The sequence below is a fragment of the Arvicola amphibius genome, chromosome 3 (genome assembly GCF_903992535.2).
Source record: "Arvicola amphibius chromosome 3, mArvAmp1.2, whole genome shotgun sequence".
Classification (NCBI taxonomy): domain Eukaryota; kingdom Metazoa; phylum Chordata; class Mammalia; order Rodentia; family Cricetidae; genus Arvicola; species Arvicola amphibius.
Genome location: NC_052049.1, coordinates 175,582,415 through 175,816,250, shown reverse-complemented (window position 1 = coordinate 175,816,250; position 233,836 = coordinate 175,582,415). Strand labels below are relative to the sequence as shown.

At 43.1% G+C, this 233,836-nt stretch overlaps 2 protein-coding genes, 1 non-coding gene and 2 pseudogenes across 8 annotated transcripts; 4 read left to right on the top strand and 1 right to left on the bottom strand.

Moving 5' to 3' along the window:
• Positions 1 to 7,161: 7,161 nt before the first annotated feature.
• Positions 7,162 to 7,292, top strand: LOC119810929. The gene has a single exon (XR_005284865.1). It is a non-coding gene; the product is annotated as a small nucleolar RNA SNORA43 (small nucleolar RNA).
• Positions 7,293 to 23,177: 15,885 nt separating this feature from the next.
• On the top strand, positions 23,178 to 51,554 carry Dhx30 (DExH-box helicase 30). 4 transcript variants are annotated; one of them, XM_038323424.1, is made up of 23 exons: positions 23,178 to 23,303; positions 25,019 to 25,113; positions 28,269 to 28,323; positions 30,255 to 30,350; positions 33,604 to 33,671; positions 39,559 to 39,689; positions 40,855 to 40,965; positions 43,313 to 43,614; positions 44,101 to 44,221; positions 44,885 to 45,034; positions 47,137 to 47,289; positions 47,582 to 48,418; positions 48,675 to 48,750; positions 48,833 to 48,937; positions 49,180 to 49,355; positions 49,550 to 49,756; positions 49,848 to 49,929; positions 50,000 to 50,193; positions 50,299 to 50,458; positions 50,566 to 50,723; positions 50,805 to 50,908; positions 50,993 to 51,132; positions 51,228 to 51,554. In XM_038323424.1, the coding sequence occupies exons 4-23, from the start codon at positions 30,280 to 30,282 to the stop codon at positions 51,479 to 51,481; spliced, it is 3,600 nt and encodes a 1,199-aa protein (XP_038179352.1). In that variant the 5' UTR covers positions 23,178 to 23,303; positions 25,019 to 25,113; positions 28,269 to 28,323; positions 30,255 to 30,279; the 3' UTR covers positions 51,482 to 51,554. The 4 variants fall into 4 exon arrangements, with proteins under 4 accessions (XP_038179352.1, XP_038179353.1, XP_038179354.1 ...); XM_038323425.1 differs by lacking the exon at positions 33,604 to 33,671 and having other exon boundaries at positions 23,179 to 23,303; XM_038323426.1 differs by lacking the exon at positions 33,604 to 33,671 and having other exon boundaries at positions 23,179 to 23,303; positions 28,204 to 28,323.
• Positions 51,555 to 51,918: 364 nt separating this feature from the next.
• Positions 51,919 to 186,825, bottom strand: Map4 (microtubule associated protein 4). Of its 3 annotated transcripts, none has more exons than XM_038324459.1 (19): positions 186,695 to 186,825; positions 144,340 to 144,571; positions 130,786 to 130,854; positions 105,732 to 105,854; positions 103,929 to 104,042; positions 101,919 to 102,053; positions 99,784 to 100,932; positions 98,420 to 98,533; positions 72,449 to 72,555; positions 70,984 to 71,205; positions 66,916 to 67,087; positions 66,327 to 66,386; positions 65,963 to 66,243; positions 64,123 to 64,236; positions 62,123 to 62,215; positions 57,987 to 58,068; positions 56,090 to 56,202; positions 54,256 to 54,445; positions 51,919 to 54,131 (listed from the first exon to the last, which is right to left on the bottom strand). In XM_038324459.1, the coding sequence occupies exons 2-19, from the start codon at positions 144,560 to 144,562 to the stop codon at positions 54,124 to 54,126; spliced, it is 3,369 nt and encodes a 1,122-aa protein (XP_038180387.1). In that variant the 5' UTR covers positions 144,563 to 144,571; positions 186,695 to 186,825; the 3' UTR covers positions 51,919 to 54,123. The 3 variants fall into 3 exon arrangements, with proteins under 3 accessions (XP_038180387.1, XP_038180388.1, XP_038180389.1); XM_038324460.1 differs by having other exon boundaries at positions 51,919 to 54,027; XM_038324461.1 differs by lacking the exon at positions 101,919 to 102,053.
• Positions 186,826 to 190,896: 4,071 nt separating this feature from the next.
• LOC119810875 lies at positions 190,897 to 191,009 on the top strand (annotated as a pseudogene).
• A 22,998-nt stretch (positions 191,010 to 214,007) lies between these two features.
• On the top strand, positions 214,008 to 214,548 carry LOC119810807 (annotated as a pseudogene).
• The last annotated feature ends 19,288 nt before the right edge of the window (positions 214,549 to 233,836 follow it).

Here is a 233,836-nt window from a genome sequence, read left to right as displayed (position 1 = left end):
GAGGTTAAGAGCACTGGCTGCTCTTCCAGAGGTCCTGAGTACAATTCCCAGAAAACCACATGGTGGCTCACAACATCTGTACTGAGATCTGGCGCCCTCCTCTGCATGTGGGCACACATGGAGGCAGAATGGTATATACATAATAAATAAATAAACCTTTTTTTTTTTTTAAAAAAAAAAAAAAAAAGGTAGTCTGGCGGTGGTGTCGCCTGCCTTTAATCACAGAAGCAGAGGCAGGCAGATCTCTTGAGTTTGAGGCCAGCCTGGTGTACAGAACAAGTTCCAGGACAGCCAGGGCTACACAGAGAAACCCTGAAAGAGAGGTGAGGTGGGTGGGGAGTGAATAGAATGTAGTCAGAAAAGATGGGGAACTCGAGACACATACCTGAAACAGAGGCACTGACCATGAGAAAGAACACTCAGTGAAAGACCCTTGGGGGCTGGAGAGATAATGGCTCACCTAAGATATGTTAAGAGTACCGACTGCACTTCCAGAGGACTGGGTTCAATTTCTAGCACCCACATGGCAGCTAACAACTGTAACTCCAAGATATGACACCCCTCACACAAAGATACATGCAGGCAAATACCAATGTACATAAAATAAATTATTTTAGTCAGGCAGAGTGGGGTGCATGCTTTTAATCCTAGCACTCGGGAGACAGAGGCAGGCAGATCTCTGTGAGTTCGAGGCCAGCCTGGTCTACAAGAGCTAGTTCCAGGACAGGCTCCAAAGCAACACAGAGACCCCTTGTCTCAAAAAAAAAGAAAAAAAGGACTCTTGAAGATGTGCAATAGAACTGTTGAGGGCTGACTTTGCCGCCTTTTTTTTCCCCCAAGATTTATTATGTATTACAGTATCCTGCCTGCATGTATGCCTTCAGGCCAGAAGAGGGTACCCAATCTCATTACAGATGGTTGTGAGGCACCATATAGTAGCGGGGAATTGAACTCAGGACCTTCTGGAACAGCAGCCCGTGCACTTAACCCTCTGAACTATATCTCCAGCACCGACTTTGCCTCTTGAGCACCGGGAAAGCAAGCTTCACCTGAGGAAGGAACATGATGAGGTTGTATACATGAGGAAGGTTGCAGTCCATGAGTATGAAGGGTCATTTGGGGAAATGTGGACTCTGAGCTGATTGTGGTGGCACATGCCAATAATCACAGCACTAGTGATGCTAGGTTCGTGAACTGGGAGGATTGCTACAAGTTTGTGGGCGGTTGGGAAACGGGAAGAACCCTGTCTTGAGCTATGGGTTTGCCTCGGTTGTGGCAAGCTTGACACCTTAAACTGGAACCCCAGAACCCACATAAAGGTGGAAGGAGAAAATCTCCACAGATTTATCCCCTGACCTGGGCACAGTGCTATGCAATACATACATGACACATACCTAATCCTTTTTAAAATGGAATAGGGCAAAGGCAGGTTGTGATGGCACACACCTTTAATCCCAGCACTCAGGAGGCAGAGACAAGCTATCTCTGAGTTCGATGCCAGCCTGGTTTACAGAGCAAGTTCCTGTACAGCCAAGGCTCACAGAGAAACCTGTCTTGGGAGAAAAAAAAAAAGCTCTAAGGAAAAGAAAGGTGCTAATTGACAATAATTCATACCTTGGTGATCTGAGTTATCTGTTGAGCCAGGACATATCAAACTCCTACAATCAGGACCGGAAGTAACTAGTCATCTAAATGACCCTTACGTGCAGGGACTCCCCAAGTTCCACAACCAGGACCTGAGATCCCAATAGTCTAAAGGACCCTTACATTATATGTATAGCCAGAAGCTCTCCCAATCTCCCACAAGCAGGGACAGCAGTGGCTAACAATCCAAATGACCTCTATGATACCTGTATAACTGAGATCAGACCAGATGCTTCCCTAGAACCTTATGCTAGCTAGTACAGGTAACCTATCTCTAGAACCCAACATCATAGAACAGATGACATGTACCCTGATGGAATTATGCTTCCTTATGTAATGGAGCATTACACTGAGAAACTTTTATCCCAATGAAACTGTGCAAATTTGTTGGGAATAAACCGCCAGGCATCAGACTCTCCAAAGTCTTGGTCCAGGACAACGAAGTCAATCTGAAATTTTCATTCTCACCTCTTTGTAGTTCGCTTCTCTGCCTGCTGTGACCACCTACAGGGTAGCATTCAGTGTTACACCTCTCTAATCCAAGTACTAGGGAGGCTGAGGCAAGAAGTTTGTGAGTTCAAGGCCAGCCTGGTCTCTAGAGCTAGTTCCAAGACTGGCTCCAAAGCTACAGAGAAATACAATCTCAGAAAAATAAAAAAAAATAAAAATTTAAAAAATGAAAAAATAATAATAATAAAAGCATGTGGTACCATTCCCAGCCAAATAAATGTAATTTTTAAAAATTTATTTAGGCTGGAGATGTAGAGTACATGCTGCAAAGCACGAGGCCCTAGATTCAGTTCCCAACAATGAAAAAAATACTCTAAATACATTCATATGTACCTATATATGATAGGTAGCATTAATTGTCAACTTGACACAATCATCATCTGGAATTGTCTATCCTAGGCAGGGACATCTTTAACTGTGCAACAGTAGAAACACCCAGCTGAGCACAAAACAGCAAGCTCATATGTATTTCTCCTCTCTTTGCCCTTGACCAGCTGTCTCAAGCACCTGGCACGGTGATTTCCCTTTAACAACAGGCAGTAATCCGGAGTTGTTAGCTAAAGTAAACATTTTCTCCCTAAATTGTTTTTTTAAACATTTATTAATTATGTATACAGGGTTCTTCCTGCATATATGCCTTCAGGCCAGAAGAGGGCACCAGATCTCATTACTGATGGTTGGGAGCAACAATGTGGTTGCTGGGAATTGAACTCAGGACCTCTGAAAGAGCAGTCAGTGCTCTTAACCTGTGAGCCATCTCTCCAGCCCCTAAATTTTTTTTTGTTTTTTCGAGACAGGGTTTCTCTGCAGGTTTTAGAGCCTGTCCTGGAGCTAGCTCTTGTAGACCAGGCTGGTCTCGAACTCACAGAGATCCGCCTGCCTCTGCCTCCCTAGAGCTGGGATTAAAGGCGTGTGCCACCACCGCCTGGCCTTCTAAATTGTTTTTGTGAGGAGGCTATTTTATCACAGCAACAGAAGTGAAACTAAGTATATGTGTGTGCTTTCTAGAATTTAGCTACACATATCGGCGTGCAATTGTAATCACGGGGAGATTGTGAGTCCAACCTGAGCTTCACAATGAGATCCTTGTCTCAGAAAAGGGTCAGGAATTTAATACTGACATAAGACTACCTGTGAGTTAATTCAGTAAGATTGCTATTGACCTGAGATTCCTAGAACCCACATGCTAGAAAAAAGAGATGCTGTTTTTAACTAAGTTGTCTATTTACAAAAAAAATAAATAAAAATTCAGGAGTCACATACTGGGGTAAAAACCTACTAGATCAGAGAAACCAGAAAGCAACCAGATGACTTTCTTTTTTGGCCAGAGACCCATTAAGAGGGGTTCCAAGAGAGGTGCCAAGCCAAAAAAGCCAGAGAAACTCTAAGTCCTTCCCTACCCCTGTGCATCTCTGTTCCTATCTATATCCTGGCTCCTCCATACTCTCTATGGCTAATTCCTGTAAACTAGTTGTATATATACACAAATAACACAAAATTAAAAACTAAAATTATTGAGAATGACCCTTAGATAGAATTGTTACTTATTTTTTTTTTCTTTTTTCTTTTTTTGGTTTTTCGAGATAGGGTTTCTCTGCAGCTTTTTTTAGAGCCTGTCCTGGAACTAGCTCTTGTAGACCAGGCTGGCCTCGAACTCACAGAGATCCGCCTGCCTCTGCCTCCCGAGTGCTGGGATTAAAGGCCTGCGCCACCACCGCCCGGCTATGTTACTTATTTAAATGAGCTTGTCAGGGTTGGAGAAATGGCACAGAGGCTAAGAGTACTTGCTGCTCTTTCAGAAGACAGAGGTTCAGGGGCCAGCACTGGGTGGCTTACAACTGTCTTTACCCCAGTACAGGAAATTATATTGAAAGACCCAGATAAATCCAGACTCCTCTAGCAGGAAAAATAGAGCCAAAAATCTAGCAGAAAAAAATGAAGCCAAAAATCTAGGTTAGCCAGTTCAGTGACTCTGTTTCAAGAACTAGCTGAAGATAAAGTTGAGAATAATCTTGAGAAACAGGGAGTTTCCCCCTTGTGATTATCACTGGTATTTTCGGAATTTCAAAATGATCACTGGTATTTTCGGAATTTTCCAATGAAGCCCTCCCTACCCCCTTTGGATTACTGGGTTATAGTTTTCCTCCCCTTAAATACCCCTTCTCCCAGTTACTCGGGTCGAACTTTCTACCCTACAAAGAGAAATGAGTTCAGCCCCAGTGCACTAGTTCCTGTCCTGTCAATACCTGTCAATAAATCTCGGTGTGATTGTGTCAAGGACGGTCTCTCGTGAGTTCCTGGGGGGTTGTGTTATCCCGAGACTTGATTGAGAGTCTCTCCGTTCCAGAGGTCTTTCAATATGCCCTCAGCAGGGTGGTGGTGGCACATGCCTTTAATCCAGCAACTCAGGAGGCAGAGGCAGGCAGATCTCTATAAATTCGAGACCAGCCTGGTCTACAAGAGCTAATTCAGGACAAGGCTCCAAAGCTACAGAGAGAAACCCTGTCTCCAAAAAAAAAAAAAAAAGCAGAAATCATATGCTTCTGGACCTCTTATGCCCAAAGGACAACATACATTCACTCAGTTCAATACATATATAAAATTATAAAACTTAAAGATAAGAAAAAATATTAAAAATTGTATTTTAGGGCTGGAGAGATGGTTCAGTAGTTAAGAGCACTGGCTGCTCTTCCAGAGGTCCTGAGTTTAATTCCCAGGAACCACATGGTGGCTCACAACCATCTGTGGATGAGATCTGATGCTCTCTTCTGCCTGCAAGCAGACATACAGACAGAAGACTGCATAACATAATAAATAAATAAATAAATACATACATACATAAATGTTTTTTAAATTGTAATTTAAAATAAGAAGAAGCTAGGAATGGGTGGCACACATTAATTGTCCTCCCCATTACTGGGGAGGCAGAGAAGCCCTGTCTCAGAAAAAAAAAAAAAGAGACAGAGAGCCGGGCGGTGGTGGCGCACGCCTTTAATCCCAGCACTCGGGAGGCAGAGGCAGGCGGATCTCTGTGAGTTCGAGGCCAGCCTGGTCTACAAGAGCTAGGTCCAGGACAGGTTCTAAAAAAAAAAGCTGCAGAGAAACCCCCTGTCTCGAAAAACCAAAAAAAAAAAAAAAAAAAAAAAAGAGACAGAGAGACTTGTGATTAGATCTGACCAAAGCATAAGCCCTTCAGGACTTATAGGAATACAATAATGAACACAGCTTCCCTCCAGAAGGGGGTAGAGCTGCATCTCTCATTCACAAATGGAACTATTAATTGCTTCTCCAGCTTTCAGCTAAGATCAAGTGCATAGCCAAATATTATCTAGATAAGATGGTCACTGAGTGCCCTGAATGAATGACATAAACATTAAATTTTAAACCTCTTTATTTAGAATAAATTTTTTTTCTCTTTTCTTTTTGGTTTGTTGAGAAAGGGTTTCTCTGTATAGTCTCGGCTGTCCTAGAACTTGTTCTGTAGCTCAGACTGGCCACAAACTCAGAGATCTGCCTGCCTTTGCCTCCTGATTGTTGGAATTAAAGGTGTGCACCACCACCACCACCACAGATATTATTGCTCTTAAGAATAGTATCATTATGTTACCCTGGACTGGCTCAAATTCCTGGACCCAAGTGATCCTCTCACCTTGGCCTTTGAGTAGCTGATATACAGCTATAGGCAAATTACTACTGTGTCTTGCTCACAAATACCTGTTTTTTTGTTGTTTATTTGTTGGCTGTGTTTTAGTTAGGGTTTCTATTACTGTAAAGAGACACCATGACTATGGTAACTTTTTGTTTTGTTTTGTTTTTCTTTTTGTTGTTGTTTTTACACTTGTAAGAATGACCAAGATCAAAAACACTGATGACAACTTATGCTGGAGAGGTTGTGGGGAAAAGGGAACACTTCTGCATTGCTGGTGGGAATGCAAGCTGGTACAACCCCTTTGGATGTCAGTGTGGCAATTTCTCAGAAAATTAGGAAACAACCTTCCTCAAGACGCAGCAATACCACTTTTGGGTATATATCCAAAGGATGCTCCATCACGCCACAAGGACATGTGCTCAACTATGTTCATAGCAGCATTGTTTGTCACAGCCAGAACCTGGAAACAACCTAAATGTCCCTCAATTGAAGAATGGATAAGGAAAATAATGTACATTTACACAATGGAGTACTACACAGCAGAAAAAATAACAACAGCTTGAATTTTGCAGGAAGATGGATGGAGCTAGAAAACATTATTTTGAGTGAGGTAACCCAGACACAGAAAGACAATTATTACATGTACTCACTCATAGGTGGTTTTTAAACATAAAGCAAAGAAAGCCAGCCTACAAACCACAATCCCAGAGAACTTAGACAACAATGCGGACACTAGGAGAGACTTATATAGATCTAATCCACATTAGATCTCTGCCTCCCGAGTGATGAGATTTAAGGTGTGTGTCACTAGGCCTGGCAAAGCAATTGCTCTTAATTACTGAGCCATCTCTCCAGTCCACTAAATGTATTTAAAATGAAAACTGGGGTTGCTGATATTTGTCAGTAGCACAGTGTTTGCTGAGCATGTGTGAAGCCTTACGTTTGATCCACAGTGACATAAGTAAATGGATAAATAAATAAATCCCCCTAGGCTGGGGAGATGTTTTAGTGGGCTTCCAAAGTGGGGTTCCAAAGTCCAAAGTGTGAGGACTTCAGTTCAGATCTACAGAACTCACGTAAACTAAACCGCAGGAGCACACAGCATCTGTGAACCCAGAGGTCCTTAGGTGAGGAGCACGGATGAGACCCAGGGAGATGGCTCAATGGGTCAAGGTACTTCACACACAAGCCTGATGACCTGAGTTCAGTCACTGGAACATACATGAAAATGGAAGAACCAACTCCACAATTCGTTTTCTAACCTCCACAGTGTGCTGTGGCAGGTGCAGCCCCCAATCAAACATCACATATGCATACCACCGTAGTGTTTGAAAACACAAAGAGGTCGCCTTCCAGAAGCTGTCCTGATCTGTCAACACCACAGGCACAGCTGCTGGGCTGTGTCTATGACACTGGGGCAAAGAGCAAGTGTCTATTTCTATACTCAGTGTTCAGAAGCCAGTCAGCACTAACAATGGGCCTGACATTTCAGATGGGGGGACACACATGGTGTCGCATGTCTTTAATTCCAGCCCCAGGGAGATAGAAGATGTATCACATCCTACTCAGTTTGGGTTCTGGAACGCTGACTAGGGGCAGGGAAGGAATGAAGAGAGAGAGAGAGACATACAGATTTAGGTACAGTTCTGTTTTTCAGTGTTTTGAGACAGGGTCTCACTGGGGAGCCTGGCTGTTTACAGGGATCTGCCTGCCTTTGTCCCGAAGTGCTGAGTCATCTCTCCAGTACTGTCTTCCTGATTTGTTCCTTGAGACAGCATCTCTCACTGTAGCCCAGGCTGGCTTCAAACTTGTAGCAACTGAGGGCTGAAACATTACCACACTCTGAATATTTCATCTATTTTCTCTAAAAGCCCACACATTTATTCAACCAGATGGCCACAGTGAACTATTGCAGTCTTAGTATTTACTTGACAGCGGGTTCCAACATTCTTGTCATTTAGCCGTAGGCACACCTTTTCTTGAGTCTTGGGAGCACTTCGCACCTCCTTTCTTGCATTGTTCCTTTGGCCTCACACTTTCTCAGCTTTTCTACCAGACACTAAGCCTCCTGAGGCCAGGGTTCTCATAGTCTGGATACCTGCCTGTAAATAACAGCCTCTCAAAAACAAAGCAAAACAAAACCCGGATTTGTTTGTTTGTGAGAAACGTGCTCTCATGTAGCACAAAGTGGTCTAACTAAGCAGTTGAGGCTGGCCTCAACTTTGTAACTTTGTAAGTGTTGCAATTACAGGTGTGTACTTAAGGGTGGGTCTGTGTGTTGGGGGAACTTGTTTGTACCCTTTACTCTGGGATCACCAGAAGAGTCCAACCTCACTTTGGAGGTGGAGTTCGCTTTCTGCAGGCCGGTGTGGATCATAGAGTGTTTTTGTAGTAGTTGTTGTTTTTTGAGACTGGGTTTCTCTGTAACTTTGGAGCCTGCCCTGGCACTAGCTCTTGTAGACTAGGCTGGCCTCGAACTCACAGAGAGCCGCCTGTCTCTGCTTTCCGAGTGTCGTGCGCCACCACTGCCCGGCAATCATGGACCTTCCTGATGGACTCAGATGGAAAAAGTAGGGCAAGAAAGAGAAAAGGAGGAGAGGAAAGTATGCTTGGGTGATGGTGTAAATCACAAACAATCCCACACCAGTTTGGAATTATGATTAATAGAATGGTTATTTATTTAAAGGGGAAAAAACTTACAGATCACCGTCCCAGACAACAGCCCTCTGCGCAATCATGAAGGGAGCCTAGTAGTCAGAAGCGGAGCCGGAAGCCAGAGAGCGAGCGGAGGGAAGTGGCCGCATTTTTAAAAAGAGAGACCACGCCCCAATGGGCTGGTATCTCAGCGGCTATTGGCTGAAGGAACAGAAGGAGCTCCCGCAACACCTCCCCCTTTTGTTTAAGTAAGAGAGTTCTAAACCTACTATGAAATTATATACAATAAGCACAAATATCCTATTCCAACTAGCTTAAATCTTGTATAATAAATAACTTGGCCAAGTCATGAGAGGAAAGTAACTACATTTATATAGTCTTCAACCCCATCAAAGATCTGAGAAGGAAAATAATGTTACCTGAGTAATTAGGAAGTGCATTCAAACAACTTCTAAAACATGCAACAAATCACAGAGACAACTAGCTACCTGGACAATCACCCAAAGTCACGTTTGCAGCGTTGAAGCAACCAACTTTGGCTAAGGCCTAACATAACTGACATACTATTTTCAAAGGCAAGAAACTTTTCAGAACTATCTTACCCTGTCTTGGCAGGATATGACAGTCCTGTTTTATCCATTTATGGATGCTCTGTATCTGTCAGTGGTTGAGGTATGGGCATTTCTTTGCCCAAAGGCCAGTTCTGCCAAGAAGAAAGGCTCCACGTGGAGTGTCTTTGGTGCTCAACATTCTCTAGGGAATAGATTGGTGTTGCCAGGAGCAATTGTGTCTCACTACCAAATTATTTGTCTACCATGGAACTCTGAGTTAAATTAAAGGCCATTTTCTACAGCTCTTTGAAGAGGTTGAAGATTATCTATCTATTCTGAGTATAATCTCTATTTATCTAACAAACCTGATTAGTCTAATTATAAATGACAAACATAGATGACTACTGATCTATATAATTCTCAATACCTATCTAACGTAAAGACTAAGACAATAAACAACTGTGCAATAAATGAGGAAAATATGACCTCCAAATATAAACAATGTACAAATATACAATGCAATATGGTAAATACATACAATATATATATCAATACAATATATATCAATACATAAATGTTTTAAACAGAGGTAGAAACATGCATGCATACAATAGTCAATATAATTTAACTTTGTATCAATATACAAGAATTGATACCAAATTATTTGTCTAAAAACAGTAACTCACAATTACAAATCTATTATCCCATCATCCAATTATCCCTCTTTTTTTTTTCAAAAAGATCCCTGAGCTTATAAAATTCCTTTACCAACCCCCAAACCCTCAACCATATACTAATTATTATCAACCCTTAAATAATGTCCCTAAACCCAAGGACAAACTTTACGGGGAGAGGGGACGTCGTCCTCTAGAATTACTTCCAGCTGTCATGGGGGCGACGTCTTTCTGGGGGATCCTGTGAAGATGGGCATCGAAGAGGCTACTTATGGAGTTTGTTAGCCATTTGGACAAGAAACTGCTCTTGCCTGGACTGTTGCATAAACTGGACACAAGGAACCCACAGAAAGAGGACTGCTGAACTTGCCTAAAGGTGAGATGGCCTTTTGGGGTTCCTGATTCATTAAAGAGTCTGCGAGACGTTCTGCAGGACACAGCAGAAAGTGACTGAACTGTCTTTGGAATTTCCTGCTTCATGGAAATGTCTGCTGGATACTTATGGGCCTGTAGGCTGAAGATGGATGCCCCAACGGTACAGAGGAACTTTGGGTGACTGTCCAGGCAGCGAGTTGTCTCTGTCATTTCTAGAGTTTGAAAGTTGCATATGACTTGTTTACTTAGGTAATATTATATCCTTCTGGAGTCTTTGATGGAGTTGAAGAATAAATAGATAGTTAAAGCTTTCCTTAGTTATGATAAAAGATAAAATAGATTTAAATATTGTAACTGTAATACTTGCTTGATAACTGTTTTGTTATATGTAATTTTGCTATGTTAAAGTTGAAGCCTTTCTTTTTGTTTAAACAGAAAAAGGGGAAATGATGGAGGAGAGTTATCTGTCTATGTTACTTTCATTGGTTAATTAATAAAGAAAAAATGCCTTGGCCCTTTAAGAGACAGAAAATTAGGTAGGTGGAGAAGACAGAACAGAATTCTGGGAAAGAGAGGGGAGACGCTTCAGGCAGTCTCCATGCTTCTCCTCTCCGAGATGGACGCAGGTTAAGATCTCTCCTGGTAAGCCACACCTCGTGGTGCTGCACAGATTACTAAATATGGGTTAAAGGAAGATGTGAGAATTAGCCAATAAGAGGCTGAAACTATGGGCCAGGCAGTGTTTAAAAGAATACAGTTTCCGTGTAATTATTTCGGGTGTAAAGCTAGCCGGCGGCCGGGTGGCGGGACGCAGCGCAGCCTGCAGCTTCCTTCTACACTTGGGCTCTTCGACCTGGGTAATGGGGAGAGGCAGTGTTCCTGTCTCCATCGCTCCGCGGATCTCTCAGTTTTATTCTCTAATATTTACTTCCGAGTTTTATTATTTAATAAAATGAAAAAAGAAATCATGATATCTGTCATCCAATGTATGGCGACATCATGCAGTGGCTTTTAAAGCGATCTGCACAGCCACCCACTGACTCTGAAGCCTGCTGAGTCAGTCACTCATTTCTGGCTCCATCATTCGAGTAGCCCTGTGCCCTCCCCTGCCATATCCTAGCCAAACGGGCTATTCCTGCGTGGTTTTCCCTTGGGCCCAATTCTCAGGCCTCTCCCTGCACCTCCCTGCCTAGCTCGTATAAGTACCTAAGTGGAGCAGAACAAGTCCAGACCAGCCCTGCGTGGACAGGACTAACGCCAGAACTGACCAGAAACAGTCTGGCTGTCTTCACCACCCCCCACCCCTCCCATCCCGCCACACACACGGCTGCTGCTACCGCAGCTGCCACCGCAACCCACACCTGCTGCGGGCCCCCCACTCGAGGCAAGGATTTTACTGCTGCTGCCATGGCTGAAGGTGCCGAGGGGCCCATGCTTGTACCATTGATGTCCGCTGATGTCTTCTATCCAGCTGTATTGAGCAGCAACAGCTAGCCAGTAGCAACAGGTGGGATGGTTCTGTCCACACCGCTGCTTCCCAGCTGCATGCATTTCTCCTACTGGTTTCCTTACATTAGCTCTTCAGTCAGTTCACACGCAGGCACACCCTACTTGCAGAGTGCAAAAGCAGCCACAGTGGTCCTTGCTGTGTGCCTGCTGCTAGGACACAGTTGAACATGATCATGACAGCTAATGACCCTGAACATCTCCGCCTATGCTGTCAGCATCATCAGAGCTGGCAAGACACTTGGAAATTTTAAAACAGGGAATAAGTTTTGTTTTTTAAAAACGGAGAAAAATCTTTTCACATTAAGAATCAGAAATATCGGGGCTGGAGACAGAGAGAGAGCTCAGAAGTTAAGACCACTGGCTGTTCTTCCAGAGGTCTTGAGTTCAATTCCCAGCAAGCACATGGTGGCTCACAACAGTCTATAATGAGATCTAGTGCTCTATTCTGGTATGCAGGCAGAACACTGTAAACATAATAAAGAAAAAAATTTTTAAATAATTTTTAAAAATTGGAAATATCACAATGCAGGAAGTTAGGACGATGTTTGATGCTACTATAGATGGCTTACAAATGGAAAGAAACAATGATGGGATAAACAACTTAGCTGGGGTTGACATAATGTTGATCATACTTATTATTAGTTTGCTAATTCATGTTTTATCTTTAAAAAATGCTTTGATAGCCAAGCGGTGGTGGCACACACTTTTAATTCTAGTACTCAAGAGGCAGAGGCTGGGGGCTGGAGAGATGGCTCAGAGGTTAAGAGCATTGCCTGCTCTTCCAAAGGTCCTGAGTTCAATTTCCAGCAACCACATGGTGGCTCACAACCATCTGTAATGAGGTCTGGTGCCCTCTTCTGGCCTGCAGGCATACAAGCAGACAGAATATTGTATACATAATAAATAAATAAATATTAAAAAAAAAAAAGAGGCAGAGGCTGGTAGATCACTGTGATTGCAAGGTCAGCCTGGTCTACAAGAGCTAGTTCCAGGACAGGCTCCAAAGCTACAGAGAAATTCTGTCTCAAAAAAGAAGAAGCGTCTTTAATCCCAGCACTCGGGAGGCAGAGGCAGGCGGATCTCTGTGAGTTCGATACCAGCCTGGTCTACAAGAGCTAGCTCCACGACAGGCTCTAAAGCTGCAGAGAAACCCTGTCTCGAAAAACCAAAAAAAAAATTTAAAAAGAAGAAGAAAAAAAAAAGAAGAAGAAGGAGAAGGAGAAGAAGAAGAAGAAGAAGAAGAAGAAGAAGAAGAAGAAGAAGAAGAGGAAGCTAATTCAGAATGCATGAGGTGATCAGGCCTTTAGAGACAAGATCAGCATCCATAGATGAATAGATATAAAATACAGTTAATATTGGATCTCATACTCATGATCATACTTGGATAGAAGTACTTGGTGATTTCCAAAAAATTTAATAAAACTCAAAAGGTCAGATATTTTAATTGTGGTAAACAAGGTCATCTAAAAAGAAATTGTAGACAAGGCTTTCCTAGAAACAATGTTTTTTCTAGCGATAATCCAAACAGAAGGCCCCAGCAGAATTCTGGAGAATGTGGAAAACATAGTCAAGGCTGACATTGTACTAATGAATGCAGATCAACAAAGGACGGGCAAGGTAACCCTTTGCCATCAGGAAATGCCTTAGGAAGTCTATCACTGTCCCCATTGTCAAATATAGTTCAATCATTACCTGTCAGTATGGGGAAAACTCCTCCACAGAGCAATTAAAGGACCTAATGCCAGCCAGGCAGTGGTAGTGCAAGCCTTTAATCCCAGCACTCAGGAGGATGAGGTAGGCGATCTCTGTGAATTAGAGGACACCCTGGTCTATAGAGCAAGTTCCAGGACAGCTAGGACTGTTCTACAGAAAACCCTATCTCAGAAACAAAACAAACAAACAAACAAATCAAATAAACAAAAACACTAATGCCTGTTACTTAAAACCATACTGCTCTGGATGACAGAACAGATAAAACACAATTTTCAGGAAAGATCATAAAATAAGTATTTTGGCAAACTGCTATTAAATGTTCAAAGACCATACCTTAAAAATAGGAATAAATGGCATTGTAATTGAAGGTTAGGTTAACACAGCCATGGATGTCACAATATTTTCACCAAAATATTGGCATCTAAATTGGCCCTTTCTGGAGACAAAAGTAAATGTTCTGGGACTAGAATTTTATTTCAGGTAAAAGAAAGTGCAATATGGGTCAAGTGGATAGGAAAACTAAATCATATTCATCCGACATAGAAAGAGTTTATGGGGATGTGATTTGTTGCAGCAATGGAAAACACAGATTAACACTCTACTAGTCTCAGAAACAAACCATAAAATAAAGAAAGCTTCAGAGAAAAGTAGTAAAAGGTATTATCAATAACAGTCTCAGATCATCAGGTTGTACTTAAGCAGGGCACAACAACTGGTGATCTTGCAGGGTCACCAAAAACCCAACTATTAAAATGGTCAACTGACAAAACTGTCTGGGAGAAAAACTGACCTTAACATCAGAAAAATTACAGGCACTAGAACAGCTGCTACAGGAGCATTTAAGTGCCAACATATTGAAGAATCAACCAGTCCTTGGAATTTTCCTATATTTGTCATAAAAAGAAAGCTGGAGCTGGGCAGTGGTGGCGCACGCCTTTAATCCCAGCACTCGGGAGGCAGAAACAGGCGGATCTCTGTGAGTTCGAGGCCAGCCTGGGCTACAAGAGCTAGTTCCAGGACAGGCTCTAGAAACTACAGGGAAACCCTGTCTCGAAAAACCAAAAAAAAAAAAAAAAAAAAAAAAGAAAGCTGGAAAATGGAGGCTCTTAACAGATTCAGGAGCCATAAAAAAGATGATTAGGAAATGGCTCTTTATAGACTGTAATTCCCTTGCCTCCTTTATTTTTTAAAAATATTTATTTATTATGTATACAATATTCTGTCTGTGTGTATGCCTGCAGGCCAGAAGAGGGCACCAGACCTCATTACAGATGGTTCTGAGCTACCATGTGGTTGCTGGGAATTGAACTCAGGACCTTTGTAAGAGCAAACAATGCTCTTAACCTCTAAGCCATCTCTCCAGCCCCCCCCCCCCGCCTCCTTTATTACCTAAAGGATGGTCTACTATAATGATTGGTTTAAATGACTGCTTTTTTACTATGCCTTTACAAGAAGAGAATAAGGAAAAATTTGTCCTTATGATTCCCAGCCTGTTAAAAGGTACCAGTATAAAATTTTTCCACAAGGGATGTTAAACAGCCCCTCTTGTGTCAATATTTTGTACTACAGCCATTGGACATAATTCATAGTTTCCTCAATCTATAATTTACCATTATATGAATGATATCTTACTAGCTAGTTCAATCTTAGATACCTTAGAAAAAAATGTTTGAAGAGGCAAAGAAATTTTTGCCTGGTAGGGGATTTACAAATTGTTCCTGAAAAAAATATAGGGATTTATATTAATTATCGTGGATAATAAAATAGATTTCCAAAGATTTTAAACCACAGAAAGTACAAATCAGGAGAGATCAACTATGACCTTGCAATGATTTTCAAAAATTGCTAGGAAAGCTGGGCAGTGGTGGCTCATGCCTTTAATCCCAGCATTCTGGAGGCAGAGGCAAGTGGATTTCAATGAGCTCAAGGTAAGCCTGGTCTACAAAATGAGTTCCAGGATAGTCAAATCTGTTACACAGAGAGACCCTGTCTCAAAAAACAAAAACAAAAACAAATTGCTAGGAGATATCAACTGGCTGTAGCCCACAAATGGATTGACAACTCGAGAACTAAGTAATTTATTTCAAACCTTACAAAGGGATAAGGATTTAAAGAGTCCAAGAAAATTACCAGCTGAGGCTGAGAGCGAATTGGCTTTGGCAGAAAATAAATTACAGGATGCAAATGTGGATCATCTGTTTGTATTCTGGTTATTTTATGTACTACAGAAGATAATATTTTAGAATAGATATTTTGGCCACACAGAGTAAAAAATTAAAGACACATGATGTGGGAGGGTCTTCTGTTTTAATAAAGAAACTGCCTTGGCCAGCCCTTAGGTGGGTGGAGTAGACAGAACAGGAAGAAGGAAGTGAGGTAGATGGCTCAGTCAGATGCCACGCCTCTCCTAAGTGAGATAAATCGCCATGCCTCGCCTCTCTGGGGCAGACTGCCCTGCCTCTCCTCAAGGAGACGGACGTGATGGGGCCAGCCACCAGGTCAGACATGCTAATCTTTCCCGGTAAGACACCACTCGAGGTGTTACACAGATTGTTAGATATGGGATAGTCAAGATGTGAGTAAGAGGCTGAGACTAATGGGTCAGGCAGTGTTTAAAAGAATGCAGTTTGTGTGTTGTTATTTGGGGCATAAGCTAGCCGGTGGCCAGGAGCCGAGCAGGATGAAAAGCAGGCCTGCCCGCAGCGCCTCACTACAGACACATGTAGAAAAGATTTCTGAATTGATTCTGAAAGGAAAATTGAGACTTCATCAGTTATCAGGAATAGACCCAGCAGAAATTTTAGTACCTTTTACTAATGTTGAGATTTCCCCATTATAAGGCAAAAATGAACATTGGCAAAGACCTTGCAGTAATTTCTTGGGAGAGATTAGCAACAAATATTCCAAAAGCAAGAGAACATCAGTTTATAAAAAGAACTAGTTGGATTCTCTCTCATATGTGTTAGCAATACCAATTTCTGGAGCCCCTACATTCTATACTGATGGAAATAATACAGGAAAAGCAGATTATAAATCAGGGAAATGAGTAAAGTGGCTCAAAGCCCAAGGATCCTTTCTAATGTCAGAAATTACATGCTATTCTCATGGTATTATTAGATTTTCAGAACCTCTTATACAGTTACTGGCTCCCACTATGTAGAAAGAGTTGCTTTGCATATTGAAACACCTGAAATTTATTCCAAGTAATTCAGAATTAATTTTACTATCTACTCAATTACAAAAAATGTTCAGTAATAGAAATCATCCATTGCATATAAATATCAGATCCCTCACAATGTAATGAGGAAATTGATCAGTTTTAGTGGGGTGAAATGTGCTAGAAGCCTCAAGAGTTTCATAGAAACACCATGTTGTTGCAGGTCAGTAGTGGCGCACGCCTTTAATCCCAGCACTCAGGAGCAGAGGCAGGCAGATCTCTGTGAGTTCAAGGCTAGCCTAGTTTATAAGAGCTAGTTTCAGGACAGGCTCCCATAACTTCAGAGAAACCCTGTATTGAAAAAACACAAAAGAAAGAAGAAAGAAAGAAAGAAAGAAAGAAAGAAAGGAAGGAAGGAAGGAAGGAAGGAAGGAAGGAATGGAAGAAGGAAAGGAAGGAAGGAAGAACAGACCTAAAAACCATGTTAACAGCAAAAGTTTGAAGAAATATTTTTTTCTTTCATTTGGAAACAAGACACGAGAACTATAAAGGAAATGTCCTACTTGTTCTTGTGTAACCAAACTCCACTCGCTGCAGAAGTACCTCAAAGGGTACTCAAAAAAAGAAATTGGCAAATGGATGTGTTTTATTTTGGTGAATTTGTAAAATTAAAATATGTGCACCATACCATAGATACTTATTCAGGATTTCAATGGGCAACTGCTTTGGGTTCTTAAATGGCTAATTCTATAATTGCACATTTATTAGACATTATGGCCATCATAGGGATACTTGTATAAATTAAGACAGAAAATGCTCCAGTATATGTCTCTAGAAAATAAAAGTTTTTAATATTACAAAATAAAGCATATTACAATATACCACACAATCCTACAGGATAAGGTTATAGAATGATTTAATTGTACTTTACAAAGTACGCTTTATAAACAAAAAGGGGTAATAAAGTCACCCAGAGATAGATTTGCACAATGCTCTATAGACTTTAAAAATTTTTAAATAATAATAAGAATGAAATGATAATTGGTGGAGAGACATTGGTTAGTGGAAAAAAACCTGCTCAACTGGATCCACCCTGTATACTTCAAGTTGTGTTGACTTCATAATGGAAACTGGAGTATTATTACGTTGGGGAGAGTGTGACTTTTATTTCCATAGGAGAAAAAGCTATGTAATAACATCTAAACTGATAAAAGATTAGATTTGAATGAGAGGAGACCTTTTGATTAGGAGAGGTGACAGGTCCATCAAACAGTGTGACCATTTGACCTCCAAAGGGGAGAACTCCCCAAAATTAATGTTGGGGCAAGGTTTTTGTTTTTGTCTTTGTCCTCTCAGAATAAAAAGCATCCAACTAAGGAATCTGAAGACCACCGGACAAATGAGACCACTTGAAGGACAAAACCATCCAGAGAATTGCCTCAAGGAAAAGGAGCAAATTGGCCTAACTGTAAAGCACATTTCCAATAAGATAATATCTCATAAACCTTCCCAAATGTTTGTCTCTAATGTTCTCTATAGACATATATGGCAATGATCATTTTGTAGTCCCAATTCAATTAAAAATTAAAGATGGTTTCAGAATTGGGAGTGGCTCTTTTTCTAAAGCTAAGAATGCTTGTTAAAGGAAAATTCAAAATCTCTGTCTCATGTCAGAAGAGCCTCCTAGTATGGAACAGAAGAAAAACCAAAGTTAAGGGACTATTCTATTGCCACTAATCTCATAATCAATCCTCTGGTTTATTTTTGACTCTTTAAAAACTTTTATTAAGGTATAAGTATTATCTCAAAATCTATAAGATTTATGTACATATGTATTTTAAACCATATATTGTGATATTAATGGTCCTATATAGGGTACTGATTCCAGAATAGCTTCATCTAGCTTCCTGTATGTGATTTAAGGCTTGAGTCTGAGCAGGTAGCTAGAAACTAAGTTCGCGTACTCCAGTGTATGGATGGTGCCTCGGTATCTGCTACATATGACATTTAAAATGTTTTGTTTCCTTCAATGAATCATGATCATTCCTAACGGTGACCTTTGAAGTCTCCAAAAGAATATTGGGGTCCCACGATTGATGAATCCACCTGGACTGTGTTAACACCACTATGCTGACAAACCACACTCAAGATCAGTTTTAAAACTACAGTTTTAAAGGACAACTTCAAAGCAGTTGGCTAACATGGTCCAGCCTCATAGGCTACTCCAGTCAAGACTTAAGTTTAAGCCTTGCACTCTCAAATCACACCAAGAGTCGACAAGAGCTAGTTCTTCCAGAATTTGATCTTATCTCAGTTTTTCAGGGTCCCCCAAAGATGCTGTTGCCTCCACCCCCAGACTGCAGGAAATATTTTTTTCTTCGAGACAGGGTTTCTCTGTAGTTTTGGAGCCTGTCCTAGAACTAGCTCTTGTAGACCAGGCTAGTCTCAACTTGTAGAGATCCTCCTGCCTCTGCCTTCCAAGTGCTGGCATTAAAGGCACATACCACCTGGCTGTGCAGGAATTATTATTATTATTATTTTTTTTTGGTTTTTCAAGACAGGGTTTCTCTGCAGCTTAGAGCCTGTCCTGGAGCTAGCTCTTGTAGACCAGGCTGGTCTCGTGCAGGAATTATTTTTAAGAACACTCTGTCCCACATTACCACGAGGTGAGATGGATGGGTTTGGTCATTCAACGAATGTTTGTCCATTGTTTGAGGGGTTGGACACAAGTTGTTATTGGTCATGGTCAGGAAAGAAACTAAGCAAGGGAGGTTTAGATTCAATGATTTCTTCTGAAAAGAAAAAAGTGGGATATAGGAATGATAGGATAAAAGGGTAGTTTATTGAATTGACTTAGAAAGCAACAATTAGTCTCAAACATTTTAATTTGGTATGGAATTTGTATACTGATACAATTCAATGTTATCTTTGTTAGAACATACTCTTTATGTTTCTACTCTTGTTTATGATATTCTTGTAGCTGGTGGTAGTGGCATACATCTTTAATCTAGCACTCAGGAGGGAGAGGCAGGAGGTCTCGGTGAGTTTGAGGCCAGCCTCCTCAAGAGCTAGTTTCCAGGACAGATAGGGCTGGTTACATAGAGAAACCTTTGTCTCAGAAAACAGGAAATAGGGGCTGGGGAGATGGCCAGTGGTTAAGAGCACTGCCTGCGCTTCCAAAAAGTCCTGAGTTCAATTCCCAGCAACTACATGGTGGCTCACAACCCTCTGTATAAGATCTGGTGCCCTCTTCTGGCCTGCAAGCTATATATGCAGGCAGAATACTGTATACATAAATAAATAAATAAATAAGCAAATCTTTTAAAAAAAGAAAAACAGAAAACAAAATATTCTTATATATTAATACAAATATAAGGCTATTTTGTTATAATGTATTATATTTCTATTTCTTATTTAAGACATTATACCTATGTAGTTCATTATTAAAAATGCCAATGTAAAGTTATAATCCTAGAAAACTATTAGGATAATAAAAAATACAGGTTAGCCGGGCATGGTGGCACACACCTTTTTAATCCCAGCATACAGGAGGCTGAGGGAAGTGGATCTTTGAGTTTAAGCCTGCCTGGTCTACAGAGTGAAGTTCCAGACAGGACAGCCAATTATACACATAGAAAGCCCTGTATTAAAAAAACCAAAACCAAAAAACAGGTTAGTAGTTAGTCATCTATATCAATCAAATTTATAGTCACTTTAGGCATATTTTCAAAGTTCAATCAGAGACATTTTTTTAAATAGATGGTCTCCAAACACCTACAGAATATGGCATTTTAATATTTTATAACAAGTTTTTTATGTAGTGAGACACACCTGCTCCTGGCAGCATCAATTTACTCCAAAATCAGATGATGAATATCGAAAAACCTTCAGTGGAGTTTGCTTTCATTTGTGGACAAAGAAACTGCCCATGCCTTGACTGTTGCGAGTATGTCGTTCAAACTGGACAAGTAGGACATAAAAAGCAACCTGCTCGACTTTGCCAAGACAAGGGAGGACAGTCCTTTAAAATTCCTGCTTCAACAGAAAAATCTGACAGATATTCTAGGCCTGCAGGGTGAAGATGGACTCCCTATACATTGTAGAGGAACATTGGGTGACTCTCCAGGCAGTTAGGCTACCTCTCTTATTTCTATAGTTTTGGAAGTTGTTTTGCTCTGCATTTCCTATTTACTCAGGTAATATATCCTTCTCGGTCTCTGATTGAAGACTAGATAATTATAGTTACAGTTTCCCTTAGTCATGATAGAAAACAATTAGGCCTAAAACTTTGGACTCATCAAGAGAAGAGAGGTAGTAGAGTATTTTCTCTGATTTGCCAAATACAATTGACTGGACATTGTAAATTTTTTTTTCAAGACAGGGTTTCTCTGTAGCTTTGGAGCCTGTCTTAGAACTTGCTCTGTAGATTCAGGCTGGCCTTGAACTCACAGAGATCTGCCTGCCTGTCTCCTGAGAGTGATAAAGGCGTGTGCCACCACCACCCAGAGTGAATGCAATTCTTATTGCATAGTTTCATTGTGTTAAAGTTAATATCTTTTCGTTTCTATTTAGACAATACCTGATAATTGTTCTTATTGTACATAGTTTTTCTATGTAAGAGAGTTGAAAACCCTTTTTTTTATTTAGACAAAAAGGGGAAATGTAGGGGGGGCTTTTTGTGTGTGTGTGTATGTGTATTGCTCTGAGATCACCAAGAGTCAACTTCGTTCAAGAGGGGCAGAGTCCATGTTCAGCTAGCCAGATTGGACCATAGTGGACTCAGGGGAAGACAGAAGAAGACACGCAGAGGAGAAAAAGGAGGAGCTGAGAGAATGCTTAAACTCTTTGAGGGAAGTGGGGAGAGGGAGGAGTTCCTCCGTGGCTCTCTCAGTTTATATTCCCTTAATATTTACTCCCAAGTTTTATTATTTAATAAAACGAAAAAAGAAATTGCAGTATCTGTGTAGGGATTTTTGTGTCTTTTGCTCCCAAGAAGTCATTATTTGAATGAGAAAAAAATCATGATTCACTCCAACTCCTAGCCTCCTGTGTAATGTAGAGAAAATAACAATCATATGCTTTCCTTCCTTGCTGTCTTCTTTGAGATAGGGTCTAACTATGCACCTTTGACTGCCTGGAACTATTCAGATCAGATATCCAAGTCCCTTGGCCTCCAGAGTGCTGGGATTAAAAGCATGTATCACCACTGGTCTACACAGTGAGTTCTAGGATAGCCAAGGGTACACGGAGAAACCCTGCATCGAAAACCAAAGCAAAGCAAAACAAAAAAGCATGCACCACCACGCCATCCTTGCTTTGCAATCCAGGTTAGATTCAAACTCCCAATCCTTTTGCCCCAGCTTCTGAAATAGCTGAAGTCATCTGTTCCGTGGCACCCAGCTAATATCATATTTAAATGGCTGCACAAGAAATAGTATAGGTTATTTGGCTGGAAATATGGCTCAGAAGTTGTGAACACTGTCTTGATTTTTTTCTTTTCTTTTTTTTTGGTTTTTCGAGACAGGGTTTCTCTGTAGCTTTGGAGCCTGTCCTGGAACTAGCTCTTGTAGACCAGGCTGGTCTCGAACTCACAGAGATCGGCCTGCCTCTGCCTCCCGAGTGCTGGGATTAAAGGCGTGCGCCACCACCGCCCGGCTTGATTATTTTTATTTTGTCAATTCGACACAAAGGAGAGTCACCTGAGTAGAGAGAACCACAATTGAGAAACTGCCCCGACCAGACTGGCTTGTGGGCATTTTCTTGAGTGATTGATGTGGGCGAGGTGGAGGTTGGGGGAGCTCCCCTGGAGAAGTCATGAGAAGTAAGCTAGTAAGCAATGATTTCTCCATGGTTTTTGCTCCAGTTCCTGACTTGACTTCAATCAGTGACAGATTGTGACCCACTAAGATGAAATCATCCCGAAGTTGGTTTTGGCCACAGTATTTTATCACAGAATGCTATGTAGACTAGAAAACCCAAGATAAGGGCGAACCCACAACAGTCTGTAGCTCCAGCTTCAAGGAATCTGACGCCATGTTACCTTGAACATACCAACACGCAGGAGAGAATAGTTTTTGTTTGTTTTAATTACAAGTTATAGTACTAGTTCTCCAAATATCACAAAAGGTCACACCATGAAATACTGTCTCCCGGCTGTGAACTACTGACCAACGCAACAGTTTCCAGTAAACACATGCTTCGTCCTGCTCAGAGAAGAAACGGGGAGATCTCCTTTCCTCACTCCTCACAGGCGATGTGGTCTGGGCTCCCTCCCAGTCGTCCCTCACCCCCACCGCCATAAGCTAGCAGTAAGCGCTACCTTGTCCTTTGCCTGTAATAGTTTACGGCTCTGTGAGGCAAAATCGCTCACCTCCCTAAAAGTGCAGAGGCCAAGGGGGCAGACCCAGGAGAGAAAAGGCACAACTGAGAGCCACCGCTGGGGATGGCGACACGAACCAGACACGGACATCAGTCCCCAGTTCCCGCCGGCTCCCGCGGAAAATGCCGCGCGCGTCCCCGGACACTCTGCCGGAAGTCCCGCCTGCACCCGGGACTACAGCCGCGCGCCCTCCGGCCAGTGCTCGCATACAGTGTTAGACTGGCCATCTCGCACCGTGAGCTCAGGAACACTACAGAAAGCCCAGGCAGCCGAAAGCCTCGCGAGCTCCTAGGAAGCGGCATCCCTCCCAGAAGGGCAGGCCAAAGGCACAGGCCGAGCATCGTCGGTGCCGCAGGCGGAACTTCCGCCTTGGGACCCGGAAGGGACCGCGCCGTCACTGGTGGGAGTTGTAGTCCGCCCTTGGTTGGGGGGGGGCCCGCGGCTCATGCGCCGTGCACCGAGGCTTGTTTCACATCTGTAACAACAGGTGAATTGGGCTTTTTATTCTACCCTTTCGTGCCCCTTGAAGCAGCCTGCCACGGTCAGGGGTGGTCGGCGCGAGGAGGGGTCCCGGGTCCGGCCGGCGGCCAGGAGGAAAGTGGGAAGGAGGAGCTGGCCAGCCTGAGGAGCAGGCCGGGCATCCTAGGCCTGCCCGGGAAGCCGGCCCGGCCGAGCCGTGGACAGTCAGGCCTCGGCCTGCGGTTGCCATGGAGCCGGGGCGGGGCGGGGGCCAGACCGGTCTGCTGGGGCGGGCCTCGCTGCCAGGGGCTTTGCGGAGGCCGATGGAGAGGCAGCTTTATTGGCGCGACTACGCCTTCACCTCAGGGGATGCTCCGTTTTCCCTAGGCTGGGCCTGGAGGAAGTCTCCGCAGTGCCCCTAGACCTTTGTCTGCCCCTCCTCCCACTGTGCGATCTGGACCGTTTCTCCAAAGGGAGGCCTGGTGCATTTTTTTTACTCCTTTGGTTTGCCCCGTTTTGCACCGACCTTGTCACTGGGGGAGGCTAAGGGGTGAGGTGTTCTTTGTTTGCTGGTGGTGACTTGTCCCATTTTGCAGGGGAAGACCTAATGCATGTTGGGTCCTTTGTTTGCAGTGAGGTGAAGTCTCAGGGGTCCTCAGAACCCTCAAGCCAAGGGTATGGCGTCAACAGGCTTTCTAGATATTCCTTGTGTAAGCAACTTTGGTCATTTAATTGCGGCTTTCCAATGCAGAGACTGTTCACCTTACAACCCCAGTTCATGGGTGTTTGCCATGCACTGTAGCAGGTAGACTGCAGCAGTCCAGTTGCAAGGTCTCAAGTTGTTTTGGATGCAGCCTACTGGTCAGTGCGAAATTATACATTATCTGATAATTTCACTTGCAGTTTCTTGGACGGCAGTGATTCCACTGCCATGTGCCATGCTCAGAGTCTTGACATTTCCAGGAGGGAAGACTTTTTCCTGATTTTATATATACATATAAACATTTGTATATATAAAATTTAGATTTATGATAATGCTTTTAACTTGTGCATTTGTGTATTCTTTGCCAAAGTTTATATCTATGTAGGCCTACCCTGCCTGACCCCCAAGGGTAGTAACTTCCCATGTATTTGAATTTATGAAGCTATAGTCCAGAGTTTTATCAGCTTTTGGACTCCACTTGTCCTCTCAAAAATGAACCCGATACATCCAGAATACGGGCTGATATGTTAGAAGAGTAGTGTAATATGAACATGTAAAACCAAGGGGTCAGAATATTTAAATACAGATTTTTCATTCTGTCCTGATGCTATGGGATCCGGGGTAAGTTTTATAATTGTGTTTCAGTTTCCTTCCCCAGGAAAGAACATTCTTCACAGGATAGTTGCAAAGGATATATGAAGTAATGTTTATGGACTTCATTTGTAAACTGAAATTAAGATTTCAGCGCTTGAGAGTACCATGATTGTAGTTTTCCCAGTCTGGAAGTGCCATTTTAGATAGATTACTATTATAGCCATCATGGAAAAGTGAAGGGGGTTTGCTTTGGTCTTGGAGAAAATGTTCTTAGCATTTTCTTATAGATGCTCTGTGGGGCAATTCACATTTTGTGGTCCAGGGCCTCTTGACTGAGGCCGTTGTGTCAAAAACGTGTTAAAGTTAGTAAATTGATTTCTATGATTGGTACAGTTTGGCCTCCCAGTGGGGACTGCCCTGCAGTGACCTTACATTGTATTTTCCAGGAGGAGGCCCAGCCTCGTGATGAGGAATAGCAAGGAAAGAACTCAGCTCCAGTTCGAAAGCCTAGAAAATCTGAGCCCCTCGCTGCTTCTATAAGGTAAGGTGACGTAGCCCTGCTTACCGCGTGGTTGTGGGTATTTTGCTTAGCCCCACTGTAATGCGCATGGTTAACTCCATTTACGGTCCTCTTAGGACCACTGTTCATAGTTTGTCATTATGCGATCTGTGTGCTGGCTTGGGGCCATCATAATCTCCTGGAGGTTGTATTTCCTCACATAAGAAATTTCGACAGACTAGAAATTTTTGTATCTCTATAAATTACATTAGACTGAATCAACTATTTTAAAAAATATCAGCACATTACAAGGGAAGTACATCTATTTTGGCTCTCTGTGAGATGTCCTGGAACATAATGAAGTGAGGTTTTTGTGTTTTTGGTTTTGGTTTTTCAAGACAGGATTTCCCTGTGTAGCCCTGGCTATTCTGGAACTCCCTCTGTAGACCAGGCTGGCCTCGAACCCACTGAAATCCGCCTGCCTCTGCCTCCCAGGTGCTGAAATTAAAGGCGTGTGCCACCACCACCTGGCATGAGATGTTTTAATATTTCAGTCTCATAGTTTTTAAGGTGAAAACAGGAAAGACTGTAGTATATGGAACTTGGGTGGCAAAGAGAGAATCCAAAAACTTTTTAAAAGCAGTACTCAGCTGGGCATGGTAAGTCATGCCCATAATTCCAGCACCGTGGAGGATTCCTTTGACTGCAAGTTACAGTCTGGGCTACAGAGTGAGACTATGTCCCAAAAATCTCTGGTAACTAAAATTAAAACAAAACCCAAGTCTGCTTACATGCAGAGTAACTTAAAAATTCTTAGAAAGAAAGTATTGTTTCTGGGCTGCAGTTAAACTTAGTGGTATATCTATTGCTCAGCATGCACATGACCTTGTGTACAATTCCCAATACAATTCCCTCCCCAAAAAAGAAAAGGTAATTAAAGCATTCGGGCTCCTTTTAAATTATACTCTTTTCATTTGCATGGAAGGTGTTTGTGTGATGTAGCTTCTTTAAGGAAATGGCGTTGTTGTTGACACTGTTGGTGTTTTCTCTCTTGAGTGCACCATGTCTTAGTGGCTGAAATTCTCCGCATCCTTGGAGAAGAGGTCATGATATGAATTTGAAAGATCAGGTCTTTTACTTCGCACATCCCCACAAAGTCGAGAATGAAAGGGAATAGCAGTTAGGGACATCCTCATTGCCTAGAAATGTTGGACGTTAAACTAATGTACAAAACATTATGTAGAACTTTTAAAACTAAATCTAGTAACTGTTACTGGAACTAATTCTAATCCAGGACTACTATTACTAAAAAGATCTCTGCTGGAAGCCAGGTGGAAGGTAGCGCACACCTTTAATCCCAACACTTAGGAGACTTTCTGTGAGTTCGAGGCCAGCCTGGTCTAAAATGTGAGTTCTAGGACAGCCAGGGCTGTTACACAGAGAAACCCTGTCTCGAAAGAAAATAAATAAATTAATTAAAAGATCTCTATGTATGAGTTTGGATATTTTACAAAAAATATTACTAATTTATAGGTGTTACTTTTTCTAGTAATCTCTAGATAGATAGAGCCCTCAGTTAAATGTATAAATACAAGCCAGGCATGGTGGCAGACACTTGTAATTCCTTCACTTGGGAGGTGGATGCAGGAGGATCAGAGTTCAGAAAATGAAGTAAATAAATAAAAATTAAAGAAAAAATATACTAATTGGTAGACTATACTAAAACCCCAAATATGAGTTGCATACTCTCAGTGCTCAGGGGGCTGAAATAGGAGGTTAGTCTCAGGCCAGCCTGGACTCTATAGTAAAAAACCCTCTCTTGGGGAATGGAAAAGCATCAATCAAGATTTCTGGCTAGTAGCTGTGGTCTGTTGTATTTATAATTTATTATTAGTGTTGCCATTAATAACTATTATTTAGGAAATTTACCATTCATTTCATAGGGACTCCACCATAAAAAACTTTTTTTTTTTTTTTTGTGACAGGGTTTCTCTGTGTAGCACTGGCTGTCCTGGAACCTACTTTGTAGACCAGGCTGGCCTCAAACTCACAGAGATCCACCAGCCACTGCCTTCTGAGTGCTGGGATTAAAGACATATGCCACCACTGCCTGGCAAAACATTTTAATTCTGAAACTTTCTTTGGTCACTCTTTGATACTGTCAGCCAACTCTCATTCCAAAGGATGCTATCAGGGTTTCTGACAGCCCAGTTTGTTCTCAGCCAGTTTGCAGTCCTGTTTTCTGATGTCACTTACTACAGAAAGTCCATAAGGAATTCAGTTTCTTCTTGGAAAGCCAAAGAAAATCTGGCAGTGTTGTAACTGGTTGGAAGTGTGTCTGTCTTGACAGCCTTCATCACTTTATGTTTAACAGGCTTAGAGAGTATGGCAGAAAGAAGGGAGCTGTCAGTTAGAAAGCAGCAAGGACAGACTGTGGAGCTGAGCGGGCCTTTGAATTTTTTTCTTTTTTTTTTTAAATTTATTTATTTACTTATTTTTTTCTTTTTGATTTTTTGAGACAGGGTTTCCTCTGTATAGCTCTAACTGTCCTGGCACTCACTCTGTAGACCAGGCTGGCTTTTCTAAAAAATATTTATTTATTTATTTATTTATTTATTTATTTTGCAATATTCTGTCTGTGTGTATGCCTGAAGGCCAGAGAGGGCTCCAGATCTCATTACAGATGGTTGTGAGCCACCATGTGGTTGCTGGGAATTGAACTCAGGACCTTTGGAAGAGCAGGCAATGCTCTTAACCGCTGAGCCATCTCTCCAGCCCCCACCAGGCTGGCTTTCAACTCAGAGCTCCACCTGCCTCTGAGTGCTGGAATTAAAGGTGCCAGCCTCCACTATCTTGGCATTCTTTTTTTTTTTTTTTTTTTTTTTTTTTTGGGTTTTCGAGACAGGGTTTCTCTGTGGCTTTGGAGCCTGTCCTGGAACTAGCTCTTGTAGACCAGGCTGGTCTCGAACTCACAGAGATCCGCCTGCCTCTGCCTCCCAAGTGCTGGGATTAAAGGCGTGCGCCACCACCGCCCGGCTATCTTGGCATTCTTAAACCTGGGGACCAGCAGTGGGACTCACTAGTTGACAGCTTCATTTCCCTGACTTCTGGATAATGTCTCTGTTCTTGCAGTCTTTGCGGATTCTTGAACCAGGAATAGTAACCAACATTCATGGCCTTTTGACTCTCCTTCTCAGGATTCCAGCTTTCTCTCCTGGCCAGAAATGTTCAGCCTGGACTCATTCAGAAAAGGTAAGAATGGAACAGTTCATATGACTCCACGCCTCTCTTCCCTTTGATTGGCTGCTGTGACAGTTGTGAGCCCGCCCCTGTAGTGTGCAGTTCTCTGACCCTCTGGGGTTATTCCCCAAAACCTCTTCCTTTCCTACGTAGCTCAGAACTGCTGCTGCCTTTGTGCATGTTTATTTCCTTACTCCCAAAGTGTTCCTTCCTGTCAACCACTGCTTATCAAAATCCTGAAATCCTGCCTGCTTTTCTCCTTCCTTCCTTCCTTCCTTACTTCCTTCCTTCCTTCCTTCCTTTCTTTCTTGTTTTTTTTTTTTTTTTTTAATTGTATAGCCCTGGCTGTCCTGGAACTTGCTCAGTCGCTCAGTAGACCAGGCTGTCATGGAACTCACAGAGATCCTCCTGCCTCTTCCTCCTGAGTGCTGGGATTAAAGGTGTGTGCCACCACTGCCAGGTTTTGTCTATCTTTAAATGTTGTACCCTTGAATGTGGGAGGACTCTTTTCAGATAGCAATGGAGAAATTGAGCTAATCATTTCCAGCCTTATCCTCAAAGCAGAGCTGAAAGTAATTCAGAATTCAATCTTAATCTAGAGGAGCCTATAGGCATTTCAGGTTTATGTTTACTGTGAAACCCACACAGCTCTCATACCTTAAAACTTATGAGAGAAGCAGAGCATGATTGAAATATATTAAATAGGAACTGGAGAGATGGCTTAGAGGACCTGGGTTCGATTCCCGGTACCTACATGGCAGCTCACAACTGTCTCTGTAACTCCATTCTAGGTGATCCAGCTCCCTCACATGGACAAACCTGCAGGCAAAACACCAATGCACATAAAATAAATAAATATTTTAAAAAAAGAAATATATTTTATGTAGCCAGGCAGTGGTGGCACGCCTTTAATCCCAGCACTCAGGAGGTAGAGGCAGGCAGATCTCTATGAGTTCGAGTCCAGCCTGGTCTACAAAGCTAGTTCCAGGACAGGCTTCAAAGCTACAGAGAAATCTGTCTCAAAAAACAAAAACAAAACAAAACAAAAAATAAATATACTGTATGAAGTCCTCAAAGAATTGATACAAATATTGTATTAAAAAAGAAGCCATGGGCAAGTGCGAGTACAGTAGTATGACCAGAGGACGTCAGATCACTGGGGCATGGGAAGATGCTTCGGGCCACCAAGGCAGGCAGCTGGTATGATGCCAAGAACGTGCCAGGAACATTCTGATGAGAACAAAGTTGCTGAGGCAGTGCAGTGGGAAGTGGAGCTCCAAGCTGCTGGAGCTGCTTAATTTTACTTCATGTATCTCAAAAATTTAGAGCTTCTTATAAAGGTAATTTGTGGCCAGGTGTGGTGGTGCACACCTTTATTCCTAGTACTTGAGAGGCAGGCGCGGGTAGATCTCTGTGATTTTGAGGCCAGTATGGTCTACAGAGCAAGTTCCAGGACAGCCAAAACTCTATGCAAAGAAACCCAGTCTTAATGCCCCCCCCCCAAGACTGACATAGACGACTAAAGCCAAGCATGCAGGATGTATATTAAGATTCACAGAGAGGCCAGATGTGATGACATAGACCTGTGACTCCAGCCAGCACTTGGGCCCAAGAACCCAAAGTCATCTTTGGTTCAGTGAGTTCAAGGACAGTCTGGTCTGTTAGATATGCTGTCTCAGAAAAACTAAACAAAGCAATCATAAACTTTATAAGATTAGATGAAGAAATAGTTTGGGGCCTTCTGGAGAGTCAAAAAAGATCTCTACAAGGATATCTCTGGTGTCTGTAATGAGCCAGTTACTGTTCAATTGTGTGGCATTGTTGCCCTGCTCCTTACAACCTGTGGTTGGCGCTCCACTTGCATTCGTAGGGTGAATTATCTCAGTCTTATGCACTGTGAGGGATGAGAACATGTCACCCTGATGTGTTTTATTTTTCCCCAGATCGGACCCAGCACAGGCAGCGTCAATGCAAACTTCCCCCACCCCGCCTTCCACCCATGTGTGTCAACCCTGCTCCTGGAGGGACCATCTCTCGAGGTAAGGGAGGAGGAGTCTTGCCTCCAGCAACGGCTTGGTCCAAGAAAATCAGTGGGTAGATGGGTGGCAGTTGAAACTTTGTACCAGGGACATGTGCTTCTCAAAAGTGAGCCTGGAAGGTGGGCTTAGCAGAACTGATGGTCCCAAGTGAGGATGTACTTACAGTAGGTTTTTTATGATCCTTGGTTGTGTGACTTCAACCCTATATTCTCCTTGGGCCTCCACGTGTGGCCTAAAAGAAATGTTAGGATAAGTTGAGTTGTTAAAGCACCAACATGGAGAAGCTTCTAGGCTCTTCTGTTTCAGAGAGAGCAAATGCTTGAAGCAGGGTCAGAACAAAACACTGACTCAGCCTGGTACCCTCCATCTTAGATGCTTAGATACTATCTTTCCCAGTACCTAAAAGCACTTTGCTGACATTAACGTCTACCTGACAGTCATTTGGCGAGATGGCCTATCTTTTTTTTTTTTTTTTTTGTTTTTTTGTTTTTTGTTTTTTGTTTTTTGTTTTTTGAGACAGGGTTTCCCTGTAGTTTCTAGAGCCTTTCCTGGAACTAGCTCTTGTAGACCAGGCTGGCCTCGAACTCAGAGATCCGCCTGCCTCTGCCTCCCGAGTGCTGGGATTAAAGGCGTGCGCCACCACCGCCTGGCTGGCCTATCTTTTTGATGAGGAAGAATATCTAAATACCTTAGGTGTATGTATACCTAGGGATAGAGCCAGTAGTCAGTACACATGTATTTTTTTTTTTATTTACTCTTATGTGCATTGGTGTTTGGCCTATATGTATGTCTGTGTGAGGGTGTCAGATCTTGGGTGTCAGAGTTACGGCCAGTTATTAGCTGTCATGTGGGCGCTGGGAATTGAACCTTGGGCCTCTGGAAGAGCAGTTAATGCTCTTAACCATTGAGCTGTCTCTCCAGTCCTGAGCACACGAATCTTTACCTTCCCTCAGACGTCATTCTTTTTTCTCCATTTGCCAAGCCCAGCATTCCTGGGCCTTTGTCTCGTGACAGATGTGCTTCCCTGCCTTGGCTGCCTGTGCATCTGTCTAGTGGAGAGAACAGTATTGCGCCTCCAAAGTGGGTCTGCCTAGTCTAGTTTCTGTAAAGTAGTTTGAAGGTTAAGAACTTAGGACTGGTGTGGGGAGCAGTTTCTGTGGCCCTGATGCTCCCGTTTCCAGTGTTCTGCCCTCCACTCTGCCATGGCCCTGTCTTTCGACAGCAGCATAGCATAAATACATACTTCCAGCCCTGTGACCACCTGACTTAGGTTTTAAAGAAATGCCACCCCTACGCTAAAACAAGAGTTGATTGCCCTTTTTTTTTTCCTTTCTTAAAATGCCCTGTAACTCGAAAAGGCTGAACGTTAACATTTCCAACATGGCAGGTGAGTGGTTCTGAGAGTGTTAGGTGTGCTGTGGCTGAGATCCAAGATTCTTAGCTTGGGTTAACTAGGGGTCAGATAAGCAGTGCCTCCTTGAATGCCAAGGTGCACACTATGTTCTTGGGATGGATAACTGCCCTGTGGGTGACCCATAGGTACCGCATGCTCCTTTTCTAGCTGTGCCTCCAGAAGGCATCCATGGGGTGTCAGAAGACATCCTGATATGCATATACTCTTAGGCCTTCTTCCTTCCATGCTGCTTTTGTGTGTGTGGGAGGGGGTGGGGTGGGCATTGAACCCAGGGCCTCACAAATGTAATGCTAGGACTCTACCACTGACTTATATTCCCTCCTCCATCTCCTCCTCTTTTATTTTTGGGATGGAGACTTACTGTCTTGTACAGGTTGACTTTGAACTTCTAGGCTAAGCAGTCAGCTGTCTTACTTTAGCCTCCTAGTAGCTGGGCTTATAGCCACTCCAGTGGCTTCACTTGTACTTCTGTCCTTAAGAAGAAGCTACAAGAGCCAGGCGGAAGTGGTACACTCCTTTAATCCCAGCATTCGGGAGGGAGAGGCAGGCAGATCTCTGTGAGTCTGAGGCCAGCCTGGTCTACAGAGCGAGTTCCAAGACAAAGTTCTAGGGAAACCCTGCCTCAAAAAACAAAAACAAAAAAGAAAGAAATTAAGAATGAGAGAAAGAAAGAAAGAAAGAAAGAAAGAAAGAAAGAAAGAAAGAGGAAAAAACAAGCTGTGAAAGCCACATGTGGACATGAGCAGCTGTAATCCCAACAGTATGAAAGCAGGAGGATCAAGGGTTCACGAACAGTCTTGGTTCCAGTAGTACATGGGACTTTGTCTCCCCATGCCTCTAGAAAAAGAAGGTATGAGGTAAAAGCATTGTGCTGGATCGTGGATAGCAACACTATCCAGTAGTGATGCTTACCTTTAGTCCCAGACTCAGGAGGCAGAGACAGGCAGATCTCTGAGTTCAAGGCCAACCTGGTCTACAGAGTGAATTCCAGGGTATCCAGGGTTACATAGAGAACCCCTGTCTCATAAAAAATAAATAAGTAAGTAAATAAATAAATAAATAGCTAGCACCCAGGAGACAGTGGCCGTTTGTATTGAGCAGAGATCATCAGAGTCAGATTTAGAATTGAAAGGAAAAAAAAGATCATCTCCTTTCCAAACCTTTTTCTTTCCTACTGCCAGTCTCTTACCAAGGGAAGGGTGAATAAATCGACAAACTTACCTGTAAGGGTCCTCTGTGCATCTTTTTTTTTCCTGCCCAGAATGAGGCGTGGGACTCTAGAAATACTCCAGGATCCCCTGCCCAGACCCATGGCCACAGTTTGCTCTTTCCTGTGTGTTCCGTATGCAGTTGTGTTTTTCCTGATATGGCATCTTTACATTGAAGGATATGTGGCAGTCACATGTGTAAGGGTGCTTGTCTGGCACCTATAGCTCTTTATTGTCCCATCGCCAGTCAGCTTAACCATGTCTTCTTGTTGAGTAAGTTGTCACATGCTGGCTGAGACCCCAGTTGTTTCAGTGTTGCTAGCCCCTCCCCTATTTCTGTCAAAGGTACTGTGGTGTGTACTGGGCCTCGGTAGTCATGGCTTTCCTACTCGCGCCTTTGATGCTTAAAGTTTTAGTTCCTACACCAGGCATTTGGATGGTACCTGGATTCCTAGGACTTGGGAGGCTGAGTCAAAAAAGGATTGTTACAGGTTTGAGGCAGCCTGGGTTACATAATTAGTTCCAGTTCATTCTGGACTATAGAGTAAGGCCCTGTTTCAAAACATAAGTAGGCTAAGCTCCTAAACATTTACGTTCGGACTCAGATCCTCTGCACCTTGATTCCATTTAGTGGAGATGTCCTGCCTGATCCAGAAGTGGACAGAAATATCTCTCAGAGCTGGCGAGATGGCTCAGCAGGTAACAGTTTTTGCCATGCTATTTGAATGACCTGAGTTCAATCCCTGAAGCCCACGGTGGAAGGATACATACACAATAAAAGTTAATAAAATAAAATTTAAATAAAAAGAAATATCTCTGAGTTAATAAACCTTTTATATCTTTTTTTTTTTTTTTTTTTTTTTTTTTTTTAAAGACAGACAGGGTTTTACTTTGTAGCTTTGCTTGGCTTTGAAGTTTGTGTGTAGACCAGAATGTCCTGGAACTCACAGAGATTTGCCTGCTTCTGCCCCCTGAGTGCCGGAATTAAATTCAGGAGCCACTGTGCCCAGCTATCTTTCAGGTTTTGCTGTCATGTTTTTCTGTTGTAGTTAACTCTGTCGTGATAGTAGGAAAGCAGTTACTGCTATTACGTAAGCAAATGAGCGTAGCTCTGCCCCGCTAGCTTCCTTATAGGGTTGGAACGGCTCTTCTCTTAGTAAGAGCATTTGCCTAGCTTGAGATCAACCCCCAGCACTGGTTCTCCCTGTGCTCAATAGGATCAGTAGTTCAAGGTCATCTTTGGCTAATAGCAAGTTCAAGGTGAGGCTGGAGTAAATGAGATCGTGCTTCAAACACCAGCAACAAGAGCTTACAGTAACAGCATTGGACTGGATTTGTTCTGCACTCCATGGTTTGAACCCCTGGGAGAAGATGATAGATAGAGATGTCTCCTGAAAGCTGATTGAAAGAGGCTTCAATCACATTGATCTGCCTGCCTCTGCCTCCCCAGTGCTGGGATGAAAGGCATGCACCCCCACTTCCACCCAGCATGAGCTTTTGGTTTTAGATTTTATTTATTATTATAGTGTATAATGGGTGTATGTAACATGTGTCTGGGTAGACACATTCCAGGGTGTGTGTGTGGAGGTCAGAGGACAACTTTGTTGAGTCAGTTTTCTCCTTCCACCACTCGGTGGGTTGTGGAGAATTAAGCCTTTGGCCTCACGCAGGCTAGTCAGTCACTATGTCACTGATTCATAGCCCCAGCTCTTTTTAGTTTTAGAAACAGGGACCTATTCTGTATCCTTGGCTGGCCTTGAACTCCCATAATCATCCTGCTTTGGCCTATAAAGTGCTGGGATTATAGGCATAAGCCACAATGCTTACATTGATTGTTTTAATGATTTATTTTTATTTTGTGTGTATTGGTGTTTTGCCTGCAATGATGTATGTCTGTGTGAGGGTTCGGGTCCCTTAGACCTGGAGTTATAGACAGTTGTGAGCCACCATGTGCATGCTGGGAATTGAACCCAGGGATTCCGAAAGAGCAGCTAGTGCTCTTAACCACTGATCCATCTCTCCAGCTCCCTTGATTTTTTTTTAACATAAAATTTCAAGCATCTGTTCAAAATATGTTTTCTAAAACTGGAGAAAATGAGCAAGGTGTGGTGGCACATGCCTTTGGGAGGGAGAGAAGTGGGTCTCTGTTTGAAGCCAGTGAGTTCCAGGACATCCAGGGCTGTTACACAGAGAAAAGAGAACTCTGTCTTAGGAGACGCAGAGAGCAGAGAGCAGAGAGAGAGAGAGAGAGAGAGAGAGAGAGAGAGAGAGAGAGAGAGAGAGAGAGAGAGAGAGAGAGAGAGAGAGAGAGACTTGTTTCCTTCAACTGTGAGTCAGCCACTGTTGTGCCCACCCTGGCTTGCTAAACCTCTCTATTCTTTTGAAGACATTCGGGCTATTTACAGTCTTCGAGAACCATTTTTTAAGCTGGTTAGTAATGAGTCACACCGCAAAATGCAAAGCTCTGGGGAAATCATGTTCCGCCCTATATATAGATCTGGGTAGGGGTGCTTAATACATACAGGTGTCTCCTGTGACGACCGCCTCAGATTTTTATTTATCCTTACATGCATTTTGTGTGAATGGGTGTTTTGCTTACATGTGTCTCTGTATACCATGTGCATTCCTGGTATCAGCAAGAGCCAGAAAAGGATGTCAGATCCCCTGGAAATGGAGTTACACTGTTCTTTTTCTTTTTTTTTTTTTATATTTTATTTTATTGGTTTTTCTAGACAGGGTTTTTCTGTAGCCTTGGAGCCTGTCCTGGAACTCACTTTGTAGACCAGGTTGGCCTCGAGCTCTCATAGATTCTCCTGCCTCTGCTGGGATTAAAGGTGTGCCCACCACCACCCGTCACAGTTATAATTCTTGTCCTTTGGAAGGGCATCTAGGGCTCTTAACTGATGAGCCATTTCTTTAGCCCTTACGTCAGATTTTATTTTATTTTTTTGGCTCAATATTAAGTTCTGGCTTCATATTTTCTATTTTCTGTTGCCATTGATGACCTTGAACTTCCAGTCCTCCTGACTTCTTCCCAGTGATGGGATTTACAGGCATGTTCCACTATACATTCCTGATGGTCAAACCTGGTGACCATAATTATAGAGGTTGGGCAAGCAGTACCAACCGAACACCATCCCAGACCTGTTTTTGTAGGTTTTTGTTTTCACTTTTTTAGTTCCATTGTATAAACTAAGTTAGCCTGGAACCTCCTATGGAGACCAGGCTAACCCCAAACATGGTGTAGTCCTCTTTCTGCCTCCTGAGTGATGGGACTGTTGTCATGGGCCGCCACTCTTGGCCAGTAATATGTTTTTTAGTTTTTCTTTTTTCTTTTGTAAAGACAGAGTTTCTTCATAGCTTTGGCTGTCCTGTAACCACCTCTATAGACCAAGCAGTCTGAAATTCAGCCTTGAACTCACAGAAATCCACCTGCCTCTGCCTTCCGGGTGCTGGGATTAAAGGCATGCACCACCACCGCCCAGCTCAGAAGTAATGTTTTAATAAACTCTCCAGGGGATTATTCAAGTCATGGGTAGAATTAAAAAACAAATTTCTTCTTCCCAGTCTACCCAACCTAAATTGCCAACCCCTGACCGGAAACTTTTTTCCACGGTGCTCAGACTCTGAGGCCCTTGCTCATAGCCACTCACTTCATATTTGCTCCACACAGCCTTAAGAGACAGAAGAGGAGTCAAATCCAGACACAGTAGTTTGGAAGTGGGATTCCACTGTCTTCACGCAAGCGAGGAAGAACTTAACTCTTAACTGAGGAACTAGCTCAGTTCTTGGCATTATACCCCAAAGTAGGTGCTGTCTCCTTCAACTCCAGTTCAGGGGGTTAGGTCAGTTTATGTTCAAGAGGTCTTTCCTACTAGAGAGTCTCACCAGATTTACCCATAGGAAATGGGTACCACACTCTCACCTACATCCAAGTCCATTAGAAGGCAGCCTATAAGGAATTTGCCATGTGTAGGACCTGAAGGGCACTTGGGTAATTTCCTGGAATGGACCTTGAGCAAATGCACAGTGCTAAAATCATACAATCCCTTTTCCTGCTTGAGCTCCAGATGCCCAGTCTGTGGTTTGAATTTCCTGGTGAGGGCGCCTGGGCTGTTTTGCAGGCAGGCATCCTAGCTCTCTTGCTCCCAGCCTAGCACCGAGTCCCCCTGACCAGCAGAGGGCGCTCGGCACTCCTTTTGGCCGCTGAGCCCTGGGTTGTGCTGTCGCAGGCTGGGGCCGCGGGGATCGGCGGGATCGCTATGGCGTCTGCCAGGCGGCTCGTGGCGCTGGCTGCCAGCGTCTCTCCGCGCCTACGGCCGCCGGATCCCCGCACTGCCGGGCGACAAGGACTCTCACGTAGCTTCTCATCAAGCTTCGTCCGCCCCGATGGCACTCAGGAGGCTTCCGAGGTCGAATCAGAGGTGGCTCCTGGCGAGCCTGGGGAGGGCGACGGAAGCATGGTAAACGGTGAGGGTTGTGTAGCGGATACTGGGCTGCGACGTCCTTGACTAGGGAAGGCAAGTGAGGGGTGCGGGACTGAGGCCGGCCTGGCAGGAGGACTCTAGTCACGAAAGTGGTTTAAACCTCTTAATCAGTGGATCTCTACCTGCTGTTAGAAAGCCTTGTGTGGCTTAGGTTCACCTAGACCCCAGCACGTCTGCACGTGGGTGGGTGGGGGAAAATCACAAGAATATCCTACTTTCTGTCAGGTTGGGTCGTATTGAGGGTTAGCTCTGTCATCACAGTCGGACTTAGTCCCAAACACACCTGGGATTTTAGAATCTCAAATAGAGGTGGGGTGTCTTCTTTGGTTCCTGACTGGGGCAGAGAATGGAATTGGTGAGAACATCCATGGCCATTAAGATAGGTAAAATAAGCTGTTCGGCTTTCCCCATCTGAAGAACTGGGCAGTTGGCGTCTGTCATATCTGTGGGTCTAGTGGGTTACTTGAAGTAGGGATACAAGATGGGATCAACTCTCCTTGAGTCTAAACTGCTTGATTCTTACTGATTTATAACAGCACGTAGGCGAGTGTGTCAGGTAGGACACTCCTGTTGTGCTAGTTGACGCAGGTGTCTGCCCAGCTAAGTATCCCAAACTAGATAAAAGCTTCCGCCAGACACTTTGGAGGACTGCCTTCCAGATACAACACTGGTGAGATGGTTCAGCTGGTAAAAGTGCTTGCTGTACAAGTCTGGTGGACAGACCCAAGTTCCAGCCCCTGAGCCCAGCAGAGGGAGAGAACAGGCTTGGAAGGGTTGTTCTCTGACCTCCAAATAGGGGCCTCATATACACACAGTAATAATAAAATAATTTTTTTGAGACAGTCTCATGACATAGGATTCTCACCTGCCTCTGCCTCCCAACTGCTGGGGTGGCACACACCTTTAATCCCTGTATTCTGGAGGCAGGCCTCTGTGAGTTCAAGGACAGCTAGGGCTGTTACACAGAGAAACCCTGCCTTGAAAAACCAAAAATAAATAAATAAATAAATAAATAAATAAATAAATAAATAAAAAAAAAGTTTGCAACATCTGTCAGGCAATGAATGCATTTTTGAAAAGACAAAAGAAATACAGCTGCTGCCTGAACATTGCTGGCATTCTAGGTACCCACTGAGGAAAAATTTATCAACTGCTGTGTAAATACTTCCCAAATTATTACGATGAAGCCAGTGCACGATACTGAATGGAGCACCAGTAAGTTCTGTTATAGGGTGGTACAGGTGAATGCCAGACAGTGAAGGCCTTACATCTCCTGAAGATTGCTGCTGTATGTTGATGGGCCCTTTATTTTGTTTTGAGCTGCTCTAAATTGCCTCTATGTGGTTGACTAAGCCCTGTCTGGCAGGAGCTATTGCTGGAGGGGACATCTCAGCCATTTGTATTATTTCTGTTTTGAGGTTAATGCAGAGACTAAGTGAAGGGAAGGAGATAGCCCTTGTGTGTCTGATGCACCCTCTTCCCCCTGATGCAAGGGGATAGGAAAGGGTTTGCTCCTGCCTCTTCCTGGCTGTGAGACTGTGGGCTTTAGAGAGGCTTCTGCAGAGTGCTGCGGTACAGTTGAGAGTGGAGGCATGCTCTTTCAACTCTGGATCTCATCACTGACCTACATGAAAGGATCAGTATCAGCTCAGGACCCCCAAGACCAAGATCAGTACCAATACTTTGATAGCTGGAACCTTGGTGGTCAGCCTAAGGAGTGGCCAAATAAGTGTCTAGCTTTAGGAATATAAGCTAATGTTTTAGCAAGGCAGAGGAAATGGGAGAGAAGGGCAAAGCCTACCAGAATCATTTTGCCATGCTGAAGCTGTCCAGAGTCCCTTCAGGGCCTGTCCTTCTAATTGTGTGAACCGCTTTAGGGGTCTTGATCTCATGTACATGCATGGAAGATATGTGTTTTGTTTTGTTTTCAGACATCAAACTCATGGAGTTTATTGACCACTTTACCCTTTCTAAGGACTCCTAACTCTGTTGAATGCTTTGGGGTCCTGAGCCAACAACTTCAGCCTTGAGTGGCTTTGGTATACCCTACGGAGTTTCAAAAGAAAGATAATTGCAATTATTTTATTTTTATTTCCTAGCTTCTAGGGACCTATTGAAAGAGTTTCCACAGCCCAAAAACCTTCTTAACAGCGTCATTGGAAGGGCCCTTGGCATCTCCCATGCAAAGGACAAGCTGGTCTATGTGCACACAAACGGACCGAAGAAAAAGGTAACTCTGCTGGTGACTAAGGAACTCACTGAATTGATTCAAAGAAGACTGGCTGCTGTTTTCTCTCTCTTGACTGTTTTTGTCAAAGAGGCTAAGCTGGGTGTTCTGTTTTGTTTGCCTTTTGTTTTGTTTTATTTTCGAGACAGGGTTTCTTTGTGTTAGCCTTGGCTGTCCTGGAACTAGCTCCGTAGACCAGGCTGGCCTAGAGCTCATAGAGATCTGCTTGCCTCTGCCTCCTCAGTGCTGGGATTAAAGGCATTGCTTTTCATTGTTTCGTTTTGAGATAGGGTATTATGTAGCCTAGGTTGACTTGGATTGCTGGTCTTCCCGCTTCAGGTCCCAAATACTGAAGGTATTATACACACATTAAAAAAAAAAAAGTCTGGGATAGAGAGATGGCTCAGTGGTTAAGAGCATTGCCTGCTCTTCCAAAGGTCCTGAGTTCAATTCCTGGCAACCACATGGTGGCTCACAACCATCTCTAAAGAGGTCTGGTGCCCTCTTCTGGCCTTCAGACTTGCACACAGACAGAATATTGTTTACATAATAAATAAATAAATATTTTTTTAAAAAGTCTTATAGATGTATCCTACTGTGTCCAACCAGAATGGGCCTAAATGTTAACAGTCAATAGAGAATCTCATAGTACAATTATATTTGAAGAGTCACCAAAAGTCCATATGCTTTATTCAGGGAAAGCAAACACAGCAGGTGGGTAAGGAATGCTCATCTTGTCTAAGAGGTCACAGTAGTGCTCCCTGAGTTTGGTCCCTTGTCTAAAAAAGGAAGGCATGGTAGAGGGGATGATGAACATTCCTGCTCCAAGAGTGTTCTAAAGCCTGGATCCCACAGAAGGGCTCAGGCAAACCATTCTGAGGGAAAGTTTTGGTTGGTTGTTTTCTTTGAGACAGTGTTTCTCTGTGTAGCCCTGGCTGTCCAGGAACTCACTCTGTATGTAGACCAGGCTGGCCTTGAACTCAAAGAGGGGCACCAGGATCTGCCGCCTAGATGCTGGGATTAAAGGACTGTGCCACCACACCCAGCTTGTTTGCTTGCTTCCCTGAAACTGACTTTGTACCCTGATCCCCTTATCCCCATTTCTGCAGAGCGGTGGTTACAGGTGGGGCGACCACGCCTACTTCTTTATTTCCTTTCCCTTTCCTAGAAAGTCACCCTGCACATCAAGTGGCCCAAGAGCGTGGAGGTTGAAGGTTATGGCAGCAAGAAGATTGATGCTGAGCGACAGGCTGCAGCAGCAGCGTGCCAGCTATTCAAGGTGAGCGCCTCTACTGAAGGCCTGCTGGCCTGGGACTGCTAGTCCTTGCTCTCTCTCTGTCGTGGTTTTGTTTCCAAGGACATCTTGGTAGATGTTGATGCAGTGTTCAGTCATTCACCTTTCCTGAGCCCTTCCCACTTCCTAGTTTTATTTTTTTTGTGTGTATATGTGTATGTGTTTGTGAGTGTATGTGCCTGTGTGTAGCCCGGAGGTCCAGTTCGGGTGTCATTCCTCAGTCTTCTACTGCTTTTCTGTTTGTTCATATCATTGTTTGAGACAAGCAAGATCTTACTGCATAGCTTTGATGCCCTAGAACTACCTCTGTGGACCAAACTAACTTTGAACACAGAGTATGAGACTCAAAGTCTACGTTGTTGCTTGAGATTGTTTGGGATCTTTCTCTGTGCCCTGGGGCTCACTGATTAGGCTGGGCTGGTTGGCTGGCTAGCATGTCCCATGATCCAACTGTTTCTGCCTCCCCAGTCCTGGGATTAAAAGTGCACACCTTTACCACCTGGTGTTTGTACTTGACAGTTGAGGAATTCAGGTCTTCATTCTCCTGTGGCAAGCCCTTTTTTAATTGAGCTATCCAATTCCCCCAGCCCTTGACTCATAGAATTTAATTTTTTTTTCTGAGATGTGCCTTACTGTGGCCTGGAATTCATTATTGTAGACCAGATTGGCTGCCTGGCTGTTTCAGTGTCAGAATTAAAGGTGCGCACCACCACCATTTTTTGTTTGTTTGTTTTGTTTTGTCACAGGGTTTCTCTGTGTAGCTTTGGAGCCTGTCCTAGAACTGGTTTTGTAGACCAGGCTGGCCTTGAACTCACAGAGATTCGCCTGCCTCTGCCTCCCAAGCGCTGGGATTAGGTGTGTGGAGCTGCCATCACCTGACCTTTTTTTTCTTTCTTTCTTTTCTTTTTTTCTTTCTTGCTTTTTTTTTTTTTTTTAAGAGATTTAGTTTGCATGTGTTGCTTGCCTACATGTGTAACTGAAGGTGGAGGTCAGGACTTCATTCAGCTATGTTCGGCCAGCCGCTTCCAAATAACCACTCAGGCTTATTACTAAGTAGCTCTTACACCTTAAATTAACCCATTTCTGTTCATCTACATTCTGCCCTGCTCCTTTCCAATGTCCTTAGTTTCATTCTCGCTGAACCTTCTCAGCTTCTTTATTAAACCAGTCTCAGTGACATGTGTTCACTCAGTGCAAAGGAATAGTCCACATGCAATTCATGCGTGCCTGGTGCCCTTGAAGGTCAGAAAAGGGCTAAAGACACGTGACACCCTACTGTATTCTTTTGAGTCTTAGAGTTTTGTAGTTTGTGATCAGGCTGTGTGACTTCTCCAACTTCACATTTCTTAAGATTATTTTGGTGTTGGTGCTTTTATGGCTCCTTGTTATTTTAAAAATTTTATTGTTTTTGTGTTTGTTTTGACATTTACATTGAAGTTTTGATAGGGATTCTATTAGCTACATTTTCCTTCGATGCTTTACTATCTCCAGTGTATAAGGATTTCATCTCCTTAGGATAAACATCTGAACCAAGTACATTGTTCTTTTTGACACTCTTAAAAATGGCATTATATGCTAGGTGCGGTGGCACACACCTTTAATCCCAGCACTTAGGAGGCAGAGGCAGGTGGATCTCAATGAGTTTGAGGCCAGCCTGGTCTACAGAGCTAATTTCAGGAAGGCTCCAAAGCTACAGAGAAACCCAGTCTCGAAAAATCAAAAGGTTTGAGAGAGACAGATCAACAGTTAAGAGCACTGGCTACTCTTCTGGGGACTCGAGTTCAATTCCTAGTACCTACATGGAGAGTCACAAACATCTATAACTCCAGTTACAAGGGATATAATACTCTGTTCTGGTCTCAAGAGGCACTGCACAAACATGTTGCACAGACATACCCACGGGTAAAACACACACACACAAACACCAACAACCAAAAAAAAAAAAATTAATAAGGAAGAACTTAAAGAATTCAAGATGTAACCCAATGAAAGAGACCCTCACCCAACATGTGCATCACCACTGCCCAGCTCAGATCTCGGCGTTTTTAAGTCTTCTCTTCCTTTTCTCCTTCCCTTCTGTCAGTCTGTCTTTCCTTCTTTCTTTCTACTATTGTTTATTGAGATGGATTCACTGCAGAGGTAGGACTAGATCATGATGTCCTTCTCTTTGAGCTTCCATTCCTGAGATGACAAGAGTTCGCCCTCATGCCTAGATTGAAGTGTTGTTTGTATTCCCCTTGCTGGCCAGGGCTGAAGTGTGTAGCAACCAGAGCACAGGCTGACTAAGGTGTGTGGTGATGGTGTGCTCCTCACAGTTTTCTCTACCCAACAGGGCTGGGGTCTGCTGGGTCCACGGAATGAGCTGTTTGATGCAGCCAAATACCGAGTGCTAGCTGATCGTTTTGGGTCTCCAGCTGACAACTGGTGGCGTCCAGAACCCACCATGCCTCCAACTTCCTGGCGGCAGCTGAATCCTGAGAACATTCGGCCAGCAGGTCCTGGAGGACTATCCCGAGCCTTGGGCCGAGAGGAAGAGGAAGATGAGGAAGAAGAGCTTGAAGAGGGGACCATTGATGTGACGGAGTTTCTGTCCATGACCCAGCAAGACTCCCACAACCCACTCAGGGACTCAAGGTACCTCTGTGACAGAGGGATGCAGGGGACCCTGACCACGTCTTGGCATGAGATCAGTCTTCTCTGAGCCCCCACATATGGGAGGGCTCTGCCCGACACTTTGGTCTTCATGTCCTGTTGCTCATTGTGTCTCCCCTGTCTGGGAAAGGGGTAGGGTGGGATAGCACACTGGTAACTACTGTCTTGGGCTGTGGCTGGGCTCCTGCAGACAACACATGATCCTGCTTTCCAGCTCACACTCGGGTCCTGCCTTCTCAGCATTCACTCTGCTCACTTCTCCCTGAGGAAACCAGGGGACTGAGGGCTTCTGCAGTGTGACTGAAGAGGCAGTAGCTGCTGGCCCAGTCATTCATTCCATGCCTCCAGCCTATCTGTCACTGTGTCCAACCTTACCACACACCAGGACTTTGTCCTAACCTTACTGTCCCAGAGAAACTTAGCCAGGAAGACAGCAGACTTTTTCATCTAAACTATTTGTCCTCATAGAGGGGGTTCCTTCGAAATGACAGATGACGACAGTGCTGTTAGAGCTCTGACCCAGTTCCCACTTCCCAAGAACCTGCTGGCCAAAGTGATTCAGATTGCAACGTCCTCCTCCACAGCTAAGGTGACTTGGCTCTCCCAGAAGTGCACTTGCTTGTGCTGTCTTCCCTGGGCTCAGCAGAAAGGAAGCCTCTGGTATGGGGCAGGGCTCAGGGTGCCTTTCTCAGCGCCTACCTAGGCCAGCTAGAAGGACATGGGATCCCTGATGGGTGGAAAGCCAAAGCAGCAGAGACAGGAAAAGTGAGGATAGCCACACAGGGTGTAGGCTGGGGACTGCTGACGGGAAGACTGGATCCGTGAGCAAGTGATAGGTTAGGGTATGCAAGAAGAAGAGTGGGTGCCTGAATTGTGTCATAAATGCCATCAGTGATGCCGCAGCGAGGGCTCTTTTCACCCTGTCAGGACGTGCCAACAGTTCTAGCCCCAGTCTTTCTTGAAGGTGCTATTTAGATGTGGGTTAGGAAGACAGGTACCAGTATCGCATGAACCCCATCTTCTACTACAGAAATTGGGAAGCAAGCTCAGAACTAGGGCCACACAGGGCATAAAGCAGGGTGGACAAAGGGAAGTCAAAATATAGGACTCTGTCTGGTTGTGTCCAGTCTAGCATGACTGGTGCTGGAACGGTCATGATGAGCTCCATCTCTGGGTTCCTCAAGGTCATAGACCACCCAGCTATCCATTCATTCCCAGCCTTTGGTAACGTTCTCATTTACCTTCCATGTAGAACCTCATGCAGTTCCACACTGTGGGCACCAAGACCAAGCTGGCTACACTCACTCTGCTCTGGCCCTGTCCCATGACCTTTGTTGCCAAAGGGCGCCGCAAAGCCGAGGCTGAGAACAAGGCAGCAGCCTTGGCTTGCAAGAAACTGAAGGTAAGTCCCTTTGTCTAGGACAGATTAGCCTGCTTTTCTAGGAAGTGAAACACACACCAGGCCTTGGGCTGTTTGTACCCAGTAGGAAAGGCTCTGTTTTCATGACTACTTCCCCAGAGCCTCTGTGGGGGCTTTGCCTGTGAGCTCAGTCTTACTAGCACTGACCAGAACCTAGGTGAAGCCAGAGCACGCTACCCCAGGCAGAGCTGTGAACGTAGAACTTGGTGCCCAGAAAGATCCTGCAGACCTTGGTGGCCAAGTGAAAAATCTGATGTACATCTAGAATGAAAATTGAGGCAGTAAGTGGCATTAAAGTGATGGCAGAGTGGCCTCCGGCTGGCAGGTTGTGTGTCACCTCCACCCCGTTTTCTTTTAAATACATACCCACCGTGGTATACACATGGAGCCGGAGGAACACTTGCAGGAGTCATTTCTCTCCTTTTACTTGTGCATTCCAGGGATCACACTCAGCTCACCAGACTTGGTGGCAAGCACACCCTCCTCTTTGTTTTTTAAACTTGAGACAGAGGCTGACCTGATACTTGTTACACCACTGAGGATAACCGTGAGCTTCTAGACTTTCTGCATCCACTTCTTGGGTGCCTGTGCCACCATACAGTGCTGGAGACCAAACCCAGTTTCATGTATATTAGGCAACTGACCACCTACCCAGCTTAACTACATCCCCAGCCTGACCTCCAACCCCCGTCCTTTTGAGACAACCTCACTAAAGCTCAGTCTAGCCTAGTACTTTCTCTGTAGCTCAGGCTGACTTCCAACTCACAGTCTTGTCTCATCCCAAATGGTAGGATTATCAGTGGATGCCATTAAGCCTGGCAAGTTTTTTTTTCTTCTTTCTTCCCAGGATTGGGAATTGAATATAGGGTCCTCCTCATGTGTGCTGCAGCCTTAGAATTAGCATTCTGCCTGATTAACAGAGTATTGAGTTCATCTGAAGCATGGTGGAGGTTCCGTTTGCACAGTGTGAATGAGCCTGCTTTTCTGAGTGCTCTGCTATAGCTCTGTGGATTTGGTTTTGGGAGCCACATCTTAGATCCCTCTGATGGTGAGGGATCCACCTGTCTACTCGGAGAGTATGAAGAGTCTGTGAGTTGGTGATGCTGTATACAATATCCTAGTACTCAGGAGGCAAGGCAGAAAGAGTATCCTGAGATCAAGGCTACCCTGGGCTATGTAGCAAGGCTGTATTTAAACAAACAAACGAGCAAAGAAGCAAAAGAGAAAAAGTTGTGCATAGGTGGGGACTTTGAAGTGTGCATGTCCTCTGCTTCAGGCTCAGCAGGGCAGACCTGGGGTCGTCGCAGGATGTGGCGCAGTCTGCAGTTTCCTATGCACAAGTCCCACACTCTTGGCATGGGAGAGACTGTCTGGGAGGGGCTGCAGTGTTGAAGCTGACACGCAGACTGCCACGTGGTAGCATTGGTGCCTTTTATGAAGTGAGCACTGGTGCTGGAGGGGAAGATGTCCTGGAGAGAGCTAGTGACCTTTCCACATGGTAGACACACAGAGCTGAGAATGAGGGGCTCACAATGGCCTGAAGGTCATGCTTTATCTTGTGAGGTGATTGGAAGCACGTGGTGAAGCAAACAGTCTCCTTTCAGGGGACTAGCTTATCATTTTCGGGCATTTATAAGGATCTAGGTCGGACATTCCATGTAGTTCCCTGTATGTTGGGGTCACCAAAGGCACAGTTCGCAGCAGGACCTGCTAGCAGGATCTGGGTTGGGAAGCTATGGTAACGTAGCCCAGGGAAAGCTTGTGGAATAGGGTGTTGACAGTTGTGCCTTCCTGGTCTCAGGTGTGTTTTGGGAATTGGTAGCAATGGGATTGGTCTTCTAGGATATTGGAAGGCTCTGACTATACCAGAGGAGTCTGTTCTTGGGCCGCCATGCCTGGGCAAGGGGTAAGGTTCTACTCTGGTATCTCATTTAGTTTTTTTTTTTTTTTTTAAATGGTTTTTAAACTTACTATTGGAGTTATACTGTGTAGCCCAGATTAGCTTGGAATTTGGCCTCGTACCTCCACCTCCTGAGTGCTGGGATTATAAGAGCATAGACTGAGCCATATATATCCTCCTGCAGAGCCTGGGCCTGGTGGACAGGAATAATGAGCCGCTTACCCATGCCATGTACAACCTGGCCTCCTTGCGTGAGCTGGGTGAGACCCAGCGCCGGCCATGTACCATCCAGGTGCCCGAGCCCATCCTTCGCAAGATAGAGGCCTTCCTGAGTCATGTAAGAGTCCTGCCTTCCATCCCACTGTCTCCCTCTCCAGACTGAAGGCTGCTTCTGCCTACGACAGGCGTAGGAAATGTTTTTTCCCACTGAGCAGGGAGCCTTGGAGCCCCTGGCCCTAAGTCCCCTAGTCATGCCTCTGAGGGTGTCAGGGCAGTCACAGCCCAAGTTCTCCTCTGCTCTGTGGGTTGGGCCCTAACCATCTGACCCCGGTGAATCCTTTGGAGGGGCTGACTGCATGGAGGAGGAAGACAGGCATTTCTGTCATTTTGCTTGCTTCCTCGTCCTCTAGTACCCGGTGGACAGTTCATGGATTTCCCCAGAACTCCGGCTGCAGAGTGATGACATCTTGCCCTTAGGCAAGGACTCAGGGCCATTGAGTGACCCTATCACTGGCAAGCCATACGTACCCCTGTCAGAAGCGGAGGAGGTACGCTTGAGCCAGAGCCTGCTAGAGCTGTGGCGGAGGCGGGGGCCAATTTGGCAGGAGGCCCCCCAGCTACCTGTGGACCCTCATCGGGACACTATCCTCAGTGCCATCGAACAGCACCCAGTGGTGGTCATCTCTGGGGACACAGGCTGTGGAAAGACCACACGTATCCCTCAGCTGCTGTTGGAGCGCTATGTGACTGAGGGCCGAGGTGCCCGATGTAATGTGATCATCACACAACCTCGCCGTATCTCAGCTGTATCTGTGGCGCAGCGTGTCAGCCATGAACTGGGCCCCTCCTTGCGCCGGAACGTGGGCTTCCAGGTGCGCTTGGAAAGCAAGCCCCCAGCCCGAGGTGGAGCGCTGCTCTTCTGCACTGTGGGTATCCTGCTGCGGAAGCTGCAGAGCAACCCAAGCCTGGAGGGTGTGAGCCATGTCATTGTGGATGAGGTCCATGAGCGGGACGTGAACACAGACTTCCTGCTGATTCTGCTCAAGGGCCTGCAGCGGCTCAACCCAGCCCTGCGGCTGGTACTCATGAGTGCTACAGGAGATAATGAGCGCTTTTCCCGCTACTTTGGGGGCTGCCCTGTCATCAAGGTGCCTGGCTTCATGTATCCCGTCAAGGAACATTACCTGGAGGACATCCTGGCCAAGCTGGGCAAACACCAGTACCCACATCGGCATCGGCACCATGAGGTGAGGAGAACCCTAATACTCACCCCAGGGTCACTGGGCTTTCTTTTATGTTCCTTCCTCCCTCTCTTCATGATAGAGCATCTTACCTTCCCAAGCCTGTTTCCTTGATAAAAACTGGGGAGTAATCAGCCCTGTTTGTGTGGCAAATATGTGAGGACTGGAGCTTCATTCCAAGTAGCTCCCTTCCTCACTGTCCTTTGCTGTCTGTGTCTGGTCCCTATCGCACGGTTGTGACTGGCCTGTCTCCCCACCGCAGTCTGAAGATGAATGTGCCCTTGATCTGGACCTTGTGACTGACTTGGTTCTGCACATCGATGCCCGTGGAGAGCCAGGTGGGTGCTTCTCCCGCTTTTCAGCTATTTCCTTTCCCTACCAGCTGGATCAACCAGCTCATGGCTACAGGGCCTTTTACAGGTGGAATCCTGTGTTTTCTGCCCGGTTGGCAAGAAATCAAAGGAGTGCAGCAGCGACTGCAGGAGGCCCTGGGCATGCATGAGAGCAAGTACCTCATCTTACCAGGTGAGTCTAGGGAGGCCCAGTATGAGTCCTGCCTCTATGGTAGGGAGTGTACTCAGTCTGTACTCTAGTGGCCCGGGTTTCTGACTGTAACATTTTTCCCTGAGGGTGTAATTTATCAAATGGCTTCAGCTTTGTCAGGGCCAGGAATGGGTGGGGAATTAAATTTCTTGTCCTGCTCTCAGTCCGAGATTCTTTCTGCTAGAACAGTGCTTATAGACCTTTTGCATCTTGCTACCTACCAGTGCACTCCAATATCCCCATGATGGATCAGAAGGCCATATTCCAGCAGCCTCCACTTGGGGTGCGCAAGATCGTATTGGCTACCAACATTGCCGAAACCTCCATCACAGTTAACGACATTGTGCATGTCGTGGACAGCGGTCTGCACAAGGAGGAACGCTATGACCTGAAGACCAAGGTGGTGCCTCTCTCTTGGACCCAACCCACCCAGTGAGGGAGGACTTCTGAGGTTGCCCCTAATCCCGCTCTGCTGTAGACATTTTGTTGGAAGGCTCACTTAACGGGAAATGTCCCTGTTGAGGGGTGATGAGGGGACAGGTGAAGTGGGCGGACAAGGCCTGTAGCATGTGTAGGTTTCCTGCTTTCTCCCAGGTGTCCTGCCTGGAGACCGTGTGGGTGTCGAGAGCAAATGTGATTCAGCGCCGTGGCAGGGCTGGCCGCTGCCAGTCGGGTTTTGCCTACCACTTGTTCCCAAGGAGCCGGCTGGAGAAAATGGTTCCTTTCCAAGTGCCAGAGATCCTGCGCACACCTCTTGAGAACCTGGTGCTGCAAGCCAAAATCCACATGCCTGAGAAGACGGTGCGGCAGAGGCAGGGCTGGGGAAGGGATTGCTCCTGGACCAGGGCAAGTGGGACACAGGCTCATGGGGGTGTGGTTCTTGTTGCTATAGGCAGTGGAGTTCCTCTCCAAGGCTGTGGACAGTCCAAATATTAAGGCAGTGGATGAGGCTGTGATACTTCTCCAGGAGATTGGTAAATGGGGCTAGGAATGGTTGGGCTGTGGAGTGGTTCATGGGTAGAACTGACAACTGGGCTGTTGCAGGGGTTCTGGACCAGCGGGAGTACCTGACCACCTTGGGGCAGCGCCTGGCCCACATTTCTACCGACCCACGACTGGCCAAGGCTATAGTGTTGGCTGCCATCTTCCGTTGCCTGCACCCACTGCTGGTGGTTGTTTCCTGCCTTACCCGGGATCCCTTCAGCAGCAGTTTGCAGAACCGGGCAGAAGTGGACAAGGTTAGATCCAGTGCTTCCTATGGCAAAGCCCTCTTATCCGTACCCCACCCACTGTCCTGAACCAGGCTCTAGTTATTCTCCTGACCCCTGTACATTCTCTCCCAGGTGAAGGCACTGCTGAGCCACGACAGTGGCAGTGACCATTTGGCCTTCGTGCGTGCTGTGGCTGGCTGGGAGGAGGTGCTGCGCTGGCAGGACCGTACCTCCCGGGAAAACTACCTGGAAGAAAACCTTCTGTACGCCCCCAGCTTGCGCTTCATCCACGGTCAGCCCGGCCCCCAAGTGGGCCTTCCTGAGCACCTCCCACCCGCAGAGCTCCCGTCCCCAGCCTTGAGGCTGGGCCTCTGTTCACACTCTGCTTTGCCTCCCCAGGGCTCATCAAGCAGTTCTCAGAGAATATTTACGAGGCTTTCCTAGTGGGAAAGCCCTCTGACTGCACACTGCCCTCTGCTCAGTGCAATGAGTACAGCGAGGAAGAGGAGCTGGTGAAGGGTGTGCTGATGGCTGGCCTCTACCCCAACCTCATCCAGGTGCCTCCTCTAGGACAGGGAGCTGACCAGGCCCACCTCTCTCCACCCCAACCCCTTGCTCATATTTTCCTGTCCCTTCAGGTGAGGCAAGGTAAGGTGACTCGGCAGGGGAAGTTTAAGCCCAACAGTGTCACCTACAGGACCAAATCTGGGAACATCTTGCTGCACAAATCGACCATTAACAGGTGGGTGGCCCACAGGGTAGGAAGGGCCTCAGATGATGGCCAAAGGTGCAGCATCGCTTCATTCCGCAACACTTTGTTCCCTAGGGAGGCCACCCGGTTACGGAGCCGATGGCTGACGTATTTCATGGCTGTCAAGTCCAATGGTAGCGTCTTTGTTCGAGATTCCTCCCAGGTGCACCCACTAGCTGTGCTGCTCCTAACAGATGGGGATGTCCATATACGTGGTGGGTACCTCTCCCTTCCACCACTCAAAGGCTACCACTGGCTCATGGCCTCAGAGGCATGACCAACATAAGACTCTGTCTTTGCCCTTCTCCAGATGACGGGCGCCGGGCCACCATCTCACTGAGTGACAGTGACCTGCTGCGGCTAGAAGGTGATTCACGAACTGTGCGATTGCTAAGGGAGCTGAGGCGAGCCCTAGGCCGAATGGTGGAGCGGAGCCTCCGCAGTGAGCTAGCTGCACTTCCGCTTAGTGTGCAGCAGGAACACGGGCAGCTGCTTGCACTGTTGGCAGAGCTGCTGCGGGGACCTTGTGGCAGCTTTGATGTGCGCAAGACAGCTGATGACTGAGCCCCTCTTCAGCTGGGGCTATGTACAGAGTGCAAATGTTTATTTAAAATAAAGTTATATTTATCCCTTGTGAGTGCTGCTGTCCTCCCAAGGGCTGTTTTAAAGACACTGGGCTCTTGGCCCCAAATTAGGGGGGGAAGGCAGATACTGCTCGGATACAGAGCTGGCAGTGGCCCAAGTCCTAAGGGAGGAAGGGACTTGAAACTCCCACCTTTCAAGAGTGAGACACCACAGCTGTCAACACATTTCAACTGCTTGGCTGGTCTCAGCATTGACAAAGCTTCTCCTAATGATACCCACAGCACAGAGCACTTTTCTAGAAAGCTGTGATTTATGTGAGAGTCCTACAGGGAACCTTGGCCACACCCCATGTCTCACAGATGCGGGAAGGGCTGAAGGTACAAGGGGACTAACATGACAAGCAGCACAGACTGTGGTGGGATGTCAGGCAGCTTTATTATTTAAATCAGTACAACAGTTACAGACATGGAATGGCTAATAAGCCATGAGCAAACTAAGAGTACAGAAAGATCTCATCCCCAGTCGTTGTATACACGTCACATCCACAGTCCCACTGCCAGATCAGCCTTCTGAGGTTCTCTCTGACTAGTGGGACCAGTCCAGGGAGCTGGACCTCGTAATAGTCTACCTAGAGAGCTTGGGCCACCCTTCCTTTCTCTAATTTCAGCATCCTCAAAGCCCCAGGATCAAGAAGGGTAGCAAGTACCTTTATGCCCTCAGCTATCAGCACCCTGGCCCCCACTATTTCCTTCTTCCCAGTTCCATATTGCCCCTTGCTGGAAAAGAGGGGAAAAAAACAAAACAAAAAACACCAAAACCATACTGATCCTGAAGGCTCCATGCAGCTTTCTACAGAAAGCCATTCCCTGACTCAGGCCCCAGCAATTCATTGTGTGTGAGTATGGAGAGCCAGGGATTTGATGTCAAGATTTCTGAAAAGAAACTGCTGCCTCAAAAATGGAGAGGAACTTCAGGCCCAGGGATGACTTCCTTAGCAGAGACATAATACAGACTGTACCTGTTCAGGCTGTACCCAGAGCAGAGGTGGATGCCGTGTGGAGAGGAGGGCCAAGAGGGTCGGATCTGGGTCAGCCTCCTGAAAGGCAAATCTGCGCAGCAGAAAATGCCCCACGAGAGGAGTCCTTAAACACTCCCAGGCCATTTCACTACAAACTTAGGTTTGAATCCTTTATTAGAAACCATGCAAACTTTAATACAAAAAATACAAGTGCAATAAGAATCTTGTGTTGATAAAATTCCCAGGATTTTCTCAGCATTACAATCATCCCTCCCATGAACAGACCACGCGGGGACAGCTGCACCACCACGATAGGCCTGGCCTCTCCTGCTCCTCTCTCCAGTCACACCACAAGAGAAGTGGGATGGCCTCAGTCTCATGCATTTAAGTTTTAAAATCTCCACACCTGATTCCCCACTGTTCACATGCATTCTGGACATCTCAGGCTCCCCTGGATATGAGGGTTTGGGTGCCCTGGCCTGCAGGTGCAGATCAGGGATTTTGACCTTCATTTCTCCTTCTCCAGCCCTGGTTTTGTATCACACGTTGACCACTGGATCCCAGGGAATGCGACAGATGCCAAAACCAGCCTCTTGGTTAGAAGAAAAAAAGCAGCATACACACAATGCCAGCAAACCAGTCGCACTGTCCGCCCCAGCTGTCTGACTGCTCACTAGGCAGTAGCCCTGTTTCTCACTTTCTTCCTACAGGGCCCCACGCTGCCCAGATAGGCAGCCCCAATGCCCGACAGCCTCCTTAGTGGAGACTCTGAGCCTCTCCCCTGCTTCCCTCATCACCTACTGAGAACTCTCATTTAGACATGGCTTCAACCTGCAAACTACACCACCAGTTCATAGGTTATTGGGAGGGGAAAAATAATAAAGAAAAGTGAGCCAGCAGCTATTTAGGTATGATAAGCGGTAGAAACAAGGGGCAACCAACCCCTGACTAACTTGAGACGGGAATAAACAAGGGCCTGGTACCACCTACAGGGTGCTATTCCACCATGGGGTAAAAGAGAGGCAGTGGTTTAGGTTCCAGGGAACTGGATCAGTGCTGGTTACCTCCTGGAGCTCATCTATACTAGTCCCCCAGGTTGAGCCAGGGAAGAGAGGGAGGGTTTGTCAGATTCTTGGAATCCAGCACCCCACTCCTACATCCCACAGAGATTCCATTAGACTCCCATCCCCTCCCAATGTTCTCCACGGAGCAGTGGTGGGATATAGTAAAGTTGGAGCTGGGCCCAGAAGACGGCGAAAGCAGTGAAGGCAGGGGTGGGGGGCGGCTGCTGCTGCCTTGAGCAAGCTAGGCAGAGGGAAAGAGGCCTAAAGGGCTGCCCAGCACCCAAGAGCTTACAAGTCTAGTAGACAGCCCGGGAAAGGGAGCCCAGGGCCCGGGACCCCAAGCTTGGGCAGCCAGGGAAGTGGGGAGGCCGGGAGACAATGTCAGCCCCATGGTCGGTGCGGGCCCTGGCATTTGCCCGGAACGTCAGCCTGTAGGTCTCAATCTGCAGTGACACGTGAGGAGGGATGGGGGAGGGCAACAAGGGGAAGACAGGAAAGGGAACACAGGGGAGATGGAAGACGAGACCAGAATGTCATCATTAGATGCCTGGAAGATAAAAGGTCACTTTGTTAAACGTTAGGCCACACTCCAGTCATAAAATAAAGGAGTTTCAATTTTCAGCCAGTGACAGGGCCCCTGGCTGGCCCTTAGGCCAAGCCCAGCCACTTACTTGTCTCCTGGATCTGGCTGTCCAAGGTCTGGGGCTCCCTTTGGTCACCACCCCCTGACAGGGTGGTGTGGCCACTGAGGCCACTGGCTGAAGTAGGGGCGCCAGCATCAGGCGCAGCCTCAAGGACGTCGGGCTCCTCCCCAGCAGGGGGGCCCGGACACGGAGGAGCCTCACTGCCACCGCCCTCAGTCTACAATGAAACAGTGGGGGAGACAGTGAAGGGTCAGCTGGGGAGGGAATGGGATGGGTGACGATGGTGAGGTTTCATACACAGCCTTCCCAACCCAAACCCTTAGTAACGACTGGCTCTAACCAGGTGTCTTCCCAGACAGGAGCTGGTGGTGGGTTAATGTCACTCCTAGGAGTCTCGTTATGGAACTTTGTCAATCTCACCAAGGTTGATACCAAATAAAGCACAGCTAAGACAACACCACCAGTAACCCTGAAGAGCAGACAACAGTAGACTAAACCTGGCTGGGAAATAGGGGGGCCCCCCTGGCCAGACCAGAACCAGTGCTTAGAGCACCCTGGGCAACTAAACAGACTCCCTGCCTGCTCATCTGTGTGGTAAGGTCCCCTCATGGTGCAGCATCTTTTATGCTGGGCATCATTCTCGGCACATGGACACAGAGGAAGCAGGAAGAAGGTATCCAAAGAGGCATGAGCCAGGAACATTTATCTCAGGGCCTTATGGACCCAGGAGGAGAATATGCAGCATGGGTCAATCAGACCAGTGGGAGGTTAGTGTCCCAGAAAGACTGACAGTGGAGACAGACAAGGAACAGATGGGGGGGGGGGGGTTAAAGAGAAAAAATAAAGTAACATAAAACTCGGCACAAAAAAAGCCTGTGTGTGATCCTTCCCCACTCCCCCCCAAGACAGGGTTCTCTGTGTTGTCCTGGCTGTGCTGAACTCCCTCTGCAGACCAGACTGGCCTCGAACTCTGCTTCCCAAGTGCTGGGAATCAGGACGTGTGCCACTACCACCCGGCTGAGAAAAGCCTGTGTGTGAACCTTAGGGTACACTCACTTCCTGTTGTGACCATGAACCAGACCCCAAATCTGTAATGCCCCACTCAGACAAACTGAAGTCTGGTAGGTCAAATTCTAAAAGCAAAGTTTCCCAAAACGTTAGCTGAAGTGGATCCAGGGCTGGAACCAGTCGATGGGAGGAAAATGTAGCTGTAAAAAAGCCCAGCACCCATGTGCAGTAGAGGAAGCTGCACAGACCTTGGCTCCTGCCCCTGCTCAGTTTCCCTGAGTATCAGCAGCAGCTTCATGCTTGGGAGCCTAACGCTACTACCTGAGCAGGTCTCCCCACCAGCCCATGACACAGAATGAGGGATAGGTGGAATCTTGGCACACAAAAGGTCTCACAGTACTGTGGAAAGAGGTGGGAGGAAAGAGGAGAGGGAGGAAAGAGGAGAGGCCCAGCCAATGTCAGATATGAAGTTTGCCTTGGCTCTGATGCTCTTCCAGAGTCTGGGGTAGGGGAGGCCACAGCAGGACCCTTGTCTCTGGCAGCTACAATGACAGCCAGGGAACTATGTGCAGAGCACCAGCTTACCTTCTCAGCTGTTATCAGAAAATGGCTGGAATGTGACCGAAAAGAAAGGCCATAGCTCTCAGGAGCAGACACTGCCCCCAGCTGAGAGGTGGCTGGGGCTCTGCCTCCTCTGCCTCACTCTGGACTAATGATGGTGATGAAGACAGCAATGGTGTGACTAGACGTGACTTCTGAAGAAACTGAGGGGCGGTGACAGGCCTGCTAAGCCCCACTAGAACTGCTTGGTCCCCATACCACTCCAGCTATACACTGGTGACCCAGTCACTACCTTCACGGCACCTCCCGCAGGCAGGTGGCCCACGTTATCAAGGGATCCCACTTTGGCCTGGGCCTTCTCCTTGAAGTTCAACTTCTGACTTTCAATTTTGACATCTCCTCCACCTGAAATGACAAAGGAACTAGTCACTGAGGGTGGCAGAATACACCTGTAAGCAAAGCCAGGAACCTAGAAATCTGAGCCTGGTCATGGGCGGCTTTGTGTCGCTTCTAGAAACAAAGAAAATGACCAGACCAGCTCCAGGGTGATTCTGAGGACAAAAGAGACTGTGGCAATACCTTGCTTGGAGGAAGACTTCTCAAACCATTACTGCAGGCCCAGCCTGCTGCTGCCTTTTTGACTCTCCAGATCCCACAATCTCCTAAGTGCCCCATCAGTCTTGACTCTAGGGGATTGACAGTGGGGGAGGGGATATACTGACGGTTTGAGCCACTGAGTGAAAGAGGGAACAGTAAAATACAAATGGAAGGCTCGAAGTATGAGTTGAGAAAAGGCTAACAGGGTCCAGTGCTTTCCGGCTGGGAGCACACTGCCAGGCTAGGGCTTGGAAAGGGAGCACCAGGCAGAAATGACCCCTGATCCTGTTGTCCCTGTCCAGGTTCCCCATGTAGAGCTAGCCCTGGCAACACCAGGCCTTAACTCAAATGGTGCCATTAGGGCAAGAACTATCTCATAAATGAATTTTACAGATAAAAGGTGAGGGGGTAAACAATTAGTTAAAGACCACATTGTTTGGATTTCCACTAAAGAATGTTCTAAATTGGATCTCACAATTGCAATACTTGAAAGGATGAATAGGAGGACTGCTAAAAGTTCAAACTCACCACAACAAGAAAGCAAAATAAACTACACTGGAACCTGCTGAGGGAGGGATTTTCTGTGCCTTTGGATTAACTGGCCCGGGAGCTGACCACAGGAGACATCAGCTCTGGAGCCAGTGCATCAGAGCATGAGCCAAGGCAAAGGCTCAGGGCCATACAAGTCTCAGTGGCCACTGTCAGCAATGTTTCCAGAGGGAAATGCCACTGGTGCAGCTACCACATACTCAGGTTCAGATGGCATTTCAAAAGCTCCCTTTCTCCTGTCAAGGCTAGGCACCAAGGAGTCTCTGCTTGGGGCTCCATTTGTTACTGGATCTGTGATGAGTCTGAACCACCACTCCACTCCTTCAACACTAGCTCCCTGCATGCTAATCTGGGAGGCTGGCCCAGGCCAACAGCGCCAGGCACATAGCACATAAGATTGTCAGGGACAGGATGTAAATATCACCAAGGGAACAGCTGTGAAAATGGTCTTAACAAACTGTTTTCTCTTCCAACAGCCAGCTACTGTCTCTGGCAGGGTTGGAAAGCTGTGTTGTTTCTATCAGGTACCCTGGATGGAAGAAAGAAGTTTTTCTTCTTTGTCATGTGTATGTAGTGTGCATGCATGTATGTAAGTACAGGTGTGTGGGTTCACATGCTCATGGAAACCTGAGGTTAAATGTCAGGAGACTTCCCTGCAGGGTCTCTCAACTAAAGCCAAAATTCACGAATATGGCTTCTCTAGTTTGCAAGCTCACTCTGGGAAGACGGCCTGACCTTCCAAGCACTGGATGACAACTTAGTTGCTATGCCCAGCGGCTTTTCTGTGCATGGGGGGGGGGGGGAAGGGGTGTGTCACAAGCCAGGCCTTCCCGCAGCAAGCACCCCTCTCTCCAGAACTGGCTCAGAGATTTTTGTTTTCTTGTTGTTTCTTCAGGGGGTGGAAGTTGATTTTTGCCACCACTGCCAGGTTCTGGCTCAAAAGTTTTGATGTCATGAAATCTGTCACAGTCAGAAGACCACTAAGATGACCTCTGAAGGTTCACCTCCCCCGGGAGTCTCAGCACCACAGGCAGGACACTCACCAGGCTTGTGCTTGATGTTTGCTTTGGACCCACACTTGGAGGAGACCTTGGAGATGTCCACTTTCTTGTTTTGAATTTGAACCTAAGCAGAAGAACAGAAAGCAAATATCCTCAGAGAGAAGACACAGATCATGGATGCGTCCAGCCCATCTTCATGAACTCCCTTGGTTACCTCCATCAGGTCTGCTCAAGCCAAGGCCACCTCCTAAAGTCTACTGTGCCCTGCTCTTAGCCCTGACCGCACCCCCAGCGCCTAGTCTTCCTTTACAGCCTCCAGAGCTGCTCCTCTGGACAGGTCACAAACACCAACAAGGTGCTCCTAAAATGCCCTTGCCTGTCAACTCTTTGTCCATAGAAACTTAAGACTAACACTGAATTTCCTTCCTGCACTTTTCAATGCATGTTCCCCCAAACAACTGCAAAGCCATGCATGTATGTGGCTCTGGACTCCTATGGGCTCCATGATACAATCAGTCTCCCAGGAAAACAAAAATACACAGAAGGGCCACACAGTGATTTGTACTCTGCCGCATATACATCTAACACATAGCTACTGCTCAGCACTTAGGTTATTTTCTATCGCCGCAAAAGAATTATCTTTAAAATGTCGAATAAAGTTAGCATTAATGGCAAAACACTTATGACAAAAGATGTATTTTTATTCTTGTGTTCGATTATTTTGCCTGCATGTTATATCTGTGCACCACTTGCATATCTGAGGCCCACAAGGCCAGAAGGAGGAGTCAGTCAGATACACAGACACACAGATACACACACACCGTTGTGAACTGTCATGTGGGTACAGAGAATCTAATAACCACTGAACCGTCTCTCCAATCCCACCTGGAACATTTTACACAAACAATTAAGTAATGCTGTAAGACAGCAGCATCCTCAGCTAGTAACATATATTTTGTTTTGTTTTGAGACAAATTTACCTTTGCCTCAGCCTCCAGAGTAGTGGGATTACAGTACCATACATAGGGGCTGTGGTTACTTTTCAGATTGTAAATGTGGTTCCTAGCCATGGGAGGTACAACTGGATCAGGAATACTTGTGCTTTTTCCGGCAGTCAGGGTGCTGCAGGCACATTCCTGGGCTCCCCTAGAGTCTGTGCCCAGTAGGCTGCTTTGACCATACACAACTTGCTTTCTTGCTTCTTTCAGGCTTCCCATAGGCTTTCATTTACAAAATAATCAACATAATGAACTCCCTGACAAGACAAAGGAATACTAAATGAAACACAGGCTACAGACAGCAAAATTAACATTCCATAGAACAGAACTAGAGAGATAGCTCTGTGGGTAAAGGTACTTGCCATTCAATGTAAGAAATGGAATTCAAATCTTCAGCTATCACATAAAACTTAAGATTCATAGCATCAGCATCTGGAATCCCACAAGTCACACAGAGGGAAGAGAGAATCCCCAGAATTTCCCCAGTCTGTCTGGAGTAGGCTGTTGACAAAGGTTTCTATCCTACCGGGTCCTGCAGCTGTTCATTCCAAAGAAACACACAGAGGTCTATGTTAATTATAAACTGGATGGCCTATTAGCTCAGGCTTCTTATTAAAACTCTTACATCCTACATTAACCCATAATTCTTGTCTGTGTCAGCCACGTGGCTTGGTACCTTTTATCAGGGAAGCATTCTCATCTTACTTCCTCTGTGCCTGGGTGATGACTGAAGACTCAGCCTTTCCTCTTCCAAGAATTCTCCTGTTCTTGTTGCCCCATTTATACTTCCTGCCTGACTACTGGCCAATCAGCATTTATTAAAACAGTACAAGAGATAATCCATTGTCCCACAGCAGTAGGCAGCAGATAAACAAAAGACTTTCCCTCAAACATGGTGGAAGAGACTCATCAAGGCTGCCTCTCACCTCACCTATGCGCTGTGTTCTTCAATCCCATGCCCACCTGCCACACTCCCCAAAAGATGCTAGATCAAAACAGCAATTTATTCTCCAGCACAGAGAGACAGACAGACACACACATACACACACACACCAGAAAGTAGCTTAAAACAAGAGAATTACTTGTGGAGTGCAGAAGATTCTTAAAATGGAAGGAAAAGAAGTCAAACAGTGGTGACACGCGTCTTTAACTTTAATCCCAGCACTTGGGAGTTTTGGTTTATTGATTTTATTCATTTATTATGTGAGACACAGTCTTTCTATGTAGTGCTGGCTGTCATGGAACTCGATATGTAGACCAGGCCTTGAACTCAAGTGCTGGGATTAAAGGAGTGTGTCGCCTCATTAGACTCCTATCTATTCCTTAAAGAATATGTTGGTACAAAACCAATCAGAGACAGACACTCTACCCTGCTGTACTCTGAGTTTTAACAGGCCATGGCTGGTGTGACATCCCCCCACTCCAATACACACTGTTAAAATGAACTGCCCACAGGTCTGAGCACTTACTCTCCCCCTTAAAAGGGTGAAAGAGAACCCCAACTGCCATAAAAATCTTCAGTTAGGACTAGATACAGAAGCAGTTGAAACATAGGACAGATGAACGCACGACTTCCTTTCCTTTCCAATGTTCTCTGGATATGCAGTTTTGGAACATCTGGGGAGTACTATGCCTGCGATTCTAGTAGTAGGAGGTAGATACAGCAGAATGCTAAGTCTGTGACCCTGTCTCCAAAAGAAAAAAAAAAGTAGATGAAATCCTAACTATTCATTGTTCTGTGTCGTGTCTGCATCACAGTCTATACACTGCATAGTCTGCTGAGACCTTCCAGTGTCACCTAGTTTTGGTTGGGTAGGGTAAATGTACTTTTTAGGAGGCTATCATGCGGGGGATGGAACATATGACCCCATGACTGCGCGAACACTTTAACAGATAAATATCTTTCACAGTTTTATCTCACTGCAGCCGACCTCACCCCATACCGCTAGTAAACTGCCAACCATCAACTGGCCTGGTACACTCTAACCTACTGCAAAGCATGCTGAGCATGCCATAAAAAAAACCACTGAGCCAGGCGGTGGTGGCACACACCTTTAATCCCAGCACTCAAGAAGCAGAGGCAAATGGATCTCTGTGAGTTTGAGGTCAGCCTGGTCTATAGAGTGAGTTCAAAGACAGCCAGGGCTACAGAGTGAAACCCTGTCTTGAAAACAAAACAAAAGAACCACAGTGAGTTTTAATTAGGAGGAAGGATAAGCAGGTGGTTGACTAGGGGAACACTATTGGCTGCATTCCTCAAAATAAAACTTCTGGGGAGTCTTTGCAGAGCTGGGCAGAATGGCCTGAGTATCTGGGGGAAGCAGGTGTGCTAAGGAGAAAGGAAAGTAGAACACCCCAATTCAGGGTAGTGAAATGAAGACCAACCAACATGGGCCAGGATCCCCCGAATGGGAGATGAGGGCAGGGGCCATGTAGGTGGCCCAGTAACATGCCCCTGGTACAGCTCTGCATCTTCCACTTGCCTAGACACCATCACAGGAACAAGGAAGAAACACCCACTGAATGGCGATGACCCCTTGAGCTGTTTCTCTAGATCAGAACCTCCCTGTGAGCTGTAATCATCAGCACCCCCAACACATGCAGAGAGTTAACGTGAGCAGCGCTGTGATAACAAGGAGGATGTTTAGACGAAACAGACAAAAAGGAAGGGGACTCAAAGGAGAAGACGAGCAGAAAGAAAAGAGAACACCAAGGAGAATACAGACAGAAGCAAGAGTAGTAGGGTGAAATGCTAGCGAATACTGATTTTGCAATGTCAAAGGTTAAAACACAGGACTTGGCAGGATATGGGTAACTGTCTCAGGTCAGGGATTCCCCCAAGCGATGCCCGGGAACACAGCCAAGTTTGTACATCCCAAGTAACGAGAGCTTCAGCCCTCAGAGCAGGTCTCTAGCTTAGCTACAGAAAATCACAAAGCCTCCCACACATGCTGGTGAAACAAGACTACCCAAGTATCACTAGCCATGTTTTAGAGGATCATTAGGACACCCACAAAATATATATAGGCCTCTAGCTCCATCACTTGGCAGAACTGCTTCTTGGCAAGAGCCCAACCCAGACCACTTGTGATCGTGTCCCATGAGGGAAGTCAGCCCTCTTGCTGGGGTTTCCCACAGAGGCTATACCTCATATGCCAACTGATCAGAGCTTATACTTACATTGCCACCTCCAGGGACATGCTTAATATTGTCCTTGGAACCACACTTGGATTGAATATGGCTGTAGCTCACTTTTTTGGAGACTATCTGGACCTGGAGTGTTAGACAACAGAAAGAGGGAGAGAGAGAGAAAAAAGAAAAAAAAAAAAAACAAAAAACAAAAAACACAAAGGGAGAGGGCCAGTTAGAACTTACACAGAACAGGTCCACATGTGATCACAATGTCAAAGGGCACCCTTAAACCACTTACACACATTCGTTAGAAAAGGGGTTGAAAAACAAAGGAGAAGGAATGGTAAAGAAAGAGAGAGAAAGAAAGCGACGAGAGAAGCTACACAGGGATGTGCGGCTGTCCTCACTGCTCCGGGGCTGCGCTGTAGTTTCTAGGACACATACAGCAAGAGGTCCCAGATGTCCCACACAAATATTGCCCCAACTTCTTGTCCAGGCCCTTCTCTGAAGAGTGGATGCAAGGTCTCTTGCTCTTTTCAGCAAGGCTATCGATGCTCTGAACTAGTTCCCATTTGGGTCTTGGAACTTGCAGCCAGACTCAGCCCTGGAAACAAAAGCTGCTCTAAGAATTGTTGGGCAGCTGGCGAACGGCACAGATCTGATAACAACAGGAAGGAAGACACACTGTTCATAAAAAAAAAAAAAAAAGGCGAATGGTCACAGAATCCCGAGCCTGACACCAGGGGAGCACAGGCCACAGACTCAGTAGCTGGCACACTTCACCCATCTGTTTCAGGCTTTCAAGAACACTATGTGATGTATGAAGAGGGACTTCACATTCATGGTTTGTTCGTTTGTTTGAAATAGGTAACTTCTTCACTATGTAGAGAAGCAGGCCCCAAATTCCTGATTTTCCTGTCTCACCAATAACACTGCTGGCATTACAAGCAGCACATCTGCTTATACTCCTGTGAATACTCTAGCTAAAGAATCCCGTGCCCAGGATTTGCATGTACAAACAGAACAGAAGAAAACAGTGCTACAGTGATGTACAATTCAGGGGGCACAACTGTGCTGCACTGCAATCCTTGCCTGAAACTGGGTAACACACAGACTTCTTCTTTGGCTCTCAAGAATAAATGCTTCCAGGTCCTTTCTTCCATCCCCCTCTCCTCAGAACTAGAAGATCTTTTCAAATGAAATATGCTGTGTTGTCTACAGAACACAGAGACCACTGTGAGGAACTCTAATTCAGATACCTTATCATGTTCTTTTCATTTCCTAACTTCCATCAGCTCCAACAGTGGATCACTGTTAGTAAACTAGAGTGAGCTAGAAACCACGGGGCTGCAGTTATTTTAGTGATGAGCCACCAGAAGTTACAGTGCAGACATCATTATCGCATTACGCCCATCCCAGCAGTCCGTGGGGCTGACACTCCCTGTCTTCCCTAAGCCAGAGCTCATGTAACCCAGCTGCCTGCTACAACAGGCAGCACAAGACTATTTGTCAGTGTGGAAATCAGAACAAAGCTGGGGTTTTAGTTTCCCAATGCCCTTCAGCAGACACTGCAGTTTTCCACCATGGATGAGAATCCAAACATCCAGCTAAGAGATGAATGGAGGTGGGGGTATCATATGATATAATAGCTCAGAGAGATGCACAAAGCTTTGGGTTTAAAAGGCATCTCCAGGAAAGAAAAAAAAAATAAAAAGACCCAGGACACAGTAGCAGTTTTTTTTGTTTTGTTTTGTTTTTTTAGGTCAGAAGACAGGGGTGGCAGGGCTCTGGGCCACTGCTTTGTCTTGTGAGGAAGAACCTGGGAATGAGGGATGTTTGCATACTAAATGAGCTTCCAATGCCAAGGAAGTGACCAACAGTTTGCAAGTTCCCAAAAAGTTGCCTGATGGCTGAGTCACTAGAGGAAGGAACACAGGAAGAAGCAGGAGCTAGTTAAGAACAGGAGCAAAGCAGAATAGAAGGAAAAATGACTCAGGCTAGAAGAATGATGATTCTACCTCAAAGAGGTAAACCTAAATAAAACTCACTTTCCCAGCAGGCGGTCTCTGTGCACTCACAATGGAGCCAGCTGCTTTAGTGACTGCATTAGGTTCAGGCTTTCCAGCTGTGGCAGCTGCCTCTGTTTTTTTCTCTATTTTGGCCTGGATGGAGATAAAGGTGGGGGGGGGGGGGGCAAATTTCAAACAAAGATGAGAGCCCAAATGCCAAGGAAGGAAGAAGTTGGGAGGAAAAACAAAACATAAACCAATCAATCAAGCAAGCAAACAAAAAACCCCCCAAAAAACCAAAGGCCAGGATGCCAGGCAGAAAGAAGCAGGTCAACCTTGCCCCTAGAACAACACACTCCTATGCTAGCTAGATCCTCAGAGATCCCCGAGCAAGGTGCACAGGAAGAGAATCCATGGCTAGACTGAAACAAAGAGGAGATCATGCATTTATGAAGAGAAGGATCAAAGGCTAAGATCAAACTGGTGTTTTTTGTGAGCACGTGTGTGAGACGCCCTCTTGACTTGAACACTCTGCTCTCCAAGCACTGGTCACAGCTACCAGTGATGGTGAGCATGCCATTCATCAGGTGCCCTTCAACAGACAGCCCAACCAGTAGCCCGAGTTATGTAGAACCTCTTAAGCATTTACAGCAAGAAAACTCAGAAAACGAAGACAGGGAGAAGGGTCACCTGTGGCTCAGTCGAGACACTGAGCTGGGTGTCCAACCACTGTTTACCAAAAGTGACTCAGGCTGTCATCCCAGAATGATCCCAGTAATGTCAGCCAAACGAACCATGATTCTGCTCCCTTCTTGTTCCCATTCTTTTAATTCTATGCCTGATGCCCACAGAGACCATAAGAGGGCACGGGGATTGCTGGAACTGGTGTCACATAAAACAGGTTGCGAGTCACAGATGTGGGTTCTGGGAACTAAGCCTGGGTTCTTAACTACTAAGTCATCTCTCCAGGCTCCTTCCTATACTCAGACTAGTCCAGGGCTAGGAAAGGACGTAACTGAGACTAACTGCTGCCGGCTCAGGTGAATTTGGATACCAATCCTTCCACATTCTGGGTTCCCAAGAGCTGCTAACACTGAACGCGTCAATCTGTGATCATGCAACCAGAATACTTTTTTAAAAAAAGTTATTTATTGTACATGTGTGCATATAAACACTTGTAGCACATGGAAGCCAGAAGAAAACCTGCAGGAGTCACTTTTATCTCTCTGTCACAGAGTTTCTGTAGATCAAATTCGTGCTGTCAGGATCGGTGCCCAAACAGGGCAACATTTTTCTATGTAGTCTTGAAACTTGCTATGTAGACCAGATTGGCCTCAAACTCAAAAATCCTCTTGCCTCTGCCTCCTCCTGCTAGAATTAAAGTTCAGCTAAACACCCAACCTCAGAACTTTATTACTGTGAAGTATGTGGTTTAGAAGCCCAGTTCACCTCATAGCAGAGCTTCCTTTGGACACCAGAGGGCACCTCAGTTTCCTTTCAGACAGACTCAAATAAGTGTGTTCATGAACTGGGCTCATGCCCAGTGTCTCTTACCCTCATAGTTTCTGAAGCTTTCTCTCTCTCCCTAACCACTGTGGCAGTCGGCTCTCATTATAGTGTGCCCACATCCACAGAAGACTCTTTCTATCTCCCAATGGAAAATGTAAACCCAAACCCCAACACACTGAACAGAGCTCTTTGTACCAATTTGGAAAGAGAAGGAAAGAAAAGCAATCAGCCCGGGCTACCCTGACATTGCAGTGCCAAAAGCCCAACTGGAATACCCTGGTACCGAATGCAAGGTCCTAAAAGCCCCTTTAGGTGGCTGGATGTGGCAGAAGAGAAGCAGAAGCTAAGATCCCCCAGCTCCTGGACTCACCCGGCCTCCTCCAGGCTGGTGCTTGATATTTTCTGTAGAGCCAATCTTGGAGCGAACATTCTTCAGATCAGGGGCAGAGGCAGTGGTAGCCAGGCGGCTCAGCCTGGGTGCAGAGGAACTAGGCTTAGCTAAGGTAAGCTTCTTGTCCACAGAAGGCCGGGCAGGTGCAGATGTGGGCTTGACTCGAGCAGAAGTCATCCCTGCTGGGGGTGCTGCCCCAGTGGGAGTGGTGTTCCTCTTCACAGAATTGGTAGAGGTGGTCTTTGAACGACTCAAGTCGGCTGCAAAGAAATGAGAAGTAGCAGGAGTCCATGGGGAAAGGGTGGGGTAGGTTCGTGGCTTCCTAAGGTGAACTGGGTATTACCTGGCACAGACTTAGCAGTCATCCTTCTGACATCAGCAGGTTTTCCCTCAGTCTTAGTGGCTGCACAAACAAAGTAGCATATTTAACAAGATGACCCAATGAGATCATAATCCATCTGACAACTACAGATGCCCCCTCTGAGCCAGTGATTGTGCTCATTTCTGTGACACAGAAAATTAAATAGCCACATGAAGATTATGTGCTCACAGTATACAAAGGCCAGTACTGTATCCCACTTTCAACAGTTCCAATAATGAATCATGCAAAGAGTCTTACAAGTATCTTATCAGCCGGGTGGTGGTGGTGCACGCCTTTAATCCCAGCAATCAGGAGGCAGAGGCAGGTGTATCTCTATGAATGAGGCCAGCCTAGTCTACAGAGTGAGTTCCAGGACAGGCTCCAAAGCTACAGAGATAAACCCTGTCTTATAAAAAACCAAAAGAGTAGCTTATCAGATATGGCTATGATATTAAATTACCCCTCTCTCTCCCTCTACCCCCCCCCCTCGCATGATGAAGACTGAACACACTGGAAAGCCCTACTCACCTCCCACCCATTACCATGGGAAGGAATACTATGCAGAACTCACAGGTAGGCCTCTTCGGCAAAGGCGTAGCAGGACTTCTACTGCTTGGCCCAGTTGAGGGAGATGTGGCTTTAGGGACAGTTGGGGTGGTTTTAGGTCCAGGTCTGAGGGCTGGGGTGGATGCAGGTTTGGAGGGTGAGGTCCGCTTTTCAGGAGTCTTAGCCTCTGTAACTGGCTAAAAATGGGAAAGCGGAAGTAAGAGCTACAGGTCAGTGATGGCCCCACATGGTTTTATAAGTATGCCCAGAAAATAGGGGATGATATGGACTCTGCAGTGAGTGACATGAAAATACACGGTTCTCAGTCAGGCTCCAGATGACTTTGGAAAGGTGTTTGATGCTTGTGACATCAGCACAACTTGGCTTAGGTGAGAAGACCGCTATGAGTTTGAGGTTAGCACAGGCTCCACAATGAGTTCCAGAACAGACTTGTCCACAGAGCGAGATCACAAAATAAAAACAAAACAACAAGAAAGACCTCAAGACCAAGTGGCCAGATAGGGAGCACTGTGTTCTAAGGTTAGGAAATGGGAGTCAATCTATACCAAACCAGTGGGAGAGATAACCCCAAAGGGTACATCTTACCACAACCTACTTTTACTGGAAGCTTTAATAAACATACGAATCAGAAGCTAAAGGTTATGTTTAGTCATGCTTTTTGGTTAACATTTACCCAGAACAGTGGGACAGAGCAGCACTCTTGAAGGTGAGTAGCTACCAGTCAAATCTGAGCCAGAACCTGAGCTATAACCTGAGTCTAGTTCCTAAGAAAGAGTGTGCTCTTGGGAAGATCACTGGGTCCCTGTACGCTTTACTTCTTTATCTGAATAAGGATCAGAACACAGCATTGCTGCAGCCCATCTTTGATGATGTGGTATTAGTGAACTAGAAGACAGGAAGACAGCAGAGAGGTGACAAGAAGGGTCAGGCCTGACCCACATCAGGCACAGGATAATGTTCAAATGAGGGTCAGTGAGAAATTTAGAACTGAAGGGAGAGGGGGAGAAACAAACCAAAAACAAACAAACAAACAAACAAACAAAAAACAACAACCAAACCAGCTCTGTCTACAGAGTTAGTTCCAGAACAGCCCCGGCTATACAAAGAAACACTGTCTCAAAATAACAACAACAAAATTTCAGGTTGGTATCTTATCAAAACCGCTTATGGAGAACCATGCGAGAGACAAGGGCTTCACTTCTCTTAGAACTCATCAGATGGTCGTGAGCTACCATGTTGGTGCTGGGAATTGAAACCAGGTCCTTTCAAAAGTTACAAGTGCCCGGGGCCATCTCAGTGCTGAGGCTGGAAAGATGGCTCATAGGTTAAGAGCAATGGCTGCTCTTCTGTAGGTCCTGAGTTCAATTCCCAGGAACCAGATGGTGACTCACAATGTAATGAGATCTGGTGTCCTCTTCTGGTTTGCAAGCATACATGCAGGCAGAACATAATTAATTAATTTTTTTTTTTTAAAGAAAAAGCAAGCTGGGCGGTGGTGGCGCACGCCTTTAATCCCCAGCACTCGGGAGGCAGAGGCAGGCGGATCTCTGTGAGTTCGAGGCCAGCCTGGTCTACAAGAGCTAGTGCCAGGACAGGCTCTAAAGCTACAGAGAAACCCTGTCTCGAAAAAAAAAAAAAAAAAAAAAAAACCAACAAAACAACAAAAAAACAAACACACACACACACACACAAAGAAAGATTAAGTTACAAGTGCTCTTAACCACTAACCATCTCAGCAGCCTATGTGTGCATGTGCATGCATGCACGCACCTTGAGCATTTATGTGTAGGTGCCTGCAGAGACTCATGTGGGTGCTTTGAACCAAACCTGGGTCCTCTGAAAGAATAGCATGCATTCTTTAATCCCCGAGCCATCTCTCCAGACCCTGGTCAAAAAATGACAACCAGGCAGAGCACGGTGACACCATGTTTAATCCCAGCACTCGGAAGACAGAGCAGGCGGATCTGAGGCCAGTCTGCTCTATGTAACGTATTCCAGACTTGCCAGAGCTTACAGCGAGACTTGGTCACAAAATAAAACTAAACAAAACCATCTGAGGATCAAACCAAACATCATGACTATGATTAAGAAAAGTCTAGGAGAGTCCTATTATTTTGCTTGTAGGAAAAAATGATGAAAAAATAATAAAAAGTTACTTGTGGTACAAATCACTGAAGAATATGATATCTGTCTACCAGACCTCAGGAAGTTGCGGGGACAGACTGCCCTTTTAGCCACAGTTAAAATGTTGGTTCCCATTTTATTTTCTAAACAGGTTTTCCTAACTCCAGTTTGCTTCTATAAATCTATACTTTAAGGGCAAAGGTGGCCTAACTAGACTTTAGTGTATCATTCTCTTAAAATATTTTAATCTGTCTTTATCTGAAAGACAGACAACAGGAACACTTACAGTCCTGGTCACTCAAACTATGCAGTTCAAATCAGTCTTGACCAGCAACCCGCATGCTGGGCTTGGTTAAGTGTATGCCCCCATACTTTCCTACATGTCACATTTCTTAAGTCGATTGTTTATAAATTGTTGTTAAAACACCACATAGTAAAAAATCATTAAGAAAACAGTGTTGTAGGGGTCCAAACATCAGAAATGGGGTTAGACCTAGGTTCAAACCTGCCTCTGTCACTTACTGGCATGGACTTTATTTAGAAAGGCAACTTGATTGAGTTTAAGCTTCCAGAATTAAAAAATAAAGCTAACAATGTTTATATTATGGATGGTTGGAAATATTCAAAGAGTTGTATGTATCAAGAAACTTAAAAAAAAAAAAAGAAGAAAGAAGCTATAAGTATAGTTGGCAGTGGTGGTTCAAACCTTTAATCCCAGCACTTAAGGGATTAATGAGCTCAAAGTCAGCCTGATCTACAGAGTTCTCAAGACAGCCAAGGCTAAAGGGCAAAAAGAAAGAAAAGACTTGTATACAACAATTACACATCTCCTCATCCCTGTGGCCTCCTTTTCCTTGATAGGAGACTGTTTAAAAAGTCTTAGTGGGGATCTACAGTCCTTGTTGCCAGTCACCTTCCTTCTTCCCTCTTAATTAAATCATTTCCTAAAGATCCAGAATGGGAGCCAACTGGACAAATAAAGTTCATAAAGTTTTATGAGACAACATCATTTCTAGCCTAAGACAGGATTTCTCATCTTAGCAAAGGTTTCAAGTTCAGACTACAAACCCTAGAGCTGCTTTACAAGACTAAAGTAGAACACGTTAACATGGGAGTTTAAAGATACAACAGGCTAAACTCAAGGCCCTTCTCAGATAAAGAAAGAGCTTAGGGAAGACAGCAGCAGCCACAGCAGCCACCTTGCCCTCCTCCAGAAAATCAGAAAATCAGGAAAGCCAAGTGCAGGACACAATGTGACCTGGACAGATGAGCATCACAGTGATGAGTGGCCGAAAGCTGAAAGCAAACCAAGTTGTCACATGATCGATTCCGGATTGTGCTGAGCTCAGCTGGAAAGGTCAGCACGTTGCTAAGCAATGGAAAAACTATTCTGCAGGATGATTAAAGAGAAAGGCAAATAACTGAATTGGAAGTAGGAATTATGTTCCACCCCAAACAGTATCTGATTAGTCTGCGAAGTACAAGAAACTGATCAGAATATATTAGTTGGTGAAACATAAGGAACAGTTAAGAAAAAGGAAGAAGTTGGGTGGTGGGGGTGAACTCTTTTAATCCTAGCACTCAGGCTAAGATCTCTGAGTTCTGAGTTGAAGCCAGACTGGTTGACAGAGCAAGTTCTAGGACAGCTAGGGCTATACAAAGAAACACTGTCTTGGAAAAAAAAGAAAAGAAAAATTAAAAAGCAAGAAGAATGAAAGCAGATGAAATACTGGGTCTGATCAGGGCAGACAAGGGTAAAAAGAGTAAAAGGTTTTGAAGTGTTATGATCTCACCACTGGGCACCCAAATGACTTTCAAAGCACCTATTTGCCCTTCCCCTCTCCTTTCTCAATTCCACCAGTTCAGCATCTGTAGCAAGGGCCTATCTACTGATCTGAAACTCAGAGGGGGAATCTTTTCCTGGCACAGTAGATGGGTGGCTGCTTACCTTTGGTTTCACGTCTCTTGCAGGTAGGGTGGAAGGCCTGGCAGTAGCAGTGGCAGCAGCAGGGCGTTTGGATGGGGCAGCTGGCACTGAGCCTGAAGCGAGGCTCATGGGTTTTTTATTCAACCCACCAGAAGTGGTGGGAGCTGGTTGCTTAGGGAGAGAAGTGGACTGTGTTTTGACTTTCGATGTTGAAGTCTTGGCAGGCTGAGTGGTGGCCAAAGGCTTTAGGTTGATGGTTGTTTAATATTTAATTTTGAATTTTTAAAGAACATCAAACACACAGACAAGAATAAAAACAAATTAAAATAAAGTATAAACTGCAGAATTCAAAGTAAATTATAAGCAATGAGGATTGATGCAACTGAAAATAAGCATTCCTTTCTTCTGAGCTCAGTAAAAAGCAAAGTGATATCAAGATGAAAATAAAGAAACCATAAGTTTTTTCTTTATTCTTGGTTGAACCCAAGGTCTTAGGCATGCTACTACTGAGCTATACCCCCATGTCTGTAGAAATGCTTTCTTAAATCACAGCGCCACAAATTCCATCAGTTTGATTCCTAGAAAATTAATAGCTTTGTATTAATTAACTTTTAGTGGCTATAAGAATTCTATTAATAAGCCAGGTGGTAGTGGCGCATGCCTTTAATCCCAGTACTTGGGAGGCAGAGGCAGGTGGATTTCTGTGAGGTCGAGGCCAGTCTGATCTACAAGAAATTGTTCCAGGACAGGTCCCAAAGCTACAGAGAAACCCTGTCTCAAAAAACAAAAAACAAAACAAAACAAAAAAGAATTCTACATCTAAAGCCATTAGCAAGTGATTAAGTCATTGCTGGCTGGATCTTACTTCATTTAGGAAAAATAGGATCTCGCTATAGTACCCAGGAAGGCACACAGCTCAAGATCCTCTAGCCTCAGGTTCCCAGACTGCTGAGACGACAGATATAGGTACCACAACCTGCTTTTTGTACCTATGTCTTAACCAGACAGCTTAATTGAATCTAAAATGTGGCCCCTATGTTCTATCTGAAAACCTTCATTTCCTTTTCACGAGCAGATTTGAGAGTAAGTCTAAAATTGCTTTCTGTTGTTAGTAAGAGAAAAGGAAGTCATTTATATATCGACTATGGTGGATATATCAAAACCTGGTCTGAAAAAATCCATGAGTGCTGTGCTTGTACTTAGGAAGTACAAGGCCATAGGGTCAATCTCTAGCACAGACCACAAACAAATATCTAATGAATATTTTACATAGATATAGTATGAAAGTGCAAAGGCAGAAGATTTTAACCTTTGGATAGGCTGTATGAGAAAATGAGAATATCCTTTTTAAGAACATCTAAATTTGAAGGAAGACAGGATAGCTCAGAAAAAAAGATACTGCCTTCATGATTCAAGCAATAACAGCAGAAGGTCTTGCTTTTAAAAATTACATAAAAGGATAACCACCATTCATTCAAGCACCTACCTTTGCTTTCTTTTCTGGGCTTGGTGGGAGTTCCTTGTTTGGTGGGGAAGAGATGTCATTTCCTGTCACACCCACAGCAGGCTTTTCTTCTTCTTGCCTGGCTATTCCTACAGAGAGTCAATGGGAATTAGCCTAAACAAATGTGTTTTCACAACCATTTTAAACACAGAAGGCTCAGTTGAGAGCCCCTGAGGGCGATGCTGCTGAGGATGGACAACAGCCTGCGCTCCCGGATTGCAGCAATTCTAGGAGCACTTCTGTGCTAAAGCAAGCGAAGGAGGAGTCCCCGTGATGATTGGTGGGAGAAAACAGCCTTAAAAGTTTGGTCTCTTTTCCCTTGACACCAACAAAGAGCTTCTGTCACCTAAACACCTACTCCCTGAAAACAAAGGGGACAAAAAGCTCTTCTGCTATAGTCTATCTTTGGAATAAAGGTTGCTGAGATGGGGCAAACGCCAGCTCATTTGATGTCTGGCCTTACTTCCTTTCCCTGCAGAAAACCACTTACAGAGGGTGAGACTAGGCTGCTCTAGTTCCAACAGTGACCTAGATTTCCAACACGGCTGAGACCCACAGAAAATAGAAGTCATCAGCCTAAGCTAGCAAAACTCCTGTCCATAGAGGAGATACTTCAGATGCTAATGAGCACTAGGATACTATGAAATGTGGAGAAGATTTTCTGACTGGTGCAAAACTTGGAACCACAAAAAGTTTAAAGAAAAGCAAAGTCATAAAATCCAAAGGCAATTGCCAAACAAAAGAAGATAATTGAGCCTCACCTCAAATACAAAGAGATTATATAAATAACTCCTGCAAATTAGGAGCCTGTTTTGTTACAAGATCTCAAGTAGCCAGGGCTGGCCTAGAAATCACTACATATATGAAGATGATTCTGATTTTCCTGTCTTCACCTTCTGAGTGCTGGGATTACAAGTTGTACTGTTATCTTTATGTGATGCAAACCTAGGCTTTGGGGCTGTTGGGTGTGCATAGTACCACTTGAGCTACAGGCCCTGTATTTGCTTCTTCTTCTTCTTTTTTTTTTTTTTTTGAAGACAGGCTCTCATATAACATATGCTGGTCTTGAACTCCTGATTCTCCTACGTTAATCCACTGAAAGATATGATTACAGGCCTGAGCCATTATACCTAGGCCCAGTTATCACTAAGTCTTTTAAAGTCAACAATTCAAAAGAAAAGAGTCAAAAGAATACGAAAGTAGATCCTGGAAATATTAATGTTTTTTGAAAACATAAGGTGAGCCAGGCACAGTAGCACATGTCTATAATTCTAATAATGGAAAGATAGTAGCAGCTAGAGAGTTTGAGGCCAGTCTGGGCTATATGAGATCCAGGCTCAAAAACCAAAGAATAAGGACTAGAGAGATTGCAAAGGTTAAGAGCACCAATCTGTCTTGCAGAGGACTTAGGTTTGATTCATAGCACCCATGCTGTGGCATATAGATCAGGTTCTAGTGGATCCATGTGCACCACATACACATGATACATAGAGGCAAAAACACCCATGAAATAAAATTAAACAAATCTTAAAAGGCAAAAAAGGTGACATTTTCTATCTTAGATCCTCTTTTCTTGCTATTATATGGACTATTTATCTTTCAGAATTTTTAAAATAATGTTTTGAAATTCATTGCTTTGTACCCCTGCTTAGTAGTTGCTGTTAGTACTGAATAACAGTACTAACAGCAACAGGGACAGAACCATAGGATAAACTACTAATCTTTTACTCCACTTACAATCCTTGATGCACCCCATTTTGACTTTATGCAGAGGAACTTAAGACTTGCACATTCAAGGCCAACACACGACTGTTGAGCTACATTTTGAGCACCTAACTCCACTTTAAAATAAAATGTACTATGGATGTGAAAATAGCACAGTAGGTAAAGCAGGTATATGGAGACCTGTGCTTGGTCACTAGAACCCATGGGGAAATATGCCTACTTGCAATCCCAGTGCTGGGGAAGCAGTGACTAGCCAGGTAGGCTAATGGTGAGCTTCAGGGCAACGAGACCTTGTTTCAAAGGAGGTGGAGGATATTCCTGAGGATGGCACCTAAGGTTGTTCTCAGGCCTCCAGCCTCCACACAAATATGTCATATGGACCTGCACACACACTAACACAAAGGCATAAAAGGTGTCAGATTTGTTTCTTGTTCATATTTTAAGATTCATATCATAAAACATTAGAACTTTTGTTATGCTAATAAATATGGCTTAGGATAGTCTATAATATTTATGCCTTTTTATTGTAGAAATTCCAAAGTCTCCTCCTGTTACATCTTATCTTTTGGGAGATTTTCTGTTAGCTGTCTCTAAAGGTCTGTCCATCAGATAACAAATGTTTTTAATTTATCCTTGAAGTAAACTGAAGAATTTGTCTCTTCTATTCTGGATAGCTTTGCCATCACTGTTAACCCTTGTCACCTATTTTCTGTCAGCATTCAGAAAACATTTACTATTGTATTATATGTCCTCTGGCTTTTGTCAGAAATACACTGTCACTCATTCCCTGAAAGACAGTGGAGTGCCCAGTCCCCTTCTGCTTCAAGTTTTTTATCTTTCTTTCTGTAAATGTTCCTGCTAACTAGAAAAAAAAAAAGTTTAGCTATGAATTATTTATTTGGAAATCTCAGTTAAGTTCCTTAAATTTTTTTTTTGTTTTTTTTTTTTTTGTTTTGTTTTTGTTTTTGTTTTTCGAGACAGGGTTTCTCTGCAGCTTTTTTAGAGCCTGGCCTGGAACTAGCTCTTGTAGACCAGGCTGGCCTCGAACTCACAGAGATCTGCCTGCCTCTGCCTCCCAAGTGCTGGGATTAAAGGCGTGAGCCACCACCGCCCGGCCCTTAAATTTTTTTGTTTTTGCTTTTCTAGACAGGGTTTCTCTGTGTAATAGCCCTGGCTGCAGTGTAGCAGCCCAGGCTGGCCTCAGACTGAGCTGCCTCTGCCTCCTGAGTGCGGGATAAAAGGTGGGTGCAAGCACACATGGCTAAGTTTCTTGACTTTATGCCACTATCTTTTGCCAAATCCGGCACATCTGGTGATGATTTTGTGGAACAGTCATTGAGTTTCACACCCTCTTTCTGCTCTAGACTTTGAGGGTAGCAGCGATCAATGTCCAGGGTTTTTCATTGTTGAACCTTGTCCTTCCGAGAATCTGCTATATTTTCCCTGTCATTCTTCACTATTATTCAAATGATTGAACTGAGTAATTTCTACTCATTTGCCAAATTCACTGATAACCCTTAAGGATGGAACCCAGCACAAGTGTTCTTCTGCAGACTTCTACTACACCCCCACCTCTGATTTCCTGACTGTACCCCATTTTTATTGTTTTAAATTTTTAAAAATATTTATTTATCTATATTATGTATATGGGTGTTTTGTCTGCTTTTAAGTCTGCACACCAGAAGAGGGCATCTGGAGCCTATGGGACAACACTTTTAGACAGTTGTGAGCCACCATGTGAGTGCTGGGAATTTAACTCAGGACCCCTGGCAGAGCAGCCAGTGCTCTTAACCATTAAATCATCTCTCCAGCCCCTTGTTTTAATTTCTTCTTTCTTCCCCTTAGTGAGAAAAGGTTTCAATTCTGTAGGGCAGGTTGTCTTTGAACTCACTATTTCAGCAGGAAAACCTGGAATATGTGGCCTCCTGAGTCCTGGAATTACAAATGTGTACTGTCATGCTGACAAAATTTCACAAGATGTACAATTAACATTTGGTCATTTTTTAATAACTTGAGATTATTCTAATTTTCCTTTTTCTTTTTAAATTTTATTTAAAACCATTTTAGGAGCCTGGAGAGATGGCTCAGAGGTTAAGAGCACTGACTGCTCTTCAACCATCTGTAATGAGATCTGATTCTCTCTTTTAGTGTACAGGCGGAACACTGTATACATAATAAATAAATATTAAAAAAACTTTAGGTGGTGGTGGCACATGCCTTTAATCCCAGCACTAGGGAGGCAGAGGCAGGCAGATCTCTGTGAGTTCAAGGCCAGCCTGGTCCACAAGAGCTAGTTTCAGGGTAAGCACCAAAACTACAGGAAAAACTCTGTCTTGAAAAACAAAAGAAACAAACAAAAAACTTTAGGGGCCTGCAAAATGGCTTAATAGATAAAATCATATGCCCTGAAACCCAACAACCTGAGTACAATCCCCAGAAAGACCTGATGGAAGGAGAGAATGGAGTCCTTCAAGTTGTCCTGTGGTTACCACATGCATGGCTCACAACTGCCCAAATGCTCAAATCCCCAAGGAAATAAATGAAGTAAAGTGACTCTGAAAATAATTTACGACTTTTATTTTTGGTGCACACTGTGTGTGCAGGGGGGGGGGTATGAGAGTGCTAGCTCATGCATGCCACTGTGTGCCTGGAAGGAGGTCAGATGACAACCTATGGTTACTGGTTCTCTCCTTCCACCTTGTGTGTGCTAGGGACAGAACCCAGGTTGTCAGCAATGTCTTTATCTACTAAGTAAGACATCTCATTGGGCTTTGTTTTGTTTTTTAAGAAAACTTGCAACTGTGTTAAAGCAACATTTTGATGTCTCCTTTAAAATTCTAATACTGTATTGGAGCAGTCAATCACTCTCCTGTATTTAGCATGTAGGTTCTGGCTAAGTTCAAGTGGAATTTAGTATTTAGAACCCTAGCAATAAATTCTGACCTGCTGTGTCCTTTTGGCCCTACTGAGGCTCTCAATCCACATTGCTACTGCTTGAAGAATTGAAAGCAATTCCCTGGGGCACTCACTGAACATTCCTAGTATTAGGTAGGAGCTAAGTAACAATGCACTCCTCCTGGGAACAAGAAAGCAGCCCCTGGACTGTTCTCTGGCATGTGGGGTGGGCTGCTGTTCTATTTGGCCTTGTTCTGCTGCTGGGAAGGAGGAGGTAGGAAAAACCCTCAAAACTGCCTTCTGGGTAGAAAGGACTGTCAGACAAGTAGCTCATAGATATCCATAATGATGGGTGATGGGTGATGGGTGGGCCTCCCTGCAACTGCTACCACTGTGAATGGGTCAGGTCAACAGCTGCTTCTGCTGAGAATGCAACAATGTGTCAAAACCTCTATGATCATAGGCAGATTGCCCAATTCTGGGTATATGGAGGAAAACAGGGTTTCAACTAGGATTTTACTAGACTTCCTTTTTTCTTATCAAAAACAAATAAACACCCAATTTACTTAGTGTGTATATGACAGGGGGTACCAAGGTCAGGAGACCATTTCAGGTGTCCGCCTCACTGTCTCATCAGCCCTTTCTAGTCCTGTGAGACGACTGAACCTGTCTCTCTTTCATTCTCTTCTCCTTCTTACTACTACTGTCGCCTAGTTTGCTAGAATTCTAGGTGCAGGCCTCTCCAGGGATACAGAATAAATAAAGAAGTATCATTGGGAACCCACTGCACTATTCCACAGATCATGAGATTCACAATAGAACTGCTACACTACGAAGCTATGCCTGTAGCATAGGCATATTTAAGGATGGCCTTAAATTTGCCATCCCCCTGCCTCAGGCTCCTGAGCCACTAAACTTCCTGCATCAATCATCATGGTGGATATACAATTGTTTAACCTCTTCCAGTTCACCCCACCTACTATGAACAGGGCAGTATCCTGATGTAGACAACTTTGGGCTGGGCTATTTGCTGTCCACTGGCAGGGAACACAGTAGTTAGCAATCAAGAAATTTCTCAGTACAGCATTTCAAACTTAGAAGACTGGAAGATATCCTTTTCTAAGTATTTTCCCCTAGATTACAACAAAATAATTCTCAGACAGGCAGGAAAGGAGCTGATGTACTGGGAGCAACAGAGAATCCCCAGAAATACATATTAGCTACAGCCTGAATGTATGCATCCTTGAGTTGGTTTCCATGAAGATTCTTCTATGCCCTGAATATAAATAACTTTAAAATGAACAAGGATATCTTGATTTTGAAATACTTTCTCCTTCCCACTGCTTCTCTCTTTGCTAGGCAATCACTCTGAACTAATAGAAATCCTCCTGCCTCAGTCTTTCAAGTGCTGGGATTAGAGGTATGCACCTCCACACCCAGTACTGGCCTCAAGTCTTTGTTTACATGGGTTCCTTTATCTGGAACTTTTTACCTCTGAACTGTCAGCAATCCTATTTTTAAAAACCAGGATTAAATGCCTTCCCCTACAAAATGTTTCATGAGTCACAAACCCACCAACCCCTTAACTAAACTAGGTGGTTTACTTGCTTAAGGACAGTGACAATTTCTGGTGCCCACACAGTGACTGACAAAAGGTAGGCATATTAATCAATTACCCTTCATATCGTAGGACCAGGATTCAGACATTCATAGGTGAATGAGTTAGTGCATTTGTTAGTCATTTAGAATGGTTTTCCTGCCAACATGAACTTTATTAGTGGGAACTATAATGAACTTTTCTAAAACTATCAAAAAAATTTTTTTAAAATTTATTTATTATGTATACAACATCCCTTCCATGTATGTTTATATGCCAGAAGAGGGCACCAGATCTCATTATAGATGACTGTGAGCCACCATGTGGTTGCTGGGAATTAACTCAGGACCTCTAGAAGAGCAGCCAGTGCTCTTAACCTCTGAGCCATCTCTTCAGCCCAACTATCAAAATTCTTACAAGTCACTATCCTGCCAGGCTTGGAAGAGGATTACAGTTAGTGTCACATATTGAACTCAATAGTTTTGGTAATTTACGAAGCCATGTCTAGTATTATGTGCCTGAAACTTAATCTCTTCTACCAAAAGGTGGAGGGAAAAGGGTGGTGGTGGGGGCACAACTGAAAGGGAAAAGAACTGAGTTTTCACTCACTACCAACTAGAAGGTCCACAGTACTAACTCTCACATGGCCGCCATGGGTCCACAGTACTAACTCTCACATGGCCGCCATGGGTCCACAGTACTAACTCTCCACATGGCCACCATGGGTCCACAGTACTAACTCTCACATGGCCACCATGGGTTTGGGGCTCAAATGACAGATGCGAGGATGTATCCACCAGGACTTTCTAAGTCCTGCTATTGCTACAAGTTTACAAAAGCCCAGGACACCTGGGTTCTTATAATTCTGTATATAAGAGACCACAGAAGAAACACAAGCTTTTGTGCCTAGTCCATTTAAAATAAAGACAAAAAACTTGCTAGTGTCCTGAGATGGTTCCTCAGATAAAAGTGCTTGTCACAAAAGTCTGACAAACCTAGAATTCAATCCCATAAACTCAAGTAAAGATGGAAAGACTGGATTCTGCCCAAAAGTCATGGTACATGCCCACCCCAATTATTTTAAAGATCTCATGAAAATGTATTCAAGAGAATATGGAGAATGGGTCCTAGGAAAAGTGCTTACTTAAACAAAACCACGTCTTTTAAGTTCCCATTAACATCCTTGTGAACCAAGGTCCTTTGTGGTCAAACTAAGTCCAGGAAAAAACCAGCGTTTTTTTAGACCACCAACAATGCCAGCAGTGGGGGTGGAAGGAAAGAAAAGGCACTGAAGAGAGCACAGAAGGACATCACAAAGAGTCAGGCAACTCAGCCTCTTACTGGATCACAAGTCTCTCCTCTCCTCAATTTCCTTTCTTCTCCTTCTTCCCATAAATCCTCAAAATACATGCACAAAGAGAAAACTAGAAGCATGATATAGTCAAGCATAAAGGACACGGGAAGAATATTAAGCAGTCAGGTATAAAAGGCTCCTTTTTAACTTTAACAAAAAGTAAAACATCCTCCAAAGCAGAAGGGAAAACAGCTTCCACCCAAACAGTGCAACTTAAAATAGGTTAGTACTGATGAACCCACTGTGAATCTAAACAAAGTGATGATAGGTTCTTTTCAAGCAAATCAATCAATCAATGGCAGCGGGATGGTCTGAGCTAGGTTTTTTTCAAGCAAATCAATCAATCAAAGGCAGTGGGATGGTCTGAGCTCAAGAATCATTTGGTTCAAACCAATAGGATCAGAGGGGTGGGAAGATGGGGGATGGGATAGGGAGGGTGGTGTGAGGTTAAGCAGTTCTAGTTTTTAAATGTCCACCATTCCTGCCCCAACCCATTGCCAACCCAGCCAGTCCACATCCAGTCAGACATTCGGACTGACCCAGCCAGATTCACTTTGTTTTCCTTTGCCTCACTCCCAGCAAGCTTCCAACATAGGAATTAAGCTTTCCCCAGGCAATCCCACCAGGAGTAATGAGCTGCTGATGCTCCTGTCAGTAACCTATGCTTTGGCTCCTTCCTTACTGTCTGCTTGCTCCCAGTGGAGGCAGAATTTAGAAACATACCATCACGTGGGGTCTCTTCGCACAGCAACAATGGAGTGCTCTGGGTTGCAGTGACCTCAATTTCTTTCTTCCCTGACAGAGCTGCCTGTCCTAGCTGTTTCTCACTTCCCTGGCAGATGAAGGGAGGTGAATCAACTCTTGCCTCACTAGTATCTTCTTGTTCTCTTTCCTTGCTGCTTCCTTCGGGAATCTGTTCCAGCTTATTGGGGAGATAGACCCCAGTAGTGTCCGGTTCCTTCTTCCCAGAGCTGCTGTTGTCCTGGCTGAGGATCAGTTCTTCTTTCTCGTTGGCCACTGGTTCCTCGGAGGTTAAATGAGTCGGTACTTCTGAATCAGGCAAGCGGGGCAGTTCCCCAGTACTCAGCCTGCAACTCGCTGACTGCTCCTCGGCCACAGTCATGGAGCGCCTCATGGCAGGCACTCCCAGTTTCCTGGGTACAGGGCTTGGCATTGGGCTGCTGATGGGAGGAAGCAGACCAGAAGGAAGCTCCTCTCGGGAAGGTAGCTCAGGGTACTTGTCAGCAAGGTTCAAAGCCGGGGGCACTGAGAGGTGGTAACACTCAGACAGGGCTCTGCGCATTGCCTTTTTCTGCTGGGGGGCTTGGTCAAGCATAGGTCCCTCCTCTGTAGAACTCAATTTCTCCAACTCCTTATTCTGGCCTGGGCCGTAAAAGCTTGCATTCAAATTATCCTGAGTGAATTCCACCACAGTGAGTGGTGGACTGCTGGCAGGGGAACGCTCGATAGTGGGGGCGGGGTGGGTAATAGCTACCAGCAGCGAGGACTGATTGTTAGGCTGCTCGGAGGTATCGTTCATCACCCCAATTGCTGGGCAGCTGGAGATAAAGCCATTCTCCTCTTTTCCTGTAGTTGCAGCCCTTGAGACCTGAGGGCTCTGAGTCACTGAGTGAAAGTTGGGGTTCCAAGCACTGGTTTCCTGCTCCTTACTGTACTGAGCAAGGGTATCAGCAGCCCCAGGAAAATTCAGATCTGGCTGGCTTTTGGTGTCTAGTCCATTCTTCCCTGCCACCTTCCCCTGAACTATAGAGGCTTTGTCTTGCCCATCTGTGAGTCCCAGAGGGAACTCAGCTGTCTTCTGGTGTGCTAAGCCCTCCGAGGGATGGCAGATTTCTGAAATCACATACCTGCTCTCAAGGTGACCGGAGGTTGCTTGATATGCCTTGTTAGGCTCTTCGATGTTGAGTTCTTTGTCTAGCTTCCCCTCAAAATAGCAGAGCTTATTATTCTGCTCCAGGAAGCTGGTATTCTTCACAAGCACGTCTTTCAGCTGCCCATCCATGCTGACATTCAGCCCGATTTCATTCAGTTTACCCTCTGTCCTCTGCCATTCAAATCCAGTCTGACTGATTTCTTTTGGGGAGTCCATTCTGTACTCTAGAGGCTTGCCTTTGGAGAGCTGGTCTCACGCAGCAATGAGAGAGGCTGGCTGCTTGTCTGGGAGCAACATCGTCTATTCCACTGCTCCCCCACTCACTCAGAGCTCTCACACCACCCACGTTCACACGGAGCTTGCAGTGACATCACAGCAAGCTTCAAGGACTCATGGTAAGCTCTGTATTCCTCGCAACCCCCTTTTTCCTCAAGCAGTTGAGCACTAAATGTATTTACCAGGTGTGAAAAGGAAGAATGAACAAAAAGAAAAAGAATGCCACTGTTTGTTAATCTGTAAATATAATTTCCTGCTAGCTAGCACTCTGTTTAGCCCTATAATTTAAAATACGGTATGGTGCTAATCCAGGCACTGAGGATAGTAATTATTGCAGTTTTCACTGATATAGATACACGTGTACCCACACATTCACTTAGCTGATTCTATGCCTAGCAGTTAAATGCACCCACTCAAAAAACTGTTTTAAAAATAAGCAAGGCTCATTTGCTGATCCTCAGCTATACACCCTGAAAAGTGACTCCAGGGAATTGCTCAGATTCGCACCTTAATGTGAGGTTGAGACTGATCGGTGGGTGGGTTTGCTGTCACAGCAGCTGATCCAATTCTTTCCACAACTACTTGTGGCTGTGAGAAGATGCCTTTCCTCTCAGCTCACTGGCCGCTCCCATTTCCCTCCACTCTATTTAACTAATGTATGTGCACTCACCACAGAAGTCAAAGATTAACTTTCAGGAGTTGGTTCCCTTCAGCCATGTGGGTTCTAGGGATCAAATTCCAATTATAAGGCTTTTTCAAAACTAAACCATCTTGTCAGCCAAACTGTCTCTAATTTGGTTTCTTTATAAAATTCAAAAGCTGACTTGGGTAGGATTTCCAAAGACCCATGAGTGCTAGGGGTGCCTGTACTGGGAGTTGAGTGAAGGGCTTAAAGACATCAGTATGCCAGGCTTGGGGGTGCACAACTTTAACCCTAGTACTGAGGAGGCAGATCCAAGTAAATCAGTGAGAATCTGAGGCCAGACTGGGCTACAAAAATGAGACCCTCTCACAAAAACACCAGTGCACAAGGCTTTTGGACATGCATTCCAATAACAAAACACTAAGTCCAACTGTATACCACACTTGTGCTTTTATTTTGTTTTTTGGTTTTTTTTTTTTTTTTTTTTTTTTTTTGGTTTTTCGAGACAGGGTTTCCCTGTAGTTTCTAGAGCCTGTCCTGGAACTAGCTCTTGTAGACCAGGCTGGCCTCGAACTCAGAGATCTGCCTGCCTCTGCCTCCCGAGTGCAGGGATTAAAGGCGTGCGCCACCACCGCCCAGCCACACTTGTGCTTTTATTCTCGTTTCTACTTCTTGTTGGTTCCTTGCATAAGCTGGGTGCTCCCTCCTGTACCAGTCCTGCTCTTCCTAGGGACTGACTGTGCAAACACTCTAGACAAAAACTACTACTTCTTACTGCTTGTTCCCCACTGCTCCCATTTAGTGCAGGCACAGCTTCCTTTTGTAGCTTACAAACCATATATTTAGTGCTGAGTGATCACACAACAAAACTTCTAGACTAGGAGAGACCACTTTATACTATAAAACTGTTGTATAGTGCATTGCTTGGATTTTGTTGTCTGGCTTATAATTCACTTCCTGTCCTAACACATGATTCTGTGAAATAGTCCATCATAACCCTAAAGAAGGATTTCCTAAGAGTAGAAATGATAGTAGTGGTGGTGGTGGTTTGTGTATTATCCCCGTGGATCTAAGGATTCAGGCAGCTGAAGTTGGGAGGCCAGCCTAGAAAATACACTTAAAAGTCTGCTTCAATTCAAAAGAGAAACAAAAACCCATTCTATCTTTGATTTGAGAGCAAAGATGAATGATGTACAGCATTTCTCAAGTCCCTGTGCATCCCCTATATGCAAGCTTGATACTCTGAATTCTGTGGTTCCTGTTGTCTCTGGGCTACCAGTGCCACAGAACTCAGACCCTATGAGGATTTTACACTTGAGGTTCTAGGGACCAGCACACCCAACAGCCCTCTTGCCCCATGACAGCAAGGTAGCAGTATGTCTGAACAGTGGTCATGAGTTGGCTATTAGATGCCTACAGAAAAAAGTGGCATGGAAACTTGCTCCTGAGATCCCAATTATTTTTATTTTTATCCAGTTTACCTAGGCTTTCTGAACTACTACAAAAGGAGGGAGGAAGGCACATAATGGCTATCATGCATTTAAAACTTAATTTCAATGTTTTATTAATGGAAAGATGATAAAACAGCTAACTCTCAAAATCCAACTGCCTAAAAGAAAATATCCCATTTACCGAATCCAAAATATACAATAAAAACAGTTCTGTAAGGACACTGAAATGTGTATACAGGATGCTGAACAGCTCCTATAACCTGTTCCCCTCATTTTACAGAAAGAGTGTCCAAAAGCGGGTAGAAAGTATTCTGCCCACAACCAAAAGGTGAAAATATAATGGGAAACCTGAGGCCTCATTTCTGAGCACCATCTTCCTATACCACTAAATAAGAGTTCACGTTATTCACTGGATGACACACTTTTTGAAAAAGTCCTGTCAACTCGGTGTTGGTATCAAACAGAGGGTCCTGCATCTGCCAGGCAAATGTTCTTCCACTTAGACAAATCCCCACCCCAATTCTTTTAAAAAAAATTATACTCCTGCTTCTGCCTCCATAACACTGAAATTACAGGCATATCCCATCTTGCTAATCTTTCTACAGGTTCTAGGGATCAAATTCAGGATTTTATGCATTCAAGGCAAACTCTTTCTGAGTCAGCTATCTCCCTATTTCTTCCTTTTAAAGTTTATTATTTATTTACTACTTAGCTCCCCTCCCCATTTACACAAGGTCTTACTACACAGTCCTGGCTGGTCTGCAGGTTGGCCTAGAACTCATAGAATTGGCCTGCTCCTACCTCCTGAATGTTAGGGTTAAAAACGTGTGCCACCATACCTGCCCAACTTACTTCCTTCCTTACTTACTGACTGCACAGCCCATATTGGCTGGTAACTCACTATCTCCAGGTTTTCCAAATACTGGGGTTAACCATATTCATCACCATGGTCAACTCTGGCTCTCTATTTTTAATGTTTCCTTTATTAGCAAAGAAAAATAGTTTAATATTTATTTGAAACAGGGACTCGTGAGCATAAGATGGCCTCAAACATATTAGTCCTTTAAAATTTCACAAAACTCTTTTCCTTCCTGTAGACTTATGAACTACATGGTAATCTTTTCCTGAGAGCTCCTAGGGAGGGAAGTAGACCTACCACAACTGCCATGTGGGTTGACCAGGACAGAGGTAGATGAACAATAAAAGTTTCTTTTAAAAGTGCTATGGAAGTAGAGGTGTGCTATAGAGATAAACACTTTGTATCACTATGGATCTTGGTTTACTGATACAAATTTAAGGTCAATATTGTTATATTTCTGCTCTTAAGGTATGGTGTTTGTGCAACTCATTTTAAAATGTAATAAATAATTAAGAAATACGGTTAATAGTTGGCCATCTATAATAGTCAAACTGGTAGTCTCGTTAGTTAGGTTTTGTAGATGTATAGAGACATATTTCGGATGGATAGATATCTTTCAAACCTTTCAAAGACTTAACAGAATATAGCATTTAAAATGTTTAAAGAACTTAGTACTTTTCATGACAATGAGACACATCTGCTCCTGGCAGCACCAATCTACTTCAAGAAGATGATAGGCATCAAAGAGGCTCCTTATAGAGTTTATCAGCCATTTGGGCAAGAAATGGCTCTTGCATGGACTACTTGATGGTATGCTGTGTAACCTGGACATACAGGACCCACAGAAAAATGATTGCTGAACTGGCCTAAAGGTGAGCCAGTCCTTCAGGGTTCCTGCTTCATAAACGAGTGTGCCAGACACAAAAGAAAGTGAATGACAAACTGCCAATATAAGCAGAACTGTCTCTGAAATCGCCTCCTTCATGGAAAAATCTGCCGGATGCTATGGGCCTGTAGGCAAAAGATGGATGCCCCAATGTTACAAAAGAACTTTGGGGGGCTGGAGAGATTGCTCAGTGCTTAAGAGCATTGCCTGCTCTTCCAAAGGTTCTGAGTTCAAATCCCAGCAACCACTTGGTGGCTCACAACCATCTGTAATGAGGTCTGGTGCCCTCTTCTGGCCTGCAGACATACACACAGACAGAATATTGTATACATAATAAATATTTTAAAAAAAGAACTTTGGGTGACTGTCCAGTTTCTTAGAATGCACTTCCTGTTTACTTAGAAAATATTATGTCTTTCTGGGGTCTTTGATGGAACTGAAGAATAGATAGTTATAGTTTTCCTTAGTTATAATAAAACATAAAATAGATATAAATATTGTAACTGCAATTCTTGCTTGATACCTGTTTTTTATATGTAATCTTACTATGTTAAAGTTAAAACATTTCTTTTTATTTGGACAGAAAAGGGGAAATGGTGTGGGAAGTCCTTCTGTCTATGTGTTGTTTTTATTGGTTAATGAATAAAGCTGCTTTGGCCCAAGACAGGGCAAAGCCAGACTGGTCCACATAGTCAGTTCCAGGATAGCCAGAGCCATGCAGTAAAACTGTGTCTCAAAACAATAAATGAAGTTAGTAGGAGGATAGGTAGACTGCATGTTTCTATATCATTTGATCTGACTTCCACTATCATTAAAGAAGCCTTAAATTACTCTCAAGGGTAGGCACGTATTTTTCTTTTTTTTTTTTCCAGCATTGTGATTTAAACCTAGGGCCACAAACCCTTGGCTGTATTACTAAGTCCCTCCCAGACCCCGCCAAAAAGTTGTGATGTGGAATACCATTTGGACATATACAATTTCAGGTTTCTATTTTCAGTCTGATAAAAATACATTTTCTGTGTCTGGTCACAAGGTATCTTCTAAGACTCTTTGGTCAGATATATAATGTCATGGCAAGCCATCATCTGGTTTGTACAGCCAGATGTACTGGCAGATGTTTCTGTGTTTGGTGCCTGGAGTTGATATTTAACCTGTTCCAGGCCTTAGATTTTTGTATGTTCCATGATTGGTTGGTTTCTCTGCATTCTCATTAGTTACCAAGGCAACACTATATTCCAGATTGACCAACTGTTCTGTTCTTGTCTCCAGGAAGCCATCCTAATAAATTATCATTACAATGAATTACTCCCAAAAGCTGGCATAATTTCTTTTTTCATCACCATTACCAATAGTACTCCATACTAATATAAGCCAAGGCTTAAAGTTATAAACTGTTTTCTTATTTGGATATAATAATAGATACACATATCTATATTCAAAACCATATTTTACTGAATTTTAGGAACATATCTTAGTACATGTACAACTCAAGAACATCAGGATTCCCCCTGATTAACATTCAAAAGTTAAGAAGTGAACAGACAGAATGAAAAAACCCAAAGTTAGTAATCTGATTTAGATAAACTCAAAGCACTAAGATGTAAATGAAAACTCTGCAAAGAAGGAATGTCCTTCTTTTTAGCAAAGTTCTGACGTCTACCACCCCCCCCCCCCAAAAAAAGAAAAAAAGAAAATGACCCAACTAAAATCAGACAGAAACACAACTCTATCCACCAATTACTTCCAGGGTAACTTAAGATACTCTGTCTATGGAGGAAGCACACAGGACTCCCTTGAGCCATTAAAAATTCATCTTCTTAGAGATTTCACTGGTTCCCCAATGATTTCTCTGGCAACCACGGCACAACATTTGCCACCTCCTCAAATACACTGCATGCCACTATGCCATCATCCAGCTCCTCAAATGTTTTGCTCAGCAAAGTCTTGGCATTCCCGATCCATTCAGTCCCCAGGACTCTTGCTCTTCAATATGGACTCAGCCCCTTTTTCTTCTTCATTCCTATAAAGAAGGGCTCAAGCCTCACTAGCCTTTTATCTTTCTATTCTGGAATCCCTTGAAGAACGCAGGATATATTTTACTGTCTACTTTTTTGTTTGTTTGGTTTTGACTTTTTAGATGTGATTCCTCTGTTAAAAATCCCTGGCTGTCCTGGAACTCGCTTTGTAGCCAAGGCTGGCCTTGAACTGCATCACCACACCCAACTCTTACCTATCTTTAGAACATGGCAATAACCTAATTTGGTACTGCTGCATGAATATATGAAATACCAACACATCCAAATCATACTGTATGCCCACTATTTGCAAAGCAACAGGCATTAACTTGTGTGTAAACTTAAACAAATGACCACCACTGCTAAACAGTTCAAAGAACAACACTTTGAATTTGTTCATAGATGAGATGATGTTTTCAGTGAATATGTTGAGGGAAAAAAGTAAAAGTACCATTTACTGTTTACCTTCATATTTCATTTTATTAGAAGATTTATTTATTTATTATGCATAGTGTTCTGTCTGCATGTTTGCCTACACGCCAGCAGAGGGCATTAGATCTCAATATAGATGACTGTGAGTCACCGTGGGAATTGAACTCAGGACCCCTGGAAGAGCAGTCAGTGTTGTTAACCTCTGAGCCATCTCTCCAGTCCTTACCTTCATGTTTTAATAAAATGGATGTATCGACGACAGTGAAATTCAGAGGTTTATTTTTACCGTGTTTCTTTTTTTTTAAAATATTTATTTATTATGCATACAATATTCTGTCTGTGTGTATGCCTGCAGGCCAGAAGAGGGCACCAGACCTCATTACAGATGGTTGTGAGCCACCATGTGGTTGCTGGGAACTGAATTCAGGACCTTTGGAAGAGCAGACAATGCTCTTAACCTCTGAGCCATCTCTCCAGCCCTTTACCATGTTTCTTGAATCGTCTAATGCTCTATCAGTCAGAGAGTAAAAGTGAAGAATGTGAAGGGCCTCTGTAAGTAGGGTAGTTCAGTGATGGGAGTGTTTGTGTAGCATCTCTATCGCTCAGGCTTCTAGCCTCAACATGGCAAAGAAGAAAAAAAACATACTAGTATCCTTTGTAAGGAGAAATATCAATATAAAACTTTTTTTTTCTGTGTTGGAGTAATTGAATGTGACGCTCTGTGTTCAATCCCCACCTCACATATATCCATCAGTCAATGCAAGATAACCAACATTCAAAAACCTACTGAGATGTTTTCTTTCTTTCTTTTTTAAAAAATATTTATTTATTTATTTATTTATTTATTTATTTATTTATTTAGTATGCAATACTCTGTGTGTATGTCTGCAGGCCAAAAGAGGGCACCAGACCTCATTACAGATGGTTGTGAGCCACCCTGTGGTTGCCAGGAATTGAACTCCGAACCTTTGGAAGGGCAGGCAATGCTCTTAACCACTGAGCCATCTCTCCAGCCCTGAGATGTTTTCTTTCACAAAGGTGATAGCAGTACCACTCAAGTGGAATTATTTGAGGGTTAATTGAGGATTAAATAGGGTTTAGAACAGTGCTGGGCAATTTTTAATAAATCATAGCTATTTTTAGCTGTGTGATACAGAATCCCAGTAAATTACACTAATATGCAAAAAGAAAAAATCTGGGCATAGTAGCACAAAAGCCTCTGGCACTGGGGAGATAGAGGAGGGAAGGTGTCAAGGCCAATCTGGGCTGCTAGGAGAGACTGTCAAGGTAAGCAGAGGACAGCACAAGGAAAGGCAAAAAGGGCAGCCTTTTAAGAGAAGATTATGAAATGGATGCTTCTCTAGTTGTGAAATAGTAGCAACTCCTAAGACTACAGATGCTTTTTTTAATCTGCTGAGCATATTTTATTTATGTATAAGGACCCTGAAACTGTTAGAATTCTGAGTTTATAAATGACTTCCAGTTTCACACCAAGATAGTTTCCTACCATAAACTGACATTCCCAGCTGCTGGCAAACAGTTGATGAGCTCTAGCAAACTGAAGTAAAAGAAACAAAGCCAGAAAAAAAGGAGGACAGGCTTCAGCATGGCAAGGAAGGGCCTATCTACATAGGTTCCCAACTCACAGCAACATGCCCTCTCCCCCCAACCCGTGCACTCACGCAGCTCTTCCTGGTTTCCAGGCAAAGAGCTGTGGAGAAGTATATCCTGTCACCACGCAGGAAACACCCTTCCTTCAAACCTGTGCTTCCCATTTACAAAAAAAGAGTGCTACTGCCATAAGACCTGTTTTGACAAGTTGACTCAAGGCTTTTTCGTGTAATCGATAAATCTTTCCTGCCTAGAAAATATGCAATTATATGTAAAGAAACCTTTTGCTAAAGTTTTCCCAAACTTGAAGGTGGCATGAAAATGTAGAGAGAGAGAGAGAGAAAACAGAATGCTAGAGGAATTTATCGACTTTCCTCATTTCCAAAGAGGCTAAGGATAACATAAGGCAATTCATTCTAAATCTAAAATAAATGTAAAATTCTACACTAAATAAAAAGATGAATATACCAGTAAATCAAACATAAACTTAGTATGGAAAATACCATAGTCAAAGGCTTAGATTTAATCTAAATTTAATCTAAAACTAAACTAAACTAAACAAAATATGCTGGGTGAGGTAAAATACACCTTTAATGCAAAAAAGAGAGGCAGTCAGATCTCTGTGAGTTACAGGTTAGCCAGGTTTATACAGGGAGACTCAAAACAAGCAAACAAAAACAATAAAATTATATAGTTACCAACTGTCACCTATGTTTTTATTGGGAAGTACCTACAACTTGTATGAAATTCCCCTAAGGAAAGAATGGGTAACACTTCAGAGTAATAAGACTTGGGTTCAGAATCAGCTCTTCTATACCTCTGTATAATCTTGAGTCTCATATAAAATATATGAATATATATATATATATATATATATATATGGTGTGTGTGTGTGTGAGAGAGAGAGAGAGAGACAGAGAGAGACAGAGACAGAGAGGTAGGTCTTATGGGCAATCAGATAAATAATATCCACTCACCAATATTTGTATACACATACATGCTATAGATGATGTGGAGGTCAGAACAACCTAAAGGAGTTCTCTCCTATCATATAGGGTCTGAAAATCAAATTCAGGTCATCTATTTCAGCACTATTATTTTTTTTTTATTAATGCCACTAACTGTTGGTGGTATTTTTACTCTTTGGTCTTTTGACTTTGGGGAGCCCACCACCCAGATCCTGATAAATCATACACAGGCTTGTTCTTGGTTATGGATGTCGGGCCTTAGCTTGGGTTGTTTCTTGTCAGCTTTTCTAAAATAACCCCGACTAGCTTTTGCCTCTGGGTCTTTTCCTTTTCTTACTTCTGTGAAATTTACTTTCACTCTTACTCCACGGTGGTTGGCGCCGACGTCCTCCCCCTGTTCTCTTATTGCTCCTCCTCTTCTCTGGTTCTCCTATTTATACTTTGTGTGCCAGTCCTGCCTCCTTGCTTCTGTCTCATCATTCAGCTGTTTATTAGACCGTCAGGTGTTTTAAACAGGCAAAGAATCACAGCTTCACCGAGTTAAACAAATGCAACATAAACAAAAGTAACACGCCTTAAAACAATATTCTCCAACAACTAATATCTACACTGACCGAAGATTGAAATCTATGTATAACACCACTGACAGGACAAATGGAGTCCAAACAGGTGAGGATCAACAATCTGGAAGATAACAGCTAACATGAATAACTCAAAGTGAACAGCAATGGTAAAATTTACTAAGGCCATGGATAAAACACCAGAGCAGATGTGGCATGTGCCTGTAACTCCAGCACTGAGGAGACAGAGGCCATCTATCTGGTCATAGAGTGTTTCAGGACTCCCAGTGTTGGGAACAGGAGGGGCCTTGTACCCACAGATCAGAGAAACCAGGAATGTTAAGCATACAGGACTTCCCTTTCAAAGGGAAGAACATTTAACCTGTTTTTTCATCCAGAAAGTTGGGAATTGGAGGTGAATTATCTGTTGGGTTACTGCAGATCAAACTCTCACAACCAACATCAGAGATGGTTAGTAATCTAAATGACCATTACCTGTATAGTCAGAGGATCCCCAAGTTCCTACAACCAGAATCAGAGATACCTAATAGCCCAAATGACCCCACACTATCTGTATGGCCAGGACCAGGCCAGATCCTTTCTTAGGCTTTAAGCTAATACAGGTAGCCTATCTCTAAAACCCATCTTCTTATAAGAAATGGCATTTACTCTGAATTGAGTTTTGATGTGACTAAGCACCAGGTATTTTATTATAGCAGGAAACTTTTTCACTAAGTTATACTGTGCCTAAATATGCTGTCAATAAACTGGTCTAAGTCACACTGAGCAGAGTTTGCATTCTTACCTCTTCCCAGTTTGTTTCCCTGCCCGACACCTGCAGACAATCCCATCAATCCCAGGACTACTGTACTGTGTAATAAGACCCTGCCTTAAAAATGAGTATGGCAGCCGGGCGGTGGTGGCTCATGCCTTTAATTCCAGCACTCAGGAGGCAGAGTCAGGCGGATCTCTGTGAGTTTGAGAACAGTCTGGTCTACAAGAGTAGTTCCAGGACAGACTCCAAAGCTACAGAGAAACCCTGTCGGGTGTGTGTGTGTTGGGGGGGAGGGGGGAGAGTATGACTACATTTGTATGCACAGACCTGTAAAGCTCTTCTGAAAATCTGACGAGTTTAAAAAGGGTTTGTATTAGTAAGCATGACATTATTTTTAAGTATAACTTCTTTGGAAGGATATATATAATACTGTTAAATGTCTAAAGGGAAAAACTACAGTTGTTTAACACAAAGGAAAAAACAATTTATTGCTCATTCCTTTGTACCTTGTCAATAAGTTAATCAATTAAAAATCAATAACTTTGGAGAACTAGAGAGATGACTATACTTATAAACAAAAGATGATAAATATGAAAAAAATAAGGAAATTTCTTGACTTTTTTTTGACAGGGTTTTAATTATCTCAGACTGGCCTTGAACTCCTGATCCTCCTACCTTCATCTCCAAAACTCTGGAAATACAGGTGTGACCTAGGATGCCCAACTCAGAATAAAACATTTTGTAAAAAGATTTTACTTAACTTTATTCTATGTGCATTAGTGTGAAGGTGTTCAAGCACCTGGAACTGGAATTACATACAGCTGTGAGCCACCATGTGGTTGCTGGGAATTGAACCTGGGTCCTCTAGAAGTGCAGCCAGTGCTCTTAACCGCTGAGCCATCTGTCCAGTACCGGGGTAAAACCTTTTTTAACTATTCAAAAGCATCTATTGTTCTTAGAGGTAGCAATTGGTAGAATAAATCTATGCAATACTCATTACATTCCCCTCAGCCACTCTGTAAGCCACTCTCCTTCCAACACACGACTGAGCCTGGAATGACCTGGAAGTGTCCAGAGTGCTCTGCAGATTCTAACTAAGAACAAATCTGCTTTCTAGGATTTTCTACAAACACTGAACATTTCTTTGGAAATACTGGCTAAGTTCTCCCAAAATTTTACTTGTTACCTTGTAATCATTGACAAAACTAAAGAACTGGTCTAGAAACCAAAACTTAAATATGGTAGAATTCTGGAATGCTCTATACATGCTATTCTATTTCATTTTCTGCTTTGTAAATAGAATAACTAAGAGAATAAAAATAAAAGCAGAAAGATGAAAATAGCATGTGTATCCTTTCTCACAACACCAAGGATTCCAATTCATGTGCTCATTGATACACAACACTAGATTTCCCCACAACAACAAGTCCACACCATGCAGAACAACCACCTCATGATGAAGCTTCTGCACAAGTCTAATTGGCTACTTGGCCCAGGCAACTGATGTTTTTGTTGTTGTTTTAAAATTTCTCAAGTTAGTAGCTGGATCATGCAAACTGATTAAGAAAACACTTGTTGGCAGCAAAAATCTTCAAAAGGAAGGAAATATTTTTAAATATTTTAAAGCCATGATTAAATGTGTACTGGGGGTGGGGATGGCAATGCAAGCACACATATTAATCTCTAAACCTTAAGAAAAAAATTCATCTAATTTCACTCCAATTACTTATGAAAATCTTAAAGGGCAAAACTGGGAGGAATTTTACCATCATAGGTGAAGTTTGGTGAACATAGGCTATGCCCCAAGCTCTAGTCCACAATCACATATTGGCCAGTGGTAGTCACAGCAGTAAAACTAGTAAAACCAGCCTCTCCTGATATCTTGAGATCATTTCCCACTGCTGGAACATGAAGTCTGTGCCTGCCAATGCAATGGCTACTAGTAAAAAGGCATTATCATTTTCATTTGAATTTAAAGCAATATATTTACTCCCACTAGCTTACTCTATTTGTATACTAAAAATGAAAAAATAAAAAATAAAGCCGTTTAAAATAATCAGCCAGATTTTTTTTCTCTTGTAAATACCTACACCAAATAATGATTGATACTTTGCCTAATAAACTTTACACACAGGATGTGCAATATAAAGAGGATTGCTATGTTCCTCCACAGCATTCCATAAAACTCAAGATTCAATGCTGCATTAAAAAGGCATGCAACCAAGTCACCAGTCTCCTCTAGCTGAACAAAGGGCATGCCTTAGCTGGGGGGAAAAACACTAAGTAGCAGTTACAGGGTTTCATGCCAACAAACCAATGATAAACCAAAGCACACACATTTCCCGACGGCAAGGTCATACCACTGGACTTGAGCAGCTTCGATTTATCTCTTTCCTGGCTTGCAGACTTTGGCAAAAGTGGGGTAAGTCCTCGAGACTTCGTGGGTCTCATGTAGCCTTTCACTGGCTCTGTCATCTTCCTTTCACCCAACAGCTTCAGTTCAGATATGCCCATCATCTTCTGAGGAGCTTCAATCTCGTTACCTTTGAACTGTGGAACTTGGGGATCCTTGTAAGCAGCTAACTTATCTTCACCCTCCACACTACCACATGAGAAATCAGACTGTTCTTTTGTTGGCATAGCAACACACCCCAACTGCCTGACTTCACAAAACAAACTGGTTTCTTTTAATTTATCCTTTTCATTTTCTGGAGGTAAAAGAATGGTATCTACCTTCTTACCTAAACCATCTGAGCCCTTGGAATCTCTCTCATGTTGGTCCTCAGACAAACTAAATTTCGGTGTTTTACTTCTCAGAGGGTTGGGGTTTTGAAATGGGGCAGGGTGTTTCTCAGTTCTCTTCTCTTCCTTCACCAGAGATGTTGGCAAACCAGCACTACCTGCATGCGCTTCTAGGACTCTCAGCTCTTGTGGCAGGTTCTGGCTTTCTGTGGGCACATTAGGCAGGAAGTGCCCTTCAGCTGGCTCTGTGGCAGGCCCTGCTGAATGTTTAGAGGACCCGTGCTGCTCTAGCTCTGATTCTCCTACCTCATGCCTTTCAGGGATTATCTCTATTTCATTCTTCCTACAATCTGAGAGCTCACCATTATTCTTAAGAAAATGATCTCCACGACTGTTAAACTTTCCTTGGGGTCCTGTAGAAGTCCCAGGAACTCCTTCAGTGCTAGTAGAGGGCACAGCAGCAGAGGGAGCCTTGTATCTTTCTTGACTTGGGACTCCATCTTTGCTGTAAGTATCCTGTACTAATAAGCTGGAGTTCTGGGCTAAGAATCTCTCCTGCCCACTTTTTCTGGAGGTGTCAGGGAAAGAATCATCTTTCTTTACTATTTGAGGAGTAGGGCAGGGCAATGTTTCACAGCCTGCTGATTCCATTACCTCTGGAGCAGCTGACTTACTCATCAGTCCTGATGGTGCTATCCCAGAAGTAAAGGTAATATTTCTATTTTCATCCATATACCCCATTCCTGCAGTTCTACAGTCTGCTGTGGTTTCCATGGGAATATGTATTTTTGCTGTATCTGTCTTAATCTCCAAAATGTGCTTCTCGGGAAAACTATTATTAACTTCTTTACACTTCCCATCATTGCTCCTTTTATTAGGTTTGTCAGCCACTGCAGTGTGTCCCTTGGCTACAAGTTTCTTGTTTTCCTCAAGTTCTATTGAGGCAACAAATCCTGCCCCACAGATTGGGTCTTGGGGGCTCCCATCTGTCACCTTGGCAGCTGGTTCAATAGTAACAGTAGAAACTTGGACTGAGTTTGTTTTATTTCCCACAAGAGCCCCAAGTTCAACAGAATCAGACTCAACGTTCTTACTCTTTTTGTCAGCAACTTCCACTGTGGGTGTGTGTGGTGTGTGTGAGAGCAAAGAAGCGTGTATTTTAGGGAGAGTCTGGCCTAACTCCCTGGTGTTACCGTCATCACTCTCCTTTAGACAAGGTGGGCGGATGACTTCGTCCTTGTCCTCCATTTTGCGAGGTTGTACAGGGTAATTATTTTTAAATTTTTTGTTTCTGCCTTCATTGTCTCTCTTTTTAGTCTTTGCAGAAATCCAGGGAGTTGACTCATGATCCATCCCAGGACACTTCCCTTCCTTGCTCTGGTTTTTAACCTCAGCTCTTCTTTCTGAACTAGCCTCCAAAGTCTGAGTCAAGCTTGACCCAGTTTCCAAAGAAATCAATGGCTGTACAGTGCTTCCCACACCAACATCAGCCATGTCTTCAGACACCCTCACCACTGACTCAGTGAGATCAGAAAGAGCCTCTGGTTGCTCCGAGGCATCCAAGCCTAGCCCTCTTCTTGGAGCCTCAATACTCACTATTTTAGGTTCAGAGGCTGGCTCATTTGTCATAGTAACAGCTCTCTGCTCCTTCACACTGTTCCGAAGGATTGACACCTCAGATTTGTTTCCTAACTTCCCAGAGCCTACTTTGACTTTCCCAGGACCCCTTCCCTTTCTGTTTTTGCTGTCACCTATTTTTCTCTTAAATGGCTCAATCTCTAGCCCAGGAGCTTGAATTAACTCTTGGTCTTTCAGCTCCTTAGAAGCAGACAGGCCGGTTGCTTCTCTCTGCTGGGGGGATGCCTCTGGTTTCAGTTCTCTAACATCATCAGCTCCAGCAGCAAACACCCGCACTTCACTCATTTGACTTTGCCCACCCCCTTCTTTTAGATCGTCATTTGACGGACTGTGCTCTGTTGAAGTGAGAGTCAAATTTGACAGTACTTTTTCTGTTGAAGGTTCTGAAACTCTATCCATAATCTCTTGACCCAATATGGGGGAACTACTTCCTAGCCAAGTTGTTCCTTTGTGTGCAGCACTGTCTATCGGAGATCCTTCCAAACTGGATGGGCCCACTGCCCTGCTTGCATCTTGATTCCCTGGCACTGAGCTGTTCCCTCTGTGGTCTTCCTCTACTCTCAGCTTGAGCTGAGCATTTACCACAGTCTCTGTAGGTTTCTCTGGACATGAAGTAATGCTGTTACTTTCTTCACAGTCAAAGTTCAAAACTTCTCTGGATACAAGGCCATATTCTGCGCCCACAGTAGTTGGTTGACCAGGATCAACATCTGACTTCAAGGGCCCAAGCACAACAGGATGATGATCTTTGGGCTTGTCTGTATTGTCGTCCCAAGGTCCCCCAGCTCGTGACTGAGGATATCTCTTTTGCTTTGATTTTTTTTTCTTCTTCCTCATTATCATAGGCATATTTTCTATATCCCTGGCCTCCCTGCCATGATCTCTCTGGGACACTAGGGATTCAGCATAAATACTTTTCCTTTGGTTCCCATGCTCAGCACAAGAAGATGAACCAGAAACCAAACCCAACTCAGGCAAAGGGTAGGGGCCCAGCCTAGGATCAAGAGTCTTCCATGAAAGAGAACCTTCCAGCAGCTCAGGAGACACCCTGGCAGGCCTGGCCCGGGCTGGCCTGCGGTCACCGGGTCTGCAAACGTGTTTACCTTGTGAAGGAGAGGTACCTGTAATACATGAACTTGGCTAAAATTCTAAACAACAAATTTCTTGTTATCATTTCTAAACAGAAAGTTTATTTAGTGATTCATTTAAGTAGTCTATGTTCACGGCATTCATTCATAAATCTTTTATCTAAATCATTTTCATCCTTGGAGCAATCAAAGTTCATTACCTCAGAGCAAGAATTTTTTCAGATATATTTATAAAACATTAAGACATTTAAAATCTTTACCTTATTGATGTAGGTAAATAAACTGAGAAAACTGAAATAACAAGCTAAAGACTGAAAGAATAGTGAACAGTTCAACTGGATCAAAACTTAGTGTCCTCAATTGACAGAACAGAAAATATGTAAAAACCTCACTTTCTGCCTAAAGAAATGAAAGGACTGAAGAAAACTGATTTTATAAACTGTACATTAATAATTACCACCACACAAACCAAATAATGCACCATCACTACCCCACCATGTGTAACTGTGGTGTCTGAAGAAAGTTCAGATTATCCCCACCTTACCTGAAGGAAGTTCACAAGGCTGGCGGCCAGATGTTTCCTTTTGCTCTAAACCCTCTAACAGAGAACCTTCATCTATTGGCAAGGTTGAGTTTTGGTCTGCAGCTTTGACTGGTTCTAAACGTAATAATAAAACTCATGTTAAGTTTCAGAGAACAGGATTTCAACTTTTTTTTTCATCTGCCATAAATTGGAGATGAGACTGTGTTTTAGAGAATTCTCCTACACTAAAGAACAGAAAACAAGAGGAGCAGTTGGAAGGCAGAGTGAAGAGGATTCCCTTGCTTTCCTATTTTAAAATTAATTTTTATTTATCTTCTGTGGAGGAGCATGCATGTCACAGCATGTACTTGGAGGTCAGAAAACAAGTTCGTCAGTTGGTTCTCTACATTCACCATATGGATCCCAGTAACTGAACTTAGGTCGTCAGATTTCATGGCTGGTGCCTTTACAAAATAAAACATCTTGCCAGCACGACTTTGTAGAGAAAATAAAGCAAAAACTAAAAACAAAAGAGCTAGGCGGTGGTGGCACACGCCTTTTATCCCAGCACTTGGAAGGAAAAGGAAGGCTGATCTCTGTGAATTCAAGGTCAGCCTGGTTTACAGACTGAGTTAGTTCCTGGACTGGCTCCATAGCTACTGAGAAACCCTGTCTCAAAACAGTCTCTGCCCCAAAAAACAAAATGAAAACCCCCCAAAACAAACAAATAAAAGAAGACAAACAAAACCACCAAAATGTTTTTGAAAGACGGAAGGCATGATCCGATGGAAAGGAGATTTAATTAAGAGGAGCTGAAAAGAAAGGGATGGCTAGAAAACAGCATACTTAAGGGGATGGGACTTATCCAGTGAGGAGAGGGTGGCTTTCCTTGAGAAGACAGTTTACCCATAAAAACAGAAGGGCAGAGGTGGTGCACACACATACAAGCCACGATGGTGTTTTGTGGATCTTATTGCCTCATTTGTCGGAAGGAAAAGCAAGGATGAAGCCGGCAGTGGTGGCGCACGCCTTTAATCCCAGCACTTGGAGGTAGAGATCTCTATGAGTTCGAGGCTAGCCTGGTCTACAAGAGTAGTTCCAGGACAGGCTTCAAAACTACAGAGAAACCCTGTCTCGAAAAACAAAAACAAAGGAAGGAAGGAAGGAAGGAAGGAAGGAAGGAAGGAAGGAAGGAAAAAAAGAAAAGAAAAACAAGGATGAGCACAGAATGTGACTAGCCAAAGGAAGGGGAGGGCAAGGCCACTGATCCGAGGAATGAGGGTGGTCCTGTAAAGCAGTGAGGGTCTATTTCTACCAAGTTCGACACTTGTCCCCTAGTCTATACATTAGTAGAGAGAATGCTGAAAGAAAGCAGGAACGCATACCTGGTAGAATCATACAAGGAGGTGCTACTGACTGCCCCTTGTGCTGGACAGATTCTAACTGGGAGTCTTCATTTGGTTCTTCTTGGGTCTGTGCATTTTCCTTGTCTTTAATTTGAACTGTTGCTACTTCTGTTTCCGAGGGTAGTGTAACATCCTTGGCTGGAGTCACACTGTTGTCCAAGGTCATCTGGGTTCCCGAAGGCCAAATGGCATCCTCAACCAGGGGAGCCTCTGTTTCTGGAGGTAGAGACATGTCCTTGACTAAGGCCATCTCTTTTTCTGAAAGTGGGGTCACATTGTTGAACTCAGTCACCTTTGTTTCTGGAAATATACCCACTTCCTTTCCCAGAGACACTTCTGATTCTGGGAATGGAGCCATATCTCTGACCATGTCCAATTTTGTTTCAGGAGGTGGAGCTATATCCTTATTCACGGTTATTTCAGTTTCCAGAGATGGAGTCATGCCTTTAACCAGAGATCCCTCCGTTTCTAAGGGCAAGGTTACATCCTTTGTCAAGATCATCAGGGTGTCTGAGGGCAGTGCCAAGTCCCTTGCAAGGCCCACCTCTGTTTCTGAGGCCAGGTCCATCTCCTCAGCCGAAGGCATTTCTACAGAAGACACAGCATCCTTTGCCAGTGCCATCTCTATTTCTGAGGGTGGAACCATGCCCTTGACTGGTGCTAGCTCTGTTTCTTTGGGAAGAACCACATCCTCAGATGGTACCAAGTCCATTTTTATTGGAAGTGCCATCTCTGTTTCTTTGGGCAGTGTGACATCCTTGCCTGGGACCATTTCAGTTTCTGTAGGAGGTGCCACATCCTTGGTCAAAGATACATCTGCTTCTGTCGGCCCCTTAATTGGGGTCACCTCTGTTTCTACATGCAGTTCCATGTCCTCAGCCAGGAATATATCTGATTCAATGGATGGCTGTGTAACATCTGATAGTATCACATCTGGTTTGATGGTCTCTTCTGGGTCTTTAGAAAATGTCACTTCTGTTTCTGTGCCTGGTGTCGTGTCTGTGGATGGAGATACCTCTGCTTCTCTAGATGGCACCACATCAGTGATCTTCTCTTCTGCCATCATTTCCAGTGCTTCAGCTGGCAGCTGCTCTTTTCCTGATTCCACTTCTATTTCCTTGGATAGCTCTAAAAAAATTAATTAAAAAAAAATTTAGAACCCAGCAGGGCTAGAGAGGTGGTGAGAGGTTAAGAGCACTGACTGGATTTTTTTTTTTTTTTTTTTTTTTGGTTTTTTCGAGACAGGGTTTCTCTGTAGCTTTGGAGCCTGTCCTGGAACTAACTAGCTCTTGTAGACCAGGCTGGCCTCAAACTCACAGAGATCCACCTGCCTCTGCCTCCCAAGTGCTGGGATTAAAGGCGTGTGCCACCACTGCCCGGCTACACTTTCATATAAAGAGACAAAAGAGCCACACCCGGGGGGGAAAAACTTTTTTTAAGTTATGAAAAAAATTAAATGAAAACTAATTAGGGAACAAGAAATACTTGGTTTTTATGAATATCAAATTTAGGGGCTGGAGAGATGGCTCAGTGGTTAAGAGCACTGGCTGCTCTTCCAAAGGTCCTGAGTTCAATTCCCGGCAACCACATGGTGGCTCAAAACCATTTGTAATGAGGTCTGGTGCCCTCTTCTGGCCTGGCAGACATGCACACAGACAGAATATTATATACATAATAAATAAAAAAAAAGAAAAAGAAAAATTCATACTAATTAAGAAGCATCAGAGTTAATGTATGCTATCTATCTTTGACAACTCAACATTTAAAAGATAAAACAATGCTGAAGACAAGTCATTATTTCTTGGCCTCTTGGCTATGATCAAGTGTACGAAGAATATAAAATGTAGAGTAGAAACAGACAAGAGAGAAAATACATGTGTAAATAAAAGGACAGTTATATAATCAATAAACCAATCATAAAAGTTTGAGGCCAGCCTGATCTACATAGTGACTTTCAAATCAGGAAGGAATCTATAGTGAGACCCTATCTCAGACAGAAAGAAGGGGAAAAAGTTTGTTTACCTAGATCTGCTATAAGCTGCTGAGAAAAGTGAATGCTTTGTGATTACTGGTGCCATAACCAATAACTGACAAAGTAGCTTTTATTAATTTACCTGCTGCAGGCTGAAGGCTTTCTATAATAACTTCTGGAGAAACGAAGGACTCTGAGTGTGGAGAGTTTGAGGCTTCCACAGACCACTCCTGAGATACAACAGCCGTGGGAGCAAATGAGTCACCGGGAAGCATACCTTATTTTGAAACACATCAATGGAGGTCATCAATAGAGGGGGAAAGGCAGTTGCCAGCTTAAACCAGTACAGTGTTGTCAAGAAGACACAAACTCAATGACCAATAAAAGCAGAGGTTTATATAGGAAGGTCTGCTGGCACTCTTTAGTTTTGGGTTAATTGTTGATTTTTAAAGACTTAATTTGGTGTTGTAGTTACAAGCCTCCCCATGAGGGTGCTACATCACACTCTGGTCCTTTGCAAGCACTCTATACTATAGCCTAGCAGCACCAGGGACACATATTTATTGGTGACTTTCTACTAGATGTTATTAAGATTTAGAATACTGAAGACTGAGCACTACAAAACACCAACTTCAATAGAATATAGTGGATAGCAAATTACTGTGAGCCTTTATTCACACATATAACAGGATTATTAATTAATAATTAATAAATTATTAGCAAGTTGATAAATACAAGGATTATGCTCTTCTATGTCAGACATGAGATTTAATATCAGATGGTTCCAGCTATTACCAATGATTAAATTTCTCTCTCCTTTTTCTTTCTTTTTTAGGAAACAGAGTCTCACTGTTTTATAGGTTATCCTTAATCTCCTGAGCTCAGGTGATCCTCCTGTAAAACCCGCTCAATAGCTGGTGTTACAGGCATATACCACCACATAAACAAAGACTGCACATCAAATAACATATACTATGGTATGGACTAATTGCTACAGGAATGCAACAAGAACTTTGAGAATTAGATTATCACAAAAGGTTTCAGAGAAGCAGGAGCAAAAAAAAAGAGGACAGTATATATTAAGGATTAAGAGACCTCTTAGCAGCTGGGCAGTAGTGGTGCACACCTTTAACCCCAGCACTCAGGAAGCAGAGGTAGGTTAATCTCTGGGTTTGAGGGCAGCCTGGTCTACAAAGTGAGTTCTATGACAGCCAGGGCAACACTGAGAAACCATGTCTCAAAAAACCAAGAACCTGCGGGGCGGTGGTGGCGCACGCCTTTAATCCCAGCACTCAGGAGGCAGAGACAGGCGGACCTCTGAGTTTGAGGCCAGCCTGGTCTACAAGAGCTAGTTCCAGGACAGGCTCTAGAAACTACAGGGGAACCCTGTCTCAAAAAACCAAAAACCAAAACCAAAACCAAAACCAAACAAAAAAACCAAAAGCCTCATTAACACAGAAAGCATAAAAACACCAACAAGACAAGAACCTGCTGAACTATGCTATCAATCTTACTCAAACAGGTCTGGCATATCATATAGTACCAACAGGGCTATATAAACCATGGGAAAATGATCTGAAAAATCAAAATCCTTACTCTTTCTACTTTTCTTATTTTGGGTTTTTGATTTTGCTTTTTGTATTTCGAGACAGGATTTCTTTTGAAAGCCTTGGCTGTCCTGAAACTTACTCTGTAGACCAGGGAGGCCTATTATTCAACAGATTCACCTGCCACTGCCTCCCAAGTGCTGGGATTAATGGCATGTGCCACCACCTCCTGGCTCCCTTTCTGTTTTTCAGTTCAAGATATTATGTAATATGGTATTTTAAAGCTATCTCTTAGCTCCATGAATACTGTATGTGTATGTGTGTTTACTGGTGCCATCATACACATAAAACACAAAATTCATTTTTCATAATTTCACATTAGTCCAGTGACAGCCCCAAGTAACTGGGAGGTGGAGAGGACAGAATCAGGATTTCAAGGCTGTCCTTCGTTATATAACTAAAGCCAGCCTAAGCTTATTTCTTATGTAGGACTTACATCAAAATTTTTATTTTTTTTTCTCTTAATCATTTGCCATTTATTGTATGGATCTCTGTACAATGAATAAATGATATACCTAATATAATGAATCTAGTTGAAAACATACCATAACTGTCTTCCAGAGGATCATTTTGCTCTATAAATGCTGAAGCATTTGTGGGCCCACTGGAGACAAAGAGCAGATCTGCCAAGTCACCATCATGGTGCACCTTAAAGGGATCTAAAATGAAAACAGAATCAAAGAGACATACAGAGTAAATGCAATTAGAAAGACTACCTTTTATTTCCTATGAATGCCAATTTTTTATATTTGTATTGTCAATAGTAAATTAAATAAAATGACTATCTGACAAAGACATAAGTATTCACTAATTAATTTGTTATAACAAAATATAATCCCTTATTCTCTTAAAATGTGATTATCTAGGAGAACCAGCAAACATAAAACCTCATGAAAAGAACACGAATACTCCACTTTAAAATTCTAAGGTGTACAGATGAAACTAAAATTTCAATATGCTAACAGACATGTTTTTAAAGCCTTTTTTAAAAAACAAACAAAACCAAAAGAAAATAGGAACTAAGGAAATGGCTTTGTTAATAAAGTACTGGCCATAAAAGCATCAATACCTGAGTTATCAGCTCCCACAAAAATAAAGCCTGGTATGATGGTACATGCTTATAATTTTAGTGCTGGAGACACAAATACACATACATACATAAACACACAAAAATTAAAAACCAGGGCTGGAGAGATGGCTCAGTGGTTAAGAGCACTGGCTGTTCTTCCAGAGGACCTAGGGTTCAATTCCCAGCACCCACATGACAGCTAACAACTGTCTGTAACTCCAGTGTCTGGGGATCTGACTCCTTCATACGAATCCACATAAAATAAAGTTAACTAAATTATTTTTTTTTTAAAAAGGAATGTAATGCAAATTTCTAGTTCATTAAAAAAAAAATCAAAAACCAAATAAACTGTAAACTGGGCACTGAAGATACTGTTTGTAATCCCAACACTCTCAACTTCAAGGCCAACATGAGCTACGTGATGAGATCCTGTCTCAAAAAAGCAAAACAAACAAACAAACTCAGCTCTAACATTATCTTTAGAACAAGAGCAAACAAAACATTTCTCTTATCTTGTGGGCATTGTGAAGAATACTGCATTTCAAAAGCTTGCTGAGATCAGTAGTGAATGCTTTAATCCCAGAGTTCCAGGGAAGGCCAGTAGATCAACATAGTGAGCTATCTATCTTTAAAAATAACATCTTGTAACTAGAAGACAACTTTTGAGAGCCACTTCTCTGGCATAAAAGAAGCACTGCTGGGCTGGAGAGATGGCTCAGAGGTTAAGAGCATTATCTGCTCTTCCTAAGGTCCTGAGTTCAATTCCCAGCAACCATATGGTGGCTCACAACCATCTGTAATGAGGTCTGGTGCCCTGTTCTGGCCTGCAGCTGTACACACAGACAGAATATTGTATACATAATAAATAAATATTAAAAAAAGAAGCACTGCTCTTAATGCAGTAATTGGGAAAAATTAGGGTGCTAAGGGATTCCTGAAGCTCTAGCTTTTAATGTACACGAATGGACAGTTTATTAGTAATTGGTTTTGAAAAGATTAAAAAAAAATAAAAACAAAACTACAGGGCCCTAAGTGCTCTTGAAGAAAGGACAAATAAAGCCGGGTGTGGCCGACCCACTGCTGAGAGGCTGAGGGAGAAGTGCTCCTGTGAAACTACAGGGAGAAGACTACAGGATGATGAAGATAAAGGTCCAAGGCAATGTTTATGGAAATAATTATACTCTGACCATGACTTACTGAACTATCTTGAAGCCAAAATGCTACAGTCTTGTCACCTACCTCACAGCTCACATCTAGCAGTCAGACAGCCTGCACTTACCAGCCTGGTGAGTACCTAACACTTGCTGGGGCTGGGGACAAAAGCTTGCATCTTGTGGCCAGTTCTGGCTGTTCTGATATTCCTGGTAGGCCATTTTCTCTTCAAGGAAGTCAGTAGGAGACCCTTAAGATACAAACACAAAATAAATTACAAGACATCACTGTTTCTAATCTGTAAGCACTTACAAGTTACAGATAGAACAATATAACACAGGCACATCTTTGAAGGGGGGAGTTGCTTGCTGTGTTTCTGAGACAGGTTTCTCATTATTTAGCCCTGGTTGGCCTCAAACTTAACTGCCAATGTCTGTTTCCTGGAGTACTAAGATTAGAGATGTGGGCTACCAAGCCCAGAAGGGAGATAAAATGTGTTTTAAAACTAGAAGGAAATGGAAAGGGCAAAACTGAAAAATTCAATATTAAGAAGGTAGTTCTTGGGCAAGCAAGATAGCTGAGTAGCAAGGATACCTGCTAGCAAGCCTGATGACCTAAGTTCAATTCCCAGGACCCACATGGTAGGAGGAAAAACCAACTTCTTCAGGTTGTTGACTGACTGACTTCTACATATGCACCACGTACTTGCTCTTAAACACAAATACACACACAAGAAATTTAAACAAACAAATAAATAAAGGAAATTATCAAGCTAAGTAATAAATTCAAAGCATTTTTTTAAACTTTGGCTTTCTGGCTAAAATTAAATTTAGATTCAAAACAAAATTTAAAATCATGTAAGCTTTGAGGGCTGAAGAGATGGCTCAGAGGTTAATAGAACTGACCACTGTTCCAGAGGTCCTGAGTTCAATTCCCAGCAACCACATGATGGCTCACACCCATCTATGAGCTCTGGTGCCCAGAACACTATATACATAATAAATAAATTTTTTAAAAAAAAAGAGTCTTAGAAAACAACAGTTTAAAAAAAGTCAGAAAACATTTTAAAAAATCATGTAAGTTTTGAAAAGCTGTCTATTCCATAATCTATATAGAAGTTGAAATAAAAAGTATAACCAACACAATTTTGAAGAAAAAAAGTAAGTGCAAGGGCTTATACTACCTGATTTCCAAAGTCAGTGTAAGCTCATCAACTCTCTTGGGTACTGATCACACACTTAAGGGCTCCAACCCTGTGCCTGACATGAAGCAAGCACTCAAATGCTGTTACAAAGAAAAGAGTTCAGAAGAAAAAACAAAACAAAAACTTCTATTAAGAGTCAACTGGCGCCAGGGAGTAAGGACACCTGCCTTTAATCCCAGCACTCTGGGAGGCAGTGAGTTCAAGGCCAACCTGGTCTACAAGGTGAGTTCCAAAACAGGGCTGTTACACACAGAAACACTGTCAAGAAGTGTCAAATGGATTATCCTAGCATTTGAGAGACCGAGGCAGCTTGATCCTGGTGAGTTTGAGAATGGACTGATCTATATAGCAAGTTCCAGTTGAGCCAAAGCTACACAATGAGTCCCCACCTCCAGGAGGAAGAAAAGGATAAGAGGGGGGTCCAATGGGTTTCATCAAAGATACCAACATAAGTAAACAGTATAAGGAGGGGACTGAGAGACAGAGTTTCTCTCTATGTGGCCTTGGCTGGGTGGATTGCAGGTCCTAGATGTCAACCACCTTGACCATGGACTTGCTTTCTGAACACTGTAGTCCCAAGTATGACCCACCATTCCCAAGTGGCTGTAAACACAAGTGTGGCCCACCATTCCTACATGGCCATTTCTTGTTTTGTTAAATTTTCTTAATGTGTATGAGTGTTTTGCCTGTAAATGTGCATATGCCTGGTCAGAAGAGAGCATCAGCTCTCTGGAACTTCAGTTATAAGACAACACATGAATTCTGGAACCAAACCCAGGACCTCTGAAAGAACAACCTTTACTCTTAACTACTGAGCCATTCATCTCTACAGTCACTGACAGTTTTTCAGCAAGCAACACGGGAGTAACTGGATACTTCATTTATACCATTTACAAAATTAACTCCAGATACATCAAAGACCTAAACAAGAATTATAATCTTAAAAGCTTGCAAAATGATACAGAGGAAATTTCTGTGGTCTTCAGGTTATGTAAAGATATGTTGATGCATCAACAAAAAAAAAACACTTTCCACAGAAAAAAGACCATGTAAATTAGACATCAAAATTTTAAACTGATGAACAAGGCAGAGAAGCACACAACTCTAGTTCCAGCACATAAGAGGTAAAGGCAGAAGGATCAAGAAGGCCAGAGACTGCCACAACACACACACACACATGATTATAAACCTTTATTAAACGACTTACATGCATAAAAGGGTAAAATCTATTATAATTGAACTATAAATCAATTTAATAATAGACATTTCAATAAAATATATACAATATATATTACACTTATGAAAACAGCTCATTATTATTTACCTTTAGGAAACACAAAATATTAATGAGACAAAGTATTAAATATTTAAAAAGTCTATAATCAGCTCAGGTATAACTCAACGGTAAAGAGCTTATCAAGTCCTGAGTTTAATCCCAAGCACTGGGAGGAAGAGTGATGGCTGAAGAGATGACTCAGTGGTTAAGAGTACTTGCTGTTCTTGCAGAGGATACAAATTTGGTTCTCAGCACTCATGCTGGATGACTCACAACCACCTATAATTTCAACTCTGGGGCATCTGACACCTTGGGTCTCTGTGGGCATCTGTACTCACAAACACTCACATTTAATTGTAGCATTCAGAAGGCAGAGGCAGGCAGAGCTCACGTGAGTTTAAGGCCAGCTTGATATAAACATCAAATTCCAGGTCAGCCAGGATTACAAAGTAAAACCTTGTCTCAAGAAATAAATATCTAAAAATTAAAAGTTATGATCACTAAGACTGACAATACAGGAAGATTTTAATGTTTGAGAAATCTGGAAACTTTCTGTTAAGAATCTAAAATGGACCAGGTGGTGGGGCACGCCTTTAATCCTAGTACTTGGGAGGCAGAGGCGGCAGATCTCTAAGTTCTAGGCTACACAAAGAAACCCTGTGGGGAGGAGGGAGGTAAAATGGCACAGGCAAATTCAGAATGTTTGCTCGTTCCTTCTGTTTATTTAAGTATTTATTTGTGCACATCTGAGTGAGAAAATGTGAGTTTATGTGTGGAGGTTGGACGGCAATTTAAGAGTCTGTTCTCTCCTTCTACCATTTGGGTCCTGGGTATTGAACTCAAGCTTGGCAGCATTTAAACCTGCTGAGCCATCTTGCCTAACTTCTTATCATTGTTTAAATAATATCTTTATTGAGGTGTAATTCACATCAGTGAAATTCATTCTTTTTAAATGTAGGATTGAGGGGGATTGGTATGTTGACAGAGATGTGTCAGATCTTACTTTGGAACATTTTCTTCATTCTCAAATAGAAATTCTATAATCTTTCATTGTCTAAGTCTACCTCAGTCCCTGACATCAACCCTTTGTTCCTATGTCACCCCTCCCCTTTTCTTTTTTGGTTTTTCGAGACAGGGTTTCTCTGTAGCTTTGGAGCCTGTTCTGGAACTAGATCTTGTAGACCAGGCTGACCTTGAAATCACAGAGATCCGCCTGCCTCTGCCTCCCGAGTGCTGGGATTAAAGGCGTGCACCACTACCACCTGGTTTATGTGGTCTTTTGTAACTGGCTTCTTTCATTTATGATTTCAAAGTGATGCTAGTTATATTGTAACTTAGAATTTCCTTCCTCTTCAAACAATACAGTCCCAAGATTGTGTGACTACCTCACACTTTCATCCATTCCTTAGCTGAGTGTGGGTTGGTCCTACTTTTTGACTACTGTAGTAACCCATGAACACATTAAAAAGGTGGATCTCTGTGAGTTCAATGCCAGCCTGGTCTACAAGAGCTAGTTCCAGAATAGAAACTCCAAAGCTACAGAGAAAGCCTGTTTCAAAACAAAACAGAAACAACAACAAAAAAATCTATATTCTTATATATATGCCTATAAGCAGAATTGCAAGGCCACATAACATTTCATCTGGAACATTTTCGGGAGCTGTGATACTTTTGTAAAATGGCCAAACACTGTGCAATTCTAAAAACAATACACAATTGACTTATTTTTTTTCCTTGTCTTCATTAGTGCCCATTTTAGTTGAGTTCTAAACCGCACAAATTATATTCATCTGCTGAAGTTTTTCCTCTAAATATTTTTTTTTCTGGAGCTGGGAAGGATGGCTCAGTGGTTAAGAGTACATATTGCTCTTACAGCAGATCTGACATCAGTTCCCAGCACCCACAAGGGGTGGTTGCGACTACCTGTAACTATGATTCAAGGGGAATCAAAAACCTCTGGCCTCCTGAACACATGTACACACACACACTCTCTTTCTCTCTCTTAAAAGTATATTATTTTTTCTGTCCTCTTTAGTTTGTTGTTTATATCTGCAACTTCCTGTAAAAAACCAAGTTGAGTATCTTTGGTGCAAAACAAGGGTTTCATTGTGAGCTTATTTTGTACACTCACAACATACTTTGGTCACCTCTTGTACCTATCTCTTCTCAAATACCTCCTGTATTACTTTCATGTTTATGTATCTTCCTTAGAGAACGAATATACTAGAGAAAGCATGTAATGATTTGTGGAGCCTACTTTATTTACACAATGATTTCCAGTTCTACCCATTTCCTGAAAACAGGATTTCATTGTTTTTTTATGGCTGGATAATGCTTGTGTTAAACCTTCGTTATTCATTTGTCAATGATCACCTAGGATGATTCCATGTCTTGGCTACTATGAATCGAAATGTCATAAACAAAGAGTCTCTACTATATGCTGAAGACTTGTAAAGTGGAGAAGCAGGTACCTTTTCCTCACACTTTCTGGAGAAGACACATTCAAGTGTGGTTACTAGGCTCTTTCTTTCTAGAAGCGAACAGCAGACATCCTGAAGCAGCTCCTGGAGCCTCATTCAGAACAGGCAGCCTACAGCTAACGGTGTTAATGAGCAGCTCTAGCAAAAACTCACTCCCACATCTTCAGCAGACACTGCTGACCTAGATTCTCCTCAGCTAAGCAGGCAAACTCCCCTGCAGGAACAACGGCATTTGGACTAAATTTAACTTTTTTCTTTCCGTTTTTTAAAAAAAGATTTATTTATGTAAGTGCTCTGCTTGCATGTGGTGCCGGTGTGCCAGAAGAGCGCAGCAGAGAGAAGAGGGCAGCAGGTCCCATCACCAGTGCTGGGACCATGTGGTTGCTGGGAACTGAACTCAGGATTTCTGGAAGAGCAGTCTTAAGCACTGAGCCATGTCTCCAGCCCTAACTTACTTTTGTTTTTTAAAGACAGCATCTCACTCTACAGTCAGGTTGGTCTCAAACTCTTACAAACTCCTACCTCAGGCCACTGAATATGGCTGGGATTACAGATGTGAGCTTTCATGTCTAGTTTTTGGGCTTTTGTTTTTATCAACAGAATTTTAATCTACTCAGAGCCTATTTTAGTAAAAGAATGAAATGTAATTCAATTTACATGAGGAAATGGAGATGACATTATCCAACACTAATCACCTGTAGAAACCTTGTCGCGTCGTACCCCCCCCCGCCCGCCCCCCCCCCGCCCCCCCCCCCCCCCCCCCCCCCCCCCCCCCCCCCCGTACAGTTCTGGTGCACAGCTTTAAGCCCAACTCAGACACAAAGGTAGGCCATCTCTAGTTCAAGGTCAGCCTGGTCCACAGAGGAGTTCCAGGATAGTCAAGGCTACACAGAGAAACCTTGTCTCAAAAGAAAACAAAACAAAGAAATCTTGGTTTTCTATTAAAGTAAACTGGTTGGGGCCCATAAGATGGCTTAGTAGGTAAAGGCACTTAGAGCGCAACTCTGGTGATCTGACTGGGTAGAGTTCCAGAAGACAAGGGAGAGAATTAACTTCATAAAGCTGTCCTCTGACCTCCACACATGTGCTGTGACACTCGTTCCCCACCCCCATGCACAGACAATAGTAATATTAAGACTGTTTTTACAAAGGGCCGAAGAGGTAACTTGGTGGTTGAGAGCAGTTACTGCTCTTGCAAAGGACCAGGTTTAGTTCCCAGCACCCACATGACAGCTCTCTGTAATTCCTCTTCTAATCACCTCTGCTAGAATAAAAGTGTGCACCACCACTTTCAGTTTAGACCCTAGGTTTTCATTTAATAGCACAAAAACTTCACTGCTATGTTTCATATACATGTTGTTAATAACCGCTAAAAAATTACCACTTGTCAAGCTCTCATACCAAATATATAGTTACTTATCTGGGGGGGGGGAGTGTCCAATACTCCATTTCCAATGTATTTAATATGTGTGAAACAGATTTCCTTCATGTACTTAAACCAAAATGACATATGATGACAAACTGAACACAGTACCTATCACATCTTACCAGGCATTAACTTACATTACATTACATTAACATCTTACATTAACTGGTGTCCAGAAAATGTTAAATGAATAAGTAATTACAAGCAATTGTAATTTCCAGGGAATTTTTTTAACCTGGAGATAAGGCTGACAGATTATTTAACTTTATTTTATGTGCATTAGTTTTACGTGCATTGGTGTGAAGGTATCTGATCCCCTGGAACCAGAGTTACAGACAATTATGAGCTGCCATGTGGGTGCTGCTGGGAATTGAACCCAGGTTCTCTGGAAGAGCAACCAGTGCTATAACCACTGAGCCATCTCTCCAGCTGGTTGACTAGCACTCTTAGAGCATTTTATTGTCTTTCTCTCTTTTTTTTTTTTTTTTTTGGCAGTGTCTCAAGTATCCCGTTGACTTAAACCATGTACCCCAAAATGACTTTGAAATTCTGACATTCGTGACTCTAATTTCTACATGCTGGAATTACAAACACATCCCCATGCCAGGCTTACATGCTAGGGATCAAAGACAGGCCTCCTTGCATGCAAGGCCAGTACTCTGCTGCTACTTTCTTGACCCTTCTTATACGTTTTTCTTAGAAATACAGTATACCGATTAAAATTCTCTTAATTTAAAAAAGAAAAAAATTCTGCCTTGTTAATTTCATTTCTGCTGGAAAATGAAACTATACAGCTGGTGTATAATTTCTAAACATAACACTATTATACAAGATGATTTACATTAAACTAAGCTAATTCGTTAAATAAATTGAATTTGCCAGGTCATACAGTGTAAGACACAAGAGCATAAAGGATATAACTAGAATCAGGTTAAAAAAAAGAAACAGGCATAATAAGCCAAAATCATCATCCCTGACATGATATATAGATATCCTAATTAGAGAAAAACAGATAAAAGGCTCTTTTCTTTTTTCAGACAAAACAGGGATTAAAATATTTCCCTAATGAGCCAATAACTCATAATGAAGCCCATTTCTATTTTTACTTTCTGTTAAACAGGTTATATGTTATATATTAAGTACTGAAGTTAGGGAAGACATTAACAGGATTTGGAATAAAGTCAGAAATTTTATTTATACATAGCCATAATCAAAATTCATCTGTGGTAACCCCATGAGATTATTAAACTTTATTTCTGTACATGTCCCATTTTTTTTCAGGTTTTCAAGACAGAGTTTCTCTGTAGCTTTGGAACCTGTTTTAGAATTAGCTCTTGTAGATCAGGCTGGCCTCGAACTCACAGAGATCCGCCTCCCTCTGCCTCCCTGAGTGCTGGGATTAAAGGTGTGCGCCACCATGGCCTGGCCGCATACCCCATTCTCAATGGCTTCAACTTTCCTATCTTCTCTCAAGTAGTATGTCTATCATACATACTGGTTGTAACCATAACCTACTACACCTACTTCTGAAGGCTGTACTCTGACCTATACACCTGCATATATACCTACATGAGAACAAAGACAGACAAACAGGCAGGCAGACAGACAATTGGGGAAAAGTTTTCAATATGCAGCCCAGGCTGGTCTGAAACTTAAAGAGTTCTCCTGAAACACTTCAACACACACATAACAAAGCAAGCATGCATGCACAGAAAAATATTTTTTTCTTTCTTCTCCCTCTCTCCCTCCCTCCCTTCCTCTCTCTGTACACAAATAGGTCTCTCCTTCTACCTTCTGGAGTTTAAAGAATGAACTCAAGTTATCAGGCATGTCAGTGAGGTCTTTTCCTGCTAAGCCACCTCAAAAGCCCTGAGGATGATCTTTAGTGTCATCTTTCTGCCTCCACCTACCAAGTCCTAGGATTACAGGCATAGATTCTTATGCCCATCTTCTTTCTACTGGTTCTTAGTGGAGACCAAATGCCTAACCATGAGACATAATATAACATGACCCTGTATACTCTCTCAATGTAACCTGCATGTTATGCAACCTACCCGTCTAACTAGACACAAGCAGTACCCACCTACTATAAAGTAGAAACAGATTAAAATTGAGCAGGTCCAAAGATGCAAGTTACACAGCAGAGGATTCAAACTCATTCACTGCTTTCTTCTTTTGCTTCCTCCTCAACCCATGCTAGTGGCCTCCTCAGAGTTCCACGTGGTCAACTGATTAATGGGTTTATAACACATGCTGGTATTCCCCAAAGTGGGAAACTACTATATCGCTACAGACCCACCCACAGAAACACCGAAAGACAGTGTTGAAATAATAGCTGTAAGTCATGTTATTTCTCTAGAGACTATAGTGCTTGATTGACAGACTCAGTTGGTAGACTGGTTTGCCATGGTGACAATACATGGACTCAACAACACAAGTCTTCCCCCACAGAAATCTTACTTGGCTAAAGCTAGCAAGTATCTACAGAATGGACCAATAATGAGACCATTATGTTGCTTTTCCTCAGATGAAACAAGCTACCCACTGATCTTCTAAAATGGAAGAGAAATATACATTTTTTTCTCATCAAAATAAAATGGTCTTACAAGAGAATGCCTATATCAACATTCTGATATTTTGTGTAGCTCTGCTTCTAACCAAGTGAGGAATGGGTGTTTTAAGAGCAAAGAATCACAGAATGGAAGATTCAATGGTTTCAACATATCCCATCACCTAGAAGGCCTAATTAAAAGAGAAAGAACTGCTCCTTGTTCACTTAGGAGACACCACTCTGAAGGGACAATCAATGCTTTGAATCAAAGACCTTAACATAAAGCTGTCTCTCTTACTGCCATGATACACACATTCAGAATCAAGGAGGCAGGTGGATTCATTCATGTTTTTGTTTATATATGTGTTTGAAGTCTGGTCCTCACACATGCTAAGCACACATTCTACCTCTGAGCCCTACCCTAAGACCCTGCCAATCACCATTCTAGAACCCAATAATCCATCACAAAAATGTTGCTTCACTCTGCCAACTGAGTTCTCGTAATTTGGAAGTCTTAGTCTCCAAAGAGGAAATACATCTACCAGCCTACACAACTAATGATGCAATTAAATTAGAAGATGGGACTCACTGCCAATTTGGTCAACTGGGACTCTTTATGTCACTGAACCAACAGTCTGAACCCACTGGCTGAAATGACTGAGCTCAATTATAAATGAGAAGTTACTATATAAAGAAAGCCAGGAAGGTTCTATCTGGAACCCAGGGGACCCTTTGAGGTACCTCTTCAAACTTCCTTGCCAAAATTAATGGAAAACTTCAGGAACAAAAACTAAGTTGAACTAGGGAATGAAAATCGGAGTCATTTCACTAGGGAAAGACATTCAAGTAGTTCAAGCTCTGCCTAAAGAAAGGGAAATATGGGGGCTGGAGAGATGGCTCAGTGGTTAAGAGCGCTGCCTGCTCTTCCAAAGGTCCTGAGTTCAATTCCCAGCAACCACATGGTGGCTCACAACCATCTGTAATGGAGTCTGGTGCCCTCTTCTGGCCTGCAGGCACATGCACAGACAGAATATTGTATACATAATAAATTAAAAAAAAGAAAGGGAAATATAAAACTGGTAATATAGAAAGGCGAGGTATGGTGATATGTATGTTTAATCCCAGCACTTGGAAGGTAGAGGTAGGTGGATCTTTGTGAGTTTTGAGACCAGCACGGTCTACAAAGGAAATCTGCAGGCCTGGCAGGGCAAGGCAAAGTGATCCCTATCTAAAAGAAAGCCACTGGGTTTGTGACCTAAATTAACAATGGCCTTATTATGAAAACCACACAACAGGTTTCTTTCTGTTTTATGGTTTGTTGAGAAAGAGTCCCTTTATGTCACCCTGGCTGTCATTTAACATTCTATGTGGATAGACTGGAGTCAGACTCAGTGAGGCCTGGCACGAGTTCTGGGATTACAGCTATGTCACATGACACCAAGCTGAAAACTATGATAGTTTTATATATTTCCTCTTTCATATATATTTTACTGGGATGAGAGATTTTTGTGTGTCCCAGGCTAGCCTCAAATTTGCTTGAATTTTTCAAGCCAGGATTTCTCTATATAACAGGCCTGACTATCCTAAAACTAGCTCTTGTACACCAGGCTGGCCTTGAACTCACAGAGATCTGCTGTCTCTGCTTCCCAAGTGCTGGGATTAAAGGTATGCGCCACCACTGCCCAATTGACTCTAAGTCTTCTACCATCACCTCCTTAGTACTAGGAATAATGGTATGTGCTACCCTAAACAGGTTTGTTTGTTTTGTTTGAAACAGGATCTCATGTGTGCCAGGCTGATCTTGAACTTGCTATATAGACAAAGATGACCTTGAATTCCCTGATGCTCCTGTCTCTACCAGAGTGATGGGATTACAGGCTTAAATCAACATACCTCTTAATGTATGAATTCTAACCATTTTCTTCCTATTATTATGAATTACTGAATATTAATTTATGAGATTAGTGTGATAGTTCGTGATTGTATCCTTGGCAGCATATAGACGATAGACCTGGGAAATTTTGAAAGTCTAGACTAGCCTGGACTATACAGCAAGAACAGAACTAGGCCATACAGAGATACATAGTAAGACTCTGTCTCAAAAAATAACAAACGGGGAGTTAGGAGTGAACTTTAGTTTGTAAAGTGCTTGCCTACCATAGACAAAATCCTAGGTTTAGTCTCCAACACCAAAGAAACCACATGAGTTAGAGCATACCTAGGTCATTAACTCTCAGGGTGTAAAGTAGCAGGAAGATCAAGACCTGCGTAGGCTACCTGAGACCGCGTGTGTGTTTAAGTGTGTGTATGTGTGTTTAAGTGTCTGTGTATGTGTGCTTAAGTGGATGGATGGATGGACGGACGGACAGACAAAGAGATGGCAGGAAAGACAGATGGCTCAGCTAGTAAAAGTAAAAGGCAAGATTGATGACCTGAGTTCAATCCCTGAGTTCCAAATGTTACTCCGGCAGGTTGTCCTCTGATCTATGCAAACATGCTAATGTACAACCCACCCCCATGCACACAAGAAAAATTAAACATGTAATAAATCTTGATAAATACATTGCAACAAAGACACTGATTGTAGAGTGGTCAGGGCTTTTTCATCATAGGAGGAAGGTAAAAAACATATTACTGATTTCATTGTCACACAGAGTTTAGATGTATGTGGAAAAGAGCATATAAAGCTATGTAGCCAAAAAGGTAGAGTGCCAGTCATCCGTTTACTGCAACTCGGCTCCAGGTGTATTCATTGGATCCTGCTAACATTTCCTTTGGCGGTTGTTAAGTACAGAGCACACTTAGAAGGGCATCTCTACTCCATTCCAGTGTGCTTTCTATTCTCTTTCTTCCATAGTGTTCTGCTTTGAAGAACATTGAAATGTGGTAGTCGTGGCATAAAGTTTTGGTAAGCACCACTGTGAGCATCTTCATGGGAACATATCTGCCAGTATTCTAAAATGGCTTCCAAGTAACTTGGTACCCTGAAGGAACTCGGCAACATCAACAAAGCGAGGTAAACACAGGGAGGACTAGAAATATGGTTAGTGAGATGACAGGGATATCTTGTGGTCCCTTCTAGTAGTATGTTGGCTGAGGCTTTTTCTTTAACATACGTTACCACTGGAGGGCTGTCAGATTTAAACAAACAAACAAACAAACAAACAAAAACAAAAAACAACTGATCTATATGCAGGGTCACACCAGTTACTTTTTAAAACATTTTAATTATTATTTTAGATATATATGTGTTTTGACTGCATGATGTATGTGTACTATGTGATTGCCTGGTGGCCTCGGAGTTCCCCAGAAACTGGAGTTATGACTGGTTGCCAACCACAATAAGATTGCTGGGAATCGCACCTGGGATTGCCAGTGCTCTTCTGAGCCATTTCCCCAGGGCTCCCCCTGCCCTCATTGGATATTTTTAAAGAATATACACTGCAGGAGGCAGGCAGAAGCAAGCTAGGGTATAATTCAGGAGACCACAGTGTTAGGTGGTAGCTACAACTACAGAAATACCAGTTGGGGGTATACCCAGACATGGTCAGGATCTGTCTTTTTCTGAAAAACTAGACATGGGTGAGAGAAATTATGGTAAGAAAGACAGATGTTTCAGCCAGCTTGCTAAAGGGCAGAGTTTGCATTTAATGATATTGGGAGCAGGTATTTTTGTTTGGGTATTATTCTTTTGCAGGTGGAAAGGGGGATAATGAGTTCAGTTTAGGACATCTGAAACTTGAAATGATGAGTTAGTTCTATATTCAAATAGCAATTTCAATTTCTAATCTTCATGGGAGTTATATCTGCTCTTACAAAAATGTTCCATAAACTGTCTAGCATTTAAATAGTATCTACATATTTATGTATTCTCACTACAACTATTTCTTCATTTTGCAAAACTAAAATCCTCACCTTCTGCAGGCTGCCTTTTTATCTTCCATTTCTATGAACCTGACTCTTCCAGGAGTCTGAGTTAATGCTATCACACAGTACTTGTCTTCTGCAGTGGGCTTGTTTGATTGCAGTGTCAGGGATTTGAACTTACAGTCTTGAGCAGGCCAGGCAAGCAATCTAACTCTATTCTACATCCCCCTTTCAATTAGGATGTCTCATCATAAGGTTCCCCATGCTTTAGCCACATCAAGAGTTCACATACCACATTTTATTTATCCACTCCTGTTTGACAGAACACCTGAGTAGCTTCTATCTTTTGGCTAATATAAATAATGCATCTACAAATATGGGTGAACAAAAGTCTGTTCAAGTTCCTACTTTTTAGGGGTTTTTTTTGGTGTTTAGGTTTTATTGTTTTTTTGTTTTTTTGTTTTTTTTTTTTTTTTGAAGCAGGGATTCTCTGTGTAGCTTTGGAGCCTGTCCTAGTACTCGCTCTGTAGATCAGGCTGGCCTCGAACTCACGGAGATCCACCTGCCTCTGCCTCCCTAGTGCTGGGATTAAAGGTGTGCAACCACCACCCAGGCCCTACTTTTAGTTTTACTGGTGAAACATCTCTAAGCAATTTCTTATTGTTATTTTGTTTTTGAGATAAGATCTCATTAAATAGCCCAGGCTAACTTTAAACTTGTTATAATCTCTTGCTGTCTCAGATTTTTTTTTCATTTGAGCTAGATATATATATATATATATATATATATATATATATATATATATATATATATATTGAGCTCTATGTTTTTCTCTGCTTCCCTCCCTGCCTCTTCCCTCCTCCCTTCAATCCTCTCCCAAGGTCCCCATGCTCCCAATTTACTCAGGAGATCTTGTCTTTTTATACTTTCTACTTCCCATGTGGATTAGATCTATATAAGTCTCTCCTAGTGTCCGCATTGTTGTCTAAATTCTCTGGGATTGTGGTTTGTAGGCTGGCTTTCTTTGTTTTATGTTTAAAAGCCACCTATGAGTGAGTACATGTAATAATTGTCTTTCTTACCTCATTCAAAATAATATTTTCTAGTTCCATCAATTTACCTGCAAAATTCAAGCTGTCATTTTTTTCTGCTGTGTAGTACTCCACTGCGTAAATGTACCACATTTTTCTTATTCATTCTTCGATCAGGGGCATTTAGGTTGTTTCCAGGTTCTGGCTATGACAAACAATGCTGCTATGAACATAGTTGAGCACATGTCCTTGTGGCACGATTGAGCATCCTTTGGATATATACCCAAAAGTGGTATAATTGGGTCTTGAGGAAGGTTGTTTACTAATTTTCTGAGAAATTGCCACACTGACATTCAAAGGGGTTGTACCAGCTTGCATTCCCACCAGCAATGCAGAAGTGTTCCCTTTCCCCCACAACCTCTCTAAGTTGTCACCAGTGTTTTTGATCTTGGTCATTCTTACAAGTGTAAGATGGAATCTCAGAGTTGTTTTGATTTGCATTTCTCTGATGACTAAGGATGTTGAACATTTCCTTAGGTATCTTTCAGGCATTTTATTTTATTTATTTTTAAGATTTATTTATTATGTATACAACATTCCTTCCCTGTATGCCTGCATGCCAGAAGAGGGCACCAGATCTCATTAAAGATGGTTGTGAGCCACCATGTGGTTGCTGGGAATTGAACTAGGGACCTCTGGAAGAGCAGTCAGTGCTCTTAACCGCTGAGCCATCTCTCCAGCCCCTTTCAGGCATTTTAGATTCCTCTGTTAAGAGTTCTCTGTTGAGGTCTGTACTCCATTTTTTTTATTGGATTATGTGATCTTTTGGTGTCCAATTTCTTGAGTTCTTTGTATATTTTGGAGATCAGACCTCTGTCTGATGTGGGGTTAGTGAAGATCTTTTCCCATTCTGTAGGTTGCCGTTTTGTCTTGCTGACTGTGTCCTTTGCTTTACAGAAGCTTTTCAGTTTCAGGAGGTCCCATTTATTAATTGTTTCTCTCAGTGTCTATACTGCTGGGGTTATATTTCGGAAGTGGTCTCCTGTGCCAATCTGCTCAAGTATACTTCCCACTTTTTCTTCTATAAGGTTCAATGTGGCTGACTTTATGTTGAGGTCTTTGACACATTTGGACTTAAGTTTTGTGCATGGTAATAGATATGGGTCTATTTTTCATTCTTCTACGTGTTGATATCCAGTTATGCCAGCAGCACTTGTTAAATGTGCTTTCTTTTTTCCACTTGATATTTTTTGCTTCTTTATCAAAGATCGGGCGTTCGAAGATGTGTGGATTGATATCTAAGTCTTCTATTCGGCTCCATTGGACCTCCTGTCTGTTTTTATGCCAATACCAGGCTGTTTTCAGTACTGTAGATCTGTAGTAGAGTTTGAGGTCAGGGATTGTGATGCCTCCAGAAGTTCTTTTATTGCCCAGGATTGTTTTGGCTATCCTGGGTTTTTTGCTTTTTCATATGAAGTTGAGTACCGTTCTTTGGGGGTCTTTTGGAGAATTTTGCTGGGATTTTGATGGGCATTGCGTTGAAGCTGTCTCAGATTCTTAAGTGCTTTAATTATAAGCTCAATAAATCTATTTTATTATTTTTTTTAAAGACAGGGTCTCATGACTGCTGGGTTAACCATAAACTCAGTATGTAGCTAAGCCAAAGATGATCTTGAGGGGTTAGGAATTAGCTGTGTGGTATAGTGCTTACCTAGCAAGCGAAAGACCCTGAGTTGGGTTCTCAGTTTCCACCCACCCCCTGAAGAAAAGAAGACAAAATAACAAAGATGATCTTGAACTTCTGGTCCTCTTGTGCTACATCCTAGCCCCCAATATAATCACCATCTACCCCCACACACACTATTTTGAATGGGTTGTTTATTTGTGTAGTGTGTGTGTGAGTTTTAAAGAGATACGCCTCCCTCTGCCTCTCTGGGATTAAAGGTACCTGCTACTTTGTCTAGCTCACCCACCAACCCTGCCCTCTTTTGAAAGATTTATTTTTATTTCATGAATATAGGTATTCTGCCTGAATATATGAGTGGCCCCAAATACATTTCAGATCCCTGGGAACTAGAGCTACCAATGGTTATAAGCCCACAAGTAGGTACCGAGAATTGAACCTGGGTCCTCTGGAAGAGCAGTCAATATTCTTAATTGCTAAGTCATTTCTCCAGTACCATAAGGATTCTTTTATATATGAATATCCAGATTTCCCAACACCATTTGTTGGGAAAGCTGTAATTTCCCTAATGATTACCTTGTCATCTGTGTCCAAAATCATCCCAACATATGTACAAAGATTCGTTTCTTGGCTTCCTATTTTATTCCTTGGTCTAGATATCTACCAGCATAATGGTTTTGTTTCAAACTGGGCTATAGGTAGCCCTGACTAAACTCATGGTCCTCTTGCCTCCACCTCCCAAGAACTAAGACTACAGAAATGCACCACTACCATGCCTAGAGCCTTTGCATCACAAAGCCAGATTTATTTACAGTCAGCATATGAAGTTTTAAAATCAGCAGAGACTTAACTCTGTTCAAGATTGCTTTTGCTACTTGGATTGCTTCTTGAGATTTAGGTGGTCAGTTTTTCCAGGTTTTTTTTTTTTAAAAAATATTTATTTATTTATTTATTTATTTATTTATTATGTATACAATATTCTGCCTGTGTTTATGTCTGCAGGCCAGAAGGGGGCACCAGACCTCATTACAGATGGTTGTGAGCCACCATGTGGTTGCTGGGAATTGAACTCAGGACCTTTGGAAAAGCAGGCAATGCTCTTAACCACTGAGCCATCTCTCCAGCCCCTTCCAGTTTTTTTCAAAAAGATTACTATGAGTTTTAGGGCAAATCAGTTAATAAAATGGCATAATAAATCTTCTAACATTTTACTGCCATTTGGAAGCCCCTTTCAGAACCTGGCCGCACTGATCATTTGTGTTCATCCTTCTTATACAAGCTCCAACATGCTATGGCTGGTTTACAAGCTCCAACATGCTATGGCTGGTTTTGGTGGTGGTGGTTGGGGTGTTACTTGTGTGGAGACCAGGACAACCTCAAAGTCATCAAGAATGATCTCCAGTCAGTAGTGATGGTATGTCTTTTTGTTGCTGAGACAGGGTTTCTCTGACCTGGGTGTTCTAGAACTAATTCTGTAGACCGTGCTGGCATGAGATCTGCCTGTCTCTGCCTCCTGAGTGCTGGGATTAAAGGCATACACCAACACATGTTGTTGTTGGGAGGCACAGGAAGGTGGCACACAAGGCCAGCCACATCTACACAGTGAGTTCCAGAACAGTCAAAGATATATAGCATGATCCTGTCTCAAAAAAAGGAAAGAGACACACAAAAAAATAGATGGGAGGGAGGGAAGAAGGAAAAGACAGCCTTCTACTATCTTTGAAACAAAGTCTCTCAGTGGCCTGGGGAGCATCAGGTGAGCGGGCTGACCAGTGAGCTCCAGGGATGTGCCTCCTCAGTGTCCTCACCTATTACTGTGTGGCTAAGTCCTCCAAAAGCAAAACACTGCCTTCAGAGAGGAAGAGGATGCCCATAAGCCTCAGGAGGACAAAAGGTCATACACGCAGGAGGACAAAAACACGGAAGATTATTGAAAGCCCCTACAGTTATTGGGGAGTGGAAAGAAAAGACATGTTGGGAGCCACCTTCAAGTTGCAGTGCTATAGGTTTCTGGAGCCATATTGGAGTGGGCTTTCTGGTGGTGCAGCTACTTCTGTGTTATCCGTGCTCCTTGTATGTAACCCCTTACTTAATAGTAATCCCAGTAAGATGTTCAGTAGATATTGGTGCAATCATTACTTTTGTCTGTCGTGAGCTTAGGTGAAGACATGCATGTTTGTGTTTGTCACCCAGGAAGTCAGCCACACAATACCGCCACACCCAGCTTTTTATATGGGTACTGAGGACTGAACTCAGGTCCTGAATTTTGTGAGGCAAGCATGTTACTGACATAGCCATCTCCCCAGCCTCAAGAGCTATTTTTAAAGGGCCCTAAGAACCCTAAGATTGGGTACTCCTCCCTTGCAATTCTCCCTTTCGGAAGCTCTATCTCACTTTTCTTTAGTAATTCTACGTTTTCCTAAAAAGAAACACCCTAGAAATTTAAACAATAAATTGTCTAAATTAAACTTAATTATATATGTGAAATTTCCTACGAAGAAAACTTGTATCAGAAGATGATTACGAAACAGCAGATCCAGGAGGTGGTGATGCACACTTTTGATCCTAGCACTTGGGTGGCAGAGACAGATGGATCTTTTTGAGTTCAAAGTCAGCTTGACCGCCAGGGTTACATAGAGAAACCCTGTCTTGAAAAACGAAAAAAGCAGACAAACAAAACAAAACCATGAAAACTTTACAAAGCACTGATTGCTAGTATGTTACTAATGTCTCCAATAGCTGGTTTATATGCAAAAAAAAAAAAAAAAAAACCAACTAAACTTTGATCCTAAGATTTCTGGTGAAGAGAGAAAAATGAGAACAGATTACCATGGCTTGGAACTCTCAATCTTACTGCTTCTGATTCCTAAATTCTAGGATTGCAAACATATACCACCATCCCTAGAATCCTAAAAATTATCTTAATTTAGGCATCATACTACATTTACAAACTTTTCTATTGTACAAATACAGCATTCTACATACTGCACCATATTAAATATTACTGAACATAACAAATTGTATTAGATAAACCCAGAAGGTATTGCAAGAAAACTGTGGATACATACTTTTAAATATGGTACAATAACATAACAATTAATATACCACAGAAGATATGACTTTTAGAAGATCATTTTACCATTCTGCCAACACTGCATGTGCTACCAAACTATCAATAGTCAACTGAGCTTCCTAATGCTCAGATTCTGGATAACAGAGTTTAAGTTTAAGTTTAATTGTTTAAGTGAAAATGCTTGAGAGAAGTCCATAAAACTACAGAATTATGAATGGGATCCAAAGCTTTGTTAGACTGATAACTTAAGCCTCAAAGTGATAAGTAATATACTTCAATAATTAAGACCCCAGCCAAAATCCAGTTCATAAAATGTTAATGTACAATGTTTATTAGTGTAATTTATTTAGAACAATGGCACAGTAAAATGTCCCAATATACAAACTGTTAAAAGTCTAAAGTCACAAAAAATACAGGTGAAGCTAAAAACTTGTTTAAAAAAAAAAGGTGGGATTAAATAGACTTCTACATGTTCAATATTGGATGATACAGGGTTGGAGGGAGAATGAGAATTATTATCACATTTAAGTACAAAGGCCCATATACTCTGTGATCGTCATGGTAACAAAGCACTCTTTCTTTTTTCAAGGGACAGGCTACTTCTTAAGTAGCTATATATGAAACATTATATTATTGCTTTCAAAATATAATTATCTAAATGCAACAAATGAAGCTAACAAACTACTTTAAATTTCATCTGGCTATTAGCAGAAAATTAACATTTACAAACTCATGAAGAAAACACATTTAAAAATTTTTAAGCAAAATAAAGATAAAATGGAATAAAACAATGTCAATTATGAAATATGAGTGCATGTGACATTTCCTGCCTGGCATTATATAACTACCCGATACGAGAAAAGCTATGGAGATTGCTTAAAAATCAACAGAAACATACCAAACATGACTTTAAAAAGCAAATGCTAATTTTTAAGTTCCCTGGGTTATATCTCCCACCCCTCAATAAAAAGGGGGAAAAAAAGCAGTGTGTGTGTGTGTGTGTGTGTGTGTAAAAGCATGTTCTGTTTGATGTCATGCTTTCCTACAGGAATTTCACACTGTTGTCAACAGCTTGGAAGACACGCTGTACCTAGACCTACAGAAGGAGTGCACAGTACAGATATCAGCCTTGCGATCGCATGCCTGTAGAAGACAATGCTTCAGTTGCAGAAGTCACTGCAAGGACTTCCTTAAATCTTCTGGATACTTTGATTTTACCATCCAAAAGTATATTTGGGGGGAATTTGTTTTCTTGTTTTTGTTGTTGTTTTTCAAAGACAGGGTTTTTCTGTTTAACAGCGCTGGCTGTCCTGGAACTCACTCTGTAGACCAGGTTGGCCTCAAACTCCCAGAGATCCACCTGCCTCTGCCTCCTGAGTGTTAGGATTAAAGGCTACTACAGCAGGGCAATTTGTTTTTGAGACAAGGTTTCGTGAAGCTCAGGGCAGCCTTGAACTCACACTATAGCTCAGGCTGGCCTCCCACTTTTACAAATCCTGACTAATCTTACTTACTGGAGTCTGAAATCTCTTTAACATGAATCCTTACAACCAGGTTTCAAAGTTAGTTTTTTGTCAGAAGATCAAATAAAAAGCACATTTTACATTCCAGTTCTTATATCAGAATTCCACTAATATCTCAAACATGGACTGGGATTTATGTTCTTCTCCTAAAAACCCAAAGGTTAATCGAAGGTTCCATAGTGCTTGTCTTAAATGATTCTAGGTTTTTATGTTCTTTTGTTTGATTTTATTTCTTTGGGAAAATGAAGAAAAAGTATCAATGAGACAAAGTAAGAATGTAAACTCTCATTTCATGATAAAGGATTTTACAGGACTTCATATATGATACACCAATTCTACTGGAATGTTGCAGAAAAAAAAGCACTTCAGAACACAAACAGATCCTAATTCTGAATGCAATTTTTGGAGCAATCGGACAACAATTTGACTAGAAGCTAGGCACATGGACACCTGCATGGAATGTCAGCTGCGGAAGGGAATGCTTGAGTCCAGTACGTTAAGGCTAGCCTGAGTGACACATAGGAAGGTGGGCTGCAGCAGGGTGAGTTCGGACTGCCATGAAGGCCCTCAGCGTAGCTGCCTTAGAAGCTTGCTAAGCTGTCGGTGCTTCTCAAGTATTGTATGGTGGCTTCTTTGATGTTCAGGAGAAAATGCTTTTTATCCCACATTACCCTCTGCCCTATCTGCAAAAGTCAAGAACATAAAAGCTATGCTCCAGTTTTCTTTAACTTCCCAATTCTTACTTTATGATTTTGCTCAAAAAGTAACTTCAAATATTTTTTTTAAAAAATCACAAGAATTATATTGTCAAATTTTCAGAAACCTCTAGACAAATAGGTAAGACAGTTTATGATAAAAACAATTTCAGTCCACCCTGCAAATAACAAAGACATTAAAAAAAACAAAAAACAAAAACAAGGTGTCACTGTGTAGCCCTAGCTGGCTGGGACTCAGAGATGAGCCAGCCTCTTCAGGCTGGGATTAAAGCTACTCACCACAACACCCAGCATAAATAACAATTTCATTCAGAGAAATAATTTCTCAACTGGAAAACAATAATTCAGATTTTAGTAATGCAGAAAGAAACACTGGTCGTCTGAAAGCCTAACTGTCACCAAAAGCAAGCTCACAGGGGGAAACAGGAAGGGCAGGAAAGGGAAATTCACTGCAGCTCGGTGGGCTCAACCCCTTTATGAAAGCACGGGTTCAATAGGTTTTACAGTCTATGGATTCCCCCACTGATTATGCAAAGAAAAAAAATGGAAAAAGCCAACTAAAAAAATGTTTAAAGAAAAATATATGACTGAATTAAATGATAAAATGAATCTAAAAGAGATCAAGAAAAAGAAATAACATTTGATGACTTTTATAAAAATACTAAAATCGAAAGAACTCATTCTGCACATTGTGCTCACAAAGGGAAAGGAGGTTCCATCAAGCCCTGCAGAACCCAAGAAGCAGGTGGCTTGTTCAGGCATCAGCAGAATTAGGCCCCGAAGAACTACCCTCAGTTTCTTCTACATGGTGTCCCGGAAGGAAAAGCAAAGCTGCAAAATGCTGAGGGTTTTAGAAGTGTAACGGTGCTTAGGAAAGATCACTGGTCTGGTGTTGCGGCAGCCCCAGTGCTGAGAGACACGCTAGGCTTCTAGGAGGAGAAAAATAGAAAGGGAAGAAGAAACAGGAAGGGGAAGGAAAGGGTGGAAAAGCACAGGTCATTAGTAAACAGCAAGTTCAATACAGCAAGACTCTCATCAACTCCACCATGCTATTAGTGGAGCTCTCCTCTCTAAGCTCTACAGACAACATCTAAGGAAAACCGAGAGAGGAGTTTTCAAAGGGGCACTAAGCCAGATGCTCTAGTTAGTGACGGCAAATCAGAAGCAAGTCACAACATGCTCCCCAAAACATGCACTCTTCACCTACTCTGCTTCCTCCTCTAATGAAATCTCTATACTCAGTAATAACACCTGTTTGGTTTTTTTTAAGACATGGTTTCTCTGTAACTTTGGAGCCTGTCCTGAAACTAATTCTTGTAGACCAGGCTGGCCTCGAACACAGAGATCCGCCTGCCTCTGCCTCCTGAGTGCTGGGATTAAAGGCGTGCACCACCACTGCCTGACTAATACACCTGTTTTGAAAAGCAATGAAAAGAGAGCCACATCAGAACCCAAACAATTCAGATGTGAACACAACATTTTACCTAATGAAAGATATCCAAAGGCAGAAAGACAAGTTCTTATAGTGCCAATGGGCAAGTCGCCAAAGAGCAAAACAGTTCCCCTGGTGTCATCAGAATACTCTCGATGTTTCAAAACTGTGTCCTGGGCACACACAGCTGAGCCCTAGCCACCGTACTATCAACATTTAAAACACTAAGTCTCCAGGCTGGAGAGATGGCTCTTTCAGAGTACCCGAGTTTGATTCCCAGCACCCACATCAGATGATTTACAACTGTTTGTAACTGCAGCTTCAGGAGACCCCATGCTATCTCCCCTCACCTCCCCACACACAAATAAAAATAGAATAAATCTTTAAAAAGTAAAACAACAGTGACAAACACACACACACACACACACACACAAACACTAAGTCTTTTCTGGTCAGGCTTGACATCCTGTTAGAGAAGAAGTCTAACTTAGATTTGATAGTTGTTCTTTCCTATATATAAAAAAAAAAAAATACCCACGAGGCTGGAGGAATGGTTCAGTGGTTAAGAGGACCGGTTCTTTCAGAGGACCTGGGTTCAATTCCCAGCACCCACACGGCAGCTCAGAACCATCTGTAACTCTAGTTTGAGGGATTTTGACACGTTTGCATCAATGCACATAAAATAAATAAGTTATTTTTTAAAAAACCAGCAATACCCACTTGCTAGAAACAGCAATTCTATTCTCCATCCCTTCTTCCTACCAACATTAACTCCAGGTTAAAAATACTGGATTTACTTTTTTGCTTTTTGTTTTAAGAGTTGCTTTTGTTTTTAATTATGTGTACACGTGTGAGTATGTCTGTGTGTAGGGGTGCGCATGTGACACAGCTGTACCCAAAGGCCAGAGGGAGACTCCCCTGGAGGGGAGGTAACAGATGGTTGTCACTCACCCTGCTGGAAATTAACTTAGGGCCCTGCAAGAGCAATACAGCTCTTCAACACTCAGCCCTTTTTCTAGTTTGTTTGTTAGTTTTTGGTTTTTGCATTGTTTTGTTTTGTTTTGTTTTTTTGAGAAAGGGACTTGTTCTAAGGTCCAAACTAGCCTCAAAATGCCTGCCAAATGTTGGAATTACAGCTGTGAGCAAACCGCACTCGTGCTGAAACCACTGCTTCTCACTAGCAGGAATCACTGCCAATCAGTTTTCCTTCCAAAGCAGGAGCAGAAATAATCAATATATATGAGTACAACTATCCAAGTTAAAAATAAAAAAAGTCAATTCTTTTGATGATAACATGACACTTATTTAAGTTTGTTCCTAGTTTTCAAAGTACGGTATATATATATGAATTGCTAATAAGAAAGCCAATTTTATGGAGCAAAAAATAGAACCTAAACTTCAATTTCTTTGAGGTATAAGATATGTACATTTTTCTTTTATAGGGGGAGATACTAGAAGTTGAACCTAAGGTCTCGTACATGTTTGGCAAGTAAATGCCACTAAACTACATCGTTGGGTGTTTTATTTTGAAATAAAGTCTTAATAAATTACCCAGGTTGAGCCAGTAACTAACTCTATTGAGGCCTGGAATTTGTGTTCTTACCGCCTCTGCCTTCCAAGTAGCTGGGATTACAGGACTGGGTCACTAAATTCATCTTAGAACATTTCTTAAGCTTAGAAAAAAAGTCAGGGCTGGAGAAATGGGTCAGCAGTTAAGAGCACTTGCTGCTTTTTGATGAGGACCTGAATTCATTTTACAGCGACCATATGATGGCTCACAACTATCTGTAACTCCAGTTCCAGGGCATCTAATACATTCTTCTGGTCTTCTCAGGCTCCTGCACATATGTGGTATAAATAAACTCATGCAAGCACATTCGTATAAAAATCAAATTAAAAACAAATAAAAAGAAAAAAGTACATTAAAAACTGTTATTGCTAACAAAAGGCTTTTGGAAACATTTAGAGCTGAACAACTCTATGGTAGTTAAATGAAAGGCTTTTCATGGCTCAATCATATAAAACTGAAACAAAAAGAAGTACTTGTGCTTGCCTCAATGTACTGATGTGAATCAAAATGCTGCACCCCAGAGTTAGGAGTTTTCTGATACAAGAACAATGTACCCTGCTTGAGCACTAAAAGTCAAAAATACAGCACCTGACTCTCACGCAGGCTCCCTAGGTTTTATATAACACATTCCATGTGCACATACTCCTGCTATGACTCTGGCAATTTTGCTCATTATAAATACACTGGGAATGAAGGGGAGGGGATTCATGCTGGTTATAAAGTGAGAGACTAAGGGAACTCGGTGCTGAAAGAATATCATAGCCCTAGTACTGGGCTAAAAGTTAAAGTTAGAAATAAACCCCAAAATGAACAGTTAAGGGAAAAGATAAAGGCAGAGAAAAAAAATTGAAGACCAGAACACAAAGCACTTTAATTTACTGTTGTGGGTTACTCACTCTCTCTCTCTCTCTCTCCTTTTTTTTTTTTGGTTTGTTTTTGAGATAGGTTTCTCTGTATAACAGCACTAACTACCCTGGAACTCACTTTGTAAACCAGGCCGGCTTCAAACTCATAGAGATCTCTGCCTCCCAAGTGCTGAGATTAAAGGCGAGTGCCACCATGCCTGGCCACTGTAGGTTTCTTAATACTAAAATGAGTACAGAGCACATCCAGGTCAGAGACCGGCTTCTAATATACCAAAGTGATGGGTTTTTTTTGCATCTTTAAGATTGATCCAATTCTTATTTGGTTCACTTCCAGTAAACATTCAAGGCCTATGAAAGCAAACTCTTCTCTTTCTGTTGTTGAGAGATGCCCTGGGCTAAAATACATCCAACAGGAACAGCAAGGTTCTCAAGAATAACTCATATACTTCCATAATAATAGTCAAGAGATTGCAAAGACTTACCTGTAGTGTTATTCCCTTCCATCCCATGATCACCATTGGCTAGAAGTGTTGGTTTAGAAGATGAAATACCTGCAATAATTGCAAGGAATAATTATGTATTGTAAAACAAAGTAAAAATAAAAAAATAAATCACTGACTATGTAATTTTTGTTGCTATTTGTAGTATTAAGCAGTACAAAGCACATCCAAACTGTCAATCTTCAGTAAAAGGAAACACACTAATTCCTGCCCCACTCACACCATCGGTACTGTCACCACAGAAAAGGCCTTTTTTTTTTTAGACTTATTTATTGTATGCATATGAGAGTTTTGCAGAACCATCTATTCACCATAAACAGATCTTGTTTGTTTTTGTTTTTCCTTTGTATTTGTTTTGTTATTTGAGACAGGGTTTCTCTGTGGCTTTGGAGCCTGTCCTGGAACTCACTTTGTAGGGCAGGCTGGCCTCGAACTCAAGAGATCTGTCTGCCTCTGCCTCCCGAGTGCTGGGATTAAAGGCGTACTCCACTACCACCACCACCACCACCACCACCACCACCACCACCACCACCACCACCACCACCACCACCACCACCACCACCACCACCACCACCACCACCACCACAGCCCAGACAGCAGGCAAGCAAAAAGTTCCTTGGTCCATCTTCTTCCCCTCCCCCACCAACTACTCTGTACACCTGGCTGTTCTGGAACTCACTCTTTAGACCAGCTGGCCTTGAACTGAGAGATCTACCTGCCTTCTGTCTTTAAGGGCTGGGACTAAAGGTGTGTGCCATCGCTGCCAGGCATAAATGTCTTTATTCTATAAATTGTCAGAGATTGTTAACAGATTCAATTTAAAAATAACAAATCTACAGAGCACCTCAGGTTAAGCAAGCACGTTTCGCTTGAAGTGACCCAGGACTTAATTCCTCCACTAGGAGCTCCAGGACACATCAGTGCTTCTGGAGACCACATGGAGACGGAAGGAGTCACAGGACATAAGAATCCTCTGTTTTGTTTGGAGACAGGGTCTCATAGCCCAGTTTAGTCTCAAACTTGTTTGCATACAGACAGGAAGTCTTTGGGTACTACATAAAGCTGGGCACAGTGTTGCACTCAGGATGTGAGTCAGGAGGATCACTAAGTTCATGATCTTCTTCAACAAACTTCCTCAAAGAGTTAAGTCTGAGGTCAGCTTGGCCTACAGAAGACCCTGTCTCTGAAAATATGTAAAAAGTAAGGTCAAGGTTTTTTGGGTTTTTTTTGTCTTTTTTGGTGTATGTAACAGTGCTCGCTGTCCTAGAACTAGCTCTTGTAGACCAGGATGGCCTTCAATTCACAGAGATCCACAGACCTCTGCCAGGATTAAAGCATTGTGTCACCAACACCTGGCTGGTTTTGTGTTTTTGTAAATGGATACCTAATTGTTCAGCATTATTAATTTGTTGAAAAGACTGTCTTTGCCCTATTGAATATATTTGCCCTGGTGCAAATGTGCAACTTTCTGGAAAATCAATTGACAACATTTGTGTTAGTCTGTTTCTGGGCTTTCTATTCTCATAGTGATGACTTTTTCCTTCATTTCATGTGCATCAAACCCAGAGTGCTCTACACTTCAGTGCTTTGCTTTTAGCAGCTAAGCATTTAACTGTTGAACTATATCTCCAACCATGGGCTTTTCCTCCAATTCTTGTCTTTTCCATGGATTTTTAAGTCTGGGTATTCTGACACCATATAAGCTTGGTAACAATTGATTTTCTCTCTGCACAGGGTCATGCCTATTTCCCAGGCTGGCCTTCAACTCATTTTATAGCCCAGACAGCAGCAGCATAAACCAGACAAGCAAATAAGCATAGCATCGTCAGTAATCTCAGTGCTGGAAAGTGTTGATCAGCCAGTCTAGTCAGATCAGCAGGCTCCAGGTTCACTGAGAAAAGGAGAAAAGAAAAAGAAAAAGGAAAGGGAGGAGAGCGGAGGGGAGAAAAAGGGAAGAGAAAAGAAGGGAAGGGAAGGGAAAAGTAAAAGAAAAAGGAAAGGGGGAAGAAAGAAAAACGAAAGCAAAGGGAAAAGCAGGAAAGGGAGTTGAAAGTAAAACACTCCAAATATTCCTCTGGCTTCCACAAAAACATAATCAGGCATGTGTGCACATGTATAAAAAAACATAATCTTGATGAGATCTTATTTACAACTGCGACAAACAGAAAAAAACAGGGGATGCACATTTTCTGAACGATACTAGACTAGAATTAGCACTTCTGCATCTGCACAATTTCATGTTGACCACAGTTTCCACTGAAAAGTCTTACCCATGGTGTTACCTCCTAGGTATATTTCACCCTGGAAAGGAGAATCACAACTGCTTAGAGTATACAAAGCTAAGATTAACTCTTTTCGGGGTTCTTCTGGCCCTGTTTGAGAGTGTTCTTGAGAGGGTTCAAGCAAGATAGGCAGTCAAAAGAATTCTCACAAGGCTATATCTTACAACATCTCAAGCATTTTATTTTAAGAAAATGGCACAGTCATCCAGTTTTGTAGCTAGACAACCAACTGTCTTAGAGGCCACTGAGCATGGACTGAGCAGGGACCCTCCCTAATAACCAGCTCTGGACACACCCACCCAGCTCCCTGAAAACACACTCATCTTAAAGGGAGACTTGCTGGGCAGTGGTGGTGCCGCCTACAACTCTAGCACTCGGGGGGACCTGTGTCTCCTGATCTAGAGAGTGGGTTCCATGACAGAGGGCTACACAGAAAAACCTATCTTGCCTTGGGCACACACACAACATTATGACCTACAGAGGTATTTTTCACAGATACTTTTCAAAGACAAAGGGAAATCCAGAAGCTACACTGTCTAAAATAACAAATGCAGGCTTTTTCTTTAGAAGCTAACAATCTAGACCCTGTGTCCAGAGCAGAAATCCTTGATAGTAATCACTGTAATAGTTAACTGAAAAGACTGTTCTGTTATCTGAGAGGAACAAAGAGAAGCATGGTATATCAGAAAATTAGAAAAAAGATAAAAGGGTGAAAAAACAAGTTTCCATTAAATATGCATAAATAACGAGTACCCTGCTCATTCTTCACATAATGTACTGTCCTGATCCAAAGAGATGCCAGCTATGTTCTATCCCACACTTGGCATCAAGTCCCTTTCCTCAAATAATCAGCACTTAAGATTCATCATCCCTAGCTTAAGAGAACATATTTTTTTAAAATCTGTCCTGTTTTAAAAATGTAAATTATAAGAAAATGGAAATTTTACAAAAATTAATTATTTTTTGCCTGTGGAAGTGGTAGAACTACTTTATAATGTGGTAATAGAGTAACTAAAGGGCAGGAAAGAACAAACATTTTATATAGTCAGGCAATTTATCAATTGAGAAATAGTAACTCAACAATATATTATCAGTATTTAAATCACTTATATAAAGAGATAAAAATTAATATAAACAGAATGCTATAGCACTATTTTAAAAAAGTCAAATATCCATAAAAAGATTCACCATAGAGTAAAATACCACTGAGAATCCAGGACATATAGGCAGAGGGATAGGCGGGAAGGAAGAAGGCTAATATGGCAAGATGAGTATTATGTAAAAAAAAAAAAAAAATTCTCATCCTCCCCCCATTTCTTCCTTAAAGAAGGCAAACTAAGGAACATGTCAACTTCAACATACTAGCAGAAGTATTTAAAAGCATGGGCTGGGGGCTGGAGAGGTGGCTCAGTGGTTAAGAGTAAGGTTAAGAAGCCTGCTCTCCCAAAGGTCCTGAGTTTAATTCCTGACAACCACACAGTGGCTCACAACCATCTGTAATGAGGTCTGCTGCCCTCTTCTGGCCTGCAGGCATACACACAGACAGAATATTGTATGCATAATAAATAAATAAATATTTTTTAAAAAAAGCACGGGCTGGAGAAATGCTTCAGTGGTCTAATGTCCTCTACTGGTCTCCAGAGATGACAGGCATTTACTAGTACCCAGATATGTGATGCAGGCAACACTCATACACATAATAAAATTGAATACATCTTTTTTCTGCAGAGCTGAGTCTGGTGGCACATATCTAATGTCACCTCTATACTTAAGGGATTATGGCCTGAGAATTCAAGGCCAGCCTCATCTAAATAATAAGACACTACCTATAAAAAAGTAGGAAATAAAGAATCTAGAAATTAAGAGAGGTAGCCTTGGAGTTGAACAGATGGCTCAGTATTTAAGAGAGCATACTGCTCTTCCAGTGGACCCAGGTTGAGTTCCCAGTTGAGTTCACAACTGCCTATAACTCCATTTCCAAAGAATCCAATATCCTTCTCACCTCTGGAAATACTCAAATTCATGTACACATGTGCACAAAAAAAACAACCATTCACATAACTAAAAATAAAATTTAAAAGGACAGCCTCTAGTGATCTAGAAATTATGAGATATTCATAAAAATGAAAATAAACAGAAATACATAAACCACATGCTAAATGTGGCATAGATGAGCAGCAAAGTTTCCAAGTTTGTCCCTTCTCCTCATTAACCAATCTTCATTCCCACTAGAGTCAATCCTTCGTCACCTCCCACATGGAGCAGACACTGGACACTATCTCACCAGTGACCATGACAGCTGGAGGAGAGGAGAGCTCCCCCATCTCCGAGAAATGGACACTGACACACTGGGGTAGCACTGACAACATACTGCCAAAAGCAGACACAGGACAGCCATCCATCACAGCATCTCTTAAACAAAACTTACAATAAATAACTGAGGAAAAGGTGCCATTTGAAGAGAACCAGTACCAGCCAGGCAAATCATGCTAACACAGCTTAGCAAAACACTCTGAGCTATACCCCCAGCTCAAACAGTAGAGTCTATAAAAGACAAACTTCCCTCAAAGAGACAAGAAAAATAACCATACAACTAGGAAACAAAAGTATGGACTAAACAAAGTAAAATATCAAATGAATAGAAATGGAATTTAGATGGTTTACAATTGTCTGCATCAAGAGTAAAACAGTAAAAAATGGGCTGGGCAGTGGTGGCGCACGCCTTTAATCCCAGTACTTGAGAGGCAGAGGTGAGTGGATCTCTGTGAGTTTGAGGCAAGCCTGGTCTACAAGACCTAGTTCCAGGATAGGCACCAAAGCTACAGAGAAACCTTGTCTCAAAGAAAACAACAACAAGAAGAAAAAAAAATTATCTGTCAGTTACTCTAGGCCTTAACTAAAGTTGGTTGCCCCAATGTTGCACATGAGATTTGATTGCCCAGGTAGCCAGTTGTCCGTATAACTTCTTGTACCTTTTATAAAGTGCTTGATTGCACTTCCTGTTTAATCAAGCAATATTATTTCCCTTGATATTTGTTCTTACTGTATATAGTTTTATATCAGGCTTAGAACTCTCATTTAGACAAATTGGGGAGATGCTTTGCGAACTCCTTGAGTCAATAGCCGGTCCACTTTAAGCGTGCTCTCATATACTACAAATGTGGATGAAAATCATGCGTGGGCCTCTTGGCTGCTGAATTTAGTTCCAGTTCTCAATACACGCAGAGGACTTCAAATCGCTACTCTTTCTGTGAGTTTACCCCCAAATAAATAAACCTTTGTTATATTCCATTCTGGGCTATTGTGGAACTCTTGTATGCCAACACCATGATGTCAAAATTTTTTTTCTCGTTGACCTTAGAAAAAACCCAATGGCCAACTTCTAAACATAAATTAACTACGAAAGGCTCATTGAATTCTTGAACCAGACAAATGACCTCCTCAACAATGTACATCTTGTGGCAGACAATGGTGGCAGAGAAATCGATTTTGTTGAAATCCATGACAAAGCCTACAAGGATTCTTTTTTTTTTGTATACAATATTCTGTCTGTGTGTCTGCCTGCAGGCCAGAAGAGGGCACCAGAACCCATTACAGATGGTTGTGAACCACCATGTGGTTGCTGGGAATTGAATTCAGGAACTTTGGTAGAGCAGGCAGTGCTTTTAAACTCTGAGCCATCTCTCCAGCCCCGCCTACAAATATTCTTTAGACCATTTTCTGGAATGTTTTCTTCCTCTAAGAAGAACAAAACTGAGCACATGGGAGGCAGAGGCAGGCGGATCTCTGTGAGTTTGAGGCCAGCCTGGTCCACAAGAGCTAGTTACAGGACAGGCTCCAAAGCTACAGAGAAACCCTGGAGAGAGAGGGGGGAGGGGAGGGAGGGAGGGAGGGAGGGAAGAAGAAGAACAAGGAGGAAGAAGAAGAGGAGGAGGAGGAGGAAGAGGAAGAGGAAGAGGAAGAGGAAGAGGAAGAGGAAGAAGAAGAAGAAGAAGAAGAAGAAGAAGAAGAAGAAGAAGAAGAAGAAGAAGAAGAAGAAGAAGAAGACCTCAATTATTTTTCTAACAATACTCCCCAGTAGGAATTACAAGAGTACTAACAGTCTCACTTTTTTTTTTTTTGGTTTTTCGAGACAGGGTTTCTCTGTGGCTTTGGAGCCTGTCCTGGAACTAGCTCTTGTAGACCAGGCTGGTCTCGAACTCACAGAGATCTACCCGCCTCTGCCTCCCAAGTGCTGGGATTAAAGGTGTGCGCCACCATCGCCCGGCTCACTTTTTTTAAAAAAAGTTTTTCAAGCCAGCATTATCTCTGTGTAGCTCTGGTTGCCCAACTTACTCTGAAGACCAGCCAGGCCTCAAACTCAGAGATCCACCTGCCTCTGTCTCCCAAATTCTGAAATTAAAGGTGTATACTAACTGCCAGAAGCCAGTCTCACTTTTTCTATATTATAGATGCTAACTCACTCATATGACAAGCTCCACCACCAAATGGCTGACTTATGCTCTGGATCATCACCCGTTAAATTTTATCATGGCCCCTTCTAGAGGCACTCCCCTGAGGCCCTCTGATTGCTGCTGCTCCATCATCAACCATTTGTCAACTCTAAACAGCTAACAGCAGTCAGTACACACAGACCCTCACAGCAGTCAGGGTGACCTTTGAGAGGGGGAAATGAGAAACTAAGAGTTAGACAGATAACTCTTATCTGTTATAAGATAGGGAGAGGGGTTATGACTAGGAAATAAAGATGGCCGTTTTTAAAGATGGCCAGCTTCTTCCTCACCTGACCTGAAACAAAACTTGGAAGCTTAAAACAAAGGTTTTTGTAGGCTTGTCTCCAGTCAGCAGGCCCCCTGATGATAGGCTGGCTTAACAAGTCCAAGGTCTACCCAAAACATGTCACAGAACAGTTCTTGGCTAATCAATCATGTTAGCTTTCTTCAAACTGACCAACTGCCTAAGTTATGGGAAGAAAATTCTTTAAAAGTTTTAAAACCTCCAGCCCTCCAAAAGAGACTAGATTTTTGGCTTTTCCAGTCCTCCAAAGAGCTTGTAGAGGGTCTTTCTCTGTTACATCTGCTGTGTGCATATGTTCCCTTACCCCAAATAAATGCCTTTCTTGAATTTCTTTAAAATTACTTATTTTTACAAGACAGTGATGGTACATACTTTTAATCCCAGCACTTGGCAGACAGAGGCAGGTGGTTCTCTGAGTTGGAGGCCAGCCTGGTCTACAGTACCAGTTCCAGGACAGCCAGGGCTACACAAAGAAATTCTGTCTTTTTAAACAAAGAAAACAACAATAAAAATATTAAGGGGCTATAGATGATTCAGCACTTAGGAGTGTGTACTGCTCTGAGAGAAAACCTAAGCTTAGAGTACAGCACCCACGCTAGGGCTCCCAGAGGATCCAAAATCCTCTTCTAACTTTCACAGGCACTGATACACATGGTACATAGACATGCATGAAGGCAAAATACTCAAACACATGAAATAAAAATAATCACAAAGATAAATCTTAAAACATAATAAATTTACAATCTGGTTAAGTGACAGTGTCATATTTTAAGAAATAACACAAAGCATTTACCAGATTAAAAGAAAACAGAGATTAAATAGGAATAAGAGAAGTGACTGTACCATACACGCACCACACAGACCGTCGGTCTAAAAGAGAATTAAAAACATGACACTAAGAAAAAAAACTCAGGAACTGAAGAGGTGGCTCAGAGGTAAAGAGCACTGGTTGCTCTTCCAGAGGTCCTGAGTTCAATTCCCAGCAACCACATGGTGGTCACTTATAATAAAATCTGATGCCCTCTTCTGGCATGCAGGCAAACATGCAGGCAGAACACTGCATACATAATAAAGAAAATCTTAAAAAAGAAAAAAGAAAAGAGAAAGTCAAGAACGTCTTTCAAATAAGTTATGTTAAGCACTATGAAGCACTGGGAATATCCTCAATCAAAAGATGTTATACTACCTTCTCACTAAATTCCACAGAGGAGCTTCATTTAATGAAATAAACTCTCATTTCAACATATGTAGCGATGAAACAGCACATTTTTAAATTAATCATATTCTCCCCACTCTACCTCCCCCAGGCAGGGGGGATTTCTCAGTGTAACAGCCCTGGCTGTCCTGGAACTTCCTTTGTAAGACAGACTTTGCCTCCTGTGCCTCTCCAGTGCTGGAATTAAAGCCATGCACCAACATGCCCAGCTAAAAAATTAATCATATTATTCTTAAAGGAATAGAAATCCAAAGTTACCTTTAAAAAAAAAAAAAATCACTCTAGCCGGGCGGTGGTGGCGCACGCCTTTAATCCCAGCACTCGGGAGGCAGAGTCAGGCGGATCTCTGAGTTCAAAGCCAGCCTGGTCTACAAGAGCTAGTTCCAGGACAGGCTCTAGAAACTACAGGGAAACCCTGTCTCGAAAAAAACAAACAAAAAAAAATCACTCTGCATAACAGGTTTCATCTCCTACAAGAGGCAAGTAAACCTTGAAAAGAAGGAGGGTAAAGAGCTGAGAGGAAAAAGAGCCATGAGGGAGAGTAAGCTTTGGGCCAAACAGGGAAGAATGAGCACAGGTTCAACACAAGGGTTTGCAATCTGCATGGCCAGACTCTTGCCAACATCACCCTCTTGTGGCAAATTCTAGCAAACTGCACTATTTCATTAAGGCCAAGTCACATGAATGAAATCCTCTGCAGTCTAACCTCGTTACCACCCCTTCCGTGCTAACCTAGGAGGACCTGTTAAAACACATCTAAGCCTCAACCCGAGCCTATCTACTGCACTTTGCACACGCTCCACATGATCTGAAATGGAGTTCTAAGGCCCACCCTTGAGGAGCACTATCCTAGACTAGAAATAGAGTCTCACTACACAGCTCAGACTGTCCTGGAATTCACTATGTAGACCAGCCTGTAGATCTACCTGCCTCTGCGTCCTGAATGCTGGGATAAAAGACATGCACCACCATCTAATTTTTTATTCTACATAAATATTGGCCTCAATCTTATGAACAGGGCACAGAAGTCTAAATTACCTGTCCACAAACTTCCTAGCTGCTTATGTGAAAGGCAACAAATGTATGAAATGCTCACTAGCCTAAGGCAGTCACAGAATTTCTGCTTTGCCACTCATATTTCAAAGACAGATGTAGTCAGGTGGTGACTGTGCATGCCTTTAATCACAGAAGATTAAATCACAGGCATTTAATCAGGTTGATCTCTGTGAGCTCAAGGCCAGTGGAGGGGGGCACGACACGAAGGACGGGAGGGACCACGGCAAGACGGCACAGACAGATGCAAGGGTCAGACACACAGTGCTCATAATTAACTACCAGGCATTGGGCAGTTTAGGAGTAAAGCATGGAAGCTCAATACATTCTGACAAATGACAAATACAGTAGGCAACAAGCATGCCACAGTACCCACTCATGACCTTAAAATACATTCCTCACTTTAATAAAAAAGGATTCTTACAGAAATTGGTGCCACCATGTTTGTTACAAGAGTTGTACTCAGATACACTTATTTTGTGTTTTATTTTGAGATGGGGTTTCTTCTAGCCCAGGTTAGCCTTGAATCCCCTACAAAACCAAAGTTGACCTTGACTTTACCTTTCTCCCAAATGCTAGGTTTGGACCATAGTGAAAGATTACCCTTCACTTTTAGTTGAAGGCCTTTAGGGAAGCCATATAAAAAGTAAAGGAAATAAAAACTATTGTCTAAAGAGCTCTATTCTATGTCGCTTGTTCAGCTGTTCCTCCCATATCTAGATGCAACACAAAGGTTTAAACTTCCCTTGAGTGGCCCAAGTTTAAACCAAACAAGTAAGAGACTACCAAACTATTTCAAAAAGAAAAAAAATTAGGTATGTACTTCAGGTTTGGGCACACAAACAGATATTTTTAAAAAAAAAAACACAAAAATAATGAAATACACTAGGCCTTGAGGCAGGAGAATCAAGAGATAGCTTGGAAGTTAAGAGCACTTATTGCTCTAGCAGAGGACCAACACATGAAGGGCAGCTTATAACTGCCTATAACTCCACCTCCAGGAAATAGGACATCCTCTTCTATCCTTCACAAGTAACATAACATACTCAACGTTACCCCCACAGACACAGACACACACACACAGACACACACACACACACACACACCCTAATTTGTTTGATAGCTTCTTTCCTGAAACAGGGTTTCTACGTGTAGCCCTGGCAGTACTGAAACACTGTAGGCCAGGTTGGTCTTGAACTCAGAGAGATACACTTGCTTCTGCCTTCTGAGTGCTGAGATTAAAGGGTGTGCACCATCACTCTAGATGAGGTACAGTGAGGTGTTATGGCACACATGCTTTTAATACCAGTATTCGAGAGGCGGGACAGAAACAGGAGCTTTGAGTTGTAGGCCAGCCAGCACCCCCACTCTCAAAAGAGAGAAAGCACAAGAAAAACTATTTCTACTACTTCCCTGTCCTTACCCGTCTAGATTAGTCGTAGACTGTAGAGGCATAAAACAACTGTAAGAAAACAACATGAAAAAGAAGCAACCTTCTTCACCCAAACTCTGATGAGCATCAAGTTACTGGGGTGGGAGAGCATCTTAGCTACCATTACCTACTACAATAACTAAGCCTTACCATTTCCTTCCTTCCTACTGAATTTCCTTTATTTTCATGTGAGTCAATCAAAGGACCATTGTGAACTATTCTCCATTAAGAAATTCAATTTTTTCCCTTGAAGCAAATAATTATGCAAATGATAAGATCTTAAACTCTTATATTCTTCACCTGATGCAGTGTGTGTCTCTCCATAAAGTATAAACAAAGCCACTAGGTCTTCCACTTTGGTTATAGAAAGTCAAAAGCGATGTTACTCCCACTTCCACGGCATGAAAACGATAGCTGAGAGCTAGGCGTCTGGGAGACATCTCAGCTGGTAATATGCTCGACTTACAAGCAAGAACCTGAGTTAGACACCCAGAACAAAAGTAGAATAGCAGATATACTGGTTTGAGCTTGTAATCCTAATGCTGATGGGTGGATACAAAAAGGCAAATTTCTAAGGCTCTCCAGTTTAGTCTACGTGGTGAGTTTCAAGCCAGTGAAGGACCTTGTCGGGGGAAAAACAACAACAACTGGCCCACTGAAATAGCTAAGTGGAGAAAAGCATTTGCCACAAAACTTGATAACCTGAGTTCAAGCTCCAGGATCCTCAAAATGAAGGGAAAAAACTGGTCCCTGTAAATTGTCCTCTGATTTCTACATGGAATGTACAAAGATGCCTGAGAAACAAAAACATCCAACATTGTCCCCTGGCCTACACAGACACTACACTACACCACACACACCCCTACCTCAAATGAAAAGATACATACATCTTCTCTCTCTTCCCTCCCCCTTTAAATAAATATTTTTATTATGTATACAATATTCTGCCTGCATGTATGCTTGGATGTATGCTCCCATGAGGTTGCTGGGAATTGAACTCAGGACCTCTGGAAGAACAGCCAATGTTCTTAACCTCTGAGCCATCTTTCTATCCCCCGTCTCTTTAATACAGTCACACGTAGTTCAGTCTTGGAACCTGGTAAGTGAAGCTTCAAATCTTGTAGTTCTGATCCTGTCTTCACCTCCCAAGTTCCAGGATGACAGGTGTACTGTGCTACCATGTCTACTTATTTCGGGTTCAAACCTAACCCAGAGCTTCATATACTACTGTTGAGCAAGCTACATCCCCATTTCTCTATTGTCTCATAAAGAAATTTAATCCCTAGTTTAAAAACTAAAAACTATGCACAGATAGATCAATTTGAATCAAACAAGAAAATATTAATTTTATGTAACTATTCTAGAAGATGAATGCTTCCCAACTTATGTAGTATTTTATTTTATTTCATTTCATTTTGATACACAGCTCTCAAAGTCACCTCAAGCTTTCAATCTTTCTTAGACCTCAACAACAGCCAACTCTTTTTTTATTTGTTTTTATTTGCTATTTGTTTGTCTGTTTTGTTTTCCAAGGTTTCTCTGTATAGCCTTGGCTGTCCTGGAACACTCAGCTGACCAGGCTGTCCTTGACCTCACAGAATGAATCTACCTCCCAAGTTCTATCAAATTAATTTTTTTTTGTTTTTTTTTTTTGTTTTTTTTCCGAGACAGGGTTTCTCTGCAGCTTTTTTAGAGCCTGTCCTGGAACTAGCTCTTGTAGACCAGGCTGGCCTCGAACTCACAGAGATCCGCCTGCCTCTGCCTCCCGAGTGCTGGGATTAAAGGCGTGCGCCACCACCGCCCGGCTCAAATTAATTTTTTTAAATTTATTTATTATGTATATAGTGTTCTGGGCACCAAATCTCATTATAGATGGGTGTGAGCCATCATGTGGTTGCTGGGAATTGAACTCAGGGCATCGGAACAGCAGTCAGTTCTCTTAACCTCTGAGCTATCTCTCCAGTCCTCAAATCAATTTTTGAAGTCTGCATGATATCAATTCTGAAACCAGATAAACCAGGCAGTAGTGGCACACACCTTTAATTCCAGCGCTTGGGAGGCAGAAGCAGGCAGATCTCTGTCGAGGTAAGTCTGGTATACACAGGAAGTTCCAAGACAGGTTCCAAAGCTACACAGAGAAACCCTGTCTTGAAAATAAATAAGCCAATAAATAAATATATACAATACATAAACAAATAAAGCCATACAATAAATAAATAAACAAGACCATACATACACTGTAATTGTGAGCACATTGATAGTTGGTTGACTCACATCAAAGTTGACTTGCCATGAGTTCAAAGTCAAAATGAGCTAGACAGTGATTTCCAAGGCAGCCTGTGCTATAGTGTGAGGTTCTGTCTCAAAATACCAAAATTAATAGACAACTAATGAACAATACCCCTCTTAAATACAGGCACAAAATTCCTCAGCCAACTGAGTAGTGGTGGCTCAGGCCTTTCATCCCAGTACTCGGGAGGCAGAGGCAAACAAATCTCTGAGTTTGAGGCCAGACAGAGTGAGTTCCAGGACAGCTAGCGGTACAAAAACCCTGTCAAGAAACCCCACCACCACCAAAACAAAAGACAAAAAAAGTTTCAGCAACACTGATTTGACTAAAGGACAATGTGTCCTTGATTTGCAACAAAACCTTCAAGTGACTGACTAGCCTACACCAAACCTCAGTGGTGACAGACAAGTCCTGACCTCCAATCTGCATTCTAAATACGTGCGTCCCTTTCACCTTGAACACTTACCTTCAACCTGGCTAGTGTCTGAGCATGGTTTCTTTTTGGACTCTGGGTTCCCAGCTTTCTCATCACCATCCATAAGAGGAATATACTCTGTCTTCTCCACAGTTTCTCCCACAGTGTCGTCATAGGGCTCCGCCTCCAATGTGGCAATGAAGTCTCGCTTTATCTCTCCCTCTATCTCTGGGGGTGGCTCTGTCAATGCATCTACAAGACTGAGGTCTGCCATTCTGCACCACTGCAAAGGGAAAAGAGAAGTTCAGATGAATACTGTGAATGAAAAATGGAAAAACACTTCTAGAACTTCTCATCAGTTGTTTTCAAGAGAACCAAAATCTAAAACTTTAAGTACAGTCAATGCCTTTTAGATGATGAGAAAATAACAGTTCAGTAACTACAGGTGACATTGTTCTCGAATCTCCTCAGGGCAGAAAAGCCAAGACTATTTTGTTCTTTTTACTTATCTTTACTTATTTAACAGGATGTTGTTATATGAAGCCTAATCTAGGCTAACCCACAATAAATCTTCTGCCTCAGCCCCCAGTACACTGGGATTATAGGAATGTATAATCAAACCAGCTTCTTTTTATTAATACAGAAAATAAAGCAAGAGTCAGGTAGTGGTGACTCTTGTCTTTAATCCCAGCACTCTGTGAGTTCAAGGTCAGTCTGGTCTACAGAAAGAGTTAGTTCCAGACAGCTAGGTGTGTTACACAGAGAAACCCTGTCATGAAAAGCCAACCCCTTCCCCCAAATTTACTTTTACTTCCTGTGTTTTAAGTATTTTGCTTGCTTGCTTACTTGCATATATGTACACCACGAGCACGTCTGCTACCTGTGGTGGCCAGGGGAGTAGTTATGCAAGTGCTGAGAACCTAACCTAACTTGGGTCCTCTGTGATATAGAGATGAATAATTTACATTGGTATAAATTTTGCTTTGCTGATATAAATTTAAGGTCAATTTTGTTACATGTATATGTATTTCTGATCTTGATTGAGGTATTGTGATTGTGTAGTTTATTTTAAAAATGTAATGTATAATTAGGAAATATAGGTTAAATAGATAATCATCTATAATAGTCAAGTTTGTAGTCATGTTAGTTAGATTTTCTAGATGTACATAGATATATTTCAGATAGACATTCTTCATATCTTTCAAAGACTACAGAATACGGCATTTAATGTTTTAATAACTTAGGGCTTTTGAGACACATCTGCTCCTGGCAGCACCAAGCTACTTCCTGAGGAAGATGGGCATCAAAGAGGCTCCTTATGGAGCTTGATAACCATTTGGGAAAGAAACTGCTCTTGCCTGGACTGTTGCATAAACTGGACACAACCCACAGAGAGAGGACTGCTGAACTTGCCTAAAGGTGAGATGGTCTTTTGGGGTTCCTGACTCATAAGAGTCTGTGAGACATTCTATAGGACACATAAAAAAAATGACTGAACTGTCTTTAAAATTTCCTGCTTCATGGAAATGTCTGCAGGATACTATGGGCCTGTAGGCCAAAAATGGATGCCCCAACGGTACAGAGGAACTTTGGATGACTGTCCAGGTAGCGAGATGCCTGTCATTTCTAGAATGTTGGATGTTGTTTACTTCTTGTTTACTTAGGTAATATTATGTCCTTCTGGAGTCTGTGATGCAGTTAAAAAAATAGTTATAGTTTTCCTTAGTTATAATAAAAGATAAAATAGATTTAAATATTGTAACTGTAATTCTTGCTTGATAACTTTTGTTATATGTAATTTTACTATGTCAAAGTTAAAGCCTTTCTTTTTTGTTTAAACTGAAAAAGGGGAAATGATGGAGGAGGGTCATCTGTCTGTGTTACTTTCATTGGTTAATAAAGAAACTACCTTGGCCCTTTAATAGACAGAAAATTAGGTAGGCGGAGTAAACAGAACAGAATTGGGGCAGAAAGAAAGCAGAGTCAGGCAGACGCTTCAGGCAGGCGCTTCAGGCAGACGCTATGCCTCTCCTCTCTGAGACAGACGCAGGTTAAGATCTCTCTTAGTAACCCACCACCTTGTGGTGCTACGCAGAATACTAAATAGGGGTGTTAAAGCAAGATGTGAGAATTAGCCAATAAGAGGCTGAAACTAATGGGCCAGGCAGTGTTTAAAAGAATACAATTTGTGTGTTGTTATTTCAGGGAATAAGCTAGCCAGGTGGCCGAGAGCTGGGAAGCGGGAAGGGGCCTGCCGCTCCTCCTCTTACACCTCTGGAAGAGCAGACAGTGCTCTTAACCACCAAGCCATCTCTCCAGGCCTTAAATCAGATCTTCTAACTTCAATTACCTCATACTTTCACATCAGGTTCCAAAATAGTTTTTAAAAGAATGCAAAGAAAATATTAGAATGTTTCTATGAAAAAGACTGTATTATCAGGAAAACAAAATCATCTGTTTTCTAAGACTCAGTACTGCCTCATATTATTCACTCCTAGATAGCCAAGTCAGCCAACAAAACTCAGTCAGCATTACTATACTAGCATAAAAAATAAATGATATGGGTCAACGGACAAATGCACTTGCCACAAAGCCTGACAACCTGAGTTTGAGCCCCAGATTCTTCTGCGAAGGTGGAGAGAACCAACTTTTCACAAAACTGCCCTTTGATCGTCACAGTACACACACAGTCTCTCACATACATCATACATACACACATAACTAAAACTTTAAAACAAGCTGGGTGGTGGTAGCACAAAACTTTACTTCCAGCAGTCTGGAGGCAAAGGCAGGCGAATAAAGCAAGTTCCAAGGCAGCCAGAGTTGTTACACTGAGAAACCTTGTCTGAAAAAAACAAAAACTTAAAAACAAAATGATTTGAGAAATAACTTGAATAGAGGTATCCTATGTGGACGGATAAAGCTATTCACAGAAGCCATAAGGAGATGTGGGCTAGGAAGACCCCTGTAGCTCCCAAAACAATACAAGCTATTGCCACAAAAGCTGGTGCCCATCAGAACAGGGTGGTCAGATATTACTACTGAAGACGCCACACACTTTGGTGGCAGGACAGAGGGTTCGGGGTGGGAAACCAAGCTGTAACTATGTTGGAAACGTCTTCCCTGCTTGCTATATTTCACAGTCCCAAAAAGGTGCTTTCCTGGCTGATAGGGGAACACTGTTACTGTCTTATTCCACTACAGATTCCCTGTGAGACACTACCAACATGCCAGGCAAGGAAAAAGAAGTTAATTGTTAGAGGATTTGTGGCCCATTACACAGGAAGAAATTCATCCTGGTACTGTAAAACTGGTCAAAGGCCTAAGGCAGATGAGGTCATAGGCTGTAGTGGGAAAGCTACTGCTGTTGTTTTTTCATAAATAGGCATGATGCACCTATCAAATTGCCTTCTAACCTTTTGGTCACAGAAGTTTCTTTTTTCAATGGGTAGCCAGTACTGCAGAGACTCATACTGGTCAAGGTACTGGGAATAAGTCATGACTGAATGCTCAGTCCTAAACATGGAATCTATAGCCAACCCCACAAAGCTCAAGGAGCAACACAGAAGATGGGATGGAAAGAAGGGAGGAGCTGAAGGAGAGGACAGAGTGCTGTGAAAGTGCTGTCTCTCAGGCAGGACACGGCTGCTGCTGTTATAGTCTTGCACTTTCTCAGCTGTTTTGATTACCTGCAGAAGACCTGAATAAGGTGAACCTGTTAACACTCACGAGGCCATACTACTCCTACAGGATTTATACACAGTTAATGGCGGGTGGTAAATTGCCCAAGTTCCTGTAAAATAAAGCTCTCCTCCACACCCCCTGTAAATAACCCTCATCAAATTCATTGGGTCATAAAAATTTAAACTAAACAGAAACTACCAAGATCTGCTTCTTAGTTATAGACAAGTTCTTAGATGAAAGGTAACATTTATCAGCATGGAGAATCCTAGAGAAGGTTTATCTATATATGAGCTGGGTGAAAAACATGAACTACATATTTTTTTAAATTACATTAGGAAAGATAACAAGATTTAATATTTTATTGCATGCCAGAGAAATGGACTCATACTATATAGCTCAGGCACGCTGGAACTCATACAGATAAAGTTGGTCTAGAACTCATAGCAATCCTCCTGTCCCAGTCTCCCCAGGGATGGGATGCCAAGTGTGATCCATCATGATGCCTGGCTTAAACACTGAATTCATATAGACCTACAAATAAAATCCTTTCTCCCTCCAAAAAAAAGCTGCTTTAGGCACTGGAGAGACGGACGAGCTGTAAGAGCACCTGATGCTCTCATAAAGGACTGGGATCCTGCAACACTCTAAGATGGCTTACAGTAATTTTACCTCCAGTTCCAAGAGAGCTGATCTAACCACCTCTTCTGACCTCTGCAAGCCAGGGACACTTGTGGTACACAAACATACACGCAGGCAGGTAAAACTACATATAAAATTAATATAAACATTGGAGAGGGTTGCTTATCTATCTACCCCCACCCCCATGTCTGTGTTTGTGTACACCCTTTGCATGTAAGTGTAGACCAGGGGACATTGGGTGTCTTCCTCTATTGCTCTCTGTCTTATTTGTTTGAAGCAGTCTAGGTTGGCAGCTGGTGAAGCCCAGAGATCCTCATGTCCCCCAACCCCAAATGCTGAGATTACAGCCATGAGCAACCATTTCTGGCTTTTTACATAGGTGCTGGCATCTGAACTAAGGTCACTATGCTTGCATACCAAGTTCTCTACCCACTGAACCATTTCCCCAGTCCTTAGTTGTACTTTTTGTTGGTTTCATTTTGAGACAAAGTCTTTTCAAGAGGACCAGACTGGCCTCAAATCTGTTATCCTCTCTCTTGCCTCTGCCTCTCTACTCTTGGAATAAGAGGTGTGTGTGTTACCATGTGGGCTTGCTTTTCATCCTTCCCTCTGTAAAACTACTCTCATTAGGCAGCCCTTGAGAGTTAGTATGTACTTTAAAGATTCAGAGCACGGGGGCACATAGCTATAATTCAAGGAACTCGGCAGCTAAGGCACAAAGGTCTGAAGTTCTGGGATTACAGGATGAGCCACCACATTTGTGCACAGGTGCTAAGGTACATTTCTTTTTACATGTGGTGACATGTAAAGAATAACTAAGCTATTGGGACGTAGATGTTAGGCTAGATGAGCTAGCCTAACAGGAAGACTGAGCTCTACACCAGCCTGAGCTACATAGAAGTCCTATGTCAGGCTAGAAAGATGGCTCAGAGGCTAAGAGCACTGGTTGCTCTTCCAAGGGTCCTGAGTTCAATTCCCAACAACCACATAGCAGCTCACAACCATCTATGATAAGATCTGGTGCCCTCTTCTGGTGTGCAGGTATACATGCAGGCAGAACATTACATACATAATAAATCTTTAAAAGAAGTTCTATTTCAAAAAACAAGAATATGCGCACATCACTACTTGTAGAAAATGATTCTAGAAAATTACAGCATTATGATAGAAGTACAGATAATTACTTTGATTTTACTTCATATAATCAGTTAGGCCTCAATGTTATGTTTTATGAACAAAAAGGTACAACAGGGGCCAGGCATGCCTCTAATCCCAGACAAAGTAGGTGCCAGTCTTTTGTGTTCAAGGCCATCCTGGTCAGCATCTGAGTTCCAGGACAGCTAAGGCCACATAGTGAAATGGAGGTGGGAGGAGATATATGGAATACAATATAACACAAGGCTGTTTTCAAATCAAGACCTCAAGAAGATAAAAACCTTATCATTAAAAACCTTATTAGCTAGGTTTCTCGGTCCACGCTGGGAATCCCACTTTATCTCAGGAAGCTGAGATAAGAGAAGGATTTTGAGACACGTCTTGAAACACCCAAATCAAAACCAAATACCAAAAAGCAAAATAAAATAAAGTACCTTTGTGAATGAGAAGACTCCACTTAAAATGACCATTTATTCATCTATCTATTAAGATAATAAAATTAATTTAAAGTGGATTTGTGAGTAAGACACAGAATCTAAAACTGAGTCTGGCAGACAGTGTTTTAATTTGATGCTGTGGCCTTGAGTAAGTCACCTTTGGAGACCTGAATTTCCCTAGGTATGGTGGAAAATACCTCTAATGTCAGCAAAGAGACAGGCAGATCTCTGTGTGTTAGAAGGTAGCCTGGTCTACATAGTAAATTTCATGTCAGCCAGGACTATGACAGAGATGTTATTTCAAAGAGAAAAACAATAACAAAAAAAACCCCACCATAATGTAACAAAATTAAAACGTATTCCCTCCTTTCTTCCTTGCTTCTAACTCTTCCTATGTCTTCTCTCTTCAACTCCTTCCATGTTTCCAAGGCTTCCTCTCAGATGTATATATGTATGTAAATATCTACACACACACACACACACACACACACACACACAAATTTAGCCTGCTGAGTTTGTTTAGTGTTGCTTGTGTGTATGTGATTTCAGGGCTGTCCACTTTGTATTGGATAACTATTAAGGAGTCTCAAACTCAAGGGCTCAAGAGCGTGAGCCCCAGGATTAAAGGTGTATACCACCATGCTTCTCTCTCACACTCTCTCTCTCACACACACACACACACACACACACGCACGCACGCACACATGCATGCATTCACGCAAGCATGCACTCACACACACAGCTTTACAAAGTAAAGTATTCCCAGTTCAAAGCAAAAGCTTTGAGGGGAAAAGAATGAACTAAAAGCAAACTCAGAGTATCTTACACTTCTTGAACCAATCTGACTGAAGCCTAAAAAACTTCACCCAGCTCTAGCTAACACACCAACAGAGACCTAGTATCAAACATACAGAACTGTCAGGAAAAGAGCCCCCAAAAAACATACTTAAGCAGCCACCAAAAGAACATATGCTCTTGCCAAGAAATGATGGTGCACGCCTTTAATTCCAGCATGTGGGAGGCAGAGGCAGATAGAGTAAGTTCAAGGCCAGCCTGGTCTACAAAGTGAGTTCCAGGACAGTCAGGGCTGTTGCGGAGAGAAACTCTGTCTCAAAAAACCAAAGAAAAAAAAAAAAAAAGAACACTCATTGTCAAGTACAACAATTTGGACATCTGATCTTTCCTTCTGACCACATGTCTGGAATAAAGTTATCTGGTTACCAAGGTCTTAAAAAAAGGTAAACTAAGGCACCAGGAAACTATGTGACACGATGATGAAGCATGAAAGAGAAACTTGGTCCTTTTACTGCTTCTCACTGTTGCTATTAATAGCTGTGTGCTCCTAAATAGTAAATAACAACACAGGATGAGATCATAAATACCTTCTGAGGTAGTTCACTTTAGACAATTCACAGCCTGAGATTACTGACGTAGAAGTATTTTTAAGGTCAAGATCTCTATAGTCATCTGGGTGACATTTGTTTTCCCAGATTTTCACTGTGTAGCGAGCTCTACATGCCTGAAACTTGACGTACAGAACAGGCTGGCCTTGGACAGAGATCCACCAGCTTTACAAGTACGGGGATTACAAGTGTAGGAAATGCTCTAACACCAGAAATCGCCACTCTAGTTTACAAATGGCCAGCAGTTGCCTCTGTCCTCCTTTGTTACTGTATTTCCTGATGTGGAGGAAAAGAGAAAGAACAGAACCCTAGTCACTGCTACCATCACTCTGAAACATTATCCCTAAAAACTATAGTACCTTCATTTTCCACTAAACACTAGACAAATTTCTAATAAGATTCCTTTAAAGGCACTAAATTATCTATAAAAGTTTAGAATCTACACATATACATGGTAGTACCTTCTTGTAATACAAGCATTTGGGAGGCTTGAGTAGGAGGATTGAGAGTCTGAACCATTCTAGACTGTATAGTAAGACTAAAAGCCTGTCTCAAAAGACCAAAATAATAATATTAATGTCCATATTAACATAATTATAACAATTAGCTAGACACAATAGCATGCACTTATGAAGTACCAGGTATACAGAAAATTGAACCAGGATTGCTTAAACCCAAACCAATAGACTAATTTAAAACAGAGCCTAACGGCAGGGAGTAGTAGCATGTGCCTGTAATCACTCAGGAGGCAGTGCTGGACAAACCACTGTTTCGCCTATAGTGTAAATTAAGACCTTATCAAATCACTTTCTTTCTAATCCCCAAAACCGGCTTCACTCAAAGTATTTTGGGTTACTGGGCAGAGATGGTGCACGCCTTTAATCCCAGCACTCAAGAGGCAGAGGCAGATTTCTGTGAGTTCCAGGACTGGCTCTACACCTATTGAGAAACCCGGTCTTGAAAAACCAAAAAGTATTTTGAGTTTTAATGTGAAAAGGAAGAAAAATAAAATAATTTAGCAACATAGAGATTGTCTCAACATGCTGGCTGCAAAAGATAAGTTTGATAACTTTCAAATTTTGTCTGTTGTCACTTTTAGAAGTATGTTTTTATTGCCTAGAACTAGCTTAGCGAAATTATCATTTACATCATTGTTTGCCAAAGAAAAATAGGTATTTTAAGTTTCAAATAACCAATTTAATAAAAAAAATTTTGAGACTCACTATGGTACCCAAGGTGGTTAAGATCACTTGAACTCAGTTCCTGAGTACCCAGGACCATGAGCACACACTACTCTATGTGTGTTATTACAGTTAAAAGTTGTATTTTTAAAATCTGCTCTTAAGGCTCGGTTAAATTGTTGGATAGTACCCAGCTTCATTTTAAGGGGATCCTGATGCTACAACAAGAGTGTAGATAACTGGGAGTCAGTATTTGCTTCCAACCCCCCCCACCCCTTTTTCATAGCTGGTTTAAATGACACACGATTCTGAAGCTGACACTAAGTTGCTATCCTAGGACATTACAGAGAATGCTGTTACCAAAATGGTTCCTTATTCATCAGGCTTGGAAAGAACCCAGCATTCCAGACAGTTCCAGAGATCATTTGTAATCTGAATATAGCGTGCATCACATCATCATGATTTTATACTCAAAATTCAGTTATTTTTTCAGTTTGTCTAGCAAACCTTCAGATATAACTTCCCAGATTTATTTTCAACATATTTCTTCCAGGTTTATTATATGTCTAGTTGAATCTTATTTCTGTTGACTGAATTTATCCAAAAAACTTGACTTCCATAAATATGGAATTTCATTCTAAGTCCAACCAAATCATTAAGCAAGACTCTCTAGAGACATCAGCTACCACCTTTGATTACAACCATATTGATTCCTTAGGCATGTGAATTTCTTGAGAGACTTACACATGCCAATAGACAACTTAGCAAGATCCTGGCTATCTTAAGAAATATCCCTCCAGAGAATATTAACTTTCTATATCCAGGTTCTTTGCTACATAATGTGAGGACAACAGCTGTACTACTATGAATTGATGAAATTTCCAGACTTGGCAGAGTTCTGTTCACAGCCATTTGTCCTACTCCTCAGAGGATTATCAACAGAGTTCACAATGACTAGAATAGCTGAGGCTGCCTGTCACCCAGATAAGTGGTACAGGATAAAAGAAGTTCTATCTTACTTCTAGCTAGTTTCCAAAACAAGGAGCTCATTTTTCCACCATTTTAGACAGCCCTCCCCTTTAATATAAAAGCACTGCAAACACAAGCACACAACACACTAAGACACATGAAATACCCTTCAATCACTAAGTTCAAAACTCAACTTGCTTACTTACAAGAACTACGCAGGCAAACTGGGTTCAGTCGCGACTGAATGTAATTTGGATATATAAACAAGTACCAGCCTGCCACATTTCTGGCCCAAGTAAATTTAAATTTTTCTCCATGTATCTGTACTAGATACCTCCCACTGTTAACCATGTGATGCACAGAGCAAGTCTGCAGCAGTCTGGCTGAAACAAGAGATGACAATGACAGAGCAGCTACATTTCTATGTAGTCACCCTTTGGTGGCAACATTCAATTTTATCTCAGTAATAACAGAATCAAACTTAAGATTCAGGACAATACCTAACCCCTCAAAACTTTGAAAAAAAAGAAAGCATATTGAAAAAGCAACTGTTCTATTTATTATGCTTTATTTTCCCTTCTAACTAAAAAAGTTAATAAACAACATTCAGGGTTTTTTGAGACAGGCTTTCTCTGTGTTACAGTTTTGCCTGTCCTGAAACTCCCTTTGTACACCAGGCTAACCTGAACTCACAGAGCTCCACGTACATCTATCTTCCTCTTAGAGTGCTGGGATTAAAGGTGTGCATGGCCATCTACCTATTCTCATCCCATCCAAAAGTTCTAACATGGGGACTGAAGAGACACTAAGAACACTTGTGCTTGTAAAGGCTCTGGGTTTAATTTCCATCCACATAGCAGCTCACAACTCTGATTCCAGTTCCAGAGAAACCAACATCCTCTTTCAGACGCTTGAGAGCTCAGCAAGCAAGTGGCACACATACACACTCATAATATAAATCTTAATATAAAACATTTATAAAATAAATCTTTTTAGCTGGGTGGTGGTGGCACACGCCTTTAATCCCAGCACTCGGGAGGCAGTGTATTAGTTGGGAAATGCCAGTATATTAGTTGAGAATTTTAAGTTCCAGCTACATTAAAAAACAAAGTAAATTCCTAGTGAATGGCAGGCCTAAAAGTGAAAAGTAGCTTCTATGGGAGGAGATGAAAAACTATCTTCATGATCATGGGAATATGGACAAGACAGACAATATAAAGACAGTAGAAAAATCACAAACATAGCACCCAAAAAATAAAACCATCAACTTACAAATAAAAGAAATTAATTGGATGATAATCTAGAAGTGGCACTATCCAAAATGAACCAAAATGAACGAGTTAAAAAGCAGCAAGACACTAGGCATCTAAGGAAGACCATATAGTAGGGAGAAGCTGAGCATAGTGCTGGTAATTCAAGCTTACTGGAAGCTGAAGCTCCAGATCAGGCTGGGCTATATAACAGGTTATCGCCTCAAATAAAAAGGAGAAAGAGAGGGAGAGAGAGAGAGGGAGGGAGGAAGGGAGGGAGGGAGGAGCGAGAGAGCGCACGCAGGCAGGTGGTGGCTCACACCTTTAATCCCAGCACTTGGGAGGCAGAGGCAGATCTCTGAGTTCGAGGCCTGCCTGGTCTATGGAGAGAGTTCTAGGATAGGCTCCAAAGTTACAGAGAAACCCTGCCTTTAAAAACCAAAAAGAAAAAGAAAAAGAAAGAAACAAAGAAAGAAAGAAAACAAGTGGTGGAGACCATAGTTTACTGGGAAGGGGGACTACACACAAAAACTCTGAACCATAGTATCTTAGCTAAATAAACTTTTAAAAATAAATACTACATTTAATACTGGAGCTTAGAAAATCAATTTACCAACATAAGGGTGGGTTCATGAGGAAGAATACGTTTTGTGCTGGTGTACAAATGAGCGCAGGGAAGGAGAAGGATGGTGCTGATTCTAAAGCAGCAGCTGAAATCAAATAAGACTTTTGCTGACTTTCCAACTTTAATCTCAAGTGGGCAGAATGCAAAGAACTTTGCCTCATCACTGGAATGTTTCTCTGTTGGTCTGAATGCTGACCTTTAAAAGACAGTATAAGGTCTGTCCTCCCTTTTGCAAGTGGGCAGACAGACTGAATAGGCATGGACAATCACTCTATGGCTCCAATGTTTCTCAATATTCCACTGTAATTCTTAAATATGCACTAGGATATTTTCTCCAATAAATGAATTTTTACTCATTCAACTATAAGCAATGCATAAGGAAATAAAAAAGAATATTAAGGCTTAAAGAAAGCCACAAATTTAAGGGTTCTTTGCAAGGCACTAGATTCCATTTCATTTGTTTTCCTTAAGAGATTTATAGTTTATTTTTAATAAACTATTATTATTATTATTATTATTATTATTAAACAAAGCCTAGCAAAGTGACATATACTATAATCTTAGCACTCTAGAAATAAAGGCAGGAGGAGCAGGAATTCAAGGTTAGCCTATATTCCCCAAAATCCTGTTTTAAAAAACCTAAAAACGCTGGGCAGTGGTGGCGCACGCCTTTAGTCCCAGCAATGGGGAGGCAGAGAGGAAGGCGGAGTTTGAGGCCAGCCTGGTCAACAGAGCAAGTTCCAGGATAGGCTCCAAAGCTACAGAGAAACCCTGTCTCAAAAAACCAAAGATAAAAGAATAGATAATAATAATAATAATACATATATACATACATAAAAGAGAAATGCTTCTAATTACCTGAGGGCTGTCTCCTAAACACAGCAGGAACCACAACTGCTTTGATCTATAAATTAACTCACTGGCAAGAAATCTTGGTCAGTTCTGAAAGGCTGAGGGCCCACAAAATGTAGTCAGGCTTATCTCAGTGTTCCGAAGGCTGAGACAGTAGGATTGTCACGAATTCAAGACAATCTGGGAAAATAACAAATACAGTAACAAAATCCTGTCTTGAAAAACAAAAAGATTTTTTAAAGGAAAAGATGGTGTGATACTGGGTGTGGCAGTATGTGTCTGTAATCTCAGAACTCAGAAAGCTGATGCAGAGGAATCATTTCAAGTCATGCAACTACACATGCAAATAGAGCGTTCAAATGCATAAATAAAATGTTTAAATAAATACAAAGAAACTACACACGAAATTTCTACAAAAAAAATGCTGTGAAAATCTGGGATATCCAATGTTGATTAGATTTTCTTTTAATAAAGGACTTTTAAAATTAGGTTTTCCTCCCAGCGGTGATGAGGCAGGCCTTTAATCCTAGCACTGAGAGGCAGAGGCAGGTGGATCTCTGTGAGTTCGAGGCCAGTCTAGTCTTAAAGTGAGTTCCAGGACAGCCAGAGATGTTACACAGAGAAACCCTGTCTCAAAAAAAGATTTAGGTTTTCCTTGTTAGGCTCTCAGAAGCTGAAATCACTTGTTAGTGGTGGTAAGTGGGCATTCCCAAAAAAAGATGATATCAAATTCATGCTACAATCCACTCAAATACAAAAGTCTCTCTACAACATTTGTCAATCTCGATCCAACAGAATTTGGGAGGAGGTAGAGGAGACCAAAGAAAGGAAAGCCAGAGACAGGTGGATCTCTTTGAGTTTGAGGTCAGCTTGGTCTACACAGCAAACTCCAGGAAAGGCTCCGAACGACAGAGAAACCCATCTCAAAAAAAAAAAAAAAAAAAAGAAAAAAAAAGGAGAGCAGAGGGAGGGAGCAGAAAAGGGAAAGGAAAGAAAGAGAATAAAGGGAAGGAAGGGAAGGGAAAGCTATAGAAATCTGTGTCAGGTAATCTAACTTATTTTCAGGGTTTGTTTTAGCTTACAGTTACAATCCATCACAGAGGAAACCACAGAAGGAGCTCAAGGAACTTTGAGGCAGAGATCACGGAGAAATGCTGCTTACTAGTTTATTCCCCAGGCTTGCTTCCCTTACAACCCAAGACCAACTATTGAGGGGTAGCATGGATACATCAAGAAAATGCCTGGCAGACATGTCCATAGGCTAATCTGATGGAAGCAATTTCTCAATTGAGGTTCCCTTTTCCAAGGTGATTCTAATCTGCAACAAGCTGGCAAAAACTAACCAGCACATTATTATCTAAGAACATGCTGAAACAAAAATAAAATAAAATCTTTAGGTTGTTGGTATAGTTACAAATTGCAAATTGCATTTATTCATGAACTGCAATGTGTGCTTTGAGGTGGTGAGAAAGTTTGTCCAATGATTATAGTAAGATACTTGAATGGCTAGTGCCATTTCAGTACATAACACTGTATAAGCATAAGGGCTGGAGAGATGGCTCAGAGGTTAAGAGCATTGCCTGCTCTTCCAAAGGTCCTGAGTTCTCTCCCCAGCAACCACATGGTGGCTCACAAACACCTATAATGAGGTCTGGTACCCTCTTCTGGCCTGCAGTCATACACACAGAATATTGTATACATAATAAATATTTTTAAAAAAAAACACCGTATAAACATTTTAAAAAACTGGGCCTTATTTGTAAAAATATTTATTTCTCTACAATATAACCCCTATTTGCCCAGAGCAATATTCAGAAGAAAATCCAGAAAGGGGAATAATTTATGATAACGTCTTTTGACATTTTAGTAACAACCGGTAGTATTCATTTCCAATTTAAAGGAAATTAGGTAGCTCTCCATTCATGATTTCTACCACTGTAGCACCCTCAGAAATCAACTTACCCTGTTACCTTACAGAGAGACAACAATGATCACCTCTAACAAGCTTATTCATATTCACAGAAACAAAGCAAACTTTATGAAGGCAACATTTCTAACCAAATTACAAAACTTTAGCAAATACATTTGAATCAACCTTCTTCTAATAAATGAAAAAAGGGGATGTGTCCAGGTAGCGCAAGGAATCCAAGTCCTCCTTGGCTATACAGTAAGTTCAAGGCAGTCTAGTTTACACAGCACACCACAAAGACCAGGAAGGACAGCTGGCACCTTTCTTTTTTAAATTTATTGCTACTTTTTTTTTTGGTTTTTTATTTATTTATTATATATAAAGTATCCTGTCTGCATGCCAGAAGAGGAAACCTGACCAAATTACAGATTGGTGTGAGCCACCATATGGTCGCTGGGAATTGAACTCAGGACATCTGGAAGAGCAGCCAGTGCTCTTCACCTCTGAGCCATCTCTCCAGCACCAAAAAGACTTTGTCTTAAAGGAAAAAAAATAGAAGAGGGACAGAAATTATTCTCACAAATTGTCCTCTGACCTATGCGCACAACACCATGATTAACATGCACACATATGAACACAACACTATAAAAGAGTAGAGTAAGGTATTAGAATTCTCATAAATTTCTACGTTAACAATGCTTCAAAGACATAAGTCCAGTTAAACACTTACTAGAAATGACACCAAATAGGCTATCCTTTCCCAAATTGCACTGCTTATGCCATGTGGATTTTTGCATCATAATTAACAATATGCCACTCTAGTAATATACAAACCTTCACTAAAATTCACATCAACTTTAATTCTATACAAGTAGAAAAGTTACTTTTAATAATAAAATTTAATTTTAAGATGAAAATAACAGCCAGTACAATATCAAATCCACAAAGAATTAATAAAAAATTTAAATTAAAAAAAAAGCCATCCCAGCACTCGGGAGGCAGAGGCAGGCGGATCTCTGTGAGTTCGAGACCAGCCTGGTCTACAAGAGCTAGTTCCAGGACAGGCTCCAAAGCTACAGAGAAACCCTGTCTCGAAAAACAAAAAAAAAACAAAAAAAAAAAAAAAAAAAAAAAAGCCAGGCAGGCAGTGGTAGCACACATCTTTAATCCCAGCACTCAGGAGGCAGAGACAGGAGGATCTGAGTTTGAGCCCAGCCTAGTCTACAGAGTTAAGTTCAAGGACGGTCAAAGCTGTACAGGGAAATTCTGTCTTAAAAACCTAAACAAAACAAAAGATGAAAATAGCATTTAATTTTCCATTTTAAATTAAGCAATTCTTTGGTATCGGCTTTCTTTTTTTTTTTTAAAGCAGAGCTGAACTTTACTAAGAGATTTTGATACTGTTTCTGAGTACTAGTAGAAAGATTCTCAGTGAGAAAGTAAGGTACATGGGCATCTCAAAGGACAGATCAGCATTCAGTATTTCTCAACAGCTTCAAATTATTCTCAATAATATTTAATTGGCAGTGCACAAGTCTAAATGTAGAAAAAGTCATTCAGAACTCACTTAAGAGGTGATGGCCTGGGCCAGGTTCCAGTATCAAGTGTATCCTGGGCCCCTTATCACTGCACATGGTCAGACAGAGACAGATGCTAAAGCAAGCACCTCTCACCTTCCTCTATGTATCAGTAGTATCCTATCTATCACACAGACAACTCACACTTTTGCCCCAAACATAACCAAACATAACAAGGTCTACTGTGTGCCTTGGTCTATCAGACATAGCTTTGTCTCAACAGAACATTGCACACTACTTAGAAAAGAATGATCTCACCCTGTTAATTCAACTGGCCAACTTTATCAAAAAGCTTTTTGTTACAAGCTATGATAACCCAGGAAACCAGATCTATTTTTACTGTTCTGGCAAGGAGAGGAAAAGAACTCATGAAGGGTGGGAGAGGGGATCACTTCACTGCCAGGTGCCAATAGTTCACCAGCACTCAGGAGGCAGAGGCAGGCGGATTTCTGTGAGTCTGCAGAGCAAGTTACAGAACAGTCAGGGCTACACAGAGAAAACCTGTTCCAAAAATCAATTCATACAGTAGTAACATTCTTTAGAATCACTTATTTTGTAGAGGTTTTTTCTGGTGTCTAGCTACAAGTGAATAAAGTAAGACTTTCAGAGATGTTTGATGCTTTAAAAAAAAATCATTAGAAGGACAATTAAAAAGGCTCACATTCTATTCTAAACATTAAACCTACATTGGGTCCAACTGACACATTTTTGGAAGGGCGGGGGCTTTGAGACAGGTTTCTCCGTGTAATAGCCTAGCTGTCCTGGAACTCTTTCTGTAGATCTGGATGGACCTGAGCTCAGATACCACCTGCCTCTGCCTCCTAAATTCTAGGATTAAAGGTGTGAGCCACCAAGTTCCAGCCCTTAAATTTTTTAATTTTATTTATTTTTAAATGAGGATTTTTTTATTGATTTATTTATTTATTATGAATACAGTGTTCTGACTGCATATATACCTGCCTGCAGGCCAGAAGAGGGCACAAGATCTCATTATGAGATGGCTGTGAGCCACCATGTGGCTGTTGGGAATTGAACTCAGAACCTCTGGAAAAGTAGCCATCTCTCCAGCCCTAAAATGAGAATTTTTAAAGCTGGGCATGGTGGCAAATGCCTCCCAACATCTGAAAGGCTAAGGGAGGAGGATGGTAAATTTGAGGCCTGCCTAGGCTCCATAGCAAGTTCAAAAATAGACTAAACTACCTTTATGAACAAGATTTTTTTTAATTTTTGTTTAACCTTTATTTTTTGGTTTTCTGAGACAAGGTATCTCTGTGTAGCTTTGGATCCTGTCCTAGTACTCGCTCTGTAGACCAAGCTGGCCTCAAACTCACATAGATCTGCCTGCCTCTGCCTCCCAAGTGCTGGGATTAAGTGCACAACTACCGCCCAGCTTCTGAAAAAGACTTTTTACAGCTGCTATCCATCATTTACCATATTTGTGGATGTCTACTAGACTCAAAGCAAATGAATGAACGAAGGATATATACCTCCAAACCCTTGCTTAGGCTGTTCCTTCTACTGTTGCTATCAGTACCAGTCTCTGTTCTAAAACGCTCAAAACTAAAATGAAGGGCACTATTTAAGAGTGAAAAATCAGAGGATCTGATGCCTTCTTCTGACCTCCACTGGCACTAAGCATACACACAAAACATGCACAAATTATAATACATATATATTAGTTATTTTTAAATTGCCTATGATACACAGACAATAAAAGATTAACCTTAGCCTTTTAAAAAAAATAAAATAAAGGGCTGGAGAGTTCAATTCCCAGCAACCACATGGTGGCTCACAACCATCTGTAATGAGGTCTGGTGCCCTCTTCTGGCCTGCAGACATACACACAAACAGAATATTGTATATATAATAAAAATAAATAAATATTTTTTAAAATAAATAAGCCAGACGGCAGCAGCACACACCATTAATCCCAGCACTAGGGAGGCAGAGGCAGGTGGATCTCTGTGAGTTTGAGGCCAGCATTGTCTACAAGAGCTAGTTTCAGAACAGGGTCAAAAACTACAAAGAAACCATGTCTCAAAAAAACAAAAGTATTCAATTTTCCAATGTTGACCACCTCCTGAGACCATGTCTCACAAAGCTCTCTTGTTATACCTCTCAAAAAATAGAAATAATAAAGCCCCTAGTGCCAGGCGGTGGTGGCGCAGCCTTTAATCCCAGCACTTGGGAGGCAGAGGCAGGCGGATCTCTGTGAGTTCGAGACCAGCCTGGTCTACAAGAGCTAGTACCAGGACAGGCTCCAAAGCCACAGAGAAACTCTGTCTCGAAAAACAAAAAAACAAAAAATAAAAAAATAAAAAATAAAGCCCCTAGTAAGGAGTTTTGTATATTGGCTGATCAACTGTCTTCTTCAATACTGCAGAAGAAGCCGGGTGGTGGTGGCACACACCTTTAATCCTAGCACTTGGGAGGCAGAGGCAGGCGGATCTCTGTGAGTTCGAGGCCAGCCTGGTCTACAAGAGCTAGTTCTAGGACAGGCTCCAAAACTACAGAGAAACACTGTCTCAAAAAACCAAAAAAAAAAAAGATTGCAGAAGAAAAAAGCAAGTCTGGTCATAGCATGCTTGTTCAGATGGAAGTATCGGGGACAGAATCCCAAATCAAGAGCAGAAATCACCCTAATAAACACACCACAAATATCAAATAATTTTTGATTCTGTTAGACAGGGTCTACCTATAGCTCAGGCTAGCTTTAACACATAATCCTCCTGCTTCAGTCTCCCAAGTCCAAGGACTACAGGCAGGAACCACCATGCCTCAACAGGTTTCAATACCCAGGAAGATGATGTAAAACGAATTCAAGAGTTCTATTCCCAAAATCTAATGCAAATGTGAAAAGGGTCCCAGAGACCTGCATTTATAGCAGCCCAGATGGTTCTACACTCAGATAAAGTAGCCTTTCTTAAAATATGCCTTCATAATTTTATCGCAAAAAGCCAAAGCTTGATCTATTCTTACAAAACTAAAGATTAGTCATTGTATCTTCTGTGCACAGATTGTTTTTTATTCTAAAAGTTGTCTGAATCAATCTTGATAGATTCCCTCCAAAGCACTGGGTAACCCACTACAAGTCTAACTCCTCCTCCTAACTGTAACGGGTAGGGCCAATAAAACAGAATTCTATGAATGGAAGGCATTTCTCACTGTGAGGACCAGCCGAATAATCTAAGTCTGGGCAGAAAGGAAGTTCTTTACTTCCTCCAACCATTATCACCTGAAACTCTGGCCATCAATAAGTTTAAATGGAGTCTGGAGTCTCAATAGTTTACCCTGAGACAATGCTTGGCAGGCCGAGATTACCGACCCTCACCCAAGAGCAGACCATTCTGAAGAAAATTCCTGGCATTCCAAGCACTGTAGATAGAAACTCCTGCCAGCACTTCACCAGGACACCCCTAGACAAATGTCAGCCAATCAGTGGTCCTGAACCTCAGAGACCCCTCACCCCCACCTTTACTACTATAAAAACCCAATTCTAATTGAGCTCAGGGCTCTCCGGATATTCCAATACGTTGGACTTGCGGAGAGACAGAGTTTGCAAACTTGGTTAAAATAAAGCCTCTTTGCTTTTACATATGGGACTCGGTCTCCTTTGTTGGCTTTTGTGGGGACCCACGGATTTGGGCATAACACTCCTGCCAAGTCATTGCGTCCTAACTAAAATGGTTTTGGGAATACCAGTCACATTTACCACACACATGACCTACACAGTCATCAGTGTGGAATTCCTATGGATGAGTGAATTACAGATCAGAAACAACAGCTCAAAATCTGATCCAGAACCTTGAAGACCATTGATTCAATACAGCTCTCTTAAGGACACCCAACAAGCTTCCATTACTTAAGGGATAAGCTGACAAATTTTTGGTTCTTCAGTGTTTTGTTCATGTTTGTCTTGTGACAGGGTTTTACTCTTTGGCCCATACCAGCCTGGAACTCACTATCTGTCCTAGATAGTGATCTAGAAAGATCTTGTTCTAAAATGGCCTTGTATTTGAATCATTTCTCCTGCCTCTGACTCTCAAGTGCTGGAATAACAGAAGTGCACCACCATGTTTAGCTCATAAGTTCTCAAATCAAAGTTGATATTAAAGTGCTAAACACAATAAAGAATACAAAATAAAATTAAAAAATAATTTTTTTTTAGGAGCTGGGACCAGAAGAACACTGTAATCCCAACACTCAAGAGACTTAAGTAAAAGGATCACTTAAGCTACTTTCAAAGCTGAGACAGGGAATCACAAGTTCAGGGCCTGCCTGTGCTAGAGTAGGTGACAGTTAAAGAGTACAGAGTTTCTTTTAGAAGTGAGGAAAATGTTCTAAAATTGATTGCATTGATGGTTATATATCTGAACATACACAGCCCGTTCAGTTGTACACTTGGGGGCGTGGGCATAAACTGTGTGGCATATAAAGTGTATTTCAGTATAACTGGTACCAACAGAAGAGAAGGAACTAGAGAGACAGAACTAGATGAGTGTCTCCCTTTATTCATTCATTCATTCATTCATTTTGATTTTTGAGGCACAGTTTCTCTGTGTAGCTCTGGAGCCTGTCCTGGAACTTGCTCTTCAGATCAGGCTGGCCTCGAACTCACAGAGATCTGCCTACCTCTGCCTCCCGAGTGCTGGAATTAAAGGCATGCACCACATTTTTTTTTAATTATTTTTATGTGTATGGGTATCTGCCTGCAAGTATGTCTGGTACCTTCAGAGAGTTAGATTCCCTGGAACTGGAGCTATAAAACATTGTGAGCTACTAAGTGAAAAAAGGAATTAAACCCAGTTCCTCTGAAAGAGTAGCCAAGTGCTCTTAACCACTGAGGTAATGTTATCCAAGAGCCCTTCTTCCTACTATTTCATCCTTAACTCTAGCTTCAGGGATATTTCTTTTCTTGCATTAATTTTAAAAGTCAACTTTGTACTCAATGCAGTTGCTTTGAAAGCAGAGCTTGCTAAAAGAAACAAGTTGTGTTGTAGAGCTTGAGAGTTAGCTCATCAACTAAGAGGATACACAGTTCTTAAAGGGAGACACTAGTTCTGTTCCCAGCAACCATGTCAGGAATCCAACACCTTTGGCCTACATGAACATAATATTCATTCACATATATCCTCACACATACATAACTGAAAATAAATCTTAAAAAGAAACTTGTGGCAAGCTGACACAATGACAATATGCAGCATACAGCAGGCAATGCTGGGGCTGGAGCCTAGGTGGAGCCCTGTGTATGCTAGGTGCCCTCACTGAACCACAATACCCAAGTATCAGTCAAAATCTGTAAGAAACCATGATTCTGTTGGGCAGTGGTGGCGCACGCCTTTAATCCCAGCACTCAGGAGGCAGAGGCAGGTGGATCTCTGTGAGTTCGAGGCCAGCCTGGTCTACAAAGTGAGTTCCAGAACAGCCTGGGCTGTTACACACATAAACCCTATCTTGAAAAAAACAAAAAATAAGAAATAAGAAAAAGGAGGAAAGGAAAGGGAAGAAAGGGAAGGAGGAAGGGAGGGAAGGAGGGAGGGAGGGAAGAAGGGAGGGAAGGAGGGAGAGAAACTTCGAGTGAGATAGATTCACAGGTATTTGCATTCAAAAATGCTAGCAACACATCCCTAGTTTCTGTGTCATAAAAACAAAAAGAAAAGGAGAAAAAGAAAGTAAAGCACGGGCGGGGGGGGGGGGGGGCGCATGCCTTTAATCCCAGCTCTTGGGAGGCAGAAGCAGCTTGGTCTACAAGATCTAGTTCCAGGGCAGGCTCCAAAACTACAGAGCAACCCTGTCTCGAAAAACCAAAAAAGAAAAAAAAAGTAAAGTATGAAGGATAAAGCAAAGACGTAAATTAAAAAATAAAAGAGAAAAGAAACAAGCACAGTATTAAGTTTGAAAATAAGAAAATAAGGTGGTTGTCCTGATGCTGTAACCTAAACATGATGCACACTGATAATCTTCCACCATAAGAAAGCCAGGATAATGGACCACATTACCTTCTTGCATTTCAATCTCATGTACTTACTTTGGATGCCAGGCGTCTTAACAAAAGTAAAATAAGCACTGCATCTGTCAGCAACATCAAGTGTTCTAACAACTAAGTGAAAGTCCAAAGGAATTAAACTGTATGGTAGTGTGCAAAGAACATAAACCTTATCATTCAATAGATTGTTTGAACCTTATTATAGTTCTGTACAATCTTGAGCCCTCAAGTTCTCTGACCTCTATCCCTTTAAAAAATTTCTTGAGGTTTATTTAATTTTATATGTGGGGTTTTCTGCCTGTATGCATGTCTATGCACCCCATGTGTGCTAGGCACCCACAGATATGAGCACTGGAGTTACAGATGGTTATGAGCCACCATGTGGATGCTGGAAACCAATACCAAATTCTCTGCAAGAACAATAAGTACTTTGAACTGCTGAGCCAACCTTCCAACCCCTACCTCCATACTTCTAAGAAAAAGAGCCACACATATTATAATGAAGAACTAGAACTGGTGGCAGATGCCTATAATCACAGCACTCAGAAAGCTGATGCAGACTCAGAAAGCTGATGCAGGAGAATTGAAAATTTGAGGCCATCTTGAGTCATATTGTAAATCCTTTCCCAAAAAGAAAAAAAGGAGGGGAAAAAAAGACTATTACGGAGAGTGAAATGTGGTGGTGGTGGTGGCGCACACCTTTAATCCTAGCTCTTGGAAGGCAGAGGCAGGTGGATCTCTATGAGGCCAATCTGGTCTACAAAGCTAGTTCCAGGAAAGCCAAGGTTACACAAAGAAATCCTGTCTCCAAACTCTAAAAACTAAAAAGAAAGAAAGAAGAAAAGAAAATAGAGATTAAAAAGCATGGCTTAGATTAGCCCAAAAGGGTATCATTAAACCCATGAATAAATCTTATATAAACATACAAAAAAAACTTAACCAAAAAAATATTGATTAAAAATGAACAAAATAACCCTCCAAGACAGCCTAGATTAAACTTGTTCTAAAATTCCTTAACCACAAGGCTGGAGAGATGGCTCAGAGGTTAAGAGCACTGATACCTCTTCCAGAGGTCCTGAGTTCAATTCCCAGCAACCACATGGTGGCTCACAACCATCTGTAATGATATCTGACACCCTCCTCTGGCAAGCAGAAATACATGCAGGCAGAACACTGTATACATAATAAATAAAATTTTTAAAAAATTCCTTAACCACAGCAATCAGTCAGACCATTTAAGGGATCCTACATCCTTTGGGGGGGGGGGGATGATATGTGACTTTAATCACAACACTCCAGAGGCAGAGGCAGGTGGATCTCTGTGAGTTCAAGGCCAGCCTGGTCTACAGAGTGAGTTCCAGGATGAGCTACACAGTGAAACCCTATCTTTAAAAACCAAAAACAAACCTTACATCCTTTAACCCGTCTCAAAGGACATGATCCCAAAGCATGGTCTATTGTATTTTCTACACAAGCCACACAAAAGGACAAATTATATTTGGGATATAATAAGGACTTCCTAAATAATCATTTGTCTTATATGAAACTCAAGAATACACTGATTACACAATGCTTAATGAAAGAGATCTCACTCAAGCACATACATTCTCAAGTTACCTCTACTGGAACATACTTAAAAAGGAACTGGGCAACTTAAATAACAAACAAACAAACAAATAAATAAATGAAGAAAAGAGGAAGAGGAAAAAGAAAAGAGGAAGAGGAAGAAGAGGAAGAATAGGAGGAGGAGGAGGAGGAATAGCAAGCAGAGTAGAGGTCCTACTTGGTCTCAGTTTTTGAGGCAGGGTCTCACTGTGTGTCCCTGGCTGGCCTGAACCTCACTCTATAGCCCAGACTATATAAACTCTCAAGAGATTTACCTGCTTCTGCCTCTCAAGTGCTAAGATTAAAGGTATGGATCACCACACTCAGATGAGTCAGCCACCTGTGGAATGTCCTTATTCAGAAACAATAGGTGAGGGGCTGGAGATGGCTCAGCAGTTAAGAGCATTGCCTGCTCTTCCAAAGGTCCTGATTTCAATTCCCAGCAACCACATGGTGGCTCACAACCATCTGTAATGAGGTCTGGTGCCCTCTTCTGGCCTGCAGGCATATATATACACAGACAGAATATTGTATACATATAAATAAATAAATAGAATAGGTGAATGAAAAGGGACTAATAATATCAGCACTAATATGCTTTTGAGTGACTATGGAATTACTATAGGTCACACCCCTTCAGTAGGTGGAGAAAGCTCAGTGATTGTCCTAGAATATGTAGAATATGGTGTATTTGATCCAGAACAAGTCCAATGCTGTTTTCAGCTCAGGAATCAAAGATATAGATAGGAATAATTTGCATTGGTATGGATTTTAAGGTCAATTTTGTTATATGTATATGTATGTCTGATCTTGATTAAGGTATCGTGATTGTGTAGTTCATTTAAAAATGTAATGTATAATTAGGAAATATAGGTTGTTAATGAATAATCATTGATAATAGTTAAGCTTGTAGTCATGTTAGTTAGATTTTCTAGATATATAGAGATATATTTCAGTTAGATAGGCATACTTCCTATCTTCCAAAGACTACAGAATATTGCATTTTAAATGTCTTAATAACTTAGGACTTTTCATGACAATGAGACATGTCTGCTCCTGGCAGCACCAATCTACTTCAAGAGGAAGATGGGCATCGAAGAGGCTCCTTATTGAGTTTGATAGCCATTTGGGCAAGAAACTGCTCTTGCCTGGACTGTTGCAGAAACTGGACACAAAGAACCCACAGAGAGAGGACTGCTGAACTTGCCTAAATGTGAGATGATTCTTTGGGGTTCCTGACTCATGAAAGAGTCTGTGAGACATTCTACAGGACACAACAGATACTGACTGAACTGCCTTCAAAATTTCCTGCTTCATGGAAATGTCTGCTGGATACTTATGGGCCTGTAGGCCGAAGATGGATGCCCCAACGGTACAAAAGAACTTTGGGTGACTGTCCAGGTAGCAAGATGTCTCTGTGATTTCTAGAGTTTGGAAGTTGATTATTTCTTGTTTACTTAGGTAGTATTATATCTTTCTGGAGTCTTTGATGGAGTTGAAGAGTGGATAGATAGTTATAGTTTTCCATTGTTATGATAAAAGATAAAATAGATATAAATATTGTAACTGTAATTCTTGCTTTATAACTTTTTTATATGTAGTTTTTTATATATATATATGTAGTTTTACTATGTTAAAGTGAAAGCCTTTTTTTGTTTAAACAGAAAAAGGGGAAATGATGTAGGTGTGTCTTCTATCTATCTGATGATTTCATTGGATAATTAATAAAGAAATTTGATTCAGCTCAGGAATCAAAGAAACTATGATAACTTGTTTGAAAGACAGGAAGATAAATCACAATTTCAAGGTCACCCTTCCTTGGCTATATTGCTATATATAAGTTAAAGCCCAACTTGGGCTTTAAAAAAATGGTTCCATATCTCTCTTGTTGAATTGACCAGGATAGAACAAAAGAAAAAACAATTTTTTGTAGACAGGTAAGATAGCTCAGCAGGTAAAGATTCTTGCCTTGCCATCAAGCCTGACAACTTGAGTTTGTTCCCTGAAGTCAACATACTGAAGGAAAATTGACTCCAGTAAGTTATCCTCTGACTACACACACCCACACCATAGTACATACAAAATAAATGTAATTTTTAGAAATTTAACAACTTTAAACACATAAGGAAATCATATTTAACACTCGGGAAGCAGAGACAGGGTTTCTGTGATTTCGAGGCCCATCTGGTCTACAGAGCAAGTTCCAGGACAGGCTCCAAAGCTACACAGAGAAACCCTGCCTCAGAAAGACAAAAACAAGAAAAAAAAAAAGACAAACTATTGCACACAACAATAAATGGACCAAAATGGCATCATGCTTAGATGGAATAAAAAAAAAAGCTGGAATCAAAAGATCAAGGTCACTGAAATGACTTAGCGAGTAAAAGTGCTTCCTGACCAGCCTGGTACCTGAGTCCAATGCCTGCCCCACGCTGACCTCTGTCTTCCACTCATTTGTCTATTGTCTACGTGAGTGCACATGCAAGCGATGCCTAGGTGCCCATGCTATGTAAATCTAGATAGGTAAGACTAAAGTCCCAAATATGAAATCTGTATTTCTTAATAAACCTGTACTTCTGAAAGTATAGAAAAATTCCTATGGAAAAGATTTAAATCATTCTGGTTTGTTTTGCAAATTCTAGCAAAAAAAAAAAATAATGTTTCAGGATTCACTGAAACAAACTATTAGTATCTCCTATTTTCTCCAAGAATGAAAAAGAAAGCCATTATTGTCTCAAATTTTCTTTAAGGGTATAATGACCCCTTTTCAAATATTATGGAAAATATGAGCAAACTTTTTCATCAAAAAAAATCTTGATCCAGGTGTTAATTACAGTAGCACATACCTACAATCACTGCTCCTAGAAGATAAGAGTAAAAGGATCAGAAACTCAAGGTGTTCTCTTAGGCTATCCTGCGCTACGTGGTGGGAGTAGTAGCTCATGCTTATAATCACAGTATCGGAAAAGCAGACAAAGCAGTGCCAGCCCAGACTACAGTGTGAGATCATGTATTAAAACAAAAAAAGCTTTTTTAAAAAATTTATGTGTATGGATATTTTGCCTGAATGTATGTCTTTGTACCATGTGTGTTCAGTATCTGTGGAAGAATTAAATCCCTTGTAATCCTAGTTACAGATAGTTGTAAAGCTCCATATGCATGCTGAGAATCTAAACTGGGTCTCTGGAAGAGCAAACAGTGCTCTGAACCGATTAGTTACCTCTCCTGCCCAAAAACTTTATTCTTATTTGAGACAGGGTCTTACTATGCATCCTGTCTAGCCTAAAACTCTCAGAGATCTTCCTGCCTCTGCCAATTTCCACAGAAAACTCCAATGTGACACCAAGTCCATCTATGCAAAAAATCTTTTTCTTTAATTTGGATCACTAGGTATTACCTTCCCAGCATTGTAAAGGTTACCTCCTCAACTCTTACAGTCACAGTACCAACACTACTGATTTTGTAAATAAGGAAAGAGATTCTCTGCCCAGTCCAAAACTCAAGATATTTTGTGGTAAAACTAGAACGTGACCCGTATCTAGCCACATAGTACACCACCTACCTACAGCACACTATATTGTCTGCCACTAGTGACTGCAATGTTATTTTAGTAACAATGACTCTTTTCTTTTTAATCCCAAATCATTTTATAGGTTTGTTGTTGCTGTTGTTTTTAAAGACAGGGTTTCTCTGTGTGGTCCTGGCTGTCCTGGAACTGACTCTGTAGACCGAGCTGGCCTGCCTCTGTCTCCTGAGTTCAGGGATTAAAGGAATGCACCACTACTGTCCACCACCTCCCAGTGCCTCTGACTCTTTAACCAATTCATTGTTGAAAGACACCACTCTCCTTGACTGGTGTTCCTGAATTAAACTGCTTCCTTTGTCTCTCAGGCACATCAGAAAGCCTCCATTATACTGAGCACATAAAGTTGTTCAAATGTCCTTCAAATATTTCCCTTGTCCCAATTATAAATGTTATCTCATTTTAGCATGCTAACAGCTGTCTGTATACCCTACTGATATTCTTAAAATATACCCAGCCCAAAACAGTCTGCTAAGAGAACTTGCTAAACTGGCTGAGTAGTCTATATCACAGACTCATTCTTGAGCATTTAAACTGACCTTTTATTTTAGGCATATGACTACGTAATACCAATGTTACTGCTGTTTAAGAAAATCAGATTATGATTAAAACAGAGGTTACCAACTTTTTTTAATATTTATTTATTTATTATATATACAATACTCTGTCTGTGTGTATGTCTGCAGGCCAGAAGAGGGCACCAGACCTCATTACAGATGGTTGTGAGCCACCATGTGGTTGCTGGGAATTGAACTCAGGACCTTTGGAAGAGCAGGCAATGCTCTTAACCACTGAACCATCTCTCCAGCCCGAGGTTACCAACTTTTAACCTACTAAATAAATAACTTGCCAGGCCAGTCTGGTCTATACAGAGAAACTGTTTCAAAAATCAAGAAAAAAAGAAAAAAGAAACTATTCCATCTACAATAGCATAAAAATAGAGTACCGAGCCAGGCAGTGGTGGCACATGCCTTTAATCCTAGCACTTGGGAGGCAGAGGCAGGTGGATCTCTGTGAGTTCGAGGCCAGCCTGGTCTACAAGTTAGTTCCAGGACAGGTTCCAAAGCTACAGAGAAATCCTGTCTTGAAAAGCCAAAAAAAAAAAAGGGGGGGGGAGTAATGGCTAGGTATGGTGGTATACATCTGTAATGCCAGCAACAGGAAAGCAAAGAAACTCCTGAGTAAGAGGAAATTTGTTTGTTTGTCTGGTTTTTGTTTGTTTTTCAAGACAGGGTTTCTCTTTTGAGTCTATCCTGGAACTCGCTCTGTAAACCAGGCTGGCCTCAGACTCACAGAGATCCACCTGCCTCTGCCTCCAAGTGCCACCACCACCCGGACTTCATTGAAATTTAAGGACAGCATTAAATCTGAAGATAAATTCAGAGTGTTAGAATCAAAGTTAAATCCATGAATATTGGATGTTTTATATATTTATATCATTACTTTACATTGTTCACTAACCATTTAGTATAGCCAAATCAATTAGTAACAGGTCCAATGACAGACTACCTATTTCAAAAACTAAGGTGGAGATGATTAAGAAAGATATCCAACATCAATCATCCTAAACAGACACATACATGAAACACACATATAAATATATACACAAAAAATTTATCAAGTTCATGATGCCTAATTCCAAAATAAATTACAAAACAGTAGTATTAATCAAGGTGGTTTGGTAACCTGTAGATTGATGGATAAACCTAGGAGTCCTGAGAAGAACTATGCCACTACGTCAACTGACAATGTACAAGGCATAGCAATTCAAAGGGGAAGGGAAAAAATAGCACAAGAACAAAAAATAAAATCTGAACCCCTGCCTCACCTCAAAACTTTACTTAAACCAGACGGGCAGTGGTGGCACACACCTTTAATCACAGTATTCGGGAGGCAGAGACAGGCAGATCTCTGTGAATTCGAGGCCAGTCTGGTCTACACAGCGAGTTCCAGGACAGGCTCCAAAGCTACACAGAGAGACCCTGTTGCAAAAACCAAAGGAAAAAAAAAATTACTTAAACCAACCCAATAGCAGGAATACAGACAGGCTCGTGCCTGTAATCCACTAAGGATTACAGATGGGTATCAGTAGTTCAAGACTAGGCTTACGTATAAATTCCAATCAGCCAGAGTTCACAAGAGACTAATTCTAAATAAAAAGCAGAATGGGGTTGGTAAAGTAGATTTGTTGGTAGAGTACTTGCCTACCATACAAAAAACCCTAGTTACAATCCCAGGACCACAGTGGATCACATATATAGGCTAAAGCAGAAGAATTACATCGAATTCAAGGTCAATCTAGGTTACAAGATACAAGGGGAACAGGAGAGGGAAGAAGATGAGGTGGGTTTTGTTTGTTTTGTTTTTTCAGCCAGGCACAGTGACACATGTAATGAAACGGGGAGATGGGGACAGGATAATTAGGAGATGAAGACTAGCCTTGTCTCTGCAACAAATCTGGGACAAACCTTGGCTACAGGAGACACTATCTAAAAAACTAAACAAATTTTAAAAATGAGGTTTTCTATAGAATGGAAAAAACTTGCACATTCTGCATTTTTTATTTTATTTTTTGTTTTTTTGAGATGGGTTTTCTCTATGTCCTGGAACTCACTCTGTAGATCTGGTTAGTCTCGAACCTACCTCCTGAGTGCTGGGATTAAAGGCATGTTCCACCACTGCCAGGCTGCAAACTGTGCATTTAACAAAGGACTTATGTGTAGAATCTATAAAGAACCATTACAATTCAATATAAAACTCAGGGCTGAAGAGATAGATGCCTTAGTAGCTAAGATCACCTGTCCTACAAGCATAAGAACCTGAGTTTTCATTTCCAATACCCAGTTAAAACCTAAACATGGCTGTGCTTGCCTGCAACCCCAACACTGCTGGACAGAGATTGGCAGATTCTAAAAGTTTGTTGAACAGCCATTCTAGTCAAAATATTGAGTGAATTTGATAGTTCAGTGATAGCATCTCAAAAGAATGCCACACACACACAATAACAGACCTAATTCTAAATGGGCAAGAGGTTGGAAATATGTTCAGTGGTATAGTTTTTTTTTTCTTTTTAGATCATGTTAATTTTATGTGTAGAAGTATTTGGCCTGTATGTATGTAAGTGTACTACTTACATACTCTGCTGCTTACAGAGATCAGGACATCAGATCCCCTGAAACTGGAGTTATAGATGGTTTTAAGTCAAGTGGTACAGTTCTTAAAATCTAGTATGCACAGAGCCATAGGTTTGTTCTGATGGCAAAGGGGGGAAGGGGCAAAAATCTGAATACAGAACAGGCAAGATGGTTCAGCTGGGTAAAAGAGACTGCCACCAAGCCTGAAAACCTTTCAATCCTTGAGATCCTCGTGGTGGAGAGAAAAAGAACTAAGTCTGCAAGCTGTCCTTCAGCCTCCATACACACAAAGGCATTGTCCTCCAGCCTCACACACCTTGATACATAGGCACACGGGCACACATGCACAGAAAACAGGCACACACAAAATCTATTTTTTTTAATCTGAACACATTTCTCCAAAGAATATACATAAATTGTCGATAAGCACTTTAATCATCAGGAAAATCAAACCCAAAATCATGAGATGCCACTGTGATAGCTGTAATCAAGAAAGATAATGTCGAACATTCTGTGAGAGATCTAAGAGAACTGGAACCCTTATACACTGCTTTAGGAATACAAATGGCCACGTATAAAGTTTGATAGTTTCTCCAAAGGTTAAATATAGTGACCATATGACCAAAAAGAAAGTCAAGCAAAGCTGTTCACACCTGTAATCCCAGTTACTCATAAGGCTAACGTAGCAGGATATCAAATTAAAGACTGAGCTTCACAGCAAGACCATACTTGGAACTTGTTCTATAGACCAAGCTAGCCTTAAACTTAAATTCACCTGCCTCTGCTTCCCAAGAACTGGGATAAAAGGTGTGTACCACCATGGCCTAGCAAAGCAATTTTTTAAAATAAAAGAGAAACAATCCATGTGTCTATTTATCAATGAATTAAATAAATAAACGTAACAAAGAATATCTACATAATGGAATGTGTAAAAAATTTGGGCAAAGAAAGAACTCATGCTACAGCATGGATAAACCTAAAAGCATTACACTAGCTAACAAAGTGTCATTTACTCTATAGATTCATTTATATAATACATGCAGAATACTGGCAGGAAGATTAGTTATTGCCAGGGGTTGGTCAAATGGGGAAGGACCGCTTGCTAATGGGTATGGGGTTTCCTTGGGGGATGATGAAACGTTCTGGACTTAGGTAGTAGTAATGGTTAAAGAATATTGTGTATACACCAAAATCTACCAGATTATGATTTTAAATGGTGAGTTTTAGATCTGAATTGTGTCTTCACTTATTTTATGTCGAATGACAAATCTATGAAAACCTGAGTAGCACTTATTCCAAACTAGAATCAAAAGCACCCAGCATGGTTTACAAAGTTAGTTCCAAGACAGGCTCCAAAGCTATACAGAAAAAGCCTATCCCAAAAAACCAAAAAAGAAAAAAAGAAAAAGAAAAATGGGTGGTGGTGGGGGATCAAAAACAGTGTTCTAGCCAGACAAACAAGGACTGCAACAAAGTCTGAGGCCAGACTCAGCTATACAGCAAATTATAAGCCAAGCAGAATTATGTAGTAAAGCCACTGCAAAACACACAGACACAGGGGCTGTTGAAATGGCTCAGCAGTTAAGAGCACTTGTTCTTGCAAAGACTATGTTTGGTTTCCAGCACCCACCAGGTAGCTCTCAAGCACCCATAACTACAGTTATAGGGGATTCAACACCTTCTTCAGTACTTCCTGAGGACCAGTACACATATGGTGCACATACATACATGCAGGTAGTCATGCACATTAAATAAATCAAAAAAAAATTAAAGCTGGACATCTGGAGCTAGACAGAAAAACCCTGGGGGGGGGGGGAGGCGGGGGATTCAGTGGGTGATGGTAGTACGCATACCTTTGATCCCAGCGCCTGGAAGCCAGGTGGTGCACATGCCTTTAATCCCAGCACTCAGGAGGCAGAGGCAGGAGGATCTTTGTGAGTTCGAGGCCAACCTGGACTACAAGAGCTAGTTTCACAACAGGCTTCAAAACTACAGAGAAACCTTATCTTGAAAAACCAAAAAATAAAAACATAAATAAAAAAATATTAAACACAAATATTAAAGACAAGTACAGCTCAACAGGTAAAGGTGCCACGTAAGCCTGACAACTGAGTTCAATCCTCAAAACCCACAACAGAGAAAACCAACACTCCACCACATGCGTATGCTCTATGTGCACATGTTCCCTCTCTCTCTCCTACCCCCAGCCCTCTCAATACAGACAGACACACACACACACACACACACATTACACTGTTAGTCCTCTTTATCCTCATCTCCTCACCAAAAAGGAAACAAAGGCGCAAGGTAATCTGAGCAGATTCAAAGATTCCCTGGTGTAAAAAGATTACAGTGGTGATCTGTAATCCCAGGACTTGCGAAGGGGAAGCAGGAAGGTCAGATGTTCAAGGCCCACCTTAGCTATACAGCAAGTTCAAGATCAGTATATGGTACATGGGACCATGTCTTAAAAAAGAAAAACTTCCCAGCACTCGGGAGGCAGAAGCAGGCGGATCTCTGTGAGTTCGAGGCCAGCCTGGTCTACAAGAGCTAGTTCCAGGACAGGCTCTAAAAAAGCTGCAGAGAAACCCTGTCTCGAAAAACCAAAAAAAGAAAAAAAAAAAAAAAAAAGAAAGAAAGAAAAACTTGCTGGGCAATGGTGGTACAAACCTTTAATCCCAGCACTTGGGAGGCAGAAGCTTTGTGAATTTGAGGCCAGCCTAGTCTACAGAGGTCCAGGACATCTGGAGCTAGACAGAAAAACCCTGGGGGGCGGGGGGGGGAGGAAGGCGGGGGATTCAATGGGTGATGGTAGTACACATACCTTTGATCCCAGCACCTGGAAGCCAGAGTCAAGTCTCTGAGTTCAAGGCCAGCCTGGTCTACAGAGAGTTCCAGAACAGCCAGGGTTACACAGAGGAAACCTGCCTCAAAAATAGAAAAGGAAGGAAGGAAAGAAGGAAAGATCCCACTATATACCTACCCAGCCAGATTAAGTGTAGGTCTCACCATTCATCAAATAAGCTTCTTTTTGAACAGATGGAGACTACTTCTGAGATGCCCAACTGGGGGCAAAGTACAGAGAGTAAGTGACCATGGGTTGCACCAATCCCAATTAGTACAGTGCAGCCTCTACTCCTATAGCTGAGGAAAAAAAAAATCAAGGAAGAAGAAGAAAAAAAAAAAAAAGAGCCAGAAGACCAATATGCCTGCTCCCGAGTGTCTTCCAGACATGACATGGAAGTTGTATCCATGAAATCACAACATATGGTTGCCTACAAAAGACCTGCATAGTGACAACACATGCTAACACGGAGGGAGAAATTTCAAAAGGCCCTATCCTAGATGAAGAGTTACAGGCAATCAATGGCTGCTGAGATCAGTTTTCTTTGAGAATGAGCCCCCTGAACTCAATCACAAGAGTTCAGTCTTGAGAGTTTGAATAGGGAGGAAGTGAGGTACATATTAACTCTCAAAAAAAAAAAAAAAAAAAAAAAAAACTTAGCCATAGTGGCACATGTGTGCTTTTGATCAAAGTGAGACACAGAGGCAGGCGAATCTCTGAGTTCAAGCAGATCATGAACTACAGAGCAAGTTCCAGGACAGTCATTGGGGCTACACTGAGAAACCCTGCCTTAAAAAACAAAAATAATAAATAAATAAATAAATAAATAAATAAATAAAACGTTGTAAAAATGGTTTAACTCCATAGAACAATGGACAGAAACTGGCAAAGAATATAAGAGTATAAAAAGTCAAGCAGCTCTGTTTTGCCAGAATGGTCCAGCTGCATGTCTGGGATGACAGTATCAAGAACATCAGCAATGCTGAAAAAGGAGGCAAAGGCCAGGTCCTTATAAGGCCATGATCCAAATCATAGTCCCTTTTTCTTTTCTTTTGAGATTGAGTCTTACTACAGTCCTGACTGGCCTGGGACTCCCTAAGGAGAACCAGAAACTAATAGAGATCTGCCTACCACTGTTTCCCTAATGCTGGGATTAAAAGTGTACCATACAACAACTGACATTATTTTCTGTTTTTGTTGGGGGGGGGGGGCGCATTTTTATGTTTTTGGTTTTCTTTTTTTCTTTTAAGGCTGGGTCTTACTCTGGAGCTGAAGCTGGCCCAGAACCCATGAGATAACTTAAACTTGACCCATCTTCTCCAGAACACTGGCATCTCCAGTGCAGGAACTACAGGTATGAAGCACAATGGTTCATTCTCATCATTGATTTTTCTGATGTTTAAGCAGAATGTCACTGAGAAATTTAAAGTAATTGGCAATCACAGAAAGGGAAATTCCTGCATACTTCACAAACAAGTTAAACAAGTATGGAATGATTAGCTCCAGACCTAGGAAAATAACAAAGTATGTCCTATCTCAGTTTAGTTCCACCACACTGACAACCACAGCTGACATCATTATCATGCACCATGAAGATGCAATAAAAAAAACACAAAGGAGGATAAATACTGGCATTTTTCTTCCCTTTTTCAGATTAGATTTATTCTATATGTATGCATACTCAAGTGTGGAGGTCAGAGCACAATTTTCAGGAGTCAGTGCTCCTCTTCCACCACATAGGATCCAGGGATCAAATCAAGTGCTACCTGAGCTACTTCACAGGCCCCTTTTTCATTTGCTTTCATTTTATGTCTTTGAGTGTTTTGCCTGTATTTATGACTGTGTGTCTAGTGCCCACAAGAGGGCATCAGGTCCCCTAGAACTAGAGTTACATACAGATGGGTGTAAGCAGCCATGTTGGTGCTGAGAACAAAACCTGCGTCGTTTGCAAAAAAAACAAAAACAAATGTGTCTATCCATTGAGATGTCTCTCTAACTCCTTTTTTAAAAAATAGAGAACAGGTTTCATATAGCCCAGGTTGGTCTGGAATGTACCACGTAGCTTATGATGATTGTGAACTTACGATCCTCTTGCTAAGATTACAGATGTGTCCCATCATGCCAGATTTATTGGGTACTAAGAATGTAATCCTGTATACTAGTCAAGTACTCTAGTAAGCTACATCTTGCCTTGGGATTCATTCTCTAAGGATGTAAAACATCCATATAAATAGAATGTTTCAGTGGGGTAGAATTAAAAACAAACCAACAACACAAATAGAATAAAAACAACAACAAAAGGACAAAGATGTGACTTCACAGAATTTAAGAAAAAAATGGAGCCGGGCGGTGGTGGCGCACGCCTTTAATCCCAGCACTCGGGAGGCAGAGGCAGGCGGATCTCTGAGTTCGAGGCCAGCCTGGTCTACAAGAGCTAGTTCCAGGACAGGCTCTAGAAACTACAGGGAAACCCTGTCTCGAAAAACCAAAAAAAAAAAAAAACCGAAAAAAATGGAGAAGAATAAACTACCAGTGAAAAGTAGTGAGAAAGCCAAGAGTTGACTCAGCAATTAAGAACACTTCTTGGTCTTGCAGAAGACCTGTGTTTGATTCCCAGCACCCACATCGCAGCTCAGAACTACCTGTAACTCTGATCTCAAGGGATCCAACGACCTCCATAGACACACATTCAGGCAATACATAACAATAATTTAACATAGTAAATAATAATGAATCTAACAACAAAGGAAAAGAACATAGCAAGAAAAAGAGAACTTGCAGGCTGGGGATATAGTTCAGTAATAGAATGCTTATTCATAATGCCCAAGGTCCCAGGCTCAATCCCCAGTACACATGAAAGAACAAACAAGCCAGGCGGTGGTAGCACACACCTTTAATCCCAGCACTCGAGAGGCAGAGACAAGCGGATCTTTGTGAGTTCTTGGCCAGCCTGGTCTACAAAGTGAGTTCCAGGACAGGCTTCAAAGCTACAGAGAGAGAGAGAGAGAGAGAGAGAGAGAGAGAGAGAGAGAGAACAAGTCTGAATTGATTCTAAAGTAGCACTGATGGATGGAAAGGGACAGTGTAGTTTAATTCTCAGAGGGTAGGTAAGGATCCTACTTTTTTTTTTTTTAATAACCAAACTGGCCTCAAATCCTGAGGTCAAACAATTCTCCCACCTCAGCCTCCAGTGCCTGGGACTACATACCCCATAATATGTCATTTCCAGTGATTAACAAAGCATCTAGATCAAACCATATCTAAAAAACTGGTAAACAGTTTTGAAATCACATTTGAAGAAAGGTAGAGGGTGGTTGCTTGGTATATGAAAAAAAGAACTTTTTGTTTGTTTTTCGAGACATGGTTTTTCTGTGTAGGCCTATTTGTCCTGGAACTCACTCTGTAGGTCAGGCTGGCCTGGAACTCACAGAGATTCCCCTGCCTCTGCTTCCCAAGTGCTGGGATTAAAGGTCTGCATCATCACCACCTAGCTGAAAAAAGAACTGTTAAGTGGAACAAAATAAGTGTCACTGAATAGCTATAAAATGAATACTAGAGCTGCACAAAATTAAAAACAACTACAGATGGAAAAATCAGAACCACTAAGTAAAAACTGAAGGGAGGCTAGTTGGAAATAATTATCGGAGCCAGGCATGATGCTGCACACCTTTAATCTTTAATGCTAGCACTTGGGAGGCAGATGCAGAGAGCCTGCCTATCCTACAGAGTGAGTTCCAGGTCAGTCAGGAATACACAGAGAAACTCTATCCTAGAAAAACCAAAACTAAAATAAATAAATACATACATACAAAAGAATTATCAGGAAAAGCTTTTCAAAATGATAAGATTTGGGGCTGGTGAGACGAGTCAGCATGTAAAGGCTTTAAAAGCCGAGTGAATTTACTTCAACTCCAGGAACCTACATGCCAGAAGGAAAGAAACAACATCCTTCCACATGTTCTTTCAACACTTAAGCACTCACATACATACACAAAATAAAAGGTCATAAAAAAGATAAATAAAAGGGCACATTTGTAACCTAGAATTGGTAGCCAGCAGCAGTCACTACCTAATGTTGTCATTTCTTTTTTGAGACAAGGTCTACGTAGCTCTGGTGGGCAAACTCAGATCCATCTGTCTCTACCTCCCAACTGTGGGAATTAAAGGTATGAGCCGTCATACTCAGGTCACATCATCACCATCACACCCCTAATCACCTTAAATATGTATTTCAGGACCGGCTAGCTATTTTACTTCTGTTCCTGCCTCCCATCTGCCCAGAGGACTCCTGAGACTACAGGTGCTCACCCACTCCCACCCTCTCACCCAAGCTACTTGGCCATCTTCCTCTGCCCGTATTTATAAAGGTTCTGAAAGTTCAAACTTGGGTCCTCAGGCTTGCACAAAAAGCACATTACCTACCAAGCCATCTTTTCTTGAGACAGTCTTCACCTAGCCCAAGCTATCCTAAGTCATCATCTTCATACTGTTCCTCTCCGGACCTCTTTGGTTTTTCTTTGTAGCCCTGGATGCCCTCAAACTCAGAGATGAGCCGCCACAACGCCCAGCATGCCTGTCCCTTTTTTCAACTCTTCTATAAAAGTCTAAAATTATTTCAAAATAAAGATTTTTTTGTTGTTTTTTCAAGACAAGGTTTCTCTGTAGCTTTGGAGCCTGTCCTGGAACTAGCTGTTGTAGACCAGGCTGGTCTCGAACTCACAGAGATCCGCCTGCCTCTGCCTCCCGAGTGCTGAAACTAACGGCGTGCACCACCACCTCACAGCAATAAAAGATTTTTTTTAAGCTCCATTTCTTTGCACAGTGGCAACACATGCCATCATTTCCAACACTTAGAAAATGGAAACAGAGCCGGGCGGTGGTGAAAAATGCCACTGTCACGTCATAGAAGATACACACATACACGCGTGAAAGAAGGTTAAGTAAGAAATGTCCCACAGCTGGGCAGTGGTGGCACAAGCCACATGGTGGACAGGCTCCAAAGCTACAGAGAAACCCTGTCTCAAAAAGCCAGAAAAAGAAAAGAAAATGGAAACAGAAGCCTGGTGTGGTGGTGAATGCCTTTAGTCCCAGCACTTGGGAGGCAGAGGCAGGCATATCTCCAGGTCAAAGAAAACTCACAATAGCTGAGTTCCAGGACAGACAGTCAAGGCTACAAGGAGAAACCCTATCTCAAAAAAAAGGAAACACAAGGATCTGCAGTCAAGACCAGTCTAGGCCACATAAGGAAACCTTGTTTCAATAGACATATATCTTTTGCCACTGTAAAAGAAAAATGAAGGCAGGCTTAGTGACATTTGCCTGTAATGTCAGCACCAGAGAAGCAGAGGCAGGCTGACCACAAGCCAGCTTAGGTCAATAGTGAGGTAATGAGTCAGAAAAGAAAAAAAAAAAAAATGGGGAAAGGTTATTTCTACTTGTCATTTCTGATTTTTTTGCATTTTATGGAAAACTAAAACTTACACATCAGCTACTCATGCTTAATGTTAAAAAAAATGTGGGGCAGCCTGGTCTACAAGAGCTAGTTCCAGGACAGGCTCCAAAGCCACAGAGAAACCCTGTCTCGAAAAACCAAAAAAAAAAAAAAAAAGTGGGGGAACTTGGAATGCAGCAGAACTTTCACCTACCATCTGTCTAAGTTCCAGCCCTTGAACCGGGTGTGGTATTACATGAGTTCAAAGTGAGTCTGGGCTATATATATAAGGCCCCATTCTCAATATTAATAGTATTAATAATCCACAAATTTTCAAAGTGCAAATTACAAAAGTCTGCAGTCAAAATTCAATCACTAAATTCAGAAATAAGGTTAGAAAGAACCAAACCTCTAACTAAAGCTAAGCTATGTAGCTGTAAGAAATCCCAAAGCTAGAAGTAGAGATATAACTGTGATGTCCCAGGCAAGAACAAGATAGCTTGAATCCAGAAGCTGCAGACCAGCCCGGGTAACACAAGACCCCAATCTCGGTGAAAACACTTCCAGGTGTTTCCTTTGGTTGTCAGCAAACAATGGAAAATGACTTTAATACAGACTATAACTTTATTTGTATATCTGAAATTTTAGTGCAGGAACTCTGTTAAACATAGGAATAGACTTGTTTTTAAACCTGGAAAGGGAGAGAATTGGAACACCCCAAGATGGGTACCATGGGGGCATATATCTACAATCCTAGCACTTCAAAGACTGATGCAGCCGGGTGGTGGTGACACACACCTGTAATCCCAGCACTCGGGAGACAGAGGGATGTAGATCACAGGAAGTTCGAGGCCAGCTGGTCTACAAAGGGAGTTCCAGGACAGTCTGGACTGTTTCACAGAGAAACCTTGTTTCATTATATAAAAAAAAAAAAAAAAAAAAAAAAGCCTGATGTGCACCCAATGCACATTATACCATAATACCTTTATGGCTCACGCCTTTAATTCTAGCACTCAGGAAACTGAGGCAGGACAACCATGGTTACGCAGATAAACCCTATCTTGAAGAAAAAGTAAAGGGGGGAGGGGTGGGATGAGCACACACTTAATTCTAGCACGGGGAGGCAACGGCAGGTGGTTCACTGAATTTGAGGCCAACCTGCCAGGGCTGTTTCACAAAGAAAGAAACCCTGTGTTGAAAAATTTTAAAAGGAAGGCTGAGGCAGGAGGATCGCCATGAGCTCATGGGCAATTGCTATGAGGGCAGTCCAGTCTACATAATAAAATCCCAGGCCACCCTGGACTAGAGAATAAACTTATCTCAAAAAAATCTAAAGAAAAAAAAAAAAAAACGGAGGCTTGAGAGGCAGCTCAGAGGTTAAGACCAACTGTTGCTCTAGTAGAGGACCCAGGTTTGGTTCACAGCAATCACACAGTGGCTCATAGTCATCTGTAACTCCAGCCCTAAGGGAACCCAACCCCCCCCAACTTCCATAAGCACCATGCACACACATGGTGCACCAAGAAACAGGCAAAACACTCTTATGCAAAAAAATAAATAGATCTGAACTAAAAATTTAAAAATAATACAAGTCTCCAGAGACAGCGGGACATGTATCTCTGTGGGCTCAAGGACAGCCAAAGATAGAGAGACCCTGTCTCTGACTCAAATATTAATAATAATAAGAAGAAGAAGGGCCGGGCGGTGGTGGCGCACGCCTTTAATCCCAGCACTCGGGAGGCAGAGGCAGGCGGATCTCTGTGAGTTCGAGACCAGCCTGGTCTACAAGAGCTAGTTCCAGGACAGGCTCCAAAGCTACAGAGAAACCCTGTCTCGAAAAACCAAAAAAAAAAAAAAAAAAAAAGGAGGAGGAGGAGGAGGAGAAGAAGAAGAAGGAGAAGAAGAAGAAGAAGAAGAAGAAGAAGAAGAAGAAGAAGAAGAAGAAGAAGAAGAAGAAGAAGAAGAAGGCGGCCTAATGGCTCAACAAGTAAAAGCACTTGCTCCTATGCCTCAGGACAAGTTCAATCCCCAAAAAGCACATAAAGAAAACTGATTCCTAAAGTTGTCCTTTGACCTCCACCACACTCATGTTGTGGCACACATACATACATACATATACACACACACACACACACACAATGTTAAAAATAAGTAAATAAAAGACAATAAGACACCCCCTTGCACTTTCCCATTTTAATGCATGTGTTAACAATAGGAAGACAACTCCACTAAGCTCCAATAATTTGATTGAAATATCCCTGAGAACATTCATTGCCCTCATTCCAATGCTATAATCAATTGTTTTACTGATTAAGCTACCAGGAACAATGGAGGTATTTTGGGACAGTGGATAATTAAATCTAATTGTGTACAAGGCACCAATACTTTCAATACACACTGGAACCTGATTTATCAATCTCTGCTGAGTTTGCTTTGCATGAGTATATTCCCTTTTTGAAAGAGAGAACCCAAATATCTGGAAGATGGTTCTGTCTCAAAAAAGTAATAGCTTTAATCAACGCTAAATGTGAGATTATGACTGAGATCAAAATATCACCTTTGAAAGGAAGTGGTTTGGGCCATCACCTGAACACACTCCCATTCTAGAGAGTGGAGAAAAGGCAAAGTCACAAAGTTGCAAGTACCACACAAGAGATAGATGGAGTGCCCTGCTTAGCAACTGTAGTGTTGTCTACCAAACACTCAGCCTGTCACAGGGCCTGACAACTGTTCACTCTAAATCCATGCGCTCAACTTGGATTCAGGACTCATTTATAAAAATAGCTGCTGCTGTTGTTGGTCTTTGAATCTCTGCGCTGATGACTGGGCAGTGTTACCCTATAGGCCTAGAGCAGCTGTATTTCCCTCACCACACCCATCGCTCTGCCTACACAGCAAGCGGCCGGGCAATCACCCCCCTCCCGAACCGCCCCCCTCCCGCTTGTCAAGCCCCCCCCCATCTCTGCACCATACTATTCTCCCTCCTCCTGGGCTGAGTGAGCAAATTACAAGCACAAATATCCCCTGATGCAATGCCACAACCATCCCTGGGAAAGAGCAGGGGCAGTTGCCAAAAGCGCAGCAGTAGGGAAATGGGCGGGAGACGCTCACAGAGAGCAGGAATCACAGTCGGGGCCAAGAACCACTGCAGGGGCCCTCAGGAATAGTACTGTAACTGGACCGGGGGAGGGGGGGCTCCAGGGGAAAGCTGGATAACACTAATCTTCCCTGAGAAGTACAGGCTACGCCACCCCACCTCACCCCGGGAGAGGGCGAGCTCAGGATTCTAAAAGCACAAACCCCCGTGGGGCAATCAGTCTCTTCCCTTAGAGCGGGGAACGCATTTAATCTAAACAATCCTGGAGATAAAGCCTCCCCAACACGCCCAGGAGGCAATCTCTACAGAAGCTGAGCTCCGCCTGGAACAGCCCGAGAGAGCCCGTCCCGGGTGCTAAGTTAACCACAATCTCTTACTCTGAGTAACGTTTCCAACGGGCGCTGCTAGTCCTGCTCCGTAAGTTTCCAAGCTCTGCACCCTTAAAGTGACCGCTCTGCAGTCCTGAAGCCAGACACGGGAAGCACGTCACTCCCCATACTGCGCGGGGCCCACGCACACCAAGAGTAAAGATTCTCCGGACCACCGCTCAACCCCACCCATCAAGCCCAGAGCAGACACGCGGAGGCTGCCCTCAGTTCCCACGTCCACTGTCGCCCCTCCTGGAGCCCGAAGAAACGTCCTGCGTTCTTGTGCATCCCCCCCCCACCCGAACCCCACCCAAGGCCCCAGGCTGCAGCCGACCCTCGATGCCGGGGCGCAGCTCCTGCCCAGGCTGATGCAAGCCGCTCGGCTCCACAGCCCCAGAAGCCCCGAAACAGGATTTCTCGGCCCGTCTCGCCCCGTCCGATCCCCCCCGCCCTCGGAAGACGCCGCGGAGACTCCGAAGGTCACGCCCGCAGGCCCCCCGCCGGGCCCCCCCTGTAGCAGTCACCCCGGGGTCCCGCAGGCCGGCAGCCACCGCCCTTCCCCGCCTCGGGCGGGACCTGCGGGGTCTCCCGCGGTCACCGCGAGAACTTAAGGCAGCGTCTCCGAGGACAGCGAGGAGACCGACCGTAGGATCCCGTCCTCACCAGCACTCACCCGCCGCCGCCAAGCCCAAGCCGGAGCCGCAGGAAGCCGGGAGAGGGCAGAGAGGAGTCGGGAGCAGCCGGGAGGAGCCGCAGTAGCCACAGAGCAAGCCGGAGGGGCGGGGCGCAGGGAGGTGGCCGCTTCCTCGTCGCCCTCTTGAAGGCCGGCATGAAGGCGGGGCGTCCCCCACAGCCAGCGGACGCCGTCCCAGCCAATGAGCGCCGCGGAGGGGCGGGCCGAGGCGTCGCGAGCCAATCCACGCCCGCCCCTGCTCCTCCACCTCTCCGTGGAAGCGGCACGAGCGACGGGCGGTTGGCGGGGCGCGCGTCGGAGGTCTAGGCTGTGGCCTCCCGCCCGCGGATACCTCAGCGAATGGCGAACTTCAGGCTGCCTCCGCCGTTCTGAGATGGCCACGGCTTCCTTTCCCAACAGGGAGGATGCTAGTGTGCGGCACACGCGGCCTGGGTGCGGGTGGGCCCACGCGGGCCCTGCCTGGTGGGCTCTATGATGTAATCTGGGAGGGGCTCGGGGCGGGTCCTTAGGTCCTGTGCCGCAGGGAACTCTGACTGCGAGCAGAGGGCGCGACTCGCTGCAGCAGCACTGAGCCGGCCTTGAAAGGTGACAGGACCCAGCTGAGAAGGGACCTTGTTGATTGCAAAACTGATTATATAGACTGGCGTGAATTTAGTAACTGAAAGTAACTTCATGATTCTTTTAGTTTTTTTTTTTCTATGCAGTTACTTTAAAATAACCTTTGTGTGGTTTGGTTTGCTTTTTTTTTTTTTTTTTTTTTTTTTTTTTTTTTTTTTTTTTTGGTTTTTTGGTTTTTCGAGACAGGGTTTCCCTGTAGTTTCTAGAGCCTGTCCTGGAACTAGCTCTTGTAGGCCAGGCTGGCCTCGAACTCAGAGATCCGCCTGCCTCTGCCTCCCGAGTGCTTGGATTAAAGGCGTGCGCCACCACCGCCCGGCTTTGGTTTGCTTTTTGTTGTTTAGTTTTGTTTTTTTTTTTTTTTGAGACAGTCTCACAACATAGCACAAGCTGGCCTGAAATTCACTTTGTATCACCCACCTGCCTCAAAGTGAGGGCAGTCCTTCTACCTCAGCCTTCTAAATTCCCAGGAGCCCCCACACCCAGCTAAATTACCTCCTCCCTCTCCTTTTTTTGAGACAGGGTCTCACTGTGTTTGATTTAGTTTATATTACCTCTGGATAGTACTGGGCCAGAAAAAATAGTGATGCCCGATCCCTTTGAGTGCTTGCTCCATCTTCCAGATAGTAGAATCACAACAATCCTACATGGTTAGTAAATATATCCTCATTCCTGTTTGTATTTTTGGTTAGCCTGGCTTTAACAGTTTAGCCATCTCTCCAGCCCTCCACATTCCCTGTTTATGAAGGAGGGGACAGACTTTAGTAACAACATAATGTCAACAAGGCAGTGTTTGACTAGTGGGGCTTTAACTTAGGTAGCCAGGTGCTAGGATTGTAAATTCAGTCTTATAGAGGTTACCAGAAAGACATGTTTAGGAAGCACAGCTGTGTTTTAAAGCTGTGTAGCCTTGGGAAAGCTAAGCCTCAGTTTCCTCATTTATGAAAATTAGATAATAATCACTCTCAATAGAGTTACTAATAGGATGCCAGTGGCAAAATACTTATGACCCATATTCCTGTAAAATCTCAGCACAGCCTAACAACATGCATAAAGGTGTGGAAGCCGACTGAATCTATCACTGTGGTGCCGCAGTTTCCTTTGTAGGATCTTTCCATCCTGCAGGGAAGCTCCTTGAGCAGGAAGGTTAACAGCTCAAAATAGCTTCAAGAAGTTCCTGAAACCAACCAGATTCACTAGGCTCCTCCCTGCCAGAATTCAGTGTTTCTCCCAGAAGACCAGAGGTTGGCTGCAAAAAAGACTCTTAGACCAGACCAGCTGCCTGAAAGAAGCAGAAACAACAGAGCTGCCTAGATGAGGTTTAGATCAGACTCACCTGGAAGGGACACTCTCCAGTCGGCTGATTGGCCTGCTCGCTGTGCGGGGTACTTCAGGAATCCCAGTTCTGTGAGTTGTCTCCCGTTCTGGGGTGGGCCTCGGTGATCTGACTGACTATGAGCCTTTTCTGCTCCTGTAAGTAACCCCCTCTCTCATAGCCCTTCATATACACTCATTGTTTGACCAAGTTAAACCTTGGTCTATCCTGAGTTTCCTCTCTAGGGTGGACTTGTGTGTGCATCTCCCCAGGAAAAATTTTGTCATTGATTTGAACTGTAAATGGAGATAATAGTTTCACGGGATCCATATTATTAACTCTCCTAGAGCTGGACAGTGGTGGCACACACTTTCAATCCCATTACTCAGGGGACAGGGGCAAGTAGATCTCTGAGTTCGAGGACAGCCTGGTCTACAGAGCAGGACAGCCAAGACTACACAAAGAAACCTTGTCTCAAAAAACTGAAAAATAATAACTATCCTAAAGAACATACATTTGTACTTAGTATTTAGTGGTCATAGTTTAATATTAAAATCATAGTAAATAACTCAGTGTGGCAATGCATGCCTTTAATCCCAGCACTCAGGAGGCAGAGGCAGACAGATCTCTGAGTTGGAGGCCAGCCTGGTCTACAAAGTAAGTTCAAGGACAGTCAAGACTATTACACAAAGAAACCTTGCCTCAGAAAACCAAAAATAAATAATAATAACAAAAGGCCAGTAGTTCATGCATTTAGGAAGTGGGAGCTGGAGGATTAGTTCAAGGCCATCCAGGAATACGTGAGATCCTGTATCAAACAGAAAAGTAAAGGTTTGGTGGGAAAACTACAGAACTATAGAGAACCAGCCAATAAAAGGCCATTAATACAAACCTGAAAACTAAACTATCTGATGTAGATTGCACACCTGCTATTTAAGGCCCAGATCTCTGTCTAATGCGCGCACAGACACACGTGCACTCCAGCACACCCACATACACTCTACTCCAAGGAGAATGTAAGGAAACTAACATAGTCATTTTTCCAACAAATACATATGGTGCACCTTCCTGTTAGATAAGCCACACAGTGAGTAAGCACATTCACAAAGATACAGGAGCTCGATTTCCTAACTGAAGTGGTACCCATCTGCGACACCAGCACTCTGCAGGCAGAGACAGAAGTTTCTCAGAGACTGAGTTTCAGATCATCTATGAGAAGTTTGATTCCAATCTGCACTACATAACAAAAAATAAAAAAATAAAAACCCTGGATTTTGGTGGTTGATGTAGGTTGGCTGGGGACTGTCACGCACCTAAGGCAGGAAAAGGTCTCACGTCAATCAACTCTAGGCTCCAACTCGTTATGAAAAGTGGAAAGACTGAAGACAATCAGACAGCACAAAGCAAAGTTGGTTATCCTCACCAAACAGCTTTGAGGAACTGAAATAGAATACTATGCCATGTTGGCTACAACTGGTGTCCATCACTAGAGTGGCAATAGCCCTGAGTTGGGCACAGCATGTGGAAAACACTACAGAAAATACTGTACACCAGCTCTCATTGACCCAGGTGGTTCCGATACTATGAGAAGCACGCCAGAACAGACTGGTGGAAGTAAACCAGCAAAGTCTTCCTCTAATAAAACTTTACCAGAGTGTCTTTAAATAAAATTCTGGTTTGTTAACATTATTTCATATCAAGACTCTGGATATTGTCAAATGTTTATTATCCTGAAAAATATAGAAGTAGTAGGGGCTGCAGAGATGGCTCAGAGGTTAAGAGCTATTGCCTGCTCTTCCAAAGGTCCTGAGTTCAATTCCCAGCAACCACATGGTGGCTCACAACCATCTGTAATGGGGTCTGGTGCCCTCTTCTGGCCTGCAGGCATTCACACAGACAGAATACTGTATACATAATTAATAATAGATAAATAAATAAATAAAATATAGAACTAGGTGTTAAAATGATTCTTCCTGGAGACCAAAGTATCCAGTCCCAAGACCTGTACCAGCTCCATGACTACAATTCTCTTTGCGCCCTTTCCAAGTCAGATGCCTAGGAAAACTTAAAAGTGTTAGAATCCTGACCAGGTGGTGGTGCACACCTTTAATCCCAGCACTCTGGAGGCACAGGAAGGTTAATCACAGTAAGTTTAAGGCCAGCCTGGTCTACAGAGCAAGTTCTAGGACAGCCAGAGCTGTTACACAGAGAAACCCTGTCTCAAAAAAAAAACAAAGCTTTAAAAAAAAAAGTTCTCACTTCGGCAGCATATATACTAAAATTAGAACGATATGGAGATTAGCATGATTAGCATGGCCCCTGCACAAGGATGACATGCAAATTTGTGAAGCATTCCATATTTTTTTAAAAAGTGTCTTTTAGTCTTCAGCTCCAACTTACTTTTTTCTTTTTTTCTTAATTTATTTATTAATTTTTTTGGCTGTCCTAGAACTTGCCCTGTAGCCCCAGAGATCCTCCTGCCCCTGCCTCTGAGTGCTGGGATTAAAGGTAGGAGTCTCCACTGCCCAGCATTCCTTTATTGATTGATTTTTTGAGACAGGGTTTCTCTGTAGCTTTGGAGCCTGTCTTGGAACTTGCTTTGTAGACTAAGCTGGCTTCTAACTCACAGAGATCCACCTGTCTCTGCCTCCCGAGTGTTGGGATTAAAAGCATGCGCCGCCACCACCTGGCCAGCATTACTTTTTTTTTTTTTTTTTTTTTTTTTTTTTTTTTTTTTTTTTGGAGACAGATTCTCAAGTATCCTAGGCTGGCTTGGAACTCTCTAAGTAAATTAGGCTAGTTTCAAACTCAAACCATCTGCTTCTGCCTCCCAAGGATTACAGGAGTTCACCAACTTTGAATTCCTGGATCTTCCTATCTCCCCAGAGCCTAAGTTGGCTTCAAACTCAGTATCCTCCTGCCTCACACTCCTAAAGTGCTCAAGTGCTGGGTTTACAAGTGCTGGGTTTACAAGCATGTGCCACCATACCTGGCTAGTTTTTATGTTTGTTTATTGTTTTTAATTTTATGAGCATTGACTGGTATTTTGTCTGCATGTATGGTCGTGTGAGGGTGTCAGACCCCCCGGAACTGGAATTGCAGACAGTTGTAAGCTGTCATGTGGATGCTGGAAATTGAACCCATGTTCTCTGGAAGAGCAGTCAGTGTTCTTTTTTTTTTTTTTTTTAATTTATTTATTTATTATGTTTATAGTATTCTGTCTGTGTGTATGCCTGAAGGCCAGAAGAGGACACCAGACCTCATTACAGATGGTTGTGAGCCACCATGTGGTTGCTGGGAATTGAACTCAGGACCTTTGGAAGAACAGGCAATGCTCTTAACCGCTGAGCCATCTCTCCAGCCCCAACCTGGATAGCTTTTTGTCCTTTTGTTTTGTCTCTTCCTTTTTCTTTCCAGGATCTGCTTCCTGGCTGCAGAGTATAACCACTGCGCTGAGACTCCGAGACTGCTCAAGTGATGCCCAGCAGACGCCTGGCTGCGCTCCAGTTCTGTGTTCCATTCTGAGCCCCAGCTGAATATCCTGGTTTCTTTTCAATTCTGATTCCTAATGTCAAAACCTCCAGATTGCCCCTGGAGATGGCCCTCCAGATTGGCCTCCTTAGTCGGATACAGCCCTTCTACAGTCAGTATCCTTGATTCTGGTACAAGGTGGTAATTCTCATCCTGATTGCTTCTACACCTCACTCTGAGCTCAATCTAACCTCTTTCTTGTTCAACATCTGCAGTCACTAATAAATGAGTCATGAGGCTGAGGTGTATAGTTCATGGGCAGTACTGTCTGTCATCATGCAGGAAGTGCTGGGTTTCACTTCTAATTTGGGGTATATGAGTATATATATCAGAGATAGCATGAGCTAGAAGACTCTTTGCAATACTTTTCTAGTCCCGAGACCAAGAAGAAACAGAAAGTAAGCAAGATCACTGGTCGTAATCGGAAAGGGCAAGGTGGGGACTCTGCAGAGCAGAAGTGCACATACCCCAACTCCTCCCAGCTGCTGCCAGGCATTGAGTACATGGACACAGCATGTCCAGAGAACTGTCGAATTTTTCCAAGAAATGTCCTAATCACTGAGTTAAATATCAATTAATTGGAAAAATATGGCTGAGTGGTGGTAGCATGCACTCTTATAATTCCAGCACTGAGGAGGCAAAGGTAGGCAGATCTCTCTGAGTTCCAGGATAGCAAGGGCTAAACAAAGAAACCCAGTCTCTTGGGTGGGTAAGAGACCTGAGTTCAAATCCCAAGAATCCATGAAAAAAAAAAAAGCTGCATGTGTAATCTCAGTATTGACGTGGGTAGATACAGGAAGACCACAACTGGGCTTTCTGACAGCCTATCTCCAGGTTCAGTGAGGGATACTGACCTAGTTTCAAAGAAACCAAGGTAGAGTGATAGAGCAGGACACAGCCTTCTCTATAACGTCCATATTATGCACAAGCTCGTGAACCTGCACACGTGTGTGTGTGTATGTGTGTGTGTGTGTGTGTGTGTGTATGTGTAAAACCGTGCATTCTCCTACCTCCACCTTCAAAAATGCTGGGACTACAGATACACATTGCCATGCCTGACTGAGGGCTGTTAGTTAAAAAACAAAGTAAGTACAGTTGATTTCAGATTCAGGAGGTAGAGGCAGGCAATTTCCTGTGAATTTGAGGCCAGCCTAGTCTATTGTTGTGCTTTGAAAGAAACTGGCCCCCAAAAGGAGTGGTATTATTAGGAGGTATGGCCTGTTTGAAGCAGGTGTGGCCTTGTTGGAGGACCTGTGTCGCTGTGGGGGCTAGTCTTGAGGTCTCTCTCAAGCTTCCCTCAGTGTGACACTTCAAGTAGATTTCATGCTGCCTTCTGGTCAAGATGTAGCCAGCACCACATCTGCCTACATACTGCCATGCACCCCTTCATAATCATAATGGACTGTACTTCTGAAACTGTAAGCGAGCCACCGTCAATTAAATGTTTCCTTTGTAAGAGTTGCCATGGTAATGGTGTCTCATCACAGCAATAGAAACCTTAGCTAGACATCTATCAAGTAAATTCCAGGCCAACAAGGACTACAGAATGAGCTCCTGCCTGATTTAATAAACAAAAACAAGAACACGGTATAGCTCACCATATCTGTGGGCTGGCATCTCTTAGATTGCCAGTTTATGGTCTCTGTGTTGATGACTCCTTTTCCCTAGGTGAGGAGGCTGGCATCACCAAGTCCATTAGGAGGGCAGATGCCAGCAGAACCCCAACCTCAGCCCCTTTGTTCAGGCCTTGTGTGAGTCACTTGAAAGCTAAAAAGCAGCTCTTGCCGATTCAGTAAGCCTTTGAGGAAAGCTGCCAACTCCAGAGAAGAATTGAAATGAAAATGGAAGGGAATCTTTTCACAGATGCTTGCCTTGGCAACTTGGCACTTTCCACTTAGCTTGGCATCAAACATTTGGCAGCTTGGACAAGCTAACTTATATTTAGGAAAGAGCTACACATATTCATGCAATCCCTGCAGGCACAATCCATGCTGACTCAATTACAATTCAGGGAACTTAGCAGGGGAGCATTTTTAAAATGTTATATTTAGAAATAATTTTCAAATTTATTTGAAAAGTTTCAAGAATAAAAATTACATAGAAGACTCCCATGTATTCTTTACCATGCTTCAGCCATTTTTGTTTGTTTGTTTGTTTGTTTGTTTTGTTTTTCAAGACAAGGTTTCTCTGTGTAACAGTCCAGTCCTGGCTCTCCTGGAACTCACTGAGATCTGCCTACCTCTGTCTCCCAAGTGCTAGGATTAAAGGTGTGTGCCACCACCACTGGCAAGCTTCAGCTGTTTTAAACATTGTATCCATTTGCTTAATCATGTGCTGCACACACATGCCATTCTACACACAGACTATTTTATTTTATTTTTATTTTTTGGTTTTTCAAGACAGGATTTCTTTACATAGCATTGATTGTCCTGGAACTAGCTTTGTAGACCAGGCAGGCCTTGAACTCACAGAGAACTACTAGCCTCTGCCTCCTGAGTGCTGGGATAATCATTTTAATGATAGTTCACATATTTCAGGATTTTTACCCCTAAATATTCCAAGGTATATTTCTTTTTCTTTTTTTTTTTTTTTTGGTTTTTCGAGACAGGGTTTCTCTGTGGCTTTGGAGCCTGTCCTGGAACTAGCTCTTGTAGACCAGGCTGGTCTCGAACTCACAAAGATCCGCCTGCCTCTGCCTCCCGAGTGCTGGGATTAAAGGCGTGCGCCACCACCGCCCGGCTCCAAGGTATATTTCTTAACAATACAAATATCAACCTTATAAAATTTAAAATCGACTCTGAGTCAAGAGTCTATCTATCTGGGTATAATGGTACACACTTTTTTTTCTGTTTACTCTTTTTTATTTTATGTGCACATTTTACTTCATGTGCACATTTGTCTATATATTGGAGCCCTTGGAACTGGGGTTACAGACAGTTATAAGCTGCCACATGAGTGCTAGGAACTGAACCCGGGTCATCTAGAAGAATGTTCTTAACCTCTAAACTATCTCTCCAGCAGAGTGTACACCTTTAATCCCAGCCCTAAGAAGGGAGAAGCAGGGGGATCTCTGAGGCCAGCCTGGTCTATATAAAGAGAGTTACAGCCCAGCCAAGACGGCATATTTGAGACCTTGTCTCAGAAATAAACAGAGTTCTATCTAACAAGATCTAGATCACAGCTTGGTATACTGGTACATGCATGGGCAGAACCAGGAACATCACTGAAAGTTTGAGGCCAGTCTTCTCAATGGTGAGTTACAGGTCAATCTAGACTGCAGAGTGAGAGAGAGAAAAAAAAAAACCTCTGTTTAATCAATCATTCATATTGGAATTTTTCTGTTAATACAATAATATAATAATAGCATTTCTTCTCCTCTGGATAGTTATGTCTCTTTTAAAAAATATTTATCCAGCCGAGCAGTGGTGGCACACGTCTTTAATCCCAGCACTCGGGAGGCAGAGTCAGGCAGATCTCTGTGAGTTCGAGACCAGCCTGGTCTACAAGAGTTAGCTCCAGGACAGGCTCTAAAGCTGCAGAGAAACCCTGTCTCGAAAAACCAAAAAAAAAAAAAAATTATCTTTATGTTATATGTATACCTGCACATAATTTTATATGTTTTACCTGCATGTGTACCACATGCATGCCTGATGCCTGTTGAGCCATAAGAAGGAACTGGATTTAAACAGTTGCTAGCCACCATGTGAGTAGTAAGACTTGAACTCAGGTCCTTTGGAGGAGCAGCAAGTGCTCTTAAACACTGAGCCATCTCTCCAGCCCCTGCTATGTCACTTTAGGTTCAGCTACTGTGGAACATTTCTTTGTTTGTTTGTTTGTTTTGTTTTGCTTCAAGACAGGGTTTCCCTGTACTTTTGGAGCCTGTCCTGGAACTCACTCTGTAGACCAGGCTAACCTCAAACTCACAGAGAGCTGCCTGCCTCTGCTTCCCGAGTGCTAGGATAAAAGGCGTGTGCCACCACTGCCCAGCTGTGAAACATTTCTTAACCTTCTTTCAATCTAACAGTCCTGGCTGTTAGATTGAAAGACGTGTGCCACCACTGCTCAGCTAGATAAATATTTTTTAAAAGAGACATAACTATCCAGAGGAGAAGAAATGCTATGACATGACAGTGGCATTTTTCAAATTTTTTTGCGGTGGGGAGTTGTTCTGTGTTGGTTTTATTTTGTGTGTATATGTGTACCAATGTGTAAGTAGTGTTCCTGTATGTGGGGTGTTCACACACAAGTATACATGTACATATGAAGATCAGAGGTCACCATCAAGTGTCTTCCATCAAAATTCGATTCAGCTGCCTGACCATAATAATTCAGGGCTTTGTCTAACTAAACCTTCCCAGAGCTGAATTGCAAAGATATGTCACCCTGCCTTTTTCTTATTTTAATATTTTTTAGTATGTGTGTCTTATGTATATGTTGTATGTACATACCTATATGTACATGTGTATGTATGTATGTATGTATGTGTTGTATATATATATGTGCGCACGTGTGTGAACAGGTGCATACACTGCACATGAGTATCCTCTAGTCTTTATCTTGCCTTAGGTGTTTGAGACATGGCCTTTCACTGAATTAAAACTGTTTCCAGGAGGCTAACCTGTTAGCAGCCTCCTGAGGTCTGCTAATTTCATCTCTCCAAAGCTGGGATTACCCCTACACAGGGCCACGGTTTTTACTCATGTGCTGCGGGGTCTATGGAAGGTCTCCATGCTTGCCCAGCAAAGAGCATTAACAAATGAGCCTCCTCCCCAAACATCATTCCAGCCCTTTCTCCTTTTTTTTCTTATTATTCTTTGGTTTTTTTTTTGTTTGTTTTTTTTTGTTGTTTTTTTTTTTTTTTTTTTTTTGAGACAGAGCTTCTCTGTGTAACTGCCCTAGCTGTCCTGGAACTCGCTCTCTAGCCCAGGTTGGCCTCAAACTCACTGAGATCTGCCTGCCTCTGCCTCCCAAGTGCTGGGATTAGAGGCGTGTGCCACCACCAGCTGGCCCCTTCCCCTATTTTTTAATGTATCTTCATTTTGAATAGTAAGCACTTTATCAATTGAAGTTATCTCCCAGCCTTTTTTTTGTTTTTAAGATTTATTTATTATTGTTTTTTATGTATGTAAGCCCTATGGGGTGTGACTAGAACACGGCATGCATGTGGGCAGTCAGAGGATGACTTTGTGGAATCACTTCTCTCCTACCTTCATGGGGCTTCTGGACATCCAACTCAGGTCATCAGGCTGTGTAACAAGCACTTTTACCCATTAAAACAGCTCACCAGCCCTTGTTTTGTTTTTGAGACATGGCTTTGTATAACTTTTAGCCACAGTCAGGGTTTAGAGGTCAGTATGACTATCTGTGGACTTTCAGCAGATTGTGAATTATAAGGGTTCAGCATCATCTTAGAAGCATTGATTGAGCATCAAAATTGTCAGGGGGGTCTGGAGATAGTTCAGTGGGTAAGAGCACTGGCTGCTCCTGCAGAGGAGCTAAGTTCAGGTCCCATAATACAGATGGCAGCTCACAACCCTCTTCTGCCCTTTCTGAGCACTAGACATACACATGGTGCACATCCAGGCAGATGCTCACACATGTGGAATGTATAGGGCTAGAGAGATGACTCGGTGGTGATGAGCACTGGTGGTTCTTCCTGAGGGCCAGGGTTTGATTCCACGGGATCTGACACCCTCACACAGATATACGTGTAGAAAAAACCGCCAATGTACATTAAGTAAAAATAAATTAGTAAATAAATAAGTGAATCTTCAAATGATTGTGATTTTGACAAATCCCAGCACTGGGGAGGCAGAAGCAGGCGGATCTCTGTGAGTTTGAGGCCAGGCTGGTGAACAGAACGAGTTACAGGACAGCTAGGACTGTAACACAGAGAAACCCTGTCTCAAAAAACTAAAGCAAAATAAAACCCAAATAAAAACCCAACCCCCCCAAAAAAATAAAAATAAAAACCCAGAAAGCATTTTGTCCTTTTTTTTAATGATCTCATGTAACCCAGGATGGCCTTAAACTTAAGATGTACAGTACAGCCAGAGCTGTTACACAGAGAAATCCTGTACAGGGGGAGGGGAAAGAAAAAAATCGGGCTGGTAAGATGGCCTAAAGGGGTTTATTGCCAAGTCTAATGACTTGAGTTTAATCAACACCCCCTACACACACACACACACACACACACACAGAGAGAGAGAGAGAGAGAGAGGAGAGAGAGAGAGAGAGAGAGAGAGAGAGAGAGAGAGAGAGAGAGACTGGAAGGAGAGAACTGATATTTTCAAAACAGGGTTTCTTGTGTAGCCTTGGTTGTCCTGGACAGATCTCTTAGATAGAGGCAGTCTCATCTGGTCTATATAGCACCTTCCAGGCTAGCTAGAGCTACACAAAGAGCCCCATCTCAAAAAACAAATAGGAAATAAGAAGGTGGCAGTCCATGCCTTGAATTCCAGCACTTAGGAGGCAAAGGCAAACAGATATCTGAGGTCTGCAGAGTGACTTCCAGGACAGCCAGGACTACACAGAAAAACCTTGTCTCTAAAGTAAAAACCAGCTAGGCAGTGGTGGCGCACACCTTTAATCCCAGCACTTAGGAGGCAGAGATAGGCGGATCTCTGTGAGTTCGAGGCCGGCCTGGTCTACAGAGCGAGCTCCAGGACAGGCCCCAAAGCTACAGAGAAACCTGTATCAAAAAAAAAAAAATCAAATAATGAATGAAAGCAAGAAGCATCTTAGGGGCAGGTACGATAAGCTCAGCGGGGAAAGGTGCTTGCTGCTGCTCCTAACAGCCTGCGTTCAATTGGACCCACACGGTGAAAGAAGAGAACCAACTCCAAGCTCTCCGCTGACCTCCATACCTTCACATCAATGTGTCGAGTACCCACACACATACACGAATAATATAATAAAAATTTTAAGATAATCATCTTTATAGCATCATAAATAAATGTGACCTATGAGAGTCTACAAGGAGTGCTGGCAGAGCGATGCTATGAAGGAATCGACTTCTTGCTCTACACACCAGTCCTCAGGAGGAAGCCTCAGACTGTATAAAACACCCACTCTACAGAGTCATAACAGATGGTGGTGGGATGTTACAGGCACCTCAGTCTATAAATGAAATAGAAGCATTAATGGCTTTGAAAGTGTACATGTAAAACTATGAGCCACTACAGTCATCTGGAAGATGTGTTACCAATAGTGTAGCAGCAAGGCTCCCATCTCCACCTCACCAACCCCCCCAAACCTCCAGTGATGACTCAGTGGGTTAAAAGCAAATCTGATGATCAGAGTACAATCCCCAGAACCCAGGGCTTTCCAGGCCTGGAAACAACGGGCCCCACAAAGCACACACCACACCATAGTACACCCGCCACAATAATAATAAAATACAATCAATATTAATAAAACAGTGAAAGATTGTTTGTAGTTAAGAACCTGTTCTTCCTCTTTATGGGTATGTGTGGTTTGTTGTTACTTTAATCAAGGACTAAATCCTTAAAAAAACACAATCAGCAATTACAATTGACTATTCTTTGTTTGTTTGTTTGTTTGCTTGTTTGTTTTTGTTTTCTGTTTTTCAAGACAGGGTTTCTTTGGCAGTTTTGACTGTCCTGGAACTCATTCTGTAGAACAAGTTGGCCTCGAACTCAGAGATCTGCCTGCCTCTGCCGAGTGCACGATTAAAGGTGTGCACTACCACCAATCAGCACAATTAACTATTCTTTAAGAATATTTTAAATTTTTCTTCAATAATTTTATACTTGCATGTCAAATATTGTTTTATTGATGTTTTTTCTTTGCTTGTTGAGACACGGTCTTGCTATGCCCCTTGGCTGGCCTGGAGCTTTGATACCTAGGATTAAAAGCTTTAAAGGTCTGTACCACTCAGCCTGGCAAGGCAACTTGATCATAGCTGCTTGCAGCTCCCTCTCCATCCCCTCCTCCCCCAAACAAGCTTCTCCCACTTTCATGTCCTCTTTTAACCCTGATAGCATTAGTGCAATCTGCACACAAGTAAGTGTAGGGCCATACATGGACAGAAACCTTAAAAACCTGCCAGTAACCACATCCCCAAAGAGAAATGGCTCTCCTTCCTCCAGCAGCTAGAAGCTGCCAGCAGCTCCCCCGAGTTCAGAACTCAATCTTGAGAATTCACATTAACAAAAGAAAGAAAGCAAGCCAGGTGGTCTACAGAGCAAGGTCCAGCACAGTCAGGGCTACACAGAGAAACCCTTGAAAATAAAACAAAACAAAACTAGGTGCTGTAGAATATTATTTTAAGATGTGCTACATTTGTTTATGCTGTGGAACGTCTGTTTAATGATGCAAAGATGTGTTGCATTGTTTAACTCGGTGAAGCTGTGTTACTTTGCCTGTCTAAAACACCTGATTAGTCTAATAACGAGCTGGACGACCCATAGCTGAGCAAAGAAAGGATAGGTGGGGCTGACAGGCAGAGAGAATAAATAGAAAAAGAGGAAAGAGAAAGAAGAAGCAAGAAAAGAAGGGGCCAGCTACCCAGCCACACAACCAGACAAGGAATAAGAAGGAAAGAAAAGAAATAGGGATAGAGAAAGGTAAAAACCCAGAGGCAAAAGTTAGATGGGATAATTTAAGTTAAGAAAAGTTGGCAAGAAACAAGTCAAGCTAAGGCCGGGCATTTATAAGAAAGAATAAACCTCTATGTGATTTATTTGGGTGGCAAAGAAGCAACAGCTAGGTTTGGTGGCTTGGTGGGAACAGAATCCTAGTACTGAGGAAGTGAAGACCAGTGGTGTTAACACACACATAGGAAAACAGAAACTATCATCAGGTGCATAGCTGGGTGAGATTTAGTTCATCATAACCAAGGGGAGACAGATAACCATGGGGAGGTTTGTTTCTGAGAAACTATATAGTCCTGGCTGTCCTGGAACTCACTGTGTAGACCAGGTGGACCTTGAACTCTCACGGATCTCCTGTCTCTGCTAGAATTCAAAGCATATGCCACCACACCAAATATATACATACATACATACATACGTTTATATGTGTGTGTGTGTGTGTGTGTGTGTATATATATATATATATTTGATTTGAGATTACATCTTGCTATACTGTCCAAGTGACTGATCTTCTGTGCTCAAATGTCCCTCTTGCTCCAGCCTCCTAAGAAGCTGAGCCCACATGTGCCCCACCACTCCCAGCTCTGGTTTTATCAACTAGGTTGACCACAGATGGCAAATTTTTTGAGAGGAAAGTGTTCACAATGTGATCTTCTCAGAGGCAAATCAGTGAGATAAATTCCTCTGTTCTAATCTCAGTCCCTCTCCCAACACATCCTGTTCTCTTTTGTAGCTCTAGGCTGGCCTTGGATCAACCCTTGGCCACCAGCCACCACACAGGGACGCAACTACAGACTCAGGGAGTCTGGAAGTCAGGTTTCTGTGCCTGTTCTTTCTCCCTTCCCTAGCTGCACCCAGATTTCTCCCTGCTTTCTGTGGTGGCCACCCCAGGATCCTCAGAAGTAAATTGTGTTATCGACCTGATCATTCTCCAGGCTTCCTTCATCATCCCATCTTCTTTAAATTAAAAAAAATTAAAAACATATATAGTGACACATACCTTTAATCTCGGCGCTCAGGAGGCAGAGGTAGGTAGACTTATGTGAGTTTGAGGTCAGCCTGGTTTACATTGTGAATTCCAGGACAGCCAGAGTAAGACCCTGTCTCAAAAAATACATATATTTTCTGTGTATGAGTAGGTGTTTTAGTTTGGTTTAGTTTTTTTGCTTGTTTTTTGAGACAGGGTTTCTTTGTGTAACAGTCCTGGCTGTCCTAGAACTCACTTTGTAGACCAGGCTGGCTTTGAACTCACAGAGATCCACCTGCCACTGCCTCCGAGTGCTAGGATTAAAAGAGTGTGCCACCATTCCTAACTTGTATGAGTGCTTTTTCTGCATGTATGTCTGTGTACCATGTGTGTGCATGGCACCCATGTTGGATCCCATGGAACTGAAGTTATGGATGGTTGTGAGCCATCATGTGGGTTAGAGTACCGAACCTGCCTCCAATGGAAGATTAGTAAGGCTTTTACCTTTAAGCCATCTTTCTAACCCTCTCACTGCCTCTTCTTGCAATCATTTTCTGAAGTCTGGTAGTTTGTCCGTCTCTGTCTCTTATCTTTCTGTTATAGACCAGAGGCTGGCCTGGAACTTGCTATGTAGCCTTAAACTTCTAATTTTCCCATATTCATCTCCTGAGTGCCGGAATTACAGATGTTTGCCACCATGTCTGATGTTTGCTTTGTTTTGTCTTGTTTTTGTTTTTCAAGCAGGATTTCTCTGTGTAACCCTGGCTGTCCTGAAACTCACTCAGTAGACCAGGCTGTCCTCGAACTCACAAAGATCCACCTGTTTCTGTCTTCTGAGTGCTGGGATTAAAGGTGTGTGCCACCACTGCCCGGTCTTACCGTGTGCTTTTATGATGTCCTGGGATTTGAACACAAGGTCTTGTGTGTGTCAGGCAAGCTGGCATTTGAACACAGGACTTTGTGCATGCCAGGCAAGCTAGCGTTTGAACACAGGGCTTTGTGCATGCCAGGAACACTGGGATTTGAACACAGGATCTTGTGTATGCCAGGCAAACTGGGATTTGAACACAGGGCCTGTGCGTGCCAGGCAAGCACTTTACCAGCTGCCCTACTTCTTAAGTGCTTGTTTTCCAGTTTTTGAAAGAGTCTCTAGAATCCTCTAAGCAGTCCAAACTGATCATGAACCTGTGATAGTATTTTTAAGGTCTCTGTGCTGGATTACAGGTATTCATCACCACACCTAACTGCCAACCACCTGTCTTCCTTCTCTCCCACCAAGGACCACTGTCGGGACCACTGTCATGTCTAATCCAGTAAGTTCCTAGCAAGGGCTTAAAAGAGCTGGTCAGAGTCTCTGCGCCTCGGGACGAGTGCGTGAAAGGGTAACACCTTTTCGCCCTCTCCAAATGGTGGCCAACAAGAACTGGAAGTAGCCAGATTTTGTGGCTCACAGTTACAATTCTAGTAGTTGGGAGGTTGAGGCATAGGGTTACTATGAGTTCTAGGTCAGTCTCAGTGACAATGAGACTGGAGGAGAGGGGAGCCCACACAAAGAATTTGAGCTCGCAAAGCACTTGGTCTAGGGAGTTCGGTTCCTGTCTTGTACCCTACCTTGTGCTTTCCAAAGAGCTTCTATTTATTTAAGGGGGGGTCCCCAGGGATTGAATTTAGTTTGTTGGTCTTGGCAGCAAGCACCTATACCTGCTGGGTCATCTCTCTGCTTTCTGCATCCCCAAAGATCTTTTCTGTAAAGGTCCAGAGTAACCACAGCCTTCCTTTATCCAGAAGCTGCAGCATCTCCTTTTGTAAAGGTCCAGAGTAACCACAGCCTTCCTTTATCCAGAAGCTGCAGCATCTCCTTTTGGTCCCCTACCAGCTCTTCCAGAAAGGCCCCGTTATACGAACTCTGAGTTCAAGGAAGAACTCCAAGTTTTACACACATCAGCACTTTCATCCTCAGCAGAAGGCCATTTGTATTCCTCCTCCGACAGATAAGAAACCAGGGGCTCAGAGAGATTATTCAGCTTCTCCAAGATCACAGTCAGAGACAAAAAATTATCACCAATGTGTCTAGTAACAGTGTTTTCTCAGGCCTGTTTTTTTTTTAATTGAGTTTTTATTAAACATTGAAATTTTATTTATTTATTTGTTTGTTTATTTATTTGGTTTTAGTTTTGATTTTTCGAGACAGGGTTTCTCTGCAGCTTTGCAGCCTGTCCAGGAACTAGCTCTTGTAGAATAGGCTGGCCTTGAACTCACAGAGATCCGCCTGCCCTTGCCTCCCGAGTGCTGGGATTAAAGGAGTGTGCCACCACCTCCTGGCTCAAATATTTAAAATTTTTTATTTATTTTATTTTATGTGTAGGAATGTTTATCCTGCCTGTGTATCTGTGCACCAGGTGCATGCCTGGTGCCCTCAGAGGTCAGAAAAGGATGTCAAATCCTCTGGAATATATGGACCTAAAAGAATGAATGTATTTTATTTTTACTTATGTGTATTTGCATGTATAAGAAATATTTTCTCTCCTTTTTTAAGATTTATTTTAACATATATTGGTATTTTGAATATATGTGTGTGTGTGTGTGTGTGTGTGTGTGTGTGTATGTGTGTGTGTGAAGGCACCATATCCCCTAGAACTGGAGTTACAGACACTTGTGAGCTGCTGTGTGGGTAGTGGGAATTGAATCCAGGTCCTCGAGAACAGCCAATGCTCTTAACCACTGAGTCATGCTCCCAGCCCTTCCTCCTCCTCCTCTTCCTCCTCCTCCTCCTCTTCTTCCTCCTCCTCCTCTTCTTCCTCCTCCTTCTCTTTCTCCTCCTCCTCTTCCTCCTCCTCCTCTTCCTCCTCCTTTTAATCAAAAGTAGTTAGCCCAGAAAGGGTTTCTATTTCCTGAGCCTTCCCCTTCTCTCTGTGAAGATTAATCAGTAATACCAGACTGTGAAATAGGGACCCCACCAATGGGCTGAGATGCAGTACCACCTTTAGGGAGCATGCCAGCCATGGTGTGCTTGCTAGCCTGTTTTTGGTATTGCTGCACCTTTTCCAAAAAGAAATTGCCTGGGGGTCTGAAAAGATGGCTCAATGGTTAAGAGCCTTGGCTGTTCTTCTCGAGGACCTTGGTTCAATTCCCAGCACCCACATGGCAGCTCACAAGTGTCTGTAACTCTACTTTCAGGGGATCTCTTCTGGCCTCTGAGGGCTCCAGGCACATACATGGTATACAGACAGCAGGCAGGCAAAACACACACACCCATACACAATCACATTCTTTGGCAATTTCTGCTTTTTAGGTAGAGCCTCATATTCCCTCTCTTGAGTGTGAGCCAGACTTCTAATACGCAGAATGTGACAGAGTCGACAGAATAGGACTTTGGAGGTTTGGCCATAAAAAGAATTACAGCTTCCTTCTGGTTTTTTGCTCTTTGTGATGGCTCACTCTTGGGGAAACCAGTCATTGCATCACAGGGATACGGCTGCAGCTGTGTGGAGCAGTCTCTGTGGGGCAGAAGTAATGAGTGAGCCTCCGGGAAAGGGGATTCCCCCAGACTTAGGCAAGCGTTCAGATGTTACAGCCCCAGACAACATACGATTGATTGCTTCCTTTTTGTGCCTGGGTTCTTTGTTGTTGCTCTCTCTTTTTAAATTTTTTATTACATTATTTATTGGAGGGTCGTGTATGTCATGATGTGTGGAGGTCAAAGGGAAACTTGCAAGAGTTGTTTCTGTCCATCTTGTGAGTCTTGGGGATCAAACGCAAGGCATCAGGCTTGACAGCAACTGCATTCCCCTCCTCTGAGACAGGGTTTCTCTGTGTAGCCCTATCTGACCTGGAACTCACTATGTAGACCAGGCTGGCCTCAAACTCAGAGATCCACTTGCCTCTGCCTCCGGAGCACTGGAATTAAAGACATGTGCCACCACTGTCTGGTGGGTGGACTTTTATTATTAATTTATATTGTTATATGCTTTGATATTTTGCCTGCATGTATGTCTATGTGAGGGTCTCAGATCTTGGCGCTAGAGACAGTTGTTAGCTGTCATGTGAGTGCTGGGAGTTAGATTCTGGTCCTCTGGAAGAGCAGTCAGTGATCTTAATCGTTGAGCCATCTCTTCAGCCCTGGGCCTTTTTTTTAAATTGTATTTATTTATGTATGTGCCTATGTATGTGTATATATGTGTGAACCACTGCATGCAGTGGCATGCATGTGGAGGCAGAAAAATGTGTAGGAATCTGTTCTAGCCTTCCACAGTATAGTTCCCAGGAAGTGAACTCTGGTTATTATCCTTGGCAGCAAATACCTTTATCCACTGATCCATCCCACTGGCCCTGCTTTTTATTTGTTGGCTTGGGTTTTTTGTTGTTGTTGTTGTTTGGTCTTTTTTATTTCAAGATGCTGAGATCAAACAGCCTTTTCAAGTGTTCCACTCAGCTATAGCCTCAGTTCTTCCATTGATTTGTTGGTTTGTTTGTTTTCTGGCTTTTTGAAACAGTGTCTCACTATGGAGCCCTGATTTGCCTGGAAATCGTAGCAGTCATATTTCCTCTACCTCTCAAGATTACAGCTGTGGGCCACTTTGTCTTGCTAGTAATTGGTTTTATGTTTTGTGTTTTGTTTTCTGTTTGGCTGGTGTTTTGTTTGTTTGTTTGTTTGTTTAAATGATTTATTTAACTTTATGTACATTGGTGTGAAGGTGTCAGATCTCGTGGAACTGCATTTTCAGACAGTTGTGAGCTGCCATGTGGGTGCTGGGAATTGAACCCGGGTCCTCTGGAAGAGCAGTCAGTGCTCTTAACCGCTGAGCCATCTCTCCAGCCCTGTTTGTTTTAAGACAGGGTCTCACTATTTAGCTCCAACTAGCCTGGAAAACACTATGTACGTCAGGCTGAGCTCAAATTAACAGACATCCACCTGTCTCTGCCTCTGCCTCCGAGTGCTGGGATTAAAGGCCTGTGCCACCACTACCAGACCCTAGTTTGTTTTTTTTTAAGAAAAAGTCTTATTGTATAGACCAGAATGGCCCCATATTTTATCCTCCCACCTCAGCCTCTCCAATGTTGTGTGAACCACAGCATTCACTCTCTTGCTTTTTTACCTTAGAGTAATAATTCTTTAACCCATTCCTGAAGCCAGGCTCAATTAGAGCCTTTGTCCTTTGAGGAAATGCAGTTGCTCAAGACACTGGTCTTGACGGCATGTTCTGCCACACCTCGTTTTGTTTATTTTTTTTTTAATGGTGACCTATTGAGTTTAATTAAGGGTCACTTGCAGGGAGTTAGGGTGGTTTGTTTACTAAAGAATGGGCAACACAAGAAAATGACTCCCCCTCCTGCAACAGCCATTAACTGCTACTAACTCCTCAGGGAGGGCTGAGCACTCTTTGTTGGTCTAAACAGATTGTCACAAGTAGGCTAGAGAAGATGAATGAAGATGAATTAAGATTCGTAGCTACGGCTAGACACATCAGACTCCTTCATCAGATAGTCCACTCCCCTCCCTTCCCAAGCCAGCTGGGTAGAAGCCACCTCTGGGCATTTTTCCAGACACACGTCACCCCAGAACCGAGCCAGAGATGAACACTGATATTAGTGGGGAATCCCGGACACACAACACCTAGGTCCAGGACCCAGCCTGTCGGGAGGGATGGGCATCCTGGTGCAACACTTCAGGTCACCTGGGGGAGAAAAATAGTGCCCGCGGGTTTGTTTGACTGACTTAGGCAGCAAAGCTCCTGCTGCAGAGAACTTGGCCCCACACAGGCAGGTTTCAGACTTGCCCAGCCTGCACCTGAAACCAATAGGTGTGCACAGCGTTTTTCATTAAAAACCTGAGCTGGGCGGTGAGACAGCTCACAGGGTAAAGGTGTTTGTCATCAGGCCTGACAGCTTGAGTTGGATTCCTGGAACTTGCATGGCGGAAGTGTTAGGCTCAAATCCGTGGGTCCCCACAAAAGCCAACAAAGGAGACCGAGTCCCATATGTAAAAGCAAAGAGCCTTTATTTTAATCAAGTTTGCAAACTCAGTCTCTCCGCAAGTCCAACGTATTGGAATATCCAGAGAGCCCCGAGCTCAATGAGAATTGGGTTTTTATAGTAGTAAAGGTGGGGGTGAGGGGTCTCTGAGGTTCAGGACCCCTGATTGGCTGACATTTGTCTAGGGGTGTCCTGGTGAAGTGCTGGTAGGTGTTTCTATCCTGGAATGCCAGGAATTTTCTTTGAATGGTCTGCTCTTGGATGAGGGTCGGGTAATCTCGGCCTGCCAGGCATTGTCTCAGAGTAAACTATTGAGACTCCAGACTCCATTTAAATTTATCGATGGCCAGAGTCCCAGGTGATAATGGTTGGAGGAAGTAAAGAACTTCCTTTCTGCCCAGACTTAGCTTATCATGCCTGGCCCCCCACAGGAAGGAGAGACCTTATACTATATGACCATGAGGATTGGAGTCGAGGTCCCAGCTTTCATAACCATCTTTACATTTCCCCCAAACACCTGCAATGCTGGTTCCAAGACATCTGACACCCTCTTCTAGCTTCTGAGTGTGCACAGGCTCCTGCACCTAGCCATCACATATGGTACTCACTCGGGCACTTGTGCACACACATACATAAATGCATATACATACATCTTGTCTACACAGGAATTCTAGGCCAGTCAGAGCTACATAATAGGACCCTATTTGCAGAGGACCCAGGTTCAATGCTCAGTATTGACATGACAGCTAACAAACATCCATAGAGACTGTAAGCCCTAGTCTCTGGCCTCCATCTTTGGAGGCCCTGTCCCTGTGCCCACCAAGTCTTGACCCTCTTCCCAGAGGAGGGCCTGCCAAAATCTTGACCACGCCCTTAAACTGCTTCCCTGGAAAATTTCCTGGTGGTTGGTTCTCCCCCTCGTGGTCAAGTTGGCAGTCTCCTGGTTCCCCCTTGGGGCCACCCGAGAGCACAGGAATGCCATTAAACCTGGATATTTTTGCATTGGCAGAGAGCTTGCATCAAGAAAAATTCCTAATAGAGACCCCAGTCCCAACAAATCCAACACCCTCTTCTGACTTCCTCCAGCACCAAGCATGTATGTGATACATATGCATATATGTAGGCAAAACATTCCTACACATAAAATAAAATGATCAACCCAAACCAACCAACAATGGGAGGTGGGAGAGGGGTGGGGAAGAGTGGGTCAGGGGTGGGATGGGGATGTCATATATTCCAGGTTTAACCTGAACTTGGGTCCCACTCCAGGCTTTTTTACCGATGCATTATGAAGCCTGTAGGAGACATGTGAAAGGTACCAGAATTCCCTGTGCCCTTGTAAAGTGGAACCAAGACCATCCTCATTGTCGTGTACAAATTCTACATAAGGGACAACAGGTGGGGCTTAATGGGTTGTGGCTGGATTTGTTCATTTATTTTTGAGACGGGTCTCACTTGGTCTCTCTAGGCTGGTCTAGGACTCACAGATCGGCCTCTCTATCTCTGGAATGCTGGAATCAAAGGTGTACACTCCCACGCCTGGCTATGCACTCCTATGCCTGGCAGCTACAGGCTTGTTCGGTTGGTTGGTTGGTTGGGTTGGGTTGGTTTTACGAGACAGGATTTCTTTGTGTAATAGCCCTGGCTGTCCTGGAACTCATTCTGTAGATCAGGCTGGCCTTAACTCACAGAAATTCTCCTGCTTCTGCCTCTCAAGTGCTGGGATTAAAGGTCTAAACCACCAGTGCCTCTCGAGACAGGGTCTCACTATATAGCCTTGACTGCCCTAAAACTCCCTCTGTAGACCAGGCTGGCCTTAAACTCACAGAGATGCACCAGCCTTTGCCTTCTGAGTGCTGGGGTTAAAGGTGTTCACCACCACATCTGTCAGTTATGGGGCTTTTGTTGTTGTTGTTGTTATGAAGTTTTTTGTTGTTGTTTTATTATGTATACAATATTCTGTCTGCGTGTATGCCTGCAGGCCAGAAGAGGGCACCAGACCTCATTACAGATGGTTGTGAGCCACCATGTGGTTGCTGGGAATTGAACTCAGGACCTTTGGAAGAGCAGGCGATGCTCTTAACTGCAGAGCCATCTCTCCAGCCCCTGTTATGAAGTTTTTAACCTACAATGTATAAAGAGACTTAAAAGACTAATGGGAAAGAGAACAGTGGACAGGAATGCTAAATCATTTCCAGATTGCCAACAACCTCGGGGACAGCTTTCTCCTGGGGTAAGTTTGGGATTCAAAAATCATTAGAGTCGCCCCTGGTCAGCTGACAAGCAGGAGAGTTGAGGCGAGAAGATCAGAAGGTCATCATCTGATACCATAGTAAGTTTGAGGCCAACCTGGGCTACCGGGGACCCTGTCTCACAACAAACAAAAGAAGAGAAATAAAGAGGAAAAAGAGGAGGAGAGAAGGGGGAGGAAGAGGAAAAGCAGAAGAAAGGGAAGGAGGAGGAGACAAAAGGAGGAGAAAGACAAAGACCCGAGAGCTTGTGTTTGCTGGGACTGCACTGAGCCCCGCCCTGGGCTTCTAGGCATGGGTATCGCTGCTGTGATCTAGAATGAAGGACAAAATAAGCGGTTTGGGAGCAAAGCATTTGGCCTGGTTTTGTTACTTTCTAGTGGGTGATCTTGAGCAAGCTGGTTAGACTCTATAAACCCCCTGTTGCTCTATAAAAACAGAAGTCATGACCCTTCAGTCTCACACGATGAAGGAGGGGGGAAGCATGTGCAAATGTTTTGTAGGGATGAGACAGTGTGTGAGAGACAGGGACTGATGTCATTAAATAGCACCATGGCCGGGGGCAGGGTTCTGGCATTGGCCTTGCTCTTACCCCGAGTGCATCACTTCTTCACTGATGGATCAAGAATGACAGTCAACAATGACTGTTATGGCCTGGCTGGTGAGATGGCTCTGCAGGTTAGGGAGCTTGCCATCCAGTCCTTAACCTAAGTTTCATTCTTAGGGCCACATGGTAGAAGGAGATGTAAGAAATAGATTGCTGTCCTGCTGTGGTGGCACAAACCTTTAATCTGAGCACTTGGCAGGAGGGCAGGTGGAGTTCAAGGCCAGCCTGGTCTACTTATAGTGAGTTCCGGGACTGGTTCTATAGCTACTGGGAAACCCTGTCTTGAAAACAAACAAATAAACAAACAAAAAGAAAGAAAGAAATAGATTGTTAGCTGGGCAGGAGTGTGCATGCCTTTAATCCCAGCACTGGGGAGGCAGAGGCAGGAGGATCTCTGAGTTCTAGGGCAGCCTGGTCTACAGAGGGAGTTCCAGAATGACCTAGGGGGAAAACCCTGTCTCAAAAATCCAAAAAAAAGATAGACAGACAGACAGATAATTAAGGTCCATTGCCTGCCTGCCTGCCTGCCTGCCTTCCTTCTTTCCTTCCTTTCTTCTAAAACGTTAAATTTTTCCCAGGCAGTGGTGGGGCATGCATTTAATTTCAGCACTTGGGAGGCAGAGGCAGGTTGTTCTCTGTGAGTTTGAGACTAACCTGATCTACAAAGTAAGTTCCAGGACAGCCAGACTGTTACAGAGAAATCCTGTCTCTAAAAGCAAAACAACAACAACAAACAAAAACCCTTACATTTTCTTAATTTTCATTATTGCTTATTTGTATATGTGTCCTTAGGAGGAAATCAGAGGGTGTTAGATCCCCTGGAGCTGGAGTTTCAGAAAGTTGTGTGCTGCCTGCCTGTTGTGGTTGCTGGGAATCCAATTTGTGTCCTCTGCAAGAACAGTATTTGCTATTAACTACCGACCCATCTCTCCAGCCCTGTCTGTTTTCAGTATGAGGTGTGCTCAGTGTTGAGCAGAGGTATGATGAACAGGAGCCACCATAGGCAGTATGCTAATGACTGAGCCCACAGTCAGAAAAGTGGGCAATCTTGGGGCTAGAGAAATGACTCAGCAGTTAAGAGCTCTGGCTGCTCTTCCAGAGGACCCAGGTTCAGTACCCAGCTGTTGTGGGAATTCCTTCAGCCAATAGCCTTTAAGATACTGGCCCATTTTGGGCGTGGTCTTATGTACTATAAATTCAGACGAAGAATTGCCCGAGGGCCTCTGTTCCAGTTCCCCACTCCTGCTGATCACTGCTTTTTCTGTGAGTCTATCCCTAAATAAAAAAATGTTTATTTTACTCCATTCTGGGCTAGTGTGAAAATACTTCTTAACGCATCACCCAGCAGCCACATGACAGCTCACAGCTGTCTGTAATCCTGTTGCCTGGGATCTGATTCCTGCATACAGAGACACTTGCAGGCAAAACACCAAATGTATATAAAATAAAAATAAGCCTGTGACAGCATACACCTTTAGTCTCAGCACTTGGGAGGTAGAGTCAAGTGGATCTCTGTGAATTTGAGACCAGCTTGGTCTACAAAGCAAGTTCCAAGACAACCAGAGCTGTCTAAAAAAACAAAAAAAGGTCATAAATAAATAATTTTTAAAAGATTTATTTATTATGTATACAACATACATAATAAATATGTATGCCTCCATGTATGCCCACACACCAGAAGAGGGCACCAGATCTCACTACAGATGGTTGTGAGCCACCATGTGGTTGCTGGGAATTGAACTCAGGTCCTTAGGAAGAGCAGCCAGTGCTCTTAACCACTGAGCCATCTCTCCAGCCCATAAATAATTTTTTTAAAGGAGGCAATCTCAAGTCCCAAATGATTAATTAGGTAAGACTTTGTATTCTAAACTAATAGGATGGGGGATTTGAGAAGGAGGCTAGTCTTGGCCTATAGGAAGAGAGGATAGGAATATCCCATCATGGGAGGACTTTGAAAACTACTCTTTTTTTAATGTTTTTTTTTTCTTTTTTGAAAACTAATCTTGTGCCAAACCAGCACCCCAGCTCTTTTTCACCTGTTATCTATGCTCTGTCCCTCTCTGAGGAATTATATGTTAAAAACTGCTTTGTGCTGGGCAGTGGTGGCGCACACCTTTAATCCCAGCACTTGGGAGGCAGAGGCAGGTGGATCTCTGTGAGTTCCAGGACAGCCAGAGCTGTTTACACCGAGAAACCCTGTCTCAAAACAAACAACTCGCTTTGTTTCATTAGTCCCTTGAATGTGCTATCATCTTATTTCCAACAGACAGAACTAATTCTGCCAAATTGTCCTCTGACCTCTGACACATACTCTGTGGCACATGTGTGCAAGCATGCATGAGCACACACGCATACAAACCCCGTCAAAGATGGCCACATAACACACAAAATAAAAACAAATGTAAAACAAGCAAACATACATAACTGAGGTAAGACAAGCAGGCTGTGGAAGCATCTTGGAGGACCACCCAAGTCCCCTGTGCTGAATGATGAGGCTGGCCAGGATTTGTGCAGCCCTGGGATAAGCAGGAAGTCCCAGCTACTGGGTTCAGTTTCCTCAGCATCCTAGGGAAAGAGAAAACCTAGCCTCTGAGCATCAGGGCAAACCTGGGGCAAGACCTAGGCCCTGCTACTTGGATGGGCCACTCCAGCAGAACTGGCGTCTGCCGGCCAAGCAGACATTATGTCATCTTTGCCTCTGGAAACCACAGTCCCGCCCTCCTGGGTCCCCAGAGGCCCTTCTCCCTGGCCAGGAACCCTGAGTTCTGAGCTCTCTGTGTCCCCAGTCAGACTCCCAAGGAACTGAGTGAAACCTCTCGGGCTTCTGTCCAAGCGCTACTTCTAATTCCCACTCCCCCATCCCTTGGGAGTAAACAATCTAACCTTAAACAAAGGCGACTGCCTGGGCCTTGAGGAAAACAAAGCCATGGTGAGTGTGCTGTTCGTGTTTATTTCTTTATACCCACACTTTGTTCCGAGATAAAACCTGGAGGAGCTGTGTTTAGTGTATTTCTCCTGACCCCTCCCTGAACCTCTGGTACCAGCGAGATAGTGAAGCATGCATGCATCAAAGAAATGTAGAGGGTCCTTCTTGGCCCCTTTGTGGCCCCTTTTTTAATTTTTGGCTTTACTGTCACTATGTAGCCCAGACTGGCCTCAAACTTCTAGGCCTTAGTGTCTCAAATGCTAGAATTATAGGCATGACTCATCAGAGTCACCATATGCAGCATTTTTAAATTTTGTTTAGAAAGATATGTTTTTATTTGTTTGTTTGTTTTGAGGCAAGGTCTCATATAGCCCAGGTTCTTCTTGAACTTCCCATGTAGACCAGGTTGGCCTTGAACTTCTGATCCTCATGCCTATATACTCCATTCCCTTTAAGAGCTAGATTTTGCGTTCGTTGCCATGCCAGCCCGCACCATGGGCTGCCTCTTTGGGCGCGCTGTGCTGCGGGCGTTGTTGTGCGGGCCACGCATTCCAGGCCTGCTGGTGCGCCCCAGTTCCGGAGGGCCTTCCTGGCCCCAGGAGCGTACTCTGGTTGCCCTGGTTGCGGTGAAGCCAGATGGGGTGCAGCAGAGGATAGTGGGGACTGTGATACACCGCTTTGAGAGGCGGGGCTTCAAGCTGGTGGGGCTGAAGATGTTGCAGGCACCAGAAAGCATCCTTGCTGAGCTCTACCGGGACCTGCAGAGGAAGCCATTCTACCCCGCTCTTATCAGCCATATGAGCTCCGGGCCTGTGGTGGCCATGGTCTGGGAAGGGCGCACTGTGGTCCACATCTCAAGAACCGTGATAGGACACACTGACTCTACCGAGGCAGCACCAGGGACGATCAGGAGACTTCAGTGTTCACACCAGCAGGAATGTCATCCATGCTAACGATGCTGTGGAGGGTGCCCAGAGGGAGAGCAGCCAACTGTTGAACTGGGCAGATGACGGTCACCACAGCAGCCCAGCCTGAGGGTCTGAACTGCCTGCTGTTCTTCAGGGTTCATCCATGACCAACTACCTCTGCCAACAAGAACTCAAGCCCATACCCTTCCCATCTTCCAAACCACGCCCTGTTCACCTTTTGTCCAACTTCAGCCCAGGGGAGTCTAAGCCTCAACTTTGTGTGCCTTGTATCCTAAGCCAGCACAATATTGGACCATATCCTTCAGTACCTAAGTGTCAGACAACCTTTCAGACATTGTCAGAGGTGATTTTGCCTACCCCAAAGGAGAGACATCAAAATCTTCTGGAAAAAAAAAAAGCTAGATTTTTTTGTTTTTGTTTTGTTTTGTTTCCTGAGACAGGGTTTCTCTGTGTATCACTAGCTGTTAGCTGTCCTGGAACTTGCTCTGTAGACCAGGCTGGCCTTAAACTCACAAAGATCTGCCTGCCTCTGCCTCCCAAGTGTTGGGATTAAAGACATACATCACCACTGCCCAGCGAGTTCGTATTTCTTTAGATTGATTGATTTGTTTGTTTGTTTTAGGTATGTAGGTGTGCATAGCTGCCTGCATACATAATTATGTATCATGTGCATGCACGGAGGCCAGAAGAGGGTTTCAGATCCTCTGAAGCTGGAGTTACACAGGGTTGACAGCCACCATGTGGATGCTGGGAAATGAACTCAGGTCCTCTGCAAAAGCAACAAGTGATCTAACCATTGGGCAACCTCTCCAACCTAATATCTCTCCAGTTTATGTTTCTAATGAATCCTAAGTACTAGTCCAGGCTCAGCACTTAGAGACCACTGTGTTAGAAATGAGGACCATCCTGGGTCTTCACTGTGAGCAGGAAGTGGAAGAACGGTCAGATGTTTGGGCTTCTCCCAACATGGGTGCTCAACAGGGCCCTGTGATACATGGGTCAAATGTGAAGGACTTCATCTATTATGTATTTATTTTCTGTGTATAGGCGTTTCACCTGTGTGTGTGTCTCTGCAACCACGTGTCTGCCCTCAGAGGCCAATGATAGACATTTAAGGTTTTGTTTATTATAAATAAACCTACTGTGGTTGAACTGGTTGTGGTGGTGACCTGTAATCCAAGATTTGGGGAGGTAGGAGCAGGAAGTTCAGGAGTTCAAGGTCTCCTTCAGCTACACGATGAGTTCAAGAACATCCTGAGCCATGTGTAACAGTTACAAAAAAACAACTGCACAGCTCCTATATTAACCTCGGCTTTCTAAAGTAAACTCCACAGAGATAGAAAGGAAGCCTGGCATTGTCAGCATTTGGAAGACGGAAGCAAGAGCATCAGGAGTTCAATGTCATCCTCAGCTGCATGTAGCCTGAGCTAAATGAGGAAAAGGGAGAGGGGAGCCCCTTGCTTCTCTGTCAGCACCTAACCTGGAAACCATCCCAAGCTTCTCTCATCCCGTGGTCATTGCTGAAGTGTCAGAGGTGGTTTAGAGGCGGCGATTAGAGGGTTTTGCCTTTCAGCTAGATGAAATTTCTCAAAGTAGCTAGGATGAGAGCAGCAACAGGATTGACCCATATCTCTTGAAAGTCCTGAAGCTTTTCATCCCTCGCCTTCCATGCTCCTGTGCTCCAAAAATAGCATCCTGTCTATGTGCATGGCCAGAGACAAACCCAAGACCCAATACGCAACTCTACCACAGCCTTCTGTTCCATTGCTGGTTCTTGGCTTCCTTGGCTAGATTGGGTTTGTGTCTAAAATACCCAGCCTCTGTTGTTTGTGTCGTAGGTACATCCTGGGGCTGAGGTGTAGAGTATTTTAGTTCATTCACTAGATTTTTAATTTTTGGGTGTGTGTGTCTTTAGACCGGTTTTCTCTACATGGCCCTGGCTGTCCTGACACTCAATATGTAGAACAATCTGGCCTCAAACTCACAGAGTTCCATTTGGCTCTGCTTCAGAAAATTCCAGAGAATTAAGGGCACGTGTCATGGTGTTATTTCTCTTGTATTTTATTATTTTTTGATATTTTTTAAATATTTTATTTATTTATTTATTATGTATACAACATTCCTTCCATGTATGCTTGCATGCCAGAAGAGGGCACCAGATCTCATTATAGATGGCTGTGAGCCACCATGTGGTTGCTGGGAATTGAACTCAGGACCTCTGGAAGAACAGTCAGTGTTCTTAACCTCTGAGCCATCTCTCCAGCTATTTTTTGATATTTTGAGATAGTCTCAATGTATAACTTAAGCTGGCCTCAAACTTGTGATCCTCCTGCCTCAGGTTTCTAATGGCTGGGATTACAGGCATGAGTTACCACATTCAGCTCTGTTTAGTTTTGAAATATTTAAGGGATTGTGGAAGGACATAGAACAGGATCACCTATGTAGATTCTGTATACAAACACACATTCTGTATACATTCCTTTGTAAGGGCTCAAAGAAACCAACAGAACAAATACCATTTGCTCCAAGCCAGGGACTACTTCTTTTCTTCAGCACAGTGGCCTTCTCCTATGACCAAGCAGCTTCTAGGCCCAAACCATACACTGTGCCACTTGGCAGAGAAGGTTCTGGCCTCATCTCTACGGTCGGGGTTAGTTCCTGTGCAGACTGTGGCAAACCATCCCTATGGGTCCCAAGCTATGTTTAGAATGATGTTCTCCAACCTGCCTGCTTCCCTGAGACCTAGATAACATCTGTGGTACACATCAAATCATCAGAGGAGAGGGAGGAAGGACCTTGTTCTTGGCAAAGGGATTAATCAAAGTTTCAATTCCAAAGGGCAGATGAGAGGCTCTAGCCTCTCTAAAGCAGCTCAGCCTTTAAGATTAAATCCAGACCCCTTTCCCAGGCTGCCATCCTACCGCTCCATTACCCAAATGCTAGACTTCGAATTAAAGCTGGGGATTAGGGAATTTCGCTTTTGGGGTTTTTAAAAATTACATTTTAAGGACCTGGAAAGAGCATACACACCTTCAGTCCCAGCACTCAGAGGTAGAGGCAGTGGATCTCTGTGAATTTGAAACCAGCCTGGTCTACATATCTACGTAGCAAGTTCCAGACTAGCCAAACTACACAATAAGACTCTTAAAAAAAAAAAAAAAAAAAAAGGTGGGGGGTGTTTTGGGAGGAGATGGCTAAGTGGTTTCCAGAGGAACCAGGTTCAATTCCCAGCACTCTCAAAACTGTCTATAACTCCAGTTCCAGGGGAATCTGACATACTCAGACAGACATACACACAGATAACCAAAATGTACATGAAACAAATTAATTAATTAAATTGAAAAGAAAAATGACATTGTATTTAATTGGTGTGCATGTGTGTAGGAGCCCTGCCTCTCGGTGTAGTAATGTGTATGCTATGAGGTCAGAGGTCAGAGGACAAATCTGGGCGTCCTCTCCTTCCACACTGTGCTTCCTGAGCAGGAGGCACCAATAGGCTTTTTGTGTCCCACCCCCAGGAAGTTTGTCCACTGGCGCAGTGAACCATATAACATGAATTCTATGATTGTTCTTAATAATAAAACTTCAGAGTCAGCTATCAGGGGTGAAAGCTGAAGGATCAGAGAAGCAGAGCAGTCACTCCAGTCTTTCCTGTACCAACGCTCAGACCAAGGGACGAGCCTGTCCTCAGACAGGCTGCTGCTCCGCCTGCTGCTCCGCCTGCTGCTCCGCCTGCTGCTCAGCCTGCACTGAGCTCTGGCTCGTAGTGCTGGGACTAAAGGCCTGTGATCCTAAGTGCTGGAATCACCTTTGTGTGCGCTCTGTTTCTCTTTTAGACTGGATCAATTTTGTGTATCACAGGTGGCCTTGAACTAACAGAGGTCCATCTGCCTCTGTCTCCTGGGATTAAAGCTGCACGCCACTACTGCCTGGTCCAAGTCCTGGGATTAAAGGTGTGTGCCACCACTGCCTGGCCTCTAGTAGTTTTTAGCTTTTAGAGCTTTTAGCACTCTGATCTTCAGGCAACTTTGTTTGTTAAAACACAAACAAAATATCACCACAGAGCCACATCAAGATGAACTGAAAAAGTATTACAAGAGGTATATTGAGGCAGGGCGGTGGTGGCCCACACCTTTAATTCCAGCACTCAGGAGGCAGAGGCAGTTGAATCTTTGTGAGTTCGAGGCCAGCCTGGTCTACAAGAGCTAGTTCCAGGACAGGCTCTAAAAGCTACAGAGAAACCCTGTCTCGAAAACCAAAGAATGCAGAACCGGGTTTTTGGCGCCTTTTCTTTGTGTGTAGGGTCTCTGAGCAGATTTGGAGGTGGGGGGATGGAGTGGGGGAGGAAGGAAGAGAGGTCGGAATCGGCTTCCCAGACCATGCAGGTAGGAGCTGGAGTCTCCAACCCAACACCTACCATCTGCTAGACATGTTTGTTTTGAAACAGGATCTTTTCTGAACCAGGCCTGCCTCTGTCTCCTCCGACAGCTCTCAGTCTCAGTCTCATTCTGAGGGTTCTTTAGAGGCAGGATCACCATTTTTGAACTGAGGTCATGGTAAGAGCCAGTGGCTGGCTGCTTTGCTTTTCTGGTCTTCAGGTTGAACCCCAATATCTGTCTCTGAGTTTTTATTATTCGTGCTACAATAGGCTGTCCTGGAACTAGCTCTATAGAGCAGGCTGGCCTCCATTAAAGGTGTCAGCCACCACCACCAGCCTCTTTTTTTTTCTACATAGATTTGACTGTCCTAGAACTCACCATATAGAAAGGGTTGACTTTTTTTTTCTTCTTAGATAGAGTCATATAGCCCAGGCTGGCCTCAAGCTCACTGCATAACCCAGACTGTTGAATGTAAACTCTGGATCAGTTCCCAAAAGATGGCATTGCCTGGCTTTCTTCCTATTCTCTACAGAACTCACGGTAGAGAATTGAGGCTAACGGAGCAGCTATGCAGGTTTCTGTTGTTTGGGGGCAGGGTTTCCTGTGGCCTAGTCTATGTAGAGATGACCTTTAACCCCTGCCTCTGCCTTCTGTGCTGGGGCTACAGGCATGTGCCACCACATGCTTTCTTGTTCATGTATTATTTTACTTTCTTCTATTTATTTCTTTTTGCGTGGATGCGTGTGTGTGTGTGTGTGTGTGTGTGTGTGTGTGTGTGTGTGTTTGAAACTGAGTCTCACAATGTATCTTTTTTGCAGGGATTGTGGGGGTGGTTTGAGACAGTTTCTCTGTGTAACAGTCCTGGCTTTTCTGGAACTCACTCTGTAGACAAGGCTGGCCACAGATTTACAGAAATCTGCCAGGTTCTGCCCCCCAAGTGCCAGGAGTATAGGCGTGTGCCACCACAGCCAGCTCACTGTGTGTCGTAGGCTGGAGGCGAACTCACAATCTTCTTAATTCCCTGAGTGTCCTGGATACATGCACTACATGCCCAGTTCAGTGATTAAGTGATTATCTAATTGTGTGTCATGTGTCAAACTTTGGGCCTCATGTCGGATGAGCACATGACCTATCATCACTGAGCTATGTCCCCAACCTACATATTATTACATCTTCACCATCTCAAGGTACATTATGATATTTAGTTACATGTTTGTGTGTGTATATGCTTGTCTATGTATGTGAGTGCAGGTGCCCACTGAGGCCAGAGGCATTGGATCCCCTGGAGCTGGAGTTAGAGGGACTTGTGGGTCATCTGATGTGGTACTGGGAACAGAACTTGGGTCCTCTCCAAGAGCAGCAGCTGCTCTTGACCCTGGAGCCATCTCTCCAGCCCTGTTCTGAAAAACACTCTAATACCAAGTCCATGTGTAGAGTTTCTTACTCCACATCCTTATTCTAAAATTTCAGTTATTATATTGTCTTCATATAGAGGACACATCATTAATAAATTGATGAGAACAGTGCTACTCATATTTTATTTATTTACTTATTTCTTTGGTTTCTTGAGATAGGGTTTCTCTGTGTAGCTCTAGCTGTCCTGGAACTCACTTTGTAGACCACGCTGGCCTCAAACTCACAGAGTTCTGCCTTCCTGTGCCTCCTGAGAGCTGGAATTAAAGGCATGTGCCACCACCGACCAGCTAATTTTATTGTTTTGTTTTATTTTTTTGTTGTTTTGGTGTTTTTGGTTTTTTGTTTGTTTGTTTGTTTGAGATAGGGTCTCATATAGCCCAGGATAGGTTTCCATTAAACTTGCTAGGTAGACAAGGCTAGCCTTGAACAGGATTCTCCCATTTCCATTTCCCAGCTGCTAGGATTACAGACCTCCTGTACCACTTTGTCCAGCTTCAGTCACTCTTTGCCTACTCATTTGTCCCTTTGTCCACGCGTCAGAAGCTTCCAAGTGCTGACTGTAAGCCGGAATCTAGGAAGTGCACCAAGAAAAAACAAAGGGAAGATGTGTGTGCTGCTTGGCCATTTTGGTGATCTTTCCCAAGCATGGTCTTGCTGGCTGCCCCAGGCCCTTCAAAGGCAGGAATAAGAAAAAAGACTTACTAGGCAGTGGTGGCACAGGCCTTTCATCCCAGCACTCAGGAGGCAAAGGCAGGTGATCTTTGTGAGTTCAAGGCCAGCCTGGACTACAAGAGCTAGTTCCAGGACACCTAGGGCTGTTATACAGAGAAACCCTGTCTCGAAAAACAAAAACAAAATGAAAAGAAAACAGACTCCTCAGCTGGGCGGTGACTGCACTTGCCTTTAATTCCAGCACTCAGGAAGCAGAGACAGGTGGATCTCTGTGAGTTTGAGGTCAGCCTAGTCTATAGAGTGAGTTCCAGGACAGCCAGAGGTACACAGAGAAACCCTGTCTCGGGAAACAAAAAACAAAAAAGAAGGGAAGAAAGAAAGGATGGAAGGAAGGAAGGAAGGAAGGAATAAAGAGAAAGAGAGAGAGAGAGAGAGAGAGAGAAAGAAGGAAAGAAAGAAAGAAAGAAAGAAAGAAAGAAAGAAAGAAAGAGGCCCTCGAATTTGGTGATTCACCCACAGAACCAAGTAAAAAGTTGCCCCAGTCACACTTGGCCTCATGCCTCCGGACACTGAATCCAGTTCACTTAACAGAGCACCTCCTGCTAGAGAATGGGGTAATTAATAAATGAGTAAGCTCGGGCCCCTCCCTATGAGGCTCCATAATTGAGGCTCTCGGGACACTGAACGCCTCCCCTCATCGTAGCTTGTCCCTAAGCGTCCCATTAGAGGTGCTTGTTTTTGCAGCTACCTTCTCTCCTCATAGGATCGTAGAAGACAGAGGTGGCCCTGAGACGTCTGTGTTCTAGGAGTCTGCCCAGAACAGGTGTCTCAGCAATGCCGATGTCCATCGAGGACCTTAGCTGCCAGCAGTGGAGCAGAGAGGGTCAAGAGCCTCGGTAGAGTTAGCTCCGGCTATGAAGAGGCTGGGAAACAAGGGAGGGTCTAACTTCTGACCGGAGGAACCGACTCTGAGAGGAGCGTCTCCAGCACAGGAGCTAACCGGAACCCAAAATGAGCTCTGTGCTGGTCAGAATGTGGGTCAGAGAGACTAGGATGCCCCATCCCTAAATAAAGGCAAGAGTAAGAAATCCATCTACGAGGGTCCCCGACCTCAGCCGACTCAGAGGCAAGATCCAAGGCTTCTTCTGGTGGCTAGGGTTGCCCAGACAATCTCCTGGTCAGGAAGTCCTCTGTCTGAGAGGCCAGCAAGATGGCTCAGTGGGTAAAGACACATACTGCCAGCCGGGCGGTGGTGGCGCACACCTTTAATCCCAGCACTCGGGAGGCAGAGGCAGGTGGAGTTCGAGGCCAGCCTGGTCTACAAGAGCTAGTTCCAGGAGAGACTCTAGAAACTACAGGGAAACCCTGTCTCGAAAAAACAAAAAAACAAAAACAAAAACAAAAAAAAAAGACACATACTGCCAAGTGATCCCTTGGACTTCGTGAGGAAGGAGAGAGGTGACTCCTGCATGCCGTCGGTGACCTCCACACTGGCACTGTGGCATGACCCCAATAAATAAGTGTAAAACTTTTAAAAAAGATTTATTTAGCCAGGTAGTGGTGGTGTATGCCTTTAATTCTAGCACTTGGGTGGCAGAGGCAGGAGATTCTCTATGATTTTGACGTCAGCCTGGTCTACAGAGCAAGTTCCAGGTCAGCTAAAGATACACAGAGAAATTTTAAAAGTTTTTATATTTTGTGTATGAGTATTTTGTCTGAATGGATGTCTGTGTGCCATGTATGTGTCTGATGCCCAGGGCTGCCAGAAAAGGGCAGTAGACACCTTGGACTAGAGTTACAGATGGTTGTGAACTGTTATGTGGACACTGGGAATGGAACCCGGGTCCTTTGCAAGAACAATAAATGCTCTTAAATGTTGAGTCTTTTCTCCAGCCTGGCCCTTTTTTTTAATTTTTGTTTTTCAAGACAAAGTTTTCTGTGTAGACCTGGGTGTCCTAGAACTCACTCTGTAGACCAGCCTGACCTCAAAATCTCAGAAATCTGCCTGCCTCTGTCTCCAGAATGCTGGGATTAAAGGCATGTGCTGCCACCACCAAGACAGATATATATATATAAAAGTTCTTTTCTTTGAACTGTCCCTGGGCAGTGACCTCACCCTGAACAGGCATGAAAACATAAGACTTTGTGGCTCTGCCCTGTCAGAGTGTGTGGGCAGGATTCACTGAGCGCCAACCACACACAGGCACACAGGAGCCTTAGTGCCCAGAGGCAGGCTGTGGTCTGATAGGAGACGTCAACTTTGGGAGGGACCTCAGGCCTGAGGGTGAGCATTCCAACAAACAGGGTCCACAGCAGGTCCCATGGGATGGTGTTATTTCCCAAACTCTGATACTTTGAAAATGCACAGCGCCTCTACTGACCACTGTTCCTCTGAAGTAAACTTCGTGGAGAACCGGGAGAAAGCTAGGCCTGGCAACACAAACCTGCAATTCCCCTCCTTGCGGGGAAGAACAGGGCTTCAAGGTCATTTTCTGCTAAGTGGTAAGTTCAAGGCCAGTCTAAACTAGAGGAAGAAAGAGATAAAGCAGGAGGGAGGAATGAAAGGAGAGAAGGTGGGAATAAGTAACTCTTTTCATGGCAAGTTGTGGTGGCCTGCATTCCTAGCAACTCAAGAGTCTGAGGCAAGGGAATCATGAATTTTAGGCTGCAGAGCAAAACTTTGTCTCCAAACTAACGAAATACTTCAGTGATCTTAATCAAAATGCTGAGAAGTTGAGACTGGGTATGGTAGCACACATCTTTAATCCTAGCACTCTGTTGGAGGCTGAGGCAGGCAGATCTCCGTGAGTTCCAGGCCAGCGTGGTCTACAAAGTGAGTTCTATGACAGTCAAGACTACACATAGAAATCCTGTCCTGAGAAAAAAGAACTCTAAAATGCAGACAAGGAATTGATCAGATTAAGTAAATGAATAATTGTGTGGCTAAATCATTGAGAGAGCAAATGAAAGGGTCACTGATGCCTCCCAGGGTGTCTCTGGAGGAGGACTGAATTGGCAGAAAAGAAGATGGTTAGGTGTCTCACATGAGGGAACAGCTTGTTCACAGATAGTGAACTGTCAATGGGCGAGTGACTGAGGAATGCTGAGAAATCTGGCTGGGCCGGAGGATGGACAAGGAGACAGGAAGTGAGGCAGGAAAGGCCAGCAGGGCAAAAAGGAACTCAAGACCTCTCTGTGACCTTCAGGCAGACACTGAACAGCTTGGGTGCTTGAGAAACTTTGGATTTGGAAGAGAAAGCAACATTTGGGATGAGAAAGAAAGCTGCAGGCCTGGGAACATTGCTCAGTGGCACAGAATTTCCCAGCTTGAGCAAGGCCCTGGGTTCTGCATGCAGCACTATAGGTTAAAAAAAAAATGACTTTTCAGGTTGAGGAAATGGCTTCATAGATAAAGCAGGGACCTGAGTTTGGATTCCCAGAATCCACATGCAGTCAAATGAAGCCCTGTGTATCTACATCCCCGCAACACCTGAGTCAAGATGGGAGGTGCAGAACAAAGACTCCCGGGAAGCTCAAGGTAGAACGTGAAGACCAATAGGAAGTTACTCTTTCTTTGACCTCAGTACACATGCCATAAACCCATGCTCTCACACACATGTGCATAAACAGTCACATGTGGGAGGCAAACGAAGTCCTGAGTGAATGTGTGTTGCTGACATGAGCATGACCATAGCAAGGACACACGGGAAAGGCAAAGTCCTCTGCTCCGTGTTGACAGTACGTGCAGAAGTTATCAATCGCGGCTTCCTGATGGATGTTGACAGCTGGGACCACTCCCTACAGAGACCTCCAACCGAGGTAAGCCAAACCTGCCTCCTTCTTCAGCTGTGTACAATAAATCTGCCTCTTCCAGGCAGATGTGTTAATAAATGCAGAGGTTCCCGGCTGCTGCTCCACTAGAGTGTGTGGCCCACCCGAGCCCAGCTTTTCTGTACCCGTGTCTGTGTGTCTATCCTTTTCATCAACACAACAAGTACAAAGCTGTGTAGGCTGAGGTGTGTGCGAGGAAGTACACACGTGCACACACACACTCTCTTCTTCTACTACTGTACATATTGAAAAACAAAAATAGTGGGCGGGGGAGATGGCTCAGCAGTTAAGAATGGACACTGTTTTTGGTTTTGTTTTTAATTTATTTATTATGTATACAGTGTTCTGCCTGCATGTATGCTTGCAGGCCAGAAGAGGGCACCAGATCTCATTACAGATGGTTGTGAGCCACCACGTGGTTGCTGGGAATTGAACTCAGGACCTCTGGAAGAGCAGTCAGTGCTCTTAACTTCTGAGCCAACTCTCCAGCCCCGAATGGACACTGTTTTTCCAGAAGTCCCAGGTTCATTCCCCAGCACCCACATCAGACAGTTCAACTCATAACTACATGTAATTTCAGTAGATTTAACCTCTGAGCTGCCTGCACACACATGGTGGATATGCAAGCATACAGGCATATATACAGGAAATATGATGATGATGATGGAGGGGCAGAGTCTCTCCATGTAACTCTGGCTGTTTGGGGACTTCCTATGTAGACCAGGGTGGCCTTGAGCCTACAGAGATCTGGTGGACTCTGCCCGTTGAAAGATGAAATTAAAGGCTTGTACACCACTCTCAGCAAAACTTTTTTTTTTTTTTTTTTTTTTTTTTGTTTTTCGAGACAGGGTTTCTCTGTGGCTTTAGAGCCTGTCCTGGAACTAGCTCTTGTAGACCAGGCTGGTCTCGAACTCACAGAGATCCGCCTGCCTCTGCCTCCCGAGTGCTGGGATTAAAGGCGTGCGCCACCACCGCCCGGCCAAAACTTTTTTTTTTTAAAGAAAAACAAAACAAAACAACAAAACCTTCTTGTAGGACACATATGAACAACCTCTCTCCCTTTATTTTGAGTTGGGATCTCAGGTATCCCAGGCTGGCCTCGAATTCCCTATATCATTAAGGCTAGCCTTGAACTTCTGATCCTCTTGTCCCACGTTCTTAGTTCTGGGGTTTCAGGAATGTACCACCCCAGCAGGTTTCTGGAGCACTGGGACTCACACATGCTTGGAATGCACTCTCCCAGGTGAGCTTCATCCTCAGCCTTCTCTCCCCTCCTGGGAAATGAGATCTCACAATACTGCCCAGGACGGCCTGGGACTTGCAGTGATTCTTTGACTTCTGCGTCCCTGGTGCTGGAATTACAGGCATCCAGCACCATATCCAGCTGTGTTTTGACTTTGACCAACATCTGCTGGAAACATCAACCCCTAGTCCCTGGCTCACCAAAGTTATTTGGGAAAGAGAGGGTTCCATTCACTTCCCCTTAGGGTGAGTGAGTTCCTTAGAGCTCTTCCCAGTTCAATGAGTCTCTGAGAAGACTCCTGCTGGAATAGAAAGGACATCTGGATGATCCAGGGAGGGAGGGAGAGGGGAGAGATGGAATGAGGTCATGGTCTAGGGAGGCTACTACCTAGAGAGACTGTCAGTCAGCTCTATGCTCTGCCCATCAACTCCCAGGGTCTTGTTTCCTCTTCATCTGGGAGAGTTCTCAGCAGCCCCCAGGAGGTTGTTGGTGGTGGTGTTTGCTTACAATCCCAGCAGTTACAAAATTAAGGCAGGAGGATCACCATTGGTTCCAGGTTAGATTGGGCTATATAGTAAAATCCTATCTCAAAAAATTGAATGAAAACACAGGGCTGGGGATGTTGGTAGAGAGCTGGCGCAGCATGCAGGAAACCCTGGCTTCTATCACTTGCATGGACAGAATAAAAGCAGGTGTGGTGCTGCATGTCTCCTGCAATCCCAGCACTCAGGAAGTAGAGGCAGGGGGACCAGAAGTCCAAGGTCCTCTTCTGCTACACGGTGAGTCTGGGTCAGTCCAGGCTCTGTGATACCATTTCAGGACAAACCAAAAAGAGATGGCCTTGTATTACTCCGTATAATATATTCAAGAATATAATCAAATAAGAATAGAAAGTGGTTCTCATTCCTGTCTCGGCAGGTTTCTATGACTAGGTGGTGGGTGGCAGGAGAGGGTGGAGGGAGGAGAGCACCCATGGAAAACCAGTGTTGTAAGCCAGAATATAGACCAGGCTGCATGCTGGGCGGTCACTGCATGCCTCAGCCTGGGCTGGCCAAGTAAGGTGAATCACAGCCTCTCCTCAGGGCCTGTCTGTCCTTTTGCAAAGGGGGAGACGCCATGCAGAGGACTCACTGAGATGATTTTTGTTTGTTGCTTTGTAGCTGTATGGAGTTGGACCAGGCACTGGATTTACTCTGAGTGCTAGACTCCTACCGACTCAATTTGAGATTTGGAATACTTAATGGAATGGCAGTAAGTACTTCTATGCATCGCATCATTTAATTCTCCAGTCACCCCACCATCTATCCGCGTATTAGCGATCATAAATCTGAAGTTTCTATCTGCCCATCCTTTCAATGCTCACCAAATCCTGGGGCCACAAGCTATTCAGTAACCTGTGTTTTGGGTCATCTCCCATCTGTCAGCACATCTGGACCCTCTGAGCCAGCCAGATGTCTAGGCAGGCCACAAAGCTCCCAGGCCAGACACCACACCCTATTTCAGTGCAGCCTGACCAGCCGTTCCTGACCGTGGTATGTAGCTTGGCAGCTGTCAAGGCTTGTCATTCTTCTCCCTTCACACCCAGTTGTTTGGACACTGACAAATGCCAGGCAGGTGACAGATGACGTGCCTCGGTTTCCACCAGCCTTCCCCCTTTACCCTCCAGTGCAGGGTAGGTATGAGGGGGGGCAGGGGAGAAGCAGGGTGTGCCCCAAGATCAGGAGAGCAGAGTATAGACTGTTGATGAGCAGGGCATGAACCTACCGAGAACTGGGACTCCGGACAACAAAATGCTGGGGCATGGTCAGCTGGGTCTGGGAACAGACATGACATTCAGGAATATGAGTAGCCAGGAGGAAGCTGTTGCCCAGATAATTTCTCCTATGTTCAACTTGGATCAAGTGGCGTCCAACCTCTTTCTGTATCCAGAACTCTCCTATGAGGACTCAGCAGGAGGAAGGAAGGAGAGAGGGGTCTCCCAGCCAGAAGCTGGAAAATTAGGTCTCATGAGAACTCACTGCTGACATTAGCCAGATATCCATTGTACTAAAAAAACTGAAGCCCACTGGGCAGTGGTGCCACATGCCATTAGTTCCAGCACTAGAGAGGCAGAAGCAGGTGAATGTCTGTGAGTTCAAGGCCAGCCTGGTCTACAGAATGAGTTCCAAAACAAGCTCCAAAGCTACAGAGAAGGGGGCTGGAGAGATGGCTCAGAGGTGAAGAGCACTGATTGTCCTTCCAGAGGTCCTGAGTTCAATTCCCAGCAACCACATGGTGGCTCACAGCCATCTGTAATGAGATCTGGTGCCCTCTTCTGGCCTGTAGGTATACATGCAGACAGAACACTGTAAACAAAATAAATAAATCTTAAAAAAAAAGCTACAGAGAAACCCTGTCTTGAAAAACCCAAAAAACAAAACAAAAACAAAATTATTTCAAAACTTAATGTGAATGAATATACCCTTCATCCCAGCACTTGGGGGGCAGAGGAGGATGGATCTCTGTGAGTTCAGGGCCAATCTCATCTACACAGAGAGCTAAGGTCAGTCCATTCTACTTAGTGAGGTCTAGGATAGCCAGGACTACATAAGGAGACCCTGTCTGAAAAAATACACACACACACACACACACACACACACACATTGGGGTGAGAGGGAGCCTCCTTGAATCCTCAGCACACTAGCCCTCCCCTCTAGACTCTGCTAGGGGAAGAAAGTATTCTTTGTGAAATTATTTTGCAGTAAAAGATTTAAAACAGAAACTGGAGAGATGGCTCAGTGGTGAAAGCACTGGCTGCTCCTCCAGAGGACCTGGATTTGATTCCCTAGAACCCACATGCCAGCTCACAACCATAGTAACTCCAGTCCCACAGGATCTGACACCCTCTATGGGTGCTAGGCACACAAGTGGTACACAGATATACATGCAGATAAATACCTATAGACCTAAAGTTAGAAATAAAAAAAAGTCTGAGGATGTAGTTCAGTTGGTAGGGTCCCTTCCTAGCATGAACAAAGCCGCAGATTCAATTCTCCAGCACTGAATAAACTAGATAAGGGTACAGAAAATCTATAATTCAGAGGTACTGTCAGGAAGATCAGGAGTCAAGGTCATTCTCGACTTAGTAGTGAGTTCCCAGCAAGGCTGGGTGATAAGAGATTCTGTCTGGAAAAAAATATAAAAAATTCTATAAAAGCCCCTGAGTGTGGTAGCATATACCTTTAATCTCATCAGAAGTTAGAGGCAGGTGAATCTCTGTGAGTTTGAAGCCAGCTCTACATAATGAGTTCCAGGACAGCAAGGCTACATAATGAGATCCTGTCTCAAAAAAATAAAACAGGGGCTGGAGAGATGGCTCAGTGGTTAAGAGCATTGCCTGCTCTTCCAAATGTCCTGAGTTCAATTCCCAGCAATCACATGGTGGCTCACAACCATCTGTAATGAGGTCTGGTGCCCTCTTCTGGCGTGCAGGCATACACAGACAGAATATTGTATACATAATAAATAAATAAATATAAAAAAATAAAACAGGTAAAAATGTCCTGGAAATACACTCCCACCCATTCAGGGGCCTCTGTATTCATCGATGGCATGTGCCTCCTCCTGTAGAAAGGAGTCAATACATTAGACTTCAGTGGATTTTCTTCTCTTTTCCAGACTACTTCTTGTGGGCTTCTTTTCTCCCTGCCTTTGTATGTTCAGGGGCTCCATACTCCGAGTGTAACGGTAAAACTAAAACTCTGCAGGTCCCCAAGTGGTGACAGTGGGCAGCGGGCACGAGACCACTGCAGGCCACAAAGGCAGCCAGTCCCAGGCAGGGAGCCTTTGAGTGACCTGCGAGCCATGAGGGGCCAGTGGGTCCTAGGCTGGGAGCCTAGGCAGAAAGCCATATGGTGGGTGAGAGACCTTGGTGGGGCAGCCAGTCCCATGAGAAGCTGCAGCCATGTTGGGTGAGAGACAGATGGATAAGCATGCCATACAGAGTGAGGTTGAATATTTATTTAGTGGGTTATGGAAGGGAAGGAAAAGGAAGAAAGGGTGAGGGAAGAGAGAGAGAGAGAGAGAGAGAGAGAGAGAGAGAGAGAGAGAGAGAGAGAGAGAGAGAGAGAGACAGACAGACAGACAGAGTGGGGGCAAAGGTAGAAGTGGGGAGAAGGGAGCTGCTTCTTTGAGAGAGATGGAAAAGGAAGGGGTTCAGACTGGAAGTGGAAGGAAAATCTGCCTGCTTTGCTGGTGGATGGAGTGGGCAGGGCTTCTTTCTTAAAGGAACAGGGCAGACCATTACAACATTTCTATCTCTTTCTTTTTCTTTCTTTCTTTCTTTTTTTTGTTTTTGTTTTTTTTTTTTTGTTTTTTGAGACAGGGTTTCTCTGTAGCTTTGGAGCCTGTCCTGAAACTAACTCTTGTACACCAGGCTGGTCTCGAACTCACAGAGATCTCCCTGCCTCTGAGTGAGATTAAAGGCATTTGCCACCACCGCCCAGCCCCATCTCTTTCTTATAATAAAAAGGTGGGAGGTTAGGCACAACAGATTAAAGCAATTGGGGCAGCAGATTCTCAAGACTGCTTCCTGCTAATTTGTGGGTGTCGTCTTGGGGGGGAACCTGAGAAAGCTGGGTGCTCGTCATATCCTGGGGTAGCTGGTATCTTTGTTCCTGTTCGGTGTTTGTGGTATGGAATGTCTGGTGTCTCTTACACCTGTTTAAGATATTGGCAGAACAGAGGACAAAGTTAAGTTTAGGAAAAAAAAGAATTTTAGAACCAGAGAATTGAGAGGAGTGTATCTGACCTGTTTAAGGTGGATCCTTCAATTCGGCTCCCTGGAATTCACAAGAATTCTTTGGGTTTATATCAGAATGACTGACAGATTTTTTTGCATAATGAAAGTATTTTTAACTTGTATTTATCCTCACACCTTTACACACACCTTAATAACTTGTATTCGTGTTTCACTGAAATTTGTTTGGTGAGGTTTTCCTTTTAAACGGACAAAACCTCTCAACTGTCAAACGGCATCAGAGATCTTTGAGAAGGATAAAATCCTACTTGAGTTATTGATTAAAAAATGACAGAACTTACTTGGTTGGCACCTAGAGCTACTCCTCAGGGTCCTCCATGATTGCTGAGGGTCGTATTTTTCTTTTACTGCCAGGCTCCAGTAGATCCTGTGGATTAAGAAATCTGAAGGAAGACAAGCTACCTTGACCTGAGCAGCTAGGCTGTCGATTCCAGTGATTCTGTTCATGTCTGGAGATCTTCAGTTTAGATGAAAGGTAGTTTATCCCAGTAGTGAGCACTTGGCAGTTGAAGCAAATTGCGGATGGATGTTGTTCTGTGCCCATTTGTCTTCTGTCTTCTTTGGAGGAAGTAGAGTGCTGCTGCTAGGAGCCAACTTGTCTCTTTTTGTTAAGTTTTTTTTAATAATTAATTATTTACATGCCATATTCCCCAGATCTCTGAGCAATTGAGGGCTGTTTACCAGGTATAGATGAGTTATAACTGCAGTATAGAATCTGCCTAGAGAGCTGGGTCTGAGCTTGACTGGACTGGCTCTCAACTTAACAGGTAAGATTTACACTTGTAAAAAGAAAGAAGAAAAAACTGCTTGCAATAGAAGGTTAACAGCAGAACTGACAATAGTAAGAGAACAGCTCGATATATTTTAAATCAGGGTTGGATTACATATGTGGTATTTTTTTGTAAGAGACTTAAAAGTACATACCAATTTAAAACACGAGACTTATTGTTTTGTAGTCTGGAATGAGATACAATGAACAGATAATTGTAACATTTAACAGTAAACATAGGTGTATTTAAGTTACATATATGCACATACACACAGTGAACAGGAATTGGGCAAAGTGGATGCTCTTGGTGGGCTCTACCAAAGGCATGCCACTGCGCAAAACACACATGTAACAGAGTCAACACTGGAGAAGTAGGTATGAAATACCTCAGTAAAGATGGTGAGACTTGGTCACCTGACCTGGCTGTCAGTTAAGATGGTGGTGAAGTCACTTGACCTCAGTCAAAATGACAGCAGTCACACATGTTGTATGGAGAAGCCACTTTTTTTTTTTAACCATGGGAGATTTAAACATAATAACAAGAGAGACCTAGAGGGGTGATCTGCCCTGTTGCCAAGCCACCACACAAGCCCGCGGCGGGGAGCAAATGCTAGAATTGAAAACAGCTGCCTTGTGGATCTGTCCAATCCATGGGATGGCAGGGGCAGTTCGAGGAAAAGCAGAGCCGGCAGTACACTGGGAGAGCATTCATAGGCGGGTGGCTGAGAGTTTGAGGGTTTATACCATAGCTGAAAACGTGAAAACTCACGAAAAACACCACAGGGCCTATAGAAGAGCGTCCTCTCTATACAGGCAGAGTGTTAAAGCCTGACTGGCTCCCGGTGGGCAATTCGGAAGCCAGAGAGGCTAGAGGCCACTCTAAGCGGTCTCTCATGGCAAGAACCACTTATGAGTGTCCAAAAAGAAAAGAAAGAAAAATCCCTGGGCCCCCAAATCGAATGCACCGCACAGTGTGCAGTGCTAGCACAGGAGGACCAACCTAGGGTTGTCTGGTCATGATTTCAGATATGGAAAGCAACCAGCGATGAATGTTAGCCAAGGGCTCAACCGTAGCCATGAAGGCTGTGGTTCGGGCTGAAAGGGGAAAGCTCACCACTGAAGCTGCTGGTGTGCGCAGAGGTCGCTCGTCAGGCAGATAGAAGGAAGAGCTGTTGTGAAGAAGCCTTGTTCCTGAGCCCAGGTGTTCTCAGCTGGCCCGCCCATGGGCAGGAGGGAACAGGGAGAGCCTGGCTGAGGTACAAGCACTAATGTAACGGTAACAATAAAATGCCTTGGTTCCCAGAGGGGCGCAGTGGCAGAAACGCTGCAGGTCCCTGAGTGGTGGCAGTGTCACAGAGGCAGTCAGAGAGGGACAGGGAAGGAGAGGAGCAGCGGCAGACCAGGCTGGCCTCAAACTCACAGAGCTCTGCCTGCCTCTGCCTCACAAATGGTGGGATTAAAGGTGTGCAACACCACTGCACTGCCTGACTTTTTTCCCCTTAAGTGTGTAGTGTATATTTGTGTTTGTGTGGGGTGTTCGTGCATGTATGGGGTAACGCACTTGCATATGGAGGCCAGAGGTTGACATCAGGTATCTTTTTCTGTAGCTCTTCACTGATTTTTTTTGGGGGGGGAGGGCTTTCATGTCTGTGCATGTGCACATGGGCACACATGTGATGGCATATGTGCACACACATGTGGAAGCCTAAAGTTGACATCAGGAGACTTCAGTGATAACTCTCTCCATTGTCTTCTTTGAGGCAGGGTCTTTCAACTGACCCAGGATGCAGAAATTCCCAGACTAAAACTGAGATACTCAGACACAGGGCTTTGTCCCAGTTACTAACTGCAAAGCCATTCCCTTGAAATTCTGTTGGCATATTGATCTAGTCAGGCAAGACACAAGCTCACAGCTCGCTGGCATAGTTCTGGGAAGGTGACTTGAAAGCCAGAGAAAGGGTAAAGGCCTCCTCCCACTTCCGCTGTTTGTTAAGGAGTGACCAGGAGGAACTCAGTCACTACTGGAGCATTGGTGTTCCCATTCATAAAGGCCTTCTCCTACTTCCGCTGTTGTTAATGAGTGACCAGTGACTCAATCAGTACTGGAGCATGGGTGTTCCCATTCATAAAACGTAGGTAACCTGCATTGGCAACCAAACCACACCAATAGTGGCTAAGCAAAAGTCCTGGGGCACAAAACCAACCCCAAGTAACGGCTCTTTAATGTGGATTTCCCCAAACTTACCTGGACTAGTTTCTTATTTTTAAGGATTTGTTTTTGGCAGG

What these genes read in the sequence shown, in the direction of transcription:
- Dhx30 (XM_038323423.1), top strand. Translation starts at nt 37,235, where the DNA reads ATGGCGTCTGCCAGGCGGCTCGTGGCGCTGGCTGCCAGCGTCTCTCCG. An exon ending in CGATGCCCGTGGAGAGCCAG is followed by an intron (nt 48,751 to 48,832) that starts GTGGGTGCTTCT and finishes GGCCTTTTACAG; the next exon opens with GTGGAATCCTGTGTTTTCTG. An exon ending in CACAAATCGACCATTAACAG is followed by an intron (nt 50,909 to 50,992) that starts GTGGGTGGCCCA and finishes TTTGTTCCCTAG; the next exon opens with GGAGGCCACCCGGTTACGGA.
- Map4 (XM_038324459.1), bottom strand. Translation starts at nt 144,562, where the DNA reads ATGGCAGACCTCAGTCTTGTAGATGCATTGACAGAGCCACCCCCAGAG. An exon ending in TTTGCCGAAGAGGCCTACCT is followed by an intron (nt 66,387 to 66,915) that starts GTGAGTTCTGCA and finishes TTGTTTGTGCAG; the next exon opens with CCACTAAGACTGAGGGAAAA. An exon ending in GACTGCTAAGTCTGTGCCAG is followed by an intron (nt 66,244 to 66,326) that starts GTAATACCCAGT and finishes ATTTCTTTGCAG; the next exon opens with CCGACTTGAGTCGTTCAAAG.